General features: G+C 47.2%; 7 protein-coding genes and 1 non-coding gene across 16 annotated transcripts; 3 read left to right on the top strand and 5 right to left on the bottom strand.

Moving 5' to 3' along the window:
- Positions 1 to 2,349: 2,349 nt before the first annotated feature.
- On the bottom strand, positions 2,350 to 16,409 carry NFS1 (NFS1 cysteine desulfurase). Of its 2 annotated transcripts, none has more exons than XM_075720909.1 (13): positions 16,216 to 16,409; positions 16,111 to 16,171; positions 15,183 to 15,299; positions 14,468 to 14,551; positions 13,644 to 13,796; positions 12,572 to 12,665; positions 10,444 to 10,578; positions 8,288 to 8,445; positions 6,766 to 6,871; positions 6,504 to 6,585; positions 5,001 to 5,084; positions 4,785 to 4,874; positions 2,350 to 4,144 (listed from the first exon to the last, which is right to left on the bottom strand). In XM_075720909.1, exons 1-13 carry the CDS (start codon positions 16,407 to 16,409, stop codon positions 4,081 to 4,083), a joined length of 1,422 nt encoding a protein of 473 aa, XP_075577024.1. In that variant the 3' UTR covers positions 2,350 to 4,080. The 2 variants fall into 2 exon arrangements, with proteins under 2 accessions (XP_075577024.1, XP_075577025.1); XM_075720910.1 differs by having other exon boundaries at positions 16,111 to 16,178; positions 16,313 to 16,409.
- On the top strand, positions 16,408 to 19,671 carry ROMO1 (reactive oxygen species modulator 1). 2 transcript variants are annotated; one of them, XM_075720911.1, is made up of 3 exons: positions 16,408 to 16,505; positions 17,133 to 17,267; positions 19,109 to 19,671. In XM_075720911.1, exons 1-3 carry the CDS (start codon positions 16,408 to 16,410, stop codon positions 19,215 to 19,217), a joined length of 342 nt encoding a protein of 113 aa, XP_075577026.1. In that variant the 3' UTR covers positions 19,218 to 19,671. The 2 variants fall into 2 exon arrangements, with proteins under 2 accessions (XP_075577026.1, XP_075577027.1); XM_075720912.1 differs by lacking the exon at positions 16,408 to 16,505 and adding an exon at positions 16,526 to 16,532 and having other exon boundaries at positions 17,137 to 17,267; positions 19,109 to 19,669.
- A 1,795-nt stretch (positions 19,672 to 21,466) lies between these two features.
- RBM39 (RNA binding motif protein 39) lies at positions 21,467 to 53,489 on the bottom strand. 5 transcript variants are annotated; one of them, XM_075721206.1, is made up of 19 exons: positions 53,444 to 53,489; positions 50,096 to 50,158; positions 48,209 to 48,258; positions 44,588 to 44,782; positions 39,049 to 39,114; positions 38,889 to 38,942; positions 37,337 to 37,454; positions 36,566 to 36,718; positions 35,862 to 35,999; positions 34,228 to 34,293; positions 32,959 to 33,163; positions 32,679 to 32,756; positions 28,476 to 28,493; positions 26,976 to 27,008; positions 25,860 to 25,865; positions 25,739 to 25,814; positions 25,469 to 25,574; positions 22,572 to 22,650; positions 21,467 to 22,468 (listed from the first exon to the last, which is right to left on the bottom strand). In XM_075721206.1, exons 2-19 carry the CDS (start codon positions 50,144 to 50,146, stop codon positions 22,368 to 22,370), a joined length of 1,593 nt encoding a protein of 530 aa, XP_075577321.1. In that variant the 5' UTR covers positions 50,147 to 50,158; positions 53,444 to 53,489; the 3' UTR covers positions 21,467 to 22,367. The 5 variants fall into 5 exon arrangements, with proteins under 5 accessions (XP_075577321.1, XP_075577319.1, XP_075577320.1 ...); XM_075721204.1 differs by lacking the exons at positions 25,860 to 25,865; positions 28,476 to 28,493; XM_075721205.1 differs by lacking the exons at positions 25,860 to 25,865; positions 28,476 to 28,493 and having other exon boundaries at positions 38,889 to 38,939.
- A 3,914-nt stretch (positions 53,490 to 57,403) lies between these two features.
- On the bottom strand, positions 57,404 to 57,475 carry TRNAE-UUC (transfer RNA glutamic acid (anticodon UUC)). The gene has a single exon. It is a non-coding gene; the product is annotated as a tRNA-Glu (tRNA).
- A 35,528-nt stretch (positions 57,476 to 93,003) lies between these two features.
- Positions 93,004 to 123,220, top strand: LOC104039048 (rho GTPase-activating protein 39). The gene is given in 11 exon segments (XM_075721160.1): positions 93,004 to 93,017; positions 94,930 to 95,203; positions 95,205 to 95,329; positions 104,186 to 105,494; positions 109,459 to 110,005; positions 111,326 to 111,415; positions 118,899 to 118,972; positions 120,465 to 120,664; positions 121,566 to 121,657; positions 122,220 to 122,389; positions 122,803 to 123,220. Coding segments are annotated over 11 exon segments (3,090 nt in total). The 3' UTR covers positions 122,998 to 123,220.
- Positions 123,221 to 131,218: 7,998 nt separating this feature from the next.
- Positions 131,219 to 202,552, top strand: PHF20 (PHD finger protein 20). 2 transcript variants are annotated; one of them, XM_075721014.1, is made up of 23 exons: positions 131,219 to 131,285; positions 133,740 to 133,785; positions 135,780 to 135,827; positions 138,809 to 138,863; positions 140,576 to 140,704; positions 145,356 to 145,470; positions 151,798 to 151,969; positions 152,167 to 152,251; positions 153,019 to 153,098; positions 156,661 to 157,048; positions 157,448 to 157,555; positions 158,534 to 158,725; positions 159,552 to 159,725; positions 167,064 to 167,342; positions 174,692 to 174,871; positions 178,218 to 178,316; positions 180,222 to 180,383; positions 182,624 to 182,793; positions 188,311 to 188,410; positions 193,111 to 193,306; positions 196,169 to 196,568; positions 197,988 to 198,171; positions 199,756 to 202,552. In XM_075721014.1, exons 6-23 carry the CDS (start codon positions 145,388 to 145,390, stop codon positions 199,896 to 199,898), a joined length of 3,195 nt encoding a protein of 1,064 aa, XP_075577129.1. In that variant the 5' UTR covers positions 131,219 to 131,285; positions 133,740 to 133,785; positions 135,780 to 135,827; positions 138,809 to 138,863; positions 140,576 to 140,704; positions 145,356 to 145,387; the 3' UTR covers positions 199,899 to 202,552. The 2 variants fall into 2 exon arrangements, with proteins under 2 accessions (XP_075577129.1, XP_075577130.1); XM_075721015.1 differs by lacking the exons at positions 131,219 to 131,285; positions 133,740 to 133,785; positions 135,780 to 135,827; ... (5 more) ...; positions 153,019 to 153,098; positions 156,661 to 157,048 and adding an exon at positions 156,491 to 156,623.
- Positions 202,553 to 207,322: 4,770 nt separating this feature from the next.
- On the bottom strand, positions 207,323 to 209,647 carry SLA2 (Src like adaptor 2). The gene is made up of 7 exons (XM_075721401.1): positions 209,560 to 209,647; positions 209,360 to 209,453; positions 209,113 to 209,199; positions 208,723 to 208,826; positions 207,865 to 208,014; positions 207,577 to 207,703; positions 207,323 to 207,476 (listed from the first exon to the last, which is right to left on the bottom strand). The coding sequence occupies exons 1-7, from the start codon at positions 209,645 to 209,647 to the stop codon at positions 207,323 to 207,325; spliced, it is 804 nt and encodes a 267-aa protein (XP_075577516.1).
- Positions 209,648 to 215,543: 5,896 nt separating this feature from the next.
- On the bottom strand, positions 215,544 to 246,907 carry NDRG3 (NDRG family member 3). Of its 2 annotated transcripts, XM_009483692.2 has the most exons (15): positions 246,836 to 246,907; positions 242,752 to 242,787; positions 228,770 to 228,875; positions 227,947 to 228,067; positions 227,389 to 227,451; positions 226,998 to 227,058; positions 225,246 to 225,332; positions 224,634 to 224,690; positions 223,334 to 223,437; positions 222,870 to 222,935; positions 221,168 to 221,219; positions 219,692 to 219,739; positions 218,976 to 219,011; positions 218,832 to 218,883; positions 215,544 to 216,416 (listed from the first exon to the last, which is right to left on the bottom strand). In XM_009483692.2, exons 1-15 carry the CDS (start codon positions 246,890 to 246,892, stop codon positions 216,238 to 216,240), a joined length of 1,125 nt encoding a protein of 374 aa, XP_009481967.1. In that variant the 5' UTR covers positions 246,893 to 246,907; the 3' UTR covers positions 215,544 to 216,237. The 2 variants fall into 2 exon arrangements, with proteins under 2 accessions (XP_009481967.1, XP_009481968.1); XM_009483693.2 differs by lacking the exon at positions 242,752 to 242,787.
- Between the last annotated feature and the right edge of the window lie 31,730 nt (positions 246,908 to 278,637).

Raw genomic sequence — 278,637 nt, 5'->3', positions numbered from 1 at the left:
TCAGCTGGAGCAAAGTCTGGAACAGATGCCCATGACACAGATTACTTCCACAGGTCTCCAGCTATCTTCTCAACCATAACTAAATATTCTCTCCCCATGACAATTTGGGTCACTCAAGATTAACAGAAGCAGATTTGTTTGTAGAGTGGATGAGAAGGAACAAAATCCTGGACTCGTATTAGGAGCATGCCAAGTGATCAAGGGTACCAAAGAGGAGCTGGTAGCATGATGCAGTTAGGTACCAATAGCAGGGGAAAAAGTGTCTCTGGAAAGCAAAACACTGGTAGGCAGAAGGTTAAAAGTCAGGGATCACTGGTGGCAACGTCCAGTATGCTCCGCTGTAACATGCATGTGGTGGAAGGCAGGCAGAGAAAAATGGTGTTAGAAAAGAATGGGATTTGCCTTTATTAGGTACTAGGAAACTATTGAGAGCATGCTAATGAATCTGTCTCCTCCACCTGAACCAAAAGTGAAGCAGGATGTTAGGTATGCAGCTGGGGAAAAAAAATTACAGAGGACGTTTTAAAGTAAAGCTTGAAGAAACCAACAGAAATGTCTTCTTCCTTGCATTATACTTTTGCTACGCCATCAGTCTGGAAACATTACCCCAAAGCCCAGGCTCCTTGCTTCTCCAGCACCCTAGAGATACCATTCTGTACACACAACCTCTGGTCCTATTCCTTCACCTGTACAAGGATGTGGCTTGGATGAATGAACCCAGTTTACTAAATTATTCACACTACTTTGTTTCCAGATCATTTAGGAAAATGTTCAACAGAAATAATCATCACAGATGCCTCCCAGAAATACTCTCCTCATTCCTATCTATACTTAAAATCTGTGTCAGCTATGATGTGCCTTATTGATCCTGTATAGTTACTTTTTAAAAATAAACACCTTTTTTGTTTTACTATGCCTACTCAGCACAAAACCACTTTGATTGCTCATTAGTATGAGCTTTTCTTCTTGTAAGACCATCTTGTACCAGCCTTTTTTTATTACTCTGTTTCGGGTAGATATCGGTGCTCAGTTCTCCCAAGCACTTGGCTTGTCCATTTTAAAAACTGGCATTTGCTTTCTTCCGGTGCAGGACCTTATTCACCAGTCTGAAATTTAATCAAAACTGTCTTTAGCGGAGAAGAGATCTCTTAGGCCAACTTTTTGGGACTCACCCTTAGGAAACTTTATCATTTCAAAGCAAGGGGCATACACATTGTTAGCAGAAGCAATTTGACTGAAAACAGTTGGACCGTGACTGAAGTCACACCAGACAGAGAACAGCAAGCTGATCAATCAGGCAGATGCAAGATCGAAGATAAAAGGCAGTACTTTGTTGGGAACAATAGTGTTTATGTTAGTTTATCATTTTAAAAAATCCCCAATAAGTTTATGGCTGGCTGTATAACATTGTCAACAAATGTTAACTGACCCTCTTCCTGTCTGTCTCCAAGTCCAGAAGAGGAAACTGTCTAATTCTGTATTATCCTTCCTGAAGAAATATTCAATAATTTCTGTAGTTAGGTGATATGCTCTATCAGCCTTTAGAAACACTAAAATCCATCACGGAGAATTTTTTGCTCCCCTTATGTATTACCTAACCATCTTGGACTACTCTAAGTTTTATCCCAGTTTGTCACACTGGTTCAAGTTTTATGACACTTGCAAAATGGTGACACTAAATCCTCACCTTCCTGGTATCCTCACCTTGTATTACTAATGTAATGCCCTGCAGATGGCTCCAATTAATCACAACCTCCCCCCTCCAAAACCCCACAGCTCCCTCACTTCTGAGTTACAGGCAGTTCCATTTGTAAATGTTCTCCTCCCAAAGAAATTTACTTCCCCATACAAAAAGCTTTAACTGCATTCAGTGGTCTACAACTACACATTCATCCTTGGCATTTCTTCTTTCTGTCATGGGGAAAAGTATCTCCACTATAAATTTTTCCTCATCTTGTCCTATAAGCATTTTCAAACAAACATTTGTTAACAGTGTGAATGAGTTGCCCAAACCTTTACATGTAGAATTTATATTTTAAATCTTAGCACGTAAGAGGTGCTCAGAATCGTCAGAATTTGGGGCTCCCTTTTCTCAAAATAACCACAATTTAAGCTATTTGAGTTTAAAACAAAATTAGCTCAGATCAGGCACTGAGTTTGAGAAGAATGACTCATCAGAAGTCAAATGTTGACTTGATGACTGAAAAAGCTTCTAACAGTGTTCACAGAAAGCTTAGGAGTTTATCTTTCTCTGTTCTCTAATGAAGGGCTGCAATTTAGCAACTTACTGATTGTGCTGCATAGTTCAGCCAGAAAGGTCGATACAAAAAGACTGAAAGTAGCCAAGTATAAGTCTTATCTATATTTTTTATCATCCATGAAACACAAAGAACAATTTCATAAGCATAGAGTTCTAAGACATGCTGGGAAGGTGTTATCACATGCTTAATCCAGAAAACATGTACGGCCCAAGGATAAAACATAGTACATACAAGACCTCTAAAACCTATTTATGCATATGGTGGTTTTAAAAATGTTGTGTTGAAATATAAGGTGCCAGCCCTACAATATTAAAACTGCTAAAGCTAATAATTTCAAATAGAACAACTGAGGATTAGCTTTGCATTGCAAACAACCAAATCTGTCCTTGGTAACAAAAAAAGAACAAGCTTCTGTAACACAATCCACCTTGTGAGACTTAGCTTCAGCTTTTACATTACATGGTTCATATCCTCGAGGTAGATACCATCCAGAACTGGAGACGTACTGTCTATAGAGTACATTAAATTCAGCAGCTAATACAGCATCCATCAGTCAACAAAACTAATTTGAGAGCTGCCTGCTTATGCAACTGAAACAAAGGCACTTCGTAATACGGGGTTAAGTTTCCTAATGGGAAGATCAAAAAAGGTAATAAAGGAGAAACACTGATACGAATTAATCTCATCAAACCCTTTTTAACAGACACTTTCCTCCAGCATTTGCAGGGAAGGGATTCCCATGTAAGTCTCTAGTCAGACAGAAGTACAGTCTGTCACGCAGAGAAAGCTCCAGAGCAGCACTGTTCTTACCTCCAGACAAAACATCCCAGCTCAACTGGGCAAGACTTCCTAAAGTGACAGAAGCCAAGGGCCCACAGGCAAACTCTGAGTAACAGCAAAGGACTCATCACAAGGGGAGAAAAAAAAACAAAACAAAACAACAAAAAACCCAGACTGCATTAAGACATTGCACTTTAAAATCTGCTCTCCCCACCACTCATGTTCCAACTAAACTGGTACTGCAACTGAAGCTGACATACTCTGCCTACCCCCCCGCCCCCAGTCGTTCAAGTTTTCTTTCCTCACTTAGAAAAAAATGCATGGAAAAAACACAATGGAGGGGACAGCAAAGTGCATCATCATTGTATCATAAACTCTGTAACACAGAAGGATGTTTTGGATTAATGCACACTGGTCTGTACAAGCATCACCCAAAAAGATAAAACCAAAAGAGCCAAAAATACTCAGTTTCAGAAAAAAAAATTGTTAACTGCGTGTACAACTTCACTGTGAAGGCACATAGCCACACCGAGGCATCCTTTTCGTCTAGAAATGCCAAGCTGCTTCCTATCTAAGAATTTCTCGTAGTACAATGCATTTGAGCAGCACAAAAGCAGCTGCTGCTGCAGGATGCCTGCCTCAAACAGAAAAAACAGGAGGAGGCCTGGCGATAGGTCTGCGCTGCAAACAGAACAGCTACACGGGATGTCTTACATTGAGAAGCAACAACCTCTCGCCAGGATTCCACTGGCACAGGAGTAACACACTGATTTAATTTTCTTATTAGAAAATACATTTCCAAATAAATTATATTTTAGCATAAATTTCTGTGTGTCAATATAAATGCAATGGGTGTTATATCATCCTGCCTTTCTCCAGGATAAAGTCTCATTTTTGGCTTCTTAGACTTTGTGATCAGGAAGGGTAGTTTTCCAGTCAAATTGCAAGCATCAAAACCCAGAAGTGCTACATAATTTGTTCAGGAATGTACAGAAAATGCATTTTAATCCACGTTTAGTCCATAGATAGCGGCACTTTCTCAGTGCTGAGTCCATTTAATGCTTTTGAGGTCAATTCCATCCTGCACCATTTCCCAGAGCGGGCTGTAAAGAAAGGAGAAAAATGAGGGCTATCTAAAATGCACAGGACAATATCAACAATAACCAAACAGACAATTTCATCAACTACACAAGAAATTAGGAGACACCTATCTACCTATCTTCCCCTTCCGGAGGTCAGTGAGCTCCAGACAATCACTCCTCTACTGTGTCCTCAGCCCAAAATACAAGAGGTGAGAGGGCAGGTGCTCCACCTCATGCCCTGCTCCCACTTTAGGCATAAAGTACTTGTGTCTCTCAGAGACTGAGCCCTCACATTTGGCATTCTCCAGATGCATCACAAGTCTTTCAGTTTCACCAAAATAAGCCAACATGACAATACACAAACTCAGTAGTACCATCCCTGGCTTAGAAACTTCTAGGTACTGCCCTAGAGGCTTGCCCTACTTGTATTCCTTCCCTGACACAGGCAGGATCTGGGAGAAGGTTTGTTATCAGTTTTTTTCCTTAAAAATTTGTCACTACTGTTAAGATCAGGCTCACTATCCACTCTGGCAACACTGCTTGCTTATATACAGAGACACTACCAGATTTTTGAAGCAAGCAATTACTTTCAACTAAATCCAACTCTTCAAATTTTTATCATACCTAAGGAGTCTTTATGTTCAACAAGAAGATGGCTCACCTCATTTCCCTCAGCCTCTTAACATGCTGTATGCACTTCTGCACTGTATAATCTACTTCTTCCTCTGTAGTGAAACGACCAATACCAAACCTAAACCAAAAGAAAACCATTAAGGACTAGAATAACGTACATATGGAGGGGTGGAACAAATCCACCACCTACTTTTAGCAGAAAAGAAAAATATTTGGAAGCATTAGGGAAGACCACTCCACGCACCTTATAGATGAGTGAGCCAAGTCTTCGTCTGTTCCGATTGCCCGCAAAACATAGGAAGGCTCCAGAGAAGCTGACGTGCAAGCACTGGGGAAAGAGAAGGCAGGCAAATTTCAAACTTTTGTTCGTGTGCAGATGCTAGACTGAAGTAACGCTTCACTAATCTCCTCCAACAAAGAACAGGTCACTTACAGACATTTAATATTACTACGACAACCTATATCAGCTTCCCCAGCCTCTTCAAAACCCCCAGTGAATACAAGCAAGAAGAGTGGTATTTCTCCTGCTGAAGAAAAACGAATGGAAAGGGCAGGCATTAGAGGAGAATGAGGGTAATAAATGAGGAGCATGAGGCAAGAAGAGAGAATGTGGCGCAGTAAGAATAAACACAATGCCAAACAGAAGCAGCGCGAATCAGACTAAGACGTAGCTAAAGTGAAGGCCATGAAAAAAAGACAAAAGAGCCAAGACAGAACTAGCCAGAGAAGGTAACACACCAACAGGAACATTAAAAAAGAAAAAAAAGACTTCACAAGCCGCTGTTTGGCAGCAGAACAAATAAATGAAAAAACAGTTCACAGAGGAATCCAAAGCAAGATGATCTAGAGTCATCAGTAGAGAGAACTTCCATCTTGAAGCAGTAGGCAAAACTGATTACATGCTGTTACTCAATTTTTACAGGCAGCAACATGCAGCACAACCCCGAGAGCTGTTCACAGCTCTCTGGTGCACAAAGCAGAGCCTCAGAAGGGATTTTCAAGTTACAGAAGTGTTCGGCTTCAGAGACAGTCATGTGGAGACTTGTTCTTCCTGTTCATAGTGCCAACATATTTCTAATTAAGATATGCTGACCGCTTTGTTCTCAAAGGTGAGGAAAGGAGGGCATCTTTACACTCCATTAACTTCATCACAAGCATCAAGTTTGTCTTAAGTAACACAAACGTTACTCGTCACTCCTGCAGAGTCAACAGAGCTCCATAAAAGTGTAATCAGTTTTCTTTCTGCTTTTGCATTAAACACAGGCACTATGAGCAAACTGAATTCAGATATTTGTCCAGCCTTGCTAGATTCTAGTTATGATCTGCCACTTGTGTGAAATCCTGCTGAAGGACAGAAGCTGCTCAAATGCTGGTAGGCTATAGAATGAAAGTGTCACCAGCAGTTATGAGTCAAGGCTACTCAGACTGCAGGTAACCAGTCTGCAAGGCTGGCGAGTGGAATTTCTAGGTTGGTTCTTCTGGTTTTGTTTGGGGGCTTGAGGGGTTTTTTTTGGGGTTTGGTTTTTTTTTTTTTTTTTTTTAATTTCAGGATGAGTAAATTTGACCTTAATTTGAAATGCACCGCTTCAGAGAAACACATTAGAATGCAATCAATGCCAGGCTGACTCATTCACCGAATACACAAATACGGGGCACAGAGGAGACCACTCCTTAGTTTGCACCTCCATTAGCAGATCTTATTTTCTGCCCAAAATAACCTGCTATCCTTCCCACACATTCCACGTACCTTCCTGAAGACAGAGCCACGTCTTTCAGAGCCATCAGAAGACTCTCCCCTTCCACATATGCAAAAGATAAATTGATGCATCCTAAATACAAATAAATGAAATAGAAAAAAAAAAAAACTTCCATCAACTGAAATGTAGGGCAAATCCTACCCCACGTGGCAGCACTTGCACAATGTGCAGCTAAAGCACATTACTCAGTCACGGCCATTAACACTGAGGAGCTAAATAGTTCTAATGGGCTCAGGATTTTGCTAATGTTACCTGGATAGCGATGCTCTCTATCTCCATTCATAACCACATCAGGAACTTCACTCATTATTTTTGTAACCAGGCGTTCTGCCAGTTGTGAGATTCGCTTATGGTCATACTAGCAAAGAAACCAGAAAAAAGACCAAAACAATAAACAGTGTACAGTTTGACCTCACACAAACTGCTTTGTGCCCCCAGCCATGAGCAGACTGAAGTAGCTATGTTAGGTTAGACTAGGGAAAGAACACATCTGAACCTTAAAAAGAAACTGTCAAGCTTTGCCTACTCTAGAGACTGTTTTAAAAGAGAATTACCAGTTTGGTCCTAGCTAGCTCAGCCTTCAAAAATATTCCAAACCATTCAGAAAGATCTATATATACAAGCTGCCAAAGTGGCTTTCATAAAAGCACCAAGTTCTTTGTGTTTAAAGACAAGTTAGGTAATGCGTAAGATGACGCATTTTGCAACACAAGAAAGGGCACCTGTTACCGTAAGCGCCCCTTATTTCCCTAGGAGCTCTCAAGCTGTACTACATAAAGACAGACTCACAAATTACTGTGAACTCAGCTTTTAAAACTCATAACCTACACAATGAGAACTGCCCATGTGCAGTGTCTCGTTTTAGACTAAAAAATGAGGTCACTTACGCTAAAAAAGCTGTAAGGTATAGTATGAGCTCCGGTGCACAGAAATGGCCAGATGCACACATGCAATTCATGCTTGTTTACATGCTTGGAAAAGCTTTAGAAGAAAACAAGGCTATCTCAAATATTACTTGGTTTAGAAACGCCAAAACTCTGCCAGGCAAGGAAGAGTCCAGATCTGAGGCTTGTGCAGAATTCAGGCTCTCCAGCCTCTGACAAGGCTTCCATAACCACCCAGCTCAGATGGTGGATCTCTGCCTGTCTCCCAGAAGAAGCTTAATCCTATGTGTACAGATATCTGGCTTACGCATCCCATTGGCACTACATTAAAGGCTTTTTACATTCCAGTTGCACTGGTGCCCACAAACAGATATAGCAGCACACAGAGGCTTCGACACCAGACCTAACAAATAGACTTTACTGTCCAAGCTAGGGGAAAATAAGAACAACCCACCTTAGTTGCAAAGCTGCAGTAAACTTGAACTTATATACATTTAACAGAACGATAATGGACCAGAAAGTCTTATTTTTTTTTCAATATACATTAGATAAACGTGATTTATTCCATTTCAGACATGCTGCTAATACATGTGTGCAGAATGGAGAGACGAGTACAAGCTGTATTTCACTAAAACTGTCAACTGTAAACCTGTTGTAGAAAACCATGATTCCAACCACTTCAAGAAAAAAGAAACTTAAGCAAGCTGAAAATCAACTTCCAATTACCCCAAAACATCCCTGAAGATCTCAAAACATTTACTTAATGTTCCAACATGAGAATCAAATTTAATTCAGGCACACAGACACAAGAAGACCTAAGGAATCTAAGACCTAACTGGCTGTGTTATATTATTTTCTGGAATCCAGGACAAGTATCTTCGGCCACATACCTCCATTTCTTGCTGTGCCACTTCACACGCTGCCCCCAGTCCCACTGCCAAAGGAGTGGGCACAGTCCCAGACCGCAGTCCTCTCTCCTGGCCTCCCCCACTTTGCAGGGGTTCTAGCCTGACGCGCGGTCGACGGCGAACATAGATAGCACCAACCCCTTGCAAACAAGGAAAGCTGTTTTAGTATACACCCACAGTTCTGAAATTATGAAAAGGGACTCCAAGGTTTGGAAACATTCCTTATTTCCACAGCAAACACGTATTTGGACACCTCACTGGAGAAAAACATAGTGAACACATACAGAAGCACAATATTTTCTAGGAAATGGTGTTTGTTGCCACCATTCATGCTCCTCTTCATTCAGGCTCCCAGAGCTTCAACCATGGGAGAAGCTCAGTTTCTGCCAGTGTGCTTCAGCCACCTAAGGACTCAATACTTCCCTTATTTCTCACAATTCCTGTGCGCAGCTGAAGTTCATCCCTTTGCACTGAAGTTTTTATGTGCATGTATCTCATTCATTGATGTTCCCTCGCTGACTTCCAACTGAAAGCTCTAGAAGAACTCCTTTCCCTGGATTACCAGGCCAGCATCAGTTCCAGGAGTCCTTTCCCTTTCTTCCCATTAGGGAGACTCATCAGTGGCACCAATTTCCAACAGGCAGATCAGATGAGACAGTTTTAACAGCCAGCCAATTTAACTCTCTAGTCTCCTCACCTAGAAACTCAATTTCCATGTCTTCATGTGTCTTGGTGTCCTGGTTTCGGCTGGGATAGAGTTAATTTTCTTCCTAATAGCTGGCATAGTGCTGTGTTCTGGATTTAGTATGAGAATAATGTTGATAACACACTGAAGGTTTAGTTGTTGCTCAGTACTGCTTATGCCAGTCAAGGACTTTTCAGCTTCCCATGCTCTGCCAGGGGCACAAGAAACTGGGAGGGGGCACAGCCAGAATAGTTGATCCAAACTGACCAAAGGGCCATTCCATACCATACAGCGTCATGGGCAGTATAGAAACTGGGGGGGGGGGTTGGCCGGGGAGCAGTGATCGCTGCTTGGGAACTGTCTGGGTATTGGTCGGCGGGTGGTGAGCAATTGCATTGGGCATCACTTGCTTTGTATATTATTATTGTTGTTATCATTACTATTTTACTTTATTTCAATTATTAAACTGTTCTTATCTCACCCCAGGAGTGTTTCTCACTCTTACTCCTCCGATTCTCTCCCCCATCCCATCGGGGTAGGGGGAGTAAGCGAGCGGCTGCGTGGTGCTGAGCTGCTGCCTGGGGCTAAACCACGACACTTGGCACACCTAACAAGTGACTGTCATCACAGTAAGAATGGTTGCAACTTCTGGTCATAGTAAGTTTTGAAAATTTATGTCTGTCACCTGCCCAAAGTTATTCGTTGAAAACTTAGTTCTCATCCAGAGATAGGTCTTTGGCTCTCAGGACAGCTCGTACAGAAAAAGAAGACATACTGTAATTTTTCCTTTTGTTTCCGAATAGCACATAGAATACAGCAAACCTGATTTCTGTCTTTGTAGACAGAAACATAGATGTAGGTCCAGTGTTACAAACTAAATGGACTGTGACAGTGATAATAGCTGAACTTTTACTATTTGGGAGTCAACTAGAAAATCCATAGCTGGATTTTAAACCCCATTCTGCAAAGAAGATGCACAAATGGGCTTAGGGGGAAGAAGCCATTGGAAGTAGAAGGCAACCAAAATCACTAAGAATTTAAACTTTCCAGTTACCTTTTGATCTCCTCATTGCAAGTTACACTTGGGTCTAAACTATGCCCTACAGCCCAGTGATTTCATTTCAACTGTTACAGCATCAATGCTGCTTCACACCAAGCAGATGACTCCTGAAAAGCCACTCCTCCTAATGCTGCCACCATTACAAGATACTGTTTCTTTCTTCAGTGAAACCACCTCACAACCCATCAGCACTGAAGATCCACTTAGCACAGCTCTAAGTCTGGCAGCAGTGCCTGAACTACTCCAAAGTTAGTCCCACACCAGTCTTACAATAGTTTTCTACAGTTTAAGTAACAGTCACTGTGACAGACAGGTTTGACTTCATACCTTGTGTAGTTACCTTAAGGTAGGCATGGAAACAACAGTTCTGTAGAAAAGCACTTCAATAAGTACCTTTGGGCCCATAAATTTTATGGCCACTGATGCTCATTAGATCAATTTTCATGTCGTTGACATCCATAGGAATTTTACCAACTGCTTGTGCAGCATCTGTGTGGAAGAAAACCTTATGTGCACGGCAGATCTCACCTGTAATAGGAACACAAAACCAAAAAAACCCCACATTATCTCATCTAATCGTTATGATCCCAATTATTCCAACAATGAATCTAAAGCATCAGTTTACAGGAGGGACCAGCTCTGAGGTGACAAAGGAAGAAATGGGTGCTGTCATGTTTCTTGTATAGTAAAGTGTCTAAAGCTGTGTAGGAGCTATTCTAGCTGATGCCTAGCTGGGCACAGGTTTAGGCAGGTCAGCAAGTAAGACTACAGTGAATTTCTTCAGCTGAGAACTTAAAAGGTCTTCTGCTGTTAAGAAGTGAGATTGTTTCCAAACCCACACCTACCAAGTTCAAGTACAAATGGCTGCACGGGACATCCAAGTTTCCCCACAGTGATGACTCCGCAGCTGGACAAAATTAAAATTTTTTTTTTCTTGATTATTTTTCTTCTCAACACCAGTCCAGTACAAGCCAGCCTTACTTTCAAGTTTATACTTGCCAGGTGTTTTTATGCCATTTCCTCTATTTTCCAAGTTTTGCAATACTCAGCTTCAAAAACATTCTCAGAGTTGTCACTAGTCCTCACATATGCTGATTACTCCCACCTGAAGTCAGTCAAGCCTGTAATCAATGTTTTTGCACCCAGAGCTAAAATACACTAAGGAGCAAAATAATGTAATGTTCATGGGCAGTGAATGTCAATATTATTTATTTTTGTCATCAAAAAACACAACTCATCTTCCACAGAATCTGCACCCAGCACAGTTGCATCCCAGACCTCTCCCCTGCACAAGTTCAGCATTATCTTTCACAGAACTTGTCCTCCTGTGGTCCAGCAAGAACAGCATTGCTGCTGCTAATACCAGGCCACAGGCCTCACGCTAGCAGGGCCTTGGGTTAACTCTGCAGGGCCCCTGTCCTGGCCTATCAGACCTGTTACCAAGGTGCTATGAGAACTTACCGTGGGAACCAGAGCTTGGTACCGGGTAGCTCTGGCATTTAAGCATGGGACAACAGTAACAGCCTTGAGCACAGGAGGAAAATAGATTCCTCAGGCCTATAAGCAACTCACTGATGGTCAATTACTTGTCAATGAAGAAATATAACCTGAAGAGCCTTGGGGAAAATGCTGCTTTATGCGTAATAAAGAAAAAAAAAAACGCAACAGCTAAGTAAGAGGAAAATCAGCCGCACAACAGGATAAGATGCCTGCCACAGCCTGGGAAAACAACACCCTCCAGAACCAGGCAGTATAAACTCCAGGGCAGAGGCCAAAGCCTAAAAACTGTCTAAAAACTCAAACATCTTATGAAAGGACATCTTGAATATGAAGGGGGCGGGGCGGCGTTGTCACTGTCATGGGAAACATCAAGGAATCGCTGTGGGATTCAGGAAGCTGCATGTGGGCCACCTGCTCACCCTGCCTGCTCCAACAACCCTGGTTCTCCAGCTCTCCTTTCACCTGCTTTGCCAGACTGCTTTGAGGTCCCTGTCCCTCCATCTACCTGCTCAGAGCCTGGCTCACCCTCTCCCTGCCTCCTGTTCCAGAAACCCGGCTCTTCACCGGGCTTTTGACCTCCACACTGATTGATCATGACTGCATATGGCAATACTGGGTGGTAAGGGGTGTCTAAGGGTGGTGCTCACCATCCCCTCCCACCCCAAATTCAGCACATTTCTCCTCTTAAACACTACAAGTGCTCAGTAAACCACTATAGTATGTAAACTCGATTGGCCACTTATTCTGTGCATTTCTTCATCCATCGTACAATTCAGAATGGAACTAGAAACCCTGCAGCTAATCTGTACAGCTATAACTGCTGCAATACTTACTGTAAAAGTAATGAATTTTGCCCTCATTTCCCTTTTAAAGTAGGTTTTTCTTTGGGACAGCATTATTATTTTTTCCTTAACTATACTGCACCTAATCTTTTGCATCAGTAACACTTGGCTATGCAAACAGTAAGTAAAATGAAGAAGCAGCAACATCAGCTGGCCTCTGGAAGCCATGGTGTACTTACCAATGTCATGAATTGGCTGCTTCACTCCTATTTCATTATTCACAGTCATTACTGAAACCAAACTTGTATCCGGCTGGAACGCAGCCTCCAACTCCTGGTGAAATATTCATACAGAAGTTGTGACTAACAGCAGAAGCAAGATTCCTGAGCACACCTTCACTTTGCTAGCAAATCTTAACCACCAGTCCCCTAGCTAGCTCATTACCAACAAACCCCTTGGGTTCTGACAAACAGTCCTCGCGAGAGCACTAATCCATGTGAACGTGAAATTCCTGTAGGAAGAGGAGCATGACCAACTGCATTTCCGAATAGCCTAACCCTGGTATGCACCGTGCCACCAGACTTGATTAAATCAAGTCAGAACAGGCTTTTGCTATGTCTCATACATTCCTCTGAACTATTTTCTTTAACGAATTAACCACCCACAAAACAGTTTAAGCCATACCTAGACAAAGTGAGGTTGGCTATAAAGGAACTGCACTATATACAAGAAAGCATCATGCAAAGAAGGAGTCTGCCAGCAAAGTTCTCAGAGAACATGACCAACACTTCTGCGCCTGCAGGCCTGATCCCTCTACCCCACCACATACACACAACATCTCTCCAAGCCAGATGACAGGGCTAGAAATAAAACTGATGCTGTCCTGTATTACGGGACGCAAACGATAAATCCCAGGACTGTGGCCAGTACACCCAGAAGAGTCAGTTCATGGACAGCAACCAGAAGGGAGTATTGTAATCACTGTGTCTGATGCCCTGAGTAGCTCAGGTCATGAAATTTCCCACTAACTCCTGTATCAAAGCCAGCTCCATCCTAGTCATGCACTGGGCTCTCTATAGGGTGTGCAACAGCTCCACCTGCATGGGTATGAATGACTGCAGATGAACAGTAGGATGAGAGATGGATGTTTTGGTTGAGAAAAAATCTAGAGCACCAGACAGAACAGAAAATCCTCCTCCAACTGTGACTCTCATTCTACCTTGTGATATTTATCATCCTTTCCTCTTGAGTATCAATTTGAGGCAAAAACCTCTTCTACTTTCACTTTCTTTCTGTCAGTAAACAACCTACCTTCAAATCTATGAGCCCATTTTTTTTAACAGGCAGATACGTGACTTGAAAACCTTCTGTCTCCAAGGAACGGCAAGAATCCAACACGCACTTGTGCTCTGTTTGCGTAGTAATGATATGCTTTTTTCTGGATTTATAGAACCTTGCAACACCCTGTCAGGCACAAGCCATGAACAAGAAATTTGCCGTTAGACCACTGAAGAAAGCAAGCTTTACACAAAATGATTAGAAACAAGAAATTACTATTAAGATGTAATTCAAGTGGATCTTCCCTGTTTGCCCCAAAGTCATGAATCTAAAAGGTACTGACATGTAATTCACACTACATATTTCCATCAGCACTCATTTTTCAAAGCATCTCACTTTTCAAAAAGCCTGTGAAAATTTTAATTGATATAAGACCTAGACACTATTAACACAAATACTTTCTAAAAAACATTTGCAATGGAGTCACATACAATGACAAGTCTGAACAACCACATACTAAAGGTTAAAACACTACCTAGCCTTAGTCAGAAAAAAGTTCATAATCAGCATCTCCACTATATTTCATGATAAAGATTTTAATTACATAAGCAGAAGGATTGTATTTGGTGCATGTAAGATAAACATTGAGTAGTTTACTCTGTCCTCAAAACCATGTCCTGGGCACCAAAACATCCCAGTATTTCCTCCATCCAGCAGAATACCACAAGGAGTAAATCCAGGAATGCAAATATTTGCTAACTAGGCCAACATATTAACATTTAAACTGTTGAAAGATGCATACAGTTCTTAAGAATATATTTTAATATAATAAGTAACTGTCAGTATAAACCTTTTACCTTAACTGCCATATTATTTGATTCTGTTGCACCGCTGGTAAATATGATTTCCCTTGAATCAGCTCCTATTAAATCTGCAACTTGCTGTTTAAAAAGAAATACAAATTTGATTTCTCAAGACAAAATACAATGAATTCACCAAAGCAAAACACATGCAAAATGTTTTCAAGAATACCCCCTTGAGCTTCGAAAGGATTATGGCTAGCATCTAACAAAGTTATGCTACAGGTACAATAGTCTAAATAGCTGCATTAATACAAAATGCATAAGGAATTCGTAGTCTTTAGCAGTAGTGGTATTAAGCATTAGCCTGTAAAAACATGCATAAAAGAACATAAGAGTTAAGTATACAAAAACCCAGTACATACGACCTCCAGAAAAAATGACAAAGACCCATACCTAAGATTAGGAGAATGATGAAATACAAAGTTAGCCCAATTACTGCAGCAGCACACTTGTGACCTCAGGAAACCAAAAATCCTGAGGCACCTTTGCCAAAAGTATTAGTTTCTGCCATTTCAGTTGCTCTAACCTCACTATTTTTTCTTACAATAAATCTGCTAAAGTATAGCTAAGCAAAGAGGAAGCTGCTAAATCCAGCCCACGGAGAACTAAGTAACTACAACAGTTTTATCAGTGCTTTTGATTTTCTTTTGACACTGAATTTCCTCGCCAGCAGGAAAACCACTACGGCTGCGGAGAGCCGAAGACTCACCCGCCTTGCCTTCTCCATGGCGGCCTCGCTCTCCCAGCCGTAGGCGTGAGTCCTGGAGTGGGGGTTGCCATAGTAGGCCGTCAGGTACGGGAGCATGCTGTCCAGGACTCTGGGATCCTGCGGGACACAAGCCACCCAGCCTTAGAAACAGAGGAGAAAAAGCATCTCTGTCCCCTCTACACATACCCCCCTCCCTCTGCCCCAGGATTCAGCAGCACTTCTGCTGCAGTGTCTTTGTTTAGCTCGGGCCAGATGTTGAAAACTTGAGGTTGTTGCACGTTATATAAAACACAGCGTCCAGCAAATATAAAGTATCCAGCGATTATGTTCTGTGCCCTCGCGGGTAACCTCAATCTGCATTGAGACGATCACAGAAGAGTGGGATTTTCCGAGCAGAAGAAATACAAGGTCTTAAAAAGTCAGAAAGAAATTACACAGGTGAGTATTTTGGTTAAACGAGCTTCTTGCTGCCCCTCAAAGTGATACCCGTTCCCAGGGGTTCGGCGTGAGCTCCAGGGCGGCTCCGCCACGGCTCCCCCCGCAGCGCTCCGCGGAAGCCGAGGGGGGGCACGGAGCCCCCGCGCAGCCGGGCCCCGGCGGGCGAGCTGGGCTCGCCCTGCGCCCAGGCAGAGGCGTTCGTCGTGGCCAGCTGTAGCCGGTAACTCCGAACGACGCCGCGCTCTCACGGGCACCCCCGCGGCGGGGGGAGCCTCACGCTCGGGAAACGCGGGCGCTCGGAGGAAAGCCAGGAGAAACGAAGGGGATTTCTCCCTTTCCCCCTGCGCTTCCCGTCCTCGGGGGGGAAACGCCTGGGTCCGGGGGGCGAGGCGGCGGCTGCAGGAGCGCCGGCAGCCGGGGGGCTCCGACGCCGCCACCCGCGAAGGCGAGGGCCCGGGACGGCGCGCAGCCCTGCGAGCCCGGCCCTTACCAGCGGCGTGGTGGCCTGGACGTCCATGTAGAGCGGCCGCAGGGCGCCGCCTCCATCGCCGCTTCGCCCTGAGGGAAGGGAGAGAGGGGGCCGGGGAGGGAGGACGAGCGGCCGTCAGGCGCCAGCGGCAGCCGTGGGACCGCGCTCCGCTGGCCGGGCCAGCCCGCCCGCGCCTCGGGCTCTGCCCCCGCCGCCGCCTTACCCTGACCCTGTCCCGGTCCCGGTCGCGCCGCGGCCGTCGAGAGCCGCCGGGGAGCGGGGCCCGCACGCGGGGCCGCCAGGCGACGCCAGAGCAGCATGGCCGCGGCGGGGGGGAGGGGGGTGCCTGCCCGCCCCTTCCGCTGCGTCACGGCGCGCGCCGGAAGCGGAGGCCGGAGCGGGCAGCGGCGGAGGGCGCGGCGCGGCGGGGCGGGAGGAGCGAGGTACGGGCGGGGCGGGGCGGGGCGGGGAGGGGCGGCGGGGTCCCCCCGAGCGGCCCCGGGGCCTGCGGCGGAGGCCCGCGTCTCTCGGGGGAGGGCCGGGCCGCGGCCGAGGCAGCCGTGAGCTGCGGCGGGCGCCGAGGGCCCTGGTGCGCCGGCTGCGAGGCCTCGCGGCGGGCGGGAGGCCCCGCCTTGGCCTTGGGCCCCCGAGGGCGTATTCGGTGCCCCCCGCTCCTCCGCCCCCGAGGCGGGTGGCAGCGCGGCAGGACGGGCCCGGCAGCGGAGGCCTTGCCAGGTGCCGCCGTGCGCTGCTCGGCGTGAGCTGACGAGCACGGACTGAGGCCCTGAAACAGCTCTCGGAGACACAGCGGTCCTCCCAGGGGCTTGCTGAGGGCGAAACGGGGCCATCGTCAAGGCACCGGCATTCCCTCCCTGCCTTTTCCTACTTGACGTGCGAGGAAACAAGTCTGACAGCCTGCAAAGCCTCCGGCACTACGCTTACAAGAGGCTCTGAAGTGTGCGGGCCTGCTCTCCGGCCCGGTTTGCTTATAGAAGTGTGCGAGACAAAGCAGCAGATCCATGTGGGTTTTTGTGCTTTCTTTTCCAGATGCCTGTGACCGTGGGCCCGTACGGGCAATCACAGCCCAGCTGCTTTGACAGAGTAAAGATGGGTTTCATGATGGGCTTTGCAGTGGGCATGGCAGCAGGAGCGCTGTTCGGCACGTTTTCCTGCCTCAGGTATGCCGAGGCGATGGCTTCCATGGACGGGTTGTGACAGAGCGATAGCCAGAGAGGAGAGCTCCCACTCTGGGATTGGGAAGGGAGGTGCGGGTCTGGTCCTGTGTCGTCACGTAGGTGAAACTTTGCCAGTGGCTCCGGATTAGCCGCAGTTTGAGAGCCTGCTGTCAGTCCCGGCCGCGGATGGGGAAGTCTGGCGATGGCGAGGCTGTCATTCAAGTACAACAGAACCACTGTCACTGCTTCTCCTAAATACCCTAAATCTGTATTTTCTGCTAGCATTGTACCACTTACAAACGCTCACCAAGATCTGAGAGAGATCAGAAAACTTTTTAACTCAATCAGATTAGACTTTGTGCCGGCGGGGCGGGGCATCACCTCTGGGTCAGCTGCGTACGAGGAGGTCGCAGTGTTGCAGACCTTTTCCTGCCGCTCTGAAGGGAGGTTGCGTTGGGAAGCTGAGGCTGTGGAAGATCAGCTCCAGGAGGAGCTGGATGAATTGTCTGTGCAGATACACGTGCAGCGCTCTCCTCGCTCTAAAGCCTCCTGAGGTACTCTGCAAGCTCTCGGGTATCTGCGTGGTGGTTGTTTTGGGTGTCCCATCCCCCTGCATGGAGGCAATTGCCGTCCCAACCCCGAGGCTCAATTGCAAGAGCGTAGGCAGAGCTGTGGCTGACACTGGCACGATCCCGTTGTGAATCAGAGAGGGACAATATTCCACCTTCCCCGGCGCTCCCCGACAGGCTGGCACAGAAGCAAACAATGCTCACTGCTCCAAGTTGGCTCTTGCGCTGCTCGCTAACTGGTTTTGGCATGCATCATCCATGAAAAGGAATTACTGAAATAAGCTCTTTCATATTTTGCAGAACTCTTTCTGCTTGAGAGTTTTTAATCTGTCATTAAACATGAGCAATGATTTGGTAGTGAGCCTAAAAGGAGAAGGCGGCACGAAGTCTAATCTGATTAAGTTTAAAAAGTTTTCTGATCTCTCTGAGATCTTGGTGAGTATTTGTAAGTGGTACAATGCTAGCAGAAAATAGAGATTTAGGGTATTTAGAAGCAGCAGTGACAGTAGTTCTGTTGTACTTGAATGACACAACTAAGTTACTTCTCCTGTATCAGGGAAAATCTCTATGTTTTAAAAACCAAGTGCCTGAAATTCCTTAGACCCTGCAGTCACTGCAGTGCTTAAAAGCCAGATATTACGAGAGCTTCCTGAGACGGAACAATTCTCTTTGTTTTGGTCTGACCTCAGGTAAATGGGAGCTGGAGAACAGAAATGCCCTGGACGCTTCTAGGCTTTTCAAGTTTCTCTCCTATTAACAGTGTCAGTGGTAAATAGGAAGTTAGTTTACAACATGGTTTTAAGTTGGTGGTATTAAAAATACTGCCACTGCAGCCAGACAGGATGGTAATACAACAGCTCAGACCCTTTTTATTCTCTGGCAAGTCAAATAGTTGGGACAGTGCAATTTTTTCCCCCCAAATTAAGGGTATTTGGGGTACTAACAGGTAAAGCTGGTCCTGCTAATGGCATGGTGGGAGGGTACAGCATCAGCTGGTACCGCTGCAGGAAAAAATATGGGTGGGCCATCAGTGGGGGTCACTCAAGTGCCCCAAAGAGAACAGCTCCATTTTTTGCAGTAGCTCAGGTTCTGGGCACTGCAGCCTGGCTCCTTGCAGAGGTAGGCAGCGTCATTTTAAATTTAGACTGAAGAGGAGGAGTTTGATTTAGGCACTCAGGCAATCATTAGCTGGTTGTGCCAGATGTTTTCTGCTGCATATCTGTTACTTGTCAGGCTTCAGCTTTTATGTAATTTCTCTGTTTTTCTTTATCTCAGGATTGGCATGAGAGGACGAGAGCTGATGGGTGGAGTTGGCAAAACGATGATGCAAAGTGGAGGGACGTTTGGGACATTCATGGCTATTGGTATGGGAATCCGCTGCTAACATGGAGCTTGCGTTTTAACCCGGAGTGTCCCCGTCCAGCCGTTCCTCCTCTGTACCATAATAAAATCTTTAGATACCTGGAAGTGAGAGCTCTTCATGAGATGGTGAAGCACCGTCCTCCTTGCTCTGCTGATTGTAAACATGCTTTTTACCAAATTTCTACTTTTCTCCTGTCTCTTACTCCCATGACAATGAAAATTAATAATCCTTTCTACTACATTAATGTTCTTATTTCACAGGCATAAGTACAGCGCACATATTTCTCCCTTTAGTACTTTGGCAGCTCACAGTCCCGATGTGCTGGTGGGGAGCCACTCCATTGCATTCCCGAGTCTAGGGGAGTCACTCTGTGGGTAATTCAGATCAAATATCAAGTTTCTCTCCTCTTGCAAAAAAATAGGTGGGTTGAAGCCGGCCCCATTGCCGAGTTCCAGGTAATACAGGGCATACACCCTCAGAGAGAGCGCAAGGGACCCCAGAAGGACTTGGGCAAGTCCTTCTGCCGCTGAGGGCAAACTACAGCAGCTCAGGCGCATTCTTCCAGCCGGCCTGGCAGCATGTGGGCACAGGAAGCAGTCAGGGAACAGAACAGTTACAGCCATGCTACTTAGAGCCAGAAATCATTAAGTTGCTGGAAAATGGAAAACAGCTCCCGTCACATGACAGCTGGCGGTATTTTGCGATGAGTCACAAGGATGACTTCCACACCAGACCTGGGAGATGCAGCCGCCTTGTCAGGCCTTGAGTACTGCCCTTCCTAACGCTCTCCCCTCAGGACTAGCTGTGCTGCGGTTGCTGCATTATCAGCGCTAGAACAGCACAGCTCGACCACCCGCCGCCTCCTTCACAGCTCTGGAGGGCGCAGCCTCGCACCCTTTGTGAAGCGAGGTGCGCTCTGCCGTACAGCCCCTCCAGAGAAGGGAAGGGCAGCAGCAGTGGTTGCAGCTGCCTCCAGCAGCAGGAACATGCAGTGGCTTTTTTCATTCCCCTGGCAAGGGAGGGGGCTTCACCTGCAGGAGCAGTGCTCCACCACTCTCTTCCTCCCACCTGCCTTACTGGGTCTACAAGGCACGCCACGCTTCCCAGGGGGAACAGGCTTACTCCCTGCCATTCACCAGCCTCTACAGCACTATGAAATGATCAGGTCGCAACCTCCTGTTATTTGTCTTTTGGAACAAGGCTTATTTTTGCACCTCCTCTTCTTTAACAGAAATGGAGGACAGGTTAGCAGCAGCAGCAGAACCTGAACCAGCACCTATACAGCCTTTACCCAGTACGAGCGCTGTTTGCCAGTTTCTAAGGGAGAAACAAATTTGCCATGAAAAGCTTGCTCTGTCTGCTGTCATGCAGCTCAATTACCTCTGAGAGAGGAACTGCCAATAACCACGAAGTCGAGCAGTGCAGCTGCTCTGGAACAGCTCAAGTTTTACTCCAACTGGCACTGCTGGATTAATACTAGCAACTTAAATAAGGTCAAGCAGAACTGGAGAGCAGCTTCGCTTGGCTTTCTTCAGCTGCGTTATGTACTCGTAGGACACCCTCCTGTAGTCTATTCCCGGCTCCTCCCCGCATTCGCCTTTGTACTACCTCCAGGTGCCCAGTCCCATTTCCCCCCATAGCTCCCTCTCGGACTGCCGAAGTCTCTTACCGTACTGCAGCTCAGCCACAGCTACGTACGGCCCAAACAGCAGCACCCGAGAGGCTGGAGACCAGGTCACCGCCACATTCTGTCTCAGAGCTCTGGCAGCATCCCTGCCAGCCCATTTTTACCCACCTGGGTGGAATGTACTCTCTACACCTTTGTCAAACACAGCTTTTATTGGCCAGTGGTTAAAAATAACAGGGAGGTGGGAAAGGGGTGCTAAGAGGGCAATCCACCTGGGCAGGCTTCCCTACAGAAACCAGACCAACAGCCAACACCCATTACTCCTACATCCCCACAATTCACAACCATTTGTGAAAGATGGGGGCAGAGGTGGGCGGGGGGAAGCTAACTGCAGCGAATCTGCAGCAGGCCCGAGAAAGGGCAAGAGCTGTCCACTGCCCAGCAGTGAGAAAACCCACAGGCCCTTAACCACAGCCGCAGTGCACAGAGGGTTCAAAACAGCAGGAACCAGCTCCTCCCTCTTCTCCCAGCGAAGCGGCATTCCAAACGTCTGCCATTTCAAAGCACCCCTCTCTCACCTCCAGTCTCCAGCACACACTGCTTAACTCACATTAGGAGAACGGAGAAATAAAGTGTCATGAAGGCCTTTTTAAGAGAATTTTATTTGAGTGGTTCTTACAAAGATTGTTGCAATATGAAAGTCTTTGTTTGATAGAAATATCAAGCTGTCTTGTCAAACACACTGAAGTAACCCAAAAATATATTTCAGAGCTCACAGAGCTTAAAAAGAGCAAAGATTATATGCAACCAGAACAAAACATGTTTCTGTATTTCCTACTGATTTTCAGACTCGGCTGAAATCCTTCAACTGTGCCACACTGCATACATAGAAACTTATCTGGAAATGCAGAGATCGTTTTGTTTGGAAACGTAGACACACCTCACACAGTATTTACAAAGAAACTTTTACAGATACATTAATCAAAAGTTACCATCAAGAAATAAAACCCTTCAATCCTTCTATTCTTACCAATTATTCAGCACAAAGCAAGCTGAGTGGCTGTCTAGAGTCAGCTTTCAGTAGCCTTTTGAATTTTCCATTTATACAAAACACTAAATATGTCCCTTCATAAAGTCTATCTCTGGTATTAACCTTTAGCAGATCACCTACATTTAGTGAAATGTAAAATGTAATTGCTGCATTAAAAGAAAGGCCTGTGAAACATTAAAAATGCCATTATGTCCCATCTGCCTTTTACAGAGAACTTGTTTTCTATGAGCTACTTCTCAGTTCCTACAGATCACCTTAGTAAATGTACAAGAATTACAAGGCAGAACAAGAAGTCAACAGCTTTGTATACAGTGGAAATGCTAGTTAGGGAGAATGAACACACTGCATTTCTGCTTACTTCATTTTATTTTTAAAGGTAGCAGGAAGTGTACACAAAATGACATTAAATCCTCTCCTTTAGTTTTATCTAAATAAAAGATAACTCAATCTTCCTCCAAAAAATAACTATGTACAAAACTGACTAAATCCATCTTCATCGTCGAACGGGAACCAGTAGTTGGGTTGCAGTCATAGAATCTGGGAAAAGGCTATGGTACGTTGGAAGAGGTACATACGCTGCTGTAATCATTTTACCTAGTCAGAAGATTGAAAAAAAACAAAAACAAAACCAAAATCAGTATCTGGTCATCTCTGTAATTCATGAATAAACATAGGTCTCTACATGAAATCCACTCACCTGCAAACCACCTCCCATGCAACGCATTTACAGCTGCAATGGCAGCAGCAATCGAAGGACATTTGACATACACGTTGCCCTGTAATGCAGAAGTGTTACAGCCCGTTAGAAGCTGGAGAAACCTCCCACATCGTCTATTCTCAAGACACTTCCTTTGCGAGGTTGTGCCGGAGGCAAACCTGCCTCACTATGTTCCTACTGGTATCAACCGGCAATGCAGAATGAGCATGAGAAAATGGAGTAGTGGACAGTTTTTTGCTGACATGCATTACCATACTGTAACAGTTATCTTAGCATGAAACTTTTCTAAATAGGATTGTGCAAAACAGACCAAATGTGAGCTTGATCCGAAATCAAGTAACGGATTGCTTACTTGCTCATGATAGGCCTTCAAGAGAGCATCTAATGGCTCCCAATTACAAGTCTCATGCAACACAGAAAAGCACAAGGAGTTTGGCTACCTCTACTGCACACTAGCCATCAAGTTCTGTAAATCACCAAGTTTAACCACAAATGCTTAACTAAACACACAAGTTCACAGTCCGGTTTTCAAAGGGATTAAGCATTCCCCATTCCCCGGGGCAGGAAGGATGTCCAGCACTTCGAAGGAAGACTGGTACTGTAAAAATTTTCCTACACAAACTTCAGCATCTGTCTGTCTTTACTTAAAGAAGGACGGAGACGAAGGGAGAAAACCCATCACAGCAGGCCAAGAAGAGCCTAAGGTGATATCTGACATAAATGACAGACCGATCTTTAACTTTGCCAGATACCTGAAGTTTTCTATCTGCAAATTAAGCACTAAACCAGCCTAATCCAGAGTACTGCAGTATTCACATTCAACAACTGCAAGACATACAGACGCCCACAGTAATGTGTATGCATTTTTCTAGCTGCCTGCTTAAAAATAGAATACTACCAGTAATTTTTGAACCAGATCAGATTCTAGCTGATACAGATTTTACAGGAAAAGAGTATATTAAGAAACGGGACCCAGCCTTTGCCAGCCTGTACTAACTCTTTCCACTGTGATCTAACTTATTCCTTCCCAGGGGGAAAACGTGAGATCAGGGGCTGATGTTTAAGGCACTAAGCAATTAACACACACAGTTCTGTTCTTAGCCTCCCTCCTGCACAGGCATCCAAGCCGCTTAAACCTTGAAATCAGATACAGCAACGCAAAGCTTTAGTTTTCCTTAACACACCACCGTGTAGATGGGTGCAGTACATGAGACCATGTGTTTAGTTGGGACTGCAATCCTTTCACCCACAACAAATCACATCTTCATGGCTGATTACTGACAGCCCTTAGCCTGGGAAGTCTGGCTGTCTGGGAAAGAGCCCTGAAAAGATGGGAGATGAAAATCCTTAAAAGATAATGTGACCAGAATCTAAGCCTGGAAAACAGAACAGCACAGTGGAAACTTATGTTCAAATACAGTACTTTAAAATACGAGTGGGTATTTTACATCTGGGTCATCGCTGTAGTACTGTGACAAAATGCATTTCCTGTAACAAATGGCTAACTCATGATATAGTAGCTGATTTTTCTTTTAAATCCACTTGCTAATGCAAAACAGATTTGCGGCCCTGTGCTCAGCAACTATGTGAGGTATGTTGAGGGCTGTGGAGTTTTTTGGGGTTTGGGGGTGGTGGGTTTTTTTGGGGTTGTGTGTTAGGGTTTTCTGTGTGTGTCCCAGCTGTCAAAAGACACTTTGTTTTCTCTAAGATAGTAACAGACTAATATACTGCGGGAAAGGTTTCTACTGCCCATCAGCCCAGCAGTCCAACATAGCAGTGATCCTGAAGATTACAAAATGCTAGGAAAGATTGTATGTTGTTTCATGTACTAGACTGCAGCTCATCTCCAATCTAACATCTCAGTAATGCATGTGAAAGGGTTCCAGGTGACAAGAGTTTTCTGTAGAAAGCACAGCAACACAATGATAACAAAGGTTTGTGAGTGCCAAGTGCATTACCAGGGCAGAACAATCCCGTCTCAGCAATACTGACAGGGACAGTGGTGTAGATTTCAACCTTGCACAATGGAATGGAACACAATGGGATACTTCCAGGGTCTGATGGTTAGAAATTAATCTATCTGACTGTGTGTTTGAAAACTGTACTCCAGTTTGGGCTCTACATTCTATATAAAAAGGGTTCAAGAAGGCCAAATCTCTTTACAGACCTTCCACAGTTTATATTCTAAGAGCTGAAATACAGGGGAAGAGAGAATCAGTCTGGGGATAGCATAAACAAAGTGAACGCAGAAGAAAAATGTATTAGCCTTTTTAAGATGCAGGCTGAGAGTCCCTCAAACAGGCATTAACCTGTAATTAAGTCTGCATCAGGAGCCCTTTTTCTTTCTCCTCCCTGTTTTAACTCTAGGCACTCCTACTGCCCACTGCAAGACTTTAACATTACTGGTGAACACAACTGTTTCCAAGCATGGGATTATGCACACATTTAACTGCGCATCTCAAGTCTGCTGGAGCAGGGTGTCTTTGTGCTAAAGCCTGCATTCTCTAGAAACGGAGGAAACTGGAAGTCCCTGGCTTTAAGGAAATGCACAGCTTAAAGGAAAAGCCAAATGCCAGAATTAAAGAGGTCACTACTCTTCAGCCTGTATTTCCACGGTAACTTCAGCTCTGTAAATCTGTAAGAACGGACTGCAGCACCCCAGAACTGCTCTCATACCTGCATTCGAGTTACACACAATGACTCAAAACAGGAGGGAACCACCTACATTCTGGAAAAACTGCAAAGTAACTTCAAGAAATTTAGATTCCGTTTAGGTGAAAAGAAAAAAAAAAAAGTATTTGTAATGCTTCCTCTATACACTACAAAGCAACAAAACTCCTGAAACCTGCTCAGTGTCTCCTTGGAACCAGACGTACCTGAGCTGAGTTTTTGTCTACATAGATGTGGATAACTCCTCCATGTTTGTTACATTCCTCAATCACATCATCTTTAATTTCTGTATCCCAGCCAGCTTCTTCTTCGCTGTGGGGGGGGGAACAACAGGACAGAGATGGGATTGTTATCACTCAGACAAAATCCACCCCAAAACCCATCAAAAGAAATGTCTCCAGCATTCTGATTCCTTTCTCAGATGTTAAAGTCATCAGCAAATGCCAAAGAGAAACAGACAATGATAAATCACTTACGTTTGAGGATTAAACATGTTGGAAAGCTGGAAGCACTGTGTTGCAAGTGGTTGTACAGAAGCAGCTGCAGCCAGAACTGTTGTAATGGAAAAATACAGTAACAAGTCTAAGAACCTGCTACGCGTGGCTCCAATTTAAATGAGTGTCTTCTATCTATTCTTTAAAATCCCAACATTCAGCAATAGCTGCAACAGTTCTTACTCAACAGAAAACTGAGGGCAGGAAAGCAAAACTCCTAACTAGACACTATCTATGATAATTTTAAATTGATCAATACAGAAAGTAGCACAGATGAACTACAGTTGAAGCTGAGAAATTAAAAGACAACCTTGTACATCGATTCTGGCAGATTTTCAATTTAAACATTTAAATGCAGACACATGCATCTTCACATGCATTTAAAAAGTCTGCCCGAGTTGTATGCCAGCAGCACCTTTAATTTTTTTCTCCTCTTAGAAGCTAAGCAGCAGCTCAGGCTGGAGCAAGACAAGCCCATCTGATTTCACACGAAGTGACAGACATCTTTGAGCATTCTCAAAATGTATTTTAAGCACACTGAATTATCCTTAAAAAAAAAAGTATATCCATATGTTTGTCCCTTGGAAACATGTAACATAGGAAATATTTGACAACTAAAAGTACAAACATTTTAACTGTAAAATAGATCTATACTCCTTCCCAGTAACTATGAAATTATTACTGTTCATTTATTGTTGCTCATCATCACAGTACATTTTATTAAAGATAAGCACTGTCCTATAGGCTGACCCTTTCAATAGGCTGTAAGCTTCCGTTAATTTAGCTGAAAGAACGGCCACCTTCTCTCTACATATGCAGACATCAAGGATCACACAGAGTAAGATGATGGCTAGCCCAGGGACAGTAACCCCAAACTCTCGATTCTCAAATGACCCCTCTAGTCCCTACCCCTAAGGCAGGAAAAAACCCCACACCCAACTACAGCTAAACACACAAAAAAAACCAGAAACCCACACATTCTCTAGGACTAACATCTGGCTGGGGAATGTTACCAACACTGAGGAATGCTACAAAGAAAAGGTGAAGTGTTTAACATACATTCTGTTATTTTCAGTCAATAATCAATACATAGTATGATTCCTACAGACACTAATACAATACAATTTCTCAGGCTGTTGGCAAACTACACCAGAAGCATTTCACTCAGACATCTGCAACAAACCCTATTGGCAACAAGTTACATCAAGTGCTAGTTTACCTTCATTCTGCTGAGATAGTCTCGTTTGCAAATCTAAAGAAAAACATACAGAAGTTAATTAGCATGCATGCTAGCGTTATTGTATTGTTACCTGCCAGCCAGGCTGTTTAGCTTGTATTTGTGGTTAAGAGTTTGTTCAAGTACCTCAACCCACTCTCACTGTTCCTCTCTAGTTGTGAGTAGTTTCACTAATTGCAGCTTCTCAGCTGGAATATTCTGTACTTGATAGAGATTCCACAACCACAAAGGTAAGCATATTTCAAAGAGAAACAATACTTTAAAAGGAAAGACATGACCATGTCCTTTAATTCAACGTTATCATTTCCACTTTGCCATGCTTGAACTCTTTGTAAGACGTATTTTATTCCATGAGAAAATAATTACCGCAATTCTTACAAGCATTAGAAGTTTGGCATCTTTACTAACAGAAAGCACTTAAGTACAGTTATCCAAATGTGACACTGAAAGCAGTTACCAAATTTAATTTCAAGTAGAATAAGATGATATTTACCTGTTATTTCCATATAAATGTCACAATGACACAAGTTTGTTTTTAATTTGAAAAACACCAAAGTTTTTCCAAGTGTTCAGAACATTGAATTTGACAAGAAAACACTAATTACTTGTTTAATAACATATACCTGTCCCAATTTGAAGTGATGGAAACAGACGAATGCAGACTTTCTAACCAAGTATGAGACTCCAATACACAGTATCTTTAAACCAACAGAAAACTTCAGAATGTAAGAAATTTAAGCATAAGCCTCTTCACTTATGTTCCAATTTAACTCACACAAACACCAGGAGTTTTAAGACTGAAGTTAACCATCACCTTAGTTCACCTGTTTAGAAAGCAGTGAAGTGATGGACATCAAGTAAACTTCCAAGCTTACTTGGAAATACCTGAAGGTATGGGGTATCAACATACTTTTTCCCTTTCTAATAAACCCTCCTCCACAACACTGGGGGGCCAACAGGAGTGAATTTTCCTGTTCTACGTATTAGGCAGTGAGAGCCCCGAAGACAAGTATTCCTCAACTGCCTTCCACAGAACACCATAACCTGGGAACCATATTGAAAAATAAGAGGCAGAAGGAGCAAGCTCTGAAGGCTGAGCTGTAACAAGAACTGGCTATGTTTAGCATGTTTTCCTTCTGGATCTCAACACAAAGAAATCCTCAACTCCACAGAGCAAGAAATACCATAATGGGGAAGACTGTCTTAGCCTGTGCTCTCTGCAGAAACTGCATAAATTTGGCCAATTCTGTAATTACCTAGTTAATTACTACCCAAACTTTCTTGTAAACAAATATGTTTAAAAAAATTAGTTAGCCCCCAAATCTCCAAAATCACTCCAGTCAGATGAGGACAGAGACTTCTCCCTCTGCAATTCTGACACAGTTGCACACACACGTTGTGTACAGCTGAATTCACCAAATGTCAGCCTGGGGCTCGGCAGCCAAATGCTCCAGGCCACCTGCACCAAACATGCAAATCTACAGATCACCAGTTCAAATTCTGTCCAGGGCCCAGAGTCAAATCTGTTCTAATCACAGGAAGATCAGCTAACAGTATCCTGTGGCAACAAGTTTCACAGGTTAATTATCGACTACCTCTGAAACATAATCCCCCATCTACCAGATCTTCTATCAAGTAACTGAATGTTCTTGTTGCTCATGATTGAAGAATGGTCCTCTCACTTCTAAATTCTCTCAGAACCTAGAACTTCACTGTCAACTCTTATTCTTCCCTACACGCAGTTTTAAATAGTATGTGGAAACTAAGATTAATATGTCTGTCAAGTTAAGATCAAAGTAACTTTTTCAGTGTTTTGCATATATGATCTCCAAGAGTAGCGAGTTCAGCGTGACTAAGTACATGCTTACTACAGAGAAAGCAGAAACACAGAAGCATCTATCAAAGCATTGTGTCTTACAACAAAATGAAGTTGCATGTTTATTTTGAAACAGAGCTAGCTTTAAATAATAAAAAAAAGCCTGCCAAGTATTCCCCAATTTTCTAAGTAATCTTGCAACAGCAGATCAAATAGAGGTCCTGGATGACAACACCTGTTCATCACTCTACTGCAGCACACTTATCTCAATCTTTTTCATAAAGAGATAGTTCCTTCCCGAAAGGAATGCTTTGTCTCACAAAGCATTAGAAGAATTTTCTATAGCCTCATGGTTATTTAAATTTCAGATTTTCAGACAGAATTTACCAGACAACAGGAAGGACACAGCTATAACTGTTTAGCTTCAATTCTTTTCCCTGCTGGAATTTTCTCCATGGGAATTAACACATTCTCAGGTCTCCCGTAGAACTAATTCTTTAGCTTTCCTATTTTAATTTGATTCAACCCACCTTGAACACAGGTGACCAGAACTGTTCACGAATGTGTATGTTACATCTCACATCCTCAAGTATGCTACCTCTAGGAACATAGCCGCCCTTTCAAAAACGCATCATGCTGACAGTTCATATTCACTCACTGACGAACTGGAGTATTTAGGTATTTTCCTCCTCCTTGGCCATCTTTCACTGCTAAGCTCCCAGGCTATATAACTAGAATTTGTTTCAATCCTGAACAGGTGAACAATGTACAACACCCCAAGAATCCCTTATTGACAGCACCTCTGTATTGACTCACCTCACTCCTACTCTTGATCATTGTTATTCATGTACATATTAAGCAAGATCAGCCCAACATCTGAACTTTGGCTTCAGCAACAGCCTCTAACCTTCCTAGCTTTCACCTGAAAAAAATCCCTTTCTTTGAACCAGCTTCTTTACACATCTCGTACTTCCTGTACTACCCACTTCTCTAGTTTAATAACTTCCAAATGACACAAGTCAAAAGTTCAGAAAGAAGAGTTCTACTACTGCACCTCTGTCTAGGAAAGTCAGTTTTATTGAAGATTGTTAGTCTTTAAACGCAGTTTCTCTGAAAGTATGCTATACTTTAATAATATTCTCCAGTTTACCCATCTTTAGTATGACTTTTGAAGGAGAGAAGTGAAGTCAGACCTGCCAGACTATATTCTTCCTTCCTTTTAAGTGTAGGTAATTTAGAATTAGATGTTCCAGCTATATATTGTATCACAGACTTAAAATATTTTTTGACAATACCAGATATCAGACCTCATATTTCATGTACCTATTCCCTCACTAATTTGATGGGAGTTTTGTTACTACTCTGAAAAGTACATTCAGCTCTTTCTTTTAGCTTTGCTTCTGCCTTGCAAGTAATTTTCTTTTTTTTTAATCCATATTCCTAGCTTACCTTCCTCAAATTCCAAACTTTATGATCAGTGTCCCCACCTCAAACTGAGGCAATGAGATTTTTTTGAAACATCTTGGGAGTATTTTTTTCATTCAACCTCAGCCCTGCTTTTTGTTCTCTTCAAAAGTTGGTAAATCTTCATCTATGCTTTCATGTCTTTTACAAGGTCTGACTCAATCTGACTGTTGGCAGGTAATTAATTTTATCTATTTCCCAATCTAAAATATTACCAGTCCTTTTTCATATTCTTCATAAGCTCTGTACTTATCCCTTATTTCTTTTGAAGTAGTTAATCACCCAGTTCAGTGTGGAGCCCATTTCTAACAGGACTGTTTCTTCTTTCTGTGGAACACGGATCCAATATAGCATTAGCAGTTTGGAACTGAAGAAACTTTTCACATCCTGCCTGTTCAAACACCCAACTTGCTTAGACCAGATGACTTTATTTCCTTGTTTCTTCAACCACCGCTTTTGACATCAGAAGCCTTAGTTACAGACCTATTTTGTTTATCCTTCCATTTAAACTTGAGCAACTCATGACCCCTCAAGTCAATGGTCACTTCTATTCTCATCCATAACATCTTCATTACTTACCAAATTGAGTTTAAAATAGCATCCCCTCTTCATGAGTCAGTGAGTGTTTGATGAAGAAATTTGTCGGATATCACATCCAGGAATATCTGGGCCCCACCATTATTACTAGCAATTCTTCTCCAATCTGTATCAGGGAAGTTAAAGTCTCCCATAATGACATAATTCCTGGTAGTAATTTTCTCTAACAAGAGTAAAGAGATCTTTAATCCATAACCAAATCTCACTTTGGGGATAGCTCATGACTCTATGGTACCAAAAAGCTTTATCTTTTTCCAAAGTTACTTGCACATGTCTGCGTTATTCCTTTTGTACAATACAAGTGGAATAAACAATGCTACTCCTACCACTTCTATTTCTACAGTTACTAAATGTGCACATTCTTCAGAAACCTGTATTCAGCCTTATCATTTATTCCTCCACAGCCACACTGTCTTGTACTGATTTCATGCTATCCTAACAGTTCAGCTGTGTCAGATATTTTTGGCTGTGTTCCTGACTTGGGGAGTTTGGATTTCTTTGGCTTGTTTGTTTCAAATATGGGGGTGGGGAAAGGATTGGTGTTTCTTAAAAATAATTCTCTCATTTCTCATTGACTACACCTGTTTCCAAGCAAGACTGCCACACCACTTTATCACCTATATTAAAGGTAATCTAATTTTAGCATTGTTTACCTTTCCTTTTCTTTCTGGACTAGATATGCTTTTTCCCTGGCACTGTATCTTTTTCATCTTTTTCTTCTCAAATAGAAAAAGAACCCCTTACTCCTCAACCCACATTTTTCTTTCACTAGCCAGTGGCCTTTCCTTCCAAGGGTGTATCTATAGAAAGACCCTATTACATTCTTTTAGCAGCTGTCTAGTTTCATGTGTATGCTCTTCTCAAAACTGCACCTTAACTTCAGTAACATGATTCAGGTGTATCTTAAGTCTGAATCACTTCTGTTGAACACTGCTGGGAGACAAACAAAACAATGCCACCTATTCTTTCTTGATTTCCTGACACTTCTCACACATTCCAGCATCTAGTTATTTGTGATATTCAAGTCTTTTCTACTGCACTGACAGGTTCATGCCCTTTGCTCTTGTATTAATGAAAAATAGTAACAATAATAAATTCCACTCTAAATTCCTAATCTCCTGTGGGAGGCTACTCATTGCTCTAATTCTGAAGTCCTCTTGAACAGTTTGTTGTTTAGGCCAGCTATGAACTAGCAGCAGCACCAATCACATCCTCAAGCCTCATTCCTTCTCACAACAAAATAAAGTCTCAGTAACACTTCCAACATACCCACTTGCAGAACACACAAACTATAGCCAATTCCAAGCAACACACAAATTCCCTCATTTACAGTGTCCTTCCTCACCAGGACATACACTGTATAAACCTAACAGTACTTTAGTCCTAGTTGTCGTGTCCCCCATAAAGACCTAATAACCTTCTTGCTCCTGGTACAGCTCTTTTTTCGGAAGGGTCAATTCCGGTTATGAGCATGCCACTTTTAACAGTCAACATTTACACTGCAGTAGAACATAAAAGTCCCCATTAGTACAGGGAATAGTACAGATAGAGAGATGAAGGCTTGGGATGAAATTAAGTGAACTACAACAGATTGCCAAAAATAAGGCAAAGTGAATCGTGCCCAAAGCTGTCATATACTGTCACTGTTTATTTGCTCATGGATTTGCAACGTTTTACAGTTTATAAAACATGCTGTAATACCTAGGTTCTCATTTTAAATGATCACAAAATGTAGTTAAGTACTTCTTGTCTCAAAACTAAAAAAGCATAAAGTATTTTTGAAAAATAAGTAGGTTGTCATTTCTTACCTGCCACAGCTCCAAATGCCAAAGATCCACTCATCTGCAGAGCCTGCTGTGCAGCCGGGGGAATCTGCAAACCAGTACCTAGAACAGAATATGAACGTACCTTGTAGCAAGCAGTTTTCACTCAGGGATGCATGCAGTAACAGAAGTTATCAGAAATCTTACTGTTGTGAAACACTTAAAAATACCATTCCATGCATTTAGCATAATACTCTGTGGGGTGTATTAATTCAAAGTCTGTGAACTTCTGTGTTTTCACACATTTCCTATTAATCACACATACCTTCTGCAAGTCTTGCCATCAACTGAAGGCGACCAGTTGTTCCCAAGTCAATTCCAGTCCGTTCCAACTCATCGCTGTCCAAAAAGGAACTAGCACTGGAAGCATCAGTGCGCTCAGTTACATGTCCAACTTTCATTGGCCTACCAGCCAGCTCAAATCCATTGAGTTGTTCCAAGGCCTTTTTGGCACACTCAGAGTCTGAGAACTGTAGAGTGGAAAAATATAAACTCAGTAACACTGCCTACAGGATTCAGCAACATTTCTACTGTAGGTAATATCCACAGTTACATAAACATGAGAAACACTAAATTTAAGATAACAATAGCTACAAGCTAACTTAAATGTGCTCCATATTTTCTGTTTAAACTGAACAAGCCAGGAAACATGAAATTGCTACTATACCCTTAACTGGTTTAGTGGTTGACTTGGTAATGTTAGGTTAATGGTTGGACTGGATGATCTTAAAGGTCTTTTCCAACCTAAATGATTCTATGAGTTTGGATATTTACTGTCTCATATTTAGATAAGACTATATTTAAATAAATATCATTGTTGAAGCTAGAGTATCTACATAGTGCAATCAACAGAAGTCATGGCTGCAGTTCTCTTTCAACACTTTCGAAGAATGACAGTCACCTCCTTTGTAGCCTTGTAACTGCCATGCACTTACTGGCTATTCGTAACAGATGTTCTGCTTCATGCTGCATAACATCAAATTAAATATACAAATATTCTGTCAGTGTTAAAACCATCAAATACTAGCTACATAGTCAGTTCAGTTTCATTTGTCTCCAAGTGCCAGAGGTCCCAGCCAAGACTTTTTTTTTCCATGACAAATTGCCAGGTCAGTCAAGAAACCCAAGGTCACAAAATTATGTATCTGAGGGTAAAGAGGAAAGATGCTTTCAACTGAAAGTTTTAGCCTCTAACATTTCCTTTCCCCTAAAAAGCTCAAATTCAATCAATGAAATCAAATTCAATCATGAAAATCAGCACTATGAAAATGCCAGTCTTCACTAGTAGCTTTGCCTGCAGAAGACAGCATTGCTTTACCAAGCGCTGACTACAAAATATACTATTGCATTCTAAGCATGTGCATTGTTCAACCACAATATCCAGAGAGAACTGGCAGAAACAAAGGCCATTGTTGCATGTCCTGCAACACGACATTTCCAAGATGAAACTTAACAGAGATTGCTGAGTAAGCTATACTACTACATGGGAAGGTTACACTCAGAAGTCTAAGAAGTCTGGCAATTCTAGCCGTACCGTAATAAATCCATATCCTTTTGATCGTCCAGTTTCACTATCCATCATCAGCTGGATGCTTTCAATCTACAAATAAGAATAAAGCTATTTATTATCAGACATTTTGGAACAAACCACGAGATATAAAAACAAAACCTGAATACAGCCCTGCCAAATACACATATATGAATGTGAAACCACTACTTTTTGTTTTGTATCAGTTCCTCATTCCTTCCTCAAGTCAAAATTGGTGTACAGGCAGTTAGATACATACTTTGATACTAAAGAGAAGCAGGAAAACATAAGGGTGATGTACAATTTATCCTTTAAGTTGAGTCCAGCTACAGGCAGAGGCTTGGTTTTGATGCAACATTCTAGCAGACAATGAGCCTGCAGACATGATCAAATCCTAACTGAAAAATAATAGTCGTGGCATCTCATATGCTGAGAAACTCCATTTTACAAGGTAAGAAAAGCAGTTTGTGTGACTTTGACCAAGGGCTTTAAGAAAAAGGCACATATTTTAAGTAATTATTGGGATATGGGAACTCCTAGAAGTTTACAGTTACTGAATTGAAAACATGTTAGTGAGTCATCCATGAGCCATAAAACAGTGTCAGGAAGAGAGAGCAACACCAAAGTAAGAGGAAGAACTGAGTTTAAGACTGGAGTCTATGGAATCAGGAGAAGGAAAAACCTTCAGAGCTCTACATGTAAGCCTCCTAAACTACATTAATCCTACTGCCAGACCTTGAAAGAAAACAAAACAAGAACAGCCATGTGGATTAAAATTTAATAAATTGCTGCAATTTTCCAGGCTTTTGCACAACAGAATTAAAGGGATACTCATAGTGAATCTGAATAAAGCACCTGAAAAGTACTGTTGCAGATGTATGAGGCAGGGTTAATACCCAACAATAATACAAAAAAACATCAATGGACTTGATCATTTTTTTTTTTTTCCCATTAGGCAGCATATTAACTGTATTACTTTTTCCCTACCTAATAATGGTATAACCCGTGATACCTTAGTTAGCACAGTAGGGCTAACATTTACTATGACTCCACTGGAAACTTCAGATTCTATCTGCTCACTTCCATAACTCTCTACAAGAACATACTACCATGCTGCAAGCTGGGGCCTAATGATCAGGAGTGAAAAGGGGCCTGTGCCAGAGCTGTACAGGACACACCACTAGTTCATGGTAGTAACGTGAGCTAAAAGCTAAGCAAAAATCCTCAGAAACAAATGAAACTACTACATTCACAGTGAACAGAACTCAGACCTGATTCTGTGCTTTAAGCTGTGAAATGGGGCCCCCATTCACAACCATGGGGCAGGGGGAAAGATATATACAAGCTGCCGAAGCAGGGTAACACAGGGATTTTGTTTGGTGGGGTTATTTTTGTTTTGTAATTGAATTCTCAGCTTTCCTTCATAAGACCTGCCATTCAAAATCACTGGACCACATCACAAATCAAAATTCTCATTTGTTCTCCAGTACTAACTATGTATGTAAAGCTTCGTGGATGCACAGGCACAGAAGAGCAACAAGAAACAAATATTTTGCAGGTGTGAATCTGAATTATTTCCAGAAGCTGTGAGTGCTCTACAACTAACCAACCATAACACAACAAGACAAATTAAAATTTACCCTGCCAAATGGCTCAAAAATTCCTCGAAGCATATCTTCAGTTATGTTGAAGTGTAATGATCCCACATAGAGCCTCATAGGACCAGCACTGCCTTTCTGCAGATTATTTGCCATTGCTGCTGCTCTGTTTTTCTCTGCCTAAGAAAAGGAAAAAGAAAAAAATCACCTTCTGTAAGAATTTAATAAAAAACCCTAACATAAGCAGTATACCTCTACCAGATTTAAAACTAGCAGATTCACCAAAAAATACAAGCTGTTTTATAATCTGCATACTATCCATCAGGCTTTAACTTAAAATCCACACAATCCAAGACCACAACCAAGTAGAGACACAGCTTTCAAAACCCTTCAAACTGAACAACTTCATGCAGAATTCTGGCTTGCATCTAGTAAATTAACACTTTACTTTTTACACATGCTGGAAAGCATATATAACGCACACTACAATTCTATAACACTGTTACAAGTTTCATTATTACTACTTTAACATCTGCATTTTCAAAACGCATTTATATCACTTTCAATTGCTTTAATTTGCCTGTCAACTATGGGAAACGAAGGTCCACTTACAATTAGCTTAAATAATTATTCTTGTTAAAGCCTTCCAAACATTCTATGGTAACCAAATTTTCAAACAGTAAGTTTTCCAGCAAGATAAGAGGCACCACTCAACATGAATAAAAACGAGGTTTACAACTCCTTACCTGTGATGCTTGTACTATGATTGGTACACCCAAGACTCTCTGTCCAGTTAGTCCTATTGCCAGAGGCACTGAACTAACATCAACAAATTCTACATAAGCAATTCCCTTTGAACGCCTGGAATTTCTATCTGAAATCATTCGCACATCACGAACCTGGAAGGCAAGTACAGATGCTGTTAGAGATAAAGGAAAAAAACTAATACTGTCCATTTCTCAGAAAGGTATTAATAACCAGACAATTATTTGCCAAGCCAATGGATTTGTAATTATGCTGCAAATCTAGAGTAGTGTAAAGCTATCTTAACAAACATATCCCAGAGGTAACCTAGCGTTAAAAGCTGCCATTCAAAGTCAAAATGTAGTACACTACAGGAGCCGGGGCAATAGAATACTTGTACCACTGCAGTGCTTTAAGCCAGAACCTTACAGCTGATGGAACAAAGTTTTTCAAAATTAAAAGTTAAACTAACTTTTAGATTACACTATAACTGGCACACCTATCTGCAAAAGAATGAAACGTCTGAAAAATGAAGTTGTTTGAATAAGAATTACATTGCCATGTTTTGCATCACACCGCATGCTGAACAATGAACTCCTGATACATTACGTTTTCATGTTCAGAGCCTTTAAGAATTAGTTGGTCATCATTTACACCCCCCCTTTCATCTGTATACATAGCTCCAGAAAGCCACTTGCTTACAATTCTGCAGAATACCAATCCTGGACAAGGACAGCTTAAGGAAGAATAATTTTAACCTCCCTATTAATTACCTTCCCTACTGTAGAGAAAAATTCTTCCAGGTCTCTCGGTCGAATTCTTGCAGCCAGCTGCATGCAGAATACTGTTCGAGCATCCCTCTCTTCAGGGGTAAGATTATCAATAGGTTCTCTGGAAAGAGGAAAGTTTGGGTAAAAAAAAAAATCGGAATTAAGATAACTGATCTCTGGACCATGCATGAAACTTTAAATAATCAGTACTTCACAGTCTGATGGGGAAAAAAATGCCTGCCATATTAAAAAAGTCAGGGTCAAGAACTGAACTAATATAATATATTTACTACTTCATCATGACTAAACATCCTGTTTCAACTGTAAGCATTAAATATGACTGGAAAATTGTATTTTAAGTACAGAAGCCCCAACTAAACAGAGGTGCCATTCTGCTACTGTCCAGAACATGTAACGGTACCACTAGGGAGCTTGCAGTCAAAAAGATGAGATGGAAAGAACAGGAAAACAAAGGAAAACAGGATTAATTAGCACAGACTAGCTGTCTGAACTCTCAGACAAGTAGTACAAAATTTTTTTGTGGCTTTGCAATCTAAAAATCTTACATCTACCCAGTCACTTCAGAGTCACTACAGCCTCTGCATAAACAATACTGACATCCATACAAACAGAATTCCCAGTCCTCATTTTATAGTTTCAGCTTGTTAACCCATAAAAAAGTATGAATAGTGAATAATTACTCTCATCCCTAACACCAGAAGCACTAGATTAATTTTATTTCAATATTGATCACTAGCTGAAATTAGATGCACCACTTCCAAGGTTGTTAAAGCTTCAAATCTAAAAAAAATCTGACTTGTACTTAAGTACAGGACAGAATTAGCATGCCAGATCCTAGAATGAGTTTCCAGTCATGTAATATGTATTTATATTTTTATTAACAGTTTTTTAAAAAAACACTGAGAATACACAAGAAAAATTTAAACCAAATTATCTCAGTAAGAGTTTACTAATAATTAAAAAAATAAAGCAAGATTGGTTAAATTTAACTGCATTAATTTAGAGAATAATCTCATTAGCAGCTATCTCAATCCAATTCCCTTAAATGAGAAGCCTAAGAATGGATAAGCACCTCCTGGATTTCAGAGGTACCTGGCTCTGAATAACATCAATACATACTGAATAGGAAAAAGTATTTGTACAGTACTTTTCCATTCGGTACTTAAGATTATTAAGTACGATTTAGCAGAAAAGCTAGCTAATTTAAATCGCAATTAACAGGAAAAAGATTGAGAACACAGAAACACAGAAACACAGATTGAGAACACAGAAAGCAAAGCAAGAGATGTTTTGCAAGCTGACATTGTTTACAATTGTACACTGGTATTGGCAGGGGGAGAGATAGTTCAGGACATGAGAAGAAAGCAACGTATTTTCAATGCTCTCCTCTCATGGCCTTTCTGAATGAATTCCAGCATTATTTGTGAGTATAAGCTGGAGAGCAAGTAGTCATGCATTATTTCACCATTTCTTTTCCAACTTCAATTGGACCAAAAAAAAAACACCAACCCCAAACGTGTGTAAAAATTCATACCTAACAGGGCTCTTGTCTTTTCTGAAGGGACTTTTGCTTCTGGAGCGTCGTCTGCTATAAAGAGATATCAACAATATTATAAGAAAACATTCAAATATACCAGTCTGATTCTAAACAAAACTTATTAATAATGCAATAAAAGTAGAGAAAACTCAGAAACCTTAATTTGATGCTGTGAGGCAGACCAATCTTCCCTCTGATGGCACTGTTGAATTTTGGACCAGAACTACGGCAAAAGCAAAGACAGACATTACTCACCAGAGTACCTGAATTCAAGATTTCCCATCTGTACTCACATTCCATTGCAAATGCTCACCCACCCTTGCACCTGAACTTGTAAACATTTTCCATTAGCAGCACCCATAGCATGCATAAGCTACGTGCAGCACTCCAAACCCTAAGGCACAGAATATGCTCCCTGCTCAGTTTCATTTGCATAGCAAAATCCCAGAATATGCAGGGCTCCAAGGAAGAACTGAATCATGAGCCAGCCAGACATGGCATGTTTCTATGTGCAAAATATTCTGAGCTACAGTTACTGTTGCAATCTTCTTTATGTGGTTTTTTTGTCCACATGCATATTCTACCTACGACTGCAAAGCAGTACCTTAACGGCCTGGAACTCAGCCTCAGACTTTTGAGCAAAGTGGTGCTGGCAGGACTATTTGCTCAAGTGCAACATTTTAAAACCAAAATTTTCATTAAATTTAAGGTGCGAGTGGAAACCAAAGTAGCTCCCTGCAGGCATCTGCAAGGGACACAATCACTGATTTTGTCTCAGCTGTAGCCACTAAAGCACTACAAATATGTAAATGCAGCCTCCTTTAAGTAAAGTTCTTAATGGACATCAAAACACAGAACCATTTAAGCCAGCAGTTAACCTTATATAGACATGTCACCACAGAAGAAATCCAGTCTCTTGGCTGAATCTAATTTTAGTTCTCCAGGCTTCACAGAGGCTGTTAGAACAAATGGCAATCTGCCCCTTGCTTCTACGTTAAGGACAGTCCTCTTGCTAGTTATTGTGGCACAGGGTAACAGACTGTGACACGAAACAGTAAAATTAATCCTATCATGTTCTCCCTGAACTTGATCTCCTTGTAGATACAAGGAAAAGAACAACACCTGTTAACGTTCTTCCTGTATATCCACCGAACGGCAGAGGCACTGCTGCACAGACTGAATGCTAGGGGGTTTGTCTTTCCATCTGCACAGAACTGATTCTTTCTGCTGTGGCTATAAATTGATGTGAAAACACCCTGAAAGACACGGCAGTCTGAAGACATTAAATAGTCTTTCACTAAATCCATTTAGCCAACCAATTTGTCTGATAAATGTCTTCTTGCTACTCAGTGGAGCAGTAATGCTTATAGTTAAACTCAGCATCCACAAGGAGGAGGATGCCCATTTTTAAACATGTCATGACACAGGTAGAGGTAGTGGGCCAAGATCCAAAACCGTGCTGGCCAGGTTAAAGCAAGGGAAATATGGCCCTGTATAACACTGGAAAAAAAATAAAGAGAAGAGACCATTTAGAATCTACTTATTAAGAGAAAATAAGACATAAAAAACAGGCACATGTTGAGATGAGATCACTATCGATCAAAAACAGACTTTCTTTTTTTGCCTAGGATAAAATACTCCATTTCCTCCTCAAGTTCAGACAAATGGCTGCTGAGAGCATCCATTCAGGTTCTCCAATGTCTATGACACATACTGCCAAAAGCTGCATCTGGAAGTGTTGGTAATAATTCCAGAGCCTGGCTTCTTATCACAGATGGGATTACCTTGCATCTTCACACCTCCTGACGTAGAACTTGGTGTTCTCCATTTCAATTCAAATGCAGCAAGACAAACAGATTACAGTAACTCCAGAATATTAACATACAGACCAACTAGATGGTCAACACTCAAGACCATGAGTTTTTAAGGAAACAGTGAAAGAAATGTTTTAAGTGTTTGTCTAAACTTAATAAAAAAAAACAAGAGAGAAGATACACAGTAATAGTTTTCAAATGCATGCACAGCTTCTGAGAGGAAAAAAACCACCCACAACTCAAAAAATCTCTTTTCCATTTTCACTCTTGACAAATAAGTAGTATCTTATTTACATGACCACATAGGAGAAACACTAAAAACCCCAGCAAACTAAAGCCGTAACAGACCACTGGAATGGACTGAACAGAAAGCTGTCTGGGGCAAGGTGATGGCCCAAGTTACCTTCTGAAGATCCTTTTTCAACAGTATTCTGCGGGATGCACTTCTTTGGGTTTTTCTAAGGAGACTTGCTTGTAAAGCTGTAAATCTCAGGGGAATTTTCTTCTTTCCTCCTACTGCATAAGAACTCTTTGCAATTGTTGCCCGGCTCCTGCCATCATGTATGAAGCACCAAGTCACAAGCAATTTATGTCTAGGGGTTACCTAGACATATGCCATAAGCCAAATGCACTAAGTCCTATGCGTAGCTAAAGGACAGCTAGGTACCTGCCAGATGGCCCAAGAACGACAGTCAGGTCAGAAGATAGCCAGTAAAATAGCAGCTTTCATCTGCTCAGTCATTTCCAAGACTTCAACAAAAGAGACTCAGACAAGGCAAGATTTGGCTAACAAATTCCAGGAGAATCACAATGAACTTCCAGTCCTCATGTAATAACCGTTTTCCCAGCAGTTTTGCCCAAATATTTGGTTCCAGAATAGCAACAGGACAGCCTAAGCTACTTCTATGCTACATTAGCAGTAGCTGGGATTTGTCAGACAAATGTCTAAGCAAGAATACTTGTCAAGTTCTTTCTCCTACGAGACGTAATAATGTAACTGTAAAACACTTAAGGGGCAAGATATGTGAGAAGAGTAACATTAAAAAACCCTGTGAACACTACGCAATGAAAGCCAGTCACCCAATTTCAAAAAATTAAAATATTTAATCGCTATCTCATGCTTAAAGATGACAAATTCGAAGTCCTCAGGTTCTGTGTGGCACACTCTTCTCTTCCTTCAGAATTACCTATACTAGACTTTCTCTTCTCACTACTGCAGAGATGCTTCCACATCACCCCCGGCAGCAAAAACATCTGTTTTGAGACTCCAGCTTGAAAAGGGGCCTTTACAAAGCCAGTGAGAAAGATCACAAGGAGGAAGAAGAGTAAAAAAATAATTAAAATAGAAAAAACAGCCACAATGCATTTTAAACTGGATGTTGCAGTTGGCTACAACACTGCCTGCAGTAACACCAACTCGGAACTCTCTGAACAGCCCCACAAGGTGAGATTCCAGATTCAAATTCTCCAGCCAACGAGAGCATTCTGGTAGTTACTTTTGAAATGCTGAGCTGATGGCACTGCTACAGAGAGGGTTTCTTCATATGGAAGCACCATTTTCGGTAAATCCAAAGGTATCCAATCCAAAGGAGGCTGGTGATGCAGGAGGCTTCATCTCCAGAACTTGTGTCTCCCTGAAAGCCAGCGCCTGTTATACAGCTTTTAAAGGTGAGTCTCTGAACTGCAGAGTCCTGAACAGGAAACGAAGAGTTCTTCTCCCTCATACCCTCTCAGGTCCTTCTCTTTCACACCTTCTGAGCCAAAACTAGAATTCTGGAATCACATTAGCACGTGTATCACTTCAACAGCATCAAGTGAACAACAGCCAACTGCTGGCTACACAACAGTCAGTACCAATGCCTCTGGGATGCCTGTAGTTGCGCTATACCAGTCTTCCACTAAACTATTTTAAACGCTAAAATTCTACTTGGTTAAATGAAAGCAACAATTCAGCAACTGAAGCAGAGAACACAACACTGCCAAAGCAGTAAGCACAACCTCATAACCTCAGGGGATGCTAGATTATCTCAGCTGTTTGTTCACTGTCTCTCAATACCAGAGAAACTGGCCGGAGCAGCTATGAAGAATATCAGAACAACAAAAAAGACCCTTCACAATCATTTACCTTCCTGGCACAACATATCTTGATGCATTAAAACAGCCATTGGTTATTGTAGTAATGTCCATACTTCAACCTCCACTTGAAGAAATTATTTTGGAAGACTTGAACACTTAAACTCCCAAATTTCTCCAGGTGAAGAACCTTCTCAGCCAGTAATGACAGGAAAAACAAAGAACAAAACCCTCCGATGCAGCTAGGAGAATGCAACAATTCCCAACCAAGTGATAAGATGAAGGACATCCTCTCCACGCAACACCACACTAGAGGTGAGAAGACTGGCAGGTTCCACATACAGAAGGCTGAAGATCTTCATCAAGGTCCTCTGTTTATGAGGCACTGTGCAGCCACAACGGTGGCACTGGCACAATCCAACTAGCTACTGTAATCTTACAGGTGCCAAAGAGCTGTAGAAAACATGCCAACTGTGCACAGCTGAAATCTTCAGAGCTGAAGCCCAGAGCAGCTTCACAGAGTTTGACAGGCCTGATACTTGAGACAAAGTAAAAGCAGGGTTGATACGCTCTACAATCCCCAAGTCCACAGGACTGATGGAAGCACAGGATGCCACTGCATCTTAGCAGAGCCAGCACTTCAGCACGTTTTCATTATGAAAATGCCAACATCCAGGTGACTTAGTGCAAAATGAGACCCTGAGACCTCAGGCATTTTTTGTTTGCATTCCAAGAGTAGCAAAAGGAATGCAGGGAACGCATTCCCTGGATTGGGACCCAGCCACCTAGAAAAACATTCATGTGCAGAAAACTGTACAAGCCTGCAATTCATCAGAAGCTAAATACTGTCTTCTCAAAGATCTTGAGAGAGATTTCTCCATCACAGATACATTACATGCCACGATTAAAAAATACGTCCTTTTCAAATGCCTGCTTCTGATATGATCTTGCATTCTGAGATTGCACAACAGTTGAGATGAGACCCAGACAAAAGCAGACACAAACAGCAGCCTCAGGTAATCAATGAAAGCCAAGCGTATGGCCCAGTTCTCACTGTTTTTCTGCTTCTTTGAAGGCAAAAAGAAGTGATGGGGAGCAAAGAGCAGGGCAGGAACACAATCCAACAGAAACAGAGAATAAATACCGATGAAAAAATGGTTTTTGAGAAATGATTTACAACTGTCAGGAACTACCTAAAGCAGAAGTTCTATCAAGCCAAAGATCTGAGAGAAACTGAAGAATTCTTCCACAGCCTCTAACCAAGTCTGAGAAAAAGCAGGGCAAATATGCAACGCATGTGCATTATGAGGACAAGACACTTCTGGTTTGGATGCATAAACGCAGGAAGTGTTTATGCGGCAAGTGTTTAAGAGCAGTAACCCAGTAAAAGCCTTTAGTAATACAAGCGAAAGCTTTTATGCACCTGTAACCAAAGTCAGACTACTATTCATTTTTTGACAGTTAAACCATCAAGGTTCATAGACTGAAGATAGTTAGGACAATGTAGAGAACTTGCTCATTATTTTAATTTTGTGATAAACTTTGTTTTCCAGCCAGTTGTACAAATTCTTTCGCTTGCTTTTGCATCTTTCTGCATTTGGATAAGAATGAAAACTAGCAGGAGGAACTGGATACATTAGTGTCCTCCTCTTTTTGACTCCATATTTATGGATTCATTTCTTCAACCTTAACCTCTCACCATCTTTTTTGAGATTATTAGTGACCAATTTAGAAAGCAGAGAGTGAAACTTTAAGCTTCCACATCATACACTGAAGCAGCACACATGCAACTCTACATAAATAACCTACTAGGGACTTCTATAGCGGCCTCTGAATCTGCGATCTCTACTTCTGGAACGGCTGCGTCTGCGTTCTTTGCTTCTGCTCCGTTTCCTTTCCCGGCTTCTGCTCTTCTTCCTTTCCCGATCTCGGCTCCGTTTGCGTTCCTTACTTCTGCTCCTCTTCCTGTCATGGCTTCGACTTCGGCTCTTGCTCTTTTTTCTCCTGAGAAAGGAAAATACAACTTTGGTTACACATCTACCTCACATTCCACAGTTCCTCTAACCTGATGTCACAGACATTGATAGGAAAAAGTTTCTACCTGTCGGTTTTTATACAAGTTTCTTTTGTTAAATGGGTGGTTAAGCATGACAGCAATCTTTTAAAATTTATCATGAGCAACATAAAGTGCTCCAAAGCATTTTATTTTAAATTTTGTAATCACTGAAGAATGCTTCCAGGAAGAGTAAAAGGACTGAAAAAAATATTTCCTGCATTAGATCTAGTCCATACTAAATGCAGTACTTCATGTGTCTTTCAAACATACTTTAAATATACCATCAAGATGCTAAGAATAAATTATATTTTTACAGGAAAGTAAAACCAAACACAACAAAAATAGAAAGGAAGAGGCAAGTCTGAGGGAAAGGAAGGTTGTTTTCTCTTGATACTCCCTGCCATCAGTCCTAACACACTAACTAAGAATTTTGCTTCCTACTTGCTACTCCCACTCATAAGCCACTTGCTTTTCTAAGTCTGCAACTCTTACAGATTTGGGGCAAACTGCAGATCTTCTTAATTTTAACCATTTATTTAGAAAATGTAAACTTCTAAAATATGTAAGTCAACTATACCTCATATTTGAAAACCAGTGAACCACTATTCCATTCTTGGCAGACTACTTTTGGGTTATTTGCAATTTTTTCTCTGTCTCAGTCTCAGACCATAAAAACTTACAGTGTCCTAGTTTTTAAAACATATATATATATATATATATAAAAAAACCACATTAAGCAGACACTCAAGCAATTATTTAAGACAGTAATTCACCTCAAACTAAGTTTTGGGAATAACCAACTTCGCTGCTAAACTTTTGAAATTCAAAACATCCTTTGCTATTAATTTTTCCTCTCCTCCTTTTGGGCCTTCTGATTACATACACCATCTTTTTTCAAAGTGGTCACTCATACACTTAAAAACTTTGCATGCCACCACCCCCCCTTTTTAAAAAAGTTCATCCCTGTTACATTCTATGGCCATGTATAAACCAAGACTTCTAGTTAGTTTCAATTACTACCATAAAAATCTCTCAGCTACCACATTTAAGTAAGCCTAATCATCACTAGCAGCTTTTGCTCTTCCAGTCTCCACCTAGGAAGACCCATTAAAACTATCTTAGTATTTATCTCTCAAAAGAAACATTTTATGATTTGGTTTCAAAAACTGGAATATTTCATTTTTAATTTATCTACAATACCCCATCAGTTTCTCTAATATTTTTGTATGGACAGAGAAGCTGCTGCATCAAAACCAAATATTCAGAAGCTTCACAATCTCTGATAAGACATCACCCAGAAATCCAGAATGATTTGCATCAAGATCACTTAACCACACTTCCTACTGTAATGCAGTTTGTGACAGTGAGGCTCTCTCTCCTAGGATCCATCACTTACCAATACCTCCCACATTCACTATCGTAATAGCTCTGAAAAATACTACCTGTAGCTCAATATACTGGCCAGTACCAGTAACTAGTAACTGCAGCTAGTCTTCAGTAAAGATAACTACTCACTATCCAACCATAAGCCTAACCCTCTTTGCACGCAAAGACTCCCAAGAGTCAAGATCCACATTCTGCCTTCCAGTCATGATTAAACTGGACATACAGCACAGACATCTAGTAAAATTGCAGATTCTTAATCCTTCCAATTTCTAAAACAGAAATTTAGTATGATTTGACAATTATTGAAAGCTGCACACTGAATCGAATGTTATTTTTTCGTTCTCAATGTTTGCTGTGGATTACAGTTTTCCTGAAAGTTTGAATATTCTTTCAGTATTGTCCAACTGAAGTAGATAAAGAATAATCCTCTAGATACCGATACTCCAAACAATTTAATTGATAAGCAAAGCAAGAATTCTTGTAAAGCCTATATACATCTTAGCCTTCAGCAACAGAGTACACTATCACAAGTCACATACAAAACGGTGTGGTTCATTCTTTAAAGACTTAGGGGAACAATAGCTGTATCAAACAAAAACTCTGGGACAAAAAGCTTCATACTACCAGAGAACTGCAGTACAAGAACAACTAACCTTCTAGCAATTGCTAACTCGAAAACTGAAATGGGGAGATACCACAGGAGCAACATTTCTGAACAGACACAAGGGTGCAATTAAGAAAGCAGAAAGAGGTGAAACTCCCACAACGAGTAACACTGCAAGACTAATAGCAGCAAAACACCTTGACTTTCTTCTATTTTACAATATAAAATTTAAAAATCACTGCTTTTATTTCAGATCCCGCTTGATATTTTGAGACTAGTCATCCGAACAAAACCAGGCTTTTATATGCCATGTATATACATATTTTAAAGCAATAAAAATTCAGAACTTAAAAATATTGGGAGCAGGTGCTTTTGATGGGGTTTTAGGGGTCTCAGTATTTAGCATGAGAATGATGTTCACAGTATTGTTTAGAACACACAATATAAAGTATAATCAATTTTAGATTATTAGATTCCAATGTAAATCTGATGTTGGAATTGGACTTCCCATTTCCCAAATACTTATACACCTGGGAAGAAATGTTCTTTGGATCCCTTCAGCATTTCAGCTGTGTGATTTCAAAAGACAACAAGCAGCATACATGCTGACTTCTTAAGTTAGCTGTATATTACAAAAACGCCCTGGTTACTGTTTACTCAACTATCAAATTTGTAATTATTCTTGCTACATCAACTACCTCATCACCAAATGATGCTTGTAAGATAAGGAATTTATTTCACAGACTTAAAAATCTTCCATTTATTTGGGGTATTTAAAAGACTTTCATACAAGGGATTTTTCTTCAAATTTCTGATTCAATTCTAGACTGTTTGCATCATCACCAGGTGTTCAGACCCTGGAATTACATTTCCTGAATAAGGCGGGCTTGTACTCCAGTTCTTTAAAAAGGTTACAGTATAATTTTATAAAGTTTAGATTAGAAACAAAAAATTTAGAAATTTTCAAAGGGGGGGGTAGAATAGAGGGAGGGGATTCAACACTATAAACCTTTTCAATAAAACACTGGTATCTTTAAATGCTTTGAACTGTTCCGAATCACATAAAATTCTACACCAAATACATTTTTAAAATGCAAAATCCATTGCACTGCTAAAGCAACAAAAAATAAATTAAATACGCTGAACCTAGTAAGTCTGTATTTTTATCCGACACCAACATTAAATGTTTGCACAACTTTGATGACATCAGTGGCAAGGAGGTAACTACATTTATAAACAAAAGAAAAAATAATTGCTACAGTTGCAGCAATTGCAAATATCAAGATTTTCCATTTTATTTCCCTAAACACTACTGACATGCATTCCCAAGTTTACAAAAATCAGCAGCCTCCCCCCAAATGTAGAGAATTGAGAAAATACTTACTTCTTGCTGCGTTCTTCGTGGCCATTGGCACTGCTCAATTTGTTCTCATCCTAAGCAGGGTTGATAGAAGAACATCGTGAGGACGAAGCGGAAACATTTCAAGTGGTCAAAGGGTAATGGGAATAGGAATAAGAAAATACAAAACAAAAATTTTAATACTAAATTACTTGTTTACAGTTTAACGTGGAAAGCTTTAGAAAATTTAGGTAGGCATGTTTAACCACTTTGCTGCTTAAATTTAAGTCATACAATTACAAAATACAAGACTTACATCATTTTAAAGTGTATATTAAATTGTAGGTACTTCCTTACATGGTTTAGAGAGCAAGTTATCCTGTAGAATTCAGCACTCAAGTGGTTAAATGTTATTTCTATAAAATGTAAGAGGAAGTTTCAGGTTTGTGTTTGTGTGCCCCTCTGATCAGTACCAAGGCTATATCTCTGCCTAAGCCCCAGTGGCTATGCTAGCAGCCAGCCACTATGGATTTCCTGTGACCGATGCCATTCCCGAGATCTTCGCTCATTTTCGTTGAAGGGTTGTAAGAGCTTGATGTCACCTCTGTCACACATCTCGCCCTGAAGCAAACAGGGATTCACACTGCTTTAGTAACGTCGACTCCCAAGAAAGTCATCAATAATCCACCAGTCCAGCCTAAACATTCCCTATTTCCATACCTGTTTACATGGAAAATATCCATGTTAAACCAGGACACAAGAATTTTAACATAACAATTTACAAATTTCTCTTCAAGATTTTAACATAACTGCTAAGTATTACATAAACTAAATATACCACTTAAAACTTACAAATGCTCATCCAAAATTCATGACATGGTTGTAATAAACACTGCAGAATAAACTAACAATAGCTGCTATATAATTTATATACTTGCTTTACAGTTTAATGACATCAGTTACATCAAAAGTACAATTCCTAAGCGACTTAAACTCTTAATATACATTTCTTGCGAAACCAGTGCTAAAGCATGCATAATGTTAACACTTCACCACCATTTGGTGAAAAACAAAAAAAGACAGTATTCATTTGCTGCTGGTTTAGGTAAAAGACATCACTACACTAATTGATAAATATTTTGCATGAAAATTGACATTTCCTAATTAAACAACTAGGACAGAAGAATACAAGAGCTTATTTTAGAATGATACCGCAGACTGTGATACTGTCTTTTACTTGCTAAGAACATTCTATTCAGGGATCCAAGAATTTCCGTAAATTCGTTCACTCAACAATTGATTTCCATCTGCCCTGTTAAAAGATTAACCGCCACCAGTCTTCTGCATTAAAAGCAAGTCTCACTCTTCTTGCACTGAGCAGACTGTTCAAATATTTACTTGCCACGGGACTGGTGAAAAGGTTATTCTTGGAACCCTGCTGTTTTCCCAAACCACTGCATTCACCTTGTTGCTATACCAAACTGGACCTGGCAATTTTAGGAGAGGTTTTTTGTTTCTTGTTTTCTGGGGTTTTTGTTTTGGGTTTTTTTGTTTGGTTGGTTTTGGGTGGTTGGTTTTTTTGTTTTTTTTTTAAACCTAGGGGACCACGGTACAGCGATACGTCACTCAATTACTACCTTATGATTGACAGTTCACACTGGAATCAAAGGTGAATTCATGGGAGTAGAGGTGAGATATCGTTAGGCAAGTCTACAAAGAGAGATAGATGGGCATTTATTCATCACTCTGAAGTGAAACTACTGCACAATATAATTACATTAACAGTATATATTTACTTGTAAGTTACATGTAATGCATCTCCAATAAGATAAATCATGAGGGCTCCAGGGATGTTAGTTTACAGTTCAGCAGTAGTTTCATGAATAATGCTAAATTAAGGTAAACAGGACCTCACTGGCACATTTTTCTCACCTTCTTGTAAGGAGCTTCAAGCATTGCTTCAATATCAATATCATCAGCCATTTTTCAGGACACCTGAAAGAAGAAGCAAAATCCATCTGAGACAGAAAACACTCTTGTGCTTTACATTCCAAAGGCTCTTGCTTAAGAGGCCATCAGTGCATTGGCTCAAATTCACAGAGCTGTGTCTCAGAAGACATTTCCAACAATACCCCAGAGGTATTCCACCTAGTTTTTCCAAAACAAAGAACACAGATCATGCATGATAGAGAAACACAGGTCTGGTGGCCATCTTGAGAAGTACCAGAGCTTGACCACAGGTTCCAAGGGAGACACGTAAAGAACACAGAACAAATGTTCAGGCAAACCCGTTCGCAGCTTCCTAGCATTTGCCACCATCACATTTACTGACCTGAAGACTTATGGTGAACACTACAGTCCTTTAAGAAACACGGCCTCCTGCATAATGGGGGCCACAAAAGAAACAGCTATGATTCAAGCATCGAGATCTACTAAAGCATACACAAGATCCACCCAGTCTGGAACTTCAGGTTTCAGACAAAAAAAGATCCACCATGCCACGTAACACTAGTCACCACAAACTTTTTTTTTTTCCCAAATTGTTCCTCTTATTTTCCAAATTCAACCCCCTAATGTAATATTGTGTTTATTATACTCTGAATCCCTTTGACATTTGATTTCCTTTTGTTATGCAAGTACGCTATTAAGAACATCTCAAGACTCTCTACATTAAAGTACAGAGACTCAACTTCCTCAAATCTCTTAACCAAATAGTTTCTCTCCTTCTTCTTTCTTAAGCTCAAAAAATGGCCAGGCCTCTACATCCAAGTCAGACAGCTCAACAGTGAAGATTTTGCTGCATGTCTGCCACAAAGTGGGTTTTTAATCACACAGGTTAATTCTTGCACCCTGGTTACAGGCATTGCTGCAGGAACTGTGCTGTCCAGAGACTGGGCCAGCATAACGAAATCGCTCCAACATTTTAAGATCCTTTAAGCTGTTCACTCATACCTGAGAATTATCTCAGAGCTGCACCACATGTAAGAATCGAGTCACTCCCCCACCCACATCTGACCATCGCCCAATAATACAATCAAGAATAAAGCACAATCCTTTAGCAGTTTCAGAGCACTGGAAGCTGATACTCAATTACTTAACCAAGGCACACTAACCCCATTTTCATTTATTTCCTCTTGGGCCATAGTGCTATCACTTACAAATATGATCATCCTTAGGTTTATGTGTAATGCTTCGACTTTACTTTTTACTAGAGTATTTACATTCAGCTTTTCAAGTCATCTATATATATGCATATGATGTAATTCACCGCTGGTCTACCAGTATTTGGTATAAACAAGCACATCAGTATGATTAAGGACCATGAAAAAGCACCAGGCCAAACCCAGGATTCTGCAAGAAAATTCCCACCAGTGGCAACTCCCACCCACAATTACACTGTCCTATGTGTAATTTAGCTAATTTATCCAGCTACACCTGGAGTGGGATTCTTCACCCTGAACAGGAGTGGCCAAAGGGGGGGGGATGGGGACCATAACAGGGACTGCCAAATCATGAGTGGCATGGAATAGTGAATGGCTATTACTGCATTCACCCAAATAATAAGAGTGAATGAACTATCATCCGATGGGTTCAAAACAAAGGTCCTTATTCACACAGCATTAAGCCATGGAATTCACTGTTACAGAGCACTGTGGATGCTAACAAAGAAAAAGAAAAACCACAGGCAGTGTTCAAAAAACCCAAAACAAAAAAGCACAAAAGTTTACAGAAAAAGCTTTTCATTAAACAAAGACATGCCTTGTGACCCTGAACCACAACTAGCTGAGGACTAAGAGCACACAGAGAGAAGTATCACTGTACGACTGCCTCCTGTTTCTATTCTGTCTTAGGCATTTACTGTTGGCCACCATCACAGACAAGATCCTGAGTAACATGGACCTTTGGTCTCATCCCATGCAACCTGTGCCCTCTGTACAAAACACTTTCATTGATCTAACACTATGTTTTTATCAGAAAACTTCCTGTTCACATAACACAGACCTATTATCGACCTTGTAATTCATGTAGTGCATATATTGCTGCTACATATAAAATTATTCCTTAAAAAAATCACAAATAAAAGTCCTTATTAATTTTAAACAAGTAGAAAGTCATGACACTTTCAGGTATCTTTCATTAAACACTGAAGAAGCTCAAAATAATTTTCATAAAAGCCTTTCAGCTTGTTAAAAAAAAAAAAAGCTGCATATGCCTGACATCTCTGCAGAGAAAAAAACAACAAAACAAAAAAACCACAACAAAAAAACCCTCAAAACATCAAAACAAACAAGGAATGAACTACACTTGAAACTCTGTGGCTCGATGGAAAACCTAAAGGGACACGAAGTTTACTACTACTGGTCTAGCCAGCATTTCGAAGGCAGATTCCGTCTCTTTTTGCTGTGTTATATTACACGAAAGCAGTTTTAAAAGGTCCTCTCCTCGAAATTACACGCTTTGGAAATTCCAAGAAATGACAATTCCACTCTGGCTTTGCAAGGAGCCTCCTAGGAAAGCACCGGGGAAGCCTGGGGAGCTCGGGAGGGACGCTGGGCTCTCAGCAGCACACGCCCCTCTGCTCAGCGGGCTCCCACCCGCGATCCTCCGCACACTCCCTGCGCGACTGGAAGGACACGAGTTGGGCTTCTCGGACACAGCGCTGCGCTGGAACCAACCCGCCCCACCCCGCCGGGGCTCCCCCCCCCGCTCCCAGCACCGCACCTTGCCCGCGCCCTCCGGAGGCCCCCGGGCCCCGCCGAGCCCCGAGAGCCGCCCGCCCGCCCGCCCCGGCCCAGCACTCCCCCGCCTCCCAGCGCCGGCAGCCCCGGAGCCGCTCCCCGCCGCCCCGCTCAGGCCCTGCCAGCTCCGGCCGCGACAGCGGCAGCGGGGCCGGAGCCCCGGGCCGGCCAGGGCTGGCCTCTCGGCACAGCGCCATCGTGGGGGGAGTCGGGGAGGGACAAGGCCGCGGCGGGGACGGCCAGATCCGCCCGCTACGTGGCCATAGGAACAACCAAGCCCCGCACGGCCAGGCCGCGGCCTCGGGGCGGAGGCGGCCCGCCGGCCGCCCCGGCCCCGGAAAGGCGCAGGCCGGACACGGGCGGGGAGGCCAGCGGCGACCCCCGAGGGCGAGGGACGCGGCCGCCCAGGCGGAGAGCGGCGACCGCGGCGGCGGGAGCGGCGCAGGCCTCCCGGGCCGCCCGCAGGCCGGGGCCGCAGCGCCCGGCGGGCCAGGCCGCGGCTCGCCCCGCGGCGGGGCCCGGCCCCGCGCCCGGCAGTTACCTGCGCCGCGGGCGGGTGCTGTCCTGGTTCGGGCGCCCGCGGTCCAGCGGCGGCAGCGGCGGCTCCCGGTTCCGGCGCTGGCTGCGCTGGCGGTGGGGGATGGGCCCGAGGGCTCGGGAGCCCTCTCGGGGCGTCTACACCTGGGATGGACGGCGCCGCTCGGCCAGCCCCAGGGCAGCGGGCGGCGAGGGGCAGCGCGGCCGCGGCGGGCGGTCCCCGGACCCGGGCTGGGCCCCGGCTCTGGCAGCGGCGGCTGCTCCCCGAAATGGCGCCCGCCGCCTCTCGCTGCTGGCAGGCTCGCGCACGGCACGGGGGCGCCCAGCGCCCGGCGCAGGGGCTCTCGCGAGACGCGGGCCCAGACAAGGCCCCGCGCGCCCGCGCCCGCCGCCTCTCGCGAGACATGGCGCCCGGAAGGGGCGGCTCGGGCGCTCGCGAGACTTGGGCGGACGGGCGGGGCCGTCACGCGCCGCCGCGGTCTCGCGAGAGCGCGGGCGCCCGCCTGGGGCGCGGCGCAAGGGTCAAAGGTCACCCGCGGGGGCAGGCCCCAGGCTCCCCCCTCCCGCCGCGGCCCCGGCCCTGGCCGCGGCCCCGGCTGCCCGCCCCCCTGCCCGCCCCCCTGCCCCCTCCCGGGCCCCCGAGCCCCCTCCCCGGCCCCCGAGCCCCCTCCCCGGCCGGGTTGCGGCGCTGCGGCCTTCGCCCAGCCCGGCCCCGGCGCCGCCCCGGTCCCAGGGCCTGCGGGCCTGGCAGGGCCTGCCTGCGGCCTCGGGGGCTCCGCTCCTGTGTGGGCGCGGCGGCAGCCGTGTGCTGGACCTTCGGGCCGTTCCTGGGGGCTGCGGCCCTGGCAGCGAGCTCCCGTGCGGGGGGCCCTGCCACGGCCTCTCGTCTTCGAGGAATTGTTGCAATTCCTCCTCCGCCCAGGTTTTATTCTGTCGTATGCCCCAGCCTCCGTCCTGGCTGTACACAGGTGTATTGCCCAGGTTCGGTGTATTTGCTAGGGAAAGGGTTGCTTTTTCCCCTTTCCTGAGCATCATGTGAGTGCGTTTATAGTCTCTTGGCTCCAAAAGCCATGTTAGCTCTTTAAATGCTTTACTGCACTATACAGTTACTGGAATAACAAGAGCGTGTCCGGTGTAGACAGGCCATTTAACATCTGTGTCCAGATTTCTACCCACATCTGTTACATCAAATAACTTTACGCTTCTTGTAAAAGAAAACTAACACCTTTCCTGAGATCCCACAACATCTTGGGCGGCAGTGCCAAGTGAGAATCGTGTCGGTGATCTCATGCCAGAGGAGGAAACTCTTGTTGCCTTTTCGAGAGCTGGAAAGAACTGCTGTGACAAACACAGAACGTGCGTTAAGTCGTGTCCGGGTCAGGAAGTCCCCGAGCTGCTGATGCTGGAGCCTGAGAGCGCAGGAGGAAGTATCATATGTGCTCACCTCATTGAAATACTTTTATCTTGTCTTGGGCCAAACGCCTGGTTAGCATTAAAGATTTGCCGTTCCAAGCTTGTTATTTATTGTAGGAGAGAGGGATGGAGCAGATTAGGTCATAGATTGGGCAGGGGGGTGACATTGAGTTCCCTCACGACTGGTTCTTCTGACGTGACGATTTAACAGCGTCTGTGCTCTGACCTTTCTCCCTTTGGCTGCAGGGTTCAGTAAGTGTAAGAGGAACAGCATCTGAAGGTGTTACGGCTGTACCCTTCTGACGGAAACCACCCCCCCCCTTAATGGGCCACCACTGCCTGACAGCTTTTTAGCCACTGGAGTCCCAAATAGAACTTAAATTGTCAGTGACCTGGTGTTCCGGTGTGGCTTTTGGCCCGAGCCCCTACAGATTGCTGGAGCCTTGATGCTGAATGGTTTAACTCAGAAATTAAGTAGTGTTTTAGTGAAATAAAACCTGCTTGTCCCATTAACAGTGCTTTGTTTTCCCGGGAGTCTACAAAATGGCTCATTTGTATTTAAATTTAATAATACGCAGCAAGTTTTGGCCAATTGTTCAACATAATGCAGATAACATTGAGTGGGTTTCCTGCTGAAGTCAGAACAAGATAAGCAATAATGGCTGGGGGGTTTAGGTTATTTCTTTTTTGTCTTATGAATCTGAAACAATGTAAAGAGACGTTCGAAGCAGCCTTTGCCTCCTGAAATGATAGCTTTGCTATTGCATATAGAAATACTTAAACCAATTAAGGTATGAGAACCCAGGCCCGTAGATTTGCAAATGAAAACGTGTTTTCATGAAACTCCCCAGCTACTGTGTCATTTAATGTCATTTCTAACAAAGTTCTTGAAATATTAATAGCCTAAAAAGATCCTGAAGCTCTTGCACAGAGTTTACAAGTCTTTCTAAGCTGAACCAGCCAACTTAATTGAGTTTGGGACATTTAGGAAATATGAGCTGTTTAAAAACAAACAAACAAAGGCATGACTGTAATAGGTTTATTCCAACCTAGTCATTTTCATACAGGTTGGTTGCAAACAAAATTAGTAATTTTCTCACAGACAAAATGAGGTTGATTGCGGTTGTTCCCATCGCCCCGCACTGGCTGCGTGTCCCTCACCCCACTCGTTAGCGCTGCTCCCAGTCAGCCACCCGAAGGTCGGGTCTAACCAGCTCCGCATTCCCTGTTCCCTCATCATACGATTGCGACTTAACTATGAGCTTAGGCTCATGTTGGTGGATTTCCCTAAGGGTTTTCTCTCCCATTGTTTGCCTATGGAGCCATGCTCTGGAAGGAGGCCACGGACACGTCTGCTCCACTAACACACCCCTCGTCCTTGGCTGACGCCTGCGCGGTGTGGGAGGATGAACCCAACACGCGTAGGGCTGGGTACTTACAGACTGCGTGGGGGCGGCTAATGAGGCACCTCGAATGGCAAGCAGCTGCACAAGCTCCGTGTCCATCCTTGGCCCGGGTGTGTCGCAGCGCTGCCCTGGCCGCTCAGCTGTGGACGTTCGGCTCTGCGGGGCCGTCGGCGCGGTTGCGACACGCTCGGCTGGATTCACCCCTGGAGCTGACGGGAGGGCCGGGGGAAGCTCTCAGTAACACATTTCCTAACAAAACTTTTGCTAGCTGTGGGATGGCTTGATCCGTAGGAGATCCTGGCTGTCACTGCAGTGCTGTGCGGGCAATGTGTCGTGGTTTAGCCCCAGGCAGCAGCTCAGCACCACGCAGCCGCTCGCTCACTCCCCCTACCCAGATGGGATGGGGGAGAGAATCGGAGGAGTAGGAGTGAGAAACACTCCTGGGGTGAGATAAGAACAGTTTAATAATTGAAATAAAGTAAAATAGTCATGAGAATAATAACAATATAATAATGATAATAACAATAATGATATCCAAAGCAAGTGTTGCCCAATGCAATTGCTCACCACCCGCCGACCGATACCCAGACAGTTCCCAGCAGCGATCGCTGCTCCCCGGCCAAACCCCCCCCCCCCCCCCCCAGTTTCTATACTGCCCATGACGCCGTATGGTATGGAATGGCCCTTGGGGCAGGTTGCATCAACTATTCTGGCTGTGCCCCCTCCCAGCTCCTTGTGCCCCTGGCAGAGCATGGGAAGCTGAAAAGTCCTTGCCTGGCATAAGCAGTACTGAGCAACAACTAAAAACATCAGCGTGTTATCAGCATTCTTCTCCTACTAAATCCAAAACACAGCACTGTGCCTGCTACTAGGAAGAAAATTAACTCTATCCCAGCCGAAACCAGGACACAATGCCAGCCTTTGCTGGTTGTTTGTCACCCCGACTCTGCCACCAGTGCCAGGGCGTTCGCTTAATGGATGTCCCTGGCAAGACGCAGAGGGTCTGGCGTGGGGGTGGGAGTCGTTCGTGCTACCCCGCGCTGCGGATGGTGGAAGGGATCGCGCAGAATTAACAAATAAAAAGGAGGAAAAGAAAAAATAAACACCACAAACAAACAGGCAAAAGAAGCAAAAGAATTGCCGCCTTCCCACACCGGGAGTCGAACCCGGGCCGCCTGGGTGAAAACCAGGAATCCTAACCGCTAGACCATGTGGGACCGCTGCCTCAGCTTGTCTGCCGCGCCGCCTGCTGCCTGCGCCGCCTGCCCGTGCTGCCCGCGCTGCCTGTGCCTCCTGCCCTGCCCTGCCTGCCCTGCCCTGCGCCGCCCTCCCTGCCCGTGCTGCCCGCGCTGCCTGTGCCTCCTGCCCTGCCCTGCCTGCCCTGCCCTGCGCCGCCTGCCCGTGCTGCCCGCGCTGCCTGCGCTGCCTGTGCCTCCTGCCCTGCCCTGCCTGCCCTGCACTGCGCCGCCTGCCCGTGCTGCCCGCGCTGCCTGTGCCTCCTGCCCTGCCCTGCCTGCCCTGCCCTGCGCCGCCCTCCCTGCCCGTGCTGCCCGCGCTGCCTGCGATGCCTGTGCCTCCTGCCCTGCCCGCGCTGCCCTGCCCTGCGCCGCCCTCCCTGCCCGTGCTGCCCGCGCTGCCTGCGATGCCTGTGCCTCCTGCCCTGCCCTGCCTGCCCTGCCCTGCGCCGCCCTCCCTGCCCGTGCTGCCCGCGCTGCCTGCGCTGCCTGTGCCTCCTGCCCTGCCCTGCCTGCCCTGCCCTGCGCCGCCCTCCCTGCCCGCGCTGCCTGCGATGCCTGTGCCTCCTGCCCTGCCCGCGCTGCCCTGCCCTGCGCCGCCCTCCCTGCCCGCGCTGCCCGCGCTGCCTGCGATGCCTGTGCCTCCTGCCCTGCCCGCGCTGCCCGCGCCTCCTGCCCGCCCTCCCTGCCCTGCCCGCGCTGCCTGAGCTGCCCTGCGCTGCCCTCCCTGCCCGCGCTGCCCGCCCTCCCTGCCCTGCCCTCCTGCCTGCCCTGCCCTGCCCCCTGCCCGCGCTGCCCGCGCCTCCCGCCCGCCCTCCCTGCCCTGCCTGCGCTGCCCTCCCTGCCCTGCCCTGCCCTGCCCGCGCTGCCCGAGCCGCCTGCCCGAGCCGCCTGCCCTGCCCTGCCCTGCCCGCCCTGCCCGAGCCGCCTGCCCTGCCCTGCCCGCGCTGCCCTCCCTGCCTGCGCTGCCTGCGCTGCCCTCCCTGCCCTGGCCTCCTGCCCGCCCTCCCTGCCTGCCCTCCCTCCCTGCCCTGCCCTCCTGCCCGCGCTGCCCTCCCTTCCCTCCCTGCCCTGCCCTCCCGCCCGCGCTGCCCCTCCTGCCCTCCCTCCAGCGGGGGCGCGGGCAGCCCCGGGCGCGGGGCCTCCCGCCGGTCCGTCCCGCCGCCTCTGCCGCGCCCGGGGCTGCGCCGGGGCCGCGCGGGCGCCGCTCCCCGCGCGGCGGAGCCCGAAGGAGGCGGCGGGGCCGCGGGCTCGGGGGGGCCGGCGGGGTCCCCCCGGCGAGAGCCCGGGCAGGCGGCGGGAGCGGCTCGGGGATGCGGGGGCGGGCTGCCAGCTCCGCCAGCCGCGGGGGGGTTGCGCGGTGAGGAAGAACGATGTGCAAAACCCCCCGAAGTTTGGGGCCATCCTTCCCTAAGCCATTAAAATTCTCTTAGTTAAAAGGTGGGGATGGAGGCTGGCGAAACTGAAGGGGACGGAAATGACAAATGGGAGGAAAAACGAATTGAGTCCGGCCTAAAAAGGTACAGAAACCGGGTAACACCCACAAACGTGCTTCTGTACAAATCCTAGCAATCAAAAAATAAGGTGGAACGACTGGATTACCCAGTTTTGGCTGAGAACAACCTTATCAGGAATTGGCGCAAGGCGGGTAATCAGTGGGACATCGCAACAGCGGCTACAGATTATACAGGAAGAACCGACTAACTTGTGCTTGTGGAGGAGTGATGCTGGATGCCAAAGAAACCTCGGAGCCAACGTGCCTAAACGATTTTAATCCTCCAACATGTAACACTGAACCCCTATAGTTAGAAAATTCACACCTAAATAGGCAAAGGGGACTACTAGGACTACTGTAGTGAACAGTCTTCAAAACCGCCTTCAAACCCTGCCTCGTCCCCACGAGCTGCCTGACAGGCTGGGCCCTGGGCTGCATCGCACGGTGGGCTGGCCATGGCCTGCTGCGGATGTGCTGCCATGGGGGATTACCCAGGGGCTGCATCGCGTGCGCCCCTGAGACGCTGCTCAGGCGTAAGCCCAAGCGTTTCCTCTCTCCGGCTGTTCGCAAAGGGCGGCCACGGAGGTACTTGGACAGAGGTGCATGCGTTCAGGTTGTCAGCACCCAGCCTGTGTGCATGGCACTCAAATTAAAATACAAGAACCTGTTCGTTGAGTTGGTCTGCTTAGTAGATACCCAAGATGTTTAAAAAACTGGCAAAGAACAGCTTTCGAAGTGGATTGCCTAAAGCTGAATACTTGGATGCTGAGAGGAAGTGAGCTTGCCTGACACAGCCAGTGCAGCAAATGCAGACAGGGACAGGTTCAGGCTCCCTGTGGCTACGTGGTAGAGCAAAGAACTTGCTGCCATTACTTGCTGCATGGCTGGTCCTCAAACCCTTGACTGCATGAGAAAGCATAAAAGATAAAGAGTAATAAACCACTTATTGCACTCATTATAGGACCTTTTGTTATCAGTATGTATCAGTAAGCAGGCAGTGTGCAGGCAGAATTCAAGATACTATCTGAGGGCAAAAGGGATTAAGTTTAAGTATTAAAAAATCAAATCTGTATTATTTCACTGAAAGGATACGGTGAGAAATAAGAACCTGCAGATATTTCAGCTGGGGACATCTCTAAACAACAAAACGGAGCAAATATTTTTGTGAGAGTTAAGAACAACAGGAATAATGGGATGAAGCTGAGAAAACTTAGGCAGATTATAATGCAAAACACCCTGACAGGATCTCAGATAGATATCTGAATGATCACCCCAGGAGACAACAAGGCCAGCAAGAAATACCCCCAGAAGAGCCTCTATACTGGTGAGAAATGGCATAGGCGACCTCACGAATACCCGTCTGTCTTTAACGCCGGAGTTCTGACTGTGGGACTTTCCTTCCAGGTTTCTCACAGAAATGGGGATTCAATTAATTTGTCAAGGCTTGCAAGAAAAAAAAACCCATCAGACTGCAGGATTAGCTTGAGGAATTACAGGTTCTGTCTGTGGCTAGAAAATAAACTCAATTCTTGGCAAGTACCTACAACAATATTACATTGTCTGGCACAAACATCAGCCACAGCAAAGCCAGACAGGTCAGGCAGCTCATGCAGCCCAGCGGGAGAGGGACCAGGGAGTCACGGTGCAAGGGGACGGCTGTGTCACCACCGTTCACGTTGCTCTTCGGGTGCGCGTGGCGCTGCCAGCTCAGCCTTGTGTCATCAGCCTTGGCCACACGCCTCTCGGCAAGTGTCCTCTGCTCTGGGCAGCTGTCCCCCAGCTCAGGGCAGCTGATGGTGGGACTTGTGTAGCCGACCCACACACAGTTCATGTCTTCCAGTGTATGACGTCTCCTGCGGGAGAGGGAGCACCATTGCCCAGCTCGTGCATTTGGACCGATCAGTAAATCCTTAGAGGACGTAGATTGAAAGCAGCAGAGCTCTTACCAGGGGCAAAGAGGTGTGAGAGGCTGTGGCAGAGGTAGAATTCTCTTGGGAACCTGTAACTGATGTGGCAGCAGGGACGTACGCACCTTATTTTGGGGAGTTTTGGTCCCACGGGAATTTTGAAGCAAGGCAGGCAAACCTCTGCTGTGGACATTTCCCTGACCTTTGTTGTCAGCAGCCTCAGAGTTTGTCTCATAGAACGTGACCTGGGAGCACGGGCTTCCCTTCCTGTGTCTGCCTAGCTCTGGGACAAGGGCTACCCAGGACAGCAGAGTCGATCTGGTTCAGAAGGGACATTCCCACCTCCACCTTCCTCCCCTGTTCTTCTCTCCTCCCGGCCTGTTCTGGTATGTGGCTCTGCTCCTCATCCTCGTCCCAGCACTCGCCTGATCGCCCGTCGGGCCAGTTCAGGTTACGAGCCTGGCAAAACACCACTCGCTCCTGGGTTGTGCCAGTTTGATGAGCTGATGTGGTTCGCCCAGGCTCAGGTGAACACCAGAACCAAGACTCAGAGCAGCAGGAGGAGCAGGACTTGATGCATGGAGAGCCCTCAGATCAGTTCACCCATCTCACCCAGTGCACCCTTCTTTCCCCTCTAAGGGCTTGTAGTCATTGGATCTGATGCCCTTTCCCTCTTTGCAGCTCCCCTCTGCAAAGGCAGAGCTCTGCTTCGCTGTGCCGAGCCGTAACCCCTGCTAGAGCTCATCCCGTAGCTTTGTCAGCAGCCAGGGAGCCACAGTAGCAGGGAAGATGGCAGAAACCCCTCCTGTATGTTTTTAGTCACAATCTGTTTTAGAAAGCAGGAGGGGAAACAAAGAGCATTTGCTGCTCCATCTGTTTCCGCGTCCCATGCTGCTAAGGTTGGGTTACAGCCAGCTGCTGCCATTGCCAATTGGTAATGCGATAGCATGACTGCTTACTTTGCAAGGGAGCTAAAGACGGTAAGATGGAAAAAATTGGGACAGGATGATTTTAAAAAAGCCCCATTGCAGAACATCTGGCTTGTTATATAACTTTACATCATGCCCACTATAAAAAAACCTGCTGATTGCTGCTTAAAAACACGTATTTTTACAAATGGCCAAATATCTCCAACTAGCTCTTTCCAAACAACAGTCCTGGGCTATTCGATACCTTCAGTCAGCTTCAAAACACAGACAGGGTTAATTAAGAACAGGGATGTTTTTTCTTTGCCTCATACATGCTAAGACCATTTGCCGGAGAGGACTCCCACAGCACACAATCCAGAGAACCTCAGCCAGCAGCTCCTGCATTCAGGTCAGCCTGGTCCCATTCAGTAAGGTATTTGAGACATCGGATACAAGATGTCTGTGCTCTGAAGTAATGGAGAATTCACCACATCTGCCTGCCCAGCTCGAACCTCAAGCCCCTTGACATAGAACTACAGATGTGCTGGTTGGAAGGGATCTTTGGAGGACCTCAGCCCAAACTCTTGCTTGAAGCAAGACCGTCACCAACACTAGATCAGGTCAGCCATGGCTTTGCATAGCCAAACCTTGAGAATCTCCAAGGATGGAGATCCCATCACCCATGTGGGTGAACTGTATCCCCTGGTCAACCTAGTACTTCATCTTGTTTCCTGTTGCAACAAAGAGCTGCCCATGGTGAGAAATCTTGCCCACATGTAGGCACTCACAGTAGCAGCTTGGTAGTAGTTTGATCTATTTAACACATGGCTTTCGCAGTACGGAACATTTTCTGGTATTATTGGCTCCTTCAGTACAAGAGTGCACAGAGCTGCTCCTGCTCCTGCTCCCCCTCCCAGCCGTGGGGGCTCGTGGTGCCGAGGACAGCAGGAGGTGACAGGTGAGCTGGAGACAGGGTGACAGCACGGCAGTGCCATGCCCACCATGCAAGAGGAGCGGAGCAGGTTTGGTGATGGTAACCAGGGTCAGCCACAGTCAAGTGACTGCTGACAGAGTTGGTGGGTCAGGGTCAGCAAGGTGCCAGGCCTGGCACAAGCTTCATTGGAGCGGAGCTCAGGCAGGGCCAAAGGTGAGGACCTGAGCTTAAACGCAGCTCCCGAGCAGAGTGGGGAGCCCCTGATGAAGCTTCTCCCAGCTCATCCTCCTACCATCGCTGGTGCCCGGGAAGGATGATCAAAGGTTACAGCTGCACCAGGTCAGTGCTGGCCGTAATCCCAGACACCCAAACCTTGCCAAGCCTTTTAGTCATCTACTCCCAGTACCACCAGTCTCTCAACACAGGGTTTGTTCACAGCTGACTGGAGCTGTTACTCCCCCCTTGCTGTACATGGAGACATTGACTGTGGAGCTCGTACTGGGCTGGGTTGGTTCCCGGCTGTGCAGTCCAGTTTGTCCACAGCGGCAGAGCAAGGGCAGCGCCCGCTGGCCCAAACCTCTGGGGCAACACGCTGGCTGCGCTCACAGCTGTGGCACATCTGCCTGGGCATTGCCGCATCTCCCCAGCCTGGTACACGCGGGCAGAGCAGCAGCAGTGCAGTACCGAGCTTTCCTTGCCTTCAGCATCACCAGTTCTTCCACAACCACCGATGAGGAAGACCCTTGGTGCAAGGTCCTACACCTGTCCTTTCCTGATGTGGAGTGTGCGCACAGGTACAAACGTCCACCAGCCGAGCAGCTTCATGAAAGGGCGGTGGGTGTACGACTCCAGTCACAGTTTCTTCCACCTGCGAGCAGCATCTGAAGAAACGATTCGAGCATGATCTCAGGGAGCTGGCTCCTTTTGCAGTTCTTCAGCGACAGTGGTAGGAAATACTTCAGCCAAGAACAGACAGCAAGGGGATACTTTGTTCTAGAAACACTGATCGTACGTCTCTTAATTCATCTTACAGTGATCGAGTGTTCACAGCCTCACAATTCATGAAGGCTGTTTCTTCTTGTAGGCAGTGTGGTTTTGTTATTAGCAAAAGAGCCAGGGTTTACAACCCTCTGTTCTCAGAGGCACTGCGATGTCTTTGCCATGCTCTCAAAGACTGTTCAGACACTTCATATTCACCTCCTGCTGCCATCTTTGGTGTGCTGATGGCAGGCGTCATGACTGGTGGGCTTGATCGGCCATGTACGTGTCACAGAATGACCCACCTCTATCTCTGGAGGAGGACCCCCTTCTGCTGTTGTACCAGGTACCACTAGTAGAACTTTTCCTCAGCCCATGACTGCCTGAGCTGTGAAAGCCTCTGAAAAAGTCACTGCAGAGGTCCCACAAAAGAAGCTTTTGCCTTAGCTGCCTTATTTTTTCCTTCTGGGATTTCTCTCCCCCTCCCTGAGTCACTGGTGTTGACACAGCTCGTGTCCACCGGCACTCCCTGGCTCTCCTGAAGAGGTGGACCCTGGTCCGGCAGCTTTGCACCTGTGTGCAAGTCACAGCCTCACAACCACCTATCGTGCCTGGGGACTGAACGCTTGTTCACCCAGCTTTCCTCTTCCAGCAGTGGGGATCTTTGCTCCCAAGAGCGTCCTTGGCTGCTACCCATGAGCAGGACTGATCTGAGATGTCATCTCAGTGTGTCCCTGAGTGCCTCCAGCACTCTTTGGTCTCAAGAGAGAGGGGATCTCTTAGTGCCCTGCGTGCAGAATCACGTCCCAAGAGTTTTAGCCGCAGCAGCTAAGCAATGAAGTTACAGGTTCTCCAGCAAGCCTGCCAGAGGTTGGAAACAGCTTGCACATTATCATCAAACCCTGAAATATGCAAAATAAGATGAGAACATCGCAGAAAAAATGAATGCTTGTCTGGTCCCTCCTGCAGCCAACTTCCCATGTGCCGCATCGGGTCGGTCATTTCGGGGAGCCCCTGAAGCTGGGGTTCTTGCAACCTCCCATCTCCCCAGCTTCTATTTTCAGTCTGTCCAAAGGCTCTTGCTAGCACAGCGATGTCACTCAGGCTGTTGAAGTGTTTATACACCAAGTCTGTATCTATCTACAAGGGCCCTTGAACAGAGACAGGCTGCGATAAGCATTTTCCCAGCGTCGCTGTTCCCTCAGAGGACAGGTATAGCCTTTACTGGCAAAGACGAACAATATCTGCATCTCCACAAGGAAAGCTGCCCATTTAACCATGTTAGAGCTACACCATCAAACTTCCGTTTCCAACGCAGACCTGGTTTGACTCTTCCCTTCCTTCCCTGCTAGCCTATGCCTCAGCCCCGAGCTTTGCAGCCCCACAAAGCTCAGCCCCCCTGCCCGCTCTCCCCGCAAAACTCAGCCCCCCGCCCGCTCCTCCGCAGCACCGCGGGCACCCCCAGCAGCTTCGCAGCCCCCGCGGGGGCCCCGCTCTCCGCCGGCCCCCGCTGCACAGACCCCCCTGGTAAGCACAATGCAGCTGCGCGTCCAGCCAGCGAGCGGAGCGGCCATGATCTCACTGTCTCTCTATTTGTTATTTAAAAGTGCAGTGGGACTTTCGCGTGAATGTGTTCAGATTAAGTTACTCTGAAGTTCTTCGGTAGTGCCAAAACGCTGTCTGCAAGAGAGCACCGCAAGCGTGGTATTGCTCTGTGCAGGGACGCTGTCCACTGGCTTGCCCAGGGTGATTCATAAGCCGAACAGACTAATTTCTGACTGTAGCAGAAATTTGCTGCATGGTGTGATACGGGCCAAAAATCATGCAGTTAGTGGCAAAATCCACCGAGTATCTGCCAAGTCTTGCACCCCCAGTTAGAGGAGTCTGAGGCATCTGGGCAGCTCAACCCCCAGGATTTGCCTCCACATGGGGTTGTTCCTATTCTGGAATAACAGGACCCTGTACGAAATTTGTTGGGAGCAGTGCCACATTGCAGCAGTCACTGAGATAACAGGGGCTCTGCCGTGCCGCCGTGCCAAGTGACATACTCCAAACCGGTGGCTGACAGAAGCTGGTCTAGCGGGGCTGACCTTTAGTGCACGGCTTCTTTATTCAGCCTGCTCATGCTGGTGGGGGAGCAGGGCTCTGCCTTCTCCTGAGGCCTCCGAGTTGCTGTTCGTACGCTGATGGTTGATCCGTGCATGTGTGGGGGACACACCTGGTCTCCCTGCACAGCCTTGAGCAGACTACTGTGTGCTCAGGACACCGATGGACACAGAAAGTCCCCAAAATCTGCCCAGACGAAAATGCTGGGGCAGAACAGAGGGGACGTCTGGGCAAGCGCAGATGCGCGGCAGCCTTACACCGCGGGCCGACCCAAGGCTTGTCCCACCACGCGACCTCGAGGGACAGCCCGGCAGCCGGCGCAGATGAAGACATTTTCCCCTCTCGATGCTCCGGGCTGGTTCAAGCCGCGCTTCCCATCCCACTCTCGGAGCGTGTCAGGAGTCAGAGCGGGCAGAGCAGGGCCGGTAAAGCACCGTGCGCCGCGGGGGCCGCTGCCTGTTCGGACACCCCTGCCAGCTCCGGGTGCAGCGGGAAGCCACGTCGGGGACACCCATCGCGGGGGCAAAGGGTTCACCGGGGCAGCTGCGATCCGGGAGCAAGCACAGGCTACACCCAGGACCCGCACCACCCAGTCTCCAGGTGCCCTTGTGCCCCTACAGCAGGGGGGAGGTGTGGGACCCGCCTGCGCTCCCCCCACGACGGACGGTACGGCTCCCGCCGCTAACCACGGTTTTCCTCGCAAACCTGGTCATGGCAGCTGACCATGGCCATGGACCTGCAGCCCAAGTAACGCTTCAGCTTCCCCAAAACTGAGGTCCCGAGCTTCTCCCCTCCTCGTTTCCACCCCTTGGGCCGGGCAGGGGCAGGAGCAGGGCAGGGGCAGGAGCAGGGGCAGGGGCAGGGGAAGGGGAAGGGGCAGGAGCAGGAGCAGGAGCAGGAGCAGGGCAGGGGCAGGGGCAGGAGCAGGAGCGGGGCAGGGGCAGGGGCAGGAGCAGGAGCAGGGCAGGGGCAGGGGCAGGGGCAGGGACAGGGACAGGGACAGGGGCAGAGCAGGAGCAGGAGCAGGGCAGGGGCAGGAGCAGGGGCAGGAGCAGGGCAGGGGCAGGAGCAGGGGCAGGAGCAGGGGAAGAAGCAGGAGCAGGGGCAGGGGCAGGAGCAGGGGCAGGGCAGGGGCAGGGGCAGGGGCAGGGGCAGGAGCAGGAGCAGGGGCAGGGGCAGGAGCGGGGCAGGAGCAGGGCAGGGGCAGGAGCAGGGCAGGGGCAGAGCAGGAGCAGGGGCAGGGGCAGGAGCGGGGCAGGAGCAGGGCAGGGGCAGGAGCAGGGCAGGGGCAGGAGCAGGGGCAGGGGCAGGGCAGGGGCAGGAGCAGGGCAGGGGCAGGAGCAGGGCAGGGGCAGGAGTGGGGCAGGAGCAGGGCAGGGGCAGGAGCAGGGCAGGGGCAGGAGCAGAGCAGGGGCAGGGGCAGGGCAGGGGCAGGGGCAGAGCAGGAGCAGGGGCAGGAGCAGGGCAGGGGCAGGGGCAGGAGCAGGGGCAGGGGCAGAGCAGGAGCAGGGGCAGGGGCAGGAGCGCGGGCAGGGGCAGGGGCAGGGGCAGGAGCAGGGCAGGGGCAGGAGCAGGGGCAGGGGCAGGGGAAGGGGAAGGGGAAGGGGCAGGAGCAGGAGCAGGAGCAGGAGCAGGGCAGGGGCAGGGGCAGGAGCAGGAGCGGGGCAGGGGCAGGAGCAGGAGCAGGGCAGGGGCAGGGGCAGGGGCAGGGACAGGGACAGGGACAGGGGCAGAGCAGGAGCAGGAGCGCGGGCAGGGGCAGGAGCAGGGGCAGGAGCAGGGCAGGGGCAGGAGCAGGGGCAGGAGCAGGGGAAGAAGCAGGAGCAGGGGCAGGGGCAGGAGCAGGGGCAGGGCAGGGGCAGGGGCAGGGGCAGGGGCAGGAGCAGGAGCAGGGGCAGGGGCAGGAGCAGGAGCAGGGGCAGGGGCAGGAGCGGGGCAGGAGCAGGGCAGGGGCAGGAGCAGGGCAGGGGCAGAGCAGGAGCAGGGGCAGGGGCAGGAGCGGGGCAGGAGCGGGGCAGGGGCAGGAGCAGGGCAGGGGCAGGAGCAGGGGCAGGGGCAGGGCAGGGGCAGGGGCAGGGGCAGGGGCAGAGCAGGAGCAGGGGCAGGGGCAGGAGCGCGGGCAGGGGCAGGGGCAGGAGCAGGGGCACGGGCAGGGGCAGGGGCAGGGGCAGAGCAGGAGCAGGGCCAAGCCGGGCCGGGCCGGGGCTCGGGAGGGCCCCGGAGCCGCCGCCGCCGCCAGGGGCTGCCCTCGGCCCGCGGGCCCCGCCGCTGCCCGCCCCGCCCCGCCCCTCCCTCCCGCCCCTCCCCTCCCGTCCCGTCCCGTCCCGTCCCGGCGCGGCGCGGCGGCCCCCAGCAGAGGGACCCGGGGAGCGGCCGGGGGTCCCAGGGCCGGGCCGGGCCGCGCCGCCCCCCGGGCGGGGCCGGGCTCGGGTTTCAGGTCCTGCCCCGCTCGCGGGCAGAGCGGGCGGCGCGGCGGAGCGGGCCATGGCGGAGAGGTGAGTGCGGCCGCCGCGCACCTGTTGAGGCGGGCGGGAGGCGCCGCCGCCGCCCCCTCGGGGCCTGCGGGGCCGGGGCCGGGGCCGGGGGCACCCCCAGCCTGCGGCGGGCGCGGGGCCGGTGCGGGGCGGCCGGCGGCGGGCAGGGCCCTGTGGCGGCGGCAGGGCCAGGCCGAGCCGGGCGGCCGAGTTGTGCGCGGAGCTGCCCTCCCGCAGCCGCCGGGCTCCGCCGGCTCGGCTCCCCGCAAGGCCCGGCCCCGCTGGGGCACGCCGGCCGGGGCCGGGCCGGGCCGGGCTGGGCTGGGCTGGGCTGGGCTGGGCTGTTCGCAGCCTCCGAGCCTCCCCGGGCGGCCCCGGCCCCAGCCTGCCCCGGGGTCCGCGCCGTGCCCGGGCCGCGGGGCTCCGGCAGAGCGGCGGCCGGCAGCGTTCCCCGCCCCGGGGGCTGCGGCCGGGCTGTGCCGGGTGCCCTCGCACCTCTGAAGACGAGCAGCTGATCGGCACCCGCTGATTCCGTACCCGTTTCGGACCGGGCTTGCAGGCTCCGGGGTGGGCTGCGCGCAGAGGTTGCGCTCCGTCGCTCGAAAAAAGCAAACGCAATCACAAAATGACAACGTTTTGCTGGTCAAGCACGGGGATGGCTGTGGCACTTGGTTTGCCGGAGAGGGGTGACCGGGAGAGGGTTTCCCTGGAAGCGGGTAGCGAGCCAGGATCACCTGTTGGCAGTGAAAATGGAGGGCCAGGTAGCCAGGCCAGCTTCCCAGGCTGCATCCTGCTTCTGACAAATGCGGGCGGATTTTATGGCTCCTCTCAATAACCCCATTCAGGGAGAGTTCCTCCTGGTCGCTCCGCGCCTCGGCCCGTTGGCCAGGAGTGGTGGAATTAAGTTTGGCTCTGCTGGGAGGAAGGTACAGAGCCTGGCAGAAGCACCGTCCTCCCTGCGGCTGATGCCAGTTGCTGTTGCGCTGTTTTGCCAGCGTTTTTTTGCATCCTAGATGAAAAGCTCGGAACGATTTAACATTCCTGTGAGCAGGGCTCTCCCCAGGGGCACCAGATTTCAGCTGGCTTCTCACATTCTCTTTGGGGGAGAAGGAGGGAGGGCTGTGCTGGCGTTTTGCCCGGTACCTTGGTGACGGCGCAAGGTGTTTGGAATAAATTTTTATTTCTCTTGTGTTTGAAGTTGGTTTTTTTTTTTTTTCTTTTTCTTCTGTTTTTTCTGCATCCTCTCCAGCAGAACATGTTTTGAGTTAGTCCGTAAGAAGAAACGTCTTGGGAAGGGATAGCAAATCCCCTTGAGAGTGGATGTAGGACACCAGAATTCATCCAGAGCAAAACGGTTAGCATGGCAGCACGCTCTCGGTCTGCCAGCAGCAGCAGCGCATAGTGGCTGCTCCTGCCTCCCTGCTTGTGGCAGCCAAGGGCGCTCGGCGCGCAGGGATCGATGTTGTGGGTTGCTCGCTTCAGGGGATAAACTGGAAAACCTGACAAAGCCACATAGATTTGGGGTTATCGTTCCGCTAGCCAATGCAGAGCTTCTTGCGCTGGATTTCAGCACAATTTTTCTAGTGTATCCCCACTGGCTGTTTCTTTGGAGCTTTTGAGTTCAGTGTTTGCCGGGTTGATGAGACAGCTCTTTCCTATCAGTTGGATGGAGGCTATTTGGAGTGATGCTGAGATCACAGCGGATTATAGGAATGCGGATTTTGAAGCCAGGTTTTTGGTCGGATAGTTCACATACCTTCTGTATTCACAACAGGTTTGCTTAGCTGAAACAGATGTCTTGGCATTAGCTGGGAGCACATAAGCTACAGGGAGATCTAAGTATACTGGCCTGGTGCGTTTTGTAACCAAGAGAATTTTATGGTTGTCCTTGTGATGCAAAAGGCTGCTTTCAGCCTGACTGTTACTGGATCCGCAGCTGGAGACCTCATGAGAGACTTGGATGTTTAGTGTGCCAACAGGACATGCAGAATCTGCTTCGCTGGACGGTGCCCTGCTTTAGGGGCGCGAAAGGCAAATGCCTCCCATTGAACTGATTTACTTGATCTCTAGAAAAATATGATGTGCTGTGGTGCCAAGATGAAAGGAGGAGGGACTCCTGTAGTGAACTACCTAATGGGTAAGAAAATGTTGCAGATTTCAATGTATTTGTGTCTGAGTTTTCAGGCTTTTGTTTTAATCAGTCCTGCCGTTCTTTTGGTGTTGAATTCATAGGATTGGGGCAACTGCCTGCTGGCAACCAGGTAAAGTTTTGTAAAGGAGGGAACACTGTTGGGTTTTTTTGGTGTCCGCACCCCCCTGCGAGTCATGGAGGAAGAACTATTAGCATCGTTGAGGGACTCTGGGAAGGACTGTAAGATCCAAATCAGTTTTAATGGAATCGCTTCTGTAATTAAAGATAACGCAGCACAAACTGCCACGGGATTCCTGCTTTTTGGCCCATGAGGGTGGTTTCCCACCTGCCCCCAGCAGTGCAGTTTAATAAACACTCATATTCATGAACCCTTTCTTTGAAGTCACAAAAGGATGCGTCATATCTATATTTCTTGATAGGTAAATGCATTAGTAAGAATACCAGTTGGTTGCCATTTTACCTATGGAGAAGAAAGCTTTCTGGTTTGGACTTAACGTTTTAGCAGCGTGTTTTTGGCTGTTTGAATTCAGCAGCCTCGGGACGTGAGCAGCGGGAGATCTTGCAGCCTGCGCCAGAGGTGCTGGGGATCGCTGAAGTCCTGTTAGCTGGGTGGGTAGAAGGACTGGGGATGGTACTGAGTGCGCTTGTTCGGTGGGAAACCTGCCGGTCTGGCTGGCCATTTTAGTTTGATTAATACAAAATAGAAAGGATTCACGTGCTTTATGTTCTGATTATGATGAGGACTCTTAATTTCGTTATTGAATCTGAGTATCTTGAGTATAAATTTGTTGCATATAGTTAATTCAGATTAATTCAGGCTTTAATTTGTCTTTCGCTGAATGCTAGCTTCTGTGTTTTTTCAGAAGCTTTAATTTAGGAAAGAGTGAAAACTTCCACACTTCATCAGCCTGCCCTGGAGCTGCTGACAGACTCCTTGTGTCTGAATTCAGCTGTGGCTTTGCAGCAAAAGGGTCTTCTGGTTTTGGCAGGGCATCTGAACCTCCCGCTGTTACTCAATGCGGAGCCCCCCGCATCCTCTGAACCGGGTCTCTGTGTTCTGGTTTGCCCTCTTCTTAATTGGCTTAAATAAGGCCATGAATAAACGTCCTCTCTGTAGCTAGCTGTGACCGCAGGACAAGCATCTGCTCCTAGCAGGTCGTCCTGCTCTCATCTGCTGGAGACGCCTATTCCTGGACGAGCGTTGCGGTAACTCGCTTCACAGTAAGCGGGCTGGGATAGCAAAGGTCTCTGCTCTCTGGCATCGGTGGAGATAAGCGCGGGTGGGAGACGTTCTCGGCAGCCTGGCCTCTGCCGCGCGCCGCTGGTGTCGTCCCTGCTGCTCTGAATGCGCTGCTGGAGCTGTCGGTGAGCTTGCCAGGGCAGTTTCCTTGGGATGGAAGGGTTTAGGGGTGGAAGACCGACTGGCTTTAAGTGAAACCAGGAGTGTGTTTTTGCTCCAGCAGCTCTGCTGGCAGAGGGAGAGGAGGGGTGATAGCTGTGGAGGACAAGGTAGTCATCTCGCCCACTGTCGCTGCCGTATCCTTTTCCAGCTGCTCCCGTCGGCAGGTCCAGCATGGCCTGGGGTTGGCTCCCGCGGTGGAGTCGTGCCTTCAGTTACAGTGTTTGACTCTATGCAGATAAAGCCTGGTCCTTGGGAAACGCCTTCAGACACACCAGAGTCTTCTGATGAAAACTAATCAGAAGTTCAAAGGAAAGCAGCAGCGTTTCCTCCTTCCCTGTGGTCTCCTTTCCCAGCGTTTCCATTCCTGTCGTACTACCCAAATGGCTTTCTCGCTGGATGATGCAATTACGAGGAGATGCTTGCAAGTTTTCAGCAAATAAATACGTCAGAATTTGAAATGCTCCATTTAGGCTCCATCAGTCCTTCCCAGGTGGAGCGCAATTACTTGTGCCTTGTTGTGACATGTATATGCTTGTGTTTCTTTAAAAAGCCCTCCGGGCAGATTCGAGTAGTTAGTGAGGTGCCTCTTATTTGTAATAAAAATAAATTCCAGAGCAGACGCTGGGATTTGGTTTTAGCTGGATTCATAGAGGGTTTCTGAGCTCTGCTGTCATTCCTTAAACGTTTGAAGTTAATTCCTGCCTTTGTCAAGGTGCGCAGAAAGGCAGATCCCTTGTAAGAAAGACAGCTTTAACGATGACATTTCTTGTGCTTTTTAGTAGCTCAGTCACGAGCGTCCACGAAGCAAGCTGTCTGTCTGATTGTTGTTACACTTTTCATGGGGAAGAGTAGTCTTCTGCTTTGGGCAATTTCTTAAAGCAGTCGGTTTTTGGAGTGGCAGGAAAGTATTAACTAAAGCAGCAGACATGAGGTCCATCTGGCTCTTACATCTGGAACGAGACACTGTAGGTCAAGAGAAAATTTTTTTGCACTTGGTCTTTGTCTCATGGGAGAACGGAAAAAATACCATTATTTGGGATACATTCTCTCATCCTAATTACTGTTCCAAGTGTTTGAGGTTACTGATGTAAGGAATAACAGTGTTTTATATTTCCAGTTGAATATTGACCAGCGAATTCCAGTGTAGCTGGTGTCAACCATCCTCCAGATACTCTCCCAAGCTTTTTTCTTTGTGTGCTGTCAGCTGCCATTTTTTGGTTATGCAATGCACAGAGCCAGAAGAGGTTTGGGAAGCTTATAATGAGGATGCTGAAGATCCAGACTGCTTGTTTGCAGTGAAGCATGGGAGATGGAAAGGGCTCCATGATCCCCAGGGCGAGCGTTAGCACGGCTTGTGCAGCACTGGAGGAGTCGGGGTGTGTCTGGCCTGCCGCGCTTACGTGCTTCAGGCAAAAAGAAGGGACTCGGGTTGGATGATACCAACTTTAGAAAATTCTCCCTGAAAAAGCAAGCTGAAAGACCAAACCGCTGGAGATGCTGAGATTATTTTTCTCAGGTTCTTTTGTCTTTTTGCACTTGAGGTCTTGTATGAAATTCCACTGAGGGCTTTATGCTGCAGAGTGCTGGGGAACTTCTGAAATAGAGAGCTCTGAATAAAATTATTCATTGGCAGCTTCGTCAGCTACCGGAGGCAAACAGAAGGCTGGCTCTACATAGAGGCTGTATTTTCTTACCTGTCTCGTATTCTGCTTGTGCCCGGCTCCCCGAGCCAAGCTCTTGCTGCACTTTGCCTTCCTTGATGGAAACTGCTCTACATGGGATGAAACACAGGCGACGGCGGGCGCCCCGTGCTCCCCGCAGTTGCTCTGCGTTCCTGTTTCAGCCTGAAGCAGAGCAGTCCTGGGCCCCTCTAAACCAACCTTTTTCTTAGCCGCAGGGTTTATGATCTACCAAAACCAAACAAGCCAAGCAGAGCGGGGGGGGGAGCCCCAAACCTGTGCTGGGCTCATTTGTGTAACTTGGCAGATGTGGGACGCTGCCATAAGGCACTTTACTTTGGCAGATCAGGCTGTTTCCTACCTGGGCGCAAACAAGGCTGCTGCTTTCTGGCTGGAAACCTGTTACAGAGGCAGAAAAGACTCAGTGTAGTGGGATTTTGTGTCACCTTGGACATCATGAACCAGTGGCCCAGGGCCAGGTGCGCTGTAGCAGGGATAACTTCTTTGTTCTGTTTTTTCTGTTTGATTTTGCTTGTGTTTATTTCTTTTTCCCAGAAGAATGACAGAGGCTTACTGTCTCCATCGCCAGAAAAGCCCTGCACAATGTTGCCCGACAAGTTGGGACTGAGCTCGGCAAATCCCCTTTAACCACACGGAGTTCAGTTGTCTTGGTTTTTTTAACTCTGAGGCAGCGCAAAGTCTTGCGCGTGGGTTTTCACATGTAGCAGCAGCAAGGGCTCGCTTTAGAAGGGTGAATTGACATAAAGTGTTTTCAGTAACAAAGTGAAGTCAGAGAAAGTTATCATAGCAGACTTTATAGCTGAATAATTAAATGCAGACCCAGGGGTTTGCAGCGGGCGAGCAGTGCTGTGTAGCGTTGCCTGGAAAGATGCCCCTGCAGAGGCTGTGGCCAGAGCAGGTGGTGGATGTGGGCTGCAGTTTTTGCTGCCCCTGCGCTGGCTGCCGGGCCCTTGGCGTGGCTGGCTCCGTTTTACTGTGGGGACCCTGACCTGCTCCAGCCAGCTGGTCCTGGCCACCCCAGCTGCTCCAGCGCCTGGTCCTCGCCCCCCTGCTCCTCTGCTTGCGCATCACGCTCCCCACGCAGCCTTATCCACTCTGGGCTTGTCCCGCATGTGCTTTTGCTGCTGCGTGGGAAATAGCGAGTGCAGCGTTGTTTCCGGACGCGGGGTAAGCTGCGGGTGGTCACACGCTGTAATCCAGCTCTGCGTCTCCCTTGTCTGCGTCTAAACAGTGGCTCAAGGTCCAGCTGTTACTTGCAACATGTTCAGTTTATCGTAAAACTATAAATGCCATATTTGGTCCGCTCTGGTCCGGCGACTGTTTCCTCCTCATGTATGTTGTAGTTCTCTGGTAGTCCTCTGATAGCTGCCAATATGCGGCTGGGTATCAGCCACGCTGTCTAGCTCTTCTTTGCTTCCTAGCTACAGTATTTAGGTTTGGGATTTTTTTTGTTAGGCTTCCCAAGCATTGCTCTAAGCTGTGGTGAGAGGAGAAGCTCCAAGTGTTTTACAAATTCTTGGTGATGAATCAACATCAAGCGAAGCAAAGAGAGATGGCGAAAGGGCTGTGAGCTGAAGTGCAGAGCCTGGAGTGTGGCTGGCATGAGAAGCGCTTAACGTACGCTTAAGGACAAATGCTAAGCACGTTGTAATATGGAGGTACGTTTTCTTAGCAATTTATACCATCGTGACACAATGGATAGTCTGGCTGGGATACGTCTGAGTTGCATTTCGTTGATACAGTAAAATGAGTGTGAAGCAAGTCGCGTTGGGGCTTGGAGGGCAGCTTTGTGCTTGGGTCAGTGCTGCCCATGGGCTCTCATCTGTGGTCCTGCGTTAGAGCACAAATGGCAGACGAGTTGCAGTTTTGGTTTCGAAACTCCTTAGAAAGCTTGCCACTGGAATAAGCTACTCCAATTTTCATGAAATCAGTTTTAAAGTCACTGAAAATGAGGGTGAAAATCAAGTGTCGTGGTCCTTTCTGTGCTGTGGGTTTAGAAGCTGCTGAGGAAATGCCTGGTGAGTAGGTGGTGGTCTGACAACTCAGCCAAAATTCACTAAAGCTGTAATTTGAAATTAGTCTAAAACACGTGTTTGAGGTTCTGGAGACTGAAGGCTTTTCCAAAGCAGAAGTCTGTAAGTATAAAGTAAGTATAAAAGATAAAGACAGTGGTGATCTGGGAGCGAAGCTGTGTGCTGCCACCCTCGTTTCTTCTGGCCTTGGGTCCCGTCACCAGAATGGTTGAGTTCACTAAAGCAAGAGAAAACTGACTGCTTTTTAGTTAGCAAGCTGAATTAGCTCCATGTGGGATTTGAGAAGCTCCAGTGTCCTGTGTGGTGTGCGCTGGGGATGCACCGTGGGGAAAGAGCATGGGAGGGGACGTGGAGGGGACCCCTTCCTTCCAGCAGCAGCACGACATTGGATCCACTCTGCTTCCAGTGTACGTGATGCTACCATCCAGTTCCCTCTCCCATGGTCCGTCAGGCCAGCTTTGGATGCCACGCAGCAGGGGGGACTTTGGGTGCGTTGTTGAGACTTTGGCCTTGAATGTCAAAACCCCGCTGCAAGGGCGGGAGGCTGGCGGAGAGCTGCTGTGGGGCAGAGCTCCCTTTGGTGGGGGACACTTGTTCGGGTTGCTCTGGTTGAAACAAGGAGGGCTGGATGAGTCCGGCAAAGGGGGAGATGTTGGTGATTTCAGCCTCTCTGGCTCCCCGTGACTCTTCCCCAGCAAAGCGGCCTCTCGGGGTGCGATGGCAGGGTCCCCCAGTGGCCACCCAGCGCTGCTTCTAATGGCTGAGCACTTCTGTGCTTAAACTTTATTTGGTCTTGGAGGGATGAAATCACTCACTTTTGTCTCCGTTTGGATAAGGAAAGCAGCTGCTGAGCTGCAAGAGCTGTCTGTGCGTGAGGGAGGAGAAGTTTTTTAGTAACCCAGCATGTGCGGCGCAGAGCGTGCTTGCTGCAGGGCTGGAGGGAAACTTCATCTTGGGCTACTTTGTCTGTCCCACCATCTCTGGAGCACGAAGCAAAGACTGCAGGTGGAAAGGGGTGGGCAGCATGGTGATCACCAAATAGCTCAGTGAAACAGCTGATGTAAAAGCGGGCAACTTCCCGTTGCTGAGGTGCTTGTTCCTGCCTGGGCTGGATGGCTCAGGCGGTGAGCTGTGCACGGGACGTGTTGATTTTGGGCTGCATCCTGCACCGGAGGCTCTTTGGGGAAGAGCACGGTTTCCTATTTGAGCGTGTCTCCTGATACCACGTACATGTTGTACCCTAGACGCTGAAATAAAATAGCCCCTTGCAGCTGGCCGTGGCGGCTCCGTCACCGCGGTTCTCGCCGCGCAGGCAGCGCCTGCCCAAAGCAGAGTTTGGCCCCCAGGAGTGTCACGCTGCAGACCCTTGGCGCGGGCAGGGGTGGGCATGCCTTTAGTTCCTGTTACCTGCCTCAAACCTCTACTGTTTGTGGCAGTAGTCGTTTCTTCAGGTGAATGTGTGGGGATGGTCAGAGAGCGGACAAATTTCTCATGTGGCTGCCTGCGGTGCTGCTTTCTCGTCCTCTGCATCCCAGCTGGACCTGGGTTAAACATGGAGTTTCTGTCGACTGCAGAGAGGATTTGAGGGGCTTTACATGCATTAACAGCATTCTCCTGAAATTACCATTCTGGGGCTGTTACCTGTGGACGGAACTTGTGCTGCTCTGCCTATAGGGCTATAGCTGTAAACCCTCCTAATGGTGCGGCTGTTTCCCCTGGGAAAGGTAAATAACATCCATGAGCATAAACAGCTCTAAGCTTGAGATGTGTCTGTCCTAGAGCTCGGAGCGGCTGCGCTGGTCCTCGTGGAAGTGCAGCCTTTATTAGGACGGGTGGTACGTGGGCCTGTGGACAAAGAGCAGTGGCAGTGTGGCTGGCTGTGAAAATTGGGTGCTGCTGGGGTCCAGCCAGCCCCTTTCAGGGGTGCAGCCCTGTCGTGGCAGAGTTTTCCGTGCCGCTCAAGGTGCAGAAGAGTATCAGGCTTCATCTCTTTCAACTTAACACCTGCTAAGCTGTGACAGAAGATGTCAAGAAGAGTAATGAACAGCTGGGAGATGCAAACCCTTGTTTTTCTTGTGCTTCAGGCAAAAATTGGTGAATTTTTTTATTTTTTAAATTAAAACCTGTTGCTGACTAAACCTGTTTTGCGGTTTGTTAGCAGTTGGGTCCTGCCTCTTGTCTCCGGCAGGAGTGTGGCAGGAGCCGTGCAAACCTTGACCTCGAGTGCAGCTCTGTGCGCTCAGCGGTGCCGAAAACGAGGGAGAAGGTCCAGGCTGTGGCTGCTCCCTGGCAGGGAGACGCTGCCGCAGGTGCTGCTCTCCTGGGATCTTGGCTGCCCTTGGATGTGGTCCTGCGTTCCCCCAGGAAGCAGGAGCCTTGACCCCTCTGCCTCTCATCGGGTGGGTGCCCAGGAGGTGCTTTGGTGACGTGATGTGTTTCCAGCTGGAAACACATCTCAGCTTGGGCATCTGGAAACTGGGAATATGCAGTTACCTGTGAAAACTCAGTACGTATGTGCCCAGGAACAGTCATGATAACTCCGAGCCTGTGGTTATGATGGGCTCTCCATGACTGGCAGCATTAATAAAATTAATGAGACTTGTGTCTGCCTTGCCGTAGAGCTGGCCCTTACTCCTGAGTCTGCTAAAAAGGGTCTGTCTGTTGTTGCAGTCACGTAAGAGCCCTGATGTTTGCCTGCTTTTACGGCTCTGTCCCTCTGCTAAAGAGTAGCTGATAGGACCAGAGGTAGTACGAAGTTATTTGGTCATGACATTGGTGGCTCAGAAGGAATGGATACCTCCAAGAAAAGACCAAAGTGGGCTTTTTTTGTTGTTGGTTGTTCCCCCCACACTTTTTAAAGAAAGACAGAAAACAAAAGGAAATGTGCAGGGAAAAGAAGGCTGGTGGAGTGAGAAAGATGTTGGTGAAAAAGGGGAAGGTGTATAGGTCCAAAAGACCAAAAAAAGTATATATTTCAGCAGATCACATGTAAAATCAAAATAAGGCAGGCCAGATTAAGACTTTTGAAGGGTGAATTTGCCAAATATGATTAATTTTCAAATTCATCAGAAACCTTTTGGAGGCAGGCAGCAGAAGAGATCAAGGTGTGAGAGGCATGGAAGATAAAGCCATCACAGAAAAATCTAAACCATTTTTTGACCATCTTGACTGCTGTGGAGGAGCTTTGTAGCTTTGCAGACCACAAGCTCACTACAAAAGAGTTGTCTGAGAAGTTGTCTCGCATTGAGTGTCAGTAGAAATAGCTTTAGAGGAAACAGAGGAGCGGCTAAGAAACTGTAAGGAACAGATAGTGTTTACTCAGGAGTGCTGTAGGATCTTAAATCTGAAATTGCTGAGATGCTTCTGTGTGTATCCTGTTGCTTAAGTGCCGTTGGTATCACAGAAATTGGTGGTGGCAAATGCGATGGCATTTTTTTAGAAGAGGGGGATCTTGGGGAGGTCAGGGTGGTACGCATCAGGTAGGTCAATGTCTGTGCCAGGGGAAGGGCTGTAGAAAGGGTCCTGGGGACCACAGGCTGGTGGGTCTGACCTCTGTGCCGGGGCCTCTGCAATGAAGAACAAGATCACGGAAGGCATGGCTTTTTGGAAGAGAGTTAACAGGGCTAATGTAGAGGCCAGCCCTGCCTCACGGGCCTGCTGGAGCTTGGTGAGTATGTGGGTGGCAGGACTAAGAGACCAAAAGGAGCCACACAACTCCGTCGGTGCTTGGAAGGTGTTCATGAGCACGTGGTAGGGGTGGTCCAGTGGAGTGGTCTACTGGACCTCTCTGAAAGGTTTCAGCACGGGGTATCCAAGAAAGGCCCATCATGGGGTGCATGGGTGAATAAATGGTTAAAAGACAGGCTACGAAGAAGAGGAGTAGACTGTCAGACTTCACAGTGGAGGGAAGTCCTTAGGAGAGCCAGGCTGGGATCTCCGCTGCTCGCAGTGTTCGTAGGTGACCTAGAAAAGGGGATGAAAGCGATGGCTGGGGACGAGCGTGCTGCGGTCCACGCGCGCAGTGGTGGGCTCTGAGCAAACAAGGTAAGAAATCCTGAGTGCTGAAATTCAGGAATGAGGTCGGGGTAAGGGGTGCTTCTGCAAAGGTATCGGCTGGCATTCGGCAGTGCTGCAGGAAGGGAGGAGGAGGTTGTGAGCGGTAAGGAGGGGAGCAGAAGACAATGAAAAAGTCACGACACCGCTGTGGTCTGCTGTCATTTTGAATATTAAGTGAGTGTCAGGTCATCCCATCTCCGGAAATACCTCGCTTCTAACTGCTGGAAGTAGAATAAGTGCGTCTGTGGTTTTTTGCTCTTATTTTTTTTGTCAGTGGCAAATACTGTGTACTGGAGGCAGATGAAGACTGTCTAGGTGGACATCAAATATAGAGGGAGGTTGAACATGGTCCAGATCTTTGCCCCAATCCATTGGCTATGCCATAAAAAGAAGGACAAGAGAGAGCACTGCCTGCTTTGATATCTTTCTGAATTTGCCTCTTTTTTTGCTGCCTTCCTTGCCACTGCTGAAAGTGAAAAGCTCAGTTTTGGACTGAACACAAGCTAATAAATGCTTGGGTTTTTGGTGAGAGAAAACAAAAGGAACTTGTTTTGGGCACCAAATCAAAAAGTAAATTGTTCTCGCACCACTGTTCGCTGTTACCATGTATAGCAATTACTGCCATGGCAACAGATATTTTCAAGATCCAGCCAAGATCTTCCAGGGCTGCAACATAACTTCTGATACTTGTTCATTGTGGAGCTATTAATAACTGTGTTTTCCCCCCTCGTAGCCAGGAAGTTTCTTCTTCCTCATGTACCAAGTGCGAGGGATAAACTCATTTTAAATCAATTGTGGGGAGAAGTGACACTGGGGATTTCCTGGATTTTTTTTGTTCTGGAGATCCTGTCTAGTGCTGCCAGCTCTGCAGCCACCTCCTGAGCTGAGCTGGGCTGTCTCTCTTGTGCTATTTATAAGAAAGCCCAGTCTGAATTTTTTTATTTCTTTTTTTTTTCCCCTCCTTTCCCTTAAACCAGGACAAACAGATGACACATATTTACTCTTCTAGCTATGCACAGAAGCTTAAGTGTTTATTTCAGGCTGACTTGGTCAAGGGGAGAACCTGCTGCCAATTAAACATGATCTGGGTCAGGCTCTGGTCTGCACGATTTCTTTACTTATGTCCCGGTCGTTTAAGCAAGATAAACCCTGTGTATTCAAATTTGCAGTTCAACTGTTCTTGGCAGTAGTTGAATTTAGCTATGTTTAAAACCCCCAAGTGCACATCCACCTTTCCCAGCTGCATTAGCATGCCTGCATGAATCTCCTTTGAGTTGGAAGTGTGTCAGAAATACCATTGCCAGGTCTTTTGGCAACTGATTGAAGAGCTGTGGAAAAGGTGGGACTTGGGCTTTTGCTCATGCCGGTGGTTCCTCTCAAGCCTGAGCATCCACGATGGGTGAGGACTGGGGTCATGAGTCTGTCCTCAGCTCTGCTTCTGGCCGTACACAAGTCACAACTCTGCGGTCGTCCAGTTTCATCCCTCCAGAGGAAGGAGTTGTTTTGCCCGGCCAGTCTCCTCTCCCCCAGGGAGTTTGCTTTTCTTCTGCAGAAGTGTAGCTATTAACTGTAAAAGCCTCCCTGCCCCCTCTCCTCACCAACTCCAGAGTTAAAAGGAAGACACTCTGCAAGCAGTCTGGTTTTCCTTATTTTCTGGCACTCTCAAGTCTTGCAGCTTCTTCTCGTGTCGCTGTCTTTGACATCACCCTTCCCCAGATCTCCCTGACCCTCTGGATTGACAGCCTACCATCGTAACCGAGAGAAAAAGCTTTAGTGAAAACACAGAATCTTTTATCCTGCTAACCTCCCTGGAGAAGCTGAAGAAATGAGCGTATGCCCTGCAAAATGTTGGTCCAAGGCAAGAAATAACGTAGTCATGCCCGCGGGGAGCGACTGCATCCTTTTCTTACTGCTGCTCTGGCTGTTTTTTGGGAGGGTCCGTTGCATGCGGTGCCGCCGGCGGCACTGCCGAGGGCTGCGGCTGCCTGGGGAGGCAGCACAGGCGACGCGGGCGCTCAGCCCAGTGACCCGGCTGCGACGGTACCGCCTCGCGCAGCCCAGCTGGTTTTTCTCCTGGACATCTGCAAGAAAAGACTGAGAGCCTTTTCGAGAGCCTTTGGTGACTGACACAGTTATTCCCCAATAACTGGCTTCTCGCTGACTCTCAGGAAGGTTAATCCCACCTTTGATTCTGTGACATGGTGAGAGCAAAGGCAGATTTGGGGCTTTAACTAATTGCGCTTTGTTCCGACGCGCGAGATTGCAGAGATGTTCAGTTTTAAAAAGGCTGTGAATGTGTTTTAAGGCAAGGTTGAGCCACTCGGTCTTTGTTTCTCATTAAATCAATCCAGACCTTGTTAATGACAAAGCACCAGAACTACACATAACTAGTATTTTTGTTTATTTGGAGTTTGAAGGTGTTACTGTAGTCACTGCTAATCTTACAGATGTAAGCGTGTAGCACACAAAGCAGAGGTTGAAGTACAGCTCACGGGATGTGACTCCTACCCACACTAACGTTTTGGAGACGACTGGGAAAAGAATGTCAGCTCAGGGCAGCGCTTAACACGCCTTTCCTTTCCGAGGAAGCTTTTTTCACGGAATTAAAAACAATGGGAAAAAGTCAAACACGGGCTGTGTTTCTCATCCCAAACTACTCATTCACTCATCGATAGGCGAGCTTTTCCGAGATGGAGGTGTGCGTGGAGCGGGGAACTGCGCGCTGCTCCGTGGGGCAGCGTGTGGGGGGAAGCTGCGGGAGGGACGATGTGCGCGGTCCAGTTCATCGGCTTCACAGCATCCTTGCTCCGTCATGTCTGTGCTTTTCGTTCCGCGATTCCTGTAGGCAAAACAAATGTAAGAAATTAATTTCTCATGGAAGAGAGGGTTTTTTTGCTTATTGTTTTATGAAGGGTTTATGAACTCTGCGGCTGAGGTTTTCGGCTATTTACTTACTGCCTCTCTTCCTTTGCCAGAGGAAATTAGTGTGCTTTGGGCTGGGGAAGATGACGACTCTGAAACAGCTCCTCAGCGCAGAGTCCCGTTGGGATGAGTTTCCTGATGGCAGCTCGGGGCGCAGGGGAGAGTTATTCGTTTGCGGACTCTGTGTTTCCTATTGCCTTTGACTTGATGCCAAATTCCTCCGCCATCCCGGCATTGTAGCGGTTAACTTGACTCACGCTTAACAAGCTTGGACAGCTAATACTTTCAAGAGCTTCTCTGCATTTGTTCCTGCTTAGTTTTTTCAACAGAGTCGGCAGAGACAGCTGCAGCCGGAGAGATTTGCCGAAGAATGAAATGGCCTAAAAAAGTTGTGATGAAACACTGTTATCTTTGTTTTATACTTTTAGCCACCAGTGTCTCGTGGGCTCTGCTAGCTGAGAAATAACCCGGTCCCTTGCAAACCGCGTCTGTGTTGTGCCTGAGTTTTCAAGGGGCTCTGTGTTTCGGCTAATAAATGACTGGCAGCCCTTTAAATGAAGAAGGACAGAGGGCCATTATTTTGCTAATGCCACACAGTTAGGAATGCGGCTGCTTCAGATACATAGCTCTGCAGACTGGTGCTTGAAAGCCTTGTGCTCTGGGCTCCGGCTGTTTGTAGGGAGCCAACAGCTGGCAGCCTGGGTGACACCGCCGTTTGTGCAGGGCCTTGCCTTGCAGGTGCTGCACCCCGTAATGACAACCTTGGGCTGCTCCTGCCCCCCACCGCTGCCAGCTCCTCTGCCTCCTTCAGACAAGCTGCAGTTGTGGTGGAGCTTTTATGGTCTGGTGGAGTTATTTTAGACCTGAGGTGGGTGTCTCAAGAGGTCCTTTCAGTCCCCGTCCCTGCACGCTCTTGCTAAGGCGGCTGCTCAGTCCGGAGGTACCAGCTGATGGGTTTCCCTTTTCTGGTTTTGTAGGTTTCTTTTCTATTCCTGTCTTCCCAGTCTTCACTCACGGACATCATTCAGAAACCTCTGTAAATGTTTTCTCTTTGCTCAGTGCTCCCTCGTGTAGCAAACGAATGTCTCTGTGCCTGGTGTAAATGAGCCCCTGGCACTTGGCTGTTTGCTTTGCTCCGTCGTAGCTGCTATAGAATCATAGAATCGTTTAGGTTGGAAAAAGACCTTTAAGATCATCCAGTCCAACCATTAACCTACACTACCAAGTCTACTCTAAACCAATCAAGGGTAGACCAGACTGAACCATGTCCCCAGGTGCCACCTCTGCCCGTTTTTTGAACACCTCCAGGGATGGGGACTCCACCACCTCTCTGGGCAGCACGCTCTCTTCCCTTCAATGAAGATGGTACAAAAATTGTTCTTCTCTTTCCTTCCTGTGTGGGGAAACTATATGTCCTGTAGCACTGCAGCATATTTGTGGCCACACAATGCCTCGCGTGGTTTCACTAAGCCCAGGTTGATCTATCCATGCACAGAAACGATGAAAATCAATCGTCTGCAGAGTTGTGTTCCTCATGCAGTGTGAGTGGTGTGGGCTGCTGCTGGGGTGGTGGAGCAATTGCTGGGTTTACGTGGTGGGGCAGCTTCTCCAGAACAGCTTCTGATTGTGGAGCCTCCTGTTTCCAGACTGCTCTCCTTGGCATCGACCAGCCGAGGCAGCAGCTGCAGGGTCCCCGGCCGCAAGGGCTTTGTGGCAATGCTGGGAGGAATCTCTGAAATTGGTAGCGGTGATATAGGAGGCAGCAGTGAAGAGTAAATCTCGGTCCTGAAGCAGCTGGGCAGCAAGCTAGATAAATCAGGGCCTTTGTCAGTAATTCCTAGAATGACAGAGAGGGCAGCGGGTGCTGCTGTGTCCTTGAAATAGCAGGGATATCATCTGTATGACATTACTTGCTTTGGCACAGGGAGAGCACTTGGCGTCTGCTGCTTCTCCAGGGCTCTGGGCTTTTGCCCTTCATCCTTTTGGCAGATGCATTCCTGCAGCCGTATCGGCGTGATGCTCTTGGCCCTGGGCGCAGCCTTGTCAGCATTGGGAAATGCTGCCCTGCTTAGGTCTGATTTACTTCTGCTCGGTGGCTGGCAAGAGGTGTGGGGGACTTAGAGGTCTGTGGAAACAGGAACAAGCCGTGTTCAGCTCTGGTCACTGACCAGGGTTTCAATCAGTGGGTGGCCATGTGGTGCTGGGGCTCACTGGGAAGGCGGGAGACTTGTGTACGGGTTCCGGCTCCGTCCCTTCCTCTTGCCATGTGTCCACCCCCGGATACCAATGGGAACAGGCCTAATTGTAGGGTTACGTTCCTGCTGGGAGGCTCTTAGGTGCTTCGAGTCCCATCTTGGGCAGACCCTGTATGACTCGGTGCCAGCACGTGTTCCCAGAGGTGGATAAAGCCCAGCTCTGCTCTGGCTGGAAGCATCTGTCTTAGCTTGGCGTGACCCAAAAAGACGTAAGGAGAAGGCAGATGCGTGACCTTGGGTGCCTCGCTGCAGAGATTTGCATGCCTGAGAGGATCTGGCTGGTGCAGCTGGTGACGGCCTTGCGTGAGTAGCCGCTGTCCCCTTCGGCGGGGCCGTGGACAGGTGGGATGGCCGCAGTGGTGCTCATCGAGCCGTGCTTATGGTGTATGCGCCTGTACAAATCCTCCCCGAAACCGGGAACGTCACCTCTGGGGCTGCTGCCCTGGGGCTGAGCTCAGGGTGTCTCGGTGGGGCAGCACCGGGGGGTGGAGGGAGGGCAGGATATGTCCCAGCCGTGGTGGTCAGTTCTTGCTGAACTCGCAGGTTGTCCCGTAATGCCTTCACCTAAGCAGCTGTGAAGTCTTTCCTTTCTAGGATATTGCTAAAGTTGAGGTTTTCCCGTGTAAATCCTGTTTGTTGGGGACAAAGAGCATGTTGGGGTGGGGTGCGGTCACCGTCAGAGCGTGACGCTGCCGGTATCGCCCCGAGTCCTGGTGGCACCGCACCTGGCCTCGTGTCCTGGGATTGATGCAGCCGGTGGCCGTGCAGGCAGCAGGACAGCACCGAGCTGCGCCAGGCCTCGGCTCCTCTCCAGGGCACCCCGTGCCCCCGGGGCCGGGACCGTCCGGCTGGCACCAACTTCTCCCACAGCTGCCTCCCCTCCAGCAGCTGGGATCTGGATGGGGCTGTGGATCCATGCAGCACGTTTTGGAAGGAGAGAGGGGGTGAAAACTGCCAGTAATTTTTTTTTTTTCCCTTTTGAAACTCGTTCTCAAATGCTCAGCCCTTAAAAGGAAAAACAACTCTGCCGAAGCCTTCGCTGGGCTTAGGAGGTGCCGCTGCGTCTGGGGCAAAGCAGTGCTTCAGCAGGCTGTTTAAGGATTGGGGGTTTGGGCCATGCTCTGACATGCAAAACGAAAACTCCAGCCATGATGGCAGGAGAGATCCAGGGGATGCCGTGGCAGCAGCTCGAGGGCTGGACGGCTTGTCCAGGCAGATCCTGTAGCCCAAGGCTTGCTGCTCCGTTGTGGCCTGGGGCTCGAGCCCTGCAAGGGATTTTGTTCCCCAGTCATGTAAAATCCCTGGGTTGGCTGGGATGGATGCGCAGGAGAGGCTGTCCAGCCGGATCCATGTCCCTGGCCAGCTTTGGGGACCCTTACAAAGAGCAGAGGGGAGCGCCTGTAGCCTTTTTGACACCGAACGCTTTTTGACATGTCATAGAATCATAGGATGGTTTAGGTTGGAAAAGCCCTTTAAGATCATCCAGCCCAACCATTAACCTACACTGCCAAGTCCACACTAAACCAATCAAGGGTAGACCAGACTGAACCATGTCCCCAAGTGCCACCTCTGCCCGTTTTTTGAACGCTTCCAGGGATGGGGACTCCCCCACCTCTCTGGGCAGCCTGTTCCAATGCTTGACCACCCTTTCCGTAAAGAAATTTTTCCGAATTTCCAACCTAAACCTCCCCTGGCACAGCTTGAGCCCATTTCCTCTCGTCCTATCGCTAACTACTTGGGAGAAGAGCCCAACACCCACCTCCCTGCCCCCTCCTTTCAGGGAGCTGCAGAGAGCGATAAGGTCTCCCCTTCTTTCACCTTCTGCCCAGGCTTCAGTGGCCGCAGCTGGGCTCTGGCCATGATGCAGTCCAAGGTGTTGACCCTCACCAGCAATCTGGGGACAGAGAGAAGCAAGAGGCCCTTGGTCAGGGGAGCAGCAGGTCCTTTCCCTGGGTACAGCAGCCGGCCCTGCTCTGTGCCTCTGACAGGAGCTGCAGCAAGGGCCTGTGCTTACCCAGGCTGTGCAAGCACAGGCAAAGCCATGCCCAGTCTGTGTCGTCAAGATGTTTTTTTTGTTAATGGGAGTGGATTTTACTTGTCCTCCTGCCCTCAGGTGCAATTTGCTTTAGCGTTGGTCTGTGCAGTCCCCTGGCGACTGCACCCACATCTCCGGTACGTGAACTCCTCCTGCTCTGCCAGCGCCCTTCCAGCGGGTGCTTTATGCTCTGTCCCGAAGCCATGAAAATGGGGATGTTTCCTGCCCCCCGGCTCTTCCCCCGTCCTGTGGAGGAGGGATGGAGAACGGGGTGGGGACGAGCAGTACTTCAAGTCCCTCTGCCTTCCTCTCCCCATGGGGCGCTCTCTGCGTGCCGCCGGGCTTGCCTGCGGGCGATTTCAGGGTCTGGATCAGTAGGAGCCTGGTGCTGCCGGTGGGGCTGCGTGAGTGCTGGCGGGCGGTGCTCGGCACAGTGGGTGATGCAGGGCATGGAGGTTGGTGTGGTGGGAGTTTCTGTGCTGCCCTCCCCGCTCCCCGCTGAGATACAGTGCTCTGAGGTGCCGCTGCATCCATCCCACTCCAGGTTCAGGTGCTGGTGTCGGGCGTTAGGATCTTGCACCTTCGAGGCTGTTCTGGGCTTTATTTTAAGTTGATTATCTCTGTAGTGCCACTCAGCATGGTGTCTGTCCTCCCTTGGGGAGGATTCCCCTCTGCCCCCCCCCCCAGTCCTCCTGTGGAGACCCCAGGAAATCTCAGCCATGTCCTGAAAGTCCTTGTTTCTTGCTTCTTTCTCTCCGAGACAGGATCTTGGAGGAATCTGCTGTTGATTTTGGTGCTGACCTGCTCCTGTGGGATGAACTGCACCATTGCTGTCAGTTCTGCTCCGGAGCCAGGGTGAATGGGGAGCCTCACAGCGGCAAGATGGGAGCCAGCAGTGCTGGCATGAGGGCTGGGGGAAAGTTTGGGAACAGCCGGGGGACAAACAAGATCCAGCAGAGCCTGAGCAACCGGAAGGCCACCAAGTTTCTCATCTGACGTCTCTGTCTTTGAAAATACCACTTAGCAGAAGGCTTGGGGCTTTGGTTCATTGTGGTTTTGGTTTTTTTGGTGTGTGTGGTGGTGGGGTTTTTTTTGTTTGTTGGGTTTTTTTTATAAATTAAAACCACCAAAGTAGTGAGATGCTTTGCGCGACAGGACCTTTTCCAGGCTCTCTCCTACCTCTAACCCACCCAAGTCATGGTGCTGTGCTCTGTTCTCCTCCCTGTAACGTGTTGCCGGGCTGGGCTCTGCTTTCAGAGGGCTGCCCCTGTTCTGCTCTTGGTGGAGCTGAGCATATGTCCTCAGGCTTTGAGCAATTGCAGCCACTTATTCTATATTTTCACAGTCTGGTCTGTCTCCTGCGAAGCAGAGGTTGTTTTGTTTGCACAATGCTTATTTTTGGAAGCAGGAGAGTTTTAGGAACAGGCTAACATTATGTTTATTTTAGTTCCTCTATAATTTTTGTTAGAAGGATGCATGTGTATTCAAAATAAGTTTTATATATATGGGTGGGGGGAGAGGGTTGTTTTGGGTACATTTCCCCCCCCCCCCCCAAGGTCTAAAGTGCAGCTTTTCTGGAATTGGCTGAGAGAAGGCAGTGAATAAAGTCTAAATTGACTGAGTTGGCTGGTGGAGCATCGCTGCAAGGAGCTGGTGCTAGAGACCTTCTTGGAGGCCCTCTGCAGCTCCAGGATACAGACGAGTTTTACAGCCTTGTCCTGGCTTTGATGTGCAAATCTGAGTGACTTGGAGCCACCCGGGGGTTGCGCTTTATTGCTCAGCATCTGCAGTGAGTGGAGTTGTTCTAAGGAGAGTCTGTCTGACAACCCACCCAGTGTGCTGGGGTTCTGTGCTGGGGTGGCTTTGCCCATCGTGCAGAAGGTGAAGGGGCAAGCATGATCCTCTTAAACAAAACAAAAAAACCCAAACAAACAAAAAAAACCCAAAAATACAGCTGCGCTGATGTTGGGGTGCTTGAGCGCAGCCTGGGCTCCTCTTCAGCCAGCAACGTCAGCAATGTCAGCAGCTTCGGAGCCGCTGGGATGGTACCCGCTCCGCATTCCTTAACTAGTTTGCCTTGGTCTGCTGCTGGGGCCTCCCTTTGGAGCAATTGGGGTTGTAAACGTGGCTTTGTTCTCCATAAGGCTACTCCTGCTCCCCCTCATGGGCCCCTCGTCGTATGCTCCGTTAGCAGCAAACGAAGGAGGCTCTGAACATCCTGTCTCTGTAGGACAGGTCACTTCAGATGTCTGTCCCCGTCGCCCCAGCTGCTTGTTGCAGTGAGAAGCCCTGGACCCCACGCACGTGTCCCTGCCTCCAGCTGGTGCCTCAGCGTGAGCAGTCCCTGGAGTTGTACTTCAATCTTTGCGAGCGTCCAACAGCCAAACTCTTCATTCCTCGTCCTCAAGGAGGACCGCTTCACAGGCATGTAGTCTCGACCTTGACACATCCTCAGTTAGATGACCTCTGATGATGGGATCTGCCTGGTCCTGGGGCCCCACCACCTCCTGCAGCTTCACAGAGGCTTCAACAGCCCTGGCTTGGCGCCATAGGCAAAGAACTGCAGCTCTTCGTGCAAGGACGCAGCAAGGTGGCTGCCCTGCACGGGGTGTAGTAGCAACACCTTGCCCATGCAAGGTATGGAGATGATTTAAAGGGAAGCATCAACACTCGTAAAGGTCATGTTGGCCTATGGCTCCTCAAGTTCTTCAGTTTCCTGCTGTCCAGGAGGGTCTCCTGTCCTCTGAGTGTAGCCTGTAGTATTCTGTGATACTAAATACGAGACCATACGCTGGCTGCGTTCAGACTCCTGTTTCCTGGAGGAAGAGCTTAATTTCCCAGTTGCTTTTCTTTTTTGTTTGGGTCACCTTTGAGCATGCTGCAGGGTCCCTTTGAGGGCATTAGTCTTCAAAAATCACAGTTGGTATGGAGTCATGGTTGGCCAAGAAGGACTTGGTACTGCCCTAGCTCTCTGCAGGGCTCATGCCAAAGAAGGGAGGTGGGGGAAGCAGGTGGGATCTTGGCTCGGAGCACATAAGTCCAAAAATTACAGAACAAGGAAGTGAAATGGGAGATCAAGCTGTAAGAGCTCCCCTTGCAGCCACACAGAGGGGTTTGCTCGCAGCTTGGTGTGCAGCTCCCCGAGGCTTCCCATGGCTTTCCTTGGGGCTCTCTTGCCCTCAGCAGGTAGATGCCTCCTTGAGTTGGTGCTGAGCAGCGTGCACAGGTAACGAGTGGAGAGAAGGCTTCGTGCGGAGGGCTGGGTGGTCACATCGTGCTGGTCTCAAGCTGACAGCTTCAGCTGAGGAGACGTCTCTCTGCTAGTCTTATCTTTGGACAGCCTTGCGAAGAACGTGCAGTGTCCGGGGACCGTGCCTGGCTGCCCGGGCTGCAGTGTCACTTGGCGACAGTGGCAAGAAAACCAGCTCTCCTGTGAGTAGTGGCTGTTCAGCTTCTTGGGGCTTCTCAGCTCTTCCTGCAAGTGACTCTTCCGTATCTGGTCCCTTCCATTTCTAGTCCTGCTCCCTTCTCTTTAGTTAAACCAATTTTAGTCTTTCCTGGACTCATGCTAACATTTATAGTCTTTGTGAGAAGATCTAATCAGGACATGCTAGCAGGATGCTCTTTCAGGCTGAAATACCCTTTTCTAAAAATTATTATTTTAATTTTTATTTTTAATTCCCAGGCTTTGCCAAGCATGGGTGGTAGCCAGGAGGGACCCAAGCTGTTTCTGAAGGAGCAAAGTTTGCAAATGTCCATCACCGCTGTCCCAGAGGCTGGTAGGACAGACCGCAGCAGCTTGGCCTCTTGCCTGCTCTGTCTATACAATGCCTTGTAAAAAAACCAAACTGCTGGGCTGTGAGGGCTAAGCCTTCAGGTGGGAACAAGCCTGTCTGCCCATGTGACATGCAATTGTGCACAAAAAGCCCTACGCTTCCTCCTGCTTTTTGCACACCTGGTGCACTGTCCCCTCACATGGCACCTTGCTGGTTGGGGACTGAGCCCCCCCCCGTGGCCCTGCCACCCATCCAAAAAATCAGTGTGCCTGAGGCAAGTGCCTTTGCAGTCAGGCGGGTCTCGGGCTGCTTAGGGCGAGCAGCTGGAGCTGTGGCCTATTTACAAGCTATGAGGCGTCAAAATTATTTGTGTACTTGCTCAGGACATGGAGGAAACTCCTGAAGTCTCCCTGACAATACAGGAGGATGCACGCTGGGAATGTGAGTTTCTTTTTGGAAGCAAGTGGGGATTTTGTTGAAATTCCCCTGTGTTGCAGGCTCTGACTGGGTTAGTTCCTTGGCGATGCCAGTGGGCTGCGTGTCCCCATGGTTGGGCTGCCATGAGGGTTCGGTCTGGGTGTGCACACTGGGCCCGCAGGGAAGTCCTGTGCCTGGGGACACTGAGTCCCAAGAGATGAAGTGGGCTGAAGCCATGGCAGCGATCCTGCCGGTGTGACCAGGCGCTGCCGTGCCGGCGGGAGCGGGCGCATGCCCCGTGGCTGCTGCGTTGCCCCACGCTTGGAGCTGAGGGGATGGGGGATAAAGCATTATTCAAAAACGTTATTCAGGAAACTTCTTCTTTAACCCCGTGAAGGGGAGTTGGAATTCATTTTTTTTTTATGTCCAAGTTATGGCCTTATCTCTCTGCAATCCTGGGTTTATCACGTCTTTCCAGAGTTCCTGATGTTATGTTTGAGGCTTGTGTGGCAGCCCAGGGCTGGCCCTGCTCCAGGAATGTGCTCCTTGCTTTTCCTTTTCTTTCTTTACACATGAATGCAAACTGTACCAAACTCTTTGGTATTTCGGTGTGTTCTGTGCAGATTTTTTCCCTGGTTAAACTCCACCTCAGTCATCCTCAGCCCCTCAGTTTTAAGGGGAGCAAAGAGGTCACCAACCCAAGTCATCCACTTGCGTGTCTTTGTGCACAAAGATAAATGTAAGCTTGTTAAAACGGAAGGCTATAGTTAGCAACACACGCTTGGTTGTGGCCAAGTGCCATGAGAAGAATTTGTTATTTTCAATAGCTTGCACTTAACAGAAAATAGCTGACCTCTCTTCTCTCCCAAGGAGCAACAGCTCTGGTAGAGCTGTCAGCGTTTCAGAGCTTTGCTAATCCGGTTGCTGGCAAAACAGATCAAAACCGGCGTGCTCTCGAACGTTAAAAAGGTTGATCACTTGACTGCGTCTTGATCACTCAGCTGGCTCTTGCAGGGTTTTGGTTTTTTTCCTTGCCAAGCAAATATTCTGTAACTGCCTCCTGTGTCTCTCCCAAGCTCGTCCGTGTGTGCGTTTCTGTTGCTTTTGGTGGGGGTCCTGCTGTGGCTGCTTTCCTCTTCCAGCCCTTCCAACGCCTGCTCTCCTTCTCGCCTGCCCTTCCCATGCCCCCCACCTTTGGGTGAAGCCCCCCACTTTCCAGCACCAGCGACGGCCTCTCCTCACCTGAAGCTGTCAGTGTGCCATTGGGGTCTAAGTCCCATTTTCAGTCCCCTGTGCCCCTTTTCTGTTGACTGCCTGTCCTTCTTGTGAAGAGTTGTGTTGCTCTCAGAGGTCACCGCTCCTCTTGTGTCCCATCTGAGCTGTCCATTGGACGCTCTTTGCCAGTTCCTTGTCCTACCTGCACTTCTTTGCTGCTGCCTCCATGGACCTGCTCATCTTGCTCTCCTCCCAGCACTGCTGGGCTCTGCTGCTGCCCTTGTTTTCCCCTTTTATGCCCTGTTTATAGATGACATCTCTTCGCAGTTGATGATGCTCTTGATAACAGCAGTGACTTGCTGATTTGTTCCTGTGCCTGTGGTTTGACATTGCAACTGCATGAATATAAGCGGGTGGCTCTGTGATTCCCACCCCGAGCCATGGCATGGGGGTACGGCTGTTCATGTTGCATCTTAAATTAAATAGGGGAACTATAATTTTGACCAAAAAATACCAAACAACAAACCAGATATTTTCTGGACATGGGATTTTCCAAGTGGGATCCACTGGCAGGTACGCTCTTGGTGGCACCCTGCCCTGCTCTGGCAATGGTGGGAGCCCAGCCAGAATTGGTCCCATGGGGAAAGGCAGCATGCTCTGCTTCTAGCTGCTTGTTGGACCAGTGTGAATGGTTGTGGTGGCGATAGCCTGGGCTGGGTGAGCTGATGTAGCTGAAAATGGAGCTATGCCACAAAAAAAGTGGCTTTCACCTGGACCAGCTTCCCCAGCCAGCCTGTCTGGTAGCCTGAACATCCACCTTCTGTGAGGCTGCGTGGAGGTCAGCATTGCATGGTGGATGTCATAGTGGGGAGAATTGCACCTTTTTGGAGGCAGTTCAGGTTTATTTTGAGTTGAACTGACATTGTACCTATCAGTTTTGCATCTTCAAAGAGTCGAGGAGCAGCCTGCTTTTTAGGGGTGCATGCCAGACTGCTCAGCATTGAATCCAGCCGTGGTTTTCCTAGCAGGGAGGTGTGATGTGCAATCAAATCCCCTCCCAGACTTGCTGGGTGGGAGGGGACACACTGACCTTCCCCAGAAAGCCCAGGCAGAGCCGAGGGCTGTGCTGCAGCAAACACCACCTCTCCCGCGACCGTGCCAGCAAGGCTGAGCACTGGGAGCCCAGGCTGCTGTTCTGAATGCTGCAGCGCTGCCGCGGTCAACCCAGACCCCTCTGAAGAGCCGCATGGCAGCAGTGGTGTGAGAGCGATGCAATGGGATCTCCCTTCTCCTACCGCTCCTCTGGGAATGCCCTCTGCTGCCATGCCCTCGCCAGGGTGAGCCCCTGAGGCACCAGGTTTCAAGGGTGGCCCTGGACCTGTCCTCTTCATATGGCTTTTATTAATAACAAAAATAACTTGGGTTAAATAGGACCTCCCTCCTGCAGCCTCCACCGACACAGGGCAGAGGAGGAGGGTGGAGGGCCAGGGCTCCCGGGGGTGTGAGGAGGAGCTGGGGGGCATGTGTAGGTTTTATCTCTGTTTTCAGCTGCACGCTCGATCGTGCTGCTGGGGACGGCATCGCTTTAGTGGCGGCGTCTCTCCTGTGTGGGAGGAGACCTTGCTGGGGTTTGCACCTCCTTCTTCTGTTTACCTGGGCCAGCCAAAATGGTTTTGGCTGCACCATCATGGAGGTGTTGGCTTTGCTGAGCTCCTCTGCTCTCACCTGGGCCAGCCTTTTGGTTTAGGTGGGTCAGCGTTAAAGGCTGATGTGCCATGTACGAGGACTGCGCAGCCCAACGCCTCTGTTGCCACAAAACCATTGTGCTGCTCTGCCTGCAAACCAGCCCTACAGCACTGCCCGCGTTGCTCTCTTGCGGAGCGCTAGGCTGGGCCAACGTGGGTGCTGGCAAGAGACCCTGCGACCGGAGGGGCTCCGGGGCAGCAGAAGGGCTATAGATCAGCAGTAGGCTGTGCCTGTCCTTTGGGTCACCTTACACCCAAAGGGCCACCAAGGGCTTCGTCCCATCAGCCAAAGGAGGAGGGGAAGAGCTTGCGATGGAGATGCTCTTGTCCACCAGTCACTCCCCGCATTTATCTTTTGGGCAAGCAGGTGTGGGCTTCGAGCAGGGGTCGGGTGCCCTAGAGGTCCCCTCCAGCCCCACAGCACGTGAGCCCTGCAGGCAGGCGCTCGCACGGGCAGGCTGCCTGCATTGTCAAGAGCCAGGGGTTTGGTCTCCCAAGGTGGCGTTAACAACAGGGTGCAGCTCCCAAAAGGAGCAGATCCTGCTTTGCAGATCCTCCCTGCTCTCAAGAGCAAGTTCCCCTGTGCACCTCGCCAGGCGCCGGCGCTCCTGCGATCGCGCCAGCCCTTGATGTGAGTTATCAGATCATCAGCAGATGGTGCTTGTCCCGGGCTGGGACATCGGGGCCAGGCTTGGGGGGTGACCTCCCCTTCCCTGTGCCAGGGAGCTGGTGATTTGGCTCGGCCCCATCTCAAACCCTTCCCCTTCTCTTCCCCGAGCTTGTTGGATCACTGAATGACCCCAGGCAACTCTTTGATCTGCAGCACAGCTGCCTGGCCTAGAGGCAGCAGCTCTTGTAGGACTCCCAGACAGCCCATTTGCCTCGAGCCTCTGGTGCAGACTAACGCGGCTTTCATGTCCCTGCAGCTCGGACTGGGTGGAGATCATCGAGCCCCGCTCCCAGGAGCGGATGTACGTCAACCTGACCACCGGTGAGTGCGGCTGGGAGCCCCCTCCCAACCTGAAGGTGCGTCAGTCGGACCAGAAGCAGTGGTGGGAGCTCTTCGACCAGAACAACAACCGCTTCTACTACTATAATGCCATCACACGGCAGACAGTGTGGCACCGGCCGCAGGGCTGCGACATCGTGCCCTTGGCGCAGCTCCAGGCCATGAAGCGCAGCTCCCAGCCCGACTGCCGGGGGCCGGCAGCACCGGGGCAGCACCAGCAGCGACGGCAGAAGCACCCCCATCCAAATGGCCCTGCTGCAGGAGATGGAGAAGGGCAAGGGTGACTGTGCCACGGAGAAGAGGAAAGACCCTGGCAGGTAGGGAGAGCTTTAGCCTTCTCTCTTCATATCTAATGGGTGCCTTCAGTTGCCAGGCAGGCGCTGGCTGCCTGGCAAACGAGCTGGGAAGCTGTGCTGCCCGGAGAGGGTGCAGCGCTGGCGCAAAGTGCTGCCAGGCCGGCGATCACCACCTTGTGCCCTCCTTTTCCCGGGGTGCAGCTCTCCGCTTTCACTGCTGTGGTACCACTTGAGCGTCCCTGGTCTGGGCCAGGCCTCCTTTGTGTGGGGCACCGTAAAAACACAGCTCAAAAGATAATGGTCACTCCAGAGCCCGTTGTGCTGAACAGGAGAGGGGACGGGCAGGAGTGTCGCGCAGTGACAAGAGCTCTGTTGGGCGCTCGTGGTGGGGTTTGCTGGGATGGCTGAGCTGCCATGCAAGGGGTTAGGCTGCTGCAGGACGCGGGTGAGCCCGGCTGCGCTGGCTCTGCTCGGCTGCTTGCATGTGCTTGCAGCTTTGGCCAGGGCAGGAGGTGGGGCTGCAGGGACAGAGCTCCTGGGCTCACATCAAGCCTGAAATGAAAGAACAATAACGGGATGCTATTTTGTTTGGCTAAGATATTTTCTTACACTCAAACCAGTCTGACAACAATCAGTTTGGTGGTTTTTTTTTTTTTTTAAATTGAAACTTTGCCAGCTTCAGCTGCACAAAAGCATCCCCTCCCCAGTCTCTGTGGGGACAGCCCCTCCACCTGGGGCTGCCCTGCCTCCCTCCTGCCCTGTCTGGGCATCATCCTCCCCTGGAGAGTGTGGTACCAACAGCCAGGGAGGCCGTGCAACGCGCGGAGATGAGTCGCACTGAGGAGAAGTGACTCGCCCGAGGGCTAGAGCAGAGCTCGGGTGAGCCTGACACTCCTGCCATCTGTGCCAGTGCTCCTTGGCACCACTCCTGGGCAGTGCAGCGAGCCAGGCTTCTTTAACAGCTTGGGTTTTGGATTGAGGATGCCCCTCTGTGTGCCTGTGCCTGCTGCTGGTGGGGAGAGAAGAAAAAAGCCAAGATGATGAAAACCGTGTTGGATGGTGATTCTGGGAAATATATACTCTAGAGTGCCCTAAACTGAGATTTGTCACTTGTCTGCTGCCCCCTGCGAGATGCTACTGTATTGACTTCAGACCTGTGTGACTGGGAGGTACTGGTGATGCACATAAAGCGCACCAGAAAGAGCCCAGAGCTTTACTGGTGCCTGCAAGGCTTCCAGTGCCTCCTGCCCCATGAGCAGCCCCTCTGAGCTTCAGACCCATCCAGAGGATGATCCCTGCCCTGTCAGGAGAAACCTGAACAGTGAGAAATGCCTTAAGCTGAATCCCAGTAGGTCCCAGTTTCCTCCGGTCCCCCCTGGTGACCACAGGTGAGCTGCATGCATGTGGGATTTGCCATGAGCCGACGAGTTTCCCCTCCTTGTTCCTCTGCAGCCCGGCACTGGTCGGTGCCCATCCCAGCTGCCCAAACTACATGTTTCCAGAGGAGCAAGTGCAAGAGCCTTGTATAGGGCATAAAATATCCTGAGCTCCGTGGGGTCCAAACCATTTCTGACTCAGGCTCTCAGGAGGGGAACGTGGCCTCCTGTGCCTCAGTCTGGGGAATGGCTGTGCGTCGAGGGATAAGCAACGCCGGCTTCAACCTGTCCCTCAGCTCTCCAGCCCTCTCGGCAGGGAGGACCCCAGGCAGGCCCCCTTCTGCAGGAGGAAGGGGACGAGTGTAACGTGGGTAGGGCTTTGCTTTACCTCTCCTTGCCAGCCAGGCTGGTGCCAGACAGCATCTTGGGTGTCACTGCCAGTTTTCCTGCAAGGAAGGGGAGTGGGAAGGGGTCTGCCCTTGCTCCATCCTGTGCCCAAGTTATTGCAGCAACCTTGGGGCACTTTGAGCCTGCAGCAAACTCTGTTGAAGGGCAAGTGCTGGGAAAGGTGTGAGTGGCAGCTCACCTGGGAGCTAACAGGCTGCTTGGACACGCGAGGCTCTTCCAGATCCTCACACCCGTAAGCTGACACATTTGCCGAGCGCTGTTTCCTTGCACATCTGTCACGTGTTGTCACTACTATTTGTGAGCACAGGTTGCATGTCTGGTTGTGGCACAGAAAATGATTGCCCTACCCAACTCTTGACACCCAAGGAGAGATTTCTTGCCTTTTGCTAGGCTGTAAAATGGTGAGCGAAGAGGTGGGCCCAAAGCAAGTGTTCCCAGGTGGGGTCTAGTAACAGCAAAAGCACACCAAGCTTGTCAGCTCTGTCTGCGTTGTTCTCCAAAGACAAACACAAGTGTGTCCTCTTCCTTCCCTCGGCAGGGATACAGCTGTATAAACAGAAGGGAATACCTTGAGTGTTGTTGGTAGTGTTTGACATCTTTAAAGGTACCTGCGCCCAAGACAGTTTCGCTTTTGTCTCTAACAGCAGCACAAAAGATTTGTTTTTCTTCCCTTTGTGTTTGTCATCCCATGATAGATGGAGAAGCCAGAAGAAACCAGCGTGGTCCCCAAGAGGGGCCTCCTGCAATCACATGCCACAGAGAGCTGGGGGAAGGGATTTCATCCTTTTTTCAGTTTTCAACTTTGTGGCTGAATGGTTTTGGTTTGTGGGGTTTTTTTTTTCTTCTTTTAGCAGACTGGTTTTTCCCAGCCTTCCTCTCTCGTGCCTTCTATCAGCACTGCTAAATCTACTGTGCCTGCTGCCATGTCTCAGTGCTGCTAAACCCTCTGCCTCAAGCGGAGTGGAGATGCTGCCCGAACAGGCGGGCGCTGCACCGCTGCTCCTTGCTGCCCGTTCCCTCCATCTACCAGCCGATCCCACCCTCTCCCTCACTGCCCCACCGCTCGCTGCTGCTCTTCCAGCTCCCTAAAATGCCCCAGCTCAGAGCAGCCTTCTCTAGACACTGGTCCTTGTCTTCCCCGGGCGGCACGGGGTGGTTGCCCTCCCCCAGGAAAATGGAGCTGCTTGCTGAGGGGGAGACGCTGCTGTGATCCCCCGAGCCTCCTGGGGAAGCTCTTCTGCCCGTGCACGTGCTCTTGCTCCCGTGTCAGTTTTTGGCTGTGCTTGCCACGGCTGCCCAGCCCAGCGCCAGCTCTGCTTTTGCCTTGCCGGAGCAAGGACAGTGGTCAGCGCTTGCCTTGCAGCTCCAGACCCCTCCCGAGCACTTGGGATCCTAGTAGGGAAGGAAGATGGATTCTCCCCAGGGGGGAAGGAGGCCAAATGATTCTTTTACATGCTGGAAAGCTCTGCGAAGGATGGACGTGTTCCCTTGGGGACCGTGAGACCAGCCTGGGGCTGAAAGCAGCCAGTAGCATTTTGGAAGTGTCTTGTGAGCTGCTGCAGCCACGCTGGGGTTTGCCAGAGCTCCTTGGACCTCGGGGGTGAGAAAGGGCTGGGCACGGAGGAGGGCCGAGGCCTGAAGAGGAGAGCCTTGCTGGGATCGGAGCCTGCGTGCTGGTCTGCAGCGTTCGGGCACGCCGCTGGTCAGGGCCAGCAGCGGGCTCTGCTGTCCCCAGCCCCGTGGTCTGTGTGGACTGGCCCTTTTCCTCCTCTTCCCGTGGTTCTCCCACGGGACTTGTTTCAAAGTGGGGTTTCTGAGGCTCCCCTCGCGATAACAGTGTATCTCAAAGTCCTGCAGATAGAAATCCACTGTGCATAGGAACATCCCGTCCCCCGGGACAGGAGAGGTGTGGGTCCCTTCAGCATGGGCAGCGGGTTGTGCGGCCCATCCCCTCCTCACCCACCTTCCCCACGGTCTGCGTCCTGGGCTGGGAGGGAGAAGGGGCTTGGTCTTACCGTGCCAGGAAGGTGTGCTGGAAGGGGACTTCGGGGGGATGTGTGACGTGAAGCCTGTGAAGGTGGCTATGAGGGTACCTCTGCCTCTTCCAAGTCTGGTTTGCCTTGTGATGGGCTTATGTCTCTCGAGGCCCAGTGTAAGTAACACCAATATTAAGTTCTTTATAATTGGGCAAGAAACACCACCAGGATTCCTAATACAGGCTTATTTCCTTCCTGTGCCACTGGCCTTGGGGCAGGGCGCGCAAACACAACGTGCGCTTTCCACGTGTCCGCACAGCCCTCCTTGGGGCCATGCCGACCTGGGTTTGGGTGGGTTGCCTCCGTGGGGTCTGCATCCCTGCCTGTGGCGTGGGCACTAGAGGCAGTGGTAGCAGTGCCGCTGAAGTATTCCTGTTCATTGGCCTCTGTCAAAGCACCAGGAAAATGACTGCTGGAAAGGGCAGTAGAGGTGCGGGGCCTTTTCTCCAGGCTCCTGGGAGGGAAGAGCAAACAATGGAGCTCCGGAGCCTGGGAAGAGCTGCCGGATCTGCTGGGCCTGCTGGAGCTGAGTGCGGGCTGGGAAAGCCAGCGTCGGGCTGTGGTGTTTATATTGGAGCTGCTTGAAAGCATTCCTCGAAGGAACCGTCTCGGGGGACTTGGCGGGGTCTCTCCTGCTGGTGGCTGAAGAGCACGGCTGAGAGGCTGCGTTGGGACATTTCTCCACCACTGCCTTTGCTTTCTGTCAGGGCTTTTGTGGCTCAGAAGGACAAGGCTGAACCTTTTTCTGTGCTGGGAAGTCAGGAAGTCCCCATTCTCCTCTGCTCGGTCTTTTCAGAAGCCTGGGGATGGGGTTGAGGGAAGCTGTATCCAGAGATCATTCATGGCTGTGGAAATGGTCCTTTCAAAAAAGCCGCCTCTTCTCTGCCGTGGTGCCTCTTTCCTCTGATCTCCAGCAGCCGGGGAGGCTGGAGATGGCATGTTGTGTCCAGGATGGGACTGACAGGTGAAGTGGGATACAGCACACGTTTAGGGGTTTCACTTCTCCGTTGCGTCCACTTGCAAACCTCCTGGTCAGGGGGAGCATGGTGGCCATGGTCAGGCTGGAGCTTGGCTCCCTCTGCCCTTAGTGATATTGGAGTGGCACGGCTCCCATCTCCTCTGGCCCCGTGAGACCCCCCTGAATATCCTGGCGGAGCCATGCAAGGATGCTGCCATGACATGAGGAACGTGGCTGAGTCCCACGCCGGCCCTGAATGCAAAGCTCCAGGGTGCAATACTCTCTCGTTGAAGTAGGAGTGCCAGTGGGCTCAGAGCAGGCAGAGCAATGCCTGGGGAGGTACCAATACCCAGCAGGTACTGAGGAACACCTGGAAAGTGCTTGGCTACCTGGACCAGTCCTTGCATCCCCAGTTGCAGCCGGGGAGGAGTGGTGGCACGGCGGCCTTGCTCGTCTCCTGCCTCTGACCGCACCTTTGCAGCCCACCCTGCGTGGCCGTCGTGCAGAAGGTTCCGGTGCTGTCGTCCCCTGATTGCTGCCTGGGTGCCACTGGGCTCTGCCAGCTCTGGGGGTTGGCAGCAGTTGGTCTGAAATGTCTGGGGTGGGCCACGGCCCAGCGCGGGCTTTGCCCTCAGCCCGAAGGAGGGAACGTGAGTCCGCGGAGGCAGCGGAGCCCGTTTCTCCGTCCCTGTTGCTCGTTGGGGTGCGGACTGCGAGTGCCAAAAACCTGCTGTGGGGAGACGTGCTGCTTGTGGCAGAACCCCTTGCTTCGTTGCCTTGATGTAGCCATCTGTCTAACCCATCCTGCTGCCGTGCTGGCCGGTCTCGGGGCATCCGTGCTGCGGGCCCCGTGCCGATATGGAGCTGCCGCCGCTCCCCCCGCGTCCCACCCGCGCAGCCGAGCCCGTGCCCAGGCCCCGCCCCGCCCCGTCCCGGGCAGGGCCGAGCTGTGCGACGCCTTCCTCCCGCCCCGGTGTGGTGACTCAGGGCGGTGAGGAGCCGTCGCGCGCTGGGGTCGCCATCGCCCTGCGGCTGTCGCCAGGTCACAGGTAGGCAGCTCGTCCTCCGCGGGAGGCTGCGAGCACAGCACCCCCTTCTCTTTTCCGGATCAAATCCCTCATTGCTCATCTGAGAGCCAAAACCTGGGCTTTGCTCTTTTTCACGGATGCAAGGGGAGAGGTTGTTGCCAGCTGGGGTCCTATAGGACCCCAAAAATCACAATGTCGTGCTGGGGTGGCAGCCCATCTCCGCAGGCCGGGCCGGTGGCACCGCTCAGATGCGCAGCCCTGCACCCCAGCAGGGACAGATTGGGACGTGCCCAGCGCTGCCGCGTGGGTGCGAATCGGGACGGGCGCCGATATGACTGATCGGGCAGGAGGAGGTGCCGCTGCCTGCTGCGCAGGCAGGGAGAGGCTCCTCGCGGCGGCCGAGAGCTGAGCGAGGAGGCGGCAGCGCTTCGCGCCGGGTTCCTGCCGCTCCGCATCGGCGGAGGTTTGGTGAACGCACTGGTGGGCCTGCCGATGCTGGGTGGTACCGGCGCACGCGGAGCCTGCGTGGGAGGACGAGTCTGGTCGTGCTGTGCCTGACGGAGGTGGGTCTGCCAAGACTTTGCTGAGCAGGTGGTTCGGCTGCGCGCGGAGCTGGCTGGAGGCGCAACGTTGTACGTCAGGGAGAGGAATAACCTTGGGAAGTGGCTCGTGGGACGTGGGGTCCGGTGCCTTCCCGCAGAGCACAGGGTTATTTTCCAACCCTGCTATGGCTGGGGGTCTCTCAAGGCAGGGGGACATAGAATCGTAGAATCGTTTAGGTTGGACAAGACCTTTAAGATCATCCAGTCCAACCATTAACCTACACTACCAAGTCTACTCTAAGCCAGTCAAGGGTAGACTAGACTAAACCATGTCCCCAAGTGCCACATCTGCCCGTTTTTTGAACACAAAATGCCTACAGCTCATACAGGGGCTGTGGCTCTTCTCCCCTGGGACCCAACAGCTGGATAGTGCTGGTCCAGATGTGAAGCTGCTCTGGCTGCAGCGCTGAGTTAAAATCACTACCATGTCATCACTCCTGGCCTGCCCACCGGGTCAGGAGCCCATGAGCGGCTCTGTCCTGCTTGTCCTTGACACGGCTCTGCCATTCTCACTTTCCTGCCACGAAACGAGCTGCTGGTACAGCCAAGTGGAGGGGTAGGTGGAGGGGTGTCAGAAGTGCTCGTTTAAAAGCCTGCCAAATGTTGCTGCTCTGGTTCTTCCTGTTAGTCCAGGAGCTCTTCGAGGAACAATCAGGTCTTCAGCAGCGCCTGCGCTTGGGATCAGGGCTTTGCCGCGTGCAAGAGGGATGCGCCGGTGCGAGGAGCGGTCCCTGCGGCCCCGGGGGGGGATGCCTGGTGGGTTGCAGGGCTGTGTGTCCTCACGAATGTCACCCCCATCCTGCTGTTACCGCTGGCTGTTCCCTGCCCGTGTCCTCGCTTGGCACCGCCGGCGGTCACCCCCCTGCTCTAGGCATCGTGCCTCTGGGAAGAAGCACGCGGAGGACAAGCCACTGATGGCAAAACAGGAGTGGGAGAGTGGGGGCTGTGCTTGATGGCAGCTTCGGCCGGTGGAGGGAGGCCGATCCCAAATCCCTCGGTGTTTCCCAAGCAGCCGCTCTTGGGACAGGGGTCCGGTCAGTTCTGGGCTGTGGCGCTGTGAGTGGGAGGTGGTGGCTGGGGTACAGTCCTGCCTCGTGGTGCTGGCATCTCCATCTTGAAGTAGTGTCAGGAGCTCCCTTAAAATAAAACCCTTTGTGGCTTAGCAGGAGATGCTGGGGGAGGTCCCTGGAGCAAGGGGGACCCCAGGATGGGATGCAGAGGATGGCAGCCCTTTCTCAAACCCTTTCTGGCCACCTGGGTAGCTGCACGAGGCAGTCGCGTGTCTGTCATGGCAAAGGAGCCAGGCCCTGCAAAGGCAGTCGTGCAGCGCGGGGCAGCCGGATGGTGGTGGGGTGGGGGCCTTTGGACCGTGGCCGGGAGCCAGCCGCCGCGCCTGCGGCAGGGCAGCGCTGGCCTCACCCGTGCCTCTCCTGGCACCACTGTGCCAAGGTGGGAATCACAGCGACGCAGGGCTGTCGGAGAGCAAGTTTTGCTAAAAATATGGTAAGCGGATGCACGGAGGGAGGGCACAAAATAGGGCCAGGTTCAAGGGGACCTTCCTGGGGACAGTGGTACCTTTGAAGACCTGGAAGCTCAGGCTGGTTTAACAGCCTTTCCGTTCCCTTTTTCTCAGAGCTCACAAATGCAGACTGGCTGTAGCTGCCGCCTGACAGCTGGTTGTTGTTATGCTGCAGAATGCGCCTTTGGGACTGGGATGTTGCGTTGGGCATGTTGGGTTGTGGTGGATCCTGAGTACCACCACAGGTTGGAGGATACTCCCAGCAGAGGAGGATTTCACAGCCATGAGAGCTGAGCAGAGACAGCAGGTTTGGCCAAGGGAACCAGATCTGAGGGCATCTAGACCGGACTGGGAGGATGCTCTACACAGAGGCTTGGTGGGTTGTGTGGGAGTGTAATACGCATCCTGCGAGCCATGGACATCCGCCCCTGTACACCTCCCATACTCCTCATAGGTTTTTCTGCAAAATAAACATGCATTTGGAAACTCTAGATCAAAAAAATAACATGGTCTGGAAGGATTGTCATCATAGTTTGACAATCCGAAGGCAGACATTTGGGATTATTTTCCAACTCATTGCTTGAGTGGTCCAGAGTAGCTTACTGGTCTCCAGCTGGTCGTTCTGGGTGCCGTGCTAGCTAATGAGCTTTGGGAAGTGTAGGTTGTTTCCTATCTCAGTGCTGCTGATACCAGACAGGTTATAGTATGATGAACTTGTTTCATCTCGTTCTGCTGTTCATGACTCAGAAATTTATCATGTGCGTAGCAATGATGTGTTTCTGTTTTGGGAAGGGGGATCTCCAGGTTAAAACAATGAGGAGCTGATATAACTGGTTGGGGAATCTCCAGGTGCTTTGAGACTAACAGTCTGGTATTTGGGTAGAAGTAGAGGATACTTCAGTTAATATAATTCTTAAATAATTCCTGTATTTGTATCTTTCTTGCTTTAGGGAGACTCCTACCCACTGGCAGCCTCTGCCAGGCACGAAAGCGGCCATGTTGGTCAAAGTGAACAGTTTGAGGCAGATACAGAGCTCTTCAAACAGTTCGCTTCAGCTGCAGAGTGCTCCAGAGGCCAACAGCCAAAAATCTCTTCCAAAACCAGCCATATACGCTCAGCCTCAATCCACATCCCAGAGCCCTGGAGCCACAAAGCAAATGCTTACAGGAGAAACAAAGCAGTCTATGCAGATCAAAAAGACAGAGAATGGTGGCTTTTGCCTCGTGCTGATGAATGGTCCAACTTCTCAAACACCTTCAAGGAGCCAGACAGGAACTCCCCAGCCTGCATCCCCTAAGTATGCCTCCCCTGCACCTATATATGATGAGCCATCTTTAGAGTCTCCAATTTACGATGAGCCACCAGTAGATATGGACACTGAAAGTGTCAGTTTGAGTGGGATGTCTCCACCAAGGTCGCCAAGCAATAGCTTAAAAAAGCAGCTGCAGCCAACCAAATTATTACAGCATCCAGGTATGCAACAGCAGCAAGCTGCAAAGAAGCATGCAAGAAATCCTTCTTCCACTGAATACAGCCCGGCTGGCAGAGAATATATAAAACACATGGTCAATGTTGACCAGTCTTCCAAACTCTCCCACTCTTCTGCTGCAACAGCTGATACTTCTACTAAGCTGCCTGGTCAGCTTACTTCAAAGGACAGCTTCAAGCAGTCTTGGAGGATCTTGGAAGCCAACGTCCTCAAGAACATGGAAGCCCACCACGGCCGGCAGAACAGCCTGCAAACTCAAGATTACCCAACCGGTATAAGCCATCAGGATTCTGGTTATTCGACTGGCCCTTCTCCAAGCTTGAGAAAAAGGAAAGGAAGGAGGCAAGGGACAGGTCAAGGAAGACCTGGCTCTGTGGGCAGCAGCAGTGAGCTCACGGCTTTGAATGATAAGCTGATTGCTGAGATGCGTGCCGTGGTGGGCAGGTCAGCAGCTTGCAGGGGAAGCAAAGCCAGCCTTGACGCTGAAAGTCTGGAGAGTGGCATCCCAGCAGAGAACAGCAAAGTCAGATTTCAGTCCGACCACTTGAAAAAATGCATCAGCCGGAGCTCAAGGGATGACATCTCAGCTAGTAATAGGTCTCTGTATAGACAGAGCCTGGAGAGCAGGGGCAGCTTTCCCAACGATGTGGCTGCTCCACAGGACACAGTGAGGCAGAAGAGGACTTTTGAGAAAATAGATTCTTTAGAAAAGAATGTGACCAGCCAGACAAGTTTGGCTTCATCAGATGCTACACGCCACTCCTCCCAGGTACCTCCCCATCTACACCGGGTTGAATCACATACCTTTGCTGGACTGTCGTGGTGCAGAGCCAAGTACCTGGTCTGCTCCCGGGTGGGTTTAGTGGATGTGCTGCAGGCAAATGTGTCTGTGCCTGCTGAATAGCAAGTAAGTCACAAAGCTTCACAGCGTTGCAGGTGGAGACCCCGTTTCAGGCGAGTGGTGTGAGAGGAGGGGGACTTGTGGAGAGGCTTGCGTCCAGCAAGCCCTCAGCACTGTGGGTAGCTCCGCTGCGTTATTTGTTATTTATATACTGCTTGGTAATTTTACTGGCGCTCCTGTGTTCTTTAGTAGCCCTTGCCCTCACATGTCCTTTCTGTGCTGGGATGGCCAGAATTGGTGGGGTACAGGACGCAGGCGTACAGGACCATGGGCACATGGCAGAGTTTTCTCTTTTTTTCTCTCTCTTCTTTTTCTAATAGTTCCTCATATTCTGTTCTCCCTTCTGATCATTCCTGAGCTTTGAATGGAAATATTCAGAAAACCGGTGACAGTGACTCCAGCATTTTCTTGTTGGAAATAGCTATTTTAAAGCCTGTTAGTGTGTCTGCATAACTGGTGTAGTTTTCCTCTATAACACAGCACTTCTGCAGAATTTAGTTTGCCATCTTTTCTCCTGTTTGGATTTGAAGGAACCTTCTGCTTCATGGTTTTAGTTCAAATTTAGGTTCTACATAGGTAATTTTATATCCTATGAAGGTTTTATCCTCCTTCTCTTTGCTCACTCTTCCAATTATTTCACTCCTGCTGAACAGCCTGAGTCTCTGCATCTCTTCTGCGAGGCACAGCTAATAACAATCCTCCCGCGTGAAAAAGCAACTGTTTATTTTAACCCTTTGTTCTGTCTTCTCTCCTGTTTACTACTCCACGACCTTTCATGAAGAAACTTGGCAAAGCTCCTTCACCATTTCAGACCTGTGAGGTGTAACTTTTCTCTAAAAGCCAGGCTGACACCTCCCAGCTGTATCAGATTTATGTGTGTTCATTCTCCTCTTTATTGTAATTTCCGATCGATAATGCCTTGCTTGCACCTGAAACCTTTTTTAAAACTGATGTCATGTTCCCAAGTTTCCCATTTTTCAGGCACAGGGCCAGTTTGAGTTTACACGACTCACATGTTACAGTTAATATTTCAGCAATTTCATTTCACAGCCTCTTTAGACCTGTTGGAAGACCGCTATCCGGTCTTCAGGATGTGTTACACCTCATTGCATTGATGGGGAGAGCTGAGACTTGATGTCTTGATTATGCACAAGAGATGGTGGGTTGAGGATAGGCTGTGAATAGCCTTGAAAATGCAGAAAAATAATTCATGTGTGTTAGGATGGAGAAGGAGAATACAGTGGAAGGTGAAAGGAGATGGATGTTGTGGTAAAGGCAATGAGTCAATAAATAAATACTCCGTTTACAGAAATACTCTGAGATGTAAGAGTCCAAGGAAGGAGGGGGGGAGGTTGCAGAGAATACGGCAGCAAAATCGCTGCCTCGCCTGAAAATGGCAGTGTATGTCTTGAGTCACCAGCGATGTCCTGTGCTGGGCCTGCATGGTGGAGAGGAGAATTGGGAGACGGGGAAATTCATCATCCAAGGAGGGTGGGCAGAAGTTCTGGGGCAGGCTGAGCAGCGGTGGGTGCGTACTGTCAGCACAAAGATAGTAGCTGGGTAGTTGCGTGAACAAGGTTTGAGCGAGAAACTCAAGAGAGAGAAGAGGAGAGAACCAAGAACCTGTTGAACCTCTAGAGGGTATGAGGAGGTGGATCCTCAGAAGTAACATGCTGAAGGAGCAGTGGGGTTGGTAGGAGGAAAACCAACCCCGGGCATGGGAGGCGGATTGAAGGAGGCCGAGGATGGAGGTGGCGGAGAAGGGCTGCAGGCAGGGATTTTTAGGCAGCGTGTTGAGTGAATTCAGAGCGGGTGAGGAGGCAGAGGGGTAACTCAAGGGATAAAAAAACAAAACGAAGTAGAAAAACAGGAGAAATGATTGTGCCCCAGGCTGGCAATAAGAGGTGGAGTGTGATGAGTGCTAATCCCGTCATCCACATGTAGGTACATGTTTGGTGTAAGATAGGGAAGGGTTGGACCGCACAAGCCTCTGTTGCGAGTTCAGCAATTCCTCCTTACTAAGAAGAAAACACTGACTTGCTTGAAACGTTTAAGAACTAATGTGTATTTTGGGGTTGCCTGTAGGCCAGGACCAGAACAGAGTGTGGCATGCAAGTTAAAGGTGATCTGCAAAGAATGAAAATGCATGTTTTATTTAACTTTTTCCATTGCAAAACCAAAATTTACAGGATTTCTGTTTCTTTATCTTCCTTTAAAAACCAGAAACCTCAAGATTATCTTGTTTGGCTCTTTCCTACTTGCAGATCTCCTTGGAGAATGCAGAGTGAAGTGTGGGCTGTTTAGCTCTTAGTTGCTAAAAATGCAATTCTAACAAAAAAGTCTGTTTCCTAAAACAGCTTGTGGGGTGTTTGAGTTCAATATGTGTCCCAGGCTGCCACTTCCATCCCAAACAGAGAATTCTGGATGGGCAAAATAAATGTCTTATTCTCACAAGCAGTTATTACACATAATTTTCTTGGGATCAGTACTACCAAAGCTCTAATTATGTAGTTATCCGAAGCAATTGCTGGGGAAGAAGGATAGACAAGGGCTGCATGTAAAAACTGCGTACAGAGTCTGGGAGGAAGGAAGGTCTTTGTCTCTGCTGCTTATCCTTGTAAGCTTGTGATCAGTGGACTTGTCCCTGGGGCCAATGAGTTTGATCACTGCAGACTGCGGGTGGGGAGCAGCTGTCCCGAGTTCTCCGAGAAGAAAGAACAACCCAGTACTTGTGAACAACTCTGATTTAATTTGGGGAAGGTTATGCCTGTCTCAGATAGGAAAACATGGTAGAGAGCCCATCGCAGAGATGGCCCCGAGTCCTGTGCAGCAGTACTCGCAGAGGCGCTGGGTCTGTAGCCACAGCTACAGTGGCGTATGCCACACGTGTATCTTCCCCGCCGACGCTGAGGACCAGCGCCTGTCCGGCCGGAGGTCGTGGTGTGTCCGTAGGATACGGGGAGAGCCAGCTGCACTGGTGGTGGAAGTTGACCGACACAGATATCCGGTCTCCTTCACTTCACCAACTCAAACACGACTCATCCCACCTGGGTGACAGCCTTGCCGTCAAAATAGCTGTGCCGATGCTCCGTTGTGCCTCTCTCAGCTTCTCCTGTCCCATTTGTGTGTCTGGCCAGTATTTCCATTAGGAAGGCCATGGTGGGATTGAGACGTGTCTTTTGAATGCCTCAGTGCAGAGGGTGTCCGGGCACAGGCTGCCCAGAGCTCAGCAGCTCCTGATGGTCGCTACCCATGTTGATTTGGTTTTGTCAGGGTTTTTTTGGTTTTGGTTTTTTTTTTTTTTCCCGCTAGAAATTGGAAAAATAGTAAAGGCTATGGATTATAGGGGCCACAAAGGGTAAAGGCGAGAAGGAAACAGTGCTAACAGTGCTGTGGCTGTCCAGTCTCTGCCACCTCCTGGTGTTCCCCACCCACCCCTGGGCTCCTGCGGCTCCGCAGGAACCGAGAGGTGAGGAGTGGGGAGAAACTTGGCTCCTTGGCATGTGCTTGGTGCCACAGAGCTGTACTGCTGCTCTGGGAGTCATCCCGGCTCCTGCCTGGGCTGTCCCCCGGAGCTCTGGGACAACTTGGACAATCAGCCCTGTTACTCCATGTCCCAACACTTCCCTTGGGGACACCATCGGTGTGTGGCTGTGCCAGCCAGGCTCTTGCAGAACTACAGATGTCAGCCACCAATTCTGCACAAAACCATGTTTTGCACAGATTCACCACTTTGCAGTTGCTGGTAGCTTCATGACTTACTCTTGATAATTTTCCTAGCAGGGTAAGGAGTCATCTAAGATGCTTTTAACATGTCTGTTCTCTATTGCAGCCTGGGACAATAGAGTTGGACCCCAAGCAGGAGAGCAGCAGCCAGCCTGGCAGCTGCGTAGGATATAATTTTCCTTACAATACTCTGCGGAAGCCCATCTCTCAGAGCAGCATGGCAGACTGGGCTTCTAAAAACCTGAACATGCACACACAGGGCATCTTCCGCCGAAGGATCTCCATCTCCAACATGCTGTCCTGGAATGGTGGCTCTATCAAAAAGCCAATGCTCATCACCAGCAACCGCACCATCAAAAAAGAGGCATGTGAGATGTTCAAACTGGTGCAGAGCTACATGGGAGATCGTCAGACTCGCATGGACCGGAATCATGTGGCGTTGGTCACGGTCACCAAGTGCTGGAGCATGCAAGGTTTACGGGATGAGCTCTACATACAACTGATCCGGCAGACAACGGATAATACATGCTACCGAAGTCTGGCATGGGGCTGGGAACTGATGGCCATCAGTCTGGCCTTTTTCTCCCCATCCCCCAAATTTCAGTCTTATCTGGAAGGTTACATTTATCGCCACCTTGACAGTGATGAAAACAGTAAGTGCCTCATGCACACCCACTCTGTCCCCAGCAGCATTCTGGTGGGTTGTGCCACTTATTCAGGGTTGTCTGGTTTTAAAAACAACAGGTAGTCACCAGCCAGTGCTGTGGTTTCTGTCAGTGAGGGCACCATGTGCTGGGCGAGTTCGTCATTCCTTGGCAGGATGAAGCTGCCACCAGCTCATCTCCCTGCAATTCTCGCTTCTGTCTGGCAAAGGAATGCCAGCCCTAGACTGTGCTCATCTCACCAATCAGCACGGCAAGATCAGCACTGAAAATTGCTGATTTGGACCTGCCAAGGGCAGAGTTTCTTTGGGTTCTCTGAAGACATGATTTACTTCAAAGTTCCTTAAAGCAGGCAAAAAAAAGAGATGGATGTTAATACAGAACTTTTTAAGGGAGCCATTGCAAACATTACGAACAGGGCTGGCAAACAGTCAGGGATCCTGAAGGATGCTGGCTTTTGTTGTGAATAGATGCAATTTATCTGTCTTTCAGAAGCCTTGGGAACCAGCCCAGCATATATTTAGTTATTACCCCAATTTTAATTGTTATAGCATCCTGTGCAAAAAAAAAAAAAAAAAAGAAAGCCAAGTGCCAACCTGGAGAGTATTTATTGGCTGATTCGTCACTATTTCAGCAGTGCTCGCCGTGTCTTGTCCAGTCTCAGGAGGGAAACCAGAGCACCTGTTTCCACTTGGGGCTTCAAACGCAGGTTAAAGCGCCCACAGAGCTCCGGGGCCAGTGCAGAACTTCTGCCCTGGCACCTCTCTACCCCTGCTAGCGAGTGCGGCGGTGGAGGTGGGTCCTAGGGACGGCAGCGGTGCAATGCCAACCTTTGCCCTCTTGTTTGATGCTTGTAGCCTTAACGTAGGGTTCCTTCACTGAACTGCTGGATGTGCAGCACTGGTTTTGGTTTTCATGAGGATCCCAGACCCTTGTCACTTCTCCCCAAAACCATTCCCTCCAGCTACACTTGGCCCAGGAGTGAAAAATCACCCTGCCAGCAGCAGGGTCCAGGCAGCAAGGAGGAGGAAGCTGAACCATTTGAGTGGGTTGTTCCTTCGGCTGGTATTTAGGCAGTATGTTTATTTAGGGATAAGCTTGCTGCCTGGAGCCCCTTCTCAACTATTTGGCCATTTGGAGAAGTTGAGTGATGTCTGGGCCCCTCACTCAGGTGTGTTTGGAGCTGGCTGTGGTACAGCACCTTTCCCTGAGCAGCCCTCCTCATGCTGGAGTTAGGCTGTCTAAGGGCAGTTCTGGGCTTTCGTATTTTATCATTCCACATTATTAACCCAGAGCCTCTTGAATTTTCAGTTGCCCAGCGCATCAAGGAGCTTGTGGATCTGAAAAACAAGAAGAACTCAAAATCCAGGAAAAAGAGGAAACAAAACACCGAGGATGAAGGTAAAGGGAGGCACAGCGTGCAGGGAGCCAAGAGAGAGGACTGCATTGACCTCAGGCAGGCGGGGGTGCTGAGCTGCACTGAAAATCAGACCATTTCTTTAAGCACATAGACTTTGTTTTGGGAAACTTTACTGCAGGTGGCCGGTGTGAGAGGTTTGACCAGAGCATGGATCAGCAGTGTGGGTGGGAGCTGGGCAGCACACGGGACGGGTAGCAGTGTGGTGGCAGCGGGGGGCCGCTTTCACTCACAGTTGTGTAAGAAGAGGGATTTTAATTTGGAGGCAGACCTGGGGCTGTAATTCAACTGGTCCATGTGTGCCACGGGGTTTCCTATAGCGCATTCCAGTGGTAAAAGCCGTACAAGCCAGCGTGTTGAAAAGAACCTGTGTAAATTGTAGTAGTAGTTCTGGGAGGACACTGATAACTGGCAAAGAGCACTGCCTTTTTCTCTCCATATTGGCTTCTTCTTGTCCACGCTTCCTGGACACTGCAGCCCAGGGCTTGCAATGGCATCTCTGCTGAGTGAACAAGAGCTTACGTATTCCTCCAGCCTCAGGTTTTAACCTCTGGCTGCAGGATACTGCTTTACCTGGCTAAAGTCTTGCTAGACAAAGTCCATTCAAATATTTTTTTGTATTGCTTTCAGGAAACTTGAACCAACCCTGTGAATTCATATCAGGCAGCACTTTGTATCACGTGGCCTTGGTGGTTTTAATCTGTCTGGGAGAGCTGGAGTCCAGCTTCCTGCATTGCTGAGCCCCACCTGATGCCAGCAGGCAGGCGTGTGAAACGCAGACACCGCAGCTGCGCTCTCCTGCGGTGGCTTCCCTGCGTCACTGCTCCCCCGAGGCAGCTGCAGCCTGGGAAGGGGCTGAGGAGGCCCCTTGGTCGCAGCCCCTGCAGTAAGAGCATCTATTGCTTCTCTGTCTCCAGTAGGATTCGGAGCAGAGACCTGAAATTACACAGAGGGATTATATTTCTGGTAGGGATATGTCTTTTTCCTTTCCTGTTCAGGCCCAGGAGAGTTCAGCCCATTCTGAGCCTTCAAAAAGTCATTTTGCTTGTGCTCAGAGGGACTTTGATACCTTTATGGGACAACTCCCCGGAGATTGCTCTGCGCAGGGTGTGCGCTGTCTGTGGGCTGAGCAGCCTCTTCCGTGCAATTGCTTGTCTGTGTTGCGTGTGCTGGAGTTGTGGTTAGGAAGATGGAGGTAGTTCTTACCTAAAAATAAAAAAAACCCTTAAAAAAATATTTTTTTTATGTATATAAAAAACGTTATGAAAAAGGCATGCCAGGATAGCTTTATAAAGTTTCCAGAATGAAGCGCTTGAAGTTCCGAAGTGCCTGTGTGGCCTCAGCTGGGGCTCTGGTGACAGGTCACACGCTGTTCCCTTTGCCTGGACCTCTGTTTTCTGGCACACAGAAGACCTGCTCTGGCAGTGAACTGCAGCTTTAGAATAAACGAGCTGGTCTGAAGGCTGCTGCTGGCTTCTGCAAAGATGCCGAGGGGTGTAGCAAAGGATGCAGGGGGGCCGGCAGGTCACTGGAACCAGCTTTTTTGCAAGTGACCGATAACACTGAGGATTTTTTCTGGGGTCTGACCTCAGAGCTGCACCTGAAGTAAGGGGGGATCCTGCAGGAACGTGCCAGGCGCTGTCTGCTGCTGGCTGTTTCCAGGTCAGGCTTTTCCTCGGGACGCCTACATCTGCTCCATCGGCCCCGCTTGCCAGACGTGTGAGGGGTGGGCAGGACACAGCTCCCTGAAGTTGCAAGGCTGTTGTGAGAAGAAGTTAATTAGTAGCACTGAAATACTTCAATGCTTATGGATGCTGTAGCAGCAATTTAGCCGAGAAATCCATAGGAAATTAAATGTACTGTCTTCAAACAGAACTGAATAGTAGATATGTAGGCATGTACATAAGTCTTTCTGTGAAAAATGGAGTTAAAGCAGTGATTTCACACACACTCTTCCTTCAGTGCAGAGGCTTGTAAGTAAACGCTTGGGTGAGTAAACATTTATCATCTGACATGCACCCAAAGAAATAATTTTGAAGTTTCCCATGCTTACCTCTGCAGTCTTCGTCTTCTAGTATAATTCTCTGTGAGTAAATGAAATATGAAGGTGGTGCAAGGTCTCTTCATGGATCAATAACCCATGGAAAGGCAGAAGAATAAAATAAATGACGTGTTTTCAGAAGGAGGATTGTCTGCTGATCCTGCAGGAATGTAAGCTCGCTTTGGGTCTATACAAGGAGGCAAATAATGAGCTGGCAGCTCTGTGTTGGTACAAAATTATTCAGGATTGTGAAAACTAAAGATGCAGAGTGATCTCGCAAGGGTGGGTAACTGACCGATCAGAACAGAGGAAATTGTGTCAACAAAAGCAAAGTATTGTACTTGGGGGAGACGACCCTAACTGCACGTGCAGCAGCAGGCTCCTGTGTAGCTGTTTCAAGGAGGGAAAGACATTCTGCAGCCCGTATATGAATTTCCAGAAATGTATACACAATGCTGGGAAGCGGTCAGAAACCAAAGAGAGGATCGGGAGCTTGTAGAAAAGGGACAGAGAGCAAACCAGCGCTCGGACAGAGTCATGCTGTGCCCGCTCCGCGTGTCCTGCCCGTGGTCCCTCCAGGGCTGATGAGTGCGGCAGGGGAAGCCGGGAGATGGACTTGGAGGAGAGAAGAGGGGAGAAGGTCGGTGGGCTGAAGGAAGCTGCAGGTCGCCTAGGAAGAGTGAGAGGAAGAAAACTTCTTGTCGTTTGTCATAGAAGAAGAATTGGAAACCGCCTGGTTTTGTTGTTGGGCAGCAGGCTTAAGAGCGCTCTGTCCTGAAGCACAAAATTAGACCATTAAGAGTCGGCAGAGCAGGGTGTTGTGCAGGTTAGGAGCGTGACCAGTTGTGGTGGGCTGAGCTTGGCTGGGCACCGGGTGCCACCAAGCCACTGTGTCGCTCCCCTCCTCAGCAGGACAGGGCAGGGGGGGTGAGCGGGTAGAAAATGAGATGGGGAAAAAAAAAAAATCGTGGGTCAAGATAAAGGCAGTTTAATAAAAGCAAAAGCAAAGGCCGCAAAAGGAAAACAAGGATTTTATTCTCTACTTCCCATCAGCAGGCGATACTCAGCCGCTTCCTGGGAAGCAGGGCTTCGGTATGTGTAGCGGTTGCTCCGGAAGACAAATGTCGTAAATAACGAATGCCCCCCGTTACTGCTCCTTTCTCTTAGCTTTTATTGCTGAGCTGACGTCATCCGGTATGGAATATCCCTCTGGTCAGTTTGGGTGGCTGTCCTGGCCGAGTGCCCTCCCCAGATCCTGCCCACCCCCAGCCCGCGGGTGACGGGGAGATGGGGAGCGCCTTGATGCTGTGCCAGCACTGCTCACCAGCAGCCAAAACGCTGGTGTGTTATCGACACCTTTCCAGCTGCCAGTACCAAGCCCAGCACTGTGAGGGCTGTGAGGAGAGTTAACTCCATCTCAGCCAGACCCAGCGCAACAGGCTTAGGAAGAAGTGGGACAGATTCAAAGAAGGGCGGTCTGCCACTTGATGGTTAATGGTCCAGGTGCAACACTGCCTCAGCGTATCTCCTACCTGCTGTTCCCCGGGAGGTTTTCGAAGGAGGATACTCATTTTTCAGACATCCTGTATGTGTTTCTTATCCTCCTGGTGGCAGATGCAGGCTGCTGACTCACACGGCCCTTTGGGCTGACGAAGCACGGCATTTCCCACGTAGGGAGTGGTGATGGAGCATTGCTGGGATGCACTGGTGGTGTGAGGAAGAGGGGCTAAAACACTGCCATAAAATGGAGGTGCCTGGGCGAATCAAAGCCAGGAGGGCGGCACCGGTGCAAAGCCCCGCTGAGCGGTTCAGGAGGGCGCCCACCCCTGTGCTAAAGAGCACGGCGAGACGGGGCCCCGGTCTGAGAGCCTGCTCTGACTGTGCCAGGCTGAGGTCCGTGAGAGGCTGCAGCAAATCAGAGAAATACCAAGACAACAGCTTCTGCTGTGCTGAAATACGTGTCCCATGGCCAGGTTCTGAATCCACATTGCATGCTGCATTTTTTTAAGACATTTTTTGGCAGGAGAGCGTTCAAGTCTGTTCCAGAAGGTATGTTCCTGCATGTGCCTTGCCTGGATTTTAACTTGTTACAAAAGGAGAGGTTCTTTAAGAAGCTCCTCGCATGTATTTCTAGGCCAGCACATGGAAAAATATTTTCCTTTGCAAACTGTTTTTCACTGTGTGGGTTGTTAGTAGTCTTCTGTTCCCGAGCTCCTGGGGCTACTGTGGTACCACAGGAAATAACAGATCGACTTGGATTTTACAGATTCATGATGTGCTCAGGAAAGTGGAATCGCCTTCCGTATTAGCCCGTTCCAGCCCGTGCAGGCAAAGCTGCCCGCCCCTGTGCCGATGGGTGTGAGCTGGGGAGCGGAGGGAGTACCTGGCCTGCTGCTTAGGAGAACTGACCGTGCACGATGAGCAAAATGCTAGGAGCCGGTCTCTAGCTGAGAATTTTAAAAGCAGCCAAATGGTTGAGTCAGGTCGCTGGTTTGGAAGAGCAGAGGTTAAAGCTAAATTCTGCCCCTCTCCCTCGTGTTTCCCACTCCGGCTCACCGCTTGCCTCCCAGCCTCTCCGCATCTCCTTTGCCCGTCTTGCTCTGCACGTGCCGCGGGAGCCGGGAGCACGCGCGTTGGGGTGGATTTCTTAGCAGGGAGGCTGCACGCTGCGCGTTCAAGGTGTGAGCTCCTGCAGGAGCTGTTCATTCTGTGCCCACCATGGCAGAGCACCGGTCACCCCATTCCTCAGGGCTTCCTCTGCTTTTTTGGCCATTCAGGTCCACAGGCAGTAATGGGTCCAGCCCTTTGCACGTGGGGCAAGCTTAGTTTTCAGTTTATTTGCTTGAAATTTGGTCAGCTCCACACGTGGCCCTGACAGTCTCCTCTGGGTCAGAGGCTGCAGCTTGGTCGTCGTTGGGAACAGGACACCTCGCTGCAGAAAGCGAAGGGTGTAGGTTTTATGCTTTTCCCAGGATCGGGGAGCTTTCTGGGAAAGTATGAAACAGGCTTCAAGCAAACGTGTCTGGCTGCTGCCCACACGTCAGCCGTGCAGGCTCTTCGAGGCAACCAGTTCCTTTGCAAACCTTGTTAAACTCTTAGGGTGATTATGGGTTTCATGGTCTAATTACAGTGTGAAAAAACATTTCCTAATGTTAGTTTTGAATGTGCTGCCTCCCGCCTAATTGTTGTGATGCAGAGACACAGTCCAGTCTTTTTCCCAGTCCCTCCTTCGTGAAGCGGATGACATTTTGCATCCGGGTGTGTCTGCACATTTAACAACAGAAGCCGTAACCTGAAATAGTGAAGCATCACAAAGCAGCTCATTGGTTTTGTTTTCTTTTAATCCTTAGACATTTCCAGTATAAATCATGCCTGGGATTAGCAGGATTTTTGCATACAGGGAGTATTCTGCTTTAGATATTCCCAAGAGAGAGAAATTCTTAAAACTGACTTTCCTTCCCCTTGCCTGCGGGAGAGGGGGATGCTGTTGTACTTCCTTCGGCATTGCTCCAGCGTTATGGAGAGGCTCCGCTCCAGCTGTGACAGTCAAGCAGAATGATTGAGGCAGGGGGTGCTTGTTTTCTCCTGGGGAGCCAAGGACTGTGGTTTGTTTGCTGGCTGAGAGGAGAACGGGGGCAAGCGCATCTTTCACCTTTGTGAATTGTTGTTCTGCTCGGGAAGAGCCTGTCCTCTCTCTGCATCGAGAGGATTTGAGGAACTCCAGGCTCTTGACCAGCTTACCTAAGCTGTAGGGTGTGTGAAAGGCTGATCTGAAATACGCAGCATCTGACCAGAATGTAGATTTTAAAAGCCACAAGTATTTTGAACTCTGCTGCAAGCTTTGAGCCTGGCAGGGAATCAAATAGGGCAGATCTATTCACTGCTTTCAGCAAGCAATTTGGGTTTGATTCGAAAAAGAACAGAAGGCCAATGGTTTTGGAAAAACTCTCCCAGCAATCAGTGCTCTGTCAGTGCAAACATTTCTCTTGGTGTCACGCAGGGATTAGCTCTGTGAATCCTGGCTCCGCTCGCCCTCAGGGTTCGCTGAACCAAGCGCAACCGGAGCAGCCGTTCTTGCGGAGGGCTGCAGCTTTTGCGGTGCAAGCTCCAGTGTGTCCGATTTTCCTCGTATCACAGAGCACGCCCCAGCCTCACAGTACGGGGTTGGGTCGGGGGAGGCTGCAGGCAGGAAAGTGAAGAAACCTGCAGGGCTTTGGGAAGACGAGAGAGACCCTGCCACCTTCTGCGCCTCTCCTTGCGTCCCAAGCTCGCTCCTGGTGCTGGTGCTGACTCTCCAGCCCCACACACCTTTCTCTGCTGCTGCCTCTCTCACTAGCACAGGCTGCAGTTCTTGAATCATAAATGATTTGTTTAAAACACTTTGAAATCTTTCCTGGCAGGAGGCTGGCTCTGCATGCTCTTTGGCTGAGATCTGGCAATATGTAAATACCCAGCCCTGCATCTGCGAGCCACGTAACTCCAGCCACGCCACCGGGAGCGAGGAGTCACGCTCGCGTGCGTGCCCAGGCTGTGAATGCCGTTTGGGCGCCTTGTGTTGAGTCAGGTCGGGGTCAGGCTGCCTGTGCAAGAGGTGGAGATGTGCAGGAGCAGGGGTGGGGGGTGCAGAGCTAAGGGCCCTGACTCAGAAGACGAATCATAGAATCATAGAATCATTTAGGTTGGAAAAGACCTTTAAGATCATCCAGTCCAACCATTAACCTACACTACCAAGTCCACACTAAACCAATCAAGGGTAGACTAGACTAAACCATGTCCCCAAGTGCCACCTCTGCCCGTTTTTTGAACACTTCCAGGGATGGGGACTCCACCACCTCTCTGGGCAGCCTGTTCCAATGCTTGACCACCCTTTCCGTAAAGAAATTTTTCCGAATTTCCAACCTAAACCTCCCCTGGTGCAGCTTAAGCCCATTTCCTTTCGTCCTATCACTAAGTACTTGGGAGAAGAGCCCAACACCCACCTCACTACAGCCTCCTTTCAGGGAGTTGTAGAGAGCGATCAGGTCTCCCCTCAGCCTCCTCTTCTCCAGGCTGAACACCCCCAGCTCCCTCAGCCGCTCCCCACCAGCCCTGTGCTCCAGACCCTGCCCCAGCTCCGTTGCCCTTTTCTGGACACGCTCCAGCACCCCAATGCCCTTCTTGTATTGAGGCGCCCAAAACTGGACACAGTAAATCCCTCCAAGCCCAAGCACTGACTTGCACTGACGCCGCGTGCCGCAGCGCTGCAGGGCCGGGAGGCTGCGGGGTGCTCGGTGTGAGGTTTTGGGAGTCTCTTCCCTGCCCATGCAACAGGCTGAGCAAGGGGGGTGACCGTCGGTGTGAGCTGCCGCGCTGGTGCTCTCTGGAGGGCTCCGGTGTGGTGGGTGCACGGTGCTGCGGGCTGACTGCTTGTTTCTCCTTCCCGCCAGGTCTGCCCATCAGCACCTACGCCAAATACTGCTACCGGAAGCTCCAGAAAGTAGCCATCACCGGAGGCAAAAAGGTGAGCGGCTGCCCCGGCTCCGGGGCCTGTAGGCTGCCGGCGCGGCACTCTGCTCCCCAGGTCCTGCAGCAGTCGGCCCCGTGACGCTCGCAGGTCGCCGCCGATTCATCGACGGGAAGCGGAGACAGCGAGCAGGGGAGGCTTGCTCCGGGCTCGTCTCCCTGTGGGCGCGTGGGAGAAGGCTGCTGCCCGGGTCTCGCCCTCCTCCTGGCAGACAGCGGTGCCTGCCATGCTGGCAGCCGCACGGCCGGGCGCTCGCTGGCCTTAGGGGCGTGGAGGACAGACCTGATGTTTACCTGTCGCCAGGGTAAGAGGAGCTGTCTGTGCAGGGGATGCCCATCGTTTGGTTTCTTCAGGTGAGGGAAGAGTCCCCCTTTGCCACTGAGAGCTTGCATGAGCCGGGCCTTGCAGCTGGTTTACTGCAGAGTTGTTCATTCCCAGTTCAAAAAATCACACAGCAGGGATGGCTGGTGCGGAGGGGAGCCTCTGTGCTCTGCGTTATCTGGAAATCCCCCTCCTCCCTTTCCTCCACCCCGTTCTGCGCGGGGCTGTGAAAGCTGGCAGGCAGCCCCAGCCTGTCCATCCTAGGTCTCTGAGCCAGATCCGGTTGTCTTTTATTTCTGCAAATCCCTCTGGGGCCTCCCTGCCATCTGGACTCAGTGTACAGCGAGCAAATAGCTGAAATACCTCGGGAGGGGCGAAGGCTCCCGGCATCCCCGTGGGGGCAGGACAGGAAACGTCTGGACACGCATCGCACAAAACTGCAGCCCCGGCGGCTGCCGCCCTCCGAGAGGTCGGCGGGAGCTTCCCCGCCGCCGCGCCTCCCGCTCGGCTGCAGGGTCGCTGCCGAACGGCCCCCACAGTGGGCAGCCTGCTGCCCCTGCGACAGCGCTCCGCATTTCTCCGAATCTCTGCCAGGGGAGAATCCAAGCCCCTTTCAAGTGTCAGTGTCCTTCAGAAGCAGCAGGTCCCTCTGCCCACTTTTCAGAGAGGTTTAGCACCTCTGAGAGCGAAGCTTTCCCTGGAATTCCCTTCTCCAGAGCGCTGTTGTTCAGCTGTCCCGTGGCCAAGCACTCACCTAGTGCTGGGCCGGTGTACGCATGCCCTCTGCTGACCTTGCCACAGCCGGGGACGGGCTGGGCTCATCCTTCCTCCCGCCACGCTAGCAGGTAGAGCTACAGCTGGAGCAGTCCCCCCAATGGGCAAAACATGGCAACAGAATCCCTGCAAAATCAGCCCAACCTCTCCAAAGCGGTCTCCTGCCAACAGGCAGCAGCTTCTCTGCTCCTCTTGGGCTTGATGAGTTGAACCCCCCCCGATTTCAGGAGGCGGAGGCTGCAAAGAGAGAACCGTGCTGCCAGGAGGCCAGCAAGGTGTCCACGGGCATGGGCAGCCCTCTCCATCCTGGCCACTCACTGCCACCATCCCCAGGCCCCTGTTGCTCTGTGGGCTGGCTGTGCCAGAGCTGCACTGAGCTCTTCTCTGTCCTCAGGGCCTCCGTAAACCGACAGTGGAAGAGATAATGCATGCCAGGAATGCCATCGTGACGCCATCGCTCTTCGGCAGCTCTCTGGAGGAAATCATGCTGCGGCAGCAGGACAAGTACCCGGGTAACAAGCTGCCCTGGGTGCAGACGCAGCTATCGCAGCAGGTCCTGGCCCTGGGAGGAGAACAGACGGAGGGGATTTTCAGGTGAGCTTTTGGGGTGCCGTGTTACTTTTGAGCCACCCGCATGTCATTCCTCAAAGCCAGGAGATCAAGATTGACTTCCACATGCTGCTTCTTCCCTGAGAACAGCACTCTGCCATGGATCGCTGACCTTTCCCAGGTTCAGGAATCGCCTCTTAAAGTAGGCTAAATGCTGATGCATTTGCATGTATTAGCACAGAGGGGAAGAGCGTAGATGTGACTTGAACTACTTAGGACAGCAGGTACCCAGGCAAGGCATTGAACTTGCATCAACTTCAACAGTAACAGTTGGCCAGTGCGGGGAAGGGACGAGCTCTTGGGTTCCTGGCAAAGCAGTTCATCAAATGCAGCTCATCAGCCTTGATGATGCACAAGACATGAGGAGTCAAGAGACACAAAGAATCTGTATGGTGAGCATAGGGGATTCTGCTTTGGGTTTGGTTTTTGTTGGTTTTTTTGTTTGTTTGTTTTATTTAAGATTTGCGTTAGTTTTTCAGTAGCTAAAGTTGATTTAAGGTAGTTAGCAGAAGACTCAACTTTGCCTTGTAAGGGTTTCTAATATCTGGGTATATTTAGCCAGAGATGCTTCTTATCTTTGGACTGAATGTGCTGCCGAGAGGCCCAGTTACAGAAAATAATCACTCCTGAGGACAGAATGATAGCTGATGTCTGAGCTAGTGGGAAGGAGACAAGTGTTTCTTCTACCCCCACTTTAAAGCTGTGTCTAAAAACAGGCAACCTGTTCTCTCTGAGGAACTGCTTCTGTAGCTGCCGCTGGTGTGTGTTCCCTTCTCCCCAGGGCCTTGCAAGCAGCTTTGGAGCCACTGTTTGCCGGCCAGCTGCCACACCCGGCATGTTGCCCTGCTTGCTCTCTAAAGCACCTTTGCTGTGTCTCTGTTTGCAGGATACCTGGTGACATAGATGAAGTCAACGCATTGAAGTTGCAGGTGGATCAGTGGAGAATCCCAAGCGGCCTCAGCGACCCCAACATCCCAGGTACGGGAAGGCAGCCCGCGCGTGTGCTGCAGCCTCAGCCGCGGTGGAGCGCAGAGGGGAAGGTACAGAGGCAGCCCAGGAGGCGTGCTGCTGCTGGCGATGTGTATACAGGCTGTCTTCACCAGCTGGGCTTCCGTTCTGTGCCTTTCCACTGCCTTTCCAAATACCGCCCGTAGTAAAACACTGCGGGCCGTGGGGGAACCTCGGTCTCCAGGTGGCTCCGACGGAGTGAGGCTGTGCGAGCTGGGCAGCGTTCAGAGCGGCTGGGAGTCGTTCAGGAGCAGCACTCTAGCTCCAAGGTCGCACTGTCCTCTCCTTTAGGTGGTCCCAGGGCTGCTTCCTGGAGGAGCAGGTAGATAAGAGCCAGCATTTCCCTCTAACTGGCTGGTTTGGCTGCCTGAGAATTTCAGGGCCAAGACTGAAATAAGGTGAAACAGAACAAGTGCAGAATCCCTTCTCTGCCCTCTGTTTCCTGAGGCATCCAGTCTTGCTGCCAAGTTTGCCTCTGAATGTGGTGGGGAGATAACTAAAGCTGTTCTCATGCACCCTGCTTTCTGCCCAGCCTCTCTTCTCAAGCTGTGGTATCGGGAGCTGGAGGAGCCCGTGATCCCCCAGCAGTTCTACAAAGAGTGTATCAGCAACTACGAGAACCCCGATGCTGCTGTGGCTGTGGTGCAGCTTTTGCCAGAGCTCAACAGGCTGGTGCTGTGTTACCTCATACACTTCCTGCAGGTAGGCAGCCGCTGCAGCCCTGCGCCCCTGCCCCGGCCAGGGGCCTGGAGCACACAGGGCACAGTTAGTGGGACAGCTGTGGTGGGAGGCAGGGGTTGGGACCTCTCACCTGTATTTAAGGTGGGATTGATGGAGGGAGGGGTCTGCTGGCCTTGTCCCTTACGGGAGCCATAAACTGTTCCCGATCTTGTGGAGCATGGGGCTGGTCCCAAGGGTTAAGATCTGTCTGCTGAGGCTCCCACGCTGTCAGCTATGTCAGAGCATAGTGGTCTTCCCCTGTGAACGTGTGCCTGTTGGGGCATTGTCCTTCAGGGAGACATCTCTGCCGTCCTTGCACCTCTTCTTAGGCCACGTGTTTGGAGTCTCTTGCCCTTTTTCACTGCTCCAGCTGAATGTCTTCTTACTACCTGCAGATCTTTGCTCAGCCATCAAATGTGGGCAGAACAAAGATGGATGTGAATAACCTGGCCATGGTGATGGCCCCCAACTGCCTGCGCTGCCAGTCTGACGACCCTCGCGTTATCTTTGAGAACACACGCAAAGAAATGTCCTTCCTTCGCATGTTGATAGTGCACTTGGACACGAGCTTCATCAAAGGGCTGGTTTGAGCCACTGGCCCTGGGGTCCAAGACATTGCTCTGGGGAGTCGCTGGGTGCCCAAAGTCTTCTCCCCTCCACTTAGGTTTCTTCCATTGTCCTTGCTGTTGTCACACCCTGAGCATCTCCCAGCATATGACCTCAAGGACAAGGACGAGACACTCGTGGAAGGCTCAGGCTGTTCAGCTCCAGGAAGTCCTTGGACATGCCAGGCCAGATTCAGTGGTTCCTGGCCTTCCAGCGTGTGGGGACAGCTGTCCTCCTTGGAGCTGCAGGACTGGTTGCTCATTGAAAGGGCTGTGACATCTGTGAGAAACTGCTGCCTGGGGCGGCGAGAGTCTCCATCTCCCTTCTGGAGGCAGAGTTGGCTTCAGGTAGGAGGACATCACTCCTGTGTTGTGGTATGAGCTGGTCCTGGGGGAGATGCTGCCTCATTGGGGATAATTCCACTGCTATGGAGCCAGCCTGGTTCACCTCTGCAGACTGTTGGTTGGAGGCATGAGGGCTGTTCTGACAGCTCACGATGCTGTTAGTAGAGGGACGTGAAGGTGCAGGGGGTTTGCTGAGGCAGAGGGGTTCCTTGGACTGCCCTGGTCAGTGGAAGCACATTGCAGCGCAGGGAGAGGAGGTGTTTGAGCCTCTGCTGCTGGTGGCTGGATAGGCAGACATCACACAGCTGGGAGCCCTGGCAGGCCACATCTGCACAGCATTCACCTCACCTCCTTTAGGCAGCTTCAGAGCTGCACAGCAGCATGTGGTCAGCATGTGGGACCAGCCCTGTGCTGAGCTGAACCAGCACTCACCCACGCCATGGGGGCTGGGGACGAGAGGAAGGCCATGCACCTGACAACAAACAGATAAACAATCTCTTTGGCATCCTCCTAGCGAGGGCCGTATCCTCTGGAGGGGTAACCCCAGCGGCCTTGCAGCTCCTTTCTGCTACGGGCAGCACGAGCTGACACCAGCTTTCCTGAAGAGCATCTGAGACCGTGCTCAGAGCAGCCTCCACGGCTCCGGCACCCCCCCTTCCTGGTACCAGGTCCTTCCCAGACCACTCTGCCGGGGATTGAATACTAGTTTTGCCCACTGTCCTGGTTCAGCCCAGGTCTAAAGAAAGCAGGGAAGGGCCCCAACAGTAAGAAGTGCTCCTGTGCTCGGATGTGCCCTTCCAGGCAGAGCAGCAGCATTGCCCTGTGCTCGTGAAATGCTGATACTGCCTGGCATCAACTGTGGCACGCGTGCTCATCCCACCAAATTCCCATGGGAGCTGCAGAGGGGTTGGGAGGGGAAGGGGAAGGAAGGGAAGAGAAGGGAAGAGGCAGGTCTGAGCAGCTGAGGTGTGGTGGACCCTGTGTAGGGGTGGTGTTAGGCGGGCAGCTCAGCGGTCTCACTGCTGCTATTAAACCCCTGCAGCACAGCAAGGACAGTGTCTTCCAGAGGCAGCGTATGGATTTCCCCGCAGCCTCCAGATACTGTTGCATATTCCTTAGCAAGCGGCAATTTCCAATTCTGTGGCATCCTGGTGTTACTCTTCTCTTCCTTTGAAGTATTTTCCCTACTGGAGGCAGGTCTGCTGCAAAAAGCTGCGTGTTGGGATTACTCATGCCATGCTAAGTCTGCTGGTAGCATCCAAGGGTGCATTTGTATTTCTGCATCTCCCTCCCTTTCAAGTGGGGATGTGGGATCATCCTCTCCTGATTGCAGTGGGGAGCCGAGCCCTGTCAGCAGTGAGGTTTGAAGCTGATGTCTGAATCTGTACCAAAAGTTTGGGCATAAGGTGCCATGTGCAGAGAGTGCCCTGAGCCTGCTGGCTGCTTGGATCTCTTGATGTGAATGGGGTTTCCAGGGCACACATTTGCTCGGATGAACTCTGCAGCAGGAGTTCAGTTTGTGCCCAGCTGAACAAGGGTCGTGGTTCCTATCCTTGTACCAGATGCTTCTGAGGGCCAGGAAATCTTGCTCCCAGGTCAGGATTAGCTCTGTCAAACATGCCCCCAAAAATGTGCCAGGATCTGCTTCATACACCCATCCCATCGCATTGCTTCGAAGCCATTCAGCTCAGTTTGGCCTTCTGAAGCGCTGAACAACTTGTACTTCAGATGTGGGGCTACTTTCCCAGCAATGTAGACAGGCAGGGGGTTACCGGCTCTGCCATTCGTACTGAGATTTGAATCGTTGAACAGGCTCGGGGTGCCGCGTCCTGTCCCCCCGTGGGCTGGAGCAGCCATGTGGTGCCTGCCCCCTCTTTGGGCTGTAGATGCATGTGCCTGTGTCGGGCTTCGCCTGCAGCCAGCCACCACGTAGGTGATCCATGTTATTCCTTGCACTTAGCTGTAGCAGGCAATCAAACCATAGGCATTTGCTGCTATTACAAATGAATGCTTCTTGCCAGGGCTGTAAAATAGGCTAATAAATGACACTGGATATTATTTTCTTTGCCAACAGATTTGTAAATACAAATCAGTAAAGCAGCCTTTCCTCTGTTATAATAATAAATACAATCTCCATGGTTTTCTCTTGTCTTTTTTGTGAATTTCTGAAGCACGATCATGCCTGCCTGGAGCTGTGGATTTCAGCCTGGATGTCAGTGTTCGTGAATAACAGTTGGGAATCAGCATGACGTAAGCACTTGGAAACCAAGCTGCGGGCTGGTTCTGTTATTCTTAACTCTCAGGCAGCTGCTAAGGGACACTCAATGAAACTTGGAAGAGAATGGGTTAAAACAGATAAAGGACAATACTTCTTTACACAGGATCTTCTGGAGCCTTTCAGGGTCAAAAAGGGATTAGAGAAGTTTATGGGCAGCAGCTCCGCAAATGGGCAGTCGGAGGACGAGGGATGTGCCGCTAATACCCCTCATCCCGCAGCTGTGGGTGCTGCAAGTGGACTGCGGGAGGTGGCCGCACACGCGTGCTTCCCCTGCGTGGTCTCTGCTGTTGGAGAGGTGGCTAGAAGGGCTGTTGGGCCGACCCACCTGGGGCATTTTTATGTTCAGACTGGAGGAGTTTCTGATCTTTCCTCCATCCCCGCTCCACGGAGCAGCTGGGAGCAGTCTGCGTTGGTGCTCCAGACTCACGCTGGTTGCACGCTGCGGTAGGGCTGCAGCGCAAGTGCCACCTGTGCCGCTTCAGCCACGCAGTGACAAGTTACTGCCCTGGGTCTGGCCAGTGCTGCTGATGCTCTACACCTACATGCAGGTGTTTAGCCTAATCCACGGTGAGCTTTGCACTAAATCAGCCCTCTGGGAAGACAGAGACCAGAGGAACAGGCAAGCCTGCGTCAGGAGCCCTGCAGCACCCAAGGGAGGCAGAGACGGGGAGGGTCCCTGTCCTGACGCTGCCCTGGTGCGGGTTTGATGTGGGCACAATAAAGCACTGGCGGATTCGGCAGAACCGGCTAGTGGAGATGGCACTGAGCTGCGGCTCTGCAGAGCAGGGCTCAGGCTCCGGCACACCCATAGACTGTCTGTGGGACAACCATCAGCGATAAGATGGAGAAAGCTGACTTAGCTGCTGAGCGCTGCTGCTTTTAGAGCTCCTGTTGTCCTATAGCATTTGTCAGCCACAGTTAATGGTGGAGAGAACTGGGTGTGGGTGCAGGCAGCTGGGGGACCATCTCGGCATGAAGAGGGGACAGGGAAAAGCCCAGGCACTCAGAGTGAGGTGGACCACATATGGACCCCACTGGAGTTGAGTGCTTCCAGGTAGCTGTGCAGGAAAACTTTTGGGACACACGGACTCACTCATCAGATGGACTTTTCCTTTCAAAGCAGGGGGCATCAGCTCAAGGCTCTGCCCAGCCCATGCAGGTTTGAACCTGCATCTCCCAGGGGCTCCTGCCCCGGCCTTCACCTGGAGCTTCCTCCATCTCACCATCAAAGCCATCACTTTGTCTGAAGTGCTTAGTGTCTGCTGGTACCGTAAAGGGAGCTTGTGTCTGAGGACTCTGCGACCTCAGCTGTCAGGGTTGGGTGCTGACAGGACTCGGGGCTCAGATCCATGAAGGTACTCAGAACCCCAAGACCAAGGCTGGTGTCTTACAAGCTACTACTTTGTCCAAAAGAGAACTAGTGGCTTATGTCAGCTCATCTCCACTTGCAGCCCCATTTCTTCCATCCCGTCTGTGCCAGGTCTGGTGCTTCATTCAGATCACAAGCAACAGCGGAGACCGGGTGGGTTGTGGGGGGATGTGGAGGGCAGGGGGATAGAGGAGGAGTGGGGCCCTCTCCTTTGAGGGCAGTGAACTATTGGATTGTTTCATCCGCGAGGTACAACTTCCCGTGAAATGACCTGGCCTTGCGGCCTGCTGGGGAAGACGAAGGTGCTGCAATTGCAAACGGTGCCCAAATACTGGGCTGGGGTGTCCCTGCGGTGCACGCTACCTCCCCACTCTCGGGGCAGGATAAACATTCAGAAGAGTGCAGGAGAGCCAGACCCTGTACCCCAGGGACCACAGAAGGGCCTATAGAGCAGGGTGTCTATTGCCTGCAGGCAGGCAGCCCCAAAGAGGGCAGGAAGATGAAGGGGCTGCAGCCTCCCCTCCGCTCCCAGCTGCATCGGGGGTGCGTCCAGGTGCGTTGGTGCAGGAGCGTCTGCTTGTTTGCACGTCTCCCCCACGCCGCTCCATGGATGGGGCCACACCTGCCCTGACCAAGGGCACAGGCTGAGGTGGACATCCTTCCCCGGAGAGCTGCAGCCAGTCCCCAGCCTCTCTGGATGCTCTGGCCGACAAAGAAGGGGTGAGAAACTGTCCTGGCCTCCTTTTATAGTCAATGCAAGAGGCGTTTTCTGAGCACAGTTCCTCTGGTGCCGAAGTGGAGGCAGAAGGCTGGCCGGGTGCGTTGCCCTTGCCACGCGCCTGATTTTCTCTGTTGAGTTACGGGGAGGCCGCCAACAAGCTCAGCTCTCCGGCAGGCGAGGGCAGTGCCAGCAGCGTGGCTGCCTGCGCCCAAGGCCAGCTCTTCAATAGCGCGGCTGTAGAGCTGGCCTTGAAGGGAAAGAGCTGGAGGACGCCTCGCTGGGAGCTTCCTCCCTCTTCTTCAGGAACGCTGCCTAATCGCAGGCCCTGGCCCTTGGTCTCTGCGTGAGCCGGGTCGGCCGTTCTGTGCTGATCCGGACCCTGGCCCCCAGCCATGGCCTGACAGCCCCCCTTGACCTCAGGCCTGCCTCATCGCCGTGGGACTGGCACTCGTGTGGCCGCTGTCACTGGACCTGCCCTGCTCCCATCTACCGCTGGCCTGCACCGCGCTGGGCGGGCCAGCGCCCTGCCTGCCCCGCTGGCCGCCTCGGCTCTGGCTCGCCTGTCCCAGCACCGCATCCCGCTCCCGCCGCGCCCCGCCGGCGAGCCAGGTGGGCATCGTGGCACCGCTCACGCTGAGCATAAATAGAGGCTTTGCAGGTGAGACCAGGGCTGCTTCCCAGAGAAGGCAGACGGACCCTGCCCGGGCTGCAAAGCTTAATTTGTCCACAGGTGTATTTATTGGTTTCCTTGATGTTGGTTAGAGCACGGTGCTAATAATGCCAAGCTCGCAGGTTCAATCCCTGCTCACTGCAGGGGGGTTGGGCTCGATGATCTCTCAAGGTCCCTTCCAACCCAAAGCATTCTATGATTCTATGATGTGTGGGGAAACACTGGATCCCACCCGATCCAGCTGAGCTGAGCAGAAACTCTTGGAGGGGGCCGGGAACAGGCAGCGGCAGCCCTGGCGTCCGCGGTGGCTGCCGGCGCAGGAGGAGCGCCGGTTCCCTGGGAAGGGCTGCCGCTCCGTGGTCAGCCAACGCAGGCAGGTACGACTGGCGTCCCAGGGTTCCCGACAGCGTTAACCACGGCTGCTGACTCGGATACCGGAGCCGGAGTCCTGGACAGTGCACAGGGAGAAGCAGATCACGCATTGGCATAGACACGTCCCGGGACTGCCAAAAGCCGTGCGCCGTTGGTGGGAACAGCAGAACAAAGGATTATTTCCCACATCTCAAAAGCAGTGGGATCTAGAAAGACCCGTTTCTGTGGAGAAGGAAGTGGTTTCTGACATGTTCCTTCTCATGGCAGACGTGCTAAGATTCTGTGGGTTTTTTTAAAATTATGAAAACTCCTGAATGAAATATAGTGGTCTCAAAAAAACCCAATACACAAACACTATGCTGACATTTTGGTTTTAAAAAAAAAATCAAGCTCCCTCAAAACTTTATAGTTATTTTTTTAGCTGCTTTCTATTTTAATTCTTTCTGCGTTTTTTTCTCTTGCTTCTAGAAACCTGCAGTGTTAAAACCCCATGTGAGACTTCCAGGTTAAAAAATAAATCCAAACTGGTAACTACATTTTCTGCCACATTTTTCTTTCCTGTTGTGGTATTCTTGGCAAGCCACTCCGCTTCCACAAACTCCCAGCACACGGCTCGCAGGCTCTGTCAGAGAAGCATTAACACACAAGTTGCTGTACAGGGATGGGGACCGCGCTGCTTTAAGCCACCCTTGGTGCTCTCCGGGTGCTGTGCCGCCCACGGCTCTGGCTGAGGCTGACGGCCAGCAGCAGCCAGGTTCGCGCTGACGGCAGTTCCTGTGGCTGTGCCACAGAAGGCGGGCAGGAGAGAAAAGCACTTGGGCTCGGGACTGTGCTGTGCCCTGCTCCGGAGCCTGGCAGCGCCCGCAGCCCCAGCCCTGCTTCTGCAGACACCTTGGCCACGGCAGCTGCTCTTTTGATCCCGAAACCCGGCAGGCAACAATCCTCCCTCCACTTGTCAGTGGCCTCTGAGCAGAAAATGATGGATGATCCCAGGAAAACCACCTGATCCAGGAGAGTTTATCCACCCGCAGTGACAAACACTGTGATAGTTGACATTAAGAACTTTCAGCCTGCAAAGATTTTTGCTCTTCCGTGTCAGCCTGGTTTTGGCTTTAACCTAGCATAAAACTAAAAAAAAAAAAAAAATTATTTCCCCCTGTAGCGAGGTGGGTGTTGGTCTCCTCCCAAGTAGTTAGTGATAGGATGAGAGGAAATGGGCTTAAGCTGCGCCAGGGGAGGTTTAGGTTGGAAATTAGGAAAAATTTCTTCATGGAAAGGGTGGTCAAGCATTGGAACAGGCTGCCCAGAGAGGTGGGGGAGTCCCCATCCCTGGAGGGGTTCAGAAAACGGGCAGAGGTGGCACTTGGGGACATGGTTTAGTGGGCATGGGGGTGTTGGGTTGATCATGGAATCATGGAATCATGGAATCGTTTAGGTTGGAAAAGCCCTTTAAGATCATCCAGTCCAGCCATTAACCTACACTGCCAAGTCCACACTAAACCCATCAGGGGTAGACTGGACTAAACCATGGTGGGACTGATGATCTTAGAGACCCTTTCCAACCTTAATGATTCCTAGTTTTTACTTTCATTAAAACTAATCCAGCCGCCAAGCCAGGAAACATGAAATTACGACTCCACCCTTGACTGGTTTAGTGGTGGGCTTGGCGGTGCCGGTTAATGGCTGGACTGGGTGATCCTGAAGGGCTTTTCCAGCGGGAACGGTTCTGTGGTTCCATGAGCTCTGCACCCATGGCGGCACATCCCGCGGCCCGGCGCTCCCAGAGCGCTCCCAGGGCGGGGCCGGGCGGTCCCAGAGCGGTCCCAGAGCGGGGCCGGGCGGTCCCAGAGCGGTCCCAGAGCGGTCCCAGAGCGGGGCCCGCGGGGCGGCAGCGGAGGCCGGGGAGAGGCGAGCGCTGGGCGCGGGCAGCGCCGGGGCTGCGCCGCGTTCGGAGGCCCAGGGTGTCCGGCTGCTGCCCTCGGGCTGTTTCAGCGCTGCGCGGGCCGCCCCGGATCGCCTCAGGCTGCTGCCCGCAGAGCGCCCGCCCGGCACCGCGCAGCACCCGGCGCCCCAGCGGCCTCTTCCCCGCGGCGGGGCCGGGGCAGGGCCGGGGCCGCCCCCGAGGCGGCGGGAGGCGGCGGGGGCGCCGCGGGCGGTGCCGCTCCCCCGGGGGTAACGGGAAGGGCCCCGCCGGGCCCCCCCCCCGACCCCGCTCCCTCAGCGCCCGCGGCCCGGGCCCCGCCCCCCGCCTCGCGCCCGGCCCCACCCCTCCCGGCGCGCGCGACCGCCGCCGCCACGCGGGAAGAGCGCGCCCCCCCCCGCCCACGTGCCCCGGCCGCGAGAGGGAGGGGCTTCCCCGGCCCCGCCCCTCCCGCGGGGCCCCGCCCCCTCCCTGGCGGCGCCGCATCGAGGCGGCCATTTTGTGGCGCTGCGCGGTCGGTGGCGCTGGGCTCGGCGCGGAGCGGGGCCCGGGGCGGTTCGGCTCCGTTCTAACCCTTTTTCCCGTACAGATCCCTCGGTAAGAGCGCGGCGGCGCCCGGGCGGGCCGGGCCGCCTGCCCTGCCCCGCGCTGCGGGCCCGCGGCGTGGCGAGGCGAGGCGAGGCGAGGCGAGGCGAGGCGAGGCGAGGCGGGGAGGCGAGGGGAGGGAGGCCGGGCGCGGCGCGGCTGGCACGCGTCCCCGCGCACAAAGGGCCGGGCCGGGCCGGGCGGCGCCTCCCGCGCTGCGGGCCCGGGGCGCCGAGCGGGGGCCGCTTCCGCCTCGCCGCGGCCCGGCGCGCTGAGGCCGGGGGGCCCGGGCCGCGGCCCGGCCCTCGCCCGCCCGCTGCCTTCCTCCTCCCTCCCTCTCCCCCTCCCTCCCTCCCGGCGCGCCTCCGCCCGCGCCCGGCGGCCCGCGGAGCGGCGCGGGCAGGTGAGTATGTGCGGGCCGAGCGCGGGCGGCGAGGGCCCGTCCGGCGGGGCCGGCCGAGTGACCTTGCGGCGGCGCCGGGTCCGGGTGCGGAGCCGGGTCCGGCCCGCGGGGGCTGTGGCGGCGCCGGGCGCGGGCGTGGCCGCGGCGGGCTGGGGGTCGCGCAGGCCGGGAGCGGCGGCCGAGGTGCGGGGGAGCGGCGGGGCCGCGGGAGTTGCGGGCGCGGCGTCGCGGTCCGGTTGTGGGCGCCTCGGCCCTTGGTCGCGGGAGGAGGCGTCGCGGGGCCGGCCCCGTCGGGTGCCGTCCCGGGGGGCTCCGCGGGCGCCGGCGGCTGCTCCGTGTCCGGCCCGGGGGGCGAGGCGGGAGGGGCCCCGCGTGGGGCAGGTGCCCGCCCCGCAGGGTGTTGAGCGCGGCCGGCGCCGCTGTCCCTCGGCCTTGCTGTGTCCCGCGCAGCCCGGAGCACATCTCTCCCGCTGCGGTGTCCCCTCGGAGTGTCTTTAAGTAACAGAAACAAGGGCAGCTGCTTGCGCTGACCAGAACGCTGCTTCGTGCCTGTCTGTTTCCCAGGTGGAGTTGGGAGGCAGTGTGTTCCTTTCCCCGGCAGGCCTAGGCTCAGGTGCGGCTCCTTCCCACCGGGATGCATTATCCTACCAGCCGCTTTGGGATGCGTGTGCAGACTGTGGCTGTAGCAGGGCTTGGTTAATCGAAGCAGGTTATCAGTACAATTTTGGGAAACAGTTACGTTTCCTTTACTTACTGAAAAATCTTGCTGGTACCAGCAATGTTTCTATGATCTCAGGCTATTGTTTCTAGCCTAAATGCTTGAAAATAGATCAGGAGGGATATTTAAATATTGGTGAGTCCAAGCTGGATGAAATAAATGTCGTCTTTCTGTGTACAGAATTTGGTGTTCTGTGCAGTAGGAGAATAAAACCAAGTTACTAGCATTGTATTTAACATTTGAAGTAACCTTTTGTAGGTCTCCGTACAGAAGCTTGTAACTGAACATCTCTTAACAGAAATGCTTTGACGTGGCTTCACTTAATTTCCTATAATGACCAAAGATCCTTTCACGGGACCAGTTTCCAAAAAAAGCCAAGTGAGGTGACTTGTAACGAAGATCACTCATAGTATAATTCTCTCTTTAATTTTTGTGAGACTTTTTTAATAGTTCTGGAATTGAAGGTGGTTTAGATGAATACTCGCTATTTGACCCAAGTCAGCCTGTGGAAAAGTTCAGTTTACATTCTTGCTGATAACTTTGTTGATGTCTCTTGAATGGAAATAAAATTTTACTTGAGCAGTCTGAGAGTAAAATCTGCTTGCCTGTAATCCAGAGTAATTAATTAAGGTCAAGTTGGGAATGAGGCTAGAATAGTAATTGCTCATAACAGAGCTGCCTTGACTGAAATGTAAGCAGCATGTAATTAATTCTTACCTTTAATTGGATAAGTTCTCTGAAGCGCTTTCTTTTGCTCTTGTAGTTCCTGGATAACCTAGGCAATGGTATTGACCTAAATTCTCCCCCTTAGTCAGGAAAGGAGGGTGCAATCCCTAATCTAATTGTAGGGGATGATAAATTCTCTGTAACTGCATATTTCATTTATAACTGCGTCTCTAGAAGCTAGGTATTGTCTGTGGCTGTAATTTGGCAGACCTTGACAGGAGCTGACACTGTTGCTGTAGGGAAAGCTGTCTTGCCACTTGTCTCCTCATTTCTGCCCATATGGCACTGTCCTGCGCAGATGCGAGCGCTTGTGCAATAGTGGTGTGAGCTGAGCTAAAGAATGTACATGGGGAGGAGGGTTTATTGTTCGGCCCTACAAGAGTGGTTGTCATCAGTATTTAAACCGCATTCTTGATAGTTGCCTAATTGTGTGGGTGCAGTGGTTTTTCTAAGTAAAAGAAAAGTTGCATATACTTTGGACTTAATGATGCATCATGTTGGGAAGTCTTGTGAAGTGCTTGTCATAGTTCATTCAATAGTTGAACAAGTCTACTCCTTTCTTTTTTGCTTCAGTTTATTCCTGATCATCTTCATTCTTCTGTTCCTTGCTTGCCTACAGGTTTATTTTGACTTCCTGCACTTCCTGTAGAAAAGACTCTTTTCAGGTAAGAAATAGTGACTTGGTGATCTTGTTTTGTCCTTGCTGTCAAAATGCCAATAGCTATGTGGCCTATGTATTTCAAAAAACCTTTTGGAACTGGTGGCTTTTCAGTTTTTTTGTGGCTGCAAGCACCAGACTTCACTGATCATGCATGTACAGGTATATAACGTGTCCGTGCTTATTGACTGCAGATGTCTGTGGCAGAAAATAATGCATGTTGGAATATAATTACTTCTTTTTGAGACTTGTTAGTTTGTTGACATGCCTTTATGTGGTTTTACTGGGCTTGAGAACTTTGGCCAGCCTTGTTTCAGTATAGCCAGCTGCAGTCTGCCTTTTTTTTTTTCTTTCTTTCTTTTTTTTAAAAGAACTCCATTTCAGGTAGGTTTATGAAATTGGTTAAAAAGAGATATAACTGTCTCCATCTCTCTAGCTAGGTAGCCTGTACTAAAAGAAAGAAGGGAAGCCTTACTGCTTAGTGTGGGGTGGGTTTGGTTTTTTTCCAGTATGAAGTTAGCACCAAAGAGCTTTCCTGATCTTGTTGCTGATGTTAAAATACTAGTTTCAAAATGGACTAATTTTTCTGCTACTCAGCACTTCTTTCCCAAGGAAATGGAGAATGTCCTCCTGTTCCACAGAGTGCTTGAGTCAGGAAACTATCTTGAACACCTCTAGTACTCCAGATGTAGAACTGAGCATCCTTAGCCTAGACCTGTGCGTCAGTGGCACGCAGACAGTGCCGTTGATAGGGTTTGAGGTAGGGTTTTTAGTTATGCTTTAATGCTTTAAGCCTTCAGCTTTAAGACTTAGCGTAGCAGAGGTTGCAATTATACCAGACTTTTATTTCTTCTTCACTGTAATGCAAGTTGCTAATGGCTTTTTTGTTACGTGATCCCCTGTATTTATATCAGTCCTTTGCCTAGATTGCAGCTCTGTCTTCTCAGTATTGCTGTCATCAGTCTTGCAAAAAGCTGCACTGATTTTTTTGTGGGGTTTTTTTGGTATTGTTTTTCCTGGGGTCATTTCATCTCTGAGCTGGGGGACAACTCTACAGGCAGTGTCCTGGTTTCAGCTGGGATAGAGTTAATTTTCTTCCCAGTAGCAGGCACAGTGCTGTGGTTTGGATTTAGTAGGAGAAGAATGCTGATAACACGCTGATGTTTTTAGTTGTTGCTCAGTACTGCTTATGCCAGTCAAGGATTTTTCAGCTTCCCATGCTCTGCCAGGGGCACAAGAAGCTGGGAGGGGGCACAGCCAGAATAGTTGATGCAACCTGCCCCAAGGGCCATTCCATACCATACGGCGTCATGGGCAGTATAGAAACTGGGGCGTGGGGGGGGGTTGGCCGGGGAGCAGCGATCGCTGCTGGGAACTGTCTGGGCATCGGTCGGCGGGTGGTGAGCAATTGCATTGGGCATCACTTGCTTTGGATATTATTATTACTATTATCATTACTATTTTACTTTATTTCAATTATTAAACTGTTCTTATCTCAGCCCAGGAGTGTTTCTCACTCTCACTCCTCCGATTCTCTCCCCCATCCCATCGGGGTAGGGGGAGTGAGCGATGGCTGCGTGGTGCTGAGCTGCTGGCTGGGGCTAAACCACGACAGCAGCCTTCAAGTGCACCCCTTTCTTTCCTTCTTGTAGTAAAACATGGGAGTCATGCCTTCTTACAGTGTGGCATGGATGATTACACAGATGATTTGGAAGACATAATTTTTCATCAAAGCTCATGGCAGCGTAACTTGAAAGATTTCCCTTTATTTGACTGTCATGAAAATATCATCCTCTTTATCAACAAGTAGGGTAGATTTGGTCCTGTCCAGTCAAGAAGGAAATGAATAATGAAACTGAGAACGCCATGCCTAAGTGTCAGAACACTATGTACTGACTGGTTGGAAAGAGTGCCCTGTGGGGTTTTCAGTGGCCACTATTGCAGGTGCTATAAATTATCTGTGAAAAACGTTTCATAATTTTTTTATGAATGTTTTTACAGGTAGATTTCTTCTGAGAGTCAAAAGTCCAAGTCCAGTTACTGCTGCAGGTACTGTTACCAGATCATTTTGTGCTTTCCTACTGGCTCCTTCTGGTTTTAGTCATTGTCTTTTCCTCTGCTAGCTAAAATACATGTTGATGCTCACTGATAACAAAAATCTTAGGTTCAGCAGTCTGCTCTAAGTGTATAGTGTGCTGCTGGAACACCCAGAGCAACCTCAAAGCGGGGGGCAGGATATCTGGTTAAAACTGGGGAATTAATTGGTCAGGTTACTGACCAACACATAGCCTTAAGTGTTAGATTTCTATTTCAAATGCGGACTTCTCTAGAATACCAAGGTATTGCTTTCAGAAGGGATGTAGGTGGTAATACTTAAGAGCCACTTAATGCTTAAATGTTTGTACTGACTTTAAAATGTTGGCATCGAGTGCAAAATGGTATTAGACTCAGTAATCTAGGTTTTGTAACCAAGCAGACAATATGTAGGCAAATGGAGGTCATGTTCTTGGACCCTGCGCATCTCTTAAAGGTATGTTCTTTTCAGAAAAGAACTGTTGTCATTGCAAAATTGTGGAATTGTCATAGGAGTTTTTGAGCCCACGTTTATGGTTCCTTTCCTCATCTGTCGTGCAAGGCCGATTTCTGACAGCTAGCACCTTGTCCAGGGTTGTTCAATAGGTTCAACCCTAGGCTGCTGCAACACCACCCTAAACTAAATATTTAAATATATTTAAATATAGTCCCACTGTGAGTAAGTTTGTCCAAGGAGTTCTGTGGGTTTTTTGTTGTTTTTGCTTCTGAAGAGAGTATAGAATGGCAATAAGAATCAATCCACTTTTCCTGATTTCATTTTTTTATTTGACAAAGGCACTGTGAGCCCGTATGTACCCATTAGGCAGGGCAAAAGTGTCTTTTCGAGGACAGTTACAGTTGGTGCATTCAGCATCATGAAGTGGTTTTATACAGCTTCAGTTCAGGTAGAAGACCAGCAGAAATTGCATTGGGGCGCTAAATCTGCGGGTTATATTAGGCTTCTCAGAACAATTCAAATGGCTGCAGCTTGTTCTGCCACTCCTCCTGCAGCTGGGAGAAGCCTTGCATGTATTGACATGAATTGGATTTGTGGATGAAGAAACTGTTCTGGAGAAACTCTCTTAGTGTATTTCTTGTATGACCCAAACGCAGATCCCTCTGCCATGTGATGAATGTACTTTATCCAACTGAGATTGTCTTCGCTGACAGGAGAGGGCTGCATTTGGTTGTCTTGGCTCGTATTTGTTCACATGGCTAGACATGCATGGATTGGCGTGGTGAACTCTCGTGGCTTGGAGATTGTGCTTCTGTAAGAAACAGCGCAGCTTGCTTGAGCAGTCTGCAGGTCTTTTAGTTGTTAAACATTTGAACCCGTAATTTCCTTGAGAGAATTCTTGCTGTCTGATATATTAATTTGCACCTTAAAATATCCTTCACACTGAATTTATTCTTTCTTAACTAAGAAGATCTAAAACCAGAGAGTCTTTAAGTTGCTAGATGGTTTTTCAGTGGAAGAAGTGTTTCATCTAATTTTTTTTTTCTTCTGATTTGTTAGGCTGCTTTGTTTTGTGGCAGTTGGAATTATTTCTAAATGCAAGAAGGGTTTTTTTCTGTGTCTGAATAGTTCAAAAGATATTTTTAAATATTCAGAAACCATCAGTCTTACCATGATATATCTTGAAAAACCATGGTTTCTTAAAGAAGAATATATCTGTAATTTGAGCTTGTTGAAGGCTTGTATCTGACCTAGGATTTTGGTTGGTTTTTAACAACCAAACTTTCAGTACAGGTTATTTTACAAGTTTGTTAACCACCATGGTATTGCAGCAGAAATTCACCAGTATGAGTAGGAATTGGATGTTACATGGATGTTACATCAGAAGTGATTACTTCTGTTACGTGAATCCCAGTCTGCTGTAATTGTTTTGCAAAAGAATTTTGATGTACTTCCAAATCTAGAACACTCAGGCATTTTGACCCTTTGACTCAGATTTGGCAGTTTTGGTTTTGTTTATGGGCTGCTTCTCATACTTGGTATTTCAGAATTAAAGCTTTCTCTTTTTAGCTACTGTCCTCGGAGTTAAAGACTGTTTGGGTGATAGGGTATAATTTATGCAGTGATATTTGTGGGGGTTTCTCAGTAGTAGTTCTCATTAAACTCCTGGGAGGAAAAGAGGGTATTAGATTTGGGGCAGATTGATTGCATTTAAGTATCTTTGAATGGTTCAGATACATTTGCTTAGAAGTCTTATCTGCCCAATAGTGGTGAGATGAGGTGGGGAGAGCAGTTAAGAATTTCTGCAACTTGGAATAACAGAGAAAGGGAAAGGGGAAAAAAGGCGGGGGGGGGGGGGCAGAGGAGATAAAGGAGGGTGGGGAGACACCCAACAGTAGGAGCTCTTGTTTTCATATTTAGCAATCCATTGGAAGAGATGGTAAACTCATTATTGTCATCTGTGCTGGATCTGTGCCTGTTATTTCATGTAGAATCACACATTCTCAGTGTACAAGATAAAACTGACTGTAAGTGGAAACTCACTGTTTAAGTGGAACTTAGCCCATAGGATGGATTTAGAATGTCAGTGATGTATTCTTTAAATAGCTACAGACAATACCTTGAATTTTGAGTTACTTGCATATACAAGGTTTGGTAGTTACACTGCCCACTTACTTAGTTAATGGAGTTATTCTGAAATATCTGGTGCACTGCAGTAGGAGTAATGATGAAGTTACTGTTGGCTTCTGTTTGACAAAGGATAAATAAATGATGGAGACATTTGATGTGGGTATGCAGAGCGAGTGTCTGTGAGGACTTCTAAGTTTGTCTCTAATTTGGATCACACCAGCCTGCTGACCCCTCTAATGAAATATTTTCAGATTAAATGGATGTTACTGTATGATTGGGATATTGTTGGCTGTAGAGGAAATATTTTTTTGAACTCTAAACTACTTTTAGTCTCAGAATTCACGTGACTTATGTTTTTCTTTCCCTGTAGTTGTACAACAGTGTTTGGAATGTTCGTAGCCATATAAGCAACGAGTTTCTTCTTGGTGAGTATAAGCATGGGTCCTTGGTTTTGTTAATTGTAGCTTTTCTTTAAGCTTTTGAAGTTTTGCTTTAAAATTCAGGGTTTTTTTTTTTAATTCTTGCAGAGGCATTGTGGATAATATTTCTCTAAATTAAATCCTTACATTCTTAAAACAAAGACTGCACATTTTCAGTTGGAGGAAAAAAATGGCAGTTTCATTAAAGTAGATTTTCTTGAATGTTACTTTATTTAGGAAAAACGTGCTTTATTTCATGTGACTTAAATCCTTTTCCCAAATCTTTTTGCTTGTTCAGTGTTTAAGAGTGTGTGTCTTTTACCTTTAGTGTGTTAAAGGAAAAAAGAAGGGAGACTAGAACAGCTGAATGAGAGATGATCAAATGATTGAAAAGAATTCTTTTCAGTAATGAGTATTTATTTCTTTAATTGCACTTGGTAATTCAAGTAGGTTTTATTATAGAAAATATTTTTTTCTGTTCTGTTGAATTGCCCATGTTTGTAACTTCTGCTTCCATGTTGGTCTGTCCCAGCCTCAGCACCAGTTTGAGTTGACAGCACGGTTACATGGGATGTTGTTGAGAGGATGAAAATGATATTCTTGATGCCCTGTAATCTTAGGGAGAGTGTGAGGATCTTGATCTAGGGAGGATAGCTTATGTTTGCTGACACCTTTTCACTTTTGTCACTGAGTACTTTGAGTAAGTCTTGGTTTCTGCCTGAAGAGGAGAGCAAATGTAGATTTTTACTGCTGTCAGTTTTGTTAGCCTGCTTGTATAAACTAGAGGAAGAATAGGAGTCTGAAATAAAATACTAAGACTTATGTTTTGAGGGAACGTTTCAGTGTTGAGGAATTAGCTGTACAGTATTCTTGTTACAGAAATTGTAGGTGTCAGTTCAGGATCTGATTTCAGTGTTGTGTTGCTCAGTCAGAGTTTGCCTGTGTAGTTGTTGATTGAATCTGGGAAACTTTTAAAGGAAGAAGCGAGTGCTGGTTAAGATCTAGTTGAGGATCCTACATGGTGCAAGTAAGAACTCATGTAGCCCAGTGTCTTCTTTGAAATGTGTCTTTTGGATAGACAAAGGGAGGTGATGCAGTATTCCTTGGAATTTGTTGAAATGTCTAGTGGTCTTCATGTCCAGTTTGAATCTTTCCTGTTTCTGCTCCTGTTGCTTTTTTTTTTTTTTTTTAAAAAGGGGGGGGGGAACAACCAACCAAAAAAACCCGCTTGACTGAAGATCTGAGGCATTGTGTTTTCAAATACCAGTGCTAAGGATATCTTCTGAAACTATGTTTGTGTCCTAAAACTTAACTCATCTTGCTATGAAATGGTATGCATAAACAAAACATGAGGCAGGAGCATAGAGATCCTTGGATGAATAGCTAGTACAGAGCCTGTTTCTGGGTTAATACTTAAACAGGTGTGGGGTTTTATTTCTGGTTTTGTATGTAGGGTAAAATACAGTGAGGCATACTTCATGGTAGCCACGCTGCTGTAGGCAAAACCTGGTAGGCAGACTTTTTTTGTCTGCAGGCAGTAAGTCTGTTGTAATCAGCTTCCCAAGTCAGTGCCAAAACAATTTTTAAAAGTGGTGTTTAAATGTTTGTGAGACTTGTATTTAGTCTTTGTAAGATGCCATTAGGATCGTATATTATAAGTGGTGTCTGTAAATACTGTTTTGCAGTCTGATATAGCCATTACCTTTTCTCATCTGCAGGTGTGTGGTTTCAGCACAGCATGGCTGTGGTCATCCACTTGCAAGGTCTTCCGATTGTGGTGGGGACCATGGACTTCTCTGGATTGACCATTCCTGATGGGGGCATGCATATTGTAGGGGGTGAACTGGGTGAGGCTTTCATCGTTTTACTGCTGATAAAGATGCGAGGCTTGGTATCGTGTATGCAGATGGTATAAGTAAAAGGTCAAAACTAACTATTGCAGAGCAATAAAAACCTTGTGTGCAAAATGTGATTGACTTAGTCCTTGGCAGTTTCAGAATGGGCACATAGATGTGCTAGTTTTAGAACACTGTCTAGTGCTGGAGTGAATGGCAGTGTTGGCTTAGGCCTTGTGGAATTGACTCTTTTGGCATAGAAACTGCTTATACTGCTATACACAAAGGAAACAAAACAAGCTTGTGTCTTGCTGCTTGTGTAGGAGCTGCATTTCAAATCTTGGGGCTGTCTTTAGTATCCCAGTTCAGTTACACCTATGCTGCATCTCCAGTGAACACAGGACAATCTCTTGCTAGTTGCTTTTATTCCCTGACTTTTCCCTGTGCTTTTTATTAACCCGCTACCTGTCCTACCTATCATGTAGTCCTGCTGAATCACCAGTAATGTAGAATGCTTCCTAGGAGTTGGACAGCAAGCTTACCATCCAGAATAAAAATTAATACTACTTTGCACTGAAAATTTATATTTATGCAAGCTGTCAAAGTTTACTGTGCTCCTTTATCAAGCCAGAGAACTATGGTTTTTTTCATGGAGTTCCTCTGTTTCTTCTCTGTTGTGCTCTGATTGCGGGGGGAGTGGATCCCTGGGTCTGGTACAGAAGCACTAAAGGATGAAGGAGATAAGAGGCTGAATTGTGGGAGTGAATTGCCTGTCTTCCGAGCTGCTTATGAAGTACTGGATTGACACAGTACTAAGTTTGGAAGTGGGAGTGATTTAAAGGCAGGGGTTTTGGTGTAATAGTATGTAGGGAGTGGTTTAATCTTACTTACCTACCTTTGCAAACACTGTTTTCCACATCACTGGTAAGGCTTTGGAAAAGGCTGCAGTGATCCTGCAGTTTCCAGAGAGAAGACAATAGAGGCAGTTATTAGTGAAAGAGAAAGATTGCCGTAACTGCTTGGTTTTACTCTATATGATAATACAAAAGATTTCTCCAGTTTCCAGAGGAGCCCTCTTCTGTTGGAACTTAGTGATGTGCCAGGTTTGGGGCTGAGCACCGACAGAGCTTAAAACTGAAGAGAATAAGAGCAACTACAGGTGTGGGTATACAGGACCCGTGCTGTTAGCAGAGCAGAAAGCTTGTTTTAGAAGACAAAAATCATGATCCCTGAAGGGATCTATATTAACATAAGTGTATTCTCGTCTGCATTGCCCTGATATAAATGTGCCTTCCTAATTGGTCTCTGTAAGTATTTGAATAGTTAAATAGTCCTTAAAAGATAAATTACCTCATTGTGACTTTTATGGGGAAGAAGAGGCTCTCCCTCTTAAACAGAAATGTGTACTTTCAGTGATGTAGATTTAGAAATATTTTCTGTTGGAATTAATGACTTGTCTAAATCCTGGAGTATTTGTTCCTGAAACAGGTCTAATCCTCATAGTGGAATAGGAAGTTCTGAAGAAAAGCCATACAGCTTTGGGGGTAGGCCTAGTAACTACCCCTTGTTTTAATCATGGTCTTGAGCGCTTGAGAAAAATGGATTCCCAGAGTTACCGAAGTGAAAAGCCTGCTTATGTCTCGGTTTAGTTACCAAGTTAGTACAACTTAATTCTCTGCTGAAGAAAATTTTAGAAGAGATGGTCTGGTGAGGTATTATTTCCAAGTTGTAGCTATGACTGTGTCTGATTAGTCTGGGTTTGGTTGTTAACAATCTGTTTTGACGTAGTTCAAGGTTTTTAAGTAATCCTTGCAGGAGAGGACAGAGGCTGAAACCAAATCTTAAAGCAGAGGTAGGCCCCTGTGTTCAGTGCTTTCTTTTTGAGAAATGAAGTTCTCCGTATGGTCAAGGTCATGCTGGTGGAACGTGGATGGGCTTTAGTGTTGCCCATTGGCCTTGTTTGTGAAGAGCTATGTGATGGCTCCCGGTGGAGGTTGTATCGTGTGGTTTCAGTCTTGCTCTAAGGCTGTATGTTTCAGGGTAGAATTGTTGAGATCCTCTGAGTAACTTACCTGGTGTAATGTTCTACCAAGTGTGTATCTGCTTGAGGAAGCTATTCCTGAGGTTAGCTATAAATGATAAAGCCTGCTTTGCAAGGCATGCTGAGTACAGGGACTGCTGGATCAAGTTAAATCCAGTCGCAGGATGCGAGAGAGAACCCAAAGCAGCCCAAGTTCCATACCTTGGGGGGGAGAGGAAGGAAGACTTCAGGGGAGGGGGCAGCGATAAGAGATTTTTTGCCCATACAATTTCTCCTCTCTTTCAAATTTCTGATCAGCTGCCTTGTAACAAACGTGGCTGAGTTAGTGAGGTGCAGTATGTGTGTGCTCTGACAAGTGCTGGTGTTCAGCTGACTCTAGCTGTAAAGTGGACAGAGTTCAGATTTTTCACAGAATCTGCAGCCTCTGTAAATACGGTTAAATGGCTTCTGCTGCTTTTCCAGATTTCCCTTTAGTTGTGATACTTGTAGATTTTTTTTTTAATATTTGACTGAAACTACAGTAAGGCCTTCCTCACCAAAGTTGATGTGTTTATAGAAGCCCTACTGTATGAGATCCTGTTACTGAAGTCAGGAGATGTGTATGTTCCAGCCTCGTGTAGGTGAGCTGAAATGACTCCCACTCTTCAGGATTGCCGCTGTTACCAAAGGGGACCACTGCAGAAGCTTCGATAATGTAGTTACAGTACTTCTAGGAGTGTTTTGCGTGTCCCTACTTAGCGAAAAGGAAAAATAAGAGTGAAAAGTAAGTTTACTAGGACAAGAGTCATCTCGCAGCTGTAATTTCTCCTACAAGTGTTAAGCAAAATGTGTGCCTGTTCCACATTTGGAGGCATGGAATGCTATTGCTAGTGTGAGAAAGTGGTATTTTAATGATGTAAATCTGCAGAGAAAATAGTGGATGTTTGAGGTGTGGGTGGATAAACTGTTTAAAAAAGAAAAATATAGCTTTGCACTTGCTTCTTGGATTTCCAGATTTTTTTTTTTTTTTAATTCTTACTGTTTATTTCTCATCAGAACATAAAGCTCTAACCATCCTAACCTTTCCTTAATTTCCTTCCCCCTCTCTTTTCCCAATTAAAAGTTATGGAGGTGGTACGTAAATCCCCCTGCCCCAACCTCTAGCCATATTAGAAGACAGTCATTCCTGGACTGATTCAGGTCCATGCTGGACAAACTCACAGTTTCTTTTCAGATACTCTAGAAAAGTAACTTGCAATGTTTCTCACTTCCTAGGTGGCTAAAATATTTTTTCTTTTCCTGTGAATCACTGTGTTGTGAGTTGAGCTTACAGGAAATAGCATTTTTATTCCCATACCATTGCAGGCTGCTTTAACAGTAGTGAAGAGAAGTCTAAAAGCAGTGCTTTAGAGGAAGACAGCAGATCATCTTCTGCGAGAGAAGTTTCTTTGCAATGTGGTTATAATACTTGAGGTGGTGGCTGTGCCTCTGTGGCCAGCCCTTGGCAAATGGCCTGGTTTAAAAAGTCTGTCGATGGAGTAGCTTTTCCCTGCAATAGAAGCTTTATGACTTTCCTGAAGATCTTTGATTTCTGAACCACACTTGAACTTAGAGTAGTTATTTGTAAAATAAAGTTAATCCTTTTATAGGTGCAGCTTGGTTGGTATCATTGCTGTTTATGCATTGCGTAAACCAAAATGCTGCTGCTTATTTCTGTTGCTGGTGCGTGTCTCCTTATTCTTGTAGTGTGAGACTAGAAGGGTTTTTAATTTAACTCACATCCATTTTATACATCTTTAATTGCATCTTCGGGATACAGCCTTACTGTAAGGAGGACAGTATTGAATAAAACTTACTTGTGTTTTTGGATCTTGTGAGCTTGAAGACTACAGGAATGGATCATAATTTGTATCTTATAATTGTGGGAAATGACTGACAAAAGTCTGGGAAAAATAGCTCCTGATCAGGCTCTCCACTAAATGTACCTTGAGAGAATCTACTTTGGCAAGATTTCTTAAACCTTTATATTATCTGTTGGAAACATGTCTTAATGAAGACTGTTTTTATTTTCTGGCTAAAATGGCGGAGAAGCGGGAAGAAGGCAATGCAAATACGTAAGCAGTATAGACAGTCTTCTAAAATTGGTTAAAGAAACTACGTATTTCTAACGTCTTTGAACTCTGTTGCATTTGTAGTGATGGGGTGACATAGTGTTCTTGGGTGTTTCACTAACATGGTAGCTGTTGAAAGATTGTTATTGTGTTTGTTTTTGCCCACTTCCTGTTTACTAGATTCTTTGTTTTCATCAAAACTGGGAGGGGGGAGAGAATATCATGAAACATCTGTCTCAGTTGTGAATAAACATTGGGTTGCAGAGTTCTTAATTGACCTGGCACTTGGACCAATGGACAAAGGTTGAGCTTCAATCTTTCATGGTCCAGTAGCTACCATTTTGAACACATTTTTTGAATGATTCTGCACACTGCCACTTGGGAACCCATGTTTAAGAGATAATTGCCCCCATTACTTCCTGCAAACAAAAAATACAGAGGTCCCTTAACATCTAGCTTTTGGGGTTTATGGTGCATAAGCTTATTTTGTGTATGTCTTGATTAGTGATTGATATTTAATTGCATTTTTCAGGGGAATAAAATCAGCAGTGTTGATATTACAAAATGACAAAACATCCTCCGAATAGAAGAGGGATCAACTTTGAGGTGGGAGCCCAGTTGGAAGCCCGTGACAGATTAAAAAACTGGTATTTTTTTAAAACCATTCATATTATATTAACTCTAAGTCTTTAATATCTTAAACATTTTGTATTGGTACAATATTTAGAGTACTGGTCATTGGTTTGTAGGAAAGTAGTTAATTTATAGAAGTTTATATACCAGTGGTTGAAATGGGCGATAGATGCTGATATGTTGTGCTGGCCCTTAAAAAGAAGTGTACTGGTGCTATCTGTGTCTGGGAAATAGGACTATGCATAAATCTAGTGGGACTTCAGACTCTGGTACTCCTGAATTCACATTTTAAATTCTGTGCTATACACAGATTGTAGAGCAGACGTGAAGAGGTAAATCCTTTGCAGTACAGAATACCCAAAGTAGTTCCTCACTGCTTCCTTTCCCATTGCTGTTGTGAATTCATAGGCTTTCAAGTCTGATTGAAATTGTTAGGCCTGTGCTCATGTGAGGGTGCTCAGCTTTAGAATTAAAGAACTGGGTGGGGAAACACATTCCACACTAAGAAGTCTGCTCTGGAGCCTGTCTTGCAGACTTCAGTTGAGGAAGAACACTTTTCTTGACTAACCACTATAGTAGGAAGGGGAAGAAGGGCCTGAAAGTTACTTGGGCTAACTTTGAGCCTTCTAACTCTGTTAGTTTTAGGAAGTCAGCTCAAAAATTAGCATTTAATAATGCTCAGTGAATGAGGCATACAATGAAAATTGCTGGAGGCAAAGACTTCTTAAATACAGGAATTAATTGGGTGGTGTTAGTTCCTGAAGATATCTTCTCTCTCCTGAAGTCAGCTATAGTTGACTTGTATTTAAAAGTCTATGTGTGTTAGACATGATTGTACTTTAGGTTCTAGAACCTGCCGGCACATTAAGTGTGCGGGAGTCATAGTGTTGAAAACCATCTGGACATCCTAGAAGGATGGAATGCTGCCTTAGACATAGGGTACTTGTTCCAAAAAGTCTTGGTTGCATGCAGAGTATTTCTCTACTTTCCAGGTACAAGGGGATTGGAATTGTGAAAATGAGTAAACATAGCTCTTTATGGAAACAACATGAAGTCGAACATTAAATCATACTTGCATGTTATGTTGGCTTTCCTCTGTAACCGAGAGTTGCGTAGGTAGGACTTCGATCTGAATCTGCATGCATCTTTTGTATTCTTGAGCTTTGTTTATACAGCAAGAAAAAAGTGGGACTTCTACACACCTACAAAAGTGGGATTTCTTAGCCTGTCTGTAATGTAGGGTTATTAAAGATGCAGTTTAGTATAGACCGTGTTTGAGTAAGGTTAATAACTTGTGTCCATGACTATTACCCTTCTGACATGTTTGGGTAACAACTGTGTCTCAAAGTATGGGATTACACAGCTCTTACATGGGAAAACTTTTGGGGGGAAATTCAACACCTGCTACACTTTCCACATATCACTTGGCTTAAATTTGAATTTTGGCTATGCTACATGTCCAAAACCAAGCCATGTTGTTTGTTTTTTTTTAAGAACACTTGATCTTAAATGACCTGTCTCATGCCCAGTGTTTTGCAACTCTTTGATCTCACAACTTAGTTATTAACCCTCCAGTTCTGAAAGTTATCTTTTGCTTGCTAAGCTTTTGAAACCTAGATCAGAAAGTCCATGTTTCCTTGACTGGTGATCTGTGTGTATTTCTGTTTTCAGGGTTTGTGAACCAAAATTTGTGAGAGCTGGGGGCTTATTTTCTCTTAGCAGTATCTGTGGTGATAAGCTGACACACCTCCCCAGGTGTGGATTTGTAGAGGACAGCAGAATTCTTTTTTCCCCTCCTACTGTCCCCGATGCTGTGTCAACAGGACCACTCTGTGGTGTGGTTACAATGCACTCCTTTTACATAGATACAAAACTTTCTGTTTGCTGATACTTGCTTTTCCCAGTGCTAGACCTAGGGTCTAGGTCCAAGCTTTCTTGTGTGTACTTTTGTTGCTATGTTGGCACTTAAATGTAGGCAGAAGTCTCCTGTTTGATCAGAGGGCTGGCTTTGATTTCTGTGCTCAGTACCAAACACACCAGTCAGTTTATGGGCCAGCACTGCTTCTCAAATGGCAGTAGTGCTTTGGAAAGTATTTTGTCTCAGAGCCCCATTTACCTGCCTTTCATGGCAGTGGCTTGTGCCCTGAAATGCTAGTTCAGGACTTTCAGGGTGTTTGGATGTGATGCCAACCCTACTGAAGAGGAAAAAAAACTTGTGTATGCCAGCAGAAGAGTCTGCTCCTTGCCAAAGTGCAAAGTGAATTTTGCATCTTTAGAGCTCTTATCAAAGGTTGTTTTGTTGTATCTGGAATCATAATGTATTGGAAGTGCACTTCAGTTACTGGAGCAGTTGTCTATCACTTCCTAGATTCGAACTCCAGGGAGTGCATCGAGTACTTCTGGTACTTGGCTTGGTTGATGCATCAAAGATGTCATGAAAGGCTTGTGACAGTCTCTGTTGACCTCAGGACACTAAAGGGGGAGAGATCTGGCCGTCAGGCAGCGCATCCGTGCATGCTGAAAGGTCTCTTGGTACACAGTGCTGGAGTTCAGAGGATGGAGTGGTGGGACTGCTCCAGTAGCGCAGTCCTAAATGGAGAGATCCCAGAGAGGCTAGCTGTAACGATGTACGTGTGCACGCTGTTCCGGCTGAATTGAGTTCTTGAAACTTCTTGCATTGGATCATTTAAACTCTTCAGTGCTGGCTAGCTGCAGACATCTTTTACTGAAAAGAGGATGACTCTGCACTGGATGCCTGCAGTAGGCAAATGATGACACCTCTTGTGTTACCTTATTGTAATGACACCTCTCTGAAGTTCTTCTGTCTGTGGTGCAAGTAAAATGGATACAAAGAGGCTTTTGGTTCTGGTTGAGGCTCCTGAGTATTGAGAACAAGATTTGTATTGTTAGAGTATTGTGCTACCATGTTAAGGTAGAGATTGTCAGTCCTGTGAGTTTAATCGCTCATGCTCTCAGGACTTTGTGTCAGTACTGAAAAGATGAAACCCCATAGCTGTTGTTCTTCATAGTACTGGTTCTCCTAGATGCTTTCCTCTCAGCATTGCTTTGACTGCAGTAAGCTGGTCCCTTCCTAGCTTTGAGAGAGAGGGGGTTTACAGCAATTCCATTTTGGTATATAGGAAAGGAGAAGGGAGACAAACTAGTCCAGGACTGAGAGGTAGGAACTCTTTCAGTCAGCACTCTGATTCTGAATTTCCAGATACTTATGTCCTCAGAGAAGAGGATGGTTTTACACTTGTGTCTACAATAAACCCATTTGCATATTGTTTGCTCTGACAGCAGTAGCCTGAAGTTGCCAGTCATTGCTAACCCCTGTCTGTTGAGAGTTATGTTGTTGAGCTTTTGGTTGTCACTTGGGTTCTTATCAAAACTAATGCCAACAGTTCGGGCATCTTGGAGGTTTTCCCGTACTGTTTAGCCAGCGCATAAGGCCTTGAAAGGTACGTGCTCACCATTCCTTTTGAATTGAGCTGGAAAGCTACTTGTTTTGGCCTCCCAGTATATTGCAAGAAGTTGTGTCTGATTTCAGCTTGTTTTCTGCAGTGTGTTTAGATAAATATTCAAATCAGTACCAGTTGGAAATTTCTTACCCAGGATCAGTTAGCTGTCTAGACCTATGGAGTCAGCTAAATGCTTCCTTTGTGGTTTGGGGGAGGATGTGTTTGTTGGACCATCCCTGGACACATGGCAGTTGTACTCTTTTTTTTTTTTTTTTTTTTTCCTTCTCCTTCTCTCTTTTCAGGCCTTAGTCAGGCTTCAGCTATTGGCCTTTCACTTTGTGTATCCTCCCATAGTATGTTTTCTTGATAAACAAGTCTGAATTTCTTTCAAGTTACCTCTACCCCTTGGCATGTTCACAGGCTTTTTGGTGCATGTTTATGGATATGCTGTATTGCTTCTCTTCTGTATAGATCTGTGAGGACTTGGCGCTCCTGATGTGGCAACCTTGCTCAAGGCGTCAAAGGCTAGAGGACAAATGTTGGAGGAAGAAAGCTTGCACTGTCAATGTGTGGTGCTCAGAGCTGTTGAGAGCCTATGAACCTTTCGAAGTTGCCAGCACTGTGTTTTGCATCTGAAAGGAAGGTGGTGTCAGGGAGGGAGCTGTCAGAGTTCATGGATAGATCTAGTGCAGCTTCTGATAGGTTTACTGTTCCAGTCAAGAGCACTGAACGTGTTTGCTGATGTTGGTTGCTTCAGAAAAAGATTTGTTCAGACTTTCCAGCATGTTATCCAGGAGCTGGCTGAGAGGTCCAGTTCACCCACACTGGCTCTCAACCAGACTGCAATTTAGTGTCATTGTCAGGTATGTTTTTGCTGTTCTTGATGATAAATCAGCTTTTCCCCCATCAGGGAGTCTCTAGAAGGTGAGGTGGGATAGGTGCAGATGATACTGGTGCATGGTTCTGGGATAATGGATCTTCTGGTTGAGAAGGTTCCTCCTTTTACTGGGTATGAAGGTGGGAACAGTCTTGCATCATAGAGTTAGTTGGCTCTTGTCACTTGGGCTTGTCTCTCCCCAGTGGGAGAAAGTCATTGGGTTAAGTATGTTTACCAGAGATGGCTATCTGCGTGGACTGGATTGTTAGCTTAATGTTGAGCTCCAGTACTCTGTCAAGATTCCCTCTTGATCTTTGAGAATCTGAGTAAGCCCTAGGTCCATTGCAGTCCTGGTGGCAGAAGCGGCCTTCTGGCTAGCCTCTTGTTGAGAGGCATTGGGAATTCATACCCCTGTTCTTGCTGTACTTTGCAGGGAGCTGGATGCTGATTTTTGTCATTAGCTGTACTTGGTGATAGGCAGTTGCTGAGATACCTAAGAATAAACCACATTTAATAGAACTATGTTGTTATATATGGAAAGACTCTGAATATTCCCCCCTTGTGAACCTGTGCAGGGCAGTGCTTGGCGTTACCTAAATAGGAAATATGTTGACTGTCGCACAAAGGAAGTTACTTCCTTCCTAGGAAGCTGGTAACTAGTTAGAGATGTTCCTGCCGTAAGTGTCTCCCATTTGTCTTCCTCTCCTCCACAGCCTTTGCTCATGTGTTTTGATGATATATTGGGAAGAACTAATGGCATAGCTTGAGGCACATGGCGTTGAGTGTTAGGCAGGGCCTTAGTTTGTGGTTGCAGTGTAAGTCTCTAGCGTGGCCTGTTTGTAGCTCTCTTTGAACAAGTCATGACTGGACGTATCTTGGATCTGATGAAGAATTTCAGTTGTAGGTGGCTTTTCTTTTATCTGTGTAGGATTGTAGGATAGTAGTCTGTGTTGCATTTAAGTCTTAATTCTGACATGTCTGGGTTTTATTTTTAGCATCAGGCTTGATCCTTTCGAGATGCCATTTCTTTCTACCCCATGTTCTGGTTTTTTAAGTGATTAAGGTAAAGAATACTTGTGGATTTGGATTTTTTCTTCAGCCCTTTGTTCAAGAATTGAGCGGGGCCTTGCCTTTCTTCCACAAATAACTGAAAACACTGACAAGTGAAGATTTTTCTTCTGGTGCTATTATTGTGGAGGGGAAAACATCAATATTTGGGATGTTATCTTTAGTTGAGATAGTGAAATATGCTATGATTCTGAAATACTTACTGAAGTTACAAATTACCAATGCAATTAAAGAAATGCATAGTTTATAAGGTCTTCCTGATGAGAAACAACTGGAGTTGACTGTTCTCAGATACCTATACTTCCAATATACTGAGAGATTTTTATTTAAAAGTCCCAGGACTTTGCAGATAAATTTAAACTTTGAGAATCTAAAACTTAAATTAGGTTTAGTGTGTCTGCTAGACTTTTGATGTTACACTGGAAGGATGATTCATGATGCCTGTTGATGGATCTCTGAGAGAAGTGAATGTATTGACCTCCAGGTGTTACTCTTGATAAGAGGGAGCTGAAGCTATCATTTTTGTGTATATGTGAAATTTCTAGGTGTAGGGAAGGTTTTTCTGACTTTGTGATCTCTAGTTAGATTTTTTCCTACCCTGGACTAAGAACTCCTTAGTTGTCTCCTCTTCCTGCAGCCAATGCTTGCCTTTGCTGTTCAGTTTTGGGATTCGTCCTGTGCTGAGCTCTAAGGCATTTTGTAGCATGTTTATTGCTTATACAAGTGATACATCAAATAATATTAAGATTGTAGAAACTAAAGGTTGTTAGGTATAGTAACTCAGCTCCTCATCACACCTGAGCAAGCAGATCTTCAGATATTTTGCTTTTGAACGTGCAGAAAGCCCCATTTGTGTAATTCTTTGTACTGTAGTTAAGTGTCTGAGACAGCTTACCTTATTTTAATTGAAATATTTAAATCTACCTTTTGACCAGGTATCCAGCTCACATTGAAGAAATTGATTATGAAGAAGGAAAAGTACTTATCCATTTTAAACGCTGGAACCATAGATACGATGAATGGTTTTGTTGGGACAGTCCTTATTTGCGTCCCTTAGAGAAGATACAGTTAAGAAAAGAAGGATTACATGAGGAAGAAGGTTGTGCAGTAAGTAGAAAATAGAGACACTTGAGTACATAACAGTTTGATGTGCAGTTGTATGAATTACGACCACTAAAATGCTTCACTGTTGCTGTGTTGCCTGCTGTAGGAGTTTTATGATTTATCTTAAATATCGGAAAACTAATGAAGTTGTATGTTTCAGTAATTCTCAGATGAAAACACTTTTAACTACTGTCTTGTAGGGATTTCATATAAATGATCAGGTATTGGCATGCTGGTCTGACTGTCGCTTCTATCCAGCCAAAGTTACTTCTGTTAACAAAGATGGTAAGGAGTCACTTTTGGTTTTGTCATGCATTGTTAGTAAAGCATTTTTAATTGTATTCTAACCTTTTTGCTTAAGTGGAGAGAGAGTAGAGCAGACAGAAAACAACTGTGAAAAGTTTTATTTTCAATTATATGTTTTAGTCTGCCATCAACTTTTTTAACCTAACCTCTTAACCTTTTCATGAGATAAAAGAACTTTCTGCTGGGATATCCAGTCAGCAGTTCCTTTAAGTATGTATTTGGGAAAAGTTGTTTCTTCTTAAGTTTATTGTTGAGATGCATGTAACTGCAGTAAAACTAGTGTCAGAGCTGAAAAAACCCTTTACAAATGGAGGGAGGAGGGGGGAAGCACAGCCATCCTTTTCCTTTTTGAATATCAGTAGGTAACCATGAAGGACTTGTGCTTGTGCTGTGCTTTCTGTAGATTGACTATATGTTGTAAGATTAAGGAGAAAAAACCTGTGTAACTATCTATTGGAGTATTCTACCAAAAATACTTTGGGGTTTTGTAAGGAAAGTATATCTAAGGAGTAAGTCTTAAGCTTAGACATGCACCTTTACACTTACCGTAATTATTTTGGTAACTTCACTGTTTCTCCCTTACCTGGCCTGTGATAAGACTTCAGCTGTTGAAGTTTCTAACAACACAGATAAGGCAGCTTTTATCTAGAGCTAAGTATGTACCTAGAGTATTGGAGCTGTTAGCAGATGCTCTCTTAAATAACTTCTGATCTTTATTTCTGTTACACTTTATTTTCAAATTTTAGGTACGTACACTGTGAAGTTTTATGATGGCGTAGTTCAGACTGTCAAAAACATTCATGTCAAAGCTTTTTCCAAAGATCAGGTAAGTATTGTGTTGTGCTACTAGTGTATTCTAAAACTAATAGTTCAGGTGGCTAAATCTGATGAACTATAAAATGTGAAATGAATGAAACATCTCTGTAATATGTATAACACAACTGAAATAAAATCCATTAAAATGAAAAGGTTATACAGATCTTCATGGTATGATTTGCAAAGCTCTCAGGTTCATGTTCTCATGAATGCATCTCTTGAACTAAAGAAATCATAGGCATATAAATAAAACAGTTTCCTAAAAATCATCAGAAGATTCAGAATGTTTGTACTAAAGCTAGTGATAGGTTATTGAAGCACACTTTGGTTGTTTCACGTGTTTTGAGATTAGTTTTAATACATGAATCTTAAAAATTAAGGGATGGGAACTACGGAGTGTACAGAAACTATTCTTTCCCAAAGTAACTACTTGATTGTCTTGAGACTTTCAAGGAAGCTGTCTAGTAATCTTTTACTCCACAACTTTAAGAAGATAAGCTTTTTTTACTAAACCACGTTCTGCTTCTGTGGTTTGGCTATTCTACCAACCATTCACTGGCTCAGTGTTGAGGGCTCAACCTTCAGCTTGTGATGGAAAGTAGTAGTGAGCCATTCTAAAAAAAAAAAAAAAATTTTTTTTTTGTCCTGCTCACAGTCAGAAGGAAGAAGTGCTGCTTTGTACTTCAGTTTTCATGTGCGGGCACTTTGTAGGAAAGGCTGACAAGTTCTAGTCCTGTGTAACTTGATTAAAACTTAAGTACCTGCTTCAGAATAATTTTCATTGCAGGAAAGGTTTTAAGTTTGAGATCTTGCCACGCATTCCTCTGTGGTAGCTATAGCCTGTGTTTTTAGTCATGCCTTCTGCTTTTAGTTTTCTGGAACTTTGAGTTTGAACAAAGAAATTGAATCCCTCCCCCCAACACAAGTCTTAAGTACAGATTCCAGTAATGAATATTAATGGATGCAATTTAAATCTGTCACTGTTGTGAAGAGGCATGCCATTCCTTGGAGGTCTCCAGATTTGTGTATCTGCCAAGCTGGAAGGGAAAACTATTTCCAATTTGCCACAAAGTGCTCTTAATAGCTTTCAAATGGTAATAATTGTGCCTGGTTGAGGGTTGACTAATACTCACAAGGGAACTACCTGAAGAATTTTCATTGCCACAAGAAATATTTCTACCATATTTAACCTTAAATACATGAAGTTGAACAATCTTAAGAAATATTCTGCATAAGAACGACAAAATATTTTGTCTCTCCTCTCTCCTTTAGGGAGTTTCATGTTTCTGCATAGCTTTGGGTAGGTTTTGAAAGGAGTTTGTTTTCTTTTCCCTTTAAGCACTGGCTGGGAAGATTTCTCTTCACCCAAGAGATAAGTTATGCTAGAACACTTTGTCCTTCAGCATAAAAAAGCATAAGGGGAGAATTTCCTAATGAGCTCTGTTTACACAGTTGGAAGTAAAGTTTAAAAAAAATACTTGAGCCACTGGAGAGCTCAAGATTCAGTTGTGAATGTAAGTTGCTTAAGGTGTGGATTCAGATACAGCACTAACGTAGTGGCATGCTGGCAGTGGAAGGAAAGTGTCTTGTTCCTGTTCATCAGTATGAGAGACTGTAGCCATGAAGACACACATGGCTTATATCTTAGCTGTTCTTAAAAAAAAAAAAAAAAAAAAGCCCCAAACCCATCTGATTTCTGAAGGGAGCAAGATAAGCTGGTCATCTTTTCTTTAATGACAGTGTTACTCTGTCTGTTACACCCTATGTAGAGGGTGTAACGTTGTCTTGAAGAATGATGGTAAAATGCTAATGACCTGCACAGTGTGAATGTACTTATGCAAGGGCACACAGCTTTTAAGAGTTCAGTAACATCAGGAGGTAATTCAGACACACTGTATTTATGGCTGAGTTTCTAGAGAATAAGTTGATTAAGATGGTTCATGTGTGTTCCAGTACCACATACTTAATTCAAATCGGATGGTTCTATGAGCAGCACGACTGATGAAACCTAATGTCTGAGGGTTGTTTTTTGAGGTGGTTTTACTAATGTTTGAGTTTCCACTGAAGCTTCTCCCATAGCTGTGGCATTTAAGGAATTTACAGAAGACAGATTTCTTTTTTTTTATGATGGCTGGTAAAAGTGGTGCTCAGACACCTAGGAAGGTGAAAGACTTTCTTCCCCTTTGCCTAGCTGTTTTCACAAAATATACAGCAATTTGATCTCACATTTTTAAAAAGTTATTTTTTTTTAATCACCTCTGTGCCAAGTATGGCTGAAATAATATCTTAGAGGATGGAGCAGATTGCACATTCACCATTTTGTTGCATCAAGATTATTTCTTAGAACTGTGGTCTGAAAATGGCAATCTTAAAATGTATCAGTTTGTGTAAGCTACGTAGAGATAGGAAGAAGCAAGATGTAGTGTAGTACAAGGAGATGGGGAGTCTTAAGTGTATTCTCAGAATTTTGTATAATTCAAATCGGCTGTTCTGCTTTCCTTCCCCAAGAGGTATCAAGAGGTATTTAGCCTTTCTTGTCCTCTGATCCTCGTTCAAAGTTTAAGCTTGTTGTGCCTTGCAGAACTGTGTCTGGAAAGGAGTATGGTTGCTCTTTAATGCTTCAAGTTATTAGGCAACAAGAAGAGGGAAGTTAGTTCAACTAGAGGCAGTGTTGCCACATGACCAAATATAAATTATTAATCCAGGTGTAAAGTTAGAAGGTTTCTGTTCATCAGAGCAGAGAAGTTCTGGGACAGCCTGTAGCAGGGTCATTGGAAGGGGAAAAAAAAAAAATCAGCATCCCCCCCAGGTGGTGTTAATATGAAACTTGACACAAAATGGAAAGGACATTGAGTAGCAATGACCTGTTGATACAGGGATGTTCCTCCTGGTTTGGTGTTACTATATAAGAACGATGGGGAAATGAGATTACAGTTGAATATTGTATCAGTAGCTTGCTGGCCAGGGACTATTAAGGATTTTCATGTCCTCTTAACGCTGAACGCATTACAGAAAGATAAAGTTTAAAGTTTTGTTTCTAAATTTAGATGTGTACATTTTAACATCATGTGGCTCCTGATGAAGTTGGTGATTGCAATTGCTTTACATGACTCTTTACTTAACGCGTTTCAGCAGCAGTGATAATTATAGACCAAATACTGGTCTATTTTGAATGAGATACTTTTGTGAAAGGAAGACAGTTTTTGCATCCAAGTGGTCAAGCTTGTCCCTTTTCTGTGCTCTTGACTCCCACTCTTTCTTCAGTGTCCCAAATAGGCTTTGAGCAGTACTGTGCAAGCTAGTATGGACCTAACCTGCACATGAGAACAAAGAAACAGCAAATCTGTTATGCCGTTGAGTTGTGAAAAGAGCGAATCTGTTGCACTGTCCTGTTGAAGCTGTGTGGGTCCATGAACGGATCAAGTGCCTCTAATTTTTAATCTGTGGGTTGCAATAGAATATATGCTTTTATCCTTTGAAAAATTGAACAAGCGTGCCAGTCTGCTAAATAGGCGCGGAAGGACTTCAGATTGCAGTACGTTAATTTTCATATGTCACTCTCTTTATTCTAGAATATTGTGGGTAATGCTAAGCCTAAGGAAAGAGGTAATGAAATTCCGTCATCTCCTGAAAAGCGGGAGAAATTTAAAGAACAGAGGAAAGCAACAGGTAATGCAAAGAAAGACAAGGATGAAAAGACATTAAAGACTGAGAAAAGAGTTAAGCAGCCTGATAAAGAAGGAAAATTGATAGTCATCTCAGAAAAGGGCAAGGTCTCAGAAAAGAATATATCTAAGAATGGAAAAGAAGATAAAGAGAATATATCAGAGAATGATATGGAATATTCAGTAGATACACAAATTGAGAAGAAGCCCGAGAATGACAATGTAAAGAGTCCACAGGAAAACACAAAAGAAACTAAACGAAAACGTGGAAGACCGCCGATAACACCTCCAGCGGGTATGTGGCTAAACTTAAATGTTTAGGTCATTTTGATAGAAGCCTTCTAAACTGCTAAAGGAATGAAAAGTATCTTGCTCTTTCACGGTGTAAGTCTCTAGAAACTTTTAAATTCATCTTTGTTTAGGCTTGGTTAGGACAGCTGAGAGCATACTTTTTAGTCAGATTTGGAGCTTTAGTGGTTTGGTCAGAGATTGGATTTAGGCAAGTAGTCTTCATGTATTATAGAACATGTCTGTAGTAGGATTAAATGCTAATATGTAGCCTTCGGAAAGCCAGGTGAAACTGTATTTATGCAAGTCCAGTATTTTAAGTTGTGAGGCTTGGGAATTTATGTCTTGAAGAGTTTGGCAGCTTCATACCAGTCAATTTTTCTTCTGTATGTATCTAAATATGTAGAGCCAAGTTCTCAGACGCTGCAGCCCATAACTTTGGAGTTAAGACGTCGGAAAATACCTAAAGGAGGTGAAGTTCCATCAAAGCGTCCCAGGATTGAAAAAAACTTGTGTGAGTATTTTTTTGGTACTCAACTCTCAGTATTTGCACATATAAGTTCTTGAAGCTTAAGGGGGGGGGGGGGGGGGGGGGAAGTCTGTAGTATTAACCTTGAACTGTGATACATGAAATGGCTGAAATGCAGCACCTGTCTGTCTTAAATTGGCCATCGTATGTAACATAATCATGAAATTCCCTCCTAAATCTTGGAAGCTGGGTTTGGATAAAGGAGCCACAAGCTGTGTCTTGATGCAGAAGTTCATAGAGGGGAGGCAGTTATTATGTTGCCTCCAATACGTAGGTTATAAAAGCCTTTTTCTAGTTGTAGAAACTCTTTAGTTACTAGGTGGAGAATCTACCACATTGCTTAGCAAAGAAACTGTAATACTAGATAAATATTCATGTCACTGCAGTCTAATAGCTTCTACTTCATCTTGGTATGCGATGTAGTGACGTTGAAGAACTTGAGTGTGTTGATGAGGAAAGAAAATTATATTCTCTACAGCAGTATCATGAACAAGGAGATGAAGATGTGAAGGCGGACGTCTTTCCCTTCTTTAGGACCACGAAGTCTTAAAACTTCAGTGTGCATACGTTATCCAGCTAGGGTCAAAGTTGTGTGTCTGAATTGTCTCATCTAACTTGTAGTATTGCTTATGTTTGTGGGACAGTTGTTGTTTAAAGCAATGTTTTACCAGTAAGATACTGATCTGTGTTCTTACTTCAAATCTGTTACTAAAAGAAAAAGTTGAGACAACTATAAGATGATAGGCTTTTGCTCTATTTTTATGCTTATTTATAACTGTTAATATGATCGTAGCTTTTACAGAGAGCTGTAATCACCAGGGCTGTTTAGCTTTTGCTATGAACCTCAGCCCTTCAAAAAACACACTTTCAAACTGTCACTGGGAGGGGAGGTCTTCAGAGTTTGCTTGTGAGCTATTTGGTAATCCTGTTACTGCATGGTACCATTAAATTTGTCTATTCCAGCTCAGGAGAAATTGAAGAACACTTCAGATAACCCTGAAAGAGACCAGATCAGGAGACGATCTTCAAGACTCTCATCTAGCATTAGCCATGAGATTTTAAATACAGATCACATCACAGCTTCAACAGAAATTCAGCCTTTGAAGGATGCAGCATCTAACCAAAAGGAATCTGAGAAGGATAAGCAGCTTCCTGGTATACTTTGGGTTTGTGGTGGCACAGCAGTCATCTAGTTGTTGGAAGCACTATATTTTCACTTGCATAACCTGCAGGCTCTATATCTGCAATTAAAGCCTCATTTCATGAGCAGTGCAGAGAAAACTCAAGGAAAGCTTATGTCTGTCTCTGCCCTGATTGCCTTTTGCTTTTCATTCCCTCTCCATCAGTAACCCTAGCGTTTGCCTTGCGTGGTGGGAGCTTTTCCAGTAGAAGGATAACTGGCGGGGATAACGGGCCTTGCAAAAGCAGAGCTCCATAGGTTGTAAAATAACTTAAAGGAAATGTTGTTGGTGGTTGGTTGGTGGTGTGTAGGGTTTGGTTTTTTTGTTAAGGGATGCAGGTTATGCTTGTGAAAATAAGGTAACTACAAAGTTTTAACACTTTCAGATTAAAGAAGTAGCCCGAATGCTAATTTTACAGTTTAATCCTCTTGTTGAACACTAAAAACACTGAATGGGATGCTTTTATTCTTAGACTGGGTGGAGATAATGTTCCCTTTTTCTGCCCTGTGCTTCATTGCCTTTTCCTTTCAGGGGGAGCTCTGATAATGGTTTGAGGAGACCTGGCCCATTTTAGGCTATAAAGAGTTAGCAGCCTGTGGGTTTCTAAGCAGCTCTGAATTTAGAGGGTTGCTACAAGTAGCTGTTTTGTAAAAACTTAACTTTGTGTTAATACAACAGTAAGCAGTCTGAGCATGGATGGATATTTGTCTCCACTGTAATGTGATGAACACACACATCAGTGTTCTGGAGTATGTTTTTGTGTGCATTTTACTCAATGAAAATTTTTTCCTCCATTCTAGTCCAGTTAGAAGTTCCTGTTGAATCTGACCAAAGTTTCAGTGAGCAAGGATCTCCTGGAAACACATCACGTAGCACAGCGCTCAGTACGGATGTCAGTTTACAGGAAGAAAAAGTTGAAGACGCTGAGTCTTCCTCTGTTACTGTCAGAACTCAAGAACCTTCTGCCACTACAGGTTCAAATTTTGATTTCGTATTTTATATTGATGCATTTCTTAAGACAACTGATGCTGGGTGTTCTGTGCATGTGCAAGTGTCATTAACAAAAAATGTGTGTTCTTGCAACGTTAACCACGGAGGAAAATGCGTATGTTTATTCCTTTGGATTCAGTTTTGGTCTTATGCTTTAGAGATGGACAGCAATCTTCCAAAAAGTGGAAATTGTAATTTTTAAATGACTGGGTGTCATATTTTTAGCATGTGAACAGTGAAATAACAAATGCTTGCTCTCAGGTTATAATTTGATGTTTGTAATTCTGGATTAAGTTGGACTAAATCTTAAAAGATTACGTTCTTCTGTCATTTCTGTGCTGCAGGTATGTGGTAGCATTGATTGGGAATCCTGACTCTGCATTTCTATATCCTTATGTTTTGGCTTCTGTTATACTTAAACCCTAGACTATTTGGAGGTTTCAGTGCAAATTTATGAAATAGTTCAAACATTTCAGTGTCTGTCATAATTATTTATTTATTCTATTTTCTCTTAGCTGGGGAGTGTACTTACCTTGCTTTTTCAAATTAACATTTCCTATACAGATAGTAGACTATGCCAAAACATAGTGCTGTCCTGTGATTATTTCTTGTAACTGTAATACTCGGATCTGCAGCTAATGGGAAACTTGAACTACAAATTCCCTAGTTTATGCTCTGTCAAAGCAGCTTAAAATTAAGTGGAACGGAGCATTTAGCGGGACTTTCAGTTGCTCAGCTTTGCTAGAGTACTCTGTCTGTGCTAGCTTTAATCCTGTTTGGTTATTACAAATTTACCTTCCTGCTTGCACGTGTCCTCTTTCACCAACTCTCATGTAACTATACAAACGGAATGTCCTCTCCCTTTGCCACTGATGTGCTCCTTCAGTGCAGGAAGGAATTTGCCTCTTTTCCTTTGCTCAGGTTTGATGTGTAAATGGTCTTTCACTATTTAATAATTGGAGCTCTTTTGATCTTGTTCTCCTTCCTAACCAGGCTTATGATATATCCACCTGTATTCTAACTATGGTATGCCCAGAGTCTTTTCAGCTGATGTGTGTTGGGGCTGTGCCTTTCGTTCCCTGCGTTCTGGCAGTGAGTTCAGAAGACACAGACTGACGCAGATTCTTTTTGCTAGTCAGGCTGCTGTGTCCTTTTCAGTCTGTAAAGTACTTTGGGGTTTAACTTTTTTTTTTGGTGGGTTGTAAACTGAATATGTAATCTCAAGCTACAATTGCCTTGTTTTATCCCCTTGAATTTGTATAAGATGTGTTAGGGCGAGATGCTGTGTTTTGTAAGGAAGGAAGTAGGGGGAGGAATTCACTTGTGCGTTGGAAATCTATAAGGTAGTATTTCTCAGTTCTGCTTTTTCAGCATTTGGGGAGCATAATTTTGGCAGCAGGTAGGTGGGGCAGGACACCAGTATAAAGCTGGTGTGTAAGTTAACCATTGGGAGTTCAAAAAACTGATCCCTTTGGATATCTTTTGGCATTATTACCACTTCCCTCTGACTTCCTAATGTATATATTGCTGAGCACTTGTAATTTGGGCTTAAGCTGGGGAGAATTTCAGCTGAATGTGTAACACGTGTGGTGTCAGTCACACTGATGTGATGTGCGGGATGTGGACTTCTGAGCTTGCTTGATTGGACACAAGAGGCAAGGCGGTGGGAAGATGGCTTGGTTCACTTACCTACCCAAAGCCTCTGGTATAGCCTGTGCGCTCTTGACGCTGGCACTTCTGTCAGTGCCTGAGCGAGCCGCATTAAAGTTAATTCAGGAATGTGCCCTCGTACTGAATCCTGACCTGAGGTTCAGCACTGTGGTGGTGTCTGAAAATCCACACTTCTGAGCGTGGATTTTGTTTGATTTAATTAAAGCCATCTCATTTAACGTTAGAAATGCACCTGAGTGGACGTCCAGATGTGGCAAGCAGGTGTGTTTATTGGAGAAAACTCTTAAGGATGGGGAATAAGAACTGTACGGGGTCTTTTTGAGTAAATACTGTCACCTGAAATCCAAGTACAAAAATCTACATTTCCATACCTAACCAACATTAAAAATGTTGTTAACGAGTGGTTTGTTGATACGAGAGTTTTAAAATCCATAGATCCTATCATGGATAAATCTTCTGTAGGTAAAAGCGGATTTATGTTTTCCTGTACGTGCTTCCGTCTTACTGGTGGGGTCGTGCCTGTGTACCCCAGCGCCGGACGGGGAGCAGCAGGGCTTGGGCTTCAGCTGGCAGCAGCGCGTGCGCGCGGCAGCGTGACGGAGGCCCCTTGGCATGGCATCCAGAAAGGTCTCGGAAAATAGCCAGTGGCTTCACGCTCCTGGGGGGGCTTGTGAAAGAGTCTGAGCATGCTGTCCTAAAAATGGCTGCTGTTGAAGGCTGAGAGCTGGGTTAACTTATTTTGTGAGTATTTATCAAGGGAAGAGATGGATGTCTCTCCAAATACTAACAACTGTATGCCAAGCAGTTATGTTCTCAGACTGCCACGTATTAAAGAGATTTGGGGTTTGGAAAGGGGAGAAGTACATTGCCAGAGTAGGTGGTGCAGGTGGAAAAAAGAGCTATTTCTTCTGTACAAGATTCCCAAAAAATAAAGCATGGAAGTTAAGGTCAAAGATAACTTCTCAGAATAAGTGCAACATTGCAGCCCAGTACTAACTTTTTTTTACTTATCTGTAGGCTTTAGTTCTAGTCACTTGATGGGAATTAATTTTCTTCCTGTAGCAAAATACTGCAAAACATAATAAAATTAATAACCTTCATTTTCCTCAGTGTGTTGTTTTGGTGTGGGTGAGTGATGCACCTTGGTAGTACTAATTTTAACTTGCATGATGTGTAGGAAGAACGTGATCTTTATAGCATTTGAATATCAGGAGTTTTTAAGGACAAAAGCTCTTTAAAAAGAAGTGTTTTCCCAGTTACTGCTTGGTAGATGATGCAGATTAATAGTAGTTGCAGACATTTGTTACAGCAAATACAATTTGGAGTGTTTGTATGCTTGTTATGTCTTAAAATGTATATGTCTGTAATATGTTCTGAAAGGGCAGTAGAGCATTGCTTGTCAAGACTGACGTTCCTTTTTTAAAATTTTCAGCAGAATTCTGATTAATTACATGTACTAGAGCATGAAAATCTTATTCTGCTGGTTTTTGGCTCCTCTAATGTTTAGGGACCAGAATTGGTGATGAGGATTTAGCTACATCAAGTTGTCTTTCAAAAAACCGGGTGACAGTCTGTTGGCAAGTTTTTGCAGCCAGTTAAAGCTCTGTTTCATATATGTGAAAACAGGCTTAGAAGCACTCTACAGCTGTTCCTGTGGCTTTACTCTTACAAACTGATTTGACTTGAAAGGTGAGCTGCTTTTGCTTTGCATGGATCTGCTACTGTGTTTGTAGTTGTATTTCCCAGAACTCTCTTAAGATTACTTTTTTCATTTGCATAGACATGCATCAGGGATTCCATTTGCCTTATACTTACCACATGTTTTTCTAATTTTGTCACTTTTAGCTTTGGGTTTCAGTTAAGGAGAAGCATGATATCTTTGCATCCAGTTTGAGAGAGCAGCTGTGTATCCTGCAGCTTACCTAGGTAGGCCTTGATTCCTTCAAGGTAGTGTAAAAGTTGTCACTTTAAGCCTAACGTATAGTACGTAAAGAAGTCCATCCTGCCTTGCTTACTTAAAGGTTCTTACACCTTGACACCGCAATCTGGACACAGTATTTCAATTACACAACATACTGGAAATGCTTGGATGCTGTCTGTACCTAAGGTAGTTTGAGAAGAGCAATTAGGCAAGATGTTCTTTGTTTCACAGCTGAGATTATGTCTGCAGTTCAAGAAGGGTAGTGGAAACAAACAAAATAATCTTGACAATAGTACAGATGGAAGCACCAGAGAACATATGTTCATATGTGAGATATGTTCTCACCAGAGAAAATATGTGTTTAGTTTCACAGCAGGTGAAGGAATAATTTGATCTTTGCTTAATATTTCTGTGGAGACCAGGAAATAGAGACTAAAAGTCTAATCAGTTTCAGGCAATCAGGTGCGAAGATCTAATGGCTAGAAACTGCAGCAAGGCCACTTTATTTGGGGAAAAATGCTAAGTGTTATGTGCACTGCTGGCTTTCTGGGATAGCTGTGTTGCAGAAGATGCTTCAGGATGACAGACCTTCAGTCAAGATACTGTGCTGCTGCCAAACATTCCCATCCCAGCAGGAGTCAATTCAAACAGAGTTGGTGGTGGAAAAAAATCTTTTGTGGATTCAGAAGCTTCACACGGTGACATTTTACTGTAAACTTACTGCTAAACGTGATTTTAGCTTAAACCTTGGGTAATGCAGCACAGTGAGAAGTGAGAGAGGTTGCTGGCTGGAATGCTGAAGGGATGGGTTTTTTTCTCTGTAGTGAAAGTTAAAGGAGGCACTGTTTGACCTGGAGTCTCTGTGCTTAATATTGTAATGGCTAATTAAATGCCAGGTGAGGAGGTTTTAATTTTGGTTATAAACATGGAAGAAATAGCAGGCATTACGTCTGTCCTTAACTTTCCTCTGTACTCAGAGAAAACACCCACCAGGCTCCTCTGAAAAGGCAAGTGCCTGAAAATCTGAAGCTAACAGGGCAAACCTTTCCCTCCATAGAAACCAGTTTTAATACTGTGTGTTGTGATCAAAAACTGTATACATGTGTAAGGATGGAAGTTCCCCCCTTTAGGTGTTGGTGTAACGGGTCCGCTTCTGAGCGTCTGGCTGGGAGCCAGGCTCTGCAGAGGCTCTCCTGGGTGCTGAGGTTGGGCATCCGCTTCCTGCTGTGCCCTGCGAGCAGGGACTTCGATTGTGTTGCTTGTGAAGAAGGAAAATGCCCCCAAATGTGGTGGCGATGGTAATAATTTAAACTTTGTTTGAAACTGTGTAGGATTGTCTGGTTTTATGACACCGGATAGATTCCTTTTGCACGTTGCAGTAAGTTTTTTGTCTTCTTTCCTTCCCCTTACCCTGTGGCTTTGTTACCTCTTCTTCTAAATTTCAGCTAACATGATCCTGTGCTCTTCTTCTGACCTGTAGCTGATCAGTTAGAAGCCATTCCCTGTATCTTCTCAAGAATTTGTCCATCTCAGTGGAGGGGAAGTGCTCTGAGCTTGGATACAGGGCCTCATCATGACAGTTGTGTGATGGTATAATAGTTTCCCTTGTCGTCTTTGTAATATTTTTTTGGCTAAATCTTTGGACCCTATTACCAGTTAAGTTTTCCCATCTTCATGTTAGTTACTAAATAGAAACAAGTTCTCTTTCATTGTCCTGAATGCTGGGTTTTAGCTTTGTAGTCAAGAGAACCTTGCTGTACTTGCTTTCACTAAGCCCACAGGCCATTTCACTGACCATTTCTGAAATATTTTTCATTCTTTACACATGCAACTTCTGATGGTGTATAGTATATTTTGATTTTGGTATTGGCAAACTTTGCCATTCTGCAAGTGTGATCCAGTTGTCTGGCTTTGTTGCAATCTTACTACCATAAGTGCTTGAAGCAGCATCCCTGTCAGGATGTTCTTAATATGGCTATGCCAAATCTCTTTTCTCCTTGTCATTAACTTTGTGCAACACCCAAAAGCAATGTCTTCATTTCTACTATTTTCTTCTCAAAATTAACTGAATATTCTGTCTTTTAACCGGTCTGATGGGCGTATGACTTCTTAATCCTTCTCTGTACATCAGCCTCCATAGTACCATTATTTGTTTTTTCTCTATGAATGACTTCAAATTTTGTTTCTTTGTCATAAAACAGTACTTAAAAACGGAGTATGCTTCAGATACAGCTATCTAGGATGCTTTTCTTCACTATGACATAACCTTTAAGTATGCAGCTCAGCAACAATCACCATTTTTGTTGCTACATGCTAAAAATTTCTGAACAGGCTGTCCTGTGTTCTTACACCAAGATCGTGCTGACACTACCTTTAACACTCCCCATCGTATGTGTTCTGCATATGTGCACTTGTGGAAAGCCTTACTCTTTCTGCACTTACTCTTGTTTGTAATGTTTCTGGGTCCTTTTGTGTTCCTTGTTTTCAACTACTTCTAATGTAATGTCTTAATTTTCATTCATGTGCTTCACACCTTCAGTTTTGCGTCACTGTTGCTAGGTCTGGGTCTCAGCTTCAAACACTTCTTCTTTCTTAATCCTCCAAATTTGAAAATACTTGTAAATATGGGAATTATTTTAGTGCTGGCAAAACAACTGGAAAAATTATATTTGGAAGCTGTTTTGTAAAAATTATACCTCTTTTCCATTGTCCTCCTAGTTGGTGAGGGATTTTTTGTTGCTCTGCACGTATTAGTGATGGATAATTGCCTGGATCTCTTTATATCTGTGCGTTTCCAAATTTCTATGTTTCCTCTGTTGTATTTGGTACAGGTACTGGTGACAGTAATCTGATTTACTCTTAGTTCATAATGTTTTTCTTGTGTATTTCTTAGCAAAAAATATGAATTAAAAGTTTCTGAAATGCTGGAAGAAGAAATGGGAATTTACAAAGTCAAGTTTAGGTATAGCCCTGGGTTGCACAGCAAGTGCTCTGTAAAACAGATGCCTTAAAACATTCTGCCGTTTGAGCCTGAAGACTTCCCTTGCTTTGAGAAACTAAATAACTATAGCTCATAGGGAACACGTTTTAACAGATGCAAGCAGTTTTCCTTTTTCCTAGTTTCAGTTTTTTCATGGCTGCTTGAAAATTGAAATAAATTTCAATTTCACTTGAAAAATGTAGTTCTGACATACTGCTTTCATTGTTCTTGGAAGTAACCAGACTTTGGTGGTAGGACCAGGCATCCAGAAAGTAGGTAGCAAAATAGTTATAAGCAAAGAAGCAAACTGTTTTCCTCGGAAAGTGCTTTCACCAAAGGTGTGAACAGTTATAAACAATTAAATAAATACTTGAGAGAACATAATCTTCAGTCTTCTGACTAAAATACACAATCTCTGTGTAATTGAGTTTCATATCTATAGTAGCACTATATACAGTGATACTAGCTGTTGGGCAGGGAACTCATGGAAGCAAAATGTTTCTGAGAGTAACTCATTCATAAAAACACTGGTGTCATGACAACCAATTTTTAAGAGCACAGTAGGGCAGAATTTTCCATTAAAAGCTATTGATCTTAAAGGCAGATACAGCATTAAAATTTCATTTTTAGCATTCCATAGTTAACATCTTTGAATGTGTGCCCATTTCTTAACTTTTGTTGTTAAGTTTAGGAAGCTATTTGGTAAATATAGCAAATGCATGGGGGAATTTATCTGTTTTGTTCTTACAGTAACAAAACCTTGTAGGAGAGCAGATTTTCTTGCATCAAAAAAAGCTGCAACTGTTGATCAAGATCACAAGTTTAGATGCAAGTTCTTGGACTGTTCAAAATCCTTCCGCAAAGCCAAGTTATTGCATTATCACATGAAATACTTGCATGGAGTGGAGAAGGCTGCAGAATCACAACAGAACCCTGTAAAAAGAAATATTCAAACCAGAGCTTCTTTGGCTTCTGAAAAAGCTAATCAAGAAAGGTCAAAAAGAGGACGGACCGCAGCTGGTTCACTGTGTAAGTATGTTGCTGATCTCTTCCCTTTTTTGTTTGTTTGTTTTTAAATAAACAGTAGCAAGCAGGAAAAAGTAGAAATTGATTTTCTTGTGGGCCAAAGGAGTCTCTTTAGGGTTCTATCTTAGCATGTTTCTTCGTGGAAAAGCAGCATAATATGTGTAAATGCTATGTTTTAGAGAAGATAAAACTGAAGAAATTCCCTCATCTAGAAATATAGACCGTGTTCTGTAATGAACTGACTGCACAGCTTCTCCCTTTTGTAACAATTCACTTGAGTATTAAACCTATCTTCTTTTTTCAGAACTACAATTCCCTGAGCTTCTGATCTTCCCCCTCACCGCCCCCCCCCCCCCCCCCCCCCCCAGCTTGACCAATACCTAAATAGTATTTTTCAAATACTTTTTGTCCTTTTCTGTATTAAGGAAACAGTCTGAGTAACTCCAGTTCTCTCCTATTTCTTACTTGGTCTTTACACCTCATGGTCTGACTTCTGCAAGAGTGCGCTTAGCTAGAAATCTGGTACCAGTTTCTGCAGTATTTACAGTTCTCATTGCTGGACCTGTGGGAAGAAAAGTCCTAGTATTTAACAAATGCAGTTGCTACAGCTGTACTTGAAAAAGATCCTCACACAACTGGTGGGTAGGCATAAAAACTTAATGGTTAGGAAAAAAAGAAATTCTGAAGTTATAACTGCTTTGCAGTCTTCAGAATCATGCTAACTTCTGCTTCACTGACTCGTTCTCTGAAGCGCTTTCTTCCTAGTGTCTTGCATAGCACTGGAGTGGCAATCTAGGCCCAGCTGTGAACTGCAGTGGTGGTGATGACCTATCCAAACTTCGTTCTGGTGGACTGACTTCTCTTTCTACTGCAGGTCCATAAAAATTGGCATCTCTTTTGTCTTCTGATTGAGTCTGGTTTATAAAATCCAGCTTTCTCTTTGCTGAATTCCCTGGTGTTTTTTGTGTTTCTACTTGATCTTTCGTTAATATTCTGTTTAAGAATTTCAAAGTCTTGCAAATTGTTGACTGAGCTACAGCTCACTACAGCAGAATATATCTAGCCTTACTTTGCTTTATGTCTGCTTTTCCTAATGTATCCAGCAAACATTTTTTCATTTGAGGTGCTACTGCCTGTTCCTAATAAGATAAGTGCAACTTAACGCACTGCTCATATATGTAAGCTTCTATAAACCAAATACTCCTGTAACTTTAAATAATGCAAAGGCATAACGTCTGGTTAAGAGGAAGATTTTTCTTTAAACGCTTTAGGATGTGCCAACTTGTGTATTATGCTTTGCATGCGGCTTAAATGAAACCGAAGTACTGCCTTGAGAAACGCAACCGAGACAAGCGCTTTATGAAGAATAGCCGCTAACAACTGCATAGTGATCAAAATAGGCTTCTTGCAAGTCATGTGCTTTTCCATAAACAGACTTCTATTCTGCTTTTTGTAACAGCATAATTCTTTTGGTTTGAGAAGTTGTTTCCTGTGATTGTCTTGAATGAACTGAGTAGTGACTCAAGATCTTGACCCTTTCATTTATCCTTTCCCCCAAGTGCACACAGTTGGCTTGATGTCATCATCTTGGCTGCACTGGCAGGTAATTCTTTATGGTGTTGAGTTGTAACCATATTTGCTTATTTTAAGCCCCCACCTCTTGCATTCCCCACTTGTGGGTGGCCACTTTTAACCTGGATTGTTTCAGTCATGTGCTTCATAGCATATCCCTGCAAACAGCCCCTGGGTTGTGCTGGCAGCTGTTGAACCGTGCATTGAGGTGGAAGGCGGACTGTCAAGTTTTCAAGCCTGCTGTTGTGGAGCTACAGCAAGGTTTTTCTTGATGAGGAAAAGTAATGTCATATATCAATTACATGTCTGATATTAAGTGCCATTTGGTTTTTAGCTCAGTGTGTTCTTAATTCTTCTAATTTTTGGTGTGGGGGTACCACACATTCTAAAGTAGAGTTAGTTAATGGGGTTTATGAGCTCATACTGTTGCATTTTGTGTTCTGTTCTCCTGTCTTTTTGCAAGCATCTCCTTTGTTCTTAATGGCATGTATAGGAAGACAGCCTGCTAAGCAAGACTTTCTCCATCTCTGCTGAACACTTATGTCACCTCTTTAAAAGGCTTTTCAGGATGTACTGCTTAATGAGTGAAGGCTTTTGAATACATAATTAAGTACGGTACATGGTGGATTTACTTTTCATCTTTACAATCTTTTTGTGAGCAAAAATTCTGTTCAAAGTGAATATATGTAAATCATTTTACCTTTTGGTACAAATGTCCTTTCCTTATACTTCACTATATGAGAGCAGGTTTAGTGCTTAACAAAAGGTGGCAATTTCTAACAGATAAGACTTTAGAAATCATGAGTCTTGTTATTCCACAAGCTTGGAGATACTCCTGCTTTAGAAGCTTTATTGCATTTAAGTCCTTATCTCACAGGTTTTGTTTTGGAGTTCTGGGATGTCTTACTGTTTCTGCTACACATTAAATTATAAATAAATAAATGTTGGTGTGGACTGCTGGCTGGATTTAAAGTGAACATACTTGCTGTTCCTCAAACAGTAAGTAAAATTTCCTAGGAAATTATGTGATACTTACTACAGTAGGAAAACCTTTTCCTTGTAGTGCTTAAAATTTAGAATTTCAACACGGAAAAGAAGATGAATGTAAGTGGTCTTCAGTGACCATGTTGTGGGAAGCAGGAAGGAACAATTTAAGTATAATTACTTTGCACTAAAGTGGAGACTCTGAAATTCAGTATCTGAAATGTAAACTGTGCCACTTGGCATTGGCTTAAAAACTTGAGCGTTACGATGAAACAACTCTTCGCCCAGCCCATGTTATAATGCTTACCTCCATGAGTATTGCTGCTATTTGGTCTTTACTGAAGGAATTGTCCTTATAGGGAATAAGGCAGCTGATTTTTGTGTCCCCCTGGAGTATAGGAGATGCAGGCATTTCTGCCCTCAGCTCTTAGGTTGTGTTGCACTGCTGCAGGTGCATTATAGAGCCACCTGCAGCCAGTCTGTTCAAGAGAAGAATCAAGACCCGCACAAATGTATGCGGATGCGTAAGCTTAAAACAAGCTTTTTGAGCATAGGTTGCAGGTGCCTTCTCAAAGTCTGTCTTGCAGGAGAGAGTTGCTTAAGCTTTTGACAGTTCAAATTGAGATGTTCCATCAAATTTATCACTTGAAAATTGGATGTGGTATAGCATCTGTTAAAATTTTTGTCAGCTAGTTACTTGCCGATTGCTGTAATAAAAAAAGGAGTAGAACCACATTACACATTCATATGCATTAATCTTAAGATAGGCTTTTTTCTTTGTGGTCCCTTCTCTCTCTGCACAATCACTTGGTTTACTGTTGAAGTATGTCATCCCATACTGTGACTTGTGCCCTGTGAACACTTACTGCAAGCAACTTCCTTGGAAGATGTCAGTTTTCTCTTTCGGATATGTCTGTCTGTCCATGTTGGTTTTTGTGAAGTGCCTGCAAAAGGTTATTTTTAATAAAGTTTGTTTTTTCCTGACCTAGACCACTCCAAGGGCATGAGGCATGGAATAGCTGAATTTCATTCTTTGCACCTGCAGCTCATAATTTTAACACCTGAAGTCTGTGTGTCTCTTGAGTTTGAGTCTTTCTGAATTGTGGCTTGCTTTTTTTTTTAGTTAAAACTTTTCATTTGGAGGTTCAACAAAATTTAATTCATGCCCTTGTGTTGAACAATCTGAAATCTGAAAGTCAACTTGTGCCAGACTTCAGTGCTTGCACAGCTGATGCACCTCACCTCAGACCTTGGAGAGGGTCCATACTTGATAGGTACTGAAGATTTGTCAGGAAATTCTAACCTCATTAGATATGAACAAGTAGGAGAGTTGATAAGTGTGTGCAAGGAAATGCCATCAAAACCTTCACTAAGGTGGCTGTTGTGCTCTTAATAACCACTTAGTAGTGCTGACAGACGTGATACTGCCCTCAGCACAACTGTCATACTGGCAGGGACCTCATCGCTTGATACCCTTATGCTCCCAGGACGTAGTTCAGCTCCCCTGAGGAGTCTTGCTCTAACGGAAGTTAAACCTGGTTTTTAGACTTTAAAAATGCTGTACAGTATTAGGCTGCGGTTTTGGTATGTGGGTATATAATGGCAGTCTGAGCCTGGCAAGTTGCTGCCAGTCTTGGCTCTGCTGTTCTCCTTGCCATGAGGAAGAGAAGGCAGTGGACCTGCGATTTGTAGTTCAGAGACTGTAGAAAATTTGTCCCTACTGAGGGGTCCATAAAAGGTACTTCAAGAAAATGCATTTTGTCAGTAGGTTTAAATTTTTGTGTATGACCTCATTGTTACAGAAAATTCTGTCTGCTCAAAGTTAGTTACAGTATGCCATGTTAATGCACAAGTGTATTAATGCCAGGAATACACATAAAGAAAAAAGGGGTCTCGTCTTTACTCATGTTACTGATGAGACCCTAACCATGCATGCGTAGGGAAAAGCAACAGCTTAAACATAAAGGCATCGAGTTGTCAACTGATAGCCGTTAACATGAACCTCTGGCATGTGGCTTAGGGGTTCTCAGGGTGATCCTTTGGGGGGGTTTCCTGTTTCCTCTGAATATTGGCTGATGGCTGCCTCTTTGCTAGGTGGTGGAATGTGCATGGGTGACCTACAAACACAGGGTTTCTCGGTGGAGTAGGTGAAGATCTGCATGAACACCTTCTGTTTTCTGCAGCATTGCTGATCCGCTTTGTGGTTTATCCTGAGATACTGCATTTAGTTTGTGGAGGAACGCTTTGTGAAATACTTGAGCTGTAAGCCAAGATGATATGTGGCATTTCAGTTCTTGACAGTATCAGTGGGTATTCTCAGCAAATGATCTTACAGCTGTGGATGGTAAATATTGTCTAATTCCTAACGCTTGGGAATTCAGTTTCTTTGCTTCCTGTGAAGGCTGAATTACCTTCTTAACTGAGATCTGACGTCTCTTGTGTTCATCGGACAGAAAGCTATTGCCTTGTCTGTCACTGAGTTTTGACGTGCTTCAGTATCTGTTCTCTTAAGGCTCTGTCCTTGTGGTTTCCAGATGATTGAGGAGGTTTCGTATCTCGGGTCCGTATTTGTCGGTTTCTAAGATACTTCACTGCTGCTGGATCAGCTCTTTATATGGAAGAGGATTCTTCTCCCAGGCTTAGAGAAGAGAGGCCTGAAAGAACTCTATGGAAGAAGGCTGTGGGCAGTTAATCACCAAGCCCCTTCATCTCCATTTTTTTATGAATGTTATATCTTCTTCCTGTTAGTAGTATTGTATAGCTTTTTCCATTGTAATTTTGGGGTTCCCTGAGATGGTAAATATTTTTGGAACTTAATGGAGAATGGTAGACAATCAGGAAAGCTCAAGAAAGGCTTGTTTACGTGACTAATGTTGTACTGCTACAGTTTGCATTTCAGAAAGTTTGTTATGACACTGTTCCCAGACAGGTTATAAAATACCTTAATGTTATTTTTAGCTACCATGTACCACGGAAAAAAGTTTTGTCTATCTGAACTGATGATGTCTTGTTCAACCCACTAATCATGGAAATCCTCAGATGAGCAAATTGTTAGCAAGAAGTCCTACAAAAATAGGCCTCTATTTAAAACAAACAAACAAAACCCCACAAACAAACAAAACCAAAAAAAACCCCAACAAACAAACAAAAACCACCACCACCACCCCCTTTAATCCTCATTCCTTCAAGAGAAGTTAGTCCTGCTGAAAATGGAAGGCCGTACACATACTGCAGTATCTTACCATACTGAGGTATCATATATGTTTGTATACTGAGGTATCTTACCAAGGAGTATCTTCTGGTTTTAATAATTCTTTGTGGACAAAACATGCCACTTCCTACAGTCTTGCAGCTCTTGAGGTAAATAAGCACCCAGGGAAAGGCAACCATGAGTTGCCTGACTGGGCAGAAGGTTGCCTTTTTGAGAGAGTCTTGTGTGGAAATTTGGGGGTTGGTCTAATTTCTGTCTTCTGTTGTGGCTGCTCTAAAGCACTGTAGCAGGGTGAGTAGAAAGTAACCATTTGGTTACAGAAATAGTTATGAACAGCTCCTTTTCTTTTTTCCCCTTCAAGTTCTAATGCAACTTCAGAGTGAGAGGACCACGGAAAAAGTCATCTGGTGGCCTTTAGATTTCTGGATCTTGGAGTTTCTTTTGCCTGAAGAGATCTACTTGATTCTGGAAGTTCCGTAACGACATGTCTGAATGTGCCTTGTTATAGCTTCAACTTGAAATGTTGGTCAGGGCAGAGTACTTGTTCCCATTTTTTTCTCCTAAGTATGTTGTCTTGGACTCTTTTCCTTCTGTTTTCAGTCATTTTCAGGTACTGCTCACAATTATTTAGTTAGAGGTGTCCAAGTGAAACTCCAGCTGGCATGGAAGTCTTCAGACAAGAAGGAAGTTGCCTTTCATACCCACTGAACTTTTGAGATGCTTATGATGATAGAATTGGATGTTCTTTATGAAAGTCAGCAAGCTGTCACCTTGGCTACTGGGTCTCCTTGACCAAGATACTTGATGTCATACTCCAACATGGCAACGTACTTGTCATGCAGTGCCACGCAGCCTTAGCTTTTATCAGCTTCACTTCTCCCTTCATGTGTCCTGGAGTCTTTCGGTAGGAGTTGCTAGCTGTGGTTAGGAAGATGAGAACTATTTGACTTGATTTAAATAGTAAATGGAATCTCAGGTGAAGCCATGTCTGTATCTTGTGACTTTTGTGAATTTTAGGCAGTGATCCTGAATTCTTGCATCTCGCTCTCACTTGAAACAGCATTGTTTCAGTGGTATGTATTTAAAAACTGCCCTTCCTTAGATGCGCAGAGCTTCTCTATGCCACTTCTGTATGCCTCATTACAAAGCACACTTTGGAGAACAGGCTGTGGTTCCTCTAATTAAATCAACAGGGCCCCTTTTCTTTTTTTCTTAAAGAAACTAATAATAAAAATTACCTGACCCATATCTCTCCCAAACTGAACTGTTTCTCTTTCCATGTTCATCCAAAGCTGCAGTATTTCTGGAAGAGCAGAGCTTTGGGGAATGCATTTGCATCTACTCTTTCTTTTTGGGGAGGGGGGGACGACACAAAAAACCCCAAACCAACAAAAGCTTTACAGGTTTTAGCCTTTAAATCAGCTTCTGTTTAAAAGCTTTTCTGTGGTCAAGTTGCTGGGGTTGTGAGTTGAGCAGTCAGTCTGATCAGAAATGCTCCACACGGACAACAGAGCTGCTGCTGGTGAAGTAGACTTACATTTTGAAAGTATTTAAAGCTTGGACTTCATCTTTATTCTCTTTGTAGATGGTCCTCTACACATAGCCCTAAGGAGTACCCCATATAGAGATGAAAAAATAGAAAAGAGAAGAACTTCAACTCCTGTAAGTGCATTAAATAGTCACCGACATTCTGTTAGAGACCAAACCAAGAACCACATAGTGAGATCACTGCGGAAGCCTCAAGAAAAAGAAAAAGTTGAAAATGGTATGCCTCTTTAGTTTAACATGGAAAAGTTAAACTTGGAAAAGTCTTGGAAAAGTTTTAAGCATTGTAAGGAACTGATAATATTCACAGAAAGTATTCTGTAGACCTTCTTTTAGAGAGTTTAATTTTTTATGAATGTACAGTTTAAAACGTAAGTGGTGTTTTTTCAGTTTCTTTGCAGTAGTTTCAAATGAAGAATCAATATAGGGAATTTTATAAGTTTTCTTGCTGTACGCATTGGGCTTTAATCGGTGTGTAATATTTTTGAGATGTAAAAAGTACTAAAGTATTTAAGGGCATGAAAAGATTCTTGCTTATTTTTTGCTTGTTTGATACATGTGTCTTAATTCTGTTAAATTCTTGGTTGTCCAAAGCATTAAATACTTTAATCCTGAACTTGTTGAGATGCCTAAACTTAATAAAGAAAAAAAGAAAAGGGGGGTGGGGTGGGGCAGGGCAGGATGACCTAGTGTGTTCTTTCGTAGTGTTTTTTTTAATAGCATTTGACTACTTCTGCTGGTCAGCATTCCTTGCCACTAGACATCTCTGAACAACTTTACTTCACGACCTTGACTGTTCCGTAGTATAGCATAAACCCTGTTTATACTGGAATCTGCTATAATATAGGTGGGTAACAGCCATACAGGGGGTGGTGGGTGTATATATACACACACATATATAAATAATATATTTTAAAATATATTTTTATATATACATAGATAATATATTAATAATTTCCAGCATACTTCCAGATTTACTATATCACCACCTTCCTTCAGGTACATGGTGAGAATGAGTCACAGTGAGGAAAACAAACAAACAAAAAAAACAAATCTGTGCTTGGACTAATCTACCTGTAACAGGTGATCTTTGTTCTGGAGAAGACACATCTCTGTCTTGAGAAGATCACCTTACTTGCTGTCACTGTATTGCTCTGTTGGTCGTAGTAGTCAGTCAGTACTCACCACCTCTAGTTACTCTTGGGTATCCTTTGCTGCCTTCCCTTGTTGGAAGGTCTGAATGAGATTCATTATTGTCTCTTCATTGGGCTGACTCAGTGGGACATTCCTTATTTGAGAGTATGGCATACAGAGATTAGAATAAACCTCACAGTGGTGTGGAGGATGTGACTGAGTACTCATCCTGGTCCTGATTGGCGTCTCTGCTGTTCAAGGAAATTGAGAGGACTTAGGTCTCTTTATTATTGCCAAAAAATCTTTTTTAAAAATGTGTTGGTTATGTGATGAATTCTTATGATTATATAAGGTGGTTTACCTTTCTCTTTGATCACAGGAATCTGTGAGGATGCTCCTAACCTAGGTAGCCTCCTTATCTGGCCTTTTTTCAGTGAGAATTCATTAGACTTCACTGTGCTTTCAAGAAACAACTTGAGACAAAAAGATTCTTCAATAAAGGGCTTTTGGAAGGTCCCTTTTAGAATACGCATTCTTTGCAGATTTTTTTTTTTTTAAGAAAAAAATAATTGTGCATTAACTGTGTTGTGCAGTTAAGAAGATAGCTGTACACAGAAATTTGCAAATCCTTGGATTTTTTTCAGCAAGCTCCAGGGGAAGAGGTGTGGAACAAAGTGACAATTTTTTGTCATATTTATCACAGATAAGTTGATATCCAGTCTTGGATATCTTAAAAAAAATCAGACGATCTGACCATGCAAATTTCAGTTCCCACGTGAAAAGATGCAATTTTTTCTTACCTGTGTTGGCCTCAGTTATTCCCTCTTTGCCCTCATGGAAGAATAAAATGGCAGAAGTTACTTGCATCCCTGTGTATGAGCAAGGAGAAGGAAATGGTACCCAGAGGATCCTGACCACTGGAGGACTAGGAGATGAGGACAGAGGAAGGAAGGAGGTTGGAAGCTCTGTGCTGAGACTTAAATATGAACCCCCCCCCCCTTTTTTTTTAACCCCCCTCAATAAATGGTAATGTAGGGGGGATGAAGTTTGTCTTTTGTGCTGCCAGTCTTATTCCCTTTGAAGGACATGTAGTTGGTATGGCAGGCTGCCATCAGTGTCAGCAGTTTATGTGGCTGCTGGCAATGCGCAGTTTTAGCGGCCATCACTAATGACGTGCCAAAAGAGGAGCGTAAGTGGCAAAGTAGCAGGAGATGTTCAAGGACTAAGAGGATGGAGGGAGAGAGAGATCTGAAGACTCTCATGAGGAGAAGCTAGTAAGCATGTCTCCTGCCTGCTCATCACAGCTGGTAAAACGTGACTGGGATTTCCAGTTTCTCAGCGAGCTGTTTGTACCATAAATACGTAGCCTTAGATTGTGAATTGGGGAGTTCACTGTTAGCACGTAGGAAAGAGGTTAGCATAATACACTGGTATTGCTGGTTTGCTTCATGAGTGGTTACAGACCACCCGGGGTTCTTAAATGTTTTGTGTAGGAGAAGATTTCTTACAGTATAGAGTGTCTTTAGGTGCTTATTCTGATATCGATAATCAGAAATTGAAATAGGTTTGTAAATGAGACAGTAAGTGGCTTAATCAGCTAAGCACTCTGAGAGCAGAGCCCTTTTGAGATGCAAGGTGTCCTTCCATAATAGATTTTATGGTTGCACCTATAGTTTCAGCTGAGTCAGGATAGTTTACTTAAGGAACTGTCTTAAGTATCTAGAAATTCTGCTGCAGAGACCTAAATATGAAAGACAGGAAATGTAAACAAATGCTAGGATATGGAAAGCAAGGGTTTGCACACTACCTTGCAGCAGGGTTATACTTCATGGCAAGCGCTCCGGAAGCATGATTTGAGGATGGACTTGATTGAAAGACATCACCTAATCATTCAAAAATTACAGTGTTGGGGGTTTTTTTTATTCCCATAAAAATAGGATGGAGAACAGATGACGAGAGAATAGCAGTTAAAGCCAACTGAACCAGTTGTTACTCCATTTTCAATGAAAACAAAAGTATTTGACTGAGGGGCTGTACTGGAGTTTGGGGGTTGCGGGTTTGTTCTTGTCAGACTTCTGTCACAATGCTACTGAAATGTTCAGGCACAATAATTTAGAAAATGGATATAAGAAATCCCCCAATATTTTCTTTTTTAATAATCTCTGAAGCATATAAGTAGTAAATGGACATTGGTGTACAGTTGATTTCTCACACATGCTATTGTAATTTTGTTGTGGGACAATCAAATTAGAACTTAAACCAGACCATTCCAATTATGAGAGCTGGGAATTCTTACAAATAAGTTTTCTTCTTTTTTGCAGTGAAATGGCCCTGATTGTCCGTAGAAACTGTGGAGGTCTCTAAGAAAACTAATAAGTAGAATAGGTCTGTATATATCTTAAAAATTAAATCAGAATGTTGTCTAATTTCAGCTGTTAAAGAACACGAGAAGAACAAAGAAAGAAAATCCAAAGACTGTGGAAGGTCCAAGTCAAAGAAAAAGAAAAAAAAGAAAAAGAGAACTAAGTCTGGTAATGCTCTTTTTTCTTCTGTAGAGGAAAACAGCTTCATTATTTTATTTTGCCTGTTACCCAGTTCCACGCTCTTAAGAGCAGGCATTGCAGATAAGACTGCTTTCTTCATTAATCTATTAGTTCTGATTTTATTAAGTGTTTAATATTAAATTGTGTGGCAAGATACTTTATTTCCTGGTTGAGGTGCATCATTATGCTGGGTGATGGCTTATAACAGTGCTTGTATTGGCATAGAGTAAATCTAACTCCAAAATGGATACGCCAGTCTTCAAGTCTGTCTTTCATTAGCAAGTGTGCTTGTATCCAAGTTAAAGAGGGTGCAGGATCCCCTTGATTTGTTACAAAATACCCCATGTACCAGAGGTTCTCAGATACATGAATTAGTCTGGGGGCTCCTGTATGAATGCTGGAGTTTGGAAATGTCGATGGGTCCTCTTTTTCTGCTGTTAACCTTGGTATTTCTTACATGTTCACTTAGTATGGGATTTCAGAGGCTGTGGCAATGAGCTCTATTAAACCTGTCGCATCCTAAATTTTTTTCCTAAAGGGTAAATCTCTCCTCTCCTGGAGAGATAAAGTAAAAGCCTGATTTAAGTCAGTACTCACGCTGTGTCCTGTCTTGTCTCATAACGTGCCATTCCACCTACGTTAATAGTGTTGTAGTAGGAATATGTCTTCTCTGTTGATTCCATCTACAGAGGCTTGGGAATGCTTTCCTCGGGCCACTTTACACTTTGAACTTCATATGTAGGCCCAGGTGTTGCTGGTGATTGGATTCTTCACTTCTGAAAATCGCAATTGATTCTGAAAGATTTCTCAAGTGAATTGTTTGCAGATAAAACATGGCAGCTTTCTCTGCCATTGATGGATGTCTAGGATCGTTAATGCAGCACGCTTCAATCTGGCATGCGTAATTTGTTGAACTGGAGGAGTTTCCGAGACGGGAACGAAAATACCTTATCTTTTTGTTTGCTGGCATGAAAAAATAGGGCAAGCTGTCATGAGAGAGTAGAGGGGAAGAAAGAACCACAGGCAGACTGACTCAGAATTGTACTGAAAGAAATCGGTTTAGTGATTCTGATTATATGGTGTCCTCAAATATAATGATAATATGCAAAGCATAATTTGTAAACTTAATGCATAATTTGTAAACTTAATGCAATAGTTGCACAAACAGTACCCACAAACTGCTTTTGGAAACCCAAGGGTAGATGGAAATGTTGGTTGCCTTTTTTGATGTTGCCCTTGTGGTTCTTCACTCCAGGAACTTTGAAGGTTTTCTCCAGATAACTGCTTGGAGGGTACTGCTTATAACTGGACAGCCTCGATTTATATCAAGTCCAGGATGTGATGAATGGGTGCTTCACGGAGGAACTGTTCTAGGTGTTTTCTCCACATGTTCCCGATTGGGGCTTTTCTTTTCCACCCATGCATCCTGTTCCGTACATACACCGGCAAAATAAGAGAAGAGATGCTTTCTGTCTACTCTGTGAGATAAGGGAATGTGTGGAGCCCCTGTGAATAGCAGTGGGATGTGAGGGAGAGGTCTTCAGCGAACAGTGCTTGTGTAGAAGTGCCTGTAATGTGACAGCATTTGTAGGCACATTTACCCTGAAGAACAGTTAGGCTGAAAAGACCGATTACTGAAATCTTTCTCACTTACGTCAGCAGTGAAGGATGACTGAGCTGCATAAGATTTTTCTGGTTCAGACAATAACGTTCTTGCCTCTAGAAAGATTGCAAATCTTTCAGCAGCATAGTGAAGTCCTAGAGTCCTAGCATATTGAAGCGGAAACTCAGTGAATTATACGTGCCTGCTATGGGCATGCAAGGTGCTGGTTTTTCTTCTGTCAACTTTTCTTGACCACAGATTTCTAATAATACTTCTTAACAATTTTACAGAATACTCTGGCAGTGAAGAAAACGCAGATATTTCACAGGAGCTTTCTCCTGAAAAATCAGTTGTCACAAAATGTATTTCTTCAAATAAATCATCTGCCCACCCAAGCACACTGCTACACTGCTCTGATTCTGGACAGCACAGAGGAAAATCAAAACCAAATGGTAAGATGACTCTCCTCTGTGGTTTGCTGGTTCTGTCTTATTACCAGTAAATGTGTGAGCTGCATTAATATACGTGGAAGCTGGTACTCATGATGTAAATTTGGCTATTCTTATGTAGGACTGCGTCTGTTTCCTTTCGTCTGCCTGAAGAAGTAGAACCCAGTTAATTTGCCAGAGCTTGATGTTGCTGCTTTTTGCTTTGACTTTGCCTTCACAGAAGCTTTAAGACCCTTGCCCTTATTTCAGAACTCAAACTCATTTTGCACCTTTTTGCAGCACCTTATTAACTCTATAACAATGTTCAGACTTCAGTAACTAAATTTTTCATATGTCCTAAGATTTCCTCAAAGTAATAACTCAGAGTTAAAATAGATGCTATGCAAGTTTTATACGGTATGTGTGCTGTGTTTGAGAGGCCACTGGATGTGGTTATGTGTAGTTGTATAGATACAGTATGATACGTGGTTATAATGACTTTGAGCTTCATAATGATGAGAAGCTCTTGAGTAACTATTAGTGTCTTCATAGTACTTCGTAAGTGGAGCTCATAAAAATGTGGCTGCTGTGTTCCAGCTTTCATAATTTTTAATATCTTGGTCCATCTTGATATTTACTGTTACAATAAAAAAGGAAGACAAACATTTTGTTCTTTCTGTTCTTAAAGGTCACAAATTTGAAGGAAATGGGAAGTGTATGACAGCTTGATTATGTACAGGAATCCTAAATTCCGTATTGTACAGACACACTGTTGGTGACCATTTGATTTTCTTTTTTTTTACACAACTGTTTTATTGTTTGGTATTAGGCAAAATGTAAAAATTAACTTCAGTTAATGCCATTATATAGGGAAAAGAGGAAACATTAAACACTACTGAAGCGCAGGTGGTGATAATGTCTTAAAACGTGTTCTGCAAGTCCGATCAGTTGTGGTTTTGGAGCATATCAACCATACTTGCAGTTTAGTAACTTGGCTATCAGTTGCTCAGACTTCTTTTGATCGGTTTGTAGACATTGAAAGAGGTGAAAAGTATAGGAAATGGGTTTACTTCATTCTTTTCACGATTGCTTTGCTACTTTTGCATCTGCAGAACTTGTACTAACAATAAAAGCAGTGCCTATATAAATAAGATCTGGTGTAAGTAATAGTAAAACTCTTGTGTGGAATGAAAGTGCTGCGTGCTTAACCTGTTGCTTCCAGAGTACTTCAGGAAAGAGTGTTGTATCTCAGAGGTGGAATAAAACTTTTAAACATGAAAATTAACTAACACACTGGGTTCTCAGCCCCTTGAGAACAGATTTTTCTTCAAAAGATCTAGTTGATACCACAGACTGGTTCTTCTATTTCTACAGTCTTGTTTTAGGGGCTAAGTGATAAAATAGTTCTACCCAGTATGGGTGAGAGACCACAATCTAGTTAAGAGTGACTAAAATTTTTACCTTCTATTCTCCTCCAGCTTATTAGAGTATTTCCCAAATAATTAAAATCCTTAGCTTCTCCCTCTGACCCTCCCATTCTATCCCTAAGGAATGTGTAGACATTGCATTAATATTATTGAGGTAAGCATCTCAATTTAGTATGTTGTTCAAGAAAGATTTTCTTGGCAGTTTTATTCAATCCACAGAGATGCATTAATGCTTTTGAGTAGCGTGGGAGCATTCTTAAAGAATACCTTAGGCAGTGCACTGCCTCTGAATTGATGAATGTGTCCTCAACAGGAGTCTAAATAAAACCCATTTCTGAAGCAGGATTACATTCTGTGTTGGACTCTGAATGTTTCTGTAATGGAGACATTACTTTGTGAGATCGAATGGTTTGTAAGACTTTTTGGGAGCTCTACACTTAAAGTACCAAGTCACAATTCTATACAAATTGCAGAAACTAGTATGAATCATATTTGAATTTATAAATATGGTTTTGTTTGTTATACTTACTTGTGTAAAGAGAGTTCGTGCCTTTGGTTTGAGGCACTGTATGTTGCGAGTACAATTTTAATGTCAGCAGCTGTTAAGTTGGAATATTTTGAAAGAGCTATTAATGAGTATATAAAACTTCGTTATGTAGTAACCTTCAATAAACTTACTGTTGAAGGTTACTACATAATGTAATAACATCATTCATTAACTTACATGGTGAACTCATGCTTTTACAAATGCATGTCTGCATACTTGGGATGAAATCTTGAGAGTTATTTGACCTTTTTGTAATTACTCAGGATTTTATCTAACTACTTTTTGTACAGAGGATGACACCCTGAGTGAGTCATCTATGGATAGCTTGCTTTGGAGTGATGATGACTGCAGTCAGGATGTTGATGTAACCACGAACCCTGACGAAGAAGTTGAAGAAAGTGATTTTGAGATTGTTCGGTGTGTTTGTGAAGTAAAAGAAGAAAATGACTTCATGATTCAGGTATGAAGTGGAGGGTGAATGCACGTTTCAGTGAATACGGTGGAAGGTGTCAGTGGAAAAGCTGTTGTAGAAATATGCACAGGTATGTTCTGTATGTGAAATAAACTGTTGTCCTCCGAAATCATAAAATTTTTTAAGATAACCTGTCAGGGTGAGCAGCTGCTATGATAGGTGTAAAACTTCGCTTTTTGATACAGTTTGTGAAAAATCTTCAGTTTGTGGGGTTTTTTTATCGAAGGAAAGTGGGGGAAGAGGGACAGTTCTATACAAGCTATTAACAGTTGGTTTGTCAATTGCAGATTTACATTTTTCTAAAAATTAGAACACTTCCTAGGTTTAGAGAATACATATTTAAAACCAGTGGCTTTTTATCTGGCTTTTTGGTTCCCTCTAATTCTGAGCATGTTCAGAACATTGTCATGAGACGGTGGTACCCTTCTACTTCTTTGCCCTGGCAAGAAGCTTGACTTATACATACAATCCCCCAGATAGGATGAACAAAAAAAAATTTACTTGAATCTTTTGTTTTGAAGCAGAGCTGCATTCGTCCATTCTGCAGCTTCTTCCATAGTTTGGAAGTTCAGAGTTCCTAATCTGCATAAGGCCATCTGTCTGTTCTCCATATATGTACTCTTTTTAAATCAACTTTACAGAAAACTGTTTCCAGCCAGAGCAGTGTCTATTGTCTCTCCCTCTTAAAACTGTTGATAAAAGCCTCTTTGGAACTGCCCTGGCTGTTTACTTTTACTTTTTGAGACATCTGTAAATTACCAGGCAACCACTCCCCACATAGCTGCTTTGAGCCATTCCACCCAGTTCCTATTAATTTCACATAGTGAAATCAAACGTATCAAATAAAAAAAACTTCTTCAGTATTTTTTGCCCTAGTTTATTTTGCCACTGCTTCTTACGTGAGCTGTATGGTGCCCTTTGGTAATTCCCCCTAAGTCTTAGGAGAAGCACATGCAGGGATTTACGTGTGTGATGCTCTTGAACCTAGATCATGAGCTTTTCATGGTTGCCCTTCTGAAGAAATTTTTGGGGTGCTTTTTTTTTATTTATTTAAAGGAGGCACCTACCCTCCTATCTACATAACTTTTTGCTTGTTGTGGGACCTCAGTTCAAAATGACAATAGTGTAGCTTGGCAGATGTGCTCATTGCAAATTTTAAGGTAATTATTGCATTCTTTTGAGAGGGTTGTTTTATTTGTGAAAGGATATGGCATGACACTGACTTCAAAAATACTTCTCTGGCACATGAAGTTCACCCCCATCTGCAACTTTTGAATTCAGTTTCCCAGGCATTCTGTTGCTAATTTTTGTGCGGTTTGAATCCCACTTTATGGGACACCTTACTGCGATAGTTGCTGGCATGTTACTGTGAACTGTGTTTCTTTTTTGCTGTTTGGAACTAGGAGGAAAGACAGGAGCTGATCTATACCTACTTCACAGCTGCTGATGATTTTTTGGTGGACTTTATTGCTTGAATGGAGGCAGAAACCTGTTAAGGAGGAGAGGGGGTGCACTGTTTAAACTGTAGTGTGAAGAATTCTTGGCTTCTGCAGCAGGACAGTAGAAACACCTTTTTTGCTCTGAACAGGCCTAGCTAACACAGTTTGATTTTTGTCCTCAATGGTCGAGTTTAACAGCTAACTTCACTGGGTAGTTTTCTTTGGCTTTCCATACTATGTTACGGAGATTTGCTCTGGAAGGTATGATGCTTTTTCTCTTAGTGCTGAGTTCATTTTGATGGATGCCTTTGTGTTAGTGTTGGATCCTGACAATGCAGGGCAAAAGACACCTTGTGCATTAGTAGGAAAGGGTGCAGTGATGGGCAGTGGTCAAAATTAGATAAATAGCATCTGATTACGTAGGAGGAAAAGGAGTCTGACAGTTGGGAATAAAGGGGGCTGGCTGCCTTCTGAGGAGATGGCTCAATGAAAACCACACAGAGATGGCCTGGAATAGAGTTTTCTGGCAAACGTAGGCTCAACACTAGTCTGATTGCAGAATGCAGAGAACTGTCAGATAGCTCAGGACATAGTCTATGGATAGCTTTCATGTAAGGTTTTGTGGGCTGCTTCTGAGATGGGTTTTCTAGGTTGAACTTTTTGAGTGTATTGCAAGGTTTTAGACACTTCAGCTGTGTTACAAAAGAATTGTCTAGGAGAGCAGGTTATTCTTTCTGGAAGAGAGATGCAGAGCGACAGTGTGGTGAGTACCTGCATTCATTACAGGGATTGAAGCAATAGGAATTGGGGAGCAAGGAGCTGGTAACAAGATTTTGAGGGGGCTAGGTTAAGCAAATGGTTTTGCTTAAGGTAACAAATGCTGTGCTCCCCATAGCTTTCTGTAAGCCTGTAGTTTTTGGGAAAATGTTTTGAACAGTCTGGTCTTTCGTTGATGTAGGAATGCCCGAGTTAGCTCTTTAGGTACAGAGCATTAATACAAAGCACAGATGCTATGTTATACAACTATGGAATTATGACAAGGGGAACCTATTTTCAGCTTTTCAGAGGCGTAGTGCAAGATTGACACTTCCCTTTGACTTTATAGGGTGAGAATCCTGTGTTGTCATAAGAAGGAAAGATTTCTTTCCTATTTCCTACTCAGACTTTAATTTGACACTTGGAAACTCTAATTTGGAAGTGTCTACCCTAAAGAACTTGCATTTAGACTTGCCATCTCTCCCTGAAGATACGTAATTTTGCTCAGTGTATGGGTTTTTAGAACAATATCATCATGCTTTGCGCTTGCCTCCATTGGGGTGTTTATTCTGCCCCTGCTTATTACTCTGACAAGATCTGGCTGAAATATGCTGACACTTGGGGTACTTGCTTGAGCATGTGCCTGTGTGCCAGTCTGCCTTGACTTGCTATCAAAATTAGGAGCCAGGGCAGTTTCTCCACATGTGTGGCAGGAGGTTCATTCCTCCCGTGTATCCCAGGACACATGTATGGTGCCCTCTTACAAGAGGGAGAATGGTAGGGCATTTTCTCTTTGAACTGCGCTCATTTCCATGAATGGGCCAAATTTAGAAATAATGAGGAAAAAAATGTTAATTGTAAAAACAAGCAGCACCTTTATTTTTCCTGAAAGATTGGGGACCATTAAGGTTTTAATGAAACTCTTACACAGTTAAACTGAGAGTTTGTTCCATTTAGGTTTCTAAACTAATACCCCCCCCCAAAAAAAAAAAAAAAAATTTAGCTTAGAGATTTTGCAGAAAATTATTCCTTTATGTTGAACTTGCCTTAATTGTCTGAAGCAATTCCTGCATAAAGAATACCATTCATTACACTGGGATACAGAAATACGGTTTTGCATTTAAAGTAAGTACCTGCCTCAGTTGGCAGAAGTTAAAACTGGAAAAAAGTATAAAAAAAAAATCTCATTGGTCAACGCTGTTTCATTCCGATCTCTACAACTTTGCAAGGAGGCTACTAGATTTCATTTATGGAGCCTGCATATAGTAGCAGCTTAGTATTGCAGTGTGTTGCTTCTGAAGGCACAGGACTCCCTTTGTAGGGTAAGGCTTGGGCCCAAAAAAGTCCAGACAAAATGTCATTGTCCCTTCCTTTCAGTTTTTATAACTAAACATTGGTGAATTTGTGATGTAGAAAATTCTGGGGCTGGATTTGGTGGCCTTGGAGGTGATGGATGTAAATGGACCTGGGATATTTTTGTTCTGGTGGATGAAAAGCTGCTTTAAATACATGTCCATTGGGTTCAGTTACTTCTTTTGCAATTGAAATTTGATTTAAATATTATTGTACAACTCTGCATGTTTTTCTTCTTCCAAAATCTCTTACTTGGCTTGCTTTGAATCTCCCTACTACTGCCTGCGCAGGGGGTAGCTTCTGTGTAGCATGTGTCCAGAGCACTAGCCGGTGGCCTGGCCAGCCAAGCTGTGACGTGGAGTATGGAGATAAAAGGAGGAACCTGTGATCTGATGGGGTGGATATTTAAATATCTGTTGAGTAAATAAAAAAAGTTGGAATGCTTCATTAGAGTTCTAGGCAAACTTGCCTGGAAAAACCACTGAGTGTAGCTCTGTGCCATATGACATGATTTACAGGATGCAAGTGTAACTAGGTCTAGGAGCTCCCTCCTTTTTAGCATGCAGTCTATTTTTCTTAATCTGTTTTCTTCCTTTTAGAACATCTTTTTCTGGCTCCTGTTAATCATCTTTGTGAAAGGACGGTCTTTCAGCCTTTTTTGAAAACATCTCCTTATTGCTTTAGGACTGTTTACCCATTTTGTAAGGCGAAACATTGTTAGTCCCATCTTCAGAAACCTGTTTCTCTCTAACCTTTTACATTCTCTGTTCCAGTGCTTCTGTTTCCTCCACACCTAGATGACTAATTTAATACAGTGATGTATTCAAAAACTGGTGGTCCCTTTCTGTCTCTCCTAGCTTGAGGAAAGGCAGCAAAAAGGAGCATTGTTAAGAGTGGTGTAGGTGCTGTTCAGCGTAGGTGAGGTGTTCATCAAGCTGGCATCTTTGTAGGTCGGTGAAAAGCAGTGTCCAAGATTGCTTGCAGTTGCTCTTTGTGTGTGTTTTGAAAAGTTTGCCATATTGATGAGGTCTGCGCATTAAGCTTTTGGCTTGCGCTCCAAGATAGAAAGGTTGTGATCTATTGTCTTGCTGCTTGTGAAAATAGTCATTCTGAACTGACACCACAGTTTCGAATCAAAATTGACTTAATACCCTTGCGTGGGGTTTTGTCCCATGTTTCGGTGGTCTTTAGGCCACAGTTGAAGTTTTGTCTGCTTGTTAAAGTGTGTGTGCGGGGGAGAGTGACTGAAACAGAGCATGTGGATATAGTTTTTCCTGCTCTAAAACTGTATAGCTTTAAGTACAGTAATTGCATTTTAAATAGCATAACTGTGCTAAAAAAGTAGGGCCAGATTATATTCAGTCTTTGCCAATATAATTGCTCATACTTGGAAGGATGTCAAGTTTTTAAAGCTAGTACAACTGCATCTGGACTTTAGTTTTATATTAGTAGGGCTACCTTTGAAATAGATAGGATGTTAGAGATACAAATACCAGTAAAGCATAATATTGGCTAGTTCTATGTGACATAAATATCCCTTGGATTTCATAATGTGATTTACTGTTTGAGGGGGAAACCTTTTAATTCAGAAAATCTGATGTATTTTGCTAAAGAAAGCTTGATTGCATCCTGTTTTCTGTCCTGATTATGTGTGCATGCATCTTGTGAAAGATTCTCATCTCTAAAGGGAACATTTTTGCACCTTTCAGGATCTCTGCTTCCACTTCATAATTGTTGTCATTCTCCAGAAATCCATGTGAAAAATGTGTGGAAAGGGTTCAAATTTTATTGTAGTCTAATTCTTTAATGTATTTGCTTGTAGCTGTAAGAAGGGGGTGGGTATTAATACACCTTTTTGTCTTAAAATATGTAGATGATGTGTCTCTTAATTGAGGTAATCTTTCTGAGCTTCTGTAGGCTTCATTTCTGTTGATGTGCACTTCTTGACTTTAAACAGTGTGAAGAGTGTCTGTGCTGGCAGCATGGAGTCTGTATGGGTTTACTGGAAGATAATGTACCTGAGAAATATACCTGCTATATTTGCCAAGATCCTCCAGGTACAGACATTTAAGGTTATAGAGCCTTCTTATATATGTAGTAACTTTATTAGGTTTTTTTAATATATATATATATTGCAAAGATTAAACAACTTTTTTTGCTCCCCTAGCTGTGTCTGTCATTGTAGGTAATTGAGTTCAGTTACAGATACAGAAAGTTTAATTTATGTGAATATACATGAGTCAATATTGTGGAATTACAGCTGGACAGGAATGGAAATGAATGTTTTTAACTGTGGTGACCATCTGCCAGTAATAAGGATTGTACTGTCTGGCTATGGAAGATGAATTTAGAAGCACTCAGGAAACTTAAGCAAAGACTCCCCATGAGCACATCTTGCGGGATGTGACTGCAGCTTTCCTCCAACAAGACCAGGCTTACGCATTCTTCAAAAATAAGTCAGCTAGAGGCACACTGGTTCTTAACAGCCGTGATGTGCTAGTGCTTGTTATGGAAAGCTACTTGTGATCCAAGTATGTAAATACAAATATAAATTCAAATATAAATTATTTTGGGTAATGCAGTCAGACTTGATTAAGCAATATGTTCTCTGCTCCTAACTGTATTTTAAAATGTCTTAGTCCATCTTATGCAGCGGGTAAAATTACACTTATCATGTGGATCTTTTCTGACTTCCTACGATATGAATTATAAAGCCTTGCTGAATGTGGAAACGGATGAGGTTCGGGCTTGAGTCCATGTTCATAAATTATGAGAAAATGCGATCTCTGTTTGCCTAATCGCAAGACCTTTTTGGTATATATATGTTTGGATTGTGATCTCTGCTTTTTTTGGCTGTTGTTTGTACTCATAGCAAGGAAGACATGCTATGCTTACATTCAGTTATTTAAGTAGTAAAATAGTTTAACATTTATTTAAGGGTATGGTGGTTTTTTTTTTTTTTTTTACAGTATCTTGCATCCAGGATTTTAACCTCTATTTTCAAGATATTTTGCTTTGATTTGAGTCAGTTTGAGTTAGTTTTAAACTTAACTGAAGTGCACATGCAAACTGAAGTTGTGCCATCACCCTCGGAACTATTTGTATTTAGTAAGAAGCTTTATCAGAATGCTTTTTGGTAAAAAACCGATTACAACTAACACCTCATTTGCTTCATTAGTTTAATCACTTTTATTAACTATTGCCTTGAAGATCATGAAACTTACTTTCTTTTTTTATTTGGGCTTAATTTTTACTTCTGTCTTAGAAAAGGAAAACGTACCCAACCTTTTCAGTGCAAAAGTGGCTTCTCAATTTCGGTGAATGTGCTGTTGGCTTGAAATGAGCTAAATAGTCTTTATGAATCTGCAAAGAAGTTGCTTTTAAAACTGGGCATGGCCATTCAGCAAACTCTTACTTAGAAGCTTTCATGAGTTTAGTGCTAGGAATTGTAGCAACACCATTGATATTATTGGAAATAAAAGCAAGTTCAGTGTAATTATGCCTAAAAACTGTACCAACTGTTGTTTCAGACAGTTTTTTTTTTTTTAGTCAAGTGGGATTTTTAAGAGATGTGTTAACATTTTCCCTTGCTTAAACATTATTAAGATGCTTATGATGTGACAGATTCATTCAAGGAATAGAGAGCATACATTGCTGGATATTGTCTTGTGTCTTCTCTTAAGCTTATACACCTAGAAAAAGAGCACTTTTTGTCTCCGAGTACACTGCTAAGTGAACAGTGCCATGGATGGGCTTTAGTTGGATAATCACACTGTTGTTACAATGATGATGGAGTTCTAAAATTCATGATTTTATTCTTGTGGACTGAACTTCATTTTCTGTCACAGCCGGTAGCTTCTCTAACACAAAAATAAATGCGTAGGGGTTAATGCAGGTACGTCAGGAGTGTCTCCAAAGTGGTTCTGGCCATGCCTCGATGATCTCTTGCTTGATACAGCCTATCTGCCTGAAAAGTCAAGCGGTTCTAGCCTTGAAAATCCATTCCTTCCCACGCTGGTTTCTGTGTGAGAGTTTTTGGAGGTTTTGCCTCCAAACGCTGAGTATTGTCCTATACAACCTCGTGGCTGAGTGTGCTTACAAGTGCGCTTGTTTTGCTTTTACACTTTTGCTGAGACAAAGCGTTAGCATTGAATTAAAGTTTGAAAGTGTCCTGTACGTCCACGGGTGTTCATCCAGGGCACAACATAGAAACCATTCTGCTGCCATTCTGTCACGACCATCCAAAAGCATATAAATACCTGTGACCAAGTTGTGCTCACTTCTCCGTACGGCTTCCAAAGAGTCGTTTGGCTCCACTGTGCCACAGTTGGTAGCACGGGCAGCGACGCTGCCTGATGCGCATGTAGTGCAGTCCCTTGTTCTTACTCTGCTGCCTGATGTGCATGTAGTGCAGTCCCTTGTTCTGACGCTGCCTGATGTGCATGTAGTGCAGTCCCTTGTTCTTACTCTGCTGCCTGATGTGCATGTAGTGCAGCCTCTTGTTCTGATGCTGCCTGATGCGCATGTAGTGCAGTCCCTTGTTCTGACGCTGCCTGATGTGCATGTAGTGCAGTCCCTTGTTGTTACTCTGCTGCCTGATGTGCATGTAGTGCAGCCCCTTGTTCTTACTCTGCTGCCTGATGCGCATGTAGTGCAGTCCCTTGTTCTGATGCTGCCTGATGTGCATGTAGTGCAGTCCCTTGTTCTGATGCTGCCTGATGTGCATGTAGTGCAGTCCCTTGTTCTTACTCTGCTGCCTGATGTGCATGTAGTGCAGCCCCTTGTTCTGACGCTGCCTGATGTGCATGTAGTGCAGCCTCTTGTTCTGATGCTGCCTGATGCGCATGTAGTGCAGCCCCTTGTTCTTACTCTGCTGCCTGATGCGCATGTAGTGCAGCCCCTTGTTGTTACTCTGCTGCCTGATGTGCATGTAGTGCAGTCCCTTGTTGTTACTCTGCTGCCTGATGCGCATGTAGTGCAGTCCCTTGTTCTTACTCTGCTGCCTGATGTGCATGTAGTGCAGCCCCTTGTTCTGACGCTGCCTGATGTGCATGTAGTGCAGCCCCTTGTTCTGATGCTGCCTGATGCGCATGTAGTGCAGCCCCTTGTTGTTACTCTGCTGCCTGATGCGCATGTAGTGCAGCCCCTTGTTGTTACTCTGCTGCCTGATGCGCATGTAGTGCAGCCCCTTGTTGTGACGCTGCTGCCTGATGCGCATGTAGTGCAGCCCCTTGTTGTTACTCTGCTGCCTGATGCGCATGTAGTGCAGCCCCTTGTTGTGACGCTGCTGCCTGATGCGCATGTAGTGCAGCCCCTTGTTCTGACGCTGCTGCCTGATGCGCATGTAGTGCAGCCCCTTGTTCTGACGCTGCTGCCTGATGCGCATGTAGTGCAGCCCCTTGTTGTGACGCTGCTGCCTGATGCGCATGTAGTGCAGCCCCTTGTTCTGACGCTGCTGCCTGATGCGCATGTAGTGCAGCCCCTTGTTCTTACTCTGCTGCCTGATGCGCATGTAGTGCAGCCCCTTGTTGTTACTCTGCTGCCTGATGCGCATGTAGTGCAGCCCCTTGTTCTTACTCTGCTGCCTGATGTGCATGTAGTGCAGCCCCTTGTTGTTACTCTGCTGCCTGATGTGCATGTAGTGCAGCCCCTTGTTGTTACTCTGCTGCCTGATGCGCATGTAGTGCAGCCCCTTGTTGTTACTCTGCTGCCTGATGCGCATGTAGTGCAGCCCCTTGTTCTGACGCTGCTGCCTGATGCGCATGTAGTGCAGTCCCTTGTTCTTACTCTGCTGCCTATAACTTTTTTCCTAAGCTTCTCCTTAACTGCTGAAACTTCTAGTCGATATTAACCTGCTTATATTGGAGGCTTTTTTGTGAATATTGTTCTGAGTCTGTGCTCCAATATTATCTCTGATTTTGTAGCTTTGCTGACTGGGCTGTATGTAGGCCAGTGAATGAAGTGGTGTTTCTCAGGGTGCTGAGCTCTCTTCTGAGAACATCTGTTGTAACAATACATTTTACGGGGTGGGGGGGGGCTTTTGTTGGTTTTTTGGCTTGGATTTTTTTGTTTGTTTGCAATTTAGCAAGCATCTCAAGTTCCACTCTTTCCTGCTAATACCATTTTGCTTGGCGGCTTAAGTTACTTTTACTGTTGCATCTATCACATTTAATATCATTTCATTTCAGCTGTTGTTGATATTCCGGCCTCTTAAGCTAGAATGAGCATTATTAATAGCCTGACTTTAGGCAAGTTCTCCATCAGAACCTCATAATTGATTCCTTTAGAATTTACTTTTGAATGACGGTACTAATACATGTATTATGCTTGAAAACAAGACCAATGAAGAAGGGAAGTTCATTGCCTTTTGCTGCGTTTTTCTGTCTGCAGAGAGCTGTATTCAAACTGTAGCTTTAGTTATAACCATGGTTACTAGACAGTGTGATACCCTGCTAAAAATATACTTTTCTCTGTGCATCAGCTGCAATTACCTGTTGTGGATGTCCTTTGATGGAATTTGGGATCTGAATGCTTTTACGGTTGGGCAGAGGTTTTTGACTGAGGTTATAATCTCGCTTCCGCTTCACAAGTTCTTCATGTCTTCAGGGTTTTGTCTGCTATTATAGGATCTTTATTGGTACTGTTGATAAGAAAAATAAGCTGTCGCAAGACTTTGAGATAATCAGAATTACTACCAGTAATGTTAACATGCCATAGTTAATGCTTCATTTTAACACACTCATTACTGTTGCTTTAGGTCAGAGGTCCAGCTTAAAGTACTGGTATGAAAAGGAGTGGTTAAGTAATGGTCACATGCATGGCTTAGCATTTTTGGAAGAAAATTATTCCCACCAGAATGCCAAGAAGATAGTAGCCACTCATCAACTTCTTGGCGATGTACAGAGAGTGATAGAAGTACTGCATGGACTGCAGCTGAAGATGAGCATATTACAGTAAGCAGTATTTAAGTATCAGTTGGCATGTTCTCAACGTGAATTAGATTTCAAATAGTAGAAAAATAACCAGAAATTCAGAGTTATTTTTGTGCTTTGTGGATATGTAACAACATAGTTTGAATTGCTAATGTGATCTTGGAAAAGCACTTGGCTGTTTAAAATCTATTTAAGTGTGTTGAGGAGTGTGAATTGACTATGTGTATGGAAGGGTTGGGGAAGTATGAAGGGAAGAGGGAGAAAACTAATAACAACTTCTCCTAAAGCACCTAAATAGATTTAAGTAGGAAGAAGAGGATAGTCATATAACCTATGGCAGCATTCTTATAACACTTGCCTTCTCCATTCCAGTAATTCTAAATCATAGCTTTTCCAGCAGAAATCAGATCTTTTTGTTCAGCATAATGTGTTGCTCTGTTGTAGTGGGAGAGCAGTTGCACCTTCAGCAACCTGTAGCAATTCATTTCCATGCAAAGATTATTACAGATATATATGAAAAAATAACATTCTGTAATCACTGAAGAAATCAAGTTTTCTACATCCTTTCCTGTTTAAAGTCATCCTTGGGTTCTGATGACTGAAAAAATATTTTTCTAACTCAAATCCAGCAGTTTTAAATTGAATGAATTTCATATTTATAATTTATTAGTTGATAAATTGCACAGCAGCAGCTATTTGGAAAGCAAAGCTTTCAGTGTTTCCAGCATTCTTTAGAACTTTTTCCCTTACATTTAATCTGGGTGATGCAGTAGGGCCACTGGCAGTGCCTGAAATGCTTAAACAATGGAATAATCCTTAAAGCAAGAGAGTGGCAATTTTAACATAAGGTTTTGCTTTTCCATTATGGTATCCTTTAGTCAGATCTGTAAGTAATCTCTCTCCTCTTTGGAGAGGGTGGAACATAACTATTGTAAGACCACTCCTTAGGCCTTTTCTTAGATAGCAAGACTTTAGATTGTGATTTTCCAATTGTAAATTGAGATTTGCACAGCGCTGAGGTATGGAGCACTGGGCAAGTATGTGATGCTTGTTACAGACTTTGTTCCTTCTCTGTCCCATCCTGAAGCTGGTGTGATGACCTGGTTTAATTAAAGATGGGTCCTGTTAGGACCATGTTGTTAAAAGCTATAGCCCCCGTTTTCTTTATCATTACATAAATCAGAAAGGATTTTAAAAATTGCTGAATTGGAAGAATGATTATATCGTTGATGCAGATCTACCATCTAGGGGAGAGGAGATGATTTCACAACTGTCTGAAATTATTAGGAGAGTGTTGCTCATATCTCAAGGAGGTGGCACAGGATCGGAGGTGACGTTGACAGCTTTGCTGTAGTGGGAGGGAGAGCCAGCCTTCAGAAGGCAATAGTTAAAAGGTTGCTCAAGTATTAAGCGTTCGAATTTCATCCTTATGTAGCAGGTGCATCATCTTTCAATTTTCTATCTTCTGTAAAGTTATCCCTTGCTCTTTGCTGAGCAAAGTAGTGCCTTTAGGTGTAGAATATCAGTGGAGCTGGAACAGAAAGCTTTGTTAAATGAACACTTGGCTTCCACGTTCCTAGGCGTGCCTTCAGGATTGCTCACCAAGGATGCCGTAGACGTGCAGTCCCTGGAGGCAGAGGCACTTGTACAGAGCGGTCTGAGCACGTCCTTGGCCGTCGTACCAACTGCAGTTTCCTCGATAGACACCGAAGGAACCTTTAGCTACCATAGAACGGATTAGAAAGCAGTCACTTTGGAAGTAAAATGGTCATGTTTTGTTGAGTGGTTTGGCTAACAGCTGGAAAAGCTGGATCAGCTTAATGGAGTAATTCCGTCTGCCTTTGCTTGCACGCAAGCGCAGAGTGGGGTTTTGGGGCAGACCCCCTCCTTCCCGTGCAGCTGAGTGCAGGTGCTTTAGGGTCAGGGTTTGCTTCTGCTGCATTCTTGCAGCCTGCAGCAGAGAGCTGCCTACCCTTTGACGATGAGCGGATTGATTCTGCTTTGCTCTCCTTTTTACTGCTGTTTTAATGCCTGACAGACATGTGGAAGAACAGTATCAGTTACAATGCTCACTCTAAATTTATTCTTTGCTTGTTACATCTGTGTAAGAATCTGGTACCGATAGTTGTCCCTGCTGCTGGAATAAATAACGTATTAGTCAATCTGAAAACAATTAAAAAAAAAAAATTATAAGAAGCAGGTGGGTGGACTATGGCATGTTGGTGTACCAGGCTCAGCATCTTGGGATTTAAAGGAAAGTTAAAGTTTTAAAGGAAATAATAAGTTCTACACCACTACCACCCCAAGTCCCCAGTTGTTGTTATTAGAGGGTTATAAAAGATGACCGGATTGAATTTTAAAGTTTATTTTTGGGAACTACAGGCTAAAAAGTTTGATCCTGAGTGGTTTGAGGGGATATTTTTGTTTCACTGGTGTTTAAAATTGTTAAAATCTTAGTTTAGCTTCAGTGTACTTGACTTACCTGTTTAAAATACTACTAAAAATAACCCAGTGAAAATGAGTTTATGCTGTTAATAAATTGAATATTGAAGCAAAATGCTCCTTCAAGGGCAACATTGGTGAAAAGTTTTATGTATCTATTTGAAACTTATTCTGCAGTTTTTTCTTAATGCCTACACTTGGCTTATATACCATGTTATAGAAATTAAAATAGTGAACCTAACAGAACATTGTAGGAAGATACACAATTGAGGTCAGTGAAATTATATTATTAAGGAATATTTGGGTATTTTTTACTGGTAATGATGACTAAAGCATGTAGTAGTTCAAATATTCTTAATTTCTTTATGTAATAGGATAGTTTGCTCAGTCATTTTGAAGTTTAAATTTGGTGGGTGTTTTACTTTTTTTATGTTTGAACAGAAATAAAGAACATCCTGACCTAAAGCTTTGGTGCCATCCATGGAAGCACATTACGGTGGATGAAAAAATTCATACAAAACACATCATTCACATTGAGGAAAACTGTTGCAAAGAGGAGACAGCAAGTTATAGAACTTGGAATGGGACAGTTGAGAAACCCTCAACCATTCCTTCTGTGGAGGAATCTTACATCACGAGTGAACACTGTTACCAGAAGCCTCGCGCCTACTACCCTGCGATAGAGCAGAGATTGGTTGTGGAAACAAGAGGCTCAGCCATGGATGACGGAGTGAATAGAATAAGGGAAAACGGGGATGATGCCCTGTCAGAGAGGTTTGGCTGGAATCTGGACCGAGAAATATGCAAGATGGAAAATGAATCCAAACACAATTACTCTAAGGTATTTGTATAAAAATAATTCTCTCTGCATAGGGGATGTGTTTGCCTGGCAAAGTGCAAAACTCAACCCTTTTTAATAGTACGTAGTTCGTTTATTTGTGTTTAGTTTCTTCCTATACTGTTAAATTTAAGTTGCCAATATGAATTAAAATGGTAGACATTATCAAATCCTCCATTTCAAATAATAATTAAAAAAACCTGGGTTGAAGAGGACTTCTGGACCTTAGATTATCTGCCCAGTCTGTGGAACATGCATTATCATCCACTGGTAGTTCATTGCTGCTTTCTTTTATGTGTGTTAAATGTAAAAGTAACACTATCAGCGGGATAGAGAGAGAACAGGGCAAGCATGTATGATACTACCAAACACACTGATGTTCTAGTTTTTAGTTATTTCCATCTTGTTCCTGTTTCTTTTAATAGCTACATTAACTAAATGGAATCCAGGTTCTTCAGGCAGCATTTCGTGGTGGGGGGCAAAAAAAAAAGTAGCCTGAACTCATTTTTAAGAATGATCACCATTGATTAGAAGATACAGATCTTCTTCCTCCTGGAGCACTCTAGTTTTATCTTTTCAACTCTTGGTTCTCGTTTTCAGGTCTGTCAGAGGCCTTTCTTTCTACACACCAATGCAAAAATTTTGCTTTGATTAGTTAGTGCCAAGTCATATGAAATACGCCCTGACAAATGTTCGAAAGTCTCTGGGAAATACTGACCTCCCTTTTGTAGATTAAAAGGTTGTTTAGCTTTTATTTCATGCATATGTAAGTTGTAATTTATGTTATTTTTAACTTCTCTACCAAATCAATTGAGATTGCTTTATGTTTCCCAGAAAGGCATATGTTTCAGTTCTTCAATCTTTTAGGAGCCTTTTTCTAAATCCTGTCGTATTTCAGCAGAATGATGAAAAAAGTAGGGGAGTAGAATCAACACTGCTGATAGGGTAGTCAAGTTCTATAAGTGCTGGTAGTGTCTTTTTTTTTTTTTCTAGATGCTTCGATGAAAGTTTAAGTAGAATTGAGATTAGATTCCTTCAGGAAAAATCCCTTCTCACTGCAGAATGATTTGCTCTTTAGTTGATTACTGTCATGTTAAAAATGGCTTTAATGTTCTCTAGGTTGCACAGATTAAGTGCAGAATCTCCCAGCTGGAAGTTGGCAGGGAGCTATTTATGTGTGTATGTTATCTTTTGAAAATCAGATGCTTGTGAAGTGGGAAGAATAGGTCTTAGTAAAATACCTATAAAAGCATGTCTGTATTTAGGCCCTCTTGCTTGTGTATGGTCTCTTTTCTGTGTGTCTATCTTCCACTAGCCTAAGATTAGTTGAGCAATTAGCTGGGGTAACTGTAAGGACCCAGACAGTCTGGCTTACCAGTTCTGTTTCACTGTAATAAATATTAATGTATGTATTTCTGCTAGGTAAGAGAGTCTGTCTCTAAGAGAGGCTCTCCAGAGGAAGCTATTGAAATGAAATTGCTGGAAAAAGACAAAGAAGGAGTTGTGAACTCGCAGCTGCAGTGGCAGCTTAATCTTTTAGCTCACGTGGAATCTCTGCAAGATGAAGTCATACACAGAATGGATTTCATTGAGAAGGAGCTAGATGGTAGGTAACACTTTTCTTTTAACTGTATTCAACTGAACTAGCTGTTCAAAACACATTAACTTGAATTTTGCTTCTGCAGACCTACAAAGAGATGAGTGTTGCTTTGTCAGATTTACTGATAGGAAATAGACATCCTGCTGATGGGGGGTGGATTTTAGAACAAAGATCAAACTAAAACTGAGCAGAATTGTATAGAAAAAGTTCTAGTTAAATCACCTCTAAATACTTGCATCAGATGATGTAGTGGAATATCTTCCGTGTCTTCTTGCTTTCAGGTTTTTGTCATTTTCCATAGCGTTTCTGTGTATGTGAACTTCCCCGTTCTTCAGGGGCTAGCTGGCTGTACACCCTGTTCTGGGTGGCCTCTTCAGTGCACAAGGCTCTTACCTTTTCCTGTCTCTTCCAAATTCTTTACTTAAACGTCTCTTGAAACTTGCTTTCCTAGTAATGGAAAACTCCTAAACCCTTCATGTGTTGCATTAAACAGTCCAGGATAGTTCTTTGTCAACATCTCTAAGCCTGACCGTTGGTTGTATAGTCGTTACAGCACCAGCTTTTCTTGCAAGGGTATTGGGAATCTAACCTTTGCCAAAGAAAGAGTCCTCTCTTTGTACTTCAGTAAGGTACTGAAAAGTTGAACAACTAAAGGAATGCTTCAGGTAATGAAGATCAGTTGGGCCTGTAATCATAATGCCTATTTCATAAATGAAGTCAGCCTTTTTGTATCTGCTGCTGAGCTGGAGGGCTGCTCAGAGCATTGCAACTCTGACCAGGAATTTTCTTATTTCAAGGCTGGATCTGTCAATAGCTGGATAATGCCCACTTCTGCAGATGTTGCCCTTAGGCTAAATTCGCCTGTAATCTAGTTAGTGGTAATGGCCACTGCTGCTTCTCTTGGCAGATGTATTCTGTCTTCAAGGTTTCCCGTCTCCTTCTGCAACACTGTCCCGTCCCCGGAGCTTGCTGAAGCTCAATGTGACCACCTTTCTCGTGGTTGTATTACATTGTCACCTGAGTTCTCTTTGGTCAGTAGTATATCTGGCTCTTGTTTCCTGCTGAGAACCTTTAGAGCAGGAATTCATTTTCTTTGTGCAGTACTCTGCTGTTTGTGCTTTTGGATTTCATCCCCATTTTATGGTATCTCGTTCTTTCTGTCTTGGCCAATTGTATTCTGTATTGATGACAAACTGCTTTCATTAGCATAGTCCTGTCCTTTTAGGGTCTTCAATGAAAACACTGTGTAGTTGCATCTAATGCTGATCTTAAAGGTATTCTGATGGTATAAACTTCCATACTGCAGTGTCCTTGCTCTGGAATTGATACAGAGCAGAGGAGGTTCAGCACCAGATTTTACAATATCTAGTCCTGATTTGTCCTTCCCTGCATTCTCTTAGGAACATCTGCTTTTTTTCTGCAAAGATTGGTGTGAGGAGCCTGGTTTTCTGATTTCTCAAACATCACATGTTAAAAATATTGCCCACCAGTCTCAGGATTCATGAAACATTTAAAGAATTCCTGTTTTGTGACTTAAGGAGGTCTATTTGCTGAGAACTGGAATAGTGACAGTTTTGTTTTTCTTTGCAGTTTTGGAGAGTTGGCTGGATTATACAGGAGAGCTGGAACCACCAGAACCACTAGCACGACTCCCACAACTCAAACATTGTATAAAGCAGCTTATAACGGACCTAGGCAAAGTGCAACAGATTGCACTTTGCTGCTCAACGTGAGACTAGAAAATGTTGGAGACTGTTATTGAGTGTGAAGTTGGAGCATCTGATGTGAACAGCTCTGTATATTTAAATGAAATTAGCATGCTGGTTGCATGTGGTGCAGATTGACTTCAGGGATTTGTGAAGAAGTGCTGTTCAAAGAACAGCAAAAAGGTTATTTTATCTCATAATTTCACGTTTATTAGGCAATTAAAATGATACGGAAGAAGTCATACTGTTGTCTTCAGAGGTTGGGTGTTGGTTGATAAACTATACTTAAATTTTCACTCCTTACAAGTTGCTCATTGAAACGGTAGACTTTTTGATAATTAAAATTGACTAAAAATTGTGCCACTGAAGAACAGAGTTCTAAGAGCCAAAAATGTTTAGTTGACAGAGGTTGTAAATAACTTTGCATAGTTTAAGTGACTTGTGTCATGTTTTATTCCTTCTGGTTTATGCATAATAGCACACAGTATTTAATCATTAGGAAATGTTATAACAGTTTTCAGACTTAGTGAGTATGAATGTCCAGCTCTTAACTATGAACTGTTACATGGAGGTTTGCAAGTAACAGTGGCCTAACCCCCACTTCTGTGATGTTAAGTAATGTAGCAGAAGGTCACAGGTGGATTGCACTTAATTTCAGAATAAATGATTGTTTTCCATATTTATCCTGTCACTATTACCTGATTTGGTACTGGGGAAACCCACGGGCGTTGTGTTTATGTGCATTCTTGAGCTCTTAAATACGGCCATGCTGTGCCTCCTGAAGCAGTGCTGGTGGGACACCCTTGTTGCAGCTGTATGAAATACCGCTGGGAGAACCGTAGGTGCAGAGTTCCAGACTTCAACAAGGTCTGTGATGGACGTTATGTAGTTTTCTACTCATTTGTTAATAATTGCCATTCCGGTTACACTTTGAAATGTAGACTTTTTTCAATACTCTGAACGTGTTCCTTGTAAAGACTTACTCTATGAATGTGTGGTTTTGGGAATCAGTTTATTTTATATTTGTGTAAATAAAGCCTCAAGATCTATGCATGAGGTACTGTCCTCGCAGACAGTGAGTGGGTTATCTTAAACGGTGTATGTTCAGAAAGTCCCTTTTTATACCTTAAGTTTTAATTTTCTGGTTTGTATTACTTTGAGAGCAAGGTGAAATGCTGCTTATGTTCAAGTCACATTACACAGTACCTTTTGAAATGTTGGTGTATATTGTAAGTATATGAAAACTTCAGCTGCAGATCATAGCTCCATAAATAACGGCTGTGACTTTAGTTTTCCTTCCCAAATGTTGCTGAGTTAAGTTCGCTGTGGAAAGTGGTAAGCTGTTTTTGCAGTGAGAGGGTGTCCTCAAAAAGCTGGGTTTGTTACCTTGATTTTATTGTGTGTGATGGTACCACCAAAGCGTAAAATCTAAGCACAGTTGTAATTGAAAGGCCCATAACTGTACAAATTACTAATTTTGGATATGAATCTGTAATGTTTGTATACTGCAAAGAATAATGTAAACTTGAAATACCCAATATTATTGTAGGAGTTAATGGTATCTACACAGTGAATATTTTATTTCCTTCAGAAAACAAAATAATTAGGCTACTCTAGGTAGTAACTGAGGCTTTTGTGCCAAGACTACTTTCAGGGAATAATTTGTCTCACAGTTTTATAGTACTAGTTGGTATATAGTGAATACAACATATGTACAGCAGAAAAATAAACTTATTTTTCTGTACACAATTGGAATAAAGCTTACATGATATTTAAGAATCACTTTGCTCTCCGAAGATGAGACCAATGCTTACGCCTTGTCTCATTCCTGTGAGTGACACCTGAATTCACGTACAGCTCTGTGTAGCTCTAGAACCAGGCGGCAGTAACCGGACAACCAAACGGCGTCAGGAGGAGAGCCCCAGACAGGTTTGGGGTTTTTTTCCGGGGAGATCGACCAGAAAGGTGTTCCCTGGTTGAAATCTGTAAAGCAAGCACTCCGACTGGGCGTCTCTCCAAGAACATGGCTGCGTTGTTACCAAGCCAGCTGTGCTTACGCTTTGAGTGCGTGGAAGCAGTTAAATTCCTGAGCACGCTTTTCACTCCAGAGTGCAACTTCTCCTCCCCAAGCAATTGCTTTTTGTGTGTTCATTGTACGTTTTTACTTTGCCAGTTTATTTTTGCTCAGGGCAGTACTTAAGATTTGGAAGAAAAGGCGGTTCTGGTGGGTGAATCAAATGGCAAATACTGGAGACTTGTTTTCCTTTAGTAGAGCTAGGGAAGCCCTTGCAGATAAAGACTGAAAATATTTATTTAAAATACAGTAGCATTTCTCATGTTCAGGAAAGATTCTTTATTGTGCTCTGCCTGGATTCATTTTTGTCCCTGTTTTTGCAAGTTTCCACATTGTTATTTCTTGGTCTGGACCAACAGTTTGGTCTGGCAGGTCACTTTTTTTTTTTTTAATTTCTTTAAATCACTGGTAAGTGAATGCAACGTGGAGCCTTGATGAAATGAGCAAATATTGCACTGTGGGATACATAAGTATATTTGTCTTTGTTTATGCACTATTAGAACCGAGGGCGCTGTATATAGAATTTTGCTTTGGAGCAATATTTGCAAAACTTGAAAACTTGTGTATCTTGGTGTTTGGAATAAATAAATAGGTTTTTGTTGGTTAAGTCTTAGTAAAGTCTTTGTTTCAATTAATGATTATTCAATAAAATAATTCTGGACTTTTTTTCTTCACATGGTATTGAAATGCAGATACTCTAGTTTGACAGGAGCATAGATCTGAAGTGCTCCTGAAGTATGGAAATGACTGTTTTCCAGATCTCTCTCATAAGTGTTCTTACCAGGTAAACTGTTACGTATTGGTTTATGTTGGATATTGTTTTAGTGAGGAGCTTGTACATTTTATTTCCAAATCCTAATGTATGTAATATATTGGCACCTAGTGCATGTAATCTGACCCTAATTTTTGTTCCTATAGCTGTCAATTATTTTTATATATATATATATATAAAAATATATATATATTTGTCAATTTTTACCAGGGCTGCTGCTGAGCCCTTGGCAGCACCGATGAGCAAGGGGCAGCTGGCTCGTCCCTCCGATTCATTTCACAAAATGCAGTGTTGCAGGTAGGAGGCTGCTCTGACCAGAGCAGTGCAGCACTGTAGCATCTGGAAGCGTGCGCCTGAGACTTCCACGCTGGGAGAAGGCGTGAAGCCGGGATGCCCGTTCAGAGAGCGCAGAGACCTGGAGGCATGGCTTCCCTGAGCAGTTCCTCAGACCAGGTGCATTAGAAGTGCTGTCAGCTGCCCAGTGCAAACTGCATGGAGAAACATACGTAATTTCTATACAATTTTCAGGTGGAAATGTCTTTGTGTAGCAGCGGGCTAGCAGTTGAGTTTCAGGTTTGGGAGGGTTGTGCTGGAAGGGAACAACGTGTGAGTGCTGCGCCCATGACGTTCTGAAAGCTGCTGTCATACTTCTGGGCAGCAGCAGCAAGCTCGGTGTAGAAACTGTGTGTTTACTGTGTGCAGGAGTGCTGCTTTACATTAATGCAAAGGAAGGAGCTTTTGATGCATTTAACAGTCCATACAGAGAAAATGCACAGGCAGGGGGGAAGCTGGGAAGCGCTGGAGAGGGAAGTACCTGGCGCAGGGCATGCCTGCAGGCGGCGGCAGGCGGCCGTGTGCCTTCGGATGCATTTCTGGTTCCATCGCTTCCCCTCTTGGCTTCCCCAGTAGGAGGAAAGCAAGTTTCTTCCCTTGTCCTAACAAATTGCCCTTCCTAATTTCGTTCTCAAAACAATATTCCTGTAAAACTCTTGGATTTTAAGGCCAGAGTGTGCATCGTTCTGCTAGAGCCTGGCTTGTGAAGCCTAGAGGAACTTCAGCCCCTAATGGCAGATCCAGGCACGTGTTTCATGGTTCAGTCACGTCGTGTAGGTTTTGCTGATCACTTAAATGTCAAAATCGGGTTTTGAAGATGTGATCTGAGTTTGAACTAACTTAATGAAACGTGTGCTGTGGCTAGCCATGTTTCTGGGAATGTGTGCCCTCTGATTTGAGCTTGAGCAACCTTCTGAGCGTGGGCAGCCACGCTCCCTATTTTACTTGCTTGATCTTAAGATTCTTATAGGGGCAGACGCATCAGGAGGCAGTTGTGAAGTCATCTGCCAGCATTCACGTATCACCCCTGCTGCAGCAGCACTGGCATTGCATCAGGTTGTGAAAGTGTTCGTGACTGATACTTGGTGTTTTTTCCAGTTGCGTCGCTGAGCACCTCAAGCTGTTACAGTTGTGCAGAAGAGTATTTCGTATCTTCATACTAATCCTTCAGTATTTGCATAGTAACTCTCTTGTGAAGGGGAAAAACTACGTACAGCTCTTGTCTGCTTAATACCTGCCACAGCTAACCACAGAACTCCATGTTCAAATAGGCAGATAGTTAAAACCAGAAAATACCACTTTTTTTCCTATTGAACATACATGCAGACAGCAAAACTGAGAACAAAACAACAAAAAAGCTGGAATCCATTGTATTCTGCCTGCAGGGTGTTTCTGCTGGTGGTTCTTGTGTGCCATCGAGGTCTTTAGTCAGTAAAGGCTGAATGATGCCACAGAATCTTGTTGGTTAACGCTCCACTCACGTTTTTAAGGACAGCGTGGTCCCTGTTTCCCATCATTTAGGGATGTTGGGTGCATTGGGCTGGGGAGGAGAGGAGGAGCTGTGTGCACCTCCTGAGCTTTCAGACTGTGGTGGGTTTAAGTTACACACACAGAGTACGTACACTGTTGCAAGGGACGCCAAGGGAAGGACCTGCTCGTGAAGTGGTGGGTTTCCAGACCCTCGTGTCAGTTGGAGTACTGGTTTGCTGAACGCCACGCTGCACCTAGGCTGCAGAAATGGCTGTGTCCTCTGCAAAAAGTCCAGAGCTGCTGGAGATACTTTGGCCATTTTGCAGCTCCTCCAAATACCTTCACAAGTCCCTTTGATCCCAGCAAATGCTTGGTGGCTGCTCTTGTGAAAGGGGTGCTCAAACATTTTGGGAGTGGAGCATAGGCTTGTATGGCAACGTGAGGCATCTGGATGTCACTAAGTCCTGCCTCTTCAGAGGAAGGCGGTGGCAGCTCTCGGAGGAGGTCAGTGCTGGCCACAGTATGGCTGATCTGGCATGTGGCCGCAGCTCTGCAAGCTCGGTGTGCCCCCAACAGCGGGGAGCATCCGAGAAGTTCCTCTTCCCATGAGCGTGCTGGGCACTCGGCGCGCCTCTGATGAGGACAGGGGCGTCCCCAGTCCCTGGGGGTCTCCGGGGCTGCCCACCCTTGGGTGGCTGTGGCAGCGGGCGGGTCCTCTGCTGCCCTGGCACTGGTGGGTCTCCTCAGGGTTCGTTCTGTCCCTTCGCAGCCTTTGGCATCCCAGTGCTGTGCTGCCTGGCACAGCAGCCCTGCAGCCCCTGCCTCTGCCCTTCCCCGTCTGCCACGAGAGCCGCTGCTGGGAGATGTCGGGACCAGCTCTGCCTCTTCCAGCTTTAAAAACCTGGCTTGGCATCTGGCTTTGTGCCTGGGCTGTTACCTGGGGCTGCAGCAGGAGGCAGGGAGGGGGCTAGCAGCCCCCCGGGCTGGGCACCCTGGGCTCCCCCAGCAGCAGCTGCCACTGCCAGCACCCCCCTGTTCCGGGGGCTGTGAAGATGTTTCCCAGCACGAGTGAAGTGTGCCCAGGAAAAGGAGCTTTTGGGGCTGGGGAGAGCTGCTGTGGGGCTGGGAAGGAGGAGGGCTCGGAGGCTGCTGGCACTGGGGAAGGGTTCAGATAGGCTTCCCAACCTTTCCTAGCAGTCCCCGGGCTACAGCTATCAGAGAAGCAGTTTCTTGACTGTGGCTGCCTCCAGCCTGAGGTGGAACCATCGCTGTGGCGTAAAAGCATCCAACAACCTGGATCCATGTTGCAGGTGGAAGGAGGCCCAAGAGCCGGCCTTGCTCACACAGTGTGGGTTAATGGCAAAAATAAATGAAGCAAAACCCTCTGAGCTGCCTCAGGGGCCGCAGGGGTGAGAGCAGCAGGCTCAGCTGGCTGCAGGACAAGGTCAAGGCTGAGGGATAAAGGCTGAGCTGTGTCCTGTGCCAAAAAGACACCTGGGCTCGAGGCTGCCGGCTGAGCAGGTGTGTGAAGCTCTGGGCTGCTGCGTGGAAGGAAATGAGAAAGTGATGGTGGGTTTGCAAGAGCAAGCTCATCAGACATGAAAATGAAGAGGAGATTCGAGCATGTTAGAGGCAGGAAACCTGCAGAAAAGGGGGGTCCTGCTGCACCAGCCTCTGGGTGCAGAGGAAAGGAAGGAAGGGATGTTGCCAAGCAGCGAAATTGCTTCTGCACCGCTTCTCACCGCAGAGGAAGCTTCAGGCGCTTTCCCCAGTCCGCGCTTTGCTGATGAGGGGCTGTTGAAAGCGAAGGCTCAGGCGTGTTGCGGTTCTGCAGCATTTCTGCTGCTTTTAAGGCCCCCAATAGCCCAGAGGTGTAGCTTAGGAATTTGCATTCTGCTTTTGGATCATCTAGTCCTGGTATGGACCCATTTCTTTCTCCATTGCTCTTAGGACAGCTGTTGTAATGTTAAATGTTTTTAAAGCCCTAGGGCTCATTAATTTGCCAGAAGTGAACTGGCCAAGGACCAGACCTGCCCCACGGCTGTCGGCTCACCCCCGGTCGGGGAAAGCTGGCGGCAGGGCTGGGGCACAGCAGGAGAAAACCCCCGCCAGGCTGCAGGGGATGGAAACCTGCCCTGTGGTTACAGCTGGCAGTTCACGATTTATTCACAAACCCTCGACTGTGAACAAGACACCCTTTAATTAAGGTATTATAAATGGTTATTGCTGCACGTCCAGCAGGACCCTATTTTGTGGACCTTAAACCCAGTACAATCCATGTGTTAAAAGGTTTAAAAATCAGCTACTTCGGGTGCGGTAAGAGGCTGGTTTCCTCCCAGCTGCTGCTCTGCTGGTCCCAGCAAGCAGAGGGGGGAGTTACGGGTGGGTGAGAGCATGAAGGTCTGTGGCTGCTGCTCACAGGCCCGGTCCTGCACAGACACCCCACCCCAAAAAAGTCTGTGCATGAACTTGAGGTGTCTGATGGGGTCAGGCTGTTCCCCCACCTGGCCAGGCTTGGGCTCCTTCTGCGTACAGCTTCTGCCTTCTCCTCCCATGGGCACTGGGTGACGCTCGGGGTGCTCAAACATCACTTCCCAAAGCTTTGGGGAGGATGGGCCCTTGGGCAGCCCCCTCCTCCAGCATCGGTGCCTGCCCATCCCCACCTTGGTCCAGTGTCCAGGCTGAGGACCCCAGGGTGCCCAGCTCCCGTGGCATCAACAAGAGATCGTGGCTGAAACCAGGTGAATGCTGTGCAAGGGCCGGGCGCCCGCCCGGGGGCCGTGGCGAAGTGGGGGCCTGCCCTCAGCTGCTCTTGGTCCTCTTCCCCACAGGGCCCTGCTTGGGGGCGGCCGTCTCTGTCAGGAGGAGGTAGGAGCTGATGGCTTCCCGCAGGCCCAGGCTGATGGGGGAGTCCTCCTCCTCCGGTGGGGACGTGGCCTCCGACAACAGGAAGGAGCTGTACGAGGGCAGACGGGGCGGTCAGCGGGCAACAGCCAGACCCCCGAGCCTGGCAGGGGTGGCGAGGGGAGCCCCAGCCCTTCCCCGGTTGTCCCTACCTGTCGATCTTGTCCCAGTTGAGTGATGGCTTCTTCACAACAGTGGGCACGGTGGGGACTGGGGCCACCCTCACCCCTTCTATGGAGCAGGGCTCCCTGAGGGTGCAGCACAGCCCCTCTCCGAACTCTGGGCAGGGAGTTGGCAGCGTCAGCAGGTGCCCCCACCTGCACCCCAACCCTGGGGGCACCCAGGCAGGCGGGGGAGCAGCCGCCCCCCTCCCTCCCCGCAGGGCGCAGGGCAGCCCCACACACACTATCCGGGGTGCCGGGGTGCTGGCGGGGCTTTACCGGAGTAGTGGTCCACCAGGTCATGCAGGCTGGGGAAGGTGAGCCGGGGCGAGATGTAGAGCCAGCCATTCTCCAGGCGGTGGATGCGGTAGTGTGTCACCGAGTCCCAGGAGGCATGCTCGCTGCGGCGCACCGACAGCGAGTAGCAGCCTGCTGGGGCACGGGGCAAGGGCCATGGGGCCGGGCTGCCGTGGGCGCCCAGCCTGCTCAGCCCCACCGCCCTCCGCTCGCCCGCGTTGGGGATTTTATCGCCCCACAGGGGTGGCCAGCAGCACCCTTCTCCCCATGCGGCTGCGTGGCTGCGAGCATCCCTGTGCCAGCTCCATGCCATGAACACCTCCAAACTGCGGGATGTGGGAGTGCTGGGACATGGGATGACCTTGGGCAGCTGCCTGCCATGTCCCTTGCGCCCTCAGCATTGGGTGCTGTGGCTCTGTGCCCGAGTGGCTGCTTTTGGGTGCTGTGCAGGGATGGGCTCCACAGCCCCCCACATGCCCAGGCAGCCACTGCACCGTGCAGCACCATGCCAGTGCATCAGCCACCTGTGCAGGGGCACCTGGCAAGAGCTCCTCGCGGGATCCCCTTGGCACCTCGTTGTCATGGGGGCCCTGTTTCATTTCAGAGGCTGAGCCTTTTCACTTCTTTGCCTAACCAAAAGCTGCAGGAAGCCTGCAGGTGGTTTTTTTGAGGCCCCGTGGCAGAGGTTCAGCACAAAGAGGGGAGCAGTGGCACTGGGAAACCGCTGCACAGGGCAGGCTGTTGCCACCTGCGAGCGATGGAGATCTCACGCCCTTGGCACCCCAGCAGGGATGGCTGGGGGGGGGGGGGGTACAGGACACGGGGCCTGAGGGCTCTCACCTCTCCTGGTCTGGCTCTCCCGTATCAGGAAGGACCCGCTGTGGTTGCCTGGCCGGAGCAGCAGCTCCTCCGCCTTCTGCCGGCTGACGCCCTCGTACAGCCACCTGCGCGGGCAGCGGGTGCTGGGCAGAGCCTCTCCTGGCTGCGCAGGGACGCCCAGCGCCCCAGGGCCCATCCTGCCCTGGCCAGGGCTGAGGGCACAGCTCGGGGTGCAGCAGCGGGCACCCCGGCACGCCGTGCTGCCTCCCCACACCCCAGTGCTGCTCCACAGCCCATGGAGAGAAACAGGGCAGGATGTGCCGGCGCAGTGGCCGGGGTTTGGCCAGGCTGGCTGTGGTGGGGCCGTGTTGTCAGGGGCCCACCCTGGGACAGACCCTTCCCAGCATTTACCTGTGCCTGACCTTGGCCACGCAGCTGCTGGGGATGTGGCACTCCTTGCCAGTCGCTGCAGATGCCACCAGCCACCACTCCCCGTCCCTGTGGGGAGGGGGGAACGAGCCATCCTGAGGGGCTGAGGGTGCTGGGTGCAGGGAGGGGACCCCCCCCCCCCCCCCCCCCCCCCCCAGGATGGGTGCCACCGTCACGGCCCCACGGGCTGCACACCGGTCAGGCGTGCCCGCTTGGTGCAGGGACTTACTCGGAGAGGACATGGAGCTGCTCCCCCAGCCTCAGGACGGCGTCCATCCCGGTGCCGGAGGGGAAGTCGCAGAGGGCCAGGAAGCTGCTGGGGGCTGCAGGGAAGGTGAAGGGGCTCAGCGCTCCCCTGGCACCACCCAGCCCGGCTGGGGCGCGAGGACCCTGCACCCCAGGGGACGCTGGCAGCTGCCGGGCGCTTACCTGCCTGCGAGGGCAGCGGGGGCTGCATGGTGTCGGCAACCGCTGGTGGGACATTGAGGGGCTTCTCCCGGCTGGGCAGGCTCCCCATCCCTCGGCTCAGCACGCGCCCCTGGCCCCCCGCCTCAGCCGCTGCCGGCTGTGAGGGAAGCAGCGGCTCAGGCCCGGCGCCAGCAGCACCCTGGGCTCCGGGCAGGGGGCTTGGGCCCCTGTGGAGCCATGAGCCTGCGGCACGGCTGCGGGCCACGGTCACCCACCATGTGCCCCCGGGTCAGGGCATCGCTGTGCGGTGATGCCAGCGCGGCAGTTCGGCAGAAAGGCAGAGCCAGGGCAGGGCGCTGGGCTGGGGCTGCGCCCGGCGGGCAGCTCCCTGGGGAGCCCTTCAAGGAACCGACTTCCCCGCCCCACCCGGACGGTGTCTGGGGACTCATGGCCAAGCCAGGGCAGCCATGGGGCCTCCCCATCCACGTCCCCGCGACGGGCCGTGCTGCCTCTGGGTGCTGCCGTCCTGCCCCAGCCCAGTGTCCCCCCGGCGTGCAGGGGGCCCTGTCCCAATGTCCCCGCTCTGTGCTGAGCGTCCCCACCAGACCCAGGGCTGCTCTCCGTGGGGTGGGGAGGAGGGCAAACCCCACTTACCAGCCTCTCGCTGCGCTCACCATTGTGCGGGAGCCGTCAGGGCTGGGCAGGCATAGACCGGGCTCTTCCCCGCGGGGTGCTGCTCCAGCGCAGGGGTCCCCAGGGCACGCAGGTTGCGGGGGAGGGGGTCCCGCTGCTGCCGTGGGCTTCCCTCGTGCAGGGAAACCCCTGCCCTCGCAGGACCCACTTGGCTCGCCCTCGTCCCTCTGCGCTATGGCTGGATGTTTTGGGGTGCCGGAGCCAGCGCTGCTCCTGGCAGTGCTGCCGCCGAGGCGTGCGAGGGGCTGGGGCTGTGGGCTGCCGCTGTTTCCTGTGACGTGCGCGCGCACCAGCGTGGGGTTTTTCTCTTTTCACTCAGCTGTGCCCCTTGGGGGACCTCAGTGCGGGGCACAAGGTCTAAGAAAATCCCTGAGGGCACCCAAGGCACTGTTGGCATCGCCTGGGATTTGGAGAGGGATGGGCGCTAGGTGGGAGCAGGAGCAGAGCCCACTCCAGTATGCAGCGGTTGAAGCTGGATGAGTGCTGTCCGCAGCCAGGACAAACCACACCGGGGGTCCCAGGGCGCTGCCTCCGCGCTGCTCCCGGCAGCTGCAGGGCCACCCGCTGCCCTCGGGCTGGCGTGCGGTGCTGGCTGTGGCGCGGTGGGTGGGATGCTGCACGGCCGGGCGCGGGTGCCTCCCCAGCACACCGCTGCTCTGCACCGAGCCCCGTGCCTGGCTGGGCTGTGTGGGAGCAGCACCAGCTCCATCTGCCCCCTCCTCAGTCCTAGCCCTGCACCCCGTCCTCATCCCAATCCCCAGCCAGCACCGGCTTCCACCCAGCCAAGTGCCAGCAGCTGCCGCCCCGGCGTGGGCCATCCTCTGACCGTTGCCCAGACTGCGTGTGGATATTTCACTTTTCAAAGTACACGCCGCTTGGCTCAGCCAGACCCCCCCACCCCCGGGCCAGGACCCCCTGATCCCCCCGCCTTGAGGAAAGGCTGCGGCCGTGCCGGTGCTCCGGGCCCAGCTGTGCGGCACCGGCCCCCCGCGCTTCCTGCCGTGCCCCCGCCGCGGGGCAGGCTGCTCGGTGGCCTCCTGCCCCGGCTGCGCTGCTGTGGCTGAACATCCTGCTGCTATTTACGCTATGCCCTTGACAAGTTTCTGGTCAATCGTAAACCACGAGAGTGTGAAATGCACACCGACACGGGCTTTTACGAATGCAGCCACCCGCGTAGGCCTCCCGGAGCCTGCTCTGAGCTCGGACACGGCTGGCTTGCAAGGGCTTGATTATGTCTGCGAGAAGATTCACTTGCTCCTGGAAGTGGTGGTGAAGCCCTGTGGGGGCCCCCGGGGTTGTGAGGGACAGCTTGCTGTGCCATGACCTGTCCCAAATGTGGCTCAGCCCCCCAAGCCCAGCTCTGTGCTGCCCAGCACCTTCCTGGATTAATGCTGGTGAATAAAATGGGGTCCCCGGTCACCCCCCTCCCCAACCTGCACAGTGGGGCTGTGCAGAGGGGCTTTACCTTAACGCATGGGTGGGAACGTGGCACACAGGGCTGGCACAGTGTAATCATGGGTTACTCCCACGCCCCCTTGCCAGGCAGCCCCATGCCACAAGCAGGCAGGAGCAGCAGTAATGTGCCAGCTTACCACCTCGGATCCAACGGAGAGGGGCAAGGCTGCACCCAAGCAAGCCACAGCAACCATCCCTGCAGGTTGCTTCGGGAGTTAAGATCAAATAACGGCGGTTTTGTGGGGAAGGAGCCCGAGATCCCCAGTCCTGCTTCCTCCTCAATGCACGACTGACACCAGCCACTCCATCTTGAAAACTTCCACGGATGGAGATGGCTCCCCACCCCTCATCCCACAGCTGCACCACCCTCCTGGCTTAAAACCAAGGGAAAAATCCCAATATCAGTTCTGAGCATCCCAAACCAAAATTTCTGGCTGTTACTCCTCACAGCATCATCTGGCACTGCCATGAAGCCTTTGTGTCCATCGCCTGTCACCAAGGAGCGTGCCCAGCTGTGAGCGCGCAGCATGCTCCAGCGCGGGCTGCCCGCGGCCGCAGCCGGGGCCACGGGGCTGGGGCCAGCAGAGCGAAGCTGCCTTCTCATAGAATAGAATCATAGAATCATGGCATCGTTTAGGTTGGAAAAGACCTTTAAGATCATCCAGTCCAACCATTAACCTACACTACCAAGTCCACCACTAAACCAATCAAGGGTAGACCAGACTGAACCATGTCCCCAGGTGCCACCTCTGCCCGTTTTTTGAACCCCTCCAGGGATGGGGACTCCCCCACCTCTCTGGGCAGCCTGTTCCAATTCTTGACCACCCTTTCCATAAAGAAATTTTTCCTAATTTCCAACCTAAACCTCCCCTGGCGCAGCTTGAGCCCATTTCCTCTCGTCCTATCCCTAACTACTTGGGAGAAGAGACCAACACCCCCTCACTGCCCCCTCCTGTCAGGCAGTTGTAGAGAGCGATGAGGTCTCCCCTCAGCCTCCTCTTCTCCAGGCTGAACACCCCCAGCTCCCTCAGCCGCTCCCCACCAGCCCTGTGCTCCAGACCCTTCACCAGCTTTGTTGCCCTACTCTGAACACACATCCAGCACCCCAATGTCTTAATGGTCTGTCTCGCAGGGACCGCGGTTTTCTGGGTAGTGCACGGCCCCTTCCAGCGCAAGACGCACCGCAGCCGAGCAGCCGCCTGGCAGAAACCTCAGCCCGTGGCTGTGAGAAGTGTTTTTCCACCAGCAACACAGAGAAACCTTCAGCAGAGCTGAGCTCAGCGAGACTCACCCCGTGCTGCTGAAGGGAAGGATGCACGCTTTTACTGATACAAAGATTTGGGAGCCTGGGCTGGGGGCGCCTCTGAATGAGCCTGTCGCATGGTTCTGAGCAGCTGGGAGTTCAGTCCCAAGGGTGTGGGCGAGCGGGAAAGCGCCAGCTCCATCCGCCTGCCCTCCCCGGGCATGCCAGCTCCAGCCAGAAGAAAGAAAACACTCCGGTATTTCACCGGGACCGACTCTAACCTCAGTGGTGCCCCTCAAGGTGTGGAAATGCACAACCACGTCCCGGCAGCTGGCGGGTGTGCAGCAGGACCAGCGCTGCTGTGGTTTGGGATCCCAGCCCCGGGAAGCCTGTCCCAAGCTCAAGAGCTGCTCCTGGATTTGGTTGGCACTGCTCTTGGTGGCTTCTTTGGTGGCTCTTGCCACCCAAAGAAACATTCTGTCCTTTATTAAACTCATTTCTCAACTGGTATTTAGCTTTGATTTTTGTATTTTTACCAGGAAAAGCACTGGTTTTTCCTTTTTCCAGTTATCCTTGGGATAATAAAATAGATGACAACCCTCACTACAAATCTTGCCTTGCTTATGCCTGTGAACCACCATGGCAACAAAACTCTCTTATTAATCGCCCCCCTTCTAAATTGCTAAAATCTCATCTATTTTCTCTCCTGGGCTCCTTGTCCACAGGCAGCCTGCAGCTCCGAGCTCTCCTGCTCCCCATCATCATAAACAGTACTCGGTGAGCTAACGCCACAGCAGGGGTTGGTGCAATTTCCTCTAACTCATTTAATTGTCATTTTAATAGTGTTTGCCTTTCTTTTGGTCTGCTGCTGTATTTTCATAAGGGAACTCGAGGAAGACTCGTTTCTCAGTGTAATTAGCTGGCAATAAATCACAGTGCCGCACGTACCTCAGCTCTTCTCTTGCGTAGGTTGCTTTGCATCCAGCACTTGCATTTAGCAGCAATGAACTTCACGTGGTATCTGGTAGCCTGCTCTCTCTGATAGTCTCCCGTCTTCTATAGACTCAAACTTACAATTTTGTTCATGTAATCACTTTTGTCACTTCACTACTCGCTCATTAATACAAACTGGCCAATTTTTCCCATTTCTCACCTTTCATTCAGTTTGCGATTCATGAAAACGCTTTGCCTCGCTTCCTGACCTCTCCTGCACAGACCTCCCCAAAGCACGAGGCTGCAGGAATCCACCCCATGGCCGTGACAGCAAGACCGGGACTAATCTGCGGCCAACAGTTTAACCCCTCTTCAGTCCCAGCGAGCTTTCTGTGAAAGTAAGATGACAGACATCTGAAACTTCAGAGCAAAAGCTGGATCTGAAAAGCAGAAGGTGAAGAAACGGTTGTGTTAAACGACCGGCTGCCGCGCATTGCTCCACCGCACCTGGCTGTGGCGCAGGGGCAGACGTGCGAACAGACCTCACGCTGCTTTCCGAACTGCCCTCTGCCTTTTCGTGCCACGACAACTGCCTTGTCACAGGGTTTACAGGTTAACTTTGTGTTATACCCGTAAAACACGCTGGTGCAGAGTGCTGCTCACCAGAGAAGGCAGCTCCTAGCGCTTGCCTTTCGGAGGCAATTCTTGGCAGCGTGCCTGTTTCGCAGCAAACCTGTCATTTAGTCTCCACTCTCTCAAAGCTGGAAGTTTGTTTTTGCATTTTCGCAGCAGCCAGCTCTCCAGCGCCTTTGGACAGCCTCTTCCAGCGCACCCAGCGGCACCCGACCATGCTGCTCCCGCGCGGCGGCAAGGACGCCTCTCGCAAGAGGCAGCCAGTGCTACCCCTTCCATGGGAAAGGGCTTGCCTCTCACGGGAGGGGACACCAAAGCTGACAAAACTGGCAGGGGTGTCGGGTCATGCCAAGAGAAAAAACAAGAGCACACCGGGTAACAATGAAACTCAGTTATAGCTTTATTTAATAACTGGTACAAAGTCCCCCTCAGGCAGAGCCTCCCAGTCCCATTCCCTGTCTGAAATGGAGCAGAACATGAGCGTGACCCTCGGAGGAGCTGGCTCCCAGTGAGTCAGGGCTGCTCAACAGTTAAGAAAGGATGTTTTGCTCATCTGTCGAGACCTGTAGTAGCCTGACCATCATCCCTTTTCTCCCATTAACAGCTAGACCCTGGCACGCAGCAGGCATTTGTCTCCCGCCCTCTGTGACCCGGCCAGATGTAAAAAGGCAGCAGAATTGTGAATTCCACAAAGACAGTACATAGTACCTGCACAGAGGCATTCACTGCTCACACTTCTGACCTGACTCACACAAACACGTGCCTGCTGGCAGTCATTTACATTCACTGGTACTTCCCGAGCCTCAGTTAATACCCTGTGCAGACACCCTGCCTGGGGCTGGCAGCAGTGGCAAGTAGAGCTGGCAGTGTGGGAGATTTCTGGATCTCCACCTGGCAAGGGGCGCTGCTGCCTGTTTCACAACCTACTTGATGTTAAAGATTCAGCTGTGCCAGGGTAGAACAGTGACTAGGTGTTAACTGCAGGAGAGGCGGAGGGTCAGCAGAGGTGGGCTGGAAGCCAGGGCTGCTGTAGTTTAATCCCTTGTACTCGGTTAATAGTGCACCTTGGGTAGTGTAAGTTTACTAGTTAATTGCTTTGCCCTTTCAGGAAGCTCAGGTAAGAAATCACTCTGCTCCTTCTTAACACACATACAGAGATGAGACCAAGACAGTATTTCTAACCATTTGTTTTCCCCACGGCTGCCTGGCATGCCAAGAGTCCTGGGAACACAAAGACCTTCTGGTGGGTTCTGCACTCCAGGCACAGCTCTGCCAAAGAGCATCGCCTGCGCCAGTGCCTGGAGCTTCACATCACCATGGTCTTGCTTTCCCATGTCCCACAGATGCCAATACCAACTGCACCACAAGGGTCCTTTAGCAGAAGCACAACTAGAAAGCAATTCTAAACCTCACAAAGCCACAGAAATTATATTTAAATGAACAGGGGAGACAATGGCTGTCATCTGGATTGATATACAGTACAGACAGGAGATGATATCAGCATGTACAGTAACGTGACTTACTAAGACCGCGGAATGTTAACGAGTTTTAAAGAGGCTCTGATGCCAAGGGCATACAGAAAGGACCAAAGTAATGCCAAGTACAGACTACCAAGGAGGTGGCAGCGCAGATGGGCATGCACAAGTTAGAACAGTTAATGCCATGTTGGATGAAATGCTAGATTCTCAGTGGGTTCAGTGGGGGCGAGTGGAGTTGTCTGAATCCAGAAGAGGGGCTCCTGCCTAACAGGATACTTCCATGGTTTGAGGTGCATCCTGGAGGTCAATTCCTTCTGGGGTTCCAGCACTTCCTTCACCATGGTTGCTGGTATGAGACCGGCTGCGGACGCTCTCCCCAGAGCCCACGCTAGAGGAGGAGTGAGTACGGGAGCGCATCAGCCTGGTCATACTAGCTGCTGGCACTGCAAGAAAGAGCAAGCGTGGGACTTAGAAAAGGAGGAAGTTCCTAGAGCAGGTATCACAGTCACTCAGATATGTGTCACCGGGTAAGCAGAAAAAGAGCTATACCCTCAGGAAGAAAACTCACTCTTCACTGCCAAAATTAAGTCTTTGCACGTCTAAAGCAAGATGTTTAAGGCCCAATTTCAAAAGGTCCAAGGTGAGCAAATGCCAGGAGTGTAACTGATCATTTGCAAGTGCAGTCACGGTGAGTGTCTGTGCAAACCAGGGCAGCTGTTGTACAGATGACCTTTTGAAAGTCAGTCTCGTCACTCTAGAAAACCACAGAGCTGACGTCATGCAACAATCAACAAAATACAAATGAAAGGTGAAAAACCATAGCATACACGTTGTACAATGGATCAGCCTAGCTCGCAGAAGGCCAGCAGGACATGCCGAGACAGAGCAATGCACCCGAGGAATCATTCAACTCAGTACACAGACTGGGGCCGAGGCAGACGCACAGTTGAAGGTACCTGACTCAGTGCTTAGGTGGCTGAGCTGCACATAAGGGACTGGAAACAACACGAGACAAGGAAAGGGATGAATACAGGAAAGAGCCAATTAGTTGCGGTGTGTGCGTAGCAGCTGCACTGCTCCTGGGATCCCCAGCTACTTTGCCTTCCACTCCCAGTTCACACACTGTGCTGAAAGCTCCCAGTATTTGTGAAAACAGCTGCTAATCAGCATCTCAGGGAGATGCCGAGCTGACTCAAAAATCCATCAGGGCCAGATTTCTTCAATGCCTTTAGCTGGAAATTGCAACGTACCTGGTGACCCTGCCTCCCCACTGTACACACCACAACTGCTCAACAGATGTCCTTCTCCTATGGCGGGGAAACTGGCTATACTCTGTAACTCCAGATATGGAACAGAAATTCACGTCTTTCCTTGAGTTGACAGCAGCAGGTTTCTGCCACAAGCCTCCTGCAAGGCACTACCTTCCACCTGCAGTGTCAGTACAAGCAGGTCCAACTGTTTTAGCCAATGTGCGGAAGGCACAAGAATAGTTGTTGAGGAACTGGCTTGTGCACTTCTAGAAATGGCAAGCTGATGATTTGCTTCTCTCTTATTCTCCCCGAGAGAGGAGGCCTTGCTGGCCAAGCTCAGCAGTGCCAACACAGTCTTGCCCACCAAAGTTGGGAAAACCATTCTGGGACTAGCTACTAATTCCGGAAGTAGAAAACTACCCCCTGTCCTTCCCCAGTGCTGCACATCCTATTTGTAAGAGTTTTGACCCCCAAAGTGCTGACGTCCTTGCTCTGATGACAGCACTTGCTGACTTTACTAACACCAGGAACACAAGAGATGTGAACACTGAAATGCTCTCAGCCGGTGAGGCTGAGGGAACCTTCTCACATGGCACCCTCTGCAGCACCAGGCCCTTCTGGCCAGCCTTGGAGAACACGATGCTCCTACTGTGTTCATGTCAACTACACACAGCTCTAAGGAAAAGGACAGCCTCCTCTGAGCCCTGACGCCCATGAGTTGGCACAGAACTTCTGGCCATGTGGAGACCACTGAGAGTGTCACAGCTGCCACGGTGGCCATGCTGGTGTTTAACCAGCCACGTGAACCAACCCCATAATTCCAGCTTTTGAAGGTTCATCATCCACAAAGGGAACTCCTAGCCCTGGCCCCTGGCAGGCAAGACAGAGCTGTGCCAAGGTGCCTACAATGGAGACAGAGTTGCTTTAGTGCACCGAGAAGCCCTTCTCCTGAAGTCCCCCAGTCTCTGGAGTACTGAGGGCAAGGGAGCTGAACAGCTGCCAGCCTGACACTCAGGACACAATGTCTTCTGCCTCCGAGCACAGGGAGGAAACCACAGGGCAGGGCATGCACTTGATCAAAGCCCAGCTCCCTCTGGGCTCCCCAGGTGTCTCGGAAGTCACCCAGCTCTCTGTTCTGCCATTAGAGGGTTTCATTCTGAGATATCGCTTACCCCTGGTGAAAGTCTGAAAGAAACAGGTATGTCTGAGGAGAAAGGAAAGCGCTCTCATGTACCCATCACAACCGCGAGGCTGTACTGCTCACTCCTTCCCCCCCGGAGAGGGTATGCACGGAAGAGTTACCGTTCTTGGGAGCACGCTTTTCTGGACTGGCACAAACACAGACTTACAAGGTTTTACCAACACCAGCAACCAAAAAGGCGTCACCACTCCAGCTGCAGTGCAGATTGAACACACGTCAGGGAACAACATTGGTTTGCTAAGGCTCGTTAGCACACTAGTTGATTTTCCAGTGTGGATAGATCTCCTGGCAACCACACTAACTCATGGGTGGGGACACAGATGCCAATGGGCTCAGATGGACCAGAAGGGCTGAGTTCCCTTCACAACAACCCCACTCCAAAACAGAAAATTTTGTTTGCCACTTACTGTAGCCCATGCCCTGCACAAAGTACTTGAAGGCTTCAGTCAGCTTGCCAGGCTGTGGAAACAGAGAGTGCGGCGTTAGTGCAAGCAGAGCAAGGGGCTCTGTGCGACCCAAATGCCACGGGACAGTTGAGAGGTGTTTCTCACCTGAACCACCTGGGGCAGGCCCCCGCAGTCAGCCATCTGCAACAGGAAACAAAAGGGAGGTTGAACCGTCCTTCCCACCCCAGGGGGACAACCCCAGAGCCGTGCCAGCACTGCCCACCCCGCCGGGGCTGCCGGCACCCGGCCGCACCGCTACACGAGGCACGCTTCTACCATCTTGTCCCGAAAGCTGAAGCGAGGCCTGCTGGTATGTCTTCTGGGAGTCTGCTGCTGAAGGAACCCAGCAGCCTGGAGGCTGCATTACCAAGCGATCTCAGGCCACGCTCGAGAAGCCCAGGAGTAACCCTCCACCATTCTGGCTCCTCCTGCCACTCTTCCCAAACCTGTCGCTTTACCCTTCTATACTGCAGCTCTCTGGCACATGGCGGAGCCATAGGTGGGGACGGGAAGGACTGGTAGAAAGCTAGGAAAAGTGATGGCAGAGAGCAGGGTGGAGGCGGGCAGCTCTGCTGACTCTCAGCAGGTCTTCCCTGCCGGCTGAAGAGAACAGAGAAGTGGCCATAAAGCAGGGATTCAGGGACCTCCTAACAAACTCTTCTCTCCCAAGTCTGGCTCCACGCAGGAGAGAACACAGCCCTGAATGACTGTCCACAAAGTTCTTAAAGCTAAATGTATGGAACGCAAAAACTGAAGTGGAGCTGGCCTCAGCAAAAATAATGTCTTTGTGCAGGCTGGAATGATTCTGGAGTGGCACTCACCTTCAGAAGGGTAGTTTTGGTTGGGTCGAGACGTGAATTGCATTCAACCTAAAATAAAAGGAGGAAAGAGGGACATGGTATCACATACAAAACTTGAAGAGTCAGATGTAAAATGCGGGGCAGCTGCACCAGAGGCAGTGGCTGTCTTCAGCAATGGGCGCGTCTCTGGGGCCAAGAAGGACTGAGCAAGAGAGAGCACGTAGGAAGCATGAATGAAAGATGCAGAGAGGAAAGGCAGGTGTTCCCATCCAAGGGGACCTTGTGGTGACAGAACATCACTGTTCTGAGAGATGGGGCTGCGACTTCAAGGGAAATCATCCCCTGGTTTTGGCGATGCACGATGAAACCCTGGAGCACCTTCTGGGCTCTGACAGCAAGACTGGGAGGAAAGGAGACTTCTGTGCAGTGCAGCACAGAGGGAGATCACTCAATCCCCTGGCCAGACAAGGAGGCCACAGCCACCTCTTCTCTGTAAGGCTGCTGCAAAAAAGGGAATAGGTGGAGGCCCTATAGGAAAAGCAACCCCAGCAGGAGAGATTATTATGAGCTGGGAACCTGGGCAACCAGATAGACAAGCCAAGATTCACCAGACCCTATCCTGTCCCCCAGCTGTGTCTGGGAAGCAATAAGAATCCTCAGGAATATTATCCTATCGAAGTCAAAACTTGGAGAATGTCTCAGACTTCCAGACCAAACAGGCTGATGAAAAGGCAACAGGCCATGACCAGAACAAGCCCTGGAGCAGTTCTCCATGCACAGCTCCTAGGTCCAAGCTACTGCTTTAGGAGACTCCTACACTCTTCCACGGTTTCTTAAGATGCTTTCTTTTGTTCACAAACCCCTGGTCTCCCCACAATCACTGGCTGAAGGGGAGGAGCAACATCCACCACAACCATGCTGCACTGCGCCATGCCCCGTTTTATAACTGTGCTGGGAGGGAAGTGGGTTATAGGCGTCTGCAGAGAACAACAGGAAGGAGATGCTTCTAAGTGTTGCCTTCCCTATGGTGCAGTGCTTTTGCAGAGCTCTATGTGACTCTCCACCACAGAAATTGGAGTCACACTGCTTATTTTTAAACCCCAGGCAGCCTCAGTACAACAGCAAGAGAACAGTAATTCATGACTTGAACTGGACTCCAGGCATCAGCCTGGCAGAGCTCGGGGTAAGACACAAGTTCCTGAAAGGGGTCCTCTGCATCACTTGTTGAGCAAGATGCTTGGGCACAAGGACGCTCACTCAGATCCTGCCATCCTCGCCTGAGAGCTGCCCTGCAGGGCCATTAAGCCTCCCAAGCCTCGGCTCTCCCGCTAGTGGCTGAGAGGTCTCAATAGCTGGGGGACTAGAAAAGAGCCTGGGACAAAGAGCCACTTTCTGTGACTAGTTCTGAGCAAGGTGAAAGCACTGCTGGGTGAGGTAGGTTTGCTAAGTGATTTGTGGGGCTAATGTCATGAGAGGAAAAAGTTTGCGTATACGTACCACTGCTTCCACGGCAGGTGAGTTGTCACCAACCACTAGCAAGGCAGGGCACCTGGTCAAAACCCAGAACAGAGAGATGTTACTTGCAGTGCATCTAAGGGATTTCTGAGAAGGTTGAGCTCTGTGAACCAACAGCTTCATGAAAAGTTGACAACGCTCAGCAAAATCCCTACCTGCCACCACATCATGGCCTTTCATTGCACCAGAACATCCTCCAGGGCTTGCACATGCACCTATACCGTCCGCTCCATGCACACCTACTACCACTACTGTTGCACACATGTTAAAAGATGTGCCTAGGGCTGGGAGAAACACCCTGCCGGGCTGCAAAAGCGAGCATGCTCTCTGAAATGAATGTCTGTTGGGAATTTAAGAATAACCACATCCAACAGAGTTTAATGCTTCTGAGGCTGGCTACTGCTCAGCACTGTATTTTGGTTTGGATTTTAGAAAGAAACACAGAAGATGTCAGGGAATACATTGAAAAATGTCACAATATCAAAGCCTCTGAGGGAAAATCTGTGCCTTCGTAACCATTTTTGTATGTATTGTAATTCTAGAAGAATAAATAACATTCAATGTGTAAAACATACACAGGAGGTCACTGGCCAAGTGGCTCGAATTTAAACTACTAATTTACAGATCAAGGTAAGAAAGGGGTGGCTAGAGGTCCCACTTCTGTGTGTTGACTAGATGACAAAAATTACACTAGAGAGGATGTGAGCCAGAGACCTCAGAGCCAGTGGAGTACCACCTCTGAGGAGACAGAGGATCTACATGCAAGTCTACTGGCACAGAGATCCATGTTTCCACATTTTAAGTGTCTGCAGATCCCTGTGAGTCACTTGAATGGGCAGACAGTGCTCTGTGACTTACAGCTGCCTGCATGACAGAGAGCAGCCCGACTACCTCTGCCGGGAGACCAGGCAGGGAAATCCACCTCTTTTACATTAGCCAGGATCTAGAGGGTTTGGCTGTGCATGGCTAAAACATTGCTGGAGCTGGCAGGAGCAGAAGTCCATACAATTTCCAAGGAGCGAAGAGCAGAGCCTGGGCAGCAGTCTGTAGCCCAGCCCAGGCATCCTGCCTCAGCACTGCAATTCGCAGTCTTCATGTGCTCTACACATTGGAGATAATCTGCCCCTTTTGCTTTCTTGCTTGGAATCTGAAAATTTACTTATACTTCCTTTGTGCTGATTATCACTAGTCCTCCAGTGTCTGTCCCTTCTCAGCTGTACCCTGCACAGACTATCCCCTCCCAGATGAAAGTCACTGCCAAGGTGGGAAAACACCGCTGCATTCTCTGCATTCAGAACTCACTGCCATCTCTGGGAGAATTGTGCAGGTAACTTTTTCTGGCAAGGTGGAGGAAGGCAGTCAGTGGCAACAAACAAAAACCTGCCTCCCTAATTTTTCATGCAAAACAACCAAACTAACAGCTCAGCAAGTACAGTGACTGCTGGGTGAATACACTTAATTCCTCTGACCCTGCCTTCTGGAGAATCTGTGTTCTTAATGAAAGGGCTTCCAGGCACCCCTCCACCCCACTCTAGCTGACAGCACCGCACCAAAGCCTGGGACAGTCCGAACAGTCTTCCCAGCACGTGGCCTTGTGGGGTTCTTGCTGAGAAGCAGCAACAGCTTTTCTGCTGGAGGGACTGCACAGTAAATAACTGATACAGACCGATTCGGAGCAACTTACTTGAGTGTTTTTGCAGTATTTTCATTGATGCCAAGAACTGGTCTCTCAATTTCCAGGTCTCTACGACTGAAAGACAAAACAGAACAATTCTCCATCAAATCAGCAGAGGAAACTGGTTATTGTGGGAGCATACAAAATCCAACCAGAGTGCTGGCTCCAGCACCCAGGCAACAGGTTATCACTCCTTGTGTCATGCCATGAGCAGGAGCCCCAGCAGTAACTGCCAGAAAACAGGATCCACGCTGTCATGGCAAGCTTGCTGTGTACCTAGAGAGCTGATCTATTGCGGTGTGGAAGGGTCACCCAGGCGTGAGGCTGAGCTTGGCTCAGGATAATGGCTGAAGACTAGGCTTAGGACAAAGGTTCATATGACATAATATCCAACAGAATAATACATATGGCAGCAAATCTACTGAGCATGGAAGCTACGGGAGCAACCTAGCAGGCAGAAAGGTGTCCTGTACCTGTTGTATGAGGTGAGGAACAGCTGAAGGTTATCTTGGTTAATGTCCTGTGCGATATGAAGCCTGTACGTTTGGATCAAATCTAGATTTGCCTGCAGTTCCTCCTGTACAAAAGCAGAAGAATTGAAAGACGGGGAACATCATCTTTTTCACGAGTAAAGAAACGATACTCATAAAAATACTGAAGCATTAGACTGCCTCCATACACATCGTTCCCCTGTGAACAATAACCCAGAGGGCAGCGACTCCAGACTGCATTAGTACCTGGGCTACATTAAGTGTTTCTGTGACATGACTGTTAAGTGCCACACTTTGGTAATGTGACTACACTTTTACAAATGGCAGTGCACGTGCTGCTGCAGGAGTACAAAGGTATCCTGAGATGGGATAAGTCAGCTCCCGAGCCACAGTAACACTTATACAGACACAAATCACTCTGTTTTAGGAAGGTCTTCTGCTTATGCTTAAAGAAGCAAAGCTTTATAGGTAAGCCCCAAGACTGGGACCAAAGGAGAATTTAATCCCAACACCCAGTTCTACGAAGAAACTGCATTCCAACGAGAGCTAGAGAGAGACAGAGAGAAAAGGGAATGCAAGGAAGCACTACATGTAATGAAGGGGCTTGAAAGCAGGGTGAGAACAGCACGTGCTCTAAGCAGGAGGAAGCTATGCAACTCCTTCCCATGCTGACGTGTTGTTGCAGGAGGGCTTCAGGTCAGGGACTGATCTGCTGTATGCCATATATCGTGTGCATGAGGCACAGACCCCTTCAGCTGCCCAGTAAGCTTGCTGGTTGGGAGCCAGCAAATCCCAGACAGAAGGCATTGCTATATCCAAAGCTTTCAGGAGGGGCTGGTTTGCCTCTGCTGAAACTAAAGGGGAAGACAAAGAGCAGAGTGCAGCAATTCAACATCTGGACACATACAATATCCCACTGTCAACTCCCAGCTGATCTGTGCTCCACCCACAGCCCAAATGCTTCCATGCTGGCTACAGAGAACCAGCTGCCACTTGTTTCTGCAAACAGTTGCCTGGGCACCACAAAGATAGGCGTTCTAGCACTACTGTGTGGGACACTACTTCCTGAACATGTCTGGAGTCTGGAGACAGGGCAAGCATGAGGACGTGCATGGTCATCGCAGTGTGCAAAGCCCTGATGCCAGTTTGCCACGCAGAGAAGATGGTACTATATGTGGCAACCCTTATTTGATGGACCAGAGCTATTTCAGAGCAGGTACCTACAGAAGTTACAGCTCCACATACAGTTGCAGGGCAACATTAACACCTGCTGGGTACTTACATGGCCAAAATGATGCGCCAAGACAATATCCACTATGTTGGTTGTCCAGCCTGAAAACTGAAGAGTGACCATGAATGAAGAGGAGGGAGAGTAACCGGAAAATGTAGTTTCATTACAAATTTCAAAGCAGCTCCTCAGAGTAAAGAAAATAACAAAGAAACCATTCAAGTGATACAAGAAACAAATGCCTGAAGCTTGGTATGGGCGTGCAAGACTCCAAAGAAGTCTGTGCACACACAACACACAGCTGTCCAGAAACTTGGAAGGCTGAATAACTGCAAGTGGCCAGAATAACAGAATAATTAAAAGATCCATTCAACCTCAGCCAAATGAGGCCTGCAAGCACGAGTACTAAACCAGAGGAAAGCTGAGTGCTCAACAGCCACTCATCTCCAAGCAGTCTACCAGGATTTCTTATTCACATATGATCACACCCACCCCTGCCCCTACGGTGGAGGCCATACTGCACCCAGACTGAGAACGCAGCAGGGACAGAAATGAGATTGTACAGTTTTTGCCATAAACCGATGAATTTGTCCTTTTTCTTCTTACTCTACACACTGTTCATTAAGCACTGTGAAGAGGAGATGTGCAGGGGAAGGAGAATCTCACCTTGGATGCCGCCCAGTCAATCCAGCCCTTTGCACATGGATCAACATTAATAAGAACGAGTCCCTCCACCAGGTCAGGGTGGCTGAGCTGTGGGGAGAGCACAGGCACACTCAGAAGGATGATTCCAGCCCACACCTTGGTCGACGGCAGGTGCAGCAGCTGGAAAGCTTCTTGCAAAAGGAAGACAGAGTAAAATGAAGACTAAGTAGGGAGCTCCTTCTGTGCCGGGCATCCAGCAGCCTTTTCAGAGCCTGGCCCAAAGCTGGCTCCCAGACCTTACTCGGCTCAGTTGCTGGCACTGAGGGACCGACTGCTCACGCAGCGCCTGCAGCCTGAGCAGGCCTCAGCAGCGTCTTCTGGCGACTCGTGCATCCCGTAGGTCCTGCTCAGGCTCCCGTGTATTGCAGGGCTGTGAGCAGTGACTCCCTCTGCTCCGATCTGGCACCTCCAGGAAGGACCTGGACAAACTCCTGTGCCCGGAGAGCACCTCCCTTCCACTCCTCAAGGAAGAGGCAGTCTCCCAGTGGAGATGTGGCAAAATGGCAAGATTTGGCAAATGGCACAGGAGTTTGTGCTGAGGTCCCGCAAGCACCTGCAGTCTGAGCAGAGGCCGGGGAAGCCCCAGCTGCAGGGGCACCCGTCCCACCAGAGAGCACCCCCCTGCCCCCCCAGCCCGCAGACACCCCTTCCCCTGCTCCAGCCTGGCAGGAGTGTGTGTGTGGGGAGCATGGCTACAAAATACGTTGAGAACTGCTTGCAAACACAAACCCAGCAATCTAACAGAACCAGAGAACTTCAAGTTCTAGGCTCACTCCACACCTGAAATTTTACAGCAGCTCTTCTGCTCCGCTGTATAGATTAGCACTGGTTAAGCAGAAGGAAACAACTCTATCCTCAGCAGGAAACTGCCTGCAATCCAGGTAGCATGGCAAGTGCTTTCTGGCACTTCCCTGAGCTGGGGCCAAAGGCTTATTGCCAAGACTGAAAACTACACAAGATACAAAAGGCAAGGAACAGAGCAAACACCAGTGCCTCACACTGCCCCAGGCTCAACCCTGACTGGATGAAATAGGAAGCAGAGAACTTTTTGTAGGAGGGGCAGCTGCATGGTGAAGTGGCCTTAAGAAGCAGTTAGTGGCCTAAATCATCAGCAACTCTCTGCACTCAACAACTGGAAGCAAACATCCTGAGAATGTCAGATTTCTGTATTATTTTTTTAACGCTGTCTCTGAAAGACTCAGGCAAATTCCTGGGCTGCTAAACTATGTCCACTGATTTCACATGCTTATAAACACTCCGCTAGAGAGAAATGTAGAAGTACCAAGATAAAGCTGGCATTCTCTTGTCAAAGGGTGGAGTGCAAAATCTACTTCCTTCCAGTGAAAAAGCACATTCCTCATCAGTGCTGGTTCACAGCACATCACTGAATCAATTGTTTGGTGTCACAAGCACTGGAAACAGCATACAGTAATGCAGCCAGTCTTTGTGAAGACACGAGGCTGGATATTCCTAGCAGTCAGGATGGGCTCTGCTGACTCAAAGGCATCACATTACAATCTTTCCACGTCTGGCATAGCTTCAGAGTAGCCTCGGCTGCTCCAATTTAACCATCTGGATGCAAAGTAGCTCTCACATGGCTCCCTGCAGGCCTACTGTAATTACTGCTACTTTGCCGGTGCCCCACAAATGGTCTGTCTGATGAGTGGAAGACCACAGCTCCTATAAGTCACAAGGAAATGAAGAGATACTTACTGCACACCTGCTGAGGACATAAGCACCAGCTCCCAGTCCAATCCCAATGAAGCTTTTCAGGCTGAAATATAGGCATTTCACAATCAGCAAGGCTAACTTAAGCTCACAGCTGAAACATCTCTAGAGGCAAAGCCTTTCCCCTCTCTGCATCCAGCTGTTGACTTCTGGTTCATTTTCAAAATGATCCAGCAATGACGCAGCAGCCATAAATTGCCTCATGTGGCAGACAATGTTCCCAGCATAACAATCAGACAGGGTTACACAGGTTAGGAGATGCTCAGGCCTCTTGGGACAACTCGGTGAGCATATCAGATATTGCAAGCAGAGACAGAGGTAGGTGCTGGAATGGCTGTATCCAGCTGACTCACCCCGTTTCCTTTCAGAGACTTACTTCAGATGCGTCAGAACAGCGGGAAGCATTTCAGCCAGTTCATCCATACTGGGATACTGGTACCTGAAAACCAAAGAGACTGAAATCAAAGCACTTCCAAATACAGCTTGACAGAGGTTACCGTCCAGTTCTACCCAAGGTAGGAGAGACGAGGAACATCTGACAGGCATGTGCATAGCGATTATTTTGCAACGGTACTGTATATTCCAGCCAACTGCATGGATGCCACCCCTCAGAGCAAGACTAACACAGAGCTTTGGTTTTTTGGGCAGTCAGACTTCTGTGGGAGGACAGACAGATTGAACAAGGAATGCCAGCTAGACTGCAGTGTGCTGGGCTCATGCTCAAGTCAGAAAGCTAGTGAGGGCTTTACCCATGCCTCAGGAATAGAAGACTTCCCTGAATGCCCCTTGGGAAGCCTCCTCATCTTCCCATTTCCTCTGCTCCTGAAAGCTGCCTCCCACTACACTCAGGCTAGCAATCCCAGCTGGCTTAAACTGGGTGCTACCTCAGTCCAGACCACACCTGGAACAACGAGGGTCTCTGCAGAGCTCTTACCCAGTTGGGAATGGGGGGGCTCCTTCCTGCTGGCCTGGTGCATCCACGTGGCACACAGCAAAATGCTGAGTGATCTCTTGCATGTCTTCAAAGTTAAAGAATGCATTAAAACAGGATTTGTCTGCAACAACAAAAAAAGAGAAATGAGACATTTCCTGAAGCTTTATTGCGATCCACCCTCCAAACACCACGGCACACACCTGCATGAGCCCACCCTCCCTGCTGAGTCTGCAGGGCAGTGGATGCTGGGCGACGCACGCTGCTGTGCCCCACTGACTGCAACGCAGCAGCAAGTCCTAGCAAAGTAACTGCCATGACTGGAGGGCAGGCAGACCGACAACCCAGCAAGCATGCCCAGGAAAATAGGGCCCTGCAGCACTTGGGTACTCACAGTACATACCAAGGAGCACGTGTGTGAACATAATAGTCCATGTTGGGTGGAAAGACATGTGGAAAGCACAACTGAGCCCGCTACAAACATTACACTACATCTGCAGCCTTGCAGAAGGGACTTACTCACCTGCCCAGCATCCAGGGAACGGATGCCTTGCGGCAGCTCTATCACGCAGTGCAACAAGTCCGCTAGAGCACTACAGTGTGGTGGGTGGACCTATTTCCACTTTTGCACCTTGGCCCTACCTTTCAAGGGCTGTTGGAATGGACAGGGGTGTGCCACATGCTCTCTCTCCTGCAGACCTTTATCTTTTTAGCCTGGAATGACCTGTCCCATCTCAGCTCCAGGACAGTCCCACTGGTCCCCACAATCAAAAGCAAATACCATGAACAACCACTTTTTCAGGGTCCTGGGAATGCAAGGGCTTACGGTTGAGGCCAATGTCATGGTATGTGAGGATGACAGGTCTGTTCCCCTTGGGTGCGCCCCGCATGGTGACATGGACCACTCCGAAAGCTGTCTCAATGTCATGTTCCTGCAGAGAGAGAAGAAGCAGCCTCAGTGATGCATGTGCTGCCTGCACTACAGGGAACCCTAACTGAGGGACAGCAGCAAGGGCTTCATCCACACTTTAACATTGCTCTCCTATCCACAGCTGGTGGCTCAGTACAGCTCTTGCAATCTGCAACCCTGTCAAATCTCTCTGTCCAGCCACTGCCAAAAGCAGGTTGCTTTTGTACAGACATGTGAAGGGTTTGGGGCTGTGTCTTCCTGTGACCAAGATGCCATTTCAATGGCCTTTAGTGACGTTGCTGCACCATAACCTAAGACACCCAGGGTGTCACGTGTCCATCCATCTCTAGGGGTTCATGGCACCACGAATGCAGCTTCACTCCTACAGCCAACCCCTCGCTCCCCAGCTGACATCCCTCTCCCTCCCACCCACCAGCCCACAATTCTCTTTTCAGCATGCCTCCAACCCACACCCCATGGAACGTCCTGTCTGCAGGCAAGCTGATGCAAGGGGACACAGCAACGTCCGAGAGACTGGCAGCAGCCCCAGCCCCTGGGGACCATGGACCAGAGTGTTTTGGAAACAGCACGACAACACAGAGCAGGCAGACGGCTGGAACAGCAAAGAGACCCAAGCTCCACAGATCCAATCACTGGCTGCCTGGGAGGTTGTTCCCATCCACAGGGGAGCGGGTGGCAGCTTTTCTCTTCAACAGCATTAAAACTGAAAGACACAGACCACACGTACCTGCTGTCCTGGGCTGCCTGTCTACTACAGACCCACCCTGGCCATTTGGCCAAGAGCCCATCAGACCTTCACCACACTGCTGCATTAATGTTCGCTGCAGTAATGTTCGCTGCAGCTTGGCCCACAAGCCCTGACTTGTCACCCCAAGGAAGGTTGAGCACTGTGCCTTAACCGAACGCTGCTTCTCACTGATACCAGGTTTGGTAATGTGACAGTAACACACCCTTAGGCTCCTCCAGCAGCTGGCACAGACACGGGAGGTTATGCTGGTTTCCAGCTGGGTATCAGTGGAGCAGTTTTTGTGCAAGGGTTCATAAGGAAGCCCAGGGCACAGCCTCCATCTCCTGAGCCTCTGGGAAACTGCCAGGCTCTGCCCCTTGCCTGTCTTCTCAGCTAAGCAGGGCAAAGTCCTGTTTTCTACTCCAGCAGGACATGTCATGCAGCCGTAGCAGTGGCCCTCAGTTTAGTGTTCTCCAAGTTCGCAGGTGTTAAGGAGTCCTTTAACAAAACTGGCAACTTTTGGATGAGGCCGAGGGTGGCGACTGGCAGTGCACGCAGCTGAAATGGCAAAGCACAGCAAACTCACGGAAGAGTCCGGCGAGTGCCAAAGCAACCGGAGCTTGCAACCCCTGGCTGCACTTCCCTACGCATCCGAGCTAACCAAGTGGCTGACTGCCATTAAAAGCAGGTCTCTCTGCCAGCTCTGGCAGTTGTTAGCCTCTTCCATAAGCAGCTTTAACTCACTGACCTGGCAGGAAACTATCCAGCTGCCTTGTTTGTTTTTTTTTTAATCTTTCTTTGTTAGATTTCTGCCAGGCCAATGAGTTAAGAAGCTCACAGAGAGGTCTGGCAAATGCTAGTTCTGGCTCAGAGCCCAAGGGGAATGCATGGGGTGGCAGAAGAAATAACCCTGCCCTGAGCACGAGGCCGGTTACACTGACTCACATCTCACAAAGCTGCACCTCCAGAGGACTAGGGAGGGTTTTATAAGCAGCAGCGAAAGGTCGACTATCAAACAGAAGCACAAATCCCAAACTGAGCCAACAGTGAGAAAAGCACAGAAATCAACAAAAGAGCTGATGGTATTAAAAGAAGTCAGCAATACTGTGCCTTTTCTGGAATTACATTCAAACTTACTGCTAAGGTCACACGTGCTTCCACTAGGTAGAATTCTGGACAAGGTACTGGAAACAGAAACACCCACCTCTCTTCAGAGCTTCTGTTCAAGCACCTCAATGTGCTTCATATTGCAACACCCTGCATTTTTGTTTTCCGAAGTTGAGCTTGGGTCTTAGCTCTCTAGTAGGGAAGGAAGAGAGTTTCCTTGAGCTAAAAATCAATCCTTGCTCTCCCACTTACTTTAACTTTGCAGACTGTGTAAACTGCGATTTGGGGAAATGAGACAGTTTGTCGAGAAGAGTTTTTCCATGTCATCACTGGGCACCAGCCCAATCTGAAGAGTACTCACCTTGCTACTCCTTCAATCACATTAGTGATTCAAATACAGGGAACATCCACTGAAGATGGAAGCAACTTGAGAAATCCCATCTTTAACAAGTCTCAGTGAGCAGCACTTTAAAAAATTTAAGATGCTAAATCTGCAAACCTCTCCCTCTGCCCTGTACAGTGACAAAGCCTTAGACTGGGAGTGCTTCAGGTTATTTCTTTTGTCTCTTGCTTGTTCCCAGGCAAGGTGTAAATCCTCCTCCTGGGAGGACTGTGAAATAAGGAAGATAAATACGAAAGAAGATGATGATCTGCAGTTGTGTTTTGAAAAGCTTGACAAAATTTAATTTTCACTTAGGGACTGGAAACTTTATCAGAGGTTTCTCTGAAGAGATTTTATCTTCTGCCCTCATTTGTACAGTAGGTAAAAAATAAACAGCAGCTGCAGACAACCTGCTGCAAATGGGAACTCAACAGCAGAGGCAGCCTTGTTGCTGGCAGCCTGCTCTCGCTGGCCGCAGGCGCAAAGCTGGTGACGCACGCATGCCGAACAGCGGCGTGCTGCCGGGGAGACGGAGCCGAGACACGAGTCCTGCGCAGGCAGCTACTATTGATCAACTCAAATAAGCTGGGAACTATGGCTTCAAAAACTGGCCGCTCCCTCAGGGCATGGGTGAGAGCAGCGGTGACCTAACAGCTTGTTGCGATTCTCCTTCACATCTGGGCTGATGTGCTCCGGAATATCTGGCCAGTCCTGGTACAGCAGCTTTTTTTTGACCGTACCTCTGTTCTCCAAAACTGCTCCATCGTGCTCTGCCCTTTCTGAGACAAGGGGGCTGGCAGTACATCGAACATGTGGGTGTGTTGTGGATTTACACAGTAGCACAATGAGGTTGCTTTGTTCTCTGCTCTTGATAAACAAGAATTGATTTGCTTTGTTGAAAGCCATGAGCCCTGGGATGACATTTTCACTCATCTCTTGCAATGTTAAGGTCTTACGCCTCTGGGTTATCATCAGTTCTGAGCCCGCCCTCTAATATTCCACTGTAGGATGGTTTTATGCAATGCGCATCACACTTTATCTTCACCCAAAGGCAGATAAAGTTTGCCGTTTTACCTTCCATCACTTTTTCCAGATCATTTAAGAGCAGATTTAAGCAGCACAGGTCCTAACACAGATCTCTAAGGTGCTCCTCTAGTGATCTCAAACAGCTGTGAAAATAACTGCTTTTTTTTTTTTTAAATCAATATTTCACCCATGAAAGGACCTCATGACCTCATGGCCACTTAAGCCCCTTGGGACATATGTCTTAGGACCCCTTTTGGTAAGGGGTCTTGTCTTTTGGAAATCCAAGTAGGCTGCATCAACCGAATTGCCTTTACTTACACAGTTACTGACCTCTTCGAAGAACTCCAACAGCTCTGCAGAGCAGGACTTCTTCCCTTTACAGAAACTACGCTGACCCTTTCCCAATATTTATCCATATAATTCACCCACTATACGCCTTGCTAGTTTTATCAGTCTGTCTGGTACAGCAGGTCAGTGAATCCCCGTAACTCCTCTGGGATTTGTTTTAAAAATTGTGTTACAGGTGAAGCACTTCAGTCCTTCGGCACCACAGCAGCTTCAACAGAGGAGCATAACCTCTCACTTAACAACTCAACTATTTCATCCTTAAACTCATTTAAAACTCCTGGGTTGATACATCCAGTCCTGGCAACTTGCTATAAAAGCATATATTTTAGCTCTTTTACAGCCTCTGCAATAGGCACTGTGGTTTAAGGCAGGGTCTCTGCTGACTCCCCATAAAGAGCACTCCAGCACGGTAACCTCTGTGAGCTGCTCCATGGCAAGCCTGCATGCAGAAATAATTATATTTAGTTTTTCTGCTATGGCTAGATCTTTCTTGAGTCCTCCTTTCAGAGCCTGAGCACTCTCCAAACTCTCTCACATGGTTCCATTTCTGATAGGTTTGAAACAGGACTATTATTTTTTACCTCCTTTGCAAGTCATCTCTCAAAATCCCCTTTTGCCTGCTTTGCTCTGTTCATATATTTAATCTCCTAGAGTTTATAACCTTTTCCATTTTCTCCAGCTTTTTGAAAAATGCCTTTTTGTTTTCAATAGCCTCCATGCCCCTCTGTTTAGTCATGCTGGCTTCCCTGCACCATTTCTCATGTCTGCTGTGATAGATGGTGGGCATTTGCTCTCTGCTTAGCTTATTTTCAATAAGCTTCTCCATTTCTCTGCAGTTCTTGTTTTGAACTTTCAGTGCAAAGCCAGTGAAGTTTTCTATGGTTTGTTTTTTTTTTTTTTTCTTTTTCCCAAGAACATTGACCTGGAGCACATTACGGTTCCCATCACAGAGCAGCTCTTTGAAGACAACGTTTTGAACACATTTCTCTGCCCTTCTCAGAATCACGTCAATGATGGCTTCTCCTCCCTGGGGCTCCCTAACTTGTTGCTTCACAGAAGTTTGCAGCTAAAATGGAGTACTGGTGTCATGTCCCACAGCCGCATCTGTCGAACTGACACAGGGCAGCTGAAGCTTCCTACCCTTGTCCTGTCTCCCAGCCTTGTAGCTTCTCTGATCACCATCTTGGGCTCACACAATTACAGACAAAACATAAATTTCTTATTTAGGCCCGAGATTTCAGTCTAAGGGGGATCTAAGTTATTCACTGACATTAATTAAAGCCAAATCAGATCAACAAGCTTTCTTTAACACCCACCTGCATCCTCTACCATCACCTGCATCTACCCTCTCCTTCCTGTACACTGTATGCAAGTATTAGTGTTCCACTACCAGTGTCCACCAAGAGGGACCTCAGACCTCTTCTGTGATCTCAGACAAGAATACAATAACCACTGGCAGAAACAAAATAAAACTGATATTTTGGGTGCAACTTCTTGTTGCAGATTGGCTGACTTGATGATGAAGCGCCATCGAAGAGTGCTTCTCTTGTCCCTCTGCCCTGCCCCACGTCCAGCGAGTTGATGGTCTCATGGAAACCTGCAAGCGGGAGTGCAGGGCCGGGTTCGCTGTCTTACTACACTGGGAAACCAAAGCAACTGACCCTGCAGCTATAGGATCCCTCATCCGGATGGAAGGTAAGCACTGGGAGTGCACACACGGTGGCAGAGGCGCTGACTTGCCTTGGCTATACTGTTAAGATATACTCTCAGGTAGGGGTTGGGCAGAAGAACAGATAGCAGCCAGAGAAAGGCCACCAATGCTACTGACCCTCTCTGAAAGCCTGTGATTTTTGCTATATGCCTTATGGCCCCAGCTCCTGAGAATCACTGCTTTCAGTCAGAGAGACCTGCACTTCACAAAATGAGATGTGTGTGAACCATAAAGGCTCAGACACCGGAAGGTGATAAGACACAACCCAACCGCAGCTTTAAAACATTTGAGATTAAACACAAGCAAGAACAGCTGGGAGGTATTCCTTGCTGGGGATTTGCAGAATGTCAGACTCAACTGGGACATTATCCTATTTGGCCTTACCATCTTTGAATGATTCTTAAACTGAGGAGGAAAACACACACCCAGCTATGACCGCCAAGGTCTAAATTTACTGCGGGACCGACTGTGGGAAGACGTGGGCGCACGCCCAGGTGGCAAAAGGTTCAAATGGGGGAACCATCTCTGACTGCCACCCTCTGTCTTTGTCCAGAAAGGGAAGCGATGACAGTGCCACTGACAAGTGCCACAGAAATTTCCCATATTAAGAAAAAACATTTCCAAGTGAGGGAAGGAGGCACACAACAGCAGCTCCAGAGGTGCTAATGCCTTGAGCTCCAGAGACTCCCGGCAGCAAACAGGTACCTGGGTGCCGGACTGCAGCAGTACGAATTCCAGCCACACTCCCTCAGCTCCAGGTCACAGGGTGATCCGGAGCTTAAGTTTTAAAAGTTATTAAAGCCTGAAGTAAACCATTTGTTTCACAGTGGGAATGATTAATGATGAGAATTTGTATTACTAGTGCTTTTCACAACTGATTTGTTCTTTTTTTGGCATTACCAGATGAGTTTTACTCCCAATGTGAAGCTGCTCAAAGTTCAAAATTAATTCCCTGGAAAAACTGAGAATTTATTTCATTTGGAGACCGACAATAAAGAACACATCTGTGAAATCCCTTCAATTTTTTTTTTTTTCTTTTTGAAAGTTCAAATTGTCAGAACACAGAGCAGCAAGGTCTCTGTTGCTCACATTCTGCTCAAGCTTGTCAAATGTCTGTACTAGTAGAGGGCTAGAAACATCCCAAAAACCATTCAGCTTAAGGACACTCAGGTCCTGGTTCAGCTAAGGCAAAGAAAACCACCACTGCTGCTTTGCTGTGAGGCGGAGGAGACGCAGATTACTCAGGTCAGGTTTCCCCCCCCTTTTCAGTGACGCTGCAGCTACAGCTATCATTTACTTTGTGTCATCTTTGCCAGTCTTGGCAAAGGTGGAAAACGATTGCCGCATGCTGCTCGGGCAACCCATCACAGCTATTAACTGTGGAGAGATTAAAGTAGAGATTCCATCGTCTTGCTCTTTGCAACAGCTGCCCTCAAATTTCTACACATTACCAAAACACCACCACTATGCCTATAAGCTAAGAAAAAAATATTATAAGACTGTAAAACATCACCATCTGATAACTCTTACCATTACAGTACCACAGAGCCGAATGCAGTCGGTAGGTAAGTGCTTACCACGTCCTCTCTGTACAAAATTATTTTGGAAATAGTAGAGCTGAAGGAGACGGCTGCGTAGGAAGCAAGCCTAAATCTCATTTAAAGCAACATCTTGAACTAAATTATTCGTTTCCATACAGAGCAGAAATTTATTAATAGAAAACACAATATGATCTACGCAAGCAGGTGATGGTTTCTAGTACTTCGTGTAATTGAATTAAGTCTTAAATTAGAAGAACGCTGGGTGAGAATGAAGAGCAGCAGCAGCAGGAGGTGCGTGCTCTGGCTACACAAACACAAAAGCCTCGGGAGACAAAGGTGCTGCTGGGCTCTCCCCAACCTACTGCATATACAAACAAGCTTCTGTGTGCTCCTGTTCCAAAGGCACCTGACGCTGAAGGGCAGACCTAGCGTGTACCTCTAAGCCTTTCTAATGCTCCGTGTCAGCCAGAGAGAAAGGGCAAGTCGCCTCCAAAACACCGGTTCTGCTAGAGAACAGGTACCGGCTCCAGCCAAGTGAACTGAAGTAACCTACAGCAGAAGTACAGCTGATGGGTTGGCTTTGTGCTCCCACATCAGAGATCACGAACCCCTACAACCACACGTTCAGACTGATAAGCAATTAGTAACAACACCTACATGTTGCAGATGGAGCAAGATGTACTCCTCCATCTCCTGCCCTGCCCATGCATTACAAGAAGCAGTCAAAGCCACAACTTTGTAAAGACACAACAGTGTCTTGCACTCCAGCCAAGTGCCCAATGTCACGAGCAAGGCACCCAGCGCCGACGCAGGAATACGTGATGCTTCTTACTCCTGCTCTAAGAGTAAATCCCCCCTTCCCCAGCTAGTGCAGGAAATGGGACCTGCCCAGGTCTGTAGTAGTTCAGGGTGACGTAAACCACTTGCAGATCAGCTCTCTTCTGCACAAGTCTGGCAGGGGGTTGGTGTTTTCCAGCACTCCGCAGCACTATTTTGAGTCAGCAGAGTATCAGGTTGTGGCCTTCCCCATGGGCTGCAAATGGAAGAGGTTGATGCCTCCAGTGCTCTTCCATCCCCTGGGCAGTGGGCTCAAGGTACCACAACCTGCAGACACGCAGCCTTTGCAAACCTCAAGCCTGCACAAGGAAGATCTGAACGTGCTAATACACAGAGCAAGTCTAAAAATATTTTGTGTGACCGCTGCACCCCAGATCATCTTAACCCCTAAAGGCAACTTGGAAGATAGGCCAGGGGCCCTGTTTCCAGCCCAGGACAGTCCATCTGCTGACACGATGTGCCAAAACACATTTCAGCACCTTGCTGAAGACTATGAACATCTTAACACCCCCTGAAGAAAAGAAAGCAGGGCCATGTTCTGTGTCTCCAAACCTTCAATGTCCCTGGGAACTAGAACTGAGTCTAACTGCACTGAGTTATAACGAGTATTGCAATTACTCATTAGCTGCTCTGAAATTCCATTAGCGGGTGCTGCGTAATGGAAACAGATCAGTCACTGTTAGTGGAAAGGCACCATTCATTTTTCTGAAGGCAGGAAGGAGGCAAATCCCTTTCTCAACCTAAGGCGCATACATTTGCTTTGCAGTAAGAACCCACTGACAAGAACGAAAAAAGCACAGGAACTTCAAATACCACATCTGCATAATCAGCCTCTTTAGCACACTGTTGTCACAAGCATACAGAAAGCAAAAGTAACGTTTAAGTAAACCCCATGGAAGGATTGTGCTTATATGTTTAAAAATAAAAATCATGTTTCAGTCCAAGTCCAGCTAGCAAAAGCTCTCCAGAACTCAACACTGCAGTTTTCCAGAAAACAGAGGTTTTAGATGGAAAGCCAGTGATGGGAAGAATCAGAGGAAGAGCTCCCCAAGAAGAGTGAAAAAACAAATTCCGAAGTAAAATTCCACTTTTAATAATTTTTAGCTTTACAGTATTTGTTGCTGGGATGTCAGCAGAAGTCAAAACCAGTACTTCAGTGGTGACACTAGTTTTAATAAGATTAGGGGCAGCTCCTAATTTAGTAGGCATTTAAAAAACTTGCTTTCTAGATCAAAACATCTTCTGTGCTGTAATTAATTTCACTGTAGCACTTTGAACAAAAGGACAAAAGAACTCATTGTACAAATCCGAAGAACAATGGTCCTCAACATCCAAGACAAAACGTTTCAATGCTGGTGAGAACAGCTCCCCTGTTATTCATACAGAGAAGCAAACCCTTCCTCAAAGTGCTAACGTTTCATGTTATTTCGTTACAATAAACAGAAGACGCTTTAAAGCATATTGTATTCAACACCACTGTGTAGCAATCACAAGCTGGCTTTAATGGTTTCATTAAAAAAGGAACACAGTTTCGATTCAACATCTATGACATCAGCAAATGCACATGATGGGATATTTCAATAACCTCTCAATAGCAGAATACCATCTCCTACTGCACAGCAAGCAAAAATAAAGCAAAGAGACAGGGCAAAGATAAGCACACTTTTAAAAATGCAGATTAAAAAGCTTCAAACAAACATATTTGTGGAAGAACTTCTCCAAAACTGAATCAGTAAAAACATGGGCTTACTGAAAAGTTATACTTTCAGTAGAAAAAAAAGCAGCAAAAGATTCCTCCTTGTGGTCTGTCATTAACTCTTCAAACATTTTGCTGTGTTTTACTCTGGGCACAGGCAACATCAAGTAACTACATTTTCAATTAATTCCAGCAACGCATAGCAAGTTTTTGTACAGGGAAACTTTAATTTCTTTCCTCCATGGGTTTATGCACGTCTTGTCTTCTCCGTTTCAGCTGAACTCTGCATGTCCTGGATGTACTTATTCCCACCTCTTCCCTACCTTGTGCGCTTTATGCAAATACTCTGCCAAATCCCAGAGCCATCTCCACACCCCAGGTCCTGCTGAGCACGGTGTGTGCTGGAGAGCAAACCACTTCCCTCCCTTCACGTGGGTGGGAGGCAGCGGAGGGGAAGTACTAGCTACACATCAGATCAAATGCTAGCTTACGTCAGACTGAAACATAATGCAGATTTATTTGGATAGTTTTAAAAATATATCAGCATATTCCTTCATTGGTATTTAAAGCAAGTCACCTGGAAAAAGGGGAGAGATTTAGACTAACACAGAACACCTACTTCTCAAAGCAGCTGAAGAGGGTGTGCAGGTAATAATAAAAGCACAAGCACAGCTCTAGTAAGTGTGTAGGTCGCCACACCATCTGTCCATCAGCAACCCAGACCATTTGATCCACCATCTGCCTGCGAACATTAGAAGCCGCCAAGCCTAGATTTCATTAGGGTTCATACAGCTTTCAAGTAAAATGTAGGTCTCAGATTTAGGTTAATAAATTTTATTTCTGAAAGTAACCTAGATTCATACTGATAAAGACCCCTAAGCCACCATGCTAGCTCTCCTTTTTATCTCCATTGCAAACGGTTATCAGATTATGTGGGGGTTGTTTCAACTGATGCCCAGGCAACCTGTTGTTTGTCAAGGTTAATTGTGGTTGCTTGTAGATGAACAGTTTAAGAAAACCAGGGCACCTGTATCTGAAAGTCAGCTGTATCAGAAAAGCTAAAAGCTTCTTCATACCACATTAACCCAGAGTAACAAGTTTCAGAAGCAAGAGGATGCTTACTCTGTTGACTTGCCCAGATCTGATCCTGGCAAGTTACTCAAAACTAAAACCAAACACACTGGGAAATTAACAGAAATTCATAATGGCATCACTCATTTTCCCCAAAGGAAGGAAAGATCTGACAAACCCTAAATACGCATGTTACCTTGAAAAGTAACGTGCCAAAGCTTTACAGAAAACAGCGTGCCTAACCTATGTGCTGGCACCACACAACTCAGAGAAGCAGCGACAGCACTAACAACATGCTCATGAGCTGGGATTAAACTAAACACTTCTCCCAGTCATAAGCATGGATCGACTGCAGAAAATATTTTGAAACTCCAGCTTACAGCCAGAAGGAGGTCCAGAGGCACCACAGGATGAATAAACGCTGAGGCCGGCTGCGTTACAGCTCTGGCTGTACCCAAGGCAGAGCTCTGCAGGGGCACTGGTCAGTCCTGGAAGGAGCTGGGATGGACTTGCAGCAAATCACCTCATGGCCGAGGGCACAGAATAACACAGGCTGAAATAATGCAGGACTCGCTCCAGTATGCCACCGTCTTGTACTGGGGGGCTCAAACTGGACCTGCACTGTCAACAGGGTTGCCACCAGTGCTAACAGGGGGCACCCCCTTCCCTCGCCCTGCAGGCTGCAGCCTTGCAAGCTCAGCCCAGGATGTGGTTGGCCCCATGCAAAGCCACACACAGCTTTATCTCCATTTAAAACAACTTTTTGGAGACTATTAGAAAAATAAAAAGGTCTGAAATGCAGGTCTTGCATCACTGATGCCGTGCTCTCATACTGCAAACGATATACTGCGTAAGATAACATAAGCTGCCTATCGGGTTAAACCACAACAGATGGATTATATCCAAACCCCCTACATTTTGTCTTAAAGCACGCCAGGTCCCTTGCAGATCCTACTGCTATCAGAAGCTGAATCAAGAACTTCACTGCACTGTAACCGGAAACGATCGTCCAGTTATCAGCCTTCATGAATTTGTGGCCAGTTTGTGCTTGTTCTTGTAAAATCAAGATCTTCCCCAAGGCTATTCCTCCCTGTGAAATTCTGGACAAGTTAAACCCCCGCCTCAGCCTAAGTGCTTGTAAGTCTCTCTTCACACAACAGGATCTCCTTTCCTCCGAAAGCCCTAGCAAACTTCTTCCCTTCGAATTCCCCCTTCTCAAACACCGCTAAATAAAGACACACCAATTTCACAGCAGCCTGAATGCGGCAGCCGGACGTACTTTGCCAGATTAAAAAGCAGCAGTAATTTTTCACAGGACAACAGAAGAGTTCAACCTCCGAGTGTACGCACTGCTCCTGGTATTAGCGACTGAATCCAAGGACCCAACGCACCATCTATCCTCTCACAGATTCCAAACAGAGACTTACTCCGGGCCTTGGGGGTACTTTCCAGGTAGGACGGGGGGGCCAAGCCAAGTGTGCCCTGAAACCGCACCTTGTAGGGAGATGCTGGAGGAAGGTGAGGCTGGGACAACATTTACAGTCACAAGAGACACTATGTTAACTTCTTGCTAAAAAAAAACATTCTAAATGAATTACCAAGAGGGCTCCTGGAAGGAACATCTTGTCTCCTGCCCAACTGTTGCCATGGCCACCAGCTCACTGCTGATCTAAAGCAAAGCACAGAGAAGCAACAAGCACGTCCTTCCCGGCCCGGCGCTCCCGGGAGCCCCTCTCCCTGGCTGCGGGGCTGCTCGACAGCCCTGGGGCAGACAGGGAGCCGAGACAACAACTGCGCTGCGACATGCCGAGCACACGAGCCGGTGGCTGCTGGACCGTGCTTCTTTGGGGCTTGCACAGCTTCAGATTTGGGGTGTTCTTTAAAGAAGGGCACAAAGAGGCTTTGCTTGTAGAGGGAAAGCGTAGACCGAACAGGCGGCAGGCGATGCACAGCTGTTGCAGGGACTCCTTCTTACCTTCCCACTGCTCCAGCTCCGAAGACCGTACCTGCTCACAGACAGGCAGGGCATGGGCGAACCCAGAGCTTTGTTGGGTCAGTAGAAAATTTGCAGTGAAGGCTAATGTGCTCAGATACTGTATTTATATTCTTTCCAATCACGGCAGACAGGCCCCAATAGGCAGTGCCTGTACTCCCTAATGCTCTTACTCAAAAGCATTGCATCTATTTTTACCCATTCCCTATCCAGCATGGGAGCACACTGTACCTCTGGCAGAAATGAAGAAGATGCAGAAAGACAGACGGAGACAAGATGGTACAGAGAAGTGTTTTAAACACATTATCTACCTTTATTAAAACAGAAAAATCATTGCCTAACAGTGTTGCCACTTCTAAGACTAGACGCTAAAGTTAAAACGTGCTACGATTAGTAATTTTTATACTTATAGGCTTTAAAATAACCCTAAAACTCACAATGAATCAAGCTAAAGCAGTGCAGCGACATATGCCTGCCCAGATGGGTTGTACTTTCAGTGTCTGCTATCAAGAGATGGAAAAATTACAAACTATCTTCTTAGGACTCTATTATATTCCTGTTCTGCACAGGCTTGCAGAAGGTTTTCTGGAATCATCTACATCAACAGACTTTTATTAAAAGCTACCAGATGACATTGACAGCTCTACCCCCTAGCCGCACCACTGGTGTAATACAGCAGCGAGAGCCTGTCCTGTGCTAAGCAGAACACTACAGACGCAGCAGCCTCCTGCAGCTGAAGAGAAAGAAAAGCCGCTGGCTGCGTATCGGCACGCTGAGTGGGAAGTCAGCAAGATAATCCGGCATGGTAAACGAGCCTGTGCTCTACAAAATGCACCACGTAATCTCAGTGCTGTGCTCCGCCTAACAAAGAGCGTGTCCTCTGTCTTGGATGCCTGCGGTTCAACCGCTCCTCTAAAAGGATTATTCCTATGGCAAGTGGAGCAATCAGGCTCATCTCCACGCTACTCTGTCCGGTGAATAACCTCCCAGAAAATGGCTACGGCTTTGTCATGACCCAGGCCCAGCAAAGCAGGGGTGCTGTATCTGGGGCAGCTTGGTGACTTCCATCTCCTCTCAACACAAACAGAGCATGCGGGCTCCTCCTTTCTTAGCCAGTGAGCCAGATGGGACGTGACAGAGCTGCAGCTCTTCAGCATATTGCATGTCCCAAAGAAACTGCTTTTCAGGAGACCAGCCACCCTGTGAGATGTTGTAGAGCCTCAGCAGAGCAGTCCAAGTCTGCACCTCAGAGCTCAGAACAGGCTCTGCATGAAACGGTGAAGGGCAATTTCTGCCAACTGGACATATTCAAGTTCTTACTGATTAAACCTTAACAGGAGTTAAAATTAAGATACAGAGCTTTTTCATCTCTCTCTCAGCATTACTGATGGGCCACGGGGAGTCGCCCACAGATCTTTGTCTCCTACATGTGTCTTACCTGACAGTCGAAGTCCTGGAAGTTGCGAGCCGCATTCTGTTAACAAGAACCAGAGAGAGAGAGAAAAAAAAAAAAAAAAAAAAAAAGTTCAGCACAGTTCCCCAGAACACCCCCAACAACATCATGAAAGTTCCCCTCAGAGACCTCTGCTTCAGCACAGTCTAGCCTGACCGCAGTCAGGACAGCAGCAAAATGTGAGACCCCTACAAGAAAACTCCGCGCAAGTTCTGCCTGTTACTATACAGCAAGTTTGCTGGGGGCTGTCCCAAGGCTGTCAACTAAGGAGCATACCTGCGGACACAGCTGAGAGTCGAGAGCATTCAAGCAGGGAGAGATGCACGTACAAAGGACCCTGGCCAAAGTCAGGCTGATTATGAGGTTGGGTTTTGTCTGGTCCTGGTGGTATCATTGTACAGCAATCGCAGTGACCTGTAAACTACTGAAACCAGAGCACATGGGAACGGGGCTCAGCGATTCACAGCTGACTTTTCCCAGAGGGTGACACCACGCATACAGGCGCGCGCAGTAAGTACAGCACACATTTGGCATACTGCAGGTTCAAAGGTCTGCAGTAACTTTGTGCGCCCACGCGCTTCGTAAGACTCTGGCTCCAAGCACAGAGTAGGTTACGCTGCCGAGTGCTGTCAAACGCTGCAAAGGGCCGAGCAAATCATTTGAGACAAATCATTTCTAGCTTACGTGGTTTAGGCATAGTACCTTAGTGCTAAAATTACAACTAGGACCATATACGCACAACAGAAACACCCCAAACATTTCTTCTGGCTGAGCACCCTAACTCCTCTCCACGTGTAAACAAATGGCCCTGTTTTCCTCCCCCCAAAGCTTTGCCACATTAACAAGAACACAGGGTGCTACCTATGTTCTTCAGTCTGAGACATTTAAGTGGAGATACTGCAAATCTTGTTTTAAGAATCCCCCTGGTGTTAAGTATTGAACTATATCAATATTTTGAATGTGATGTAGCACAAAGCACCAAATCCTCAGGATGGGGGAAAAGAAAACAAAAAGTAGCCCCCTCTTACTTCAGTTTGAGATCCTGAAGTTAGTTGAGATTTCTGACAACTCTGTCTATGCCTCTTTCCCTGCTCTGTTAAATACAGACAGTAGAGCCTTCTCATCTACCAGGTCGTAAAGAAGGTAAATTCAGTCATCCAATGCCACAGTGATTAAGGACTGTAAAAAAGCCTGTACCCAGCACTGGACTTGGATGGTGCATGCTAAATAAAGAAAAGGCTGATCTGAATTTGTACTGAGAAAAGCAAGATTCCCTGAGCGGGGAGGAAACGACACAAAGCAAAGAATGAAGGTCTGCAACTGTGTCGCTTGCTCTCAGGGTACACCACCATGCACAAGTAGCATTAGTGCTGACATGTCCTGACTCCTGGATATTTGATTTTAACACACCAAAATCTGACTTTAAACCATTAACCCAGTCATTGTCTTAACTTGAGGAAGTCTAAGATTAAGGCATGTTTTTCAGTCCTCTGAAGATGTGATGGCTGCACCTCAAAGGCAAAGAGCTAGCTGGAGTGACCCAATCCAGCCCAAGGGCTGTCCATGCAATCTCTTGAATTAAGCTCTTGCATTTCAGTAACTTTTCACTGAGGCTCTATTAATAGGAGTCAAAGGTGTCAGAATATGGACCAGCCATAATAATAAAGTGTCACTGGGATAAGTTTTCTGATCAGGTTACAGGCAGTACTCTCTTTTTCCTTCTCTTTCAACTAAATGGGAACATTTGAAGTTGATTTTCTTTCCCAGTAAAAAGTCACTGCTTTTTAGTGAGCCTGAATGAGGTGAACATATATAATCTAATGTATTTTACTTCCCTTCCCTGCACTTCCTATTAGGCTTAAGTTACACACAAACATAAGAGTGTTTGTATTCTTTAAAAGTCAGGCTTGTAATTTTCTGCTGACTTAGATTTGAGACAAAACAAAGCCAGGACTCAGTGGTCCCCAGTGGCATTTCCTACAGTTCAGACAAGTGGACAAGGTAGGACCCATTTCCATTTCCCAGGCAATTCCACTGGTTTTGGAGTTTAAGACACCAGAGGTCCTTTTCTCTGTACAGCAGCCTTTGTATCTGAAGAGTTCATGAGCACTCACCCATTAGCACCTTAAGAGTTTTACTGTACTATTTCTGGCCATTAATCCATGCTGGCTCAAACTCCTACATCTAAAGTGGGTCGGTCAGTAAAAATCTTAGTGAACTGCCAGCTCAATACTTTTTGGACTCTGATACGCTGCACAGAACAGCACATTATGGCACCACACCCATACGCTCCATAAACTACGTCTAAAAAGCACATGCGTATTATTTCAAGCTTGAAAGCATGAACAAGGGCCAGACCTCAGAGATGGTAGCTCCCTGAGGCATTTCTTTTGTTAAAGCGTAAAAAGGAGAGCCACATCACAGTTCACTTCCCATGCAGTGCTGAGGATGGTTCTGGAGCCACTCTATGTTTTCCTACTGAGATAGTATGTACCTGCTGTACTTCAAAACTCAGTCAAGGAAACCAAATATCACTTTGTATGTGCCCTTCTGTATGCTGGTTAACACCACTGGGCTGTTCAGGGAAGCACTCTGCATTTAAACCAGAACTGTCCCAGCTATCAGCTAAGAGAAGTGGCTGTGCAGATGACACCACGACAGGGACCTGACGGGACTGGTCAGGCAATACTTGACAGAGAGACTGAAAACTTATAAAGTGAAAACCACTTTGTTTTGGCATGCTTCAATACCTCCTACTTAGCTCACTGAAGCAAGGGAGATCTACCCTTTTGCACTCAAACATGGAAAATCCTAGGAGGATCGTGAGCAAGAGCTGGGGCACTGCATTTAGGAAGCTTGTCTTCTGTAAACGTTCATCTCATTTTCAAGTCATAAACTGTTTTCAAGGCCCTTCTGTATTTTCATCTGCTGGTCTACACTGATTTTGTTCTTCCAAGGCTCACCCTCCTTCAAAACACTTTAAGAAGTTATGTTTAAGCTATGGTGGAAGCCTAGTAGTCAGCACTAGGCTGTACGAATAGGCAGCTGGATGGCAGATTTCAGCAGAATTTTTAGATTTTACAGATACTAAACAGATATGCTAGCACACTGCAGAAATGAGCAAAAAATAAGCAGCACAGACTAAAACATTGCAGAATTTCAGAGATTTCACCCATTTTGGAGTCTGTACTAGACAGTGCAGTCTTCTGTGAGCACACAGTGAGCAGACAAAGTACTGTATCCCTCTGGCAGCACAAGCTAGTTCTTGATGTCAGCCACTAAACAGCAAAGCACTGGGGCCTGCTTCACATACCATCAAACTTGGCTGTTAGGTATGGAAAGTGACCAAACAGCATTGCTCAGAATCACAATTTGCAGATGCAAGATTCTAGATCTTGTTGGGATGGCCCATAATGACTTAGGCACCCAGAGCAACAGTTCGTGGCAGAATCCAGCGAGGCTAGGGCTTTCCTAAAGCCCAGATGGCTCTCCTCCAGCCCAGAAAAGACAGAGTGAAAGCCTTAAACAGCTGCTGCAATACAGTGATTTTTCCAAAGTTTCAGTATTACATGAACCTGGATTGCTCTAGCTAGGCTCTGCAGATATTAAAAGGAAATGGCTCTCCATTACTAAATCCAGGGAGACAGGGTTGTTTTGGGGGTCAAAACACAAAAGGATAATTTAAGACAAAAGATTTTAAACAAAAAAGTAAAAAAAAAGAAAATGGGATACCATCCAAGGTTTCTCTAACAAGCATGAACTTATTAAAAGTTCTACAGCTCTGCCAGATCAGGAATAGTATCACCTTTCCAACTTCTGCCCTGCCTTTGTAAATCCTCAGTACAGGCGTAACCCACTGTTTGGCCAGGACTCCAGACTTACCTGCACTGTGGTGCCCTGTCTTTCCCTGAGACTTTAGAAGAGGTGGTGGTTTATCAGAGTGGGGAAGCGTTTACTGGTTTTCAGTACTTAAGGTACTTTAAGCTGTAAACAGATTCCTGGCAATCGGGGCTCCTTGCCAAAGTCAGCCAGAGTACACCTGCGAGAGCAAAGAGGCAGCCAGCATTACCTTATCATTCAGGAGCGGTTTGATCTCTGTCAGCTGAACATCCTGCAGTTCGTCCATGGTGCTGCAAGTGGAGCCGACTAACCCTCAGCGCAGCAAACGGGTGATTCTGAAACAAAGGCGCATTGTTAGAAACAGTATTACCAGAGATGCTAGCCAAAGAAAGCTTTAAGATCTTTCATTAGACTTGTATATGCTCAAACTGAAGCCTGAAAGTCTGAAGGAAGCTGGTTCTCAGTACTACACAAAGCACCTGCAACTGCAGATGGCAAACAGCCACGCTTGCCCCGAGTGTGCCAGTTATGTCACACCTTACCCTGCACACTGCCTTGCCCACTGAAAGCTGTCCCTGAAAGCTCAGGCTTTTCTACTCAGAAAGTCCGGATCCACCTCCATGCATTGCTGGTACCTCAGCCATAGTCTGCCTGGAAATGAACTGGAAATGACTGGATCAGCAGAGTGAAAAATCTGTGTTCGATATGCAGGAATATTGACATCTCACTGCCACGCCTGACACACTTTAACCACAGCATCCAGCCGCTAAAGACAGGGCTGTGCCTGTAACCCACGAGACATGGAGCCAACACTGCACGCGCACATGGGAGACAGAGGTGTGGAGATCCAGCGCCTCGTGGCTGGACGTAAGGCAGCCCAGAACCCGAGGCAGCCCTCGTTTTACGCGGTGGGATACAGAAACGGCCCCCAGATAGTCCTGGTCCAGTTGAACATGTGCAGGGTAACACTGTTAACTGCAGCCCAAGTGATCATTCTCCATCAGGTGGTGCAGAGCCATCAAAGGAAAGAAAAAAACCGCAATCAACAGTATCTGAGGTTGCCATGTGTCTATGGGAAATCACTGCTGCCACAGAGTCAGGGAAGAAATCTTCTAGTATAAATACAACAGTGAGGATGGAGGAAAAATATGGCAGAGTTTACCAGGGATTTAATTTTTATTCTAGAGGCTCCACCTGTGTTTCTAGACAGGAGAATTTCTAGAGCAGGCAGTGGCAGCAATATGAAGAGGGCTCTGGCAACAGAAAATGATCATGCCTGATGGTGCAGATTATTTGGTTGTTCAGGAAAACTATACCTATTACTGTAGATGAAATAAAAGAAGTCATGGACATAAGCAGGGACAGGAATAGGCACGTGGTGGGCTTCCTGGGCGTTAGCTGAGTATGCTGGAAAAAGACTCTCAAATACTGTCACAAATCAAATTCTTTGTCCCAAGGTAATATTCTGCTGCTAACCACAAACGAAAGAAAGGGGAAAAAGAGTACTGCTTCTCCAGCCACCTTAATTCCACACACACACGCACTGCCCTGGGAAGGAGGGGTTCCCCCCACCCCAAACGCTGTGCAACGCTGCACATTCTTGTCGTCCCCCTCCGTGCCAGGACTAACGTTGGTGTGGCTGAAGCCAGTCTGGCACAAAACAAATCAAAATGCCTTTTCCCTCTGAAGATGAGCCATAGCAACTCCCCTCTCTTCTAGCTCCTTTGCTTTGGGAAACTTGAAATTATTCTTCTTTTTCAGACCTTGTTTGCTGTAAAACACATCAGTTGTGAGACTTCAAAGAAACCAGTTCACTTACAGATAACATCCCCCTTACCCCACGATGAATTTCTATTTAGAAGAGCAGTAAGAGTCATTATATGATGCACTGTAAGCCCCAGAGGAAGAGCTAGTTACTGTAATTCTGATGAGGTGTTATGGAGACCAAAAAACATTTTCTACTAAGGAATTACAACTTCCATAGACACTGGGACTGATTAGGAGCTCAACATCTACCGGGTTCTCTCCAAAACAGCATCCCACAAGGTTAGAGGCATCAAAGGAGTTTCAAACAAGCTTCGCAAAGCTTATCTGCAGCGGGTGACAGACAGTACTAGAACACCCACCTTATTATCTGGAGAGCTTATTCCTCTCTCACGCTCCTTTGAAAAAGCTACCCACTGGACCAGATGGCAGGCAGGAAGGTGACGCTTATTCTTGGGGTCACCCAAGAGACCAAGAAGTTGTCCGCTCTACCCAAAGGGATTAAAAAAACCTGTGCATACACCGGCCACCTTTCTGTGTGAGTTTTTACACACAAGGGAGTGGTAAGTTATGCTTGTTTCGTGGTTCATGAGTCTTAGGCTCACACCTAGCATTTTTGCCTAAACCAGAGTCTACAGCGAAGCAGGGTATCTAATAATCACTCTCCACTGAGCTTTGACTGACCAAAGAACATCTCAGAACACCAACTGCTCTGCATTAGATTGCTCAAAGATACTTCGCTAAAGCTTTGCAGGTACTCCTCCTAGTTTCCCCAAAGCTATACAAAGAGCAACAACTCCCAGAGAGCCCTGGGATGCATCCTGCGTAACTCTGCCTGGGGACGTCGTTTGCTGCCGGTACAAGCATGCCAGTCCATGAAGTGTGTAGAGTCTAGAGAGGGGGAGACGGACACATTTTGTAAACCCCATGCACTACTTTGTTAATCTTTTGTTATATGAGAATAATAAAAAACTAAGTAGGTGTTCAAAGCAAGGATTATCAAATGCTTTATCTCATCAACCTCGATTTCATACTTGGTCTCTAGATGCAACTAGAGCGCACACAATAAACAACGTCATTCTGAAATGAATCTGATGCTTATCTTCCTGGTCCACTACTGCTCCAAATACCATTTCAGGGGAAGAGGGGGGGGATCTCTAGGGAGGGACTAAGGCAACAAACTGTTGTGTTATACCTGCACTGGGTGTTGCTCCTTTGTTAAAGCAAGCTGGGCAGCAACAAGAAAGGCTGCTGTTCTGGAGGCTGGGCTCAGAATTAGGTGAAACTTGAGAGAGAAGAGACCACCTTCCTTAACACCAACTGGGCTCACGTGGCTGGGAAAACTTCTGTAGGGGAGCACGCAGGAAGATAAGAGACGTGCTCTGCAACGATTCTGCAGCACAGTCAGCCTGGGGGACTCGTCGGCTCGGAGCAGACTCTCAGCCAGGCCGCAGGAGCAAGAGCAGGACCTCCAAAGGGGCCAGAGGAGACCAAATGCTGAGGTGAGCCAGGAAGCCACTGAAAATTGCTGAACTGAGAGCAAAATCAGGCAGAAAGATTAAACCTGCACAGCCACAGACAGCCAGATGGTGGATTTCTTTTCTAAACCTTTTGATTCTAATCTGCTCATCCAGCAAGTCTGAGTTTTTTCTGCTTTCCTAGAAACTCAAAGCTTTTTGAAGGTTTTTTGAAGGAAAAGGTACAGGGGGTCCTCATCACTGCTTGCAAGCAGCTTTTTTTAGATTGCTGAACCAGCTCTTCCCATTCCACTCGCTTGTGAACTCTCTGGAAAACAGCTGTCACAGCCTCAGGACTTCATTTGAATCCATTCAGAGGATATTCTGTAGGCAGATGCATGCACTTTTCTCTTCCCAAGGTCTTAGCAATCTGAATGTGATTGTCCTGGACCACATCTGGGTAACTTGTTATTACAGCATGAGATCTGACTTGTTCTACATGATTATTCTCCACAACTTCACCTGAGCATCCTGCTATACTAACAGCAACATGGCTTTTAGTTTGAAACATAGCAAAGAGGCACATTTGTCCAAAAAAGGCCACCAAAATGTCTCAAAACAGAATGCTTCGTAGCAGAGAGACCTGGGAAAGCACATCTCCAAATGCAGAGGCAAAGGGAATGGTGGGGTATTGGTGACCTGGGCTATCCTCTGCTCCAAACAAGTTAAAGACTCCCTGTAAAAGAGCTGCAGACATGCCTGCCCAGGAAACAATCAATTCTCTCCCTCCACTCCTCCTGTTTTTTAAAGAAACAAATGTGTCATTTCATAAGCTGAAAGCAAGTTTAAAATTCCACAACAAAGCAGCATAAATATTCACAGCACACAGAAGAGCTCTGTAGAAGACAGGCTACAGGCAAAGCAAAAGGTTTGCCTGGAATGATCTGCGTATAAATCACTCACTTTTCTATAAATACCCCAGTACCACCTGCTTTAAAAGTATTCCTCTTGCCTTCATTTATATATGACTATAAATACACTCAAATACCCCAATTTAAACCATCCATCCCTTTCCAAAGGCTTCCCAAAGGCTGCAGTAGACTCTATGCTCTTTGAAAACCAGTAAGACAAGAATCAAAAGACATTTGGTGAATCATTAGCACAGAGACTAGAAATCAGGGTAGGACATGGAAGGCTGCAAAAAACTGAGACAGGTGAGCCTCAGAAAGAAACCATCTACCTATAAATAAGATCTGAAACATGTGCTCGCATGCTTACTCCAAGATAAGGGTGCTCTGAATTTACATCATTGCGATATACAAAAAAAGAAGTTGTGTTAAAGTAAGTTCAGTAAGTCAAGAGCATGAGTACTACAGACCTGCACCCACAGAGCCAGCAGCGCAAACTGCACCGCCTGTGGGTACTTAGGCTCTGGTTTCCATCCGGCAGAGTCCTAGCAGTACCGCTCCCCACAGGGTTACAAGCTGCAAGAGTCGGATCTCTAATCCAGCTCTCTGGACGCCTCCTTGAATATTCTGTTTTATTATGGAGGTGCAATCTCTCTATGCCATTTAGGAACTCAGTGCAACAAAATCTTGTATTCAAAGGCTGAAAATTCTTGTTCGTTCATCTCTCGACTCATACATCAACTTGACTGCAGCTTCTAATTCGTTAACTCCATAGCCTGTTATACTCCTGCTTTGTATGTTAACCGCATTGAGGCAAAATTACACAAGACAGTTATCAAGCTATGCTACAAAACATGACGTTAAAGTACCTAAATATACGCTCCTTTGTTTGGCAGCCCAGCAGAGGCTGGCTGAAGAAGCCTCCTCTCTAGGGACTGACTACCCTTACGATCACGACAATCTGGGTTAGGTTTCCCAGAACTGCTCTCTGACACAGCTACCTGCCTCCTACAAGACGGAAAGAAGAAACGTTGCTCCAGGGTGTGCAAAGGAAGATGGGAACAAACCCAGGATTTGCAGGCACTGCAAGAACCAAAGTAAACTACCCACGGTCCTCAGGTTTGCAGCTCAGGCGTTTATTCGGCCGTGTGTGTTGTGTAGCTTTTCACTACAGCTTTTTCCTTTCTACATAAGGGGATTCCTGCTTCCCGCGCTGCCTTTGCTTCTCTCTCTCTCATACACACCAGAAGACAAGCTGCCTGACGAGGCTCCTCAGTCTGGTCGGGCAGAGCACAGCCTTGGCATATGGCTCTTAAGTAAAATAAGTTTCATTTATGGCCTTTGAGACCCTTGGGCATTCCTGCTATGCTGCTCCTCAGTCCTTTGTAAGCCTCTTGACAGCAGCGTGCTTCCTAACCGCCTGCATAGGCTCCTCCATTTTCTATCCTGAAATGCTGGCTGACACGGTAAACTTCCAGCAAAACAGGCAAAGGGTCCAATTTCACTTTCAAAATATTTTCCTAGGTTACTCACTTTGTGTTCCAGCTCATATATTTTTGGGAATGCACCACATGGCACTCCACCTCCAAGACAAACTGCAAGCCTGCAGAGAGGAATTACGTTCTGCTTAACCAGCACAGTGCCAGCTACTGCACACGAGCGACAGCAGCTTCCTAACACAGCATGCTTTTACCTCCTTTAAATCTGGGCTACACCCAGGACAGAAATGCCAGCTGCTAAATATACCTTCTAAGGAGTTTAAACGAGACCTACATTTAACAATAGTTTTGTAAGGAAAAGGTCCGTGCCCAGCCTTCCATTAATTTTGGAGAAAGAGTCCAATTCTAATTACAAGAAGCATCATGCTGCCATGTGCGTAACTGAGCTCAGCTAGCAAGACGACATCCTTAGCCACCATCTGAATTAACAGGCATCAACTATAGCGCTGATTAGGCAAGAATGCAAGACAAATGTAAAAGTCTTCAAACTGTTTTGGGTTACCCGGACCAGTGCCCATGGAAACAGTGAACCATGCTGAGCTCCCCTGCACAGTACAGTCCAAGAAGTTTTAGAGTGGGGATATCCAGGATATAAACAGGAATGAGAAATTTGTCCTGTGAAAGTGATGCAAATTATCATCTCCGCAAGAGCCTTTTCTGGTCATGGTATCTCTTCCAAATAGCTTTGCAGCGCTTCCCTTAATAAGCTGTTCTCCCCACTGCAAATGAAGTAAGTAATTATTATTACCTACTATATTATTAACTACTATATATAGTAAGTAGGTATTATTACCTACTATGTTATTCACATGATTTTTCCATGTCCCTTTCTTGCCCAGCAGCACCACTCTAAAGCAACACCTGCATTACCCAGCCTCAGCAGCTCAAACTAAACCACAGAGCCATTTTTATCAGTTTTATGACGAAGGGCACGTTCAAAGGGATCTGTTCAAAGATGCTTTCCCCTCTGCTGGGCTTCCACAAGCCCGTCGTTCAGCAGGTCCCCCACAGGTATGGGGGAGGGCTCTCGAAGGCTTCAGCTGGACGTTGCCCCAGCCGAAACATCCGTAGCTTCTTCAGCAGCACTGCCTGCCATCGCTGCATTCGCCACAGCTTCTCCCCACGCCATCTCGCCTGTCCGTCCCGTGCCAACGCCTTCAAGCCCTTGCCCGGAGGCGGCACGCGTAGCTGGACTCGGCTGCTCCGCGGGCGCGCATCCGCTGCCCGACACAAGGCAAGCGGGGAAGCGGTCTCTTCGGCAGCAGCTTACCCTTGAGCACCTGATGCTTCAATCTGGCTGCTTTCCACCAGATCCTTTGGTTCCCTTTGCAGTTTTATTTTCAAGCTTGTTTCTGCTTTGTTTCAACTATGCTTCCTACTAACTGGCTCCACGTTTTTACATTTTAAGTGAAAAAAAAAAAAAAGTAATCAAATGTATGTATCCCATCGAGCAAAATAAAGTGTTCCAGAGCAAGATGGGCTGGGAATCTGTTTGAATGAGATTTTAACAATGATTTTTATCATCAAGCAGCACATTTCAGTTTACTGAAATTTAATGCTGATTTTGCATTTTATTTCTCTTATTGAAAAAGCTGCATTTTCACTGGCTACCAAACATTAAATTGCATTGATAAATATAGCCTTTACACCCAACTGAGCCTTCTTGCTGTGTGGGAGGAACCACCATTTAAGTTATGGTATAGTTAAACAAACATTTAGTCAGACCTCAGTTTTCATACTTTGTAATGCAGTTGTGATTGATCTTTTTTAACTCATTTGTGTGAAGTGCTATTGGGATGGAAGAAAAATATTCAGATCAAATGCATAAGAAAAGTTTGTAGAGTCCCTTTCATTTTAAAAGTAAAAGTGCCTCAAACTTCTTGTGTTCACTCATATATATATATATATATAAAAATTGTACAACCTAAAACTGATGCAATAGCATTTATTCGGCAGTGAAGGAATTGCACCAAGTAGTTTTGGTCATACCTCTTGGCACGTGCAGTGTAATATAGTGCACCCTGGATAAACCCAGCTTAACGTGGGTACAGAAATCACCACAGACACGTGCAAAGCTCAGGAAGAAAGAATCTATTCTGCTCCTCAGCAGCTACGACAACTGCTGCTGCTATCAGCTCATTCAGGTAACTAGCACCCTTTCATTGTGCTGTATATGTATATACATCCAAATCACTCCTACTAATGTCTTCACAGAGCAAAACCAAACTTCTTACTTCATTCAAACTTGAATAAATGGATTTTGGCCATCGGAAAACAGTACACTTGCAGCCAAAAGCTGATCAAACATTTCAACATCTCCAATTCCAAGTTATCCACCAGACATGGGAGAGACGTTTTAAGTTTTATCACAGCAACTGGATATTGTTTAGTATCAAATGTCTATTGAATATAAGAATACAGATGTACACAGAAGACAGACTTAACTCTCAGGATGCAGTTTCATTATTTTAATCTGCTCTAACCGCAGACTGCTTGCAAAAGCGGCATGCACAGGATTGACGTAAATTTTAAGAACGTGTGTGCATTATATGAAAAACAAATTGCTAAAATTAGATTTTTATTGTATGCTTTTTCCCCCTTCTTCCTCATTAATGTAATGCATCTTTCCCTTACCCACGTAGCACTGCTCCTGGGAGCTTCCCAGAAGAAGCTCCTTCAGTTTGGCTTATTGCCCATCCGGCATCATCTGAAGGACAATCTCTTCTCAAGTATCAGTGTCATTCCTTCAAAACCATCGCAAGTGCTGTGCTGCTGTCACTTCTTCCATCATTTCCAGTCTGTGAATTAACTTCCCAGCAGAAAACATCCTTGTGCGTGTCAGGCTGAATTTTACGCCCCTTCTCGGGCAGCTGGCCGCTCAAATTAACAGTTCAGTAACGGGTATCGGGCAACTTGGAATGTAACTTCATTATTCATTTAATACAATTGTGGGTTGCTGCCAAAAGGGAAGCTCCTGTCCTCCCTCCCTACGCCAGCCAGAAATTCCTTCCTTTCCTTCCCTTGCCGCAGGTGGACGATTACGCAGGAACGTGGCAAGTCGTATTGCTTACTGCCGCCTCGGTTGTTTTTTCCAGGACTAGCTTTCACTCGGATCAGTCAACTGAGGAAAAGGCTCCTTCAGCAACTTGCATTCCACGTTTTTTCTAAATCTGTCAAGTATAAAGGCCCTGCTTTGAGATCTGATTGTAAGAAACCAGTTTTGCTGGCAGCGTTAGCTCTTCAGTTGAATCACGGAGCGGCTGAAGAACGCGTTCACGACACCGCCAGACGATACGCAGGGGCCTGCGCCTAGCCTCAAGATACGCTGAATCTAATCAATTTAGATAAAGCATATACAGAATATAAGACAGAACTCAGTTTGCTAATCTGAGTTGCCTTGTAGGGTATTATTTCAGGATACAGAACTAAGGTTTTACCTCGCAGCCTCTGAAACAGAACACGAGACCCTCCAGCTCTCTCCTCTGCCCTGCTCCTCCGTCCCCTGCAGCCATGACCCGAACCCTGCCTTAAGCAGCGTCTGGCCTGCCTGGCTGCAGCACGAGCAGATGTAATGCTGACTTTTTGCCAGGCTGGCTTGTTGCCGCTTTAGCGGACTGAGCGAGCCTATCGGACAATCACACGAACATCAGGACCGGCTCATGTAACGAGGACCAGACACGTAATAAGCGAACAGAGCACGGGAGTTAGAGCATCCACAGAAACATCAGGTGGTTCGGTACTTGTGAAAATGTTTGAAAGTTAAAACTCATTGAAAAGTTTAATTTAAAACCACATTTTTATTCTGGCTGTATTTGTAAAACTTGGGGGTGGCGGATGTTTTTCCTAAGGCACAGGCTTGCTTTCTGCTGTTTTAGTCAGTGGAAGCAGCTCACCCTGTGATCGCAGGAGCAATGGAGACTGCGCGATGATGGGAGCGAGGAGAAAGGAGAGGGGGACACAACCCACTGATCGGGAAAACCATTAAGAGAGCTCAAATATTCAAGGTTTTAGAGGTAAATAATTTCAGGAGATTAAAAAAAAAAAGGTTTGATACATTCAGGAGAACAGGTCCATAAACAGACACTAGACAGGGAAAAAAAATGAAAAATAGATATATCCTCCAGTATCCATAGCCCAACCTTCGTGGATCCTGGGGAACACAGCAGAATGGGGAAAAGCAGCAGGAAGCTGCCCAGCTCACAGCCTCTCCCTAAGCAGCTTCCCCCACTGCCGCTGCTGGAGAATCGATGGCCAGATGCACTGCTGGGCAGGCCACACAGCATCCCTCTTATGCCCGTCTTCATCTAACACACTTTACAGGAAGCCCTTACCACGCATTTCTCTACACACTGAACAAGCAAGTAGCAGAGAAGCTCCTCAGCACAGCCCGGGGTGCTCAGCCTGCGAGGAAACTACAGAATTACCTGCCCACCAGCACCAAATTGGTTTTGACTGGGCCTGAATTTGGCCAGGTGCTCTTCAATTGTGAAACAGCGTCGCCTGAGCAGGGAGCTACCGCCCTGTGACCCCCCGACCATATACAGCAAGATCGCAGTTTTTGGACAGCCGAGCCCCTCCCTATCACCAGATGAAGTCACCTCGTGGTGAAATGCAGAGGTGAGAGAGATGTATTTCACCATCGGCTGTATCAAAAGGAGGCCAAGAGCCCCAAAACAGATGCCTGCCTGCCCTCCCTCCCTTGCCAGTAAAACCCATCCATCAATGACAAATTATTTAAATCCTCTTTCCAGGAGCAGAATCATGCTACACCAAGCCTAGGATATCATCAGGTATGCCGACCTTTGGCTAAATTCTGCAAGATTGATGATACACAGGATGCCTGAATCTGGGTGGCAGCTGCCTAGAAGTAATGTGTGGGTTTCCTCGGTGTTGGTCAGACTATCAGACAAGAAAGAACAAAGAAAGAAAGATTATTTTCCTGCAAAATGCATTAACTATTTCAGGAACAACATCGGTTGCTCCTGAGGTTTCAGCAGCAGAACAGGCTCAGTCTATCCCAGATGCCCCTGCTTGGGACTGGGTAAACAACTCACCCCAAGAAAAGAACAGTTTTTAGAAAGGTAGGTTGAATCTGCATAGTCTTTGCTGCAATCTCTCTCAGGTAAAAGTAGTCTTTTCTTTTTTTCCTCACCCAAACTTCTCCAAATCAAAGTCCACAGTGTAGACCAACAGACTTTCCATTGAGAAACAATAGTGTAAGTTTCAGCGATTCCTATTAAGCGAAATTCAGTTTCGTACACTTGGGGTACAGCAGAAACATTCATAAGCTTAAGAGAGCTTCACATCATGTATCTTAGAGTGGAAATCTGTGACACCACAGACACTCCAACTAGGACATGTAGTTATTGTAAACAAAGCCCTGAAGATGTTAAAACACAAAGATTTTACTTCTTTCAAAAGCAGCTGAAGGTCTCAATACAAGTGATTTAGTTTCAATACTCTAGTTCTGAATGAAACTGAATCATCACATGGGTTTCATGTTTAACCCCTCCACGTTCAGAAAGACTTGGTTACAACAGAATAATTCCTGATTTCGTTCCCTAGAAACCAGCATGAGACGAGAAGGACATACCACACCAAGATGACAGTGAAGGATAAAGCTGACTACACCAAACTCTAAATCTAATTCCTCGAGTAAGAGGGACTAAGAGGAAGCTTCTCAGAAGTCTGTTCACAGCCTCTTCTGCAGGTGAAGATGGCACAACAGAAACATTGCAAGGTTTCCATTTACAGGACATGAATGCAACCGCAGAAGGCTGGACGTAGGCTCGAAGGGATCTCTGGAGGTCATCTAGCACAACCTCCTACTCCAAGCAGGAGTAATTTCAAAGCTGGATCCAGCTGCTCTACATCCCTAAGAATGTAGATTCCAGCATTACACAACACTCTCATTGCAAAAACTGTTTCTTTTTATCCAATGGGAATTTCCCTTGTTGCAAGTGGAAGACAGATGTATAAACAATGAGATTTTTAACTGAAAATATCACAGACCAGAATAAAAAGAAAAATGAAAATCCAAAAGTAGTGACTGTTACAGCCACACATCAGCACTATTTAAAAATTCCCTTTCTAAAACTGTTTAATAATGAATAAGGAATTAAGTCAGATACTTCACATTAAAGGCATAGATGGAGCAGAAATTAATCTCCTGGTAGATTTTTCAGGGCGGATGTTAATATGTCAAAATAACAGGTTTAATATTAAATTGATCCCTGCCCCTGAAAAATATTCAGTACCTTCCAGAATAACACCATGAAGAACTGCACAGGGCCTGTGTAGCGCAAGATCCTGTCTGACACAGTTCAAGAGCAAACGCCTAGCAAACCGCAAAAGAACAGCGCCTGGCGATACCTCCTCTCTGCTCGTACATCCACGCGTACTTCAGACAAGAGTCAGCCTCTCTCAGGTCCTGTAGCTTCTTCCCCAGTGCACTGAAACGCTGCTGTTCTTTCCGAACACAGAGGTTATTTATTCTCAGGCTTTGTGCTGCAGAAAAACTGGTAAGGCAGCCTTACCCGTGAAATCTAGTTTGGTGCCGCTCTCCTTCCCCGACAGTCACAAAAGTTAGGAGCATCTTTCACAGAATCATAGAATCGTTTAGGTTGGAAAAGCCCTTTAAGATCATCCAGTCCAACCATTAACCTACACTACCAAGTCTACTCTAAGCCAATCAAGGGTAGACCAGACTGAACCATGTCCCCAAGTGCCACCTCTGCCCGTTTTTTGAACACTTCCAGGGATGGGGACTCCACCACCTCTCTGGGCAGCCTGTTCCAATTCTTGACCACCCTTTCCGTAAAGAAATTTTTCCTAATTTCCAACCTAAACCTCCCCTGGCGCAGCTTAAGCCCATTTCCTCTTGTCCTAATCTTTACCTATTATACACAGAATACTCTTTCATCCCAACATGACAAAACCAAAAAATAGCATTCAATACAACATAACACATTCTGGAGGCTAAGGCAAAGAGGAACTCTTTCCAACAGCCCATTTCAGCAGCTCTGAGCAGCCACAACTTTCCAGAAGTCAGTGTGCTGTCCAGAGAAGGACCTTCCCAATGCAAGGCCCTTAGCAAGCGTTAGAACGCCAGCCCTGACCCTACAAAAGCCTGTTGATAATACCTTCTCTAACGACAGGCTAGCTTGCCAACACTCACCTGGAGAGAAATTATCCAATATTTTCACTTGGTTTTAGTATTTCCTTCCTGTACCTTTACATGCACATTTCTCCCATGTTCACCTTTAAGCAGAATTTAGTTTAAAGACACTGCTGATGCAGCCATCTCAGAAATAAAGCGAGAGCTCTAGTTAGTTCTGGATTGATTTTATTCACTCCAATATGACTTTTTTCCCCCCTCCCTCTCCAACCTTCATTGCTTTACCCTTTCGGAAAACGGCAGATGTATTTACCTACCCCATGTCCAGTATTGCAGCGTTACAGCCATGAATTCTAAAGAAACCCTCAAAAGAGATACGAAACGTTCTGAAAAAAGGCAGTCATACCGTAAGATGTAATTAAGACAGTATTAGGCAGGTGAATTGTGGTACTAACAGGTACCAAACCCAACTGTAAAGAGTATCATACCAGTTTAGGCCACCATCATGGAACCAAAGCGTAGATTCTCTTTTGAGCCTCCTCCACAGCAATTTAAGCTAATGAGCTTCAGCTGACTGGTGGAGGGGTCTAAGAGCACCCACAGAGCAGGACACAATTAGTTATCTGTTAAGCCCCAGTAATCCAATTACTCTGGCTGGTATGCAATACTTTAAAAGGCAAACGGTAACGACCCACCTTACCCGGAGCATTCCCTCGCCATCTCGAGAGCCTGAGCGGCGGGCACAGCCGCACCCCGCGCGGAGGCGAGGGGTCCCCAGGGACGCCAGCCCCTCCCGGGGAGCACGGTCCCCGGCGCCGCGCGCTCACGCTGCAGCGGAGGGCTTGTCTAGACCGGACCAACACACCCCATCGCTCCTCTCCCTCCTCGTTCAGCCTCCAAATACCTCGAAGATTTGCAGATTGAGGTAATATCTTTTATTTGACTAGCTGGAAATAATGACAAGCTTTTGGGACCAGAAGCCCTTCTCCAGGTCAGGAGCAGATGGTAAACGGAAATGCAACTCAAGGCACAATTCACCTGAGCAGTCTATGAGTTTAAGTGCTATCTCTCTTTACAATTAAGTAAAGAAATGTTTAGTAATGTGCTCTGAATCGGCCTAAAATGGCAAGAGATTAATTTTGTCAATGCACATGTGAGCACAACAAAGCAAGGCAATAAACCACAAATAAACAGCACTTCTACATTGGAACCACATCCAATTTCCACGAATCTAAAACCTTCTCCTTTAGTCTGTCCTTTTCTAAACCCTGTGGAGCAATCCCAAAATAACACTACTGTCACTGGCTGGTATTTTATTGTTGTATTATTTCTGTAGTAGCTGAAGCTGGAACTACCTACCACCACTGGAAGAATATGCCACCATCCCAATTCACTGTCAGACCAAGAGGATACATTAGCTCTTGCTGTCAGAGAAGTTTTAATACTCCAATAACAACCCCAAAATACCAAGGCTAGGCTGTATGTTGTCAACTGTACAAAACTGTATTTGACTCTACCGGGTATTTCCACCAAAACACTTTGTTGAGAAGTTGCACTGATTTTGCCCAATGAAAAATGATCAGAGGGGCTGTTTCAGCCTGCCAGCCTTCATATCCCTACTCCAACATTCAAAGGGATTTCTCTTAGGAACAGAGCTCTAGAGCTAAGCTTTCAAAGCCCCGTGAACAGCGTTCTGATGAAGTGTTAACTGCAGAATAAATCAGCCTAAATCCAGGGAATTGTTCCAACAGATTAAAACCTCAACGGCAAAGAGAAAGGAGGAGGTCCTGCTCCCACTTTTTAAATATCTCACTTTGTTTTGAGCCTGCCACCCGCTACTTTCATTTGGTGGTCTTAGTCCTTTTATCGGAAGAGACAGTGAATAATGGGTTCATATAAGCTCCATGCTGCTAAGACTTTATATGCTTCCATCATACCCTCTTCAAAGACATCTTTTTGCGCCTGAAGAGTTTTGATCTAGTAATCATTCTTTACAAGGAACACATTTCACACCTTTGATCCTTCTTGTCAACCTTTTCAGGATCTCTCCCAGTTTCACTGGGTCTTTAAGAGCGATGAGACCAGTACTCATGCAGCATTCACAACATGGGTGCACTACGGGTTTACGCAGAAGTACGTTTCCTAGTTTGATCACTATTATTTTTCCACAAGCATCTAATCTTCAATTTGCTTTTCTAAACACTGAGATAATATTTTGATAAAACTGCCTATTATAACCGCCAAGTTTCATCTATGACTGGAAAGCCAATTCAGAGCTCATCACTGTATACATACAGTGGGGGCTGCTCTCCAGGTGCATTATTTCACTACACTGAATTTAAAATGCTATTCTACCACTCAGTGATAGGATTTTTCCATGCTTCCTCAAAGTTAACTCTTCTGTTTACTATCATACATAACTTATTCTTTATCAACAAACAAACATTGTCACCTCTCTTCCATTTATTTTTCTAACTTTGACTTCTCTGTGCTTTTGACCTCCACATCATTCTCTGGCAACGGCTAACATTGTGAAAACACTGTATAAAATAAAACGTCCTTCTGTCCAAGGACAGGGAGATTTTTATTGGGAGTCCCAACATTCCTCACACTCTCAGATATGCCAGTAATTCTTTACTCACCTGTGCCAGTCATGCTTTCATAAAGCTTTATTACTTTGTTTTGTCCTCCAAGCGGCTCCTTTCCAAGGTGCAAAGTCCTAAACCGTTTAATGTCTCCTCCTTTTTCTTCTCATTCCACGCCTTTGCTCTCTTTTGTCACCCTTCTCTCTTCTAGTTCTCTTATACTCCAAGAATTTGCCAGAATAATTATGCTGATAATGAGCTCCAGTGTAGATTATGTCTAAGATTTTACTGCTCTATAGGACCATTTTTAACGCTTCTTCAGGGCGATATATCAGAGTTTCTCTTTAGAAATGTGCCTTAATACTGCCACAGGGGCAGAGGGAAAGAGGGAAGAGCTCCAAGGCCACCCCCACGACTCTGCAGCCAGGCCGGAGCAAAACAGAGACTCTTCCCTCGCCGCCGCTGCCCTGCAGACAGATTGAAAGCTGTTCTGTACCTTTTATTACCCAATCACCAGTAATAAAACTTGCTGCTCTTCATCTAGCCACTGCACGAACAAAAAAGACGGCACAGCATCACTCAGCCACGCTCCTTACCAGGCCAGCGGTGATGGCGAACACTAAGCTGTGTTAGTGCAGGTGCTCAGAGGAAGAGGCAGCAGCTGTCATTTTTGAGATGCTTATCCCTCAGAAAAGATGAGTCTACAGGTATGCCAGTAAAAAAAGAATGGAACTTTCTCATAGCTGCACAGAAATCACTGCAGTCCTTGTCTGTTTGGCCAGGTAAGAGCAAGAGATCCCTCCTGCCGCAACTGCACGCAGAGCTCCCAACCAGCCCCGGGAACGCCGCACCGCCGCTCCCCCCCCTTAAATTCACACGGATGCTTGAACCATGCTGCAAGGATGCAGGGGCCAAGAGTGCGGAACCAGGCCCTTGATTTACAGAAAGGTGAGTGCCTGTCCTGAAAGCTAAGGCCCTGGACTACGAAAAGCAATTTGGAGTCACTGCTTCTGGGAAGACCTGGGGTTCTCTTGAAAATGCAAAAGAAAATTTGAGTCTAGTGATTTATGATAGGATAAAAATACTTCAGACTTCACTAAAGGAAATGTTTCAACATCAGGATTTAAACTCTGTGAGACTTTCCTTATTGAAAGCTTTGACAATACTAAGACTGTATTTGCTTTTAGGCCAACAAGGTGACTGATGATGGCTTCTACACAAGCAGTTCATTTTAACATGGAGACATGATAAAAATAGCAGCATAAGTGCCGTGTTTACAGCCAATCCACAGCCCAGAATAACGTTTGAAGGCTAGAGATCTGAGAAAACATCAATGCATCACATCAAAGGAATCAAACTACAGAAAAGCAAGATACCCGCATTACAACACTTCTCAGTTCAAGCAATTAATGCTTAGGTCACGAATTAAACTTTCTGGTGCACATGTTTCAAGCCATTTCAATCTTTTCCCCCCAACAACTACTACCTATCAATCCGAGAAAGTACAGATATTTATATTCTGGAGACCTCCATAACAGGCTGAACAATATTTCTGCCTAACCAGTTCTTATTTTATGAAAATGAAGTACTGACAGTATTTCTCCTGCCTTTACAAAAAGTCTTAAATTTCTATTCCTATTCTACTATGAATTTCTTCAAAGGTTACTACACCACACAATGAACTATATTCTATTCCTTAATTTTTCCTTTTTTTTTAAAAATTTTTTTTCTTTTTTTTTTTTAAAAGGCAGCACAAGCTTCTCTGGCTGTTTTATTGCTTTCATTGTTAAGAAACTGCTGTCTTTATTAAAGAAGAATGAAGCAATTAAAGTCAAGGGGGGGGGGAGGGGGGGGGAAGCAGTTATCTTGTGAAAGGCCAAAGGAAAAACCTTCACTACCCTTCTACTACTGACAAAAAAAAAAAAAATCTAATGCTCAGTGAATGCCTCCTCCATCTGAGAAATCCTGTGCAACACCATTTTAAAAGCTGGCATTTGAAGGCTTTCTTGTGCCTGTTTTGCAACCTCAATAGAGGTTTAAACAACAAAAAAAGATTAAGCTTTTTCCAGACCAAAACAGCTTCTTGGGATAGCTGAGAAGAGCAGCTCAGCCTCCATGCTGCAGCATCACTGCGCACACCGTTTCTGCTGGAAGCGCGGCAGAGCAGCACTGCCTGGCAGCAGAGCTGAGGAAGCTGTTTGCAGCTCGGCCGCAGGCAACGTGAGGACTCAGCTCACTGTCCCCTCCAAAGGCATCTTCTGCTCCGCCTCAAAGCGTTACAGACACCCATCCGTTCTTCTCTATCAAGGTTTAAGTGTCCTCCAGGAACTCTGCTCCCTTTGGGATATCACGGTTAATAAAAAAAAAGCAGGATGACAGACTTCCAAGAAGTGTTTATGGGTCACTGCACTGCCAAGAAAAACTGCCGTCAGTGAGGAAATATCATTTTCTAACACCTAAAAACACTGCCAAAAATGGAATGCATTCATGTGGAACAGGCACAGGACCCCCCTCCCGAGTAACCAACTGGTGAGCTCTGCAAATTGTTTTAAAGACATTTTTATACTGGTGAGAGTGGCAGCATACATATAATTATAGCGGCCTAGAATTACCCTTGAAAACACTTCATTTAGGCAATTACTACCAGGCATAACAATAAAAGCCATTTCTCACAGCGTGCGCTGAATCACTATCAGAAGGGCTTGATGGTCTCATTATACCAGTGAAGCTTCTGTAGCACACACATGGCCAGACAGCCCTGGCACCGAAGCTGTTGCTCCCCAGATTTCAAAGGACTGCTGAAATACACGCACACAGGATCTATTATGTAGTTAATAATCCTCTATAACAGCAACTGTCAGGCTACCCAAAATTTAGGAATCATTGCCAACATTCCTATGCATTTGCAAAGAATTCATGAAGACAACGTGGGAGTACACATCACACAAAATGTATCCATTCATATTCAACATGCATGAACAGGAAACAAAAAAAAAAAAACAGAACAGCAAAAAGCATTTGCTAGGAAGGGTGCAAGAAGTCTTCGTACGACTGCTCAGGCCGGAGAGGGGCCAGGAAGGCTGTGTGCATCTATACCCAGTCAGGTCATCTGTATTTTAAAAAAAAAAAAACAAAAAACCAACCAAACAAAAAAACCCAAAACAAAACACTTCCATTTACCACCCAAAGTATAGTTATTTCGGAACGGAAGAATTTTTTTGGGGGGAATGGTCTTTCTTATCCCCACACTTCCACCACCTATGCTCTCCAGCATGCCACCACAGAAGAACCAGGATACTTCCCAAGGAAACCACGCCAGCAAAGGTCTCTGACTTCCTTGCAGGTTTGGGGAGGAAACCCGGAACACAGACTGGCTGAGCGACAGGGAGTGCTGCAGTAAAGTCAATCACTCTTAAGCCAGTAACACCTCTGAGCAAGAACCACACATCTGAGACAGCTCCCTCCGTTAGAGCACGTCCACAGGAAAATTGGTCAGCAATTACTTGCACAAAGCAGTCTGGACACATATCCTCCTACCACATGCAATACATCCAGACAAGCATATATTCAAATACAATGAATAACCTGAGCTAAAGGGCAACAAAGTCAACCCGGCTTTAAGTCCCAGTAGCTCCTTTTTTAAGGAGTATTCTCCAACTGCAAGCATCACACTCAGCAATTGCACATAAATAACCCCTTTGGGTGTAGAAACACGGAGAAATGCTGACAGTTTCTATTTTCTAAGATTTGGAACGCTGCTGAAGAAATCAGAGACAGCTTTTGTGAGCAATAAAGATCATGCAAGCACTGAGTGTTACCTGAAGCTCGACTGGCAGCAGGACTTGGACTGCGCGCTGTTCGTAGCGTTTTAGAAAAACTTTGTGATCCCCTGGAATCAGTCAACTCGCATCAGCTCCTGCTTCACGTGCTCAGCGCCATGACCGAGTCCAGGAGCAGAACAGCCATGAGCTCCAAGACCATGTAAAAACAGTTACAAATTCACAAATTAAGCGTCCAGAAGGTAACAAACATCTGGTTACTGCCCAGCTGGTGCACTGGTTCTGCTCAGTGTGGTCAAAAGAATTTTTTAAACCTTCACTCTCCTATGGCAAGATTCCACATACTGCAAAGTTCGCAGGCTGGGGTACAACCGAGTTGCCACAGCACACAGACCGTATCTCCACTCCTTCCTGGGGATGGAGGCCTCACTTCCCCCCCTCTTTTTTCTTTAAATATGCCACTGGGGAAAAAAAAAAAAATTACACTTAGCTCTCCAAAACCCCAAACTGCTTTAACTTTTTCTTGGAGGCAGAGACGATCTGAACTTCTTCATTAACTCTCTTGCACAGACAAAACTACAGCCTCCTCTGTGCTTTTGTATTCACTCTGCTGGAAAATTCCAGCCCATTCTGCAATTTAGACATTTGTGTTGAAATCTTCGTGATGATGGGCCAGTAACTGCAAAATTGCAACTGACGGTCCTAGATGACGCTATGCTGACTCCTCAGTCAGAACCATTCAGTTATATGACACAGCAGCATGAACGAGCGTGGTCCCAAACACCACAGCGACAAACGCGGCGCCTGTAGCCAGGGAGACGACGTTACAACCCAGCATCCGCAGCCCGACACAGGCGAGCGCGAGGGCTCACCAAGCGGAGATCTTGACGAACAATCTTCTAAATGACCCCTCCTTCCTTCTGTTTCTTCCAACACCATACAGCTATAGCATTTGCTTTATATAGGTATTTTACTGTGTAAAATGCTAAAGGATAATTTACCGTCTCCTAAAGCAACGTCCTTGCTGCAAACCAGAAGCCAGCAGACCCGGTGGTCCCGCACGCAGTTCAGCTCCCAACTCCAAGGCATTCCCAGACTCCCCACGCACCGAGATCTCACGGCAGCACGACCACGCTCACCTTTGCAGGGACAAACTGAGAGGCCACTCCCTGCCAGGCGATCTGGCAAACGATTTGATTCATTAGCCAAACGTGAATTGGATGGAATACCTGCTGGGTGTTCCATCCATTTACTGCTGGAAGTAACCAGAAACATTTAGGGTATACGAGCAGTCTTACTGACTTTTTTTAAAATAATGAATGTTTCCAATTAACGGTTTCTCTTAAAAATGTCAGGGACGTGTAATTTTGTTCTGCGGCTGAGTTAATCCATGTGCAGATTTTCACCAAGCCCTGTGCCTTTCTCTCTGTCAGCACATGGACAAAGTACAACTGCATTGTAAAATGAGAAAAAATTTTCCCGGGCTTTCCTGAGGACCATAAAAAACTGTATTTGGTAACCTTTTCATATGAGCTGAAGGAAAAAAGAAGCTGAATTTGTAACAAGGACCGTTTCTTTGATGAAAACCATGTCAGAAATGAACTACATGAGCAAAATAGGAAAGGTACAGTGCTATACAACGGTTAAAAATGCCTCTTTCTCTAAACTGATGAGCATGTGCTTGCTTGACGCTCCCAACACCATTACATTAATTCTCCAGCCATGGCAGAGACAAACCATGCAGCACCTGAACTGGCAGCACAGAAAACCAGACTCAAACTGCCCCCATCTTCTACCATCTGGAAAATAAAGCACAAGAGCACATACAAGCTCCCCTTTTCTGGAAGGAAATACACCAATCCAAGTCACATAACCATATATTTACACAAATCAAGTTTTCCTTTTTGCCTACGCAAAGGTAGAAACACCTACACAAACTGAAAAAAACCAGACCTTATTGGCTAAGCCATACATTTCAAATCTACCACAGCCAAAATAAACTGTTAAAAACAGAAGGATCTAACTTCAGTTCTGCACACAAAGACAACCCAAGCAACCCCTCATCAGAAAACTGTTATTATGTATGACAACAGAACTGGTGAATCTGGATATGAATTTTCAAGAACACACCTGAAAAGCCTACTTGGTGAACAAAAATTTAATTAAAGACCTGTATCATTTGTATTTAGGCAACTTAATGGTACACAAATCCAAAACAATTCCAGCATTTACAAAACACTACAAGGGCATCAGTAGCAAAATTTGTGAATTTTCAGTTATACGTTTTTGAAATATTTATGATGCAATTGTTCCTAATAAAGTAGAATAAAGTCCATATATAGGATAAAAAGTAATACTAGATCCCTATTGTTTTACAGAAATGCACTAAAAAACCCTCCTTGTTCACCGTGTTTAAGAAATTCCACATTATTTCTTATGTTCGGATTGTTTTTCTGCCTCAGCACAGTGAAAACATCCAAGAAGCAGTCACAGAATCGATCGAAATAGTATCTAGGTGCAATTCATACACCAAGTCATACTAATTGAACTACAGCATCAAATTCATGCCAATTTGGAATAAAAAGCGCGTCTGTGCACAGACACTTACAGTGCCTTCAGTCTAGACTACAGTTGAGCCTGTGAGGTCACAATTTCAATCGTCAGCAGCAAGCACAGAAATACGCACTTATCCAACTGAATTGATTCTAATTAAATCCACACATTTGTATACTACCAGTAGAGCAACACTAAATCAGCATTAATCCCTAATCTGCTGGGTTCATTTGCAGCCAGCTCTGGTTGCAGGCCGGATTCACCGCACGGCAGCAGGCGTGCTGGAGGGGAGCAGGCAGGGCTGCGAGGACGGGCAGAAGCTCTCCCGTAGCAGGGGCGTTGACGGGCGCGCGGTTATAGCGGTGACAAAACGGCAATACAAGACAGCATTCAGACAGCTCTGCAGCTAAAGGGTGGATGGGAAAGCCCTCGCCTGGACTAATGACTAGCTGAAGGCAGAGGACAGAGGGTAGGCATAAATGGTCGATTTGCACAGGGAGGGAGACTGCCAGGAGCCTTTTGCAGTGCTCCGCTATCCGCTGTATTCATAAACAATCTGGAAAAGGGGCCAAGGAGTGGAGCGAAAGTCTCCTGAGCATGTAAGCTATTCTGACAGTAAAGAGAAGGGCTGACTGAAGACCTGCAGAAAAACCCTATGAGACTGAATAATCGGGAAATAAAACAACAGATGAAATTCAGTGCAAATAAAGTAGCAGTCCGAAGAAAAACAATCCTAATTTCACATATAATGTGCTCCAAACTGATCATTAACATTCAGAAAGTCTTGCTGGAGTCATGACAGACTGATAAAAGCATCAGCTCGCAGCCATTCAGCATATATAAAAAATAAACCTAACGTTAGGAAACGATTAGTAATTAAACCACCATATAAAGCTATAGAATGTCTGCAGCTTAAATCCTGGATGCAACGCCTGTTCCTTCATTTCAAGAGGACATAATGGAAGAGGAAAATATTTTTAAAAAGGAAACAAGGTTTGTAAAGATGAATAATGAGGAATAATCAATTAGGCTAGGGTTCTTCTGCCTGGAAACAGAGATTACTGCAGCGACATATGACAGAAGCCTATAAAATCATCAGTTGCACGGAAAAGGTAAACCGAGATCACTGTTCACTGTTTCCAAACAATACAAAAGCTAAGAGATATGAAATGAAGCTAGCAGCTGTCCACGTCAAAAGAAAACAAGCAGAGGTGGTTAGCACCTACATTATTTTGTGCTCTGGAAGGTCTCCCCTGGGATGTGTCAGCATTATACATTTAAATGGACTAGAGACACGGGGAAGTCACAGAAGAAAAATACATTAACAATTAACAAAATAAATGCAAACAACATCTACCTCCTGACATCCTGCAGCTGACAAGAGACAAGAGGGCTGTCAGACAAAGGTTTATACAATTTGCCCTCACCTTATGCTCTTCTCTTTTTGGTCACTGTCAGGAAAGAACAGCGGACTAGACGGTTCCGCCTGACGCTGTGGCTGTTCTTACACTGCAAAAATCAATTACATCTCTGGTACTCCTCAGTCCTTCTTTGAACTCATTCAACTTGCTTACCTGGCAAAAGTTGATCTTCTGGGGAGATGGGGACCCAGAGGGGCTGGATTAGTGCCCTGCTTGCTTATAGCAAACTGAACTGGTTCGGCAAATGCTGGAGGTGGTACAAGACAGGGCAAGAACAGGACCGGCCCTTTTGCATGCCAACCGGTCACTAGATCAGTTTAAGATGTAACGCACAGCTCCACCACCAAAATACAGATGAAAAGGAAGCAGCAGATTGCCCATATCCTCTGTTCAAACACACAGAGAAAAGCCAGAATTCCAGCTCTTGGGGGGGGGGGGGGTGTGTCTAGTTTCACATTTTTAATCCATCTGGTAATTACGAAGAGAGTCTGGTTTATACACGACTGAGTAGTAAAGGTTATTTTAAAATTAAACATTTCATTTATACCCTCTACTGTATCTATACTATGTAAAGTAAGGAACACCCCTTTGGCGAACTAAAACCCATTGTAAATACAGAAACGCATCCAACTCTGGTAAGGGCAATAGCCAAATGAAAACAAAGTGATTCCTTCCCGTGCTTCCCACGGATTCCCATAATTTGATCAAACAATTTGATCACTCCATTAAATGGTGCTACATCAGTCACAGAAGGCAAGGGGATATGACCAGACAGAAAAAGGTGAATGATCAATAAGCATGTATTATTAAAAATCCAGCAAGTCTCATTTACAATTCAGAGTTTACAAGAACAGAACTGAAGACCAAGTGAGATGATTAAAATCTCTCATCAACTCCGATTTGCACAGTAGAGGGTACAGACACCCAGTCACTCCCATGTCAGGACCAAAGTACAGCTGCTTTGCTTAGTAACTGACCTGATCTGGCCAGAATACTGAGAATTCCTGGGGAAAAGCAATACAGAATTTTATTATTCCTTCCAAACCATATGAAAATGAGACCACGGAGATGCATCAAGACACGTATCAGGAACATTTTCTTCAGCATTATGCAGAGGAATAGTAGCAAAACACTCCTCTGTTCTCCTTCAACTATCGCAGATTAATCCAGGCTGTAATAATTACGGACACAAATAGTCTTAACCAGTACCGCGCAACTGTCCAACACGAGGCTTAAGAGTCATAAGCAGCAGAGGCATATTTACTTATATCCAAGATACAGCTGACAGATGATGAGCACAAGATAAACCCTGATAATGGAGGGTTACGGTGTCAGCACTGCCTACAGAAATAGAACTCACTGAGTGTTTGGCTTTACCTTTTTCCAGGAAGCAACAGTGGTGGCTACCCAGCTGAGCCATTATTTGTGAGAATGACAATTAAGAATTAAAATCCCTATTCTGTTACACATGAAAACCACCCCCCCCCCAAAATTTAAAATTGCTTTCTCCTATTTTTTTTTTAATTTTTATGCTTAGACTATATTATGACCACAATTTTTTGAGCTTCTTACTGGAAATACCATACCCATATATTACTACTTTGCTATGATGTTTACCTTGAGCATGCAACAGAGGAGTGTTTAAGAAAACTGTCCTAGAAGCATCTTGAAGAAAATTTCCTAGTATATCTTTAAGGGACCAAAATATATGTTGTACATAATAAAGCCTCTGAATGTACCACTACACTTCCACTTTCCAATGAAAAACATTCAAGATCCTGTCACGTATGACCAATATGAAATACGAGCTGCAAACAGAAGCACTGGAGGATTTCTGAAGGTGAGCTGAGATTAGGAAAATGCAAATTAAACAGATTTGTTCATTACAATTATTTTTTAACCTTAGACACAAAACGAGTAACGAGGAATATAATTACAGCTTCCAATAATGCTGCTTCCAGCACTCGTTTAATTCTCATTTTATAACATTTCCAGCTTCTACATTTGCAAACATCTCAATACAAGCAAAGTACAGCCCACACTAAGTTTCTGCCCTCAAGACAGCCAGTTTCAATGCCTCGTGTGCCACACACAAGCTAAGTTTCAAAATCCCAAACAAATAAATGAAATTGGAACAGCCTTGCCAATCCTGAGCCCTCTCCACAATCCCGGTCCAATGGCCAATAATCCAAATGAATCCTAGAGATTGCCTTGCTTCTTCAGGAGTCAAGCCCCCATTCAGTAAGAGACACACATTTGGTAAGCTCTGCTCGCCTAGTCCAAGTAAATTATTGTGCCAGAAAAGCTCCAAGCCGATTTTAAACTCAGCTCTTTGACCTTACCTTTTGACTTTTCACCATAGACTGATATGCTAGGGCTAAACACGGTTTGGCAGGCTCCAAGATTTGGAAGACCCTTGTCCTCTTGCCTTTATAGAAAAGGAAAGGCAGCAGCTACAGTAATGCGCCTCCAAGAGCTCCTATCTGAACACGGGAGCCTCACGAGCGTGCCTGACACAGGAAGAAGAAGTGGATCCTTCTCTGCTTGTAACCCCCATCTTCTGATCACCTCAGTATTCAAGCACAAAAGCTCTTCTGGCCTTCCCAACCCCCCGACACTTACCAGACCTTTCCTATTCTCCGGAGCAAACACACGCGGGACCGAGTCCCCAGTTCTGCCACAAACTTTGACCGCGATTCAGGTGCCGTGACTGCGCTGTACCACAGCTTGATCACGCACCACTTCCAGACCCCTCGGACTCGAGAGGAGTCAAAAAAGGGACCAGACACAGGCGCTCAATCGGCAACGCCGCACCCCGAGGCGCTGCCGCCGGGGCGGCTGACGGCACTGCCAGCACCTCCCGGGGGGCCAGTGACGGAGCTACGCAGCGACAGTCATTCCGTAACACCGCAACTCCTGCGCCGGACTCTATAATGATCACTTTTAAGATAGCAGAAGCATCTGACTTTGCTACAATGCTTTGAATTACTCCCCGTGACTTGCATTAAAAATAAAAAAAGAAACGGCCATTGGCCTAAAGACGCGAGTCAACAAAATAATTTTTACAAGCTATTCCTTTCCCATTCACACACTGACAAGAGTGCACTGAATTAAAGAATTAAATTAAATGAATTAAAGAAAATTAAAGAAAACCACCCCGTCTCCTTTGTCCAAACTACATAACACAACTGGGAATTTTGAGGTCCGAACACCAGAAAGAGAAGCCACAGATGAGAGCCAGCAGAAAGCCCAGAGCACTCCAGCCCGTTATCTACACGGAAAAAAAGGCGACCACCTCCGCAGCGAAGCCCGGGGCAGTTTCGAGGCGTTTCTCTTTCCCCAGGCGAGCCCGGCACGACGGGGGTGATTCCCGAGCCCGGCTCCGCGAGGGAGCGGCCCCTTCCCCCGGCGCCTGACAACGGCAGCGGCGCGGAGCCCCCTCAGCGCGGCCTCTCGGCGGGGGGCGCCGGCGGCAGCGACCGCCGGGCCCCTGCGGGCTGCGGCCGCCTCAGCGGGAGCCGCCCGGGCGCAGGTGACCCCCGCGGCGGAACAGGGCGCCGCCGGCGCCCCGGGGTCGGGCAGCGGCCGCGGGGCGCAGGGCTGGCCGGGACGGACGGCGCCCGCCCGCCGCCGACCCCGGCCCGCCGGCCGCCGCCGCACCACCGGCTCCCGCGGAGGCGCTCGGCAGCGGGTGTCCTGAGGCGGCAGCCGGGGGGGACGCGCGGGGCCGGCCCCGGGGCGCCCGGCGGGGCTCACCTGGGCGCCAGGTACCTCCGCAGCTCCGGCCGCCGCGGCACGGGGGGCGCGCTGCGCCTGCGCGCTGCGCCGCGGGGCCCGCACATGCGCGGGGCCGTCGGGACTACAGACAAGATGGCGGCCGGGCGCGGGCCGGGGCAAGCGCCATCTTGGGGGCAGCTCCGCCCGCACCGCCGCCCGCCCCGAGGGCCGGGCCCGGCCGCCGCTGCCCCCGCCCGGCTGCAGCCGCCCGCCCGGGCGGGAGGTGGCGCCGCTCCTCCGGTGCGCGGCCCGTCCGGGCCCAGCGGCCTCGGCACGCTCGCTCTCACAGCGACCGCTTGAGCGCCGGGAGCAGGAGCGGACTCCCGCGGCCGGCTCGGTGCTGCCCGAGGCCCCGGCACCCGCCTGCCCGCACGGCCCCGCCGGGAGCTGGGTCGGGGCTGCAGCCCGGCGCGGGGGTACGGAGGCCAGAGGGCGGGCGAATGGCGAGCTAAGGCAGCGCGCCTGCAGCGGCCCGCGAAGCCGCTCCAGAGCCCGAAGCGCCTCTTGCCGTGGTGCGGTTTGTGGGTGGGTTTTGGGTTCCCCCCCGAGGTGAGGCTTACACTAAGTTGTTAGCAGAGGCCAAACGGCTTTGCCCGTTCCTTCCCCGCCGCCGGTCCTGGCAGCGCGCAGGTGCGAGTGCCGCGGAGCGCGGCCCCCGGTCCCGGCCATGGCTCGGTGCCCGCTCCCCTGCCCGGCGCCGGGGCCGCGATACGCCCCGAGGAGCAGGCGTGCCCGCCTCTGCCCCCCTGCTGAGGAGCACCTGGAAATGGAAATACTTGGCTCCCAGGACAGCGTGGCACCCCTAGTGCCTCTCAACCCGCCCTCCCAAGGGCCCTGCCCCGAGCGTTTAAAAACCAAGGTCTCGCCCAAGCGATGTTCTGGTTTCTGGTGCCACCCGGTGGTCCCAGGTGCTGCTCTAGCTCGGTTCTCCGGTACTGAAAGGCTGTTACCGAACAGCGATGGAGGAGGGGAGGCGGAGAGCCGAGATGCCGGTAAACCCTTCCCGAGCGCATTCACGGCAGAAGAGCCCGCACAGCACGGCCGAGCGCCCGCTGCTCCCCTCCCCGTCCCTCAGCCCGCTCCCCCGAGCCGCTGTGACATCCGCCACCTCCTCCGCGCTGGCTGCTACTTCATCACCTTTTCCCACTTACTGTTATCTCTAGCAATTTGTCAGTACTTTCTCCCACCCTCTCCAGCCAGCTTAACATCAGGCCAGGGCCTTCTCCTTTGCCAGCAGTCCCCCACTTTGAGGCGATATCGGAAGAAGCTGCCTTACTGGGGAAACCGCCGCTCGTGCAGTTGCGGGGAGCTGCAGGCAGACCTCCCGCCACCGAGCCCGGGCGAGGGCAATGCAGGGAGCACACCGGGAGGCACGTTAGGCAAATAACGCCCCGCAAGCGGGCAGACAAGCCCGGCTCTTTGGCCTTGTTAGCCGCATGATGCTTCCCTGGTGTTGGTAGCAAGGTGGAGCGCGTTGGTTGTCTCCGAAGCTCCTGGTGCTGGAGTGGACCCAGTTCTTGCCCGAGTCACAGGTCTTTGGAGACCACCCTGCAGATCTGGGTGATCCACCTTGATGGTCTGCTTCATCGTAGGTCACAGCATGGAAGGCAAAGTCATGCCTGCTTCCCGAGAATTAGATTCAGTTCAGCACCACAGAGTTCGGCAGTGTTACACGCTCAGGCCTGGAGGCAAGCAGTGCTCCATTTTGCCAGTGGAGATGGGTACAATCCTCCCAACACACCCATTCATTTACAGCGCACCATTGCCTGGCTTTGCCAGGGCTATATACTGAAATTCAGGGGGCTGCGGTGACCATCTCTCCCATTAGTTTCCTAGTTCCACCCAGGCACCTTCCCCTTCTTTTAAGAAACTGCCAAAAAGAAACCAGGATCCAAGGTGAGTGTGCACCTAGCCCCAGCAAGGGCTGGGGGAGCTGGCCAGGGCAGGGGCCTTGCAGCCAGAGCACCGTCCCACCGTACACAAGCAAGCTGAGCAGAGCAGACCTAAAGACAGCAGCCAGGTTCAGTTGAGAGCCCAGATCATCGGGCAAGTTCATGGTGATAAGGCAGGTCCAAGCCAGGCTGCAGGCTAGGGTCAGGTCTGGCAAGGACAACCAGGATCAGATGCAGCCCACTGACTGCAGGGCAAGTCTGTGGGGATGAGGCAGGTCCAAGGTCAAGCTGGAAACTCAGGATCAGTTTGGGCCAGGCATAGCTGAGGCAAAGCTAGAGAATGGTTCCCTTATATAGCTCAGGCAGGGACTAAAGGCCCAGGTCTGAGCTCAAATGGGACTCCTGGGCCCATGGGTAGGATGTGTGTGGGTGGAGGCTCCAGGTGAGGATGGTCAGGGCCATTAAGGCCTGTTAGTGCACTGAGGGCCCTGACAGTACCCCCCAAAAATCTGTGTATGGGATTACCCAATGCACCGTGCATGGGTCTGCTATCCACCGCTTGCTGCTCACACCCAGAATTGGCAGATTCCCCTCTTGCACCTTCCTCCTGGGGAGCCCAGGTGCCCTCCAACGAGTCTTGGAGCACTTCAGGTAGACCGTACCGGCTGTACGCACTGCACCTCGCCTACGAGGACAGTGATTTTCCTTCAGATCCCTCCTAAGATGTGAGAAGTGTACAGTAAGCGATCACTGGGCACCAGCCAGCCCTCAACATGTTGGCCAAGGTGCTCCTGTGATGGACCTGAGTGCACCCACGGGGGCCCGAGTGGCCCTGCCCAGCCCTGCCCATGGCCCCGGAGCCCCACGCCAGCTCAGCCCTGGAGCCCCATGCCCTGCCCATGGCCCTGGAGCCCCACGCCAGCTCAGCCCCGGGCCCCCCAGCCCTGCCTGGGCCACGGTGCGGGGGTCCTGTCTCCAGCGCTGTCTCTCACCTTGGCTTCTGGCTGGACCTTGGCTGTTAAGCAGCTTGTCTCTCGGACAGATCCCTTCCATGTATGTTATAGCCCACCAAACCTTATCTTAACTGAGCAATTAATTTTTTTTTTCTTTTTTACTTTCGTTTCGTATAGACACTTTTTCATATAAAAGCATTTAAAGAGCAACATGCCTAGTGCTGTCTGCCTCTTCTTGCACAGGCCCAGGCATAACTCCAGCTCCTCATGATGTATTTGTGCTTGCCTGGGCTACCAAGAACAAGAGGGGAAGGAAGAGAGCTAAGTGTGGACCTGTGCAGGCACCACATGCAGAAACAGTCCGTACCACTGCTTAAATTTCTAGGTATTATGTACACTAGATCGGCTGTGGGACAGGTGGAAAGAGGGGAATTTCCTGCCACAAGACTGTACAATCATTGCAATAGTCCTCCAGCCCAGGAGGGGTTTTTTAGGCTCTCTGGTGTGGCCGGTCCCCATGCTGTGCTTGCTGTGGTCAGCACGGGTCATTTCACCTGTGCACGTGCTGCAGCACAGCAGTCCAGGACCCTGCAAAAGGCAGCAGCTTTTGCCCTAACTCGGCTAACAGCACCTCCTCCCCATGTGTTTTTGGCTGACCTGTGTCTTTTTTTCTGCAATCCTCACATAAGAGAGTGTTACTTCCTATTTTTCTCAGAGAAAACGCTAATAAAAAGAACTCCTGCTGGAAATGACTTACAGAACCATATGCTGTGGTGTTGATGATCCAACATAACAATAACCACGCCGTGGGCATGTGAGGGCTGGGAAGCAGAGGGCTCACTGGCTGTAAAGGCAGTCAGGGCTGGGGCTCCTCGATGCTTTTGCAGTCACTCAGTCACATGTCAGCATGGGTGCCCTGCGCCCGGCACGGTGCGGCTCTGGGCTAGGGCAGCAAGGGGGACGGGGTGCTGAGGCAGCTCTCGAATGAGCCCTGCATGGGCCAGCTGACTCCACACCGGGAGAACACGGGTGGTTGTTCATTTCTGAACAAGCAGGGTACAACCGCAAACTTTCTCATGTCAGCCTAAATCCTTCACAAAGCTTTGGCTGGATGTGCTTTCTTGCCAAAACCTACAGCTTACACGAGTCGATCAGGGAGATCAGTAGCAATGAAGCAACTACTGTACCATCCAGGTCTGTAGTTCAAAATACAAAGACAGTCTTGAAATGGTGTTGCATTTTAATTCAATTAATTAATTTTCAAGCTTTGTAGAAAAATGAATTGTTCACTACAAAGTGATAAAACTGTCTTAAGCGAACTTAACCCTCATCCATCATTTGTGCAATGTGCACATTTAGTGCAGCTAAATGCTTGGAGTGTTTGCATTCAGAGGAAAGCTGTATTTGGAAAATAAGAGCTAGAATTCAGTCTGTCTCTGTCAACCTCTCTTCTGCCTAGTCCAAGTCAGATTTTCCCAAATACTGTTGTTTTTTGTTACAGTCAGAGCTGTTAGAGCATCTTCTCCACATGTTTGCATTCAGCTCTCTCCAAGGAGAAGGTGTCTGCCAGAGATACCAGCTTTGACAAAACCGACTCCCCATCAAAGCATCCAGTTGAGCTAGAAGGCTGCTGTGAGTGGTCTGATTCTGCAAGTAGTTCAAAATCTAACATTTCTCCCTCTGCTGGCTTTTGTGACAGCACAGAAAGCGGCATGCAGCATGTGCAGCTGCAGTGCTAGGTAAAGGGAGCCTATTCCCTTATTTTTTGCACAGGAGACTCATCTGAGTCGTTGAGGGCTGTCCTGGATGAGGGATGCTGGTGTTCACCAAACGCCGGGGAGGGACAGCAGGGATCAGGTAATGGCCCGCGAAGAGCCGGGGGCCAACCCTTAGCAGGCACCTCCGTCCTCTGTTGCGGTAGTCAGGGGAGCAGCGGGGTGCAAACATCACTACGCCACGCACGTGCCTCGTGGGGTTCGTTCAAATCTACCGGGCCAGGTGACTTCCCACGCCTTTCCAGTGTTACGCAGGGAGCAAAGCTGCCTGGGTCCGGAGCGCAGAGCTGTCCCCGCAGCCGCAGCGGGAGCCTGCTCTCCCGCAGGAACAGCCCACAGCTCTGCCTCTCCGGGATGGGGCTCTCCTGCTGCCTGTGCTTTTCAAGCATCTTCCCAGGCTGCAGAAGTGCGAGTGCTCATCCTCAGTCACGGACGGGAACTGAAGAAGGGTGCTACGCTGTGAGGCCAGAGATAGGTGGAGAAGGGCAAGCCCATTAGGTAAGTTGTGCAAGAGGACCTGCTGTAAGGGCACGTGTTGCCAAACGGTGGAC

This window comes from Pelecanus crispus, chromosome 14 (assembly GCF_030463565.1).
Source record: "Pelecanus crispus isolate bPelCri1 chromosome 14, bPelCri1.pri, whole genome shotgun sequence".
NCBI classification, from domain to species: Eukaryota; Metazoa; Chordata; class Aves; order Pelecaniformes; family Pelecanidae; genus Pelecanus; species Pelecanus crispus.
The sequence above is the reverse complement of the archived record's forward strand: the minus strand, read 5'-3'. Positions and strand labels throughout refer to the sequence as shown.

Coding starts and splice junctions, on each gene's coding strand:
- ROMO1 (XM_075720911.1), top strand. CDS start 16,408: ATGGCCGCGGCGGGGGGGAGGGGGGTGCCTGCCCGCCCCTTCCGCTGC. Junction 16,506..17,132: donor AGCGGGCAGCGGCGGAGGGC/GCGGCGCGGCGG, acceptor GTGCTTTCTTTT/CCAGATGCCTGTGACCGTGG. Junction 17,268..19,108: donor GGCACGTTTTCCTGCCTCAG/GTATGCCGAGGC, acceptor TCTTTATCTCAG/GATTGGCATGAGAGGACGAG.
- NFS1 (XM_075720909.1), bottom strand. CDS start 16,409: ATGCTGCTCTGGCGTCGCCTGGCGGCCCCGCGTGCGGGCCCCGCTCCC. Junction 14,552..15,182: donor CCATGGAGAAGGCAAGGCGG/GTGAGTCTTCGG, acceptor CTTTTTAAACAG/CAAGTTGCAGATTTAATAGG. Junction 12,666..13,643: donor ATGGGCTCATAGATTTGAAG/GTAGGTTGTTTA, acceptor ATATTTCACCAG/GAGTTGGAGGCTGCGTTCCA.
- RBM39 (XM_075721206.1), bottom strand. CDS start 50,146: ATGGCTGATGATATTGATATTGAAGCAATGCTTGAAGCTCCTTACAAG. Junction 39,115..44,587: donor GGCCGCTATAGAAGTCCCTA/GTAGGTTATTTA, acceptor CTTTTGCCGTAG/TTCTGGTCCAAAATTCAACA. Junction 36,719..37,336: donor TTTTCTCTACAGTAGGGAAG/GTAATTAATAGG, acceptor CTTGCCTTCCAG/GTTCGTGATGTGCGAATGAT.
- PHF20 (XM_075721014.1), top strand. CDS start 145,388: ATGACAAAACATCCTCCGAATAGAAGAGGGATCAACTTTGAGGTGGGA. Junction 182,794..188,310: donor AAAATGACTTCATGATTCAG/GTATGAAGTGGA, acceptor GACTTTAAACAG/TGTGAAGAGTGTCTGTGCTG. Junction 196,569..197,987: donor CCAAACACAATTACTCTAAG/GTATTTGTATAA, acceptor TATTTCTGCTAG/GTAAGAGAGTCTGTCTCTAA.
- SLA2 (XM_075721401.1), bottom strand. CDS start 209,647: ATGGGGAGCCTGCCCAGCCGGGAGAAGCCCCTCAATGTCCCACCAGCG. Junction 209,454..209,559: donor CCCGCTGCCCTCGCAGGCAG/GTAAGCGCCCGG, acceptor CCTTCCCTGCAG/CCCCCAGCAGCTTCCTGGCC. Junction 208,827..209,112: donor GTGGCCAAGGTCAGGCACAG/GTAAATGCTGGG, acceptor CTGCCCGCGCAG/GTGGCTGTACGAGGGCGTCA.
- NDRG3 (XM_009483692.2), bottom strand. CDS start 246,892: ATGGACGAACTGCAGGATGTTCAGCTGACAGAGATCAAACCGCTCCTG. Junction 223,438..224,633: donor TGGCGCATCATTTTGGCCAT/GTAAGTACCCAG, acceptor GCTTTTGTACAG/GAGGAACTGCAGGCAAATCT. Junction 218,884..218,975: donor GCCTGCCCCAGGTGGTTCAG/GTGAGAAACACC, acceptor CTGTTTCCACAG/CCTGGCAAGCTGACTGAAGC.